Source organism: Accipiter gentilis, chromosome 10, assembly GCF_929443795.1.
Source record: "Accipiter gentilis chromosome 10, bAccGen1.1, whole genome shotgun sequence".
NCBI classification, from domain to species: Eukaryota; Metazoa; Chordata; class Aves; order Accipitriformes; family Accipitridae; genus Astur; species Astur gentilis.
The window spans coordinates 12,272,669-12,474,906 of NC_064889.1; the positions used below are offsets into that span (position 1 = coordinate 12,272,669).

General features: G+C 41.3%; 5 protein-coding genes across 5 annotated transcripts; all 5 read left to right on the top strand.

The window, feature by feature from the left end:
- The first annotated feature begins 3,001 nt into the window (after positions 1 to 3,001).
- Positions 3,002 to 15,426, top strand: ARPP19 (cAMP regulated phosphoprotein 19). Its single transcript, XM_049812294.1, has 3 exons — positions 3,002 to 3,223; positions 8,270 to 8,392; positions 11,907 to 15,426. The coding sequence occupies exons 1-3, from the start codon at positions 3,179 to 3,181 to the stop codon at positions 12,075 to 12,077; spliced, it is 339 nt and encodes a 112-aa protein (XP_049668251.1). The 5' UTR covers positions 3,002 to 3,178; the 3' UTR covers positions 12,078 to 15,426.
- A 4,896-nt stretch (positions 15,427 to 20,322) lies between these two features.
- Positions 20,323 to 125,620, top strand: MYO5A (myosin VA). The gene is made up of 41 exons (XM_049812438.1): positions 20,323 to 20,560; positions 40,368 to 40,478; positions 41,898 to 42,069; positions 47,780 to 47,924; positions 63,588 to 63,744; positions 67,936 to 68,079; positions 69,317 to 69,398; positions 70,900 to 71,007; positions 71,505 to 71,611; positions 74,059 to 74,324; positions 74,894 to 74,975; positions 77,572 to 77,712; positions 78,512 to 78,637; positions 80,829 to 80,912; positions 84,974 to 85,135; positions 87,151 to 87,248; positions 87,938 to 88,024; positions 88,123 to 88,231; positions 89,758 to 89,969; positions 90,931 to 91,087; positions 94,029 to 94,268; positions 94,806 to 95,054; positions 96,177 to 96,270; positions 96,988 to 97,136; positions 97,872 to 97,985; positions 100,184 to 100,330; positions 101,063 to 101,116; positions 101,787 to 102,014; positions 104,794 to 104,894; positions 105,460 to 105,540; positions 107,478 to 107,676; positions 109,263 to 109,337; positions 111,287 to 111,380; positions 114,122 to 114,268; positions 114,669 to 114,823; positions 116,827 to 116,916; positions 117,659 to 117,809; positions 118,656 to 118,938; positions 119,774 to 119,948; positions 121,308 to 121,388; positions 122,267 to 125,620. The coding sequence occupies exons 1-41, from the start codon at positions 20,534 to 20,536 to the stop codon at positions 122,417 to 122,419; spliced, it is 5,637 nt and encodes a 1,878-aa protein (XP_049668395.1). The 5' UTR covers positions 20,323 to 20,533; the 3' UTR covers positions 122,420 to 125,620.
- A 1,050-nt stretch (positions 125,621 to 126,670) lies between these two features.
- On the top strand, positions 126,671 to 163,363 carry MYO5C (myosin VC). Its single transcript, XM_049812833.1, has 42 exons — positions 126,671 to 126,697; positions 130,159 to 130,269; positions 131,246 to 131,411; positions 131,695 to 131,839; positions 132,252 to 132,408; positions 132,980 to 133,123; positions 134,000 to 134,081; positions 134,680 to 134,787; positions 135,354 to 135,460; positions 136,095 to 136,360; positions 136,794 to 136,875; positions 137,225 to 137,365; positions 137,646 to 137,771; positions 138,409 to 138,492; positions 139,403 to 139,537; positions 139,896 to 139,993; positions 141,501 to 141,587; positions 141,674 to 141,785; positions 142,720 to 142,931; positions 143,622 to 143,787; positions 144,215 to 144,361; positions 144,958 to 145,122; positions 145,350 to 145,443; positions 146,028 to 146,091; positions 147,314 to 147,494; positions 148,080 to 148,173; positions 149,015 to 149,078; positions 149,165 to 149,245; positions 149,632 to 149,812; positions 151,921 to 152,019; positions 152,241 to 152,247; positions 152,800 to 152,851; positions 153,062 to 153,227; positions 153,464 to 153,551; positions 154,252 to 154,347; positions 155,308 to 155,462; positions 157,173 to 157,262; positions 158,580 to 158,730; positions 159,157 to 159,439; positions 160,472 to 160,646; positions 161,164 to 161,244; positions 161,499 to 163,363. Exons 1-42 carry the CDS (start codon positions 126,671 to 126,673, stop codon positions 161,649 to 161,651), a joined length of 5,223 nt encoding a protein of 1,740 aa, XP_049668790.1. The 3' UTR covers positions 161,652 to 163,363.
- Positions 163,364 to 164,907: 1,544 nt separating this feature from the next.
- On the top strand, positions 164,908 to 195,359 carry GNB5 (G protein subunit beta 5). Its single transcript, XM_049812650.1, has 13 exons — positions 164,908 to 164,978; positions 166,952 to 167,095; positions 172,671 to 172,782; positions 177,173 to 177,309; positions 179,025 to 179,066; positions 179,848 to 179,924; positions 181,455 to 181,587; positions 185,434 to 185,577; positions 188,748 to 188,839; positions 188,961 to 189,009; positions 191,585 to 191,681; positions 192,737 to 192,903; positions 193,235 to 195,359. Exons 2-13 carry the CDS (start codon positions 166,970 to 166,972, stop codon positions 193,244 to 193,246), a joined length of 1,188 nt encoding a protein of 395 aa, XP_049668607.1. The 5' UTR covers positions 164,908 to 164,978; positions 166,952 to 166,969; the 3' UTR covers positions 193,247 to 195,359.
- A 2,639-nt stretch (positions 195,360 to 197,998) lies between these two features.
- Positions 197,999 to 201,464, top strand: BCL2L10 (BCL2 like 10). Its single transcript, XM_049812920.1, has 2 exons — positions 197,999 to 198,601; positions 200,301 to 201,464. Exons 1-2 carry the CDS (start codon positions 198,200 to 198,202, stop codon positions 200,430 to 200,432), a joined length of 534 nt encoding a protein of 177 aa, XP_049668877.1. The 5' UTR covers positions 197,999 to 198,199; the 3' UTR covers positions 200,433 to 201,464.
- Positions 201,465 to 202,238: the final 774 nt, after the last annotated feature.

The following is a 202,238-nucleotide window of genomic DNA, read 5'->3' on the forward strand; positions in this document are numbered from 1 at the left end:
AAGACAATTTAGTTATTGTATCTCCCTTCTCGGTCTTGTTTTCTATATCTAAGACAACCCCAGACTGTTCAGTCTGCCTTGCCTCATAGATTTTATTTTCTGTGCCTCTCATCATTCTGGCTCGTCGCTTTCTGTCTTGAAGTGCCTCAAGCTGGACATAGCATCCCAGACAGGGCCTCTCTGTACCGATTAGACTGGAAGGATTGATTGATAAGTCTTACAGATTAAAGTCCTCTTTATACATCCCATTATAATACTTGATTTTTCAGTATCAGGAGATGTCAACTTGCATTCATCTTGTTACCCTGTATAACAGAGGTGTCCTACCTGCTTGTTCCCAATATGGTAGCTTTCCTGCATGTGTCATTGTTGAACTTGTTGAACCAAGATTTTGTATCTCATCTTCTGTTTGAATCTGAGTTGCAATTATTTTCTAGGGTTCTTGTAGCTTCTCTTACTCAGTGTAATCTGCTACTATTAGTAAAGTTTATAGTGCATTATCTGGGTCACCAATGAAACTGGGCAATATTGGCTCTGGGAAGCCCTTTGTGAAACCCTACTAAATACAGCATTGCTGTTTGTACAATTGATAGCCATTTCCAACAAATCTTGCATCCACCAGTTAAAGTTTCATCTAGTTAAGTTTCCCTAATTTGCATGGAGAAGTGTCAGAAGCCTTATTAATGCCAGAAGGCGTCTGGAACTTGAGCCGCCTTCACACTGCCTGTTTCCTTTTTGTTGAAGGAAATGCGATTGCATGAAACCCTTGTTCTTAATTGTGAATTCATGTCTAGCTACTCAGTTTCTTTTAAGTGCTTATTTTAGATGATTTCTCAGGTCATTATTGATTCGACAGCTTGATTATATAGCTTGTATTCTGTCCTCCCTTTACTCCTATTTAAAGTCAGAAAAATAGCGAAGCTATCGTTCTCCTGGAAGCCCGTTTATTTTCTACAGGTTCCTGTATAGGTGACCACTAATTAATTGGAGATTGCTTCAAGTCAGTTCTCTAAACCCTCAAGGATAATTTGTCATCCAAGTTGAAAATATGTACCAGATAAGGAAAAAAATAACTGATTCAAGTATCCTATAAACCGATCTTTCCTTATTCCAGCTTGAGGTTATACTCTGTTTGATACGCTAGCTATGTTGATCATGCCAGATTGAACAAAAGAAACATTAAATCCTTTGGTCTTCACAAGGTTTGTTCAGTAATTTTCAGTGATGATTCTGTGCCCCTTTGTCTTCGTGATCTGCTTTAGATGCAGATCCGTAAAAAAAGTGACCTAGTTTCTGTATGCTGCTTTCTTGTATTTGAGGCCATTGAGGAACTTGTGCTTTTCCTGATGTTCTTAATTTACTTCCCATCCTTCCTCTACATTGTATAGTTTACACTTGTTCCCTTAAAGAAATAATTTCATCAAGGAACTGCTGAATCTTCAAAACTGTGTTTTGCCTCACACTAATTTCCTAAGAGATTTGAAAGAAATTCCTGAAGTTTGCATTCTTGTCTGCTGTCGCTGCTTTGTTGTTTTGCTTCCTTTCAAAATCTATGAACTTCATCTTTTTTATGATCATTCTTCTGTGTGTTGCTCTGGTTTTTACGGCTTCAGACCTTTTCTCCTTGGTTTTGCTAGAAGCAAATGTGGTGCACCCACCATTATCATTGCTTTTTCTATCATTAGGAAAGAAATACTCACTAGTGCTTTCTATGATTTTCCTGTGCAATCTGCCCTGCTGTATCCCTTTCTGAACAAGGGATATGCACACTCCCGAGTTCCTTGCTACCACTACACAATCCTGGTCTCTGGATGAATCTCTCAGTTGCTCAAAAAAACGCTTCTAACTGCTGGTTTGGGGGCCTTTTAGTAAAATTCAACTGTGGCAAAATCATTGACTTCACAGCTTGTTTTGATTGAGAGACTTTTCTGACCTGTCTCAATCTGTCTCTGGACCTTAACCACACAAAGCCTGTCCTTGCCCATCCTTCCTGAGCTGTGCTCAAGCTGGTTCACCGCACCTGCATGCAGGGTGGAGAGGGTGTGCTGGTTCTCAGCCAGAAGGCACGCAATATGCAGGCACTACACCCTTGGTGGGAGGGCTGGAGGTCAAAGTAACAGGAAAGCGGTGTAAGATGCTAGGAAAAGAGGGTTGGTATAGGAAAAGTGGGAATGTACATTCATTTAACAGAGTATTAAGTAAAATCTATACCTTATTGGTCACGTAATGCCCGTATTTAGGGACCCCTAAAGATTTATCAACGGTAGAGCTATTTAAACCTCTCATTTACATTCTTGACGTCCAAGAGAATCCACGGGAGGTGGTTATTGTTCTGCCAAGAACCAGACAGTGAAAAGTAGATGGGGAGGGAAGAAAATACGTTATAGAACTTGACACCATGCTGTTAAGAAGGTTCAGTGGACTATCTGAGATGTCCTGTCCTGTCAGCTGGTGTCTGGGATTCAAAAAAGATGCTCAACTAAAGCTGCTGAGGACTCAGCCCCTCACGTTTTGATCAGTGAAAGTAGCCAAAAGAACTAGTTTTAGCCAAGCAGCAAAGGTCTTTCTTTGCCCTTTCCCCTGACGGCGGGCCAGGGAGGCCGCGCAGGCCAGCCCCCGGGAGCAGCGCGTGGGTGGTGGGTACCGAGCGGGGTGCCGGGGGGTGCCAGCGAGGCGCCGGGGCCGGGGCGGGCCAAGGCCTCGGCCTCTGAGAGCGGCACCCAGGCTGCCCGCTGGAGCTCGGCCATGCCCCGCCGCTGCGGGCAGGTCTCTACAAGCGGCTGGGACTTCGTGCTTTGAGCGACGGCCTTGCGCCCTTCAGAGGGGCCGGCTTCGGTTACCGGCTCCGTGGGGCCGGCTGGGCCCCTCGGGCCGGGGCCGGCTCCGGTTACCGGCTCCGTGGGGCCAGGCCCACCGCCCGCCGGACTGCACCTCCCAGCGTGCCCGGCAGCGGACGTGGCGCCGGAGGGGCGGAGACGGAAGCGGCTCCCGCGCGGCGCGAGCCGGCGCCGCCGGGGGAGGCAGAGCGCGGAGGAAGTCTGGGCCCGCCGGCGCGCCGTCGTGCGAGCGGCCGCCATCTTGTGCCGGAGGTGGTGGCAGCAGCCCTGCGCTGCGCGGAGGAGTGGCGGTCGCGCCTCCCTCGCCTGCCCTCTCCCCGCCGTCCTGCTGCCGCGGCGCCATGTCTGCCGAGAGCCCCGAGCCCGCCTCGGCCGAGGAGCAGAAGGTGGGTGGGTGGCCGGCCGGCCGGCAAGCCCCGCCGAGGAGCGGGAGGAGGCCCGCGGGGCTGCTCCCGCCTCCGTCTGCGCGCTGAGGCGGAGCGGGGGCGCCGCGGCCCGGCCTCTCCCTCCCCCACTCCCTCAGCCCGGGGGAGCCTCGCGGGCCGCCGCGGCCCTTAAGGCAGCGTCTGCCGGGCCTGGCCGCCCTCCTCGCCGCGCCCGGAGCCCCCTGAGAGCAGCGGCCCTGGCGGGGGAGGAGCCCCGGCCCTTCCGCCGCCGCGCGGCAGGGCAGGAGGAGCCGGGCGGCTCGGCGCGGCGCGGCTCTCCCAGCCGCCCTCTGCCGCCGGCTCGGACGGGACGGGGCCCGGGGCCTGCCGTGGGCCGGAGCGGTGGGGAGGGCGCGGGCCCCGCCGCCCGCGGCTGGCGGAGGCAGGAGGCGACGGAGCGCCACCACCGTGTTGGCTTTTGCACTTGGGAGACTTTAGTTCGCTGGTAAATCGTTGGCGTGCTCTGGCCTGGCGGGGCTAATGGCGCTTCCGCGCTCTCGGCCGGCTGCTCTGCCTGCCAGGGCGTCCCGGGGCAGAGAATTTCAGCTCGCAGTCGCAGCGGCCGGAGACCGGCGATGATCCGGTGGCTAAACTTTCGTCTCGCTGTTAGAAAAATTTCAGCTATTAATGTAAGCCATTTAGGACGCGAAATATCCAAAACACAACGGCTGTGGCCTGTTCTAGTTAAGACTTTTAGAGAATAACTGGCTGGGTTAACTTGTGATGGCGTTATGATGTCATCTCTGTAACTAATAATTTTATACAGTTTCTTAAGTGGGATTTGGCTTCACAGATGACTGTATGCTGTTAGCAGTTCCCTTCTGTTGGCTGTGACTTTAAGAAGCCGTTTGTTCTTCAGTCTTGTCATTGCTATGTGGACTCAGTTGCAATCTCCACAGCTATTTCTGATTGATAGGGAGCAGTTATGAAACGCAAGGACTCTAAAAGAAAAAGCTTAATCTACGTTAGCTGTCAAGTTTTTGTTTAATAATTTACAAGTTGTAATATGAGTTAGTCGTACAAGTAGGCGAACTTTGGGGGGTTAATATGGAACGATACCTTCTCAATAGATGTAGTAATCAGAACCAGCTTCTATGGCAGGTTTGTAATCTAAAATGCGTGTGTTGTGCAGCTCAACTTAATGTTCGTGTTAGGTGGACTACTGAAGGGATACCGTTCCTGTTCAGAGCCTATAAAAATAAATCCCTGGCCTATGCAGCACTCCTAGAATAGCTCTGTAATAAGAGCATAGTAAAACACGCGGTAGCCAGTTTATTGTGATGCCTTCTAGTGTGTTCTGATAAAGTCAGGTGACTGGGGCTGATTTTGCTGAGTTTCAGACTGAAGTCTTGAAATGCAGTGCTTATGCACTGTTTTGAAAAATTACCCTTTATTTGCGAGACAGGAATCCCTTACTGATCTGCTAATTTAGTTTTAATCTAGTGTTCAAGACAAATTAATACTGTCAATAAAATAAAGCTTTGTTTTCTGTGAGTGTATATCCTGTTAGGGTACTGTGGTATCAGTGTTATTATGGCATTGCAATATTAACCTTCACTAAAACTGTTTGTCTGGGTAGGCAAAATTGAACATTGACTCAGTTAATGCTTAGCTCTGAAATACTTACGTAAACAACCCATTTTGCAGTACTTATGTATGCTTAAAAAAGATGAAGCCCCTAAATGAACTTCAAGGCAGTGTTTTCATGATCAGACCTCTTTTTTAAACTTTTCTAACATGCTGTAAGAAGCTTGTGTATGCGTTAGGCGAGAAAGGTGTTAAACAAGAGAGTGATATAAATTGAAAACTTGCCAAAGACCAGCATTTCCTGTTCTTGGTGTGAAAACTCAGGATAGTGGCAGGGGGAAGTTCAGCAACAAAGCAGCTTTAGACGTTGGAGAACATATGCTTGGTTGACTGACTCTCTTTTTGCCTTAAAAGCCTATATTTTTCAGGAAGCTCTTAGAGGTGGTGCATTTTGTTCCTGGACTGGCTTTTGCCACGTTAGTTTGGTGTACAGTTCTGCTGCTGTCACGTTTTTCCCATTTTTCTGCTTTACGTTTTGTCCAATGTCTTTTGCTAAAGAGGATGAGCTCTTCATGCCAGAGTTTGAAAAGGCTGATGGCTCTTTTTTTAGCCATGCAGGTCACTTGTCCCAGCAGATATGCAACTTTATACTGCTAGTACCTCCGTAAAGATTAAAAGCTAATGCTGTCTTTAAATGAGTTAGGTAACTACTGCCTTCCTGATAGATCCTTTTAGTGAAGTAAGCAGACTTCACTAGCTGCGTCAAATTCCTGTAGAGAACTAAAATAATTTCTTTGTGTGGTTGTCACAAGGAAGAAGAGCGTGGTATGTCTTGATTTCCGCCTACCCACCCCAATCATTTGTTAGTCACTTGATTGTTGCTTCTGTAACTCAAGGGAGAATGTTGTAAATGTATGAATGGCCTTGCTGGCTTGGGTTAAAGCCTTTGTGGCTCAACAGCACATCTCCAAGAGTGCTCAATACCATCTAGTCCACAGAAGAATGGAAGGTCAGGGCATGCATGCAGTAATCTTCCCCAGAAAACTGTCCCAGGTCTCAACAATCTGTGGTTTAAAAGCCTCTGAGCTGCAAATGAACACATTGAGTTACTTTCTGAACCCACCTAAATTCTTGGCACCCCCTGTATCCTTTGGCAAGGAGTTCTGCAGCTTAACTGTATTTTATAGGAAGAACTGTTGTCTTAAGTGTTTCTTGAGCCTGCCATCAGCTGGTTTTGTTTGACACCCCAAGTCTTTGTATTGAAATTCTATTAATTTATCTTATGTAGTTTTTTTGAGTCTTAATTGTTCTTGGTCATCAAGGGTAAGTGACCATAGTCTGTATCCTTTTCAGCTGCATTGATGCATACCACAGTATTTTGTGTTTTGATTGCTGGCTGTGCGATGATCTGTTAGCCCTGTGAGTTTGCATAAATGTCTCCTTTGATGCATCATGAATACATATTTATGTAAGCTATTTATTGTTGGCCCTCCGTTCTTAAAAAATACTTCCTTTTGGTTAGTATTGGCAAAACATGCCCCCTCAAATGCTTTGTCTGTTGGCTCAACAGTGAGTACCCAGTGATTCAGCATTAGCTGTTGAAAGTGTTCAGCTCAAAGGATTGCTTTTGAGAAAATCCAGTCAGTGTCGGCATGATAATAAAGCACAATAGGAAGAACAGCAGCTGAAGAATGATCTTTGTAACATGTGAAAATTGTGGTCTTGGCTAGTATGATAGATATTAAGTAGTGAGCAATAGTATAGTTCTATGTTCAGTAGTGTCAGGGAGACTTTGCCCTTTATTTGTATTTTGCATTGTATTGCATTGCTGTGTTTTCATCTAATAAAAAGCATTGGTTCCTGTCCTCACAGAAATTTCTCTTAAACTGTTATGAGAATTGCTATCTTTTCTTGGTAGAACTGTTAATTCAGATTCCCACTGTATTGTACACAGCTGTCTTGAGATGTCTTGGCCTAATGGAGCAACTAGACAATGTTATGTTCTAAATCTGTTGTTACAACCTTTGCTTCTGAGGTTTTTTTTTTTACCAGAAAGGTGCTGAATATTATAGGACTTTGAGCTTTTATAAGAGATACAGCTAAGCACTGGGGTAGGCTAGTGGGGTGACTGTAGTTCTTTGGCAGTTCTGGCTTAAGTAGCTCCCAGCTGCTTGCGTTTCTCCTCCCTGCTGCTGCGCTAACATACCTGTATGTGCAGCTGCTTGGTTATCCAGAATGTGGAAACTGATCCCAAGAAAGGGGGGGAACTTAAAAAAAAAAAAAAAAAAAAAAGGTTATTTTTCTGTTGAATTAATTTCTGTAACCCATTCATGTGCAGTATATATAGTCATGCTGACTGATGCAATGCAAAGGGTGATGACGCAGATAGAAAAGAGTGTGAAGGGGCTGCCTAAGCAGCTCTAAGTTGATGTGAAACCTTAGTCACAGATTAATGTGAGGCCCTCCTGATTTCAATGGCAATTCTTTCCTGCCTAAAAGTCTTTGTATGACTTCTTGAATTACTATGATTTGAACTACAGCAGTCAGTGCAAATCAATGTATTCTCCCTGAACTAGCAATGGTTTGCATGCAAAAAAAAAAAAAAAGAAGCCTTGGCCAAATACTAGAAAGTAGCAAACCAAGAATTTTGAATGGAAGATACTTTAGAAATTATCTGTACTTAATGCATCAAATTGCTACATGGACTGGAATAGATGAGTGTAAAGTAGAGGTCAGTGTTGAAAGACTGGATGTACAAATCGCAGTTTTTGCCAAATGAGTATATTCAAATGATTACTTTGAGCATCCATATTTTACAGTACACTCATAGAACAGGCGTTTTATTTTACACAATGCACTATCCAACTGTCTTCATCCTCATAATTTTACAATAATTATAGACATGTATAGAGAATTACAGTATTGTTGCTATTAATATGATAGCAGGCATGTTTGAGCTACTTTAACACTGTTTCAGAGTGAATATCAACACATTACAGTTAGAGCAGTCATACAAACTAGATTGTGGCAATGCAAGTGCTAGTCTGGCTGTGCAACTTCATGATCAAACAGGGGCAGTTGGGGAAAAAAAAAAGTCCTGCGGCTCTTGCCCAGCTTTCAACATTTGTTTGTTCATAGTGGAACCCTTGTTCTGACCAAAAAATGTTTTTTTGTTTGGGGGGATTTTTTTTTTTTCCAAAACTGAATAATTTAATTTTAGTATAGACCGCTTTTATGTGAAAGAGAAATGCATTGATTAGATTCAAACACATCTCCAGGAAAGGTGTCTAAGATGGGAGGCTGAACTCCTATAGTTGCTGTCGGTATTTAAGAGAGAATGTATGAAAATGTCTATTAAAATAATTGGTATATTCACTTGGTAGCAGCAATCAGCATGTTGGTGAATTACCTGCAAACGTATTCTGCATAAATAGTTCATTATTGTAGATTTCATTTACAGTATTGCTAATTGTCTTTCAGGAAATGGAGGATAAGGTGATCAGCCCAGAAAAAGTTGAAGAAGCAAAATTGAAAGCAAGATATCCTCATCTGGGCCAGAAGCCGGGAGGCTCAGACTTCTTGAGGAAGAGGCTTCAAAAAGGAGTGAGTTCTTTATTGTCCACAGGGTATGGACAAGAAATTCCAAAATTCCTGTATCTGTGATTTTTTTTTTTCTTCCCACTCCACAGGCCTTTGCGTGAATAAAAGAGTATTAAGAAATTTAAACTTTGTTTGTGAAAGCACAAGGAAGAGAAATTCATTTCTACAAAACAAATGCTAAATTGGCAGGATAGCTGTTTACAGCATCAATGGCTCAACTGCACTTTTTAGAAAAAATTAAACTTAGAGGCTGACTGACTGCTGCTGTGATAGACTTCATAAAAAACATTATAGTAAACACGAAGAACCTTATCCCTGTTTTGTAGTGATCTTATCTTGCCCATTCTTATGTCCTCCTAATGTATTTCCATTCTTACTGTCCATGTTTTTAGCACATGAAAGCTTAGTGTCTGCTGTGTTATGCCAGGCACCATCTGACATCAGTGGCTTGAGAATGGCAGTGTAATTCTGAATATACACACTAACCAGAAAATAATGATAGAATAATGAAGAGTGAGTTAGTATTTCAGTATTGTTCCACATTTAACCAGCGTCTGTTATTTTCTTAGTTACTCAACTGTTTATTTTTTTAGTTTAATTATTCATAAAGTGATTATGTAATGCCTTTCAGGCATGCGAGAACTCTCTTCTTTGAATAATCGTAGCATATCACTACTTCTGATGGTGCTTTCATTGCTGTCACACTGTCTGTTTGTTTGTTGTTTTTTTTTACTATTGTCTAGGCCCTTTGAGTGCACGCAATGATTCCAGGTATAAATCCTTCGCAAACCAGCTGTTGGAGTTCAGTGCTGATCTAATTCTGTGCTATCTGGTAACATCTCCTGGGAATTGCTACTGTTGGCAGGTTTTTTGGATAAGCTTTCTCTTAAGTTGGAGTATATGCAGCATAGTTAAAGGCTGCTGGGAATGGGCAGGTGGTAGATTAGGTGGTAGGTTAGATTAGGACTGCTTCTGTGAGTTAGGCTGTTACGTGGTCAAAGGCAGCCTAAATGAGACTTCAGTGGGTTCAGTGTATGTGTAGACACAGAAGGGAGAAGGTAAGTATGTGTTGTGATAATTCAGGAAAACAGACCAGCATCCACTCCCAAAGGATTGATGGTCATAAAGGAATTACGACTGCTTGTGCTTGGTGCAAACGTGAGGAAAACTCACCATCAACAATAACAATCTGTACAGTATCTTCATCTTGATTATAGCACTACTTAATGCAAAAGTTGTTGCAGCCTATATTTTCAAAGTTGAGCACAGGTAGACCAGCGGGCATCTTAATTGACTAAGTGTTTGGGATTTTGCTACTTTGATGAAAGATGATGTAAGGTTGTGGATTCTAATTCTTAATCTGCCTTCTTCAGTTCTCCACCCCTGATGTGGTGGTAATAACTTTCTTCAATTTAATTTTTTTAATTATTTTTGTTTAGTGTGCTCAGTGTCTTAAATGAGGAAGCATCTTTACTTGATATAGATGCCTGGTGTACTTCAGACTGCCTGGATTGCTGAAGTTTAAAATAGAGTGAGGATAGTGAGTATGTTTTCAGATAGTATTTGTGACATGAAGACACCTGGATAGACACAGTCATTTTGAAAGGGATGATCAAAATCAGGCCATCTATGAGAAGCTAGAGTAAATCAGAGGAAAATACAGGAATAAGTTAAAGGAAGAAATGGGCTGATACTCTAATGCATGAAAGATCATAGGTTATCTCAGATATTCTTGTAAATGTATGTAGTCAACTGTAGCCCAGATTTTCTTCATTTTGGCAACTAGGACATGCTCTGCCCATTGATATTTGCTCTCCAGAAGTGTTCTGCATTGGGTGCAAATGCTATTATTAGCACACTTTCTCCAGAACAAGAGTAGACAACAACCATGCTACACCACGCTCCTGTAGAGGGATTCTATTTGGAGATCTTATATGGCCAGAAATAGATATCTGTTAACAGCAGTAACACATTGAATGATTGAGCAATTCTGTTATTGCGTAGATGCTGTTTAAAAGTTTCTTTTGGTTGCTTCAGTCTTGAAGGACAAAATATGAAAGCCATTTTCCAAATCAGATTATGTTATAACTTGAGGTCTAGTCTGCAGATGCAGTGCTAGAAGACTGTGGTGTAAATAGGGATTACACCATCAAAAAGATTTAACTGGGAAGGTTTACAAGTAAAAGTGCGTGGTTCAGAGGTACTATTGAATGCATGGGAAAAACAGATTTGGTAACTTTGAGGCTCTGGCAGGGAACGTGTAAAGTCTTCTTCAGGAGGCCTTGCATAAACAACATGCCCCCCACCCTTAGGTAAAGGCCTGTTAAGTCAGGTGTTCAATTTACTTCTCTCTTAATGACTGCTGCTTCTGAACGTTTTGCAGCTGGTTAGTACTAATGCAAAATGAAGAGTATTGTAGTAATAACCTGGCTGGAAGCACTTAAACATAGCAGGTAGTGATGGCTGTTGTTCAACTGACTGAGGAATAAGCCTATATAAAGCAAATGAGGGAGTGTTCTCTTCAGAGATGATTGCAATTGTAAGCAGAAGTTGCTAGTGTAAATCTTTTTACTGAATCTGATTTTTTTGGCCTCGTGACAATCTGTTCAAAATCATGGGTTACAAGTACCTTAACAGTAGACCACATAGTAAGTGATGAACAAAATAGAACTTTTCCTGCAAAATGTGTCAATGAGCAGTTGAAGACTTGATGGAGACTTTGGATGAAATTCCATGCCTCATCTTACCATGATGCAGATAAATTGTAATAGTCATTTGGCTTTAACATCCACACATAACTTAATATTTTGAGAAATGTGACAAACAACAAAAAAGACTCTTAAAGGTAATGCTAATGAAAATTTGCTGGAATATTAAGGAACACTGTTTTAGATATTTAAATGTAATGTACTTACTTTTGTATTCAGAAGAATCCTGGAGCGTGGGATAAGAATTACCTTCACACAGTGCTTTTCAGAAGGAGTGCACAGTAGATTTGACTTTGCTAAATAATTAGTTTAGGAACTTCAGGGATTATAGTTTCACTGTTGTAATGTATGCAGATAACAGGTTTTCTTGTTAGCATGCAGTTTCATGCTACTTTGATCTTCTGGTATGATAGAGCAAGCTCTGTTCTCCAGCTTTAGTTCATGCATTGTTTGATTATTCTGTGTAGCAGAACTTGTTCACTGCAACAAAATTTACGAACCCCAAGGTTTCACCTGTGGGAGACCAGAGCTCTTGGGAAGACCAGGGCAAAAATAATGTTCATGTATGGTGTGAGTTTAATGGTATATGTAGAACCTTAACTGTATACTTGCCTATTGTTAAGAGTTTAGCTATGTGTGCTTAATAGTCTTGATAGGATTTTTTTTTTAATTGACATAGATCTATCTTTCTAATTGGAAAGATTTTATAACTGTTTTTAAAATGTAAAGAATCTATGTAACCATGTAATTCATTGTATACATCTGATAAGATTCCAGGCTTTTAAATACACGTGTGTTTTGTCTTCTAGCAAAAATACTTTGATTCTGGTGATTACAACATGGCAAAAGCAAAGATGAAGAATAAGCAACTGCCTACTGCAGCTCCTGACAAGACAGAAGTCACTGGTGACCATATTCCTACTCCACAAGATCTTCCACAACGGAAACCATCTCTTGTTGCTAGCAAGCTGGCTGGCTGACGAGAACAGCTGAACTGCATGATTATTCTCATTCCTGTTATTTCTCCTTAATAGTTATTTCTCACCCTCACATCCCCCCTTTTTCTTTCTTACACTAAGTCATGAGACTGACAGCTTTGCAGGTAGCGATAGCATGTGCTGCTATTGTAAGGGAGTACTGTTAAGAGTAAAACGTGTAGTATTTGGACTAGTTGAGAACAATGCACTGATTAAAAAGGACAAGTTTGGTTAGAGCAATGTAATCTACTTGAAAATGTACATATTGCCCATTTCCTAGTGTAGGACTGGTTCCAGCAAGTGACATCGCAAGTTTTACAACTTCTAATGTTTCTGCTTTTGTTATTTCATCTTAATTACAGCATATTTGTATTTAATATAACCTCCAGTTGTGTTGGGTTTTTCTTCTGTGTTTGGGTTTGTTGTCTAAAATAGAGGTTTAGACCACAAGTTGCTAGATGGTAAAGCATGTATAAAAACAAAGACAGGGCTCTGATTGAATTTTGTTTCTGCTTTTGAACTTGAACGGCCTTAAACCTGTTTCAGCTTTAACAATAGAGTTTTTACTTGGGCAATATTTGCCCATTCTGGTGTAACTCTTGTGAATCTAGTGCTTATTGACAACTGCCTGTTGAAGCTGGTATTCTTTTCAGTTCCGTAGCTTAGGACACACTTTTGTTGAAGATGTGAATGAAGTGTGCATGTGCATAGACTGTTGAATTCACTCTTGTGCCATTTTTGTAAATACAATAGTTTTGCACAACCTTTTGCAAACGTCTATTAGTTTTACATTTTAAAAAGCAGGTAATGTGCCACTCAAAGCACAAGTGATTCTGTATCTTTCAAAGTCTTGTCCTGAAACTAAGAGCCCAGAATCTTGCTACTGAAAGTAAAAATTGTATACCTGAAATTTGTGAAACACATTTACACTTGACTCAGCCTTATGCTTTTGCGGTTGTATATTTTGTTTTGCAACAATGTCCAGCATTCAAATATAAATCTGGAATTTGTATCTATGTTTGGAGGCAAGTGCCCTTTCTGTTCAGCATTTCTTCAAGCTTTTAAAGCTGAAATGTTCTGTGTGATGACATGGAAGATGGCTAACGGTACTGTTCTAGAGAGTTTCCTGTGTGGCGAACACCAAATCTAGGCCTGCTAAGGTTTGATATGCAATTGTCTTTGGGCTATTTTAGACTTCTGGAAGTAGAAGGGTATATATTTCTTTTCTTCTTGGACTCTTGAAGTGGTAGTAAACTATCTCCTTTTCTCTTTGTTATACAGTGGCTTTGGGGAAACAAAGAACTGGAAGTTGTATTTATATAATGCCCTATTGAGAAATAGGTAACTTTTCATGTCAAAAAATAGAAATGCACTTCAGATCATCTTTATGATGCAGGTCGTAAGTACTAGGTTGCCAAAATATGTAGTTGATATTAGACAGGTAACTTGATGCATTTGAAAGCATGTTTGTTCAATGAAATCAGAATATTAAAAGTGCGGTATGATCCATAATGTAATTGATTTTCATATAGGTTCTTTGGGAGTATAAGAAACTCTTTAAAAAGATCACTTTACTGAATACCTTTTTCTTTAAAGAAACAGTTCTGAAACAGCCTATTAAAAACAAAGCACCACTGTGGGTATTGTAAGAGAAAACACTCTTAAAGATGCGTGCTTTTAGAATGACGCGCTTTGTGTTGACATATTCAGAAAAATCCTATGGGATAAAGGACTGCTAGTCAAAAAGAACGCTGGCTCATATTTTCTGCACTGCTCTCTTCTAAAAGCAAACATAAGAAAATGATCAAGAGAAAACAGATAATCTTAATTTGGTCCTGTTTTGATCAGAAGATGAGCAAAGTATATCGGTGTCTATAAAATGCCTTCGGTTCAGAGAAGTCATTCCAGAGAATATTGAAATTGCTAACCTGGTTCTTTTCAAGTCTGTATAGCCCTTTTCTAGTAATTAAATGGGCCCTGTCAAGCCTGTCCTTGTTTCTTATCCTTGACTACTATTATAAAGAATCAGTGATTTTTGCAGAACAGATTGAAGACATGGGCCTACTTGACTTCTTCAAGTAAGAAATTAGGCTGGGAGAATAGCAAGGAAACTGGATATATTGAAGCAAACTACTTTTTATAGATGTTTGTCCTAATGTGGAAATCCCTCTTTATTTTTGTATGTATAAATAAAATTAAAACTTAATGATAGGACTGGGCCTGAAACAAATTTTGAACAGTTTAAGGTGACTTGTTGTGTATTGTCTGGTGCCACTATCTGTAGCTCAGATAAGGTGAGCTTTCTTGATGTTTGGAAAGGTTTAAAAAAATAGCCATCTAATTTTAAACATTCCACTCACTTAGCTACAACTCAGCTTGTCCTGCTGGTTGGACAATACAAGCTCTTCCGATACTCACTTGGTGACTTGCAGTTCTTAAGATTACCACAAATTCAGCTATGAATATATTATCCATGTGTATATTTGAAGTACTGTAATACTGACTAGGTCAATGACTGATTATGAGCCTTCATGTCTGACAGACCTCAGCAGCAGGCATGGCTATTTTGATTTTATACACTTAAGTATAATAAAACTTAAGTCCAATAATCACTTAACAGTAAATCAAACATGACTGCAAATCAATGCTTACTTTTAGCTTACTCCAGCAAGATAACTCAGCTATCCAAACTTATGTACATAATGTATTATATGAGTTTTACCATTTGATAATTGCCTTTTTCAAAGAAAACCTGTCCGCACTGTAGACTGGCAGTCCCTTTCATATCTTGCCTTTAAAGATAGAGAGTGTTTAGTTATTAGGATAGTACTCATGTAGGCTTATAATAGCAGGTAGCACCGACATTTTATTTGAGGTAGTTAAGTGGATTAATTACAACTTCACAGATATGTCCCCAAATCTGTAGCACCAAAGGCTTCCCTCTCATTGTTCTTGATGTAGTAGGACAGTGTTTGTGTAAAGGCCACAGGAGTACATTTTGTTGGACATATTTACACCCAGTCAAGATGTTAAGGTGATAAAAATGTCAATTGTTCTTTACAAACTTACACAATGTATAGTATACAGAATAAATTGATCTACTTAGTTTTTATTGCAAAGTGGAGATTTGTCTCGTCTTTACTGTGGTTTCCTAAAAGATACTGCATACTTCGGTATTCTCTACAGAAAATTTCTAAAACCTAAATCTTGCTACTCTGTATCATTAAAAATATGACTGGGCTTTGGTTTCTAGTATGTTAGACTACAGAATTACTTTAATGTAATCACATTTATATATATTTCAGTGCTTATTTTTCTAATAAGGCAATTAAAGCTTATTGTTTGAAAACTCCGTAACAGATGATTGTTTTGGTCCCTTGCACTGAGTGAAGGGGATATCTGGGCATTAGCTTGCCATATAGAAGTTTGTGTTGCTATAGACTATTGGCCTGAATATGGCAACATTTCCAAGAAATCAAGTTGTTGTAAAAAGTCCAACTAATTTCATATTCAGGCTGTGACTTAGGTGCTGATCTTTGTGCAACTTCAAGATCCACGTGGTGTATTTACACAATTAGCTCAGTCACCAAGGTCATAGTAACACCCTCTATACTCTGCATCTCTAGCAAACAGGAGAAAAATACCCAATTAAAAGTAGTGTCATTCAGATATGCTGAGGCAGTGCAAAGGCTGCATTAACACTGGCATTAGTAACCTAAAGTAACACCTGAATCTCTGTATGGGGAGTGGCATCAGTCTTCTGGCAAAGACTAAACCATTTAAATGCAGGCTTATTGCCCAAATCTGTTTCTAATTAGAGCTGAGGCAGGTATGGTTCCACAGACCTGTGCTCAGAAAAGCTTTGTGTTTAGTGGCTGTGCTCACAGATGATGACCATGTCAAGGGAGGCAGGATTGCATTAACTTCTTTATTTGATGGCTGGGGGACTTTCTGTGAGCTTGGGAAGAACAGACTGGGGGAGCATGCAAACAGGATGAATGGGGGTTTTGTTTGTTTTTTAACTTGGAGTTGGGCTGAATGTGTGGCTTATTTATTCCTGCTTTAGTACAAGCAAGCCGCCCTCTTTCAGATTCATGTCTGGCTTTTTCATCCCAATTTCTAGCATCCATAGATCCAGAGTAACTTGAAATCTGAAAACTTCTGTGCATATTCAAAGCATTTATTCCCATTAAATATTTATCTTGAAAATGTTTCTGGAGTACTGCCACAGAGGCAGATAGCCTTGAGCTCAACTGATGTGCTTGGAAGAGCTTTATTTTAGGGGCAGATGACTGAACTGTCCCTATCCTTCTTGGGCAGTGCGTCTTTGTTACAATGAGGATGCTGCTTGATATATGTTAATGATAAATATTCTTGCGTATTTATAGCAGGCACAGAAGTCTGTTCATTTACTGCTTTGGAAAATACTGACAAAGTCTCCAGCCATGTCAGGTGGATGTTTATTTGACTTTGGTTTAAAATGGGAAGATGAAGTACTTTTTGTTTCTGATGCTGTCTAAATTTAATAAACATGTTTAAGTAGGGTTAGGGGTTTTTTTTTACCTTATTGCAGAACAGTGTTGTAGCTCTTATTAAAATAAAAGAGGAATATGCTCGGATAAGCTGTCAACTTCCCTTGACAATATTACAGAATAATCAAATAACTGTCACTGACATTCCTGGTACAGGGAGTCTCCACAGAGACTGGGTTCAACCTCTGCTGGTACTTCTGTCTGTGTTAGTATGGTAGGGATGTTTCCTTACTGGGTTTGAGGAAAAAAAACCTAACTGTAAGAGCCTTCCTTGAGAAACAGGAGTTGTATTTTTTAAATGCGTGGCATTGAATTATATGGCTGAAACCACAAGGATGCTTAAATGCAAGAACAGGAGCTGAGAATTCTTCTGAACTTCAGGTCTGTTCTCAGGTGATGGTTTTTATACTGTTGAAAAACATTTGGCTGATAGATTGAAAAGAAAATATGTATGTGATGTTTTAGAGACAAGAGAAATCTTCCTACCGTAGGCATAGATGGGTCCAGGCAAACTTTCTGCATGGGAATTTAATCATGTAGGTTTTGTCTTGTCTTTTCAGGAAGGCCAAAAAAAACTGGAACTAAATCCCAAGCGTTGGTGGGATAATATGTGCGTAGTAGATGATTTTCTCTCTTCCTACGTTATCTCTTGCATTACATTTTGGAATTCTTAACTGATACCTCTTCAGTCAGTACTGACTGAAACCAGCTTTGTTTGTTTTCTACAGTTGAAAGTTGCAGGCCTAATCCTTGTAGTCTGAGAATATAGGAAAGGGTAGGAGGAGGATTTTAGTGTATGAATTTCTCCGTTGGCTTTGTCTTTCCAGTGAAAGCCACTTGGAGTTAAACTGATGGTCAGTGTTGAATACACAAATGCTTTTCTGAAGGAGTGGATAAGCCCATCCACTATGCCACATAAACAATTTCATGTTCCTTATGTTATCCTTATATATTGTTTCTGTGCCTCTAATGATTTCCCTTTTCTGTTTGGCCAACAGAGAATCCACCGCTTGCTTGTGGTACAGCGTGACAACAGACTAGGAAGTCCTAATTGAGAAGGGAGTTTTTCTGCCACAGTTGAACAGATCATGGATGTAAACAGAACACAGATGTAAGAAAAAAGATAGGACAGATGCTTTGTAGTCACTTCTGAAAAAAAATTACATAAACTAATCTCAATTCATAGAAGGATTATTTTCTATCTTTTTTTGATTGGATTCGAATTCAGTGTAAAATTCTGCATGTGGACTGTCAGCTACATCAGCCATATGTTGTCAGCTGGAATACCCTGGGATACATGCTCTGAAATCAAATGCCATAAATGATCTTTTTGAAAAGATGCTGCGCAAGATAAGAGAATGAAGACATTTAAAATCTTGCCAGCAAATGTTTGATGCAGGAGATGCGCCTTAAAGTAATAGTTAAGTAGTCAGTCCAGATACATTACAAACAGGTTGTTTCTTGGCAACTTTCGGTGCCCCCAATTCCTGTCCTTAATGACAGATTTGAAATCCTGGTTTATGCAAATTGTGTCAAATCATAGCATATTTTGGACTCAAATATCTATTTTTTGCTGGGGCTTATAATTACATTTGGCTCCTGAGCTCCAGCTGTGAATGGCTGATACAGTAATCCACAGTCCGAGCGAACTCCTGCAATGAGTGTCTTTGAATTTCGAATAGATACCATCCTGAAGAAAGAGTTCCAAGTATTGGATATGAAGCAGCACACAGTCAGAGGGGAGGTTGAGGTCCCTTCTGAAAACAAAACTGAGATTTCTATGGCTCATAACATCCAGATCCTTAGATTAAGCCTGTTAAAGGGGAATGATCACACTCTTAAATGAACCCCAAATCACTTTTGTATTACACATGAGAGATGACTGGTAGCTTTAGTATAGATGTCTCCGTTTTGCCATAGTGTACGCATGAAGAGCAGCAGTGCAAACTTCTTAGCCAAAAACCTTGCCCTTGACCTGTCCAGCAATTCACAGGAACCAGTTCTGGGCTTCTCCTAGGACTGAGAGCAGATGTCCAGTTCTGCTGATGGGAGTGAGCTTCCTAGGTATGGGACAGTAACGGTAATCGTGGTTGATAGATAATCCTGGACATACTGGCAGAACATGGGAAGGAAGGTATTTTTTTAATTGAATTCTTATTAGAGTTTCAACTCTGAACTCTCCCAGCAAAATCTGTTTTTTTTAACCTCTTGTCTGAATTTACAAACCTTAGTTTACTAGCTGTAAGGACCATGTATCTGTACCTAATACAAACAACTCCAGGTAAGGCTCCATATTTTCATCTTAACTATTTTTCATTTGTGCTTGCTGCTTTCTCCATCTCCTTTCCTTCAGATAGCAGCAGTGGAGTACAACTAGATTATAAGCATGTATTGGGAGTGTTTATTTTGGGAGTCAAGATAGCTTGATTTTAATTTCTGGCTGTTACAAAGGTGATGAGTGATTTTTTCAGTAGGTCACCCATCTCTTCCATGACTCGTTTTCTCTGTAGAACAGGTTTGTTTCTTTGATAGGCACAGCAAGTTTAAGGGGGAGTACAGATACTACCCACTGAATACAGAGCTGTTACCTAACCAGTTGAATTTTGCAGAGGTGATACCACTTAAAAAATCACAGCACTTTGGCGGAGAGCGTAGCAAAGATAACGGTTGCAAACTTGTTTTGTATTTTGGACCACTTGGGCTGGTAGGATGCGCTCCCAAGGTGAAAAAGGAAAATACAGAAAGATAGTAATAGCTCAATCCTGCTGTCAAAAGAACTCTTGCCATTATGTGAGCTGTAAAAAACCATGCATTAATGATCCTTGAAACAATGAAGTGCCATCTCAAGACCTAGGCAGAACACGGATTATGCTTTTCATTCCCTTTTGACATGGATGTTAAACTTTTCAAAGATGTGTACCTTCATTTTGTGGTGAGAAACTGGACTTGCTTATTGAAGGAACCGTCTTGGGCCCAGTTGTCTTCGGTGTTTTCATCAGTGGTTTGAATGGTAAGGATGCAATCAAGCTGGAAGAGGCTGTAAACAATTCGAAGGATGGGATCAGAATCGGAGAGAGAAAACAAAAAATGGGAAAGCTGGCACCTGAGAAATACACGCGGAAACGCACAATGGGAGTAACGGGATAGGTGGGGTTAGGACGGCGGCCGGGCGCATAGAGGCTGCAGCAGGCTGTAACCGAGATGTAAATCCAGTGAGCTGAGGCTGCCGCACCGAAGGCTCATCTCCTGGTCGCGTTAAGGGGAGAGCTGCCCGTGAGAGGAAGGGATCGCCCCCCCCCCCCCCGTACCTGGCGCTGGCGATGCCCGGGCTGCGGAGCACTTGAGGCGGCACACGGGCTGGAGCGCAACAGAAATTACAGACGTCCCTTGATGAAGCAGCGAGTCATTTGTTCAGCCTAGGAGAAGAGTTAAAAAAACCCAACCCCCAAAAGCAGGACCGGGAGAGCGGCAGGAACACCGGTTCTTGCACAAAGCGGGAGGCCGCTGTGGGGCCGCGCCGAGGCGGGGGAGGAGCGGGCTGAGCCGCGGCTGGCGGCGGGGCGCGGGCAGCCGCCGCGGGGCTTTCGCAGCCCCGCTCCTCGGTCCTCCGCCCTCGGCACAGCCCCTGCGCCACCCCCGGGGCTCGGGCAGCGGTCGGGGCTCGGGCTCCGAGGCCGGGGGCCCGCCGGTGGGAGGCATCGCGCCTGCCGCCCGCCCGCCGCTCCCACAATGCACAGAGCGGCGGCAGCCCCGCCGCCCGCCAGGTAGCAACATGGCGCGCCGCGCCCGGGCCGCCGCCTGAGCATCCTCCTTCCCTCGCTCCCTCCCTCCCTCGCTCCCTCCCTCCGCTCCCTCCCTCCGCCGCCGCCGCCTCCGCCTCCCGCCGCCGGGCTGCCGCAGAGGGGCCGCCTGCCCGCGCCCTGCGCCATGGCAGCCTCCGAGCTCTACACGAAGGTAGGGCGGCGGCGGGGCCGGGGGCTGCGCGGGGGCGGGCGAGGCGGCGGCAACGCGGGGGGAGCCCGGCCCGGCCCGGGCGGCCCCTCTCCCCGCGCCGAGCGGAGGGAGGGAGGGAAGGAGGGCGCGGGCAGGGGCCGGCGCTGCCATCCGCGGCCCCGGCAGCCGCCCCGAGATGGACCCGCATCCCGGCGGGGCGCGGGGGCCGGGCCCCGCCGCCGGTGCGTGAGTCACGGCCCCGCCGCGCCGCCGCTCCCCGGAGAGGCTCTGCCCGCCGGGGCCGGGCCGGGCCGGGCCGGGCGGGGGGCGGCGGGGAGGCAGCGGCGCTGCGGCGGCGTCCGCCCGCAGAGCACCGCAGGGGAACCGGCCGTGCCGCCCGCCCTTCCCGTCGTGGGCACCGGGGACTGGCCGGGAGCAGGCGGCTGGGGCGGCTCGGTGGCGATGCGCCGATCCTTGGGAGAAGCGCTTTGGCTTGGAATAGTCGTTCCACGCGGTTCCGTGCTGTTCGGCTGTCTCCTTCGGAAATACCGTCCCGTTCCTTGTGGAAAAACACCTTCTACAACACGGACGCTAGCCTTTCTGGTGACACTGCACCCTTAGATTCTGTGTCTTCTTTTGGCAGTCGTTCAGCGGCCCTGCAGTCAGCAGCGATGCGGTGCGTGACTCTCGTACGCTTTCTAAACCGACGTTTTTCTCATCTTTTTAGTCTTTCTTCTACCCGGAAACAGTTACTGCCCAACGCATCCTGATGATGGCAAAGCCTGCAAATCGAGAGCTGGGGAAATGGTGTTTTATCCACTGGCAATGCATTGTTTTCGTTGCTCTGCCTTGATCTAGCGCAAAAACCTGAGAAAAAGGGGTAGACCGCAGGTTTTTAAGGGCAGAAGGGATCACTGGGGTCACCGGAACCGAGCACCACAGTACAACATAGCAGGCTCCAAATACTTCTTTCAAAAAGCTTGCACAGTCAAAGTGTGTTTTATCGAAAGCCGTGCCATCTACATCCTTGAGCCACTTTACGAAATACTCTGAAATTATCTCCAGTCTAGCTCTTTGTGTGAGGAGAGAAAGGAAAAGAAATGGCCTTTTTGTTTTGGCATGAATAGCTCACCTTGTTTGTAGAGTCCTCCCACTCAGATACGGTGGACAGCACGTTGACTGTGCATCTGTACAAATCAGTCTGGACTGTCCTTTCAGTAGTCTTGACCGTATCTGAATAGTATATTTGTGTAGGAGAGATTGAATGTGAGGAAGTGAGGTGTACGCCTGCAGTCCCTAAAGAATGCTAAATACGTTAGTTGTTATGAGGCAGCTTGGTGTCTTGTGTCTCACAGAAGAGTATCTCTGTTAACTGTCATTGCAAAAAAGGGGTGAAAAATAGCATTCTGGTCAAAAGAGCAGTGGTACTGCACAGTTGTTCCCAGGTGCCCAATAGACGTCCTCTGCGTAAGGAGTTATTTTGGAAAGGTATCTTGATTTATCTCTCTCTGTAGATGTTCTTATTATGGAATTAAAATGTCTTGTAAAGAGTTGATCAGAAATAATTTATTTTTTTTTTTTATTTCCAACCCTGTCTGAGCTTGAATTCACTTCCTTGAGTGGTTAAATCCTTTGGCCAGAAGCTGCCCCCAAAATGTGGGTGTCCTGTTGTCTTGGGACTGCATTACAGTGGAAAGTTCAGGGCCCCTTGTAGTTCCTGAGGAAGGCATGGCTCTGAACCGGGCGCTGGGGTAGGAAAGCTGCTGGGCATTCAAGAGGGACTGTCTCTGCTGTCTTCCCTCTCTGCTGGCTTTTTCCCCAAGTAAAGCCATCATGCTGTTTAATTCACGTTCAGTATCTCATCCTTGATTAAGTAACATAAATAATGGATTTAAGGTCATAGCACGCAGAGGTAAAAAGAGCAAACACAAAGTCAAACAAGCACAGGGATGATCCTCTGATAGGGACTCGCTGGGTGACGAAGGCCAGCGAGAATTCTTCTGTGCTTTACTCTCACACCACAGGCTGTTCTTGTCCTCTTTAGAGCCATATGTAGGCACAGGAGGAGCGACTTTCACATCTTTTTTATACGGGCAGGCAGAGTCAGGATTGTCATTCAGGACAGCTGCTTTAAAGTACCAGAGCTTCCAGTATAGCATCGACACTTAACGTATGGTATTGGCATAGATATTTTGCTGGCAAGCAGGGTAGGGTATGAATTTGCAGCACATCGTTGCTGACTCTGTGTGTCCATGTGTGTGTCCTGAAGTGCGGGACCTGGCAGCTCTCTCACCCTCTCCCACTGGAAACCCACATCCCCGCTTGCCTGAGCTGTGTTCATGTGAGTTACTTGGAACAACACTTTGTAAAATTATGTTAATGACTGGAGGACCACTGTTGCAAAGAAGTTGTCAGCATTGCTTCAAATCTGTCTGAGAACAGAAGTAGACTTCTTCCCAGCTATTGTTTGTGGAAGTGGGGCTTTATGCTGTATGCTTCGGTATGTCCAGTTTTGCTAACATACATTGTTAAGCCTTCAAATTTGGTTTCTTTGCATGCAAGTATAAAAAGAGCACCCACTGTCCCAGCCACATGTGCTGTCTTGAAACAACATAAAGGAACTCTTATTTCCCAAGCTACATTATTTTTTGTTAGAAACCAGCGATACGCATTTTTGAAGAAGTTGTGCCACTCCTGTGAAAAGTCCTGTTCCTTTGATTCATCTGTGTGTATATCTAAACTTGGTGACCATATAGACAGCCTCATTGATGCGCATGGTCGTAGTTAATCTAGAAATTTGGATTTAAGTTAAACAACTGGCTCTAGCACACTCATGAGCTAGTTGTGAGCAATGGGCCCCAACCGTGCTGGGCTTTGTATTCCTGTGCCTGGTGTTGTTGCAAATAGAGACTCTGCTTGAAGGCATTAGCTCCAATTTTGGGATGCAGCAGTTTTAAACTGCTCCATGGGTTATATCCCAGGCATTCTTATTTAAAATATTATGCCTGTGAGCTCTGTTTAACTTGTCCTGTTGGACATCTGTCATTGGCAGGTTGGTGGTCCTGCTGTAAGATTGTTTCTGAAAGTTTTGGTTCCTTGACTTTGGTAACAAACTTAGGAGAATCTCGATATGTTTCTGGAATCACTGTAGCCCCGCTGAGCAGTGCTTGGATGTAGTTGATCAGCATTTCAGTAACTGTTGACCAACAACAGATACATACCTACTTCTACTGACCCATAAACACCTAATTCTGCTGGCCCATAAACATCAATAGGGACAATCTAGACTATGCATTGACTTTTGTTGAGCGTAATCTGCTTTCCTTGGAAATCAAGAACAAGTGAGAATGCTTTGCCTAGACCTGGAACTCATCTGACTTCTCCACCACGTTTCGTGTTAGATGTCACCTTTGTGATGTGTGACCTCCAGCACATGCTCTCGTTGCCTGTACATGAAAATTAACAAAGGAGGTCAGATGCTGTGTTTATGCTGCCTCTTTTAAAGTCAGAGTGAAGAGTTGACGTTGTTCAGTCATTTTTCTTCTCCATTTCCATCCTTTTTTCCCTGGGTTTGAGTTGTTTGTGTTTCATGCTGTGCTTTCCTAGAGGATGCTGCTTTGCCTTCTTGGGATTTCTGTTTCAGTTTTGTATGTCTGTGTCCAATGTGCTTATTTATTTATTTATCTATCCATTCAGTTAGACATTAATTTATTTTTATTCTTGCTGCTACCAATATGTTCCTCCCTTTCCAGTATCTTAGAGATTAGGGGCAGCTAGCTCCAGCTAGCTTGCTCCTAACTTAGGACCTAATCCAATTTCACTTAAAAGGGAGTGGAAATACTCCTTTGAACGTAGAGAAATCAGTAAACAGATTTTGCTGGAGAGCGCAGTCTGGGCAAACTGAACTCAGTAGCTGACCTTCAGTCCTGCCGCTCTCTCCTTGAAATGGTTCAGTTTGAGGGTTTATAAGCAGTAAATTGAGTTAGGGAAGTGTCAGCGGGAACTGCATAGAACAAAAAAACGCTTGTGCAGTCCCCAGTGTCGCAAGGAGCCCTTTCTTGCTTTCCTGGGGCTGTGTGCAGGCAGCTGCTTCGGGTGTGAAGCCAGGGTATTGCAAGACTTGGTCTTCCCCTTCGGTTGTGCCAGGTCCTTGCAAGCGAAAATGGCAAAAGGCAGATTCTGACCAGGTTATGGCTCTTCTTGGGTGCGTTAATGGTATACAGGGAGGGAAATACGGCAAAAAACAACCCAAGCGTAAGAGAGAAAATATAACTGTATTTCCAAATTTCTGTGCTTATTAGTGGGCTTTTCTTGGGGGTTAAAAAAAAGCTGCCTTAATTATTAGTCCTGTATATTGCTGTTTGAACTACTGCATGTGACATAAGTGTTTTCTAAACATTAAACAGTAACCAGTTGTCTCAGTAGATCGCTGCTTTGTTCTTCCAGAGCCATGCAGCCCAGTAATGCAGAGATGCGAGTCGTTCGTCTCGATGCACAACTTGGGCATCCCGCCCTGCTTCTGAGTTGGACCCGTGCAGTTCAGAGCAGAGAGGCTGTTGCAGAAATCAAATGTGTACTGTCAAGCAATTACATCTGCAAATGACAGTGAGCCTTTACAGTATATTTTGTAACTGTATCTCTGCCTCTTCTAAAAATCTAATGCAGCAGCAGCAGAAGGGATATTGCAGTTGCTTTTTTGCTTCAGAGACCTGCTGTGTCAATGGAATAAACGCGATCGCAACTCTGCCAGTGACAACTCACATCTGCGTGCACCAACTGTATTCCTATTGCTTTTAAACTGAAGGTGCTGGGGATATAATTACCCAACCATCTAACAATACTTGGTTTAGTCTAACCTTGACATTTTATTATGTTTTTGTAAAAAAAAAAAAAAAGTTTCCTGTAGTTGAATGCCAGCCAGGTCAGCCTAAGAAACTGAAAAAACTCTTAGCTTTCTAACAGCAGTTTTGCGACATGTCAGTGATCTATCATTCTTGTTAAAAGAAACTGTGATCCTTGGGAAGCAAGACGAGTGGTGGTTTGAGTTGGAGCCCAGTCTGCGCTAGAGCTGCTCCCCTGGGTGCTGGCTGTGTCCGGAGGAGGAAATGATACCACCCTGGGCAGGGCGGTGAGGCCGGAGATGTAGCAAGCTGGTTGTGAAAGCTTCTTGCAGCCCACGAATAGTTTTTGGGAAGGCATATCCTGTAGGCCTAATGAAACACTGGAAGTGTAGCATTGTTGGGAGCTACTTCTGGGAGAGAGGAGATCATAGCTTTATATTCCTTTTTTTTTTTTTTTTCTTCTTTTTTTGCTGTAGACCTAATCCTGAAAGTTGTGTGAATTCTTCGTTACGTGTAAAGAATAATTGTGAAGGTCCCATTTATAATAATTGGTCTTATTTGTTTAATTCTTTGAGGATCATGTTAAAACATTTACCTAATGATATTAGTGGATTATGTGGGATCCCCCACAAACTGTCATCAGCAATCCTTGCAGAATAATAATGTCTGTACATTGAGCTGCCACTGGTTATTTGCAGTCAGTTTCTACTGCAGTGATTTTATAGCACGTGCCAGATGGCTCAGGTAGTGGATTACTATTATTTTTTTAGTTAAATAAATGATCACATAAAGTGTTGTCGAGCTCCTGCTATGTCAGGAAATGTGTGCAGTGACCACCGTTACCTTTTGGTGAGCCAGAGCTCCAGGTTGAGTTGGAAGGGATAGGCAGCCGGTCAGGCAGATGTACCTCGCTCTTCAGGTCTCCTCACGGGGCCTTTGGGAGTTTAATCCTCTCCATGCGTTCTAATAAAAAAGTAATTTGTCTCTTTCTTTAATGAGACTCATTGTTTAATCTCTGTAGGACTAAAGAAAGCATTTTTGTTATTGAAATTTGCTCACTGAACCAGTTGAATTGGAGGAAGTCACAGAAATGGCCGGTATCACAAGGTTTCACTGTTTCTGGATGGTCTATTTTTAATAGGATTTAAAAAAAGCAAGAAGTGATGGTAAGGTTAATCATAGATGGTGTTTCTGCTGTGAGGGAAAAGCAGCACGCAGCTGGTGAGTCTGCTGTCCTGTGGGTACCAGTGGGCTGGTGCCTGGATTTCTGGCAAGTCAGAACAGCCTCTGCAGCAGACCTCAGAGGAGCCAGCCACGTGGGGTGTCCTACAGGGACAGTCACTGAATTCAGATTTCATTGCTTGAAAACACAAAGCATACCCAAATACGTACCTATCTGACGTCTTGCTTGTATCACTGGAGTCTTCGATACCTGCTCGTATATATGAGCATATGTGCAGACATTGCTGGTTTGAAAGGCATCTTGGCTAGGGGGAAGGTAATGGACCCAGTTGCACTTTGTGCTGTTGAGCAGCAAGAGCTCCGATAAGAGACGGTGGTTTATTTTATGCGTCTTGATTAAAGTCAGCTTATGTTGGTTTGCATGTATGAAGTTAGGGACGAGCGGAGCCTGAGCTCCTTTACTTGGTTGCATTTTCTTTCGCATGCTTGAAGGTACAGCGGTTATCTCTGATCTAATTTTGTGCTCACTGTAGTGGAGCAGTGTTTACTACTGCGTGTACCGTGCTTGACTCTGATAGTGAATATTTGTACAGTTGGGCCCAGGGCCAAGAAACAGCGTTTGGGCAAGGCAATTGTTCCTGCTGCTTGATTAGCAAACTACTCGAATGAGTTGAAGCAGCAGTGTGCACCTTCTGCTTGTCTTCTCTGCTGCTGAAATAGTAAGGAAGAGCTTCCTATGTTCCCTTAATAACAGGTGGTTCTTGTTGCAGAAAATACAAGGGTGTTAGGGTCAGAATAAACCCATGGTTCTTGGAAATTTTCATCTTCTCTGTGACTTTGGCTTTTTCCTCAAACTGTATCTTTCTGCTTAAGTTATTTTCATAGATCATAACCCTGCTCATGATAGACCGCAACAGATACATGGTTTTGTTTTGGGGGTGATGCTCCTAAGAGTTTGATTGGTTTAAATTGGTATCGAAACTTTTACGTAAGTGGAAATGCATTAGGCATGAAATTAAACCTGTTATCTAAAGGTCATGGAAGATAGAAAAAATTCAAACTGTGTTGAATTCAAAGGCTCTTTGTACAGTAACATTTTCCTTTTGTTGGCTTTACTTTTGAGCTTCATCCAGGATGGAGAGTTGTATGATTGGGTTGCTAAGGCCTCGTTTACCAATGCTAATAGCAAGGCTTTTAGCGACTTTCCTGGCAGAGAACAGCACTTTTCATGCCTGTGCCAGTGCCATGCTCTGTGCCACCCTTTGCTTAGGACTGAATCATTTCTTCCTCGTTCTCAGTGTTGCTTGTCTTTGCTCAACCCTGGCTTTGCTCAAGCCTGATCCTGCAGAGCTTTATCGTTATTCCATGTGAGTAATCTCATTGCTTAATTTTATGCTTTGAAATCAAGCATGTAAATCTGAAAGATTGGGCCTTTTATTCTCTATTTCCTCTTATTGCAGGGAAATAACTTTGCTGTCGTATACCTGCTCAGAATAGTTTGTGCAGGAAAACAAATGAAAACATATCCTAGGGATGTTGTCAAGTTCTTTGTGTTTAGCTCTGTGTATGCAGTGATGCAGTAAGTTTGGACCTCTCTACTCAAACCCCAATTTTAATATTTAATAGCAAGAGTGTATTTTCAGGAGTAGCTTCTGCTTTCAGGACCCCCACAGTCTCAGGGGGATAATGGTTCCACTCATCTTCTTTTAGCCTAGCCCACTTTCTCAGTTTGCAACAAGCAGCAGCCTAATGTGAAATGCTGTGTGAGATGTATAACCCGAACTGCCCAGCACTGTGCAAATGTGAAAAACACCAGAGTTATCGAGCTGATGATCTTGATGATTTTGGGGTCTTCCTCTTCCTGGCCATCCGGGTCATAACCCACGCCTTTTCTGTCACAATATAGCTGCTTTGCTGCCTGCTTTCAGTTAATTGCTGTAGTTAGTAGTTTTATTTCTATCAGTCTATTTATATACAAATAAAATGTAAAGAGGGGTTAGTGCTGGCTAAAAGGTTTGTGGGGGGGTGTGTGTGTGTGTTTTGTTTGTTTTTAAAAAAAGGACAAGCACTTGGTGCGATTACCTTAGAGGAGTGCCCTTCTTGCTGAATCCTGGGCATTAAGCAGCTGGAAGGTAAGCACAGGAAACATTAGGCACTGCTAATAAAGTTTAAAGACCTCACTCTTACTGAATGTCTGTGGATTGCAGATACTGACCCAGCTTTTAATGTGAGTATCTGCAAATTTTACTGCAAATTCTGAAGAGGTGAATATGGATTACTTAGAAAAGCAGAGATCTTGTGTCTTAACACCATCTGTTCTCCTTAGTGGCATGGATTTAATTTGTTTGGCCTGTTAATCGGGGACTATAGCAATTGTTGTCACAGATCTTTCCCTGAATAATAGTGGCATGGAGGTGGTACTCGAGGCTGGGGTAAAGCATCTTAAAATGTTAGAGGGAGAAGAAGGTACAAACCTAACATCAAATAAGGAAGTATGAATGAGAGCTCACCATGCTGATGAAGGGTCTGAGGGAGCAGTATGAAGATTAAACCGGAGGAGAAGCAGTCAGGAATGCAGAATGCAGCGGTGCCTGCAGGGTCATCTTCAAGTCTGTTACCTCCATGGTGTTTGCTGAAAGTTGTGGTTATTTTCTGAACATCTTGAAAGCTGTTGCATTTCCCTCATTGCTTATCAAGTCTTCATTTTTGCCTTTTAACCCCTCTTCAGGTGTGGCTGTAGGTAAGGCTGCCAGGGTAGTTCACATAGAATAAAAGCTGCCACTGGTAATTAGCAGAAGTGGCTTGTTGAGTTTAGCTCTTAGGAGACAGTGGGGATGGTTGAGAGCAGACTCTTCCAGGCTACTTACTTACACTGTGGTCTGATGAGAGCCCTTGCTTTAAAATTAAATGTAAAGGCTAAAGCAGCATTGCTTTGAAGAGCTCTCATTCCATCGTTATAGTAGTTAACACAAGGGGGAAATACGACGTGTGACTTGTTGTGTCAAGTTTCCTAAGATGGCTGTGTGGTTGGATGCAAACTGCACGTTTCTAGCTTACAGTCCTAAATATAGAAGAACAGAGACTTCTCATCTGAGTGACTTTCATACCCAGATGGTCTCTTTTTTGTAAATGGATATGAAAAATCATGAAGTCTTGCTGCAGTTACCGACAGTGTCTTTGAGTTCTTCCATTTGATTATCGGAAGACATGAGAATTTTGCAATTACTTTGTGATTTACAGGAGGACACTCTTGCTCTTTGCAGAGCCAGAGAAATAAACTAAAAATACTATGAGTCTGTCTAACAATGCGAGAATTCATTGCCCCAACATGGCTTGTCACACGTTACTCTCTGCAGACTCCATGGGTTATTCATAAGTATCTTTAAAGCAGATGACCTCAGTTGTTTTGCTGAGGAAACCAGAGAGATTCCCAAGTTGCCTTATGAGTTAGTGTACACCAATACAAGAAATATGGAAATATTTTCAATGGAGACTGAGCCTATTTTGCCTGGAAAGGAAACACCAACTGCCTCTGAAAGTGCTGCAAATCTGTATTACGAGAGATGTGGGATGGAAGTAGATGGTTTAGACTGTATGTATGTTAAAGTAAGTAGAATATGTTTGGTTGTTTTCTTGGTTTTAACGTAGGTGATGGCTGTGTAGCCAAATATAGAATTATTAGTATAACAGTTTATTGGTAAAGGTTTAAAGTAAGTAGAGTTTTGACTTATGATCTGGACATATATAAAGAAGACTTTTTCAGACATGCCAGACAATAATTTTATTGTTTAGGACATTGTGTCCCTTAGAAGAATCTTATATGAGGAGGAGCATTTGCAGAAGTTGTTAGAATTTGATGTCAGAGCGCCCTTCTTCCTTGTGACAACCTTATGTATCGGAAGTACAAAGGCAATAGAGAGTTTTTGCAAACAATCGAATAGATAACGCTTGTAGAGAAAAGGAGTGGAAGAGTTTCTCTAACGCTCAATATGGTTTACAATTTCCAGCTAGCGTAAAAGGTTTTAATTTCACTCCCCCCCTTCAACATAGAGGTGTTTTCCATAATTTCTCATGCTAATCAAGGTTGGAATTGCACTAACGAAATGGGCTGGAGCAGGCAGCAGTCGGGTCCCGGCGGTGCTCGCAGCCAGCTCAGCCCCGCTGCACCCAGCGCCTCGACTCGTGTGTGCGCTTTTCGCTCCGGGGATTTACGAGGGCAGGACTGAAGATCGCAGGGGAAGAAATGTGGCCGCTCTCGCTGGAGTTTCTGAGAGCAACACTGCAGCCGTTAACCCTAGTTCTGCTTTCACAGCTTCCCCTGACACTTGTGGAGGCTCGTGGGGAGGTTTAACTCTGCTCGCTGGTTTTAAGTTAGAGCTTGCCAGGTTGTTCGTACCAGGTCATTCTGGTTTCCTTTCATGGGAACTTACTGTTAATTTCCCATGCAAAAATGGTGGGTCTAAATATAGGTTCATTAGATGTGCTTCACTGATGTCAGGTTGCTGTTGTAATATGGCAGAAAGGTGTTTGTGGTGTGGACTTCACCAAAATGACAGTTATGCTCTGGGTTAGCTGAGTAAAACTAGTTTTTCCCTGAATAACTCAAGGTAAGTCCGTAAAAACTCTGGTTTAATGATGTAACTACATCTCAGCCTGGAGCTTCTGTGTCATTCTAGCAAAAATAATCAGTTAATTTTGGATTTTTAGAACCTCAAGCAGGTGTTCTACTTTCAGTGTGACTTTTGGGGGGGTGGGGCTAGGATTAAGTAAAAGCGAAAGAATGCTGTTTGGACTTGAGCTCAACTTTACAGAAAGATACTCGGAAAAGTACAGCCTTATCTACTATCAAAGTTTATGCCAAATATCATTCCTTTCATGTTTAACTTTTAAATTAAGCTTTCACAGTTAAGTCGGCAATTGCCCATACTCCAGATGTTTTACAGATATCAGAAAATTTAGCCTTATTTCACCTCTGTGAACTAGGTGATCAATTACAGCTCCACTATTTTTTCCTCAATAACTTCTTGTTTCAAACTCCAGCTCTGTAGCACGGCACGGTGCAGTGCATCTGTCTGATCAATACACCCTTTGTTTTCCCTTCCTGCCTAAGCAAGTGCTAGAGACACCAAATAATCTCATGGCCGTGATGCAGATGGCTCTGCGCTGCAGCAGAGACACTCGGACAAAAGACAACGCTTCTTCTCTCTGCGTGTATGAACCCAGGATGAACAACCAGCTGCAGCCACCACTATCAGCCCCTTCTGTCCCCAAGCAAAACTTGGGCTGCGCTGCATGTCGTGAGAAACGATTCGGTTATCCTGCCTCCTGGGGGTGAGGTTTCTAGAAACTTTGGGGAAAATAATTATAAAAAGCTTCTGTAAGATCTTCAATCCATTTAAGAACTGGAGACAATGGGATCAATGTTTCATTGTGTGACATCAGCATGTAAAAATATATAAGAAACCATCAGGGTCTTGGCTGAATTTGTACCAGTGGTCTGGAAATAATACTTCAGCATTTGGTTGATTATGCTGTGAAGTCTATATTATGGCTTGCATCATCTTAGCGTTAAAATCCTACAACCGCTTGTTTCATTTGGCCTCATATTTGATTTCTTGGATCTTAAATTCAGGCACCCATGAAGTTAATCATGACATGTGGAATGTTTTTTCATGTACTCCTTAAGTATTGGCTTTTTTAAAATTTCTGAATTGGAGTATTTTTGTAGTACATGCACAACATTCACTGTGAGGACACAAAGGTGAAATCATGCAACCTTTTCCTAATACTCTTTCTTCAACGCAACATGTCCTATTAGCTTTATATTCAGGGGATGGCTGTAGTTTTGCCCTTAAATTTGCTCCTAAATTTCTTGTGGCCAGTCTTCGACAACTCTTGTAACATGGTTTTCAGGTTGGATGAATTAGGTGTTTTAAGGCAGACTTATAATTAATTTCTTTTTGAAATCACTAACATATAATTCAGTGTCGGCCTTCGTTTTGGTGGTATGGATCGAAATGCAATACAGTGTATGCCTCTCTGTGTGGATATGACCCCAAATGAAGTTTTATGTGAGTCAGGATATTTTCCTGTTGCTCAGTCTGGGGTAGGCGTCACACTTCTGCTCAATGTTTTTGCTGATCTTATTGTGGTTATTTAGCTGGTTTGTGTCTCAAGTAGTGACCAGAACATTGGTGGTTTTGAAGTAGCTGTAGTTGCCATCTTTTCTGAAGACCTTTCAGAGCTGCGTTCATTTCTTTGACAGGTCTAGAGATCAAAACTGTTTCAAACACGACGTTTTCTTAAACACTGATTTTTCTTTGAATCTATCTTTTAAAGCCTGATTTACTTTAAACGAACATTTCTTGGGAAGCGTGCTGAATTAAATGAGATTAGTGTACTGCAGCAAGCAAGACAGAAGTACTGCTGTTTCGCCAGGTTTTTATTGTGGGTGATTCAGCTGTAGGTTTGCCGATGGCTGGCGATGTCTGGGATCCCGTAGGCAGAGGGGGCAGGCGGGGAGCCCCAGGTGCAGCGGCGCGGGGGGTTGTGAAACGTGCGTTGTTTTTCTGTAGTTGGTAATACTGCCTGAATTAAGCCCTGTCAGAAGCGTCGTGCGGGCAAACCCATGGTGTGCCCAAGCCGGGTTGCGTGTGACTTCCCATTGCCGTCCAGTGGTTTTCGGCGGTGGGTGCCACCGGCATCGCAGCTGAGTAAGTCACAGAGCAGAAGATTAAAACCGGGGCCGCTGGCTGAGGGTGGCTGCTTCGGGAGAAGGGGGTCTGTGAAATACAACGGGAGCTGACAAATGCTGTTCCCGCATGCGGCATCTTAGGGGGGTGAGCGGGCAACATTTTGATAGCTGAAGTATTGCCTGGGTTAACAAGGACGGAGCATAAACCACATCTGTCTCCCTCTGTATGACAGTTTGAAGAGAAGGTCAAGTGCAATCAACATAAGCTGTAGAAAGCTGTGTTTTTAAAGATGAAGAAGATTCACAACGTTTCATGTGTTTTAACTGCTTAAAAATGTTTCTTATAGAAGTTGTATCAACTACAACCTGGGAATATAACTGTTCTTTGATAGATTTGGTAGCGTAAAGTAAAACACTTGAGTTTTCTGGCCTTGATGTCAGGCCCGGTGTGTAGATTTGCAGGGTGATAATCTTCTCTGAGGTTCAGTGGAAAGGGTGCTAATAACTGTAATATTTAAAGAAATAAAAAAATGTACATTTCTGTTTGCTGATCAAATCTGCCTGTAGTAGCATGTGTATATATATCCTGTGTTTGGGATTTAGCTTCTTTTGCATCACTTTGAAGTAAGGTGAAGTTTCAGGTAAATGTAAGTCAACAGACATTTTTTGAGTGGCTGAAGCTGTGCATCTTGCTGCAGCGATTCTTTGTGGGATGCTGATAGTTTTTGATTGTACCTCGTACAATCAAGGCGTGTTTGGCAAGCAATGTACAAGTTGTTTTTGTTGTTACAAGTCACCAGGCCCTAAATACAACGAATGCCTTATAAAAATGCTTAAAAGAAGGAAGGAAAGAAAGAAAAAAAAAAAAGATTCTATATTCTTAGGATTCAAATGCAGTGGGTATATATATATACAGTAGATGACGTACTCAAGTACAACAGCCTTTTTTTTCATTGAGCTGCAGTTCGTTACTTTGTGCGTGGTGAAGGATACAGTGCCTTACCTGCCTAACCTCGAGTACTGCAGGCAGTTTGACCCAAATTTGCAAACCCAATGTCAGCAGTATGCAAGCCCCTAGTGGTGGTGGTCGCTCAGAGCCTGGGTCACCACCGTCCCCCGGCTGCTTTTGATCTTCCTATTAGGTAAATTAACTTTGTGAGATTATTTTTCAGATAAAACATTAATACAAATTGTCACATGTATTTTCCCCAGTATATGTATCATTATATAAATGTCTTTAAAATTAATGCTTTCTAAACATCAGGCCTTAAACTGTACCAGAGGTATATAAATGGCTGTTGCTGAGCAACAATACGGAAAATATGCTCCGTGTCCAAAGAATGCTACTGCCTTAAAGAAAATCAGTAATTTTTGTTTTGCTTCTTTTGCAAAGTTAATGATGCCATTTCCCTCAGGCCGTAAGAAGAATTTAGATGAGTTGGTCAGAGGTTTTGCAGCAGGCTGCTTGTTATGGAAATGCTCTACTTTCCAACCCTCCCTGGTTACTTGGCATTTTTATGAAAGGAGAGTAAAGTCTCGTCTGTCTTTTCAGACTGCAATTGGCAGCAGCACTTTGTTAATAGAAGTGTAACGCTTCCTTGGGACTGCCTGCGTATCTCGGGACAGATGGCAGAGATTTTAGAGGTTTCAGCAGTGGAAGAAATGGGACCTCCTCCCGCCTTGTGTGCGAGTGATCAGGATCTCTTTGTAGGGGATCCAGGTCGGTCAAGTTAAGACATGTTCGACCTGTTACTCACCTGGCTGTGCATCTGCTTATGTTGTTAATACAAAAGCTAAACTCTTCTGTTTCAAGTGTTTCTAGCCTCAGTATTATCATCCATGGTGGTGGCACTGTGAACCAAGTATAGGGGAAAATATAAAGCTGAAAGGAATTTATTCTAATAGCATCAAATTATGTTTTCAGAGCAGCCCCGTCCAAGGAAATCACACAGCTCAGAAATACGCATTTTGCGTAGACAAGTTCAACACTTCTGCAGTGTGAACTTCTGTGACTTTGTGTTCTCTTTTGTCGTTATGTCTTGTTAGCATAGACGCTTCTCTTTTTTCCAGCCTAATAATGCAGCCTGCTCTCTCCAGGTGGCTGTGTTCAGTTAGCAACAGGTTCACATTGAATGATTTTGGTCAAGTTTGTCTCTGACTTTCACTAGCTGTTGCTGTTCCATCAGGTCCTTCAGCTAGTGCTGCCAGAATTGATGGTATCTCTTTGATCCAGACATTAACGAGCTGCTTTCCTCCTACCCAAAACCAAGGCCATTCTTGAAAGAGAGAGGGGCAATGTCTCTCATGAGTTTTTCATGGTTAACACCTGAATGACTGCATTTTTTGAGGCTATCTGTAAATAAATAAATAGGTGATCTCTGCTGAATTGAAAATCATGGAAGTTCACTTGTATGGGTAGATCTTGCTGAGAAACTAGGGATAGCTTTTTAAGAGTTGAAATTTCTTTTTTCATTTTAGGATGTAGATCATTTCATGAACTCTTTCAGCTCTTACCAGAAGAGCTGTTAAGCTGGGAAGATAGCTGTATCTCCTGCAGTATTTGTGATTGTGCGATGGAAGTAGAAAACTATTTGACTACTGAAGCGACTGCTGAGCTGCTTGCATTGCTAATTCCGTTCTGTCAGCAATGTCAATTAGTACTTCAAGAGGTTCATATCTCTGAAGAGAGGCTTTGTGAGTCATATGGTCTCATTTGATAGATAATTATTATAGTCTGCTGATTTCTTCATGTGATCTAAGATGAAATCATGAGGTATGAGAGAATACTGCGATTTCCTGTTATATTTTCTTATTATGCAAGGTTGTGGTAATACAGCCAGCTTTCAGACCCACCAGTAAAAAGTGAAAACTTCTCTCTGTATTTTTTTTCTGCTGTGAATTCTTTTAGAGTCACTATATAGATATCACTAAGCCATTGCCTTTCAGCAGGCCAACTTGTTCTTCCTTCAACAAAGTATGGCAATTCCACACTTCCATGGGATTTTGGAGGTGGTGGGGTTTATTACGTTAGTCTGCTGAGGCTGGAAGAGAGTCTAGGCAAGAAACTGAGTTTTGCAATAGTCCTGTCAATATGCATTTAATTATTTGTTTTCTTTCTGAATTCAAGGGTATGTCACCTCTGTCCCTTATATTTTCATTCTGATTTTTTTTAACCTGGTTTAGATTGAGCGATGGTCCTGTGAATGCTCGCCTGGAGATAGCTGGCTGCTGTCTCCAGCCCAGAGTGATGGTGTGGCTTTGCGGTAGGGCAGAAGGATGGGCTGCACGTCCTCCTCGTGCCTCTTCCAGTCCTACATCTCCGATGAGGATAGGAAGAAGTCATCAGTGGTGAGCCAGAAGCATACCTGCAGAGAAAGTACAATGTTATCACCTGGATAGCAAAGCTGAGTTTATTAGAGCCAAATCAATACTGAAATTTAAAGTGCAGGTGACACTATTGGTAAGCTTGGAGAGACAGGAAAGGTAATAATATTTACCTAAAATTTCATTCACTGCCTTTCCTTGAGTAAATCATACTGTTATCTCCCCTGTCAACAGTTTTATTCTGGTGGTTCAAAATTTGCATTGAACTATTACAAAGAGTAATATATTCATTGATCATAATCAGGCACAATTTCGCTAAAGATCATTTGAGTCTAGCCATAATTTTTATTGTCATTTCAGTGCTAGAATTTTGGAATTTATTTTAGGCTAGAATTTCCTTCCCTCTTTAGAAGGCTGATTTGTAAATCAGTGTCTCTAGAAGCTTATTGTATTTTAGTCTTATTTTAATATAGTCATAAGCTTGATTTTATAAACTAGTAAATAAAGAGGGATGAATAGTAGAGAGCAAGGTATTTTGCAAGAGAGAGGCCCTTGGTCCTGTGGTGCTTTGTTTTCTGCTATAGGGTTGGATCCCACTAAAGGCTAGGCAGCAATGGCATCAACTTATTATATAAAAGATAGAATGAAAATCTGATTTTGCAAATCATTCTGCTAAATTACTGAGGTGAGAATGTTGTGAAATGATTCAGTGCTTATAATTAGGAACATCTCTCTCTTTCCTCCCACCTGTTCTTTTTACCAGGCGTTTTCTTTGGCAGGGGTTTAAGGCTAGGCAATGAAGCTAGAGATGAAAAGCTACAGCTTAGTGCTCATAGGATAACTTTAATATCTATAGGGTTATGTCATGTGGAAGGTTCAGCTGTCTGTAGTAACCCAGTTTCTATGGTGATCTGTTTTCTGCTCTTTCCCTTCTCTAGACAGTAGAAAATGTACAGTTTCAGCTGAATAAATTAAAGGTGCTGATTTCATGCTGGCATAGATCACGTAGTTAGAAACTGCTACACAGCATTTGCTGCCTGAAGTTAACAGTATTTGTCTCTTACAAGGCTGCTGCCTTTTTTACATCAGGAAAATTCTCTTTGTGTAGCCTAGTGGAAACCAGCCTGCTAACCTGTTTTGCTAGACAGTATTTAAATGCTTTCCTCTTTTGTAGTACATTTACTTTCCTTTCAGTTAATTCTTGTGATGAGAGGGAAGCAATATCCCATCAGAAACACTGAGGATGGGGAACTGCTGCTACAGCTGGGGTGGGGGAAACTTGGGCAAAGTGTGGTTCGCGTTCAGTCTTCAGCTGTGTCTGACGCTGTAGCATCTTTGGTTAGACTAAAAAAAACTTCCCTGCTTTCTGGCAGGATTTTGATTTTTTTTTCTTTCTTTTTTTTAAGTAAAAGAAGAGTTCAGTGAACAGGTGCATTGGGGTAAGTTTGGATATGTGTGTTCGTGAAGTTTTACAGGGAATCCTTTGTTTAGAAACCAAGTGGGAAGGGAAGGAGACATTGCCCCTGAGCGCACTACTTGACTCTAATACTGTACCTCTATTGTCACATCTTGGTTAATTGTTTTGGAATTTTTCTGTAGGTTTGTACTTGCATTGGCACATACACTTGTTAGCACACACCTTCATTTTAACGTAAATGAGGTTCCTTAGCCTGCGAGTTTTGGATACAGCAGAGCTGATAACCAACCAAATGATCCAAATGCCCAAACCATGGATTCTGCTGCTGATTTCCCGGCTGCTCCACTGCCTGTTGTTGGCCTCTGTTGCTGTTATATACAGTGCTCTGTGAATGGGAAGAGCGCATACTGAAGAATCGTTTTGGGGATCTTTCGTTTTTTCAAATAGTCTATCAATATTCTTATCTTTTGGGGGAGTGGGGAAGAGGGTATGTAAATAATAAAGTAATACTGCACTTTTGTACTGAAAACAATAGCAAATATGTATGAAGCTAATAAAGCTGAAAGAAGAAAAAAAACCGCAACCACATATTTACTACAAAGAACAAAGTTTCTTGTCTTTGTATAAAGTAGATTCTTAGGGCTGGCGTAAACATCCAGTGAAGATGACGACAGACCCGGTGTGGGAGTGTAACATGTTCTGTAGCGGGAATAATGAAAGTGAATTCTTAATTCTTTATTTCATTATTTTTCTCCTTTCACTCAGCAGATAGAATTGGTTTCCATGTACGGCGTAAGCTTTTCAGGAGTTTGGGAGCTTTCTAGATGAAGGCAGCAGCAGTGTTTTAAAGGCTGCAGTATGTTAAGGGTAAAAGCCATTGATTTAGGCTGTTGTAAATTACTCACACACACTGTTCTTGAGAAGCATCCTGGGTATGGGAAGCAAATTGATTTGTGAAATTCGAAATAATTCCAGGCACTGAGCCTTCCTGGCAGCTTCCAGCTAGGCAGGGTGCCTTACCTCTCTCCTGGGCCAGGGGCAGGGGCTCCTCAGGTCTTGGTCCCCAACCTGCTGCCTTTGCTGAACGCATTTTATCATTTCCCGTCTTGCAAGAAGAAGCCAATATGAAGTTTGGTCTTTCAAAAAATCCCTAGTAGAAGTAAGAAGTTCATCATTTTAAGTAGTGGGAAAACTGGGTTAAGAGGGGAAAAAAAAAAAAAAGCTTCAGCATTCTTTGAGGCAGAAGATGCTATACAAAAACAAGTTGTGTAAGATTAGGTGATGAAGCTGTATGACCAAACGCAGTTTTCTCTGCCATCAAATGCTGTGCTTTGACAAATACGTTACAGTTATTTTGAAATAGTTTAGTGGATTGAGAATGTCTTGCAACATGGCTGCACCTCTGAAGCCAAGAAGCTGGTTTGTTTGCAAGGGTGATGGGTGTGGGATGATCTCAGTGCTCTCTAGGCATTGCAAGAGCATCGGTTCAGAAGCTTTAATATATTAAAAATGTCATAGACTTTTCCTTGTGTTACTCAAGAGCTCTTTTCATATGTACATATTTGCATGTACATGCAACTGTGTAAGTAACTAGATGGTTTCCGTACACCTTTAATTGATTCTTGAATATGAGATAACCATTATATCTTCACTCATTTAAAAATATGACTACTCTTTCTGTTTTTGAAAAAAAAGTCATATGTTTGTTCTGGGTTACTTTATGAATAAAGTTTAGGTGAAAATGGTCATTAGTGGGAATTCCGGTTTGTGGGGTTTTTTTCTATTATTTTGAGGCCTTTTCAACCAAATCTTTTCAGGTTTTTTTCTTTTGGCATTCTGGAGATAATCTGTTTTAAACTTGCCCTATTTGCAATTACAAAGGAAAAAGCTTTTAATACTTGAGATCAGGTAGCTTTGCCTGAATTAACACAGATGTGCCAAAGTGTTCACTTAGGGGGAGAAAAAAAGGCAAAAAAAAGCTATATGGTGTTATGCTGCAAATGCATTTAGAACCTGCTCAGAAGAGTTACTCCAAGTAATTTTTTTGATAGCCAAGTTTTTGATCTCTCTGCAAACACAGATTTTTTTCTTTGTAGATTTTCAGGATTGAAGGTGTATCTTGAAACATTATTTTGCAAGGGAAATGCCGCCTTCTTTTTGTGTAGGCAATAAAATTAAGCTCACGTAGCCTTTTATCAATAGAATAACTTACCTCAGACATACTAATTAACTTGTCTCTTGCTTAAGGGTTTGGCTGTTAAACATGTATTTAAAAAAAGAAAAACACGGTTCTGGTGTCGTGTATATTGACGATCTAACTATATTGCAACAAGAAGTCACTGATCTTTTGCTGTTGTTACTGTCTTGCAGTATGCCAGGGTTTGGATCCCTGATCCAGAGGAGGTCTGGAAGTCAGCAGAACTTCTCAAAGATTATAAACCTGGAGATAAAGTCCTCCAGCTTCGACTTGAGGAGGGCAAGGTAGGTCTGTATATTGTTTGTAAGCTGATTGTTCTTGTTCTTGACCGGAGACTGATGTATCTAACGCAGGAAGCTGTGCCATCAAAATATATCCCTATTTATGTATGTGCAATTATTCTTGTCCACTGACTTTCAGTAGTATTTTTTTGGTGTGACAAATTGCACTGTTTAGTTACAAAAATCCATTTTGCCTGATTTTTAAAACAAATAAAATAAAAAATGTGTTGCTTTTATGCTTATGCTGTTAAACCTATAACCCCAGTTTGATACTCCAGTGAGAACAGTGTTGCTAGGAGAACAGTGTTGTAGAGAAAGAACTTTTCTTCTGTGACTTTTAAGTTGAGCATAACCATCAGAAGATTAATAAAGGTAAAAAGGGGCAAGGATTAAGGGCATTATGAAAATCATGCTGTATATGGTGTAGAAAAATGATGATGTGTCTATGAAAGGCTTACATCCTTCTAGTGAAGGCCTGTTAATTTTTTTTTCATGCCAGTTAATGATTATTTGATTTTAACATATAATGATGGTGATTCCTCAGATCTTCTAATGGAAAATAAAGATCTACTACAGTTGGTCAAATATTTATTTTTAATTTCTTCTTTTTCATACAAGTGGGCAGCTTAGATCCTACTTTCATGTAGAGGCCTACATAGCAATGAAGTAAAAAGAACAGATTATCTATATAGAATAGCTTCTAAATAAAATATTTTACTTGAATGAATTTCAGTCTTTGACTCACTCACATTTCTTATATGGCAAGATGAGTACAACCTTTTTAATCTGACAAGATTAATTTTCCCGCCGTGTATTCCAGGCTGTGGGGTGATGCTGCACACTTGCACATTCCTTGGAGTAGAATGGGGGTGTTAGCAGGTAAATGAAGCGATTTAGGTCTAGAGAAAGATGCAATTAAAACATCTATATTAGAGACTAATTATGTCTGCAAAAATTGTAAGTGGCATTTTTTCAGTTTATGTGTTCTTCATGGCATTCTGCCAACATTCTCGTCTTGTATTACTGTGTATGAAGGTGACTATAGACTGATGGGAATCTGCTTCCTCTGTCTGTTCTGCTCAAGAGGAAAATAATGTGGAAAAAATGGTTAGATTTATGATATAATATATTTTGTTCTACTTAATAAAAAGATTTGGCATCAAAATCAAGGAGTTTGCTTAAGTAATAGTCTAAAAGGATGATACCTCCTCATGGTTGCCTGTTACGCATATAGAAAACACTTTTGGGAAATTTTAAATTACTTTTTTGGAGAAAGAACTGCTAACGCAAATCACCAGATAATTTAAATCTTGCATTGTGTTTTTGTAACTTGGGCATGTTTTGCTGAGAAGAATGGTTGGAGGGACTGAATGAGGAAACCTAAACACCAGCGCTTTCAACATGTTTCCATTTGATTTTCAGGACCTAGAATATTGCCTAGATCCGAAGACGAAGGAACTCCCGCCCTTGCGAAACCCTGACATACTTGTTGGTGAAAATGACCTCACAGCACTCAGTTATCTCCATGAACCTGCTGTTTTACACAACCTCAAAGTTCGATTTATAGACTCTAAACTAATCTATACCTATTGTGGCAAGTACTGTCTTTTCATACCATAATCTTTATAGGGAATGCCCTAGACAGGAAAAGGAAAGTTAATTATTGATACGTCTGCCTTTAAATTATTTAATGATAGGGCATGTTGGGCTATTCTTATGAAAGTCCCTATGTTTGTGGTTGTTAAGTGTATCAAGTAGACTTGAAAGTGTTAAGGTTCAGAGAAAATTGAGTTCACTGTGTGTTCCTCTAGCTTCTCAATGGACTCTGTTTATAAAATGTGTATTCAGCAATTTTAGCTTGCCAGTGGGATTCCTGGCTGGTTGGTGTTTTCCTTAGGTTTCCTTAGATAGGCATGGACTGGAGGAGGGCTTCACAGGGTGCAGACACAGGAGGCTCGCCTTGCTGTTTGGTGGATTTATTGCCCAGTTGTGATTGCCTACCGCTGCATTGAGCTCCTCCATCTCTGTATGGAAGTTACCAGTGTCTTTTCTTTTCCATGTTTTCCAATCAGGGCAACTATAGGAGTGAATTTGTAACAGTGCATGAGCCAATGCTTGTCCGATCACAATTAGGTACAATCTTGGTTTTAAAATTACCATTTAACTCACAGTAGAGGTTACCCGAAGTTGTAATTGCCTGTGATATTTTCAGATGGCCAGAATGGGGGGAAGTTACTTTAATGACCACTTCGTAAGTGCAGAATTGCAGCTGAGTGGTCTATTTTAAAGAAACATGGTGAGATAGTTTAGGCTTAAAATTTAGATTTCTTGCTTCTGGGCTTTTTTCTCTGTGTTCATGTGTTTATTTTAAATCTCAGTGTTTAGTCAAAATACATTGCTAACTTTTAATACATCCTTTCAATATACATAAACTGAAAATTTTTCAAATATTTATCTAGTTTATCTGTACTTTGGGCATTGTGCTGGTGCATAAGAAACAGCTTAAGTCATTAGTGGATTTTTTACATTTTAAGCTCAGTAAAACAAAACACAATGTGAAGATGTGATTGCTAGAAACCAGATATTGAAAATTTCTTTCTCGTAATTGTCTGATTAAGTCAGAGACTCATTTTACCAGTACGTGTAGTCAAATTATCATTTGCATATTCATTGTAGCCCACTATATGCCAGCAGAACACGTGCCCATGATTTCTTTTCAATACGCAATTTAACTTTTGTCTCTAATCAGACTTTCGTAGGATAGTCCCAGTTCTTTGTATCGCAAGCCAGAGTATACTGAACCTTCTTGATGTTATCATATATTATTAGAGTTGCTGTTTAGAATTTCATTGTACTTTGCACTGTTTTGCAAACTATATATAGATTGGGGAAGTCATGTTGCAAGGCGGCCCTTGACAGGTATCAGCTAATCGTCTGAAGCAGGAATTTGTGTTTTGCAGCTGAAGGCATTGTCCTGTCCTGGTCTGCATGTGGAATATGCCAAGGGTCAGTTTTTCCCTCGCCTGGTCACTGTTACAGCTCCACCCATAGCGATGGGTATGGGGACCTAAGGCAATCAGCACGTTAAACGTGTTGTGATGGTCAGTCTGCAGGCATTAATGTCCCACCACATTTTGCTCACTCCGGCTATTCCTAATCTGGGGATGTTCAGCAGAGTGCCTCTGCTCCCAGTCCTGCTCTCAGCAGCACCCAGGCCGTGAGGGACTGAATCAGGCTTTGCCACCCTCTGCTTGCAGCCAGCCTTCATTCCCGTAGGAGTGGGAGATGATTCATACCCATGTCTCATCCCATCATGCAGTCAGAGCATGACTAGAGGCACAGAATAATTTAGGTTGGAAGAGACCTCTGGAAGTCTTCGGTGGAGCTCCCTACTTAAAACAGGTCTGACCAGACCAGGCTGCTCAGGGCTTGGGCCAGTCAAAGTATCTGAGCATCTGAGCGTCTCCAGTGATGGAGATACCACAGCCTCTCCGGGTGACCCCTGCTGAGGGTGCATGTTGTGGTCCCGGCACTGGGACCACCTCAGTTCCCCCAGTATAGACATTGCCTGTGTTTCTCTCTCTAGTGCCCCCACGACAAAGCTCTCGATGGGGGAACGTTGTGTGAAAGGGCTTTTGTGCGACTGGAGTCTCATGGCCTGAGCTCGTGTGGGGTTTTCAGTCTGAGTTTCGTGGTCCCGTGCCTGCTGATACCACCATACCCCTCCCGTAAGACAGCCTGCCCGGTTTGTGTTTCGGCTGCTGGCAAACATGCGCTGTGTTCAGCATCATTTAAGAGGCTTTCAAAAGGAAAGTGCTGTCTGCTAGTTTTGTTTTGCTGTGTTTGGGAGAGCATGTTGTTTTCATGTTTTCTGGAGTGCAGCTTTAGTTGTGGGTTTGGCTGGTTTTATAGTTTCCCATACGGCTGGAAGGCCTTTAGCTCTTCATGGATGGGTCTGCCAGAGGGCCTGGGATGGCGGAGCTTGGTCGGCTGTTTTGCTTCCAAACAAGACTCAAGCGATGATTCTGGGAGCTGCATGTGGGTTTATTGGAAACGTGGATCCAGTAGGGTGGGGATTCCCAGTGGTCAGAGTCCGGGTGAAGGAGGTTTAATGCTGTCTGGTGACCTGAGGAATGCAGTATGTTGTGGATTTACTAGCTTGGGATGTAGGCATAGGTACGTTATGTTATAAACTAAGGAAAATAGACTTGGCGTGTTGGCCTTTAAAAACGTGATCCTTTGGCCACGAGCATTGACCTTTCAAACTGCTCTATCAGTTCCCATCCTGAGTACAAGTTACTTCCCCTCTGCAGAGATTATTGCCTTAGAGCTCTGCCTGTGGAAGGAACTGTATTTGCCTGCTTAATCTGACTCGCACATTAGACAGGTTAGTTTAAATACCCCGTGAAGGTGGTTAGAGTCAACCCAGCTGATTTAGCCCAAAGGAGATTAAAACACTTTAATCCACCACGTAAATTACAGTAACATTGTTCTCAACCAGCAGAGCTAGAACTGGGACAGAGGGATGTCCACGGCCCTAGAAGTGAATTTAAACCATCCTGTCTTAGTGTAATATGTCAAATGGATATTAAATGATTTAAAATTTCACTTTGAAGTAATCCAAACTTTTAAACAGAAAACATCCTAATTTCTTAGTTTCAAGTCAGCCTTTTGCCAGCAATTCAGAGGTGATTTATAACTTTGCTTTACTGTTGGGAATATGAAATGAAGAATTAATGAAGGAAGTTGAAAAGTTACAAAGGAAAATTTGAATGCTTACATGGGAAAACTGCTATGGCTGTGATGAAAACTCAATAAATAGTGTGCTGGTTAGTTCAGATGTATAAAGTACTGCCTGCTATTCAGGACAGCAAACTTTAATTTAAATTAATAAACTATGTTAATATCCAATTTTTCCACACATGGGTGAATATGTTCAAGATAAAAGAATTAGATACACTTATTTTGGGTATATATAAGAAGAATGGCAAAAAGAGTAGCCAGAGTTCAATTTAGTGGAATTGTAGGAATGAAAACACACATAAATCTGATTTGGGAAAGGCCATGATATTTCTTAAAATAGCAATATGATTTAGTGAAGATAAAGAGAAGTTATATGTAAATTAATCTGGATTATAGTCCTGTGAGACAGATTTAAAAGTTCCATAGAAAGCATGTAATTCCTAACTCACTTGGTTTGGGTATTTCCAGATGGTAGTTGCTTGTTGATTTTACAGATTGCTACTGAAGTTTAATGGTTTACTATGCTGGAGACTTGTCATGGGGCTGCTTGTTTTGAATTCAAGGGTTTATTTTTGCCAACGTAGCCAAAAGCAGGAGGGAATTGTCTGAAGTCTCACACAGCTTTTTTTTAATGCCTCTTTGATGAGACTTGCAAGCCTGGGAGGCTTGGCTCAGCGGCGTGGCCTTACTTAACTTTTTACTACTTTTTCACAGTTACAAAGGGCAGATGTTAAAAACTGACACTGAAAATATTCCTTGAATCTGCTAGTACTGAGGTCCCTTCCCCTCCCTAACACCCCTCTTATTTCTTGGCTCATCACTACAGCGTTAAAACTTGGCATAAATTTTTATAGAGACTTTTCACTTGAGCTCCTGAGTCATTTTAGTGAAGTCATGGCTGATGGAAAAACACTGACTTACATGGGTGTGTCTAGACATAAAACTTGCCATATACTTGAGAAATAGATTGGGGTCTCTCGGATCTCTTTGTGAAAAATACTCTACTGTTTAATGTTTTTGCTATGGTTTGTGCTTGAACTATAAATGCATGACAGGATTTAAAAATGCGATGATGCTTCCAGTAACAGCGCCAGACTGTGGATGCTTTCATTTCCCTTCTCCCAGCTTTTCCATGGAAAATTTCTTAGATAGACAGCACAATGCTGTAAGCTGCACAGGGCAGAGGGCTGGAATCTGCATTGAGGAAGTCTGTGTGTGTGCACATGTGAATTTCTGAGCAGATATAGAAGTGAGTTGAGTGCTGTGGAAATGCTTCTGGTGCAGGTTCTTCAGGGATGGTTTGTCCAAGGAGCGTGTGTAGCATGCTTGCTATAGTCACTGTGCAGCCATCTGTACCTGCATTGTCGCTTCTAGGCACCAAAATACATATGTAAGAAGAAATTATATTTTTAAAATGGCCACAGTTAAAATTAGAGTTTCTTTTTTTTTTTCCCCTTATCACATTGTCAAGGTGAGGAGGAATTGCCATGTCAAGAGAGCACAATTTGCCTGACACGGCTGGGTCTCCCATGGCAGTGATCAGTGTTTTCACCCCTGCACGGAGCAAATAAGTGTTCCCTACCCATTGTAAATGCTGCAGGAGAGAAAGGTATAAGTAATCTTTGTTGAATCATCCCTGTGGGCAGAGCAATCCTAGTTTCTCATGAAAAAGAAAATCGTACCAAAAACATTTGAGATCTCACTTCGTGGCTAGGAAGGATGTATGGACTGTTTTCCTGCATGGGGAGAGTAAAAGGATGGCATGAGTTTAGAAATACTGTAGTAATAAGTGGAATTAAAAAAGACAGATACATGTTTAACTGGGTGGAAAAACTAGAAAATGGAAGGTGTAAGTAGTTACACGCAGATGTATAATATGAGGGTTTTATGGTGCCTTCCAGAGTCGTAATTACTTAATTTCCTGACATGACTGTGTACTGCTGTGGATGAGCCCTACGAAATATGTCTACATGTATTTTTTTTTTGATCCCCTTGACTGGCAGAGATGCCCTGGAATCCAAATTACACCATGACTCTACTTTGCTGCTTGTTATAAAGACTGAAGGTGTTATTCCTGGGCACAGCGTAATGGCTGAAGGGTTAACACACTTCACATATCCAAACTGACAGTCAGCGAAGCCATGTAGTACTTATAATTCACAAATCACGTTAACATTTGTAATTCGCAGTAAAACACAGGGAAGTACAATGCACATTCATTGGTTTACTTCACTGAGCAGGTGATATTTCAAGTCGGCACGCTCTGAATCTGTTCGTTTTGTGCATGCTAACTTTAGAAAAGGCAGATAGAGAGAAAAAGTAAGAAGTTGTCCCTGATGTGTTTCCTAAAGCAGGGTAGAAGTAAACTCTTATGATACTTTTTGTACACAAAACTGTGGTCAGAATAGGTATCTGTTGAAGGCAGTAATATCAGGTCCTTATTCTTCTCTAGTTAATATTTTTAGAAATGTTAGAACAATAGTTGGTGTTAAAGCCATTTTTTGGTTTGTTTTATTTTGAAACAGCTATTAATAATTCCTTTTGTTTCATTTCCTTTGTAGGTATCGTCTTAGTGGCCATAAATCCTTATGAACAACTGCCTATCTATGGCGAAGATATCATCAATGCGTACAGTGGCCAAAATATGGGGGATATGGATCCACATATCTTTGCAGTGGCTGAAGAAGCATATAAGCAGATGGCCAGGTTTGTAGACCATGAGTCTTGAATTCATTGTTTTTCTAAAAGGAATAAGACTTAAATTTTCTGGCCAATGGCCTTCTCTTTAATTTATAGCTCATGAAATAATTTTGCAAGATCTGTCTTTTATCGACCGTTTTAGTACATTTCACAAGAGAATAAGTTGCTGAAGTTAGCAAACAGTAAAGCATTACAAATGCCATAGAGATCATGGCCACTGACAGGTAACAGGAATAACTACAGATCTTGTCAATATGTAGGTCTAAAATTAGCCTAGTGCTTTAGAAGATTATGTTGTTGTGATTTGATTAGCAAAATGTGGAGATACTTTTTAATCATCAGTGGATTTTTAAAGAGAAAAGTGCCAAATTCTTAACTGTTTTGTATTTATATATGATACTGACAACAGAAAAAAAATCACTTGGCTTATGAGTGCTATTATAGGCTCCTAGTCATGTCGGTCAAGTCCCAGCTACATAATCTGCCTGTGGCTGTTGTTGACTAGAATTAAGAGGGAGCAGAGGGACGATTGCATAGAGCGTGTGAAAACAGCGTCTCTAAGGACGCTGTAACAGCTGCGCAGGAAATCCTCATTTCTTTAAGTATTGCATGAAAATGGACTTGTCACCCAGGGTGAGTGGTTATTAGAAACTTCTTCCCCTCCACCCCAAGAGCCTGCCAATTTGAGGAGCTTTTGAAATATTTTGTTTCTAGGATAAAGATCTTTTGGGCTACTGTGTGGTCTTTGGTTGACAAGATGGTCCCTGGTATCCTCATTGGTTAGCTGTGAGCTATTGAATCAGTTTTCTGTGTTGGCAATACAGCCCATGATCAAATTAATCAAGTAAAACAGTGGCAGGGCTCTGGATAAATTGCGATGGCCCTCAAGCCGTACTGCAGGAGGGGGAGGCAAGGGGAGAATGGGTTGAAAATGATGAAGTGTTCATCTTTGAAATTAGCTATCTGTTCATTTAAGAATCCATATGAGAAGCTAGAATGAATAAAATGCTCCATACGCTGTGAAGTTAGTCAGCTGCATACGTGAATATGGTGATTCACAATTCCCATGTAATAGATAATTTCCAAAGAAAACGGTATGGTACAGTGCAACATTTCATGACTTCGGGTAATTGCAAAATAGCCAATGATTCAAAAATACTCTACATCTGCACAGCTGAATGGCAGAGGTATTCGCCTCACTTTCTGCTGAGAAAATAGACATATAACATATTATGGGAGTATAAAGGCAAAACTGAGTGTTACAACAGTCACATCTGCATTGTGGCTCTTTCAGTCTAGATCACTGTTGGTTTAGATCTAGATCCCTGTCGTTTTAAACAGACTTGCTACTCAAGTCCCTCTAAAAGCTCTACAAAACAAGAATTTATTAGCGTTATTTTACATCTGAGGCGCGGTACAGTGAGCTGCAATTATATGTCAGTGATGAATATAATCCAAATTCCCAGAATTTTTGTTCTTAGTATTAACCAGTGGAAGAAAGAGAGTGGAGGGGGATCTCTCTCCACTGGCTGCCTGTAACCACTGTCTGAAGCAGGCTTACCTCTTACTTGTGTTGAAATTTCAAATTGCTGGATCACCTGTATTCTGCGTGCTTGTTAGCTGAAGCCTGTGCAGTGGAGACTTCTATCTGCCACCATCTGCATTCTCTGCTGTCAGAGGAAGACTGAGGGGGCTGAGATTTTGGCTAGAGTTCCTGCTGTGGTTTTCCCTTTTTGTGTTAATTGCATGCTCTTCAGCTCTCACTATGCCCTCCAGCAATTGTGCTGTCCTGAATAACAACAAATAAGATACAGTAGAAGTTCCATCTTGAAACAAATGATGAGACATTATAGAAGCATGGAAATGATCTGAAATAATCCTTTTGCATTAATGAATTAATTCATTTGTGTGTCTACAACATGTTATAAAAAATTTGTTATTCTTTTATGAATAACTGACAGTACTTCCATAGGTGCAAAATGAAATCTGAACCCACAATGAGAACGAAAAAAATTCCTCTACCCTGAATTAACAATTTCATTGTTTATTTAGTTTCCCAATGTTTATTTCCTTTTCTCTCTCTTTTTTTTTTTTTTGGCTTGTTTGTTTTTAAGAACTTTTTCTGTGATTTGGACATCTGGGTTTGCTCATTGAATTTAGTTTTCTAATGCTGTTTCCAATTCCTTAATCAGTTGTCCTGCCCTTTAACTTCAGTGATACTTTCTAAACTCTGAACAAATCACCTTTTACTCCTGGATTATGAAGTTAAAGAAAAAAATGTTCAGATTTACATTTCTGTAGCTGGTTATTTAAAAATGAAAATCAGATTGTCTGTGACTGTTTCATTAACGCTTTAATAATTGCATTGAATATTCATATGGTAGCTACTCATATGGCATTAATCTATATTTATGCATGTAATTGGTGAGATTTATTTTTCTGTTGTTTCTAATCTTTCCTAACTCCATGTTTAAATGATCACTGGAGTAATTAATCATGATGCTCGACATGCTCCTATCCATAAGGCTTCAGTGAGCTCCTCTAAATATTTACTCCTTAAGTCTTCTTGTTAATTTATAATTTAATGATTTAGAATTCATTCTTGCCAGCTTCATTACTTCATCTGCTGTGGCTGAGAAACTCCTTCCATGTGCATGGTTGTAACTAAATGATCTCTGTGGTCTTCTTCAGCCAAAGAAAGTGCCCCATGACAGCGATCAGGAAAGCTAGTGATTGTACACTAAATATTTGCATTGTGTCTTCAGAAAAAAATACAGTGCGAAAATGTTGGCTGCTGGAATGACAGGGATGGAGCTCACATCTGGCTTGCGCACGGAAAGTGGTATTCAGCAACTGTTTGGGGTTAATTGCAGTATAAAGCAGCACGTAAAGATACCTTCAGGTGTGAAATTTTCTGCATAGAGAGCCAAATGGTGTGGTATGTATGGGCTGTGAAGTGGTGTGCCCATTTAGGCATCCATTATTTCCTCTTTAAACAGCAGTTCTGCCACCAGTTTCCAGTGGAGGGTTAGTGAAAAGGAATATGGCTCGGTTTTATCCATAGCTGACAATAAATAAGTGATTACTGTTTGCTCAGTAGCTTCTTGTCTTTTTCAGCACAGGAAGGTGCACACAGCTCTTTTAAGACTAATCTCATTTTGGATTATTATTTCTTTTTTTTCTTTTTCCCTGCTCCTCCTCCGCTCTCCCCTTCTGTTCCCTCCTCCTCATCTGTATCTTTGTGCCTTTACCTTTTCTCTCTCCATCTCTCCTACCACTCCTCTGCACGGATGGCTTCATTTCCAACACCTTTCCTCTGCTGTGCCCAAAAAAAGCAATGAACTAGTTTTACAACTGCATTTAAATTGTGTTAGACTTAGGGTTATGTACGCCTCCAACTTGCCAACAACTTTATTGGTTTGGGTTTTACGATCCTCCAGACTGCAGGTGTAAGGAAGGGCTGCAGAGCAGATCTCTTTCTCTGTCCGAGGGGGCAGAGATCCACCAGTAAGCGTGTCCCAGCTCCGACGGGGACCTGTCCGAGGGGCTCCCCCCGCCACAGGGCTTCATGCAGAGCAGTTTGGGGGCTGCCGCACTCCTGCAGGAAGAGCTGTAACAAGCTGTGCTTTTGGAAAGAGCTGGGACCTGCGCTCGAAGGTCTGTCTCTTCTCATGGATAGGCAATGTATTGCTCATGGATAGCTTGCTTCATTTGAGCGAATGTATACAGGTTCGGGACAAGGTTTAAGGCACACGAGCGATTTAAAAGGAGGTGAATTGTTATTGAAGAACTTATTTTTGTCTCAGAAATATAAACCACAACGTTAGCGTGTGGGTGTCTGCATCTGTCGAACCCTTTGAACTGCAATTCATACCACTTTTGTAAGTCAGCATTTGCAAATTATTAACAAAAAAGGAGTTCAGTCTTCACAATTACCCCTCTGTGGTAACTGTGAAAATTGAGGCAAAGCATCAGTTGGCAAGTATTTGGTTTTATTTTTTTTGAGAGCACTACATCGTCAGTAGGAATCATAACAATCAGCAGGTGCAGCTCATTTTCTTTGTAATGTTCAGTAGAAGGCTCCATTTTTAACTGTATGGTTTGCAATAAGAGAAGGTGTTGATGATTATACTCTTGAAACTGTTAAGAATTGCATTAATGTATGAGACTTAGGATTATCAGTTTCTTAACACTATTGGGGAAAGAAGTTCTAAATCACTCTTACACAGGATCCCTTCCCCTGCCTAGTAAGGGTATACTGCAGTAATTAAGATAATGTATTTTTTAATCAGCACTTTGTTGGTCTGGTTTGTTCCAACCTACCTGTGGTTGATGACAGATACAGCAGAGTTCAGTGCTTTTGAATTTAATAAATTAACCTGGAGATTTCCTTCTGATTAATTAGTAAAGTCGTCTAGCAAAGTGGAAGTTGAAAGTAACATTTGCAAACAGAATTACATACTGATGAGATCCATATACAACTCCATGAATACCAGGATGGAAAGCAACAGTGTTTAAAGCCTCAGTCTCCAAAGTTTTGCTTTTTCTGTTTGGACAAAGTATAATGATTTATTCAATGTCAGTGTGTATCCTATTCGTTAAATTACCTTTAATAAGCAGGCTGCCTCTCTGTTTTGTCAGGTTTTTGGCATGTGTCTTGATGGCTCTCAGGTACAGGAAGATTTTCTTCTATCGCTTTTTGTTCAAAAGGAAGCTTGGTGAGCTGTTGAGTAGGTGTTTTGAAAGCACCTTGACTGACAGTCTCCAGTTATCCCAGGCATCCCAAGATGATGTCCTCTTATAAAAATGCATGTTTGATCAGCTGCTGCTTTGCTTCCGAGTGATAAATGGATATTCTGTTCTCCCCTGGCAGGAGTCAGGAGGGGGGTGATTAACAACCCATCATGGATCTGCATCTGGTTATGAAATGAGAGCCTGCATGGTGGTACCGTACAAACATACAACAGCTGCCTTTGACTTACGGCTTTGGCACATGACTTTGTAAATGAAATACTTATCTTGAAAAGAGATGGTACTTTTGGGGCTCTGTTGTTAAAGTTAGAATGAAAAGGGAAGTTGTCCTTTCTGGTGAGAATGGATTGTTTTGGAATAGTCTCTTATACTTTGGGTCTGACATTTTGTGATGTTGCGGGTACTCGACGTAACATCAGGGACCTACTTGTCTCAGCAGTGATTATTTTTAGGCAACAAAAGGGTTAAATATGGTCGTAGCTGGAAGCTAGAGTTCATGTGAGGTGTCCTGCTGGTAGCTAAGCAATGAGCTTTCCTAAACTATTGCAGGAGTGACCTCTGACTAATCCCTAGATAAATCAGTTTCATAGTGCTGGCTCATCTTTGTGCCCCTCTGGAGTGCAATCTGTCATGATTTTGCAGCATGTGCTGACCTCGGTTTTCTTCATTTGTATGTGTCAAGAGATGTTGCCGTCAATTCATTATCTTTTCACCTTTTGCCATTTTTACAGTCAAGAGCTGTGTTTCCTGGGTACAATTAAAATGGCAAGTGGTGCGATTTGCTAGTTTAAAAAAACAAACCAAAATACACCTGCTGGTTTTGAGAGTATTGCAGAATGCTTTTACCAAGCTGTTGTTGAAGAGGACCAAAAGATGCTTAAGAACTTGAGGTGTTTCAGAGTGGCTGAGTTTGCAGCCAGAACACTCAAGAGAATTCAGGTTTTGTGTAACAGTAATATTTCACCTTCGTTTGGCACTTCCCGTGAGCAGATCTCAAAGTCCTCTACAGAAGAGATGAGTATCGTTATTTCGATTTTGTAAGTTGAATCAGGCATGGGGAGTGGGAGAGCAACTTTGGCGAGTTTACCAAGGCAGCAAAAGCAGGGCATAGAGCTCCTGAATGGAAAATCCTGATCCAGTGTCTGCTGACTTGATCACACCAGCTTGACAATAAAACATGTGAGAATAGAATATGTAATTGATAGTGCAGCTGTTAAATGGGTTTCCCGGTAACATTCTCCCAAAGCTAGTTTGTTTTCAATGTACAAAAAATAAACATGCTGTATTTTGCATGCCTTCATTTCCTGCAGCATTAAGGGGTCTCTGTGCCAGGTAATGTATATTGTATAGTAACGTTTGCTTTCACGGAAAGCTTCGTGTGTTCCAGGCACTCTAGAAGCATTCACCAATGTCTCCTCTAATAAGGGTATATCAATTTCTGCTTGTATAGGAGACAAGTAAGGCAGAGATGGTATGCTGTGACCATGCCTGGATCAGGCCAGAGCTGGCCCCAGGCGCTGAACTTTCAGCCCCCGGTCCTGTGCTCAGAACATCCTCTTTGTCTCCAGCAACTAAGGAAGATGTCAGTGACAAATGCTGTTAGGCTTAAAAAAACAGTTATACTTATTTAGAAATGTGGTTAAAGAGCATGGTTTGTTGGACTAGTGTTTCATGCCTATTAAAAATGAATGATTTTACAAAGAATTAATTTAGTGCTTAGTTGGGAGCAATTGTTGTGGCTCAAAGTGCAGCTGAACAATTCTCTGAATTGTTAACGAGTGGCATCTGTGAAGACCAGGGTGTGTCAGGTCAGATCATGTTAGATCCAGATAGTCAAAATAAACTGATAGGTACAGGGTGTGCAGGTGGAACAGACCAAGAAATGTGGCTGGCTGGCTTTTCTGCACAAGTAGTGATGCTTGCTCATGGGGCATAGCAGTAATAACTCACTTTTTCTTTTTTTTCCCACCCCCGCCACCCCATCACATTTTTGAACAGAATAGTTCAAAGCACTTTAGTCTCTAATAATAATCCTTAGCGCCTACATAGCACTTTACACATTCTGGGTGTTTCACAGAAGTTACCTTGTTAATCCACACAACAGCCCTTTGAGGGTGGAAAAAATAATTATCTGTGTCAGGCCACACCTTTTGGGATGTGCCAATGCAAGTGCATTTGGAGGCTTCGGCAGGGGGAACGCCAGGATGATGTAGCTCCACAGGGAAGGAGGGTCTGTGCCCGCTGTGCAAAGGAGCACTGCAAGAAGGAAACTTCAAAAATGAGGGAAAAGGGATTTCCTGCGGTACAGGTGAAGGTAGAGCACCGGGCTGGCGTTTATTGGTGCTGCCTGGTTGCAGGGGAGACATCTCCAGAGGAAGGTGACCTCCCAGGGAAAGGGGCTCAGCCGCTCCGTAAAGGGAATGGAAAGATGTGCTTGTTTTACGTGGGATGGAGGAAGCAGGTGGAAAGTAAGAGGACAAAACAGGGTGCTTTCCCACGGTAAGGAGGCCGAGAGCCAAATCCAGAAACAGGGGCTAACGGAACTTACTTAGGGCTGCAGAGAACTTTGTGATTAAAATACTTTGTTCAGAAGGTTGACGAAGGGCGAGATGTTGCCTCCTGCCCTTGATGGGAGAGGTGCCGGGAAGGCTGCCCGGACCTGGCTGCTGCTGATCTCGATCGGTCCAAGGGCATTAGAAAACTGCTGAATGAATTCTTATTTATTTACTTATTGAACAGTCCAAAGACTTCTATTTGAAAAGCAAATCCAGGGTTTGTAGAGTTGCCAGTTTTTATAATGGCTCCTAACAGATGCTGCACACCCTGGGCTGAATTTCAAAGGCCTTTGCACTGACCAAGTGCTGCTAAACATGCACAGCCTTGTTTGCTGCCACACAACACCGCGCTTAGGCAAAGGTGAAGCTAAATATATTGCACTGACTCGTGTTAAACCTTCCAGGGCTGGGGGGTGGTTTAGAGCTGCCTTTCATTTTAGGGTAAGTGTAAAAAGCAATTTTGGTCTTTCAGAAAAGCAAGTAACTGTAACAATGGAAGCGTCACACCAAAGTGGAGCGCGATTGCCAAAGAGTGAACGTGGGACCTACCCTGACGGGGCGCTGGGGGGGGCAGGCGTTGGGAAGAGCACAGGCTGGTGAGCTCTGCAGAAAAAATCCTTGTAGCTCTCCCAAACCACATTTCGTGCTGAAAAAAGAGGAGTGTTCTAGGAAAAAAAAAAAGGACGTATTTTGGCTTCAAGTTTACAATCACTGGTATTTTTAGGGAACACTCTATTTATTTCAACATTTATTGAAGTCAGACCTATTTAGTGAGCCTTCAGATGAGTTGTGCAAAACCTTATCATTTCATCTTGTATCATGGATGTGTCCTCCTGTTGCTTTATTCTTTTCCCTGCATTCGTCTGCTATGCATCCTCTTTCCTGTGTTGGAAGATGCCCAGTCCCTTGAAATCGGTGCTCCCTTTCGCCTACTGGGGCTGGCCTTCAGCAGCTGGGAAGTCACTTCCTAAATTTGTTGTTAAGTTAATCAAGCTGCTTTCTGTGAAGCTCACAAAACATTCGATACTACAGAGAACTCTTAACTTTGTATTGATACCTGATGAAAGCCGATGGATTTCACAAGAAAGGAGTTTAAAATCTTTTCCGTTGGTAATTATTCCAAGACTGAGTAAGCTGTTTGGAATCGTTGGAGTATTAAATGTATTTCTCTGTTTCTATAACATCAATATTTAAGTTATTTGGGAATATTGATAAAGCAGTTACAGTGATATTTAGCACTTCCACATTGCTTATTTTCAGCCCATTGTGTAAACTTCCTTTATTTCATCTTATGAATGAGGAAGCTATTTGGTAAAATTTTTGTGCTCTTGTTTTTGTTATAGCTGCCTCATGGGGGGGAACTGATCTTTAATTATTAAACAGATTTGTTTAGTCATGCTCTCAGATACAGAGATGTGTGAATGTTTAGACTGTAGATACTGCAGGTTATTTTGGTCATATGCTGTCACAAATACGCAATGGGGATGCAGAGAGATTGATTGCAAAAAATAGGATGCTTACTTAGGTCAGAGTTATGTTTGCATTGCTGGAGACACTTAATCATGTCAGCTGCACGTATGCATGTGTATCCTTGCACAGTTTCAAAATCTGCCTTATAGTGTAGGGTGTAAAACATGTCACTTAAGTTTGTGCTGGCCCCTGGTTAATCCTATGGCTCTCAGAGTAGCTGCAGCTAATGGAAGTACAGCAAGGCTTCAAACGTGCTAGCATTTCAGGATGAATCCTATCTGACCTTTCAACAATGTCATTAGCTGTTAAGTTATTTTCTTGAGTTGGTTTTCCTGCTGCTGTAATTCAGCTGTAGGATGGCATATCACTAAGTTCCTTGTCTGTCTCTGATGGGCACAACGCACGCTGATGTTAGTGGTAATTATGTGTGTATGCCGAGAAGAGGATCTATCCCAAACGTTCCCTGAGTCACAGGTTCATTCCCTGGGAGTTTGTGTCAGGTTCTTTGAATATTCAAAATTCGCTGTTTTGAAAATGTAAAGCAATTTCAGGCTTATAAGTCTACCTTATTATCACAGAACTGCAGTAGAGGAACAGCAGTGAGAGAAAGCAGACCAGACTGTTGCTGCTAGGTTAAATAAAAGATACTTATTATGTTCTTGTTCTTGCATTGAAGCAGTAGGAGGTTTCAATGTTTGAAATCACAGGATCAGACCTTTAGCAGCAGTTTGTGCTGTTTGGATTTAAATAAAAAATGAAACTGTTATATGCCGTAGGGTTGGTGCCCTTCGCCATAACCTAAACCTGTTGTTCCAAAAGAAGAAAAGAAACCAGGAGCGACTGCACAAAAAAAAAGGCATTAAATTTAATTAAACCTCTTAGCACCGTAGCAGTGAGGGGAGAAGATGTCCTGAAGGTGGTGACCTTCAAACCACCCTGACAAGAAGCTTCCTTAAAAACATCAGCACCTTGGCAGTGTCCTCAGGGTTAAGAAACGCAGATGATTTCGGATCAAAGGCAAAGTAATTACTCCTGTTCTCATCAAATTGCCCTGTTATTTGGTCTCTTCATTTTATATTAAGGATATATCACTCCGGTCTTTTCTGCCAATCTCATCTATGTTATGTGGCATTGAGACAACTCAAATTTGAAGTAGTTCATCAACAGGCAGGCAGTTCAAAGTCCATATCAGAATCTTTTAAAATCAGCTGTTAATGATACACTTTTGCCAGGTAGAGGTGCTGGTGGCTTGGGTATGAATGGACTGATAGGAGCATTGAGGTTGATGTCGATAATTCTGTGTTCCTTTTATTTGTTTTCCTAGGCTGATGTTTTTGTGGTGTGTGTGCTTATATACATCTATTTGACATTATTTGCTGTGGAGTCAGGAGTCTGAAAGACAAGATCAAGTGATACATCTAATGCATCAGTCATAGGAAGCAAAAAAACCACAAAAACAATGTTGTGCTTTGATGATCAAATTGAATAGCTCTGGGCTTCTTTAATCCCCTCCGAAATGCTTATTGATGGATAGGTTTTTAACTGTTTTAGTGTTCCTTCTTCAGAGAGGGATTTTATATAAGTATAGGGGAAGAAAGTAAACAGATATCTGTAGGGATTTTTCAGTCTATGTGTCTTGATTATCCTGATCTGTTCGGACAGTTTGCTGTGGACTGTGATGCAGTAAGCTGTTTTGGTTTTTGAGGAAACCAGCTTAAGTGGGTGTAGTGATCTTAAGGAATAAAAATGGTTTGAAAATTGACAACTCTGCATTTAATGTTAGTAACTTTAATGTTTCATTTCTTGCACTGTTTTTTCTTTTTTGCCTTAATTTTTCCATTGGTCAACTGAAATAGTTTAAAGCTGTCTTAGCGACAGCTGTCAATGATTAATCAGTGTTGTTGCAGTACTCTGTACACATTGCAGGTGCCCAGTGACAGTCTTGCTCTTGCTTCCACTGCGGCTGACAGCTGTGACCTCATGGGAATAGTGTTTCCTTCATTCTGAGCCCTTCTGAAAGCATCTGCCTTAGATTTCTATGAAATATAGAATTTAAAGTTAGTAGTAGCCAATGCTATTAAAAGTATTGCATTAAGATATATGCACATCCTGAACAAAGGGGTTTTTTTCACATCTTGAAAACAAGATTATTTTTTTTAAACGTCTTTCTGGTTTCTTGTGCATTGTCATTTCATTTGTATTCTGCAAAACCCTTTTCTATGTGTAAGGTATCTCAAGTCGGTTCGTAGCACTCTTTTTTCCCCCAGTGCTGAACCTTCTTTGAGCAGAAGCTATCTTTAGTGTTGAATTTTGCAGTGGTTTTTCAAAGCAGAAAACAAACCCTGCTGGAATGTAGGTTGTAATCTCAAGCTTCCAGGAGTTAGGTAAGTCTATATCTATTCTGTTTTGGCACTCTGTCAGTGAGTTTCCTCATAAACATACTGCCTGTCAACAGAATTTTGTAGGTGAAGCAAAGTTGTCTTTAAAATTTACCAGCCTACGTACAAATCTGTTTCTGTCCTTTACTGGAATTATGATATGAAAAATTAGTGACATTTATTGCTCATTCTATGGCCGTTACTTGTTGTAAGGAGTAGAGTTGTGTATGGCTTGGATACAGCATCTGAATATTACCTTTCAAAATTAGACATCAGCATTATTTTTTTGAATAGGTAACATTATTTTAAATTATCAATTATTTATTCCATAGTGTGTTGCTGTTCTTTTATTTGACAAGAACTAGCTGTTACCCTCACATGACTCTTAAAGTATAGTTCTGAGAGAATGGATATGGAAGATTTCTGAATCAAATCCCCTGCTGCTGCAAGCAATCTCAGCCTATCATTTCACATTTCAGCTTGTGAAATGTTTGGGCCTGACATCTTAAAACTGAAGTTTTATTTTGGTTTTGTCATTCCTTTATTCTTCTGCACTTTTCAGAAGTGGCAAAAGCTGAATGTGATCCTGATTGATGCCTGAACATAATACTTTGTGTCTCCATGAATGGTAAACTGCTCCCAGTCAATCTGTTTCAGTCTGCTGGGGTTAAACACCTCTTTTCAAGATAATTTGGCTTAGTATCTTATCACTACAATGTAGTTCTGTTTCCTAGGATGCAATCCTTATCCACCTTTGGGTGAAAGAGGACTCCTCCACCTTCTCATCTCACAGCTTGCTTTCCCTCATTTGTCTTTGTAAAAGCATCATTAAAATGTTCCCTCCATTCAGAAGTAATCTTAATTTTAAAATCATCTAATTATGTACTTTATTCAGAGAAAAAGCTCCAAGAAGATGAAGTATTGCATAGATAATGGATTGTGGCATCAGGCTGCAAAGTGGTGTCACACATAATGCTGTTGCCCTACTTACTTGTTTCATTGGGTGAAAGTTTTAATTATAGCTTTTTTTTCCTGGCTGGTGACATGTTAAGTGCTCAAAATGTCAGGTCAAAGGTTGAGGGCTAATGATTTAACTAAAAATAACTCCAAAGGTGTTATTTATACCTGAGAAAGAACTCAGAGGGTTTTAACTTGTGTTTCTGGGAATTTTTTCCTTTGTTTTGCTTTGCTTTTTTGTTACTTTGTTTTGTTTTCAGTGCAGCCTGATTATGAAATTTTCATTTGGCAGAAGCAGAGGTTATATTTTAGAGGGACCATTGCTTATACCAAACCATTAAAAATAATTCTCACCACATTTTGTTTCTTTAAAGTTTAATGACATGAAAGAACCCTCTGCTGAGCTGACAGAGGTGCCTGGCAGGACTACCTCACCCTCGTTTTTGAAAGACTTAAGTATCTTGCTGCCTGTGGTAGGACATCTCTACGCCAAGTCTTCCCTGGCTCTGTGGCAGTAACTGCTCATCCCCTGCCGCTGTTGTGTTTGGGGTGTTGTGTTATGCTGTCCTTTCTCCTTCTTCAAATGTCGAGTGTGATCTTGGGTGTTTTGTTGTGTTTTCCTTTCTCTCTGCCAAAAAGCAGAAAGAATAATATGCTAGAGGATGGTCACTCCAGTGTGTTAAAGCAAAACAATGGACTAATGTACTTTTGAAGACAAGAGCGGGTCTGAGTGTGGATGGAGCGCTGGCAGGGCAATGCGAGAGGACTCCACTGCAGACTATGAGTGAGCCCTTTGTTTCTCATGGTTGCCGTAGCTGCTGCAAACACACATATTCATTGCAGAAGAGATGGCAGCAATCGTATCTTATGACGTGGAGGAAGGAAACTCTAGGCTAATTAGCAACAGTATTCTTAAGGAGAGATTATTTCAACCTCATCTTTTCATTACTGTCTGTGAAAACATGGAGCTCCCTCCTCTGCAGTGCTCTGAAGAGCCTAGTGTTTCCTACCGCTCCTCAGCTCCCGAGGAGGGACGAGGGACTGCAAAACCAGCGTGTGCTTTCCATGCTTTCACACATGTCCTTCAGGGATGTGACAGTTAGAATGAGACACCTTTATTTCAGTGTTCCTCTGTTGGCAACAGAGGTTTGTTTTTTGTTAACAGTTTTGCCAGAACTCTGTAGTACTGAGGTTGCATTACTTTGTTTTATGAGAGCCTTTTGTACTTTGGGAACTAAGCTAAAAATAAGCTTAATCATCAGAGGCTGCATTTTGTAGGACTTGAGCTTCCTGAGTCTTCATATGTTTAATGATATTTAATACATGAAAAAGAGCTGGTGATCTACAAATGAAAAGCTTGTTATGTTGTTGTCCATCTCCTGTGTTAGGCAGCTCCTGAAATCAGACCAGAAGTTTCATATTTTAGAATGGCATGGGTTGGTTGGCGTTTTTTTCCTATTTGAAAGAGCGCGAGAGGAATAAGAGAGCAGTCCTACGCCGGTCCTATGAAGAAAATGTTCTCTGTTTTTGACTCACTGCAGGAACTCTCTGGGTGAGAGGAAAATTGTTGTCAGTTGTCTCATTTAAGCCTAGGTGTTATACGTTTGGTTGGACTTCTCCCACGTCCTTCCGCTGCTCTTCTTGACCGTGAGCATCCATATAACTCACGCCACTGCCTGATGTGCAGAGCTACAGGTTGTCCCTCGTGCACATCTGTCCACCGCCGGTGGACTGTGGGAGGGGGAACGGGGAAGAAGCAAGAGCGTTTCTTCTTCCTTTCCCAGCTGGAAATCTTCATCGCTACTGCAAGCCATCCCAGGCACCACAGACCTCCCTGAGGAGCGTGCGCAGCAGGCTTGATGGCCACTGTAACAAGAGGTCTCATCGGCGGGTGTTGTCATTTTGCTGTGGCCAAGGCTGGCATCTCTGGCGGTTCAGTCTTTGTAACCTGGACGACACACAACCCGGTATCAAGCTGAATAGTTACGCTTTTCCACAACTTCCCCCCTAAGACTGACAGCTTGGTGTATGTGAATGTGTGAACTGTGCTGTAGTCATTCGCACCTATCGCATGTGTTAAATGGAAGTTGAGAACATAAAATTAGGTTGCTTTGATCTTCTTAACGCTTTCCTATTAGATTTAAATCAGCACTCAAATCAGCTATTTTAACTTATTTCCTTTTACCAAAGTGTGGAAAATCTGCTTCAACCGATGCCTTTATTTGGTTAAGTGAATCCCACCTTGGCTGTCCCGGAGATGCACAACGTAACCAGAGGCTCCTTTAGCCTATGTTTTTGTGCAACATGAAGTACACGCTGGAGCTGTGCTCTTATCTGGGGGCTTGGTGATGTTTTTTGAAGATAGGTAACAGCTTGAGAGTAACAACGTGGTCTGTAATTTAGCCTCTAATTTCATCAGCAGCTTTTTTTTTTTTTTTTACCATCTCAGAAATAGAATCCCAGATCTTCTGGAGGACCTTTAGGCTACAGAAACCACAAATAGTTTTTCTATGCATATTTCTTTGCTTGCCTTGCATAGCATTTACTGAGGGCCTCAGCAGGCGTTTGGAGGCCATGCAGACTGTATAAGTGCTGCCTGAATGTGTGCCTGCCTGAAATTTCATTCAGTCACTGTGCTGTACGTGCAGCCTGATCTGGGGCTTGGCTATACTTTCTGTGTTCCAGCTCCAGCTCTGTAAAGCTTTGGGGTAAAATTTTATTCCTTCTTTCTCTGCTTTCCAGTATGTAAGATAGAGTTAAGCTCACTCAGCTCATAGGAGTATTTTGAAATCTAATTCACTTTAACTTCTTTTGCTTTGGAAATAAAAAATACTGCATAAAGCATGCATAGTCTTTATTTTAAAAGATTCAGGCTATATAAATGCTAATTTCTATCCTTGTTATTTTGTAGTTTGTTTATTAGTCATACAGTTGGAGTTTATGGATTGAGCCCTCTTTGAGATGAGAAAAAATTGTTTTAGTAGCAAATGGAGATTATTTTTTTTAAATGAGAAGAAATTACTTTACAACAAAGGGATTGTCTTCGCTCCAGAGCTGCTATCTGTGTCCTGAACAGCCCTGCTTGAATTTTTCAGATTCAGAGCAATTCTGGGAAAAGCTGGTGATTAGATCAGAAGGACGAAAGGTTTCTGTTGCTGGCTCTGCTGTTGATTTCTCTGTCTGTAAGATGGCATTAATGATCTTTACTAACGAGCGCTGACAATTTAGTGGAGCACTGTGCCACAGACTCTGGCTAGAAGTAGCTGCAGAAGCACGTAGAGAATAGTGGTAATGGGTACTTTACTGTAGCCAGGTTCTCTAGAGCAGCTCTGCTGGCTGGCTGGACTGTCGCAGCAGCATCAATCCTGTCTGAGCATCCCGGGCGCAGGCAGTCCAATCAGCCATTCGGGCAGCTTGGTCACTAACAGCCTTGTTTGTGCCACGTGCGTTTACGTTATTGCTGTATTGCTAACATTTATGGTGGAAGGGTTGTTGCCAAGTTGGGGACAAGTGTCCTTGAGAGAACAGCTGGTAATTAACACGTCTTTGTGTTTCAGAGATGAGCGGAATCAGTCAATCATTGTCAGTGGGGAATCTGGAGCTGGAAAGACCGTCTCTGCTAAGTATGCCATGAGGTACTTTGCCACGGTCAGTGGGTCTGCCAGTGAAGCCAACGTTGAGGAGAAAGTCTTGGCCTCCAACCCCATCATGGAGGTAAGAGAGCTGCCGCACTAACCCCCACCCTCCAGCTGCAGTTATTATTCTGGGGCTAATATAAGCATTCAAAAGAGAGGGCAATCCATACCTTTTTTTTAAGGATCAAAGAACCTAGAATAAATATATTTTAACATTTTGGTTTTAATCCATTTACCAGGAGGTGCTTTAGGCATCATTTTGGGTAGTATTTACGAAAGATTGAGAGAAGATGGGAGGTAATGTTTCCGTATTGTTAATGTATTTCACATAACAAAGTAATTTTTGTATGAATTCTGCTTTAAATCTCTTCAGCTTTGTAACACTGGTAGTTCCCACACCACTTGCCAAATGCAAGTGCAGAGGACTGTTTTTGTGTGTAAAATTCCAAAGAGGATTAAAACTTCTGGTCTTACCCACTGAACATGTACCCCATCACATAGCGGGGGCAGGTAGATTATACTTTGAAGTGAAGAGAGTTGTTGAGTAACGCTAATGTTCAATTTTAGGAAATGTGATTAGGGAAGATAGACTGAGGAAGCAAAGTTACGTGAGATGCACACAGTTTCTTTCAGAGGGGAAAAACACAAGAGAAGATATAAATTTGTTATAGTTAGCTCAGACTAATGTTTCAGTTCTGGAAATTAGCGTAACTAACTGTAGTCAAGTCCCAAAGCCATCGGCATGGGAGCATAGGTGCTGGCTTTAGACTGTGAGATAACATGTGCAGTTCCCTTCTGCTTCAGGATCTTTGTTCTCTGAGAAGCTCACGAGACGCTGTAATTCTGATGTTGTGGCCAAGCAGAACACATTTCTTAGGCTCATCTGAATTGTTTTTTGTGTCTTTGCCTACGTGTGTAGGTTCAAGTTGTAGCTGAAGTTAAGGAACTATGTTAAATGATTCATCAGAGAGAAAGTCTTGGGGGAATTCCTTGAGAGAAGTAGCGCTGTCCACAGGTATGCACATGCGTGTGCCTGTGGACGACCTAAGAAAAAACGCTTAGGACAGCTGATGCCTTGGTAGATGTTTAGCATCTCTGTGCAATAGTGTGAAGTATTAGTGGACAGACACGAGTAAATGGAGTGCGTGCAGTGAAGTGTGAAATGCAAAATGCTGCCGTTGTTTTCTTTCTCAGGTATTTTTAAAAATTAACTATGTTTTATTGCTTCTTTCCTCCTGGCCTGAGGAGTTCATGATACTCAAACTATAGCTGCCCCATCACAGTTGTGTGTGTTCTGTCACAAGGTAATTGTGCCTGGTTTGTGGTGCTGTGTGGTGTTTTGAAACTGTTTTGTGGGATAAAACAAGCTGTGCCATGAGTGGCGGTGGGCTCTGCTGTGGAGGGATCCGAATGTCCAGTGACGAGAGGAAGCCCGAGGAGCTGGGCCTTGCCTTGAACTGCACCTACCCTGGCGGGACCAGCCTGGGCCTGGGGGAGCAATGGCAGTTTTGCAGGTGTGAGCTGATCTCAGAGTGCTCCTTTCGCTGCTCCAATGTTTGCAGTAAGTGTCATACCATCCTTGGCCACGCTGAGATTCGGTGCGTGGCTCACAGGACCAGGGGGGTGCCCAGCACCTCGCCTGCCTTCCCCTGCGTACCGCGGCGGTGGTACCTGGGGCCAGGCAGGCGGCCACGTCCTCACTGCCTGTCTGGTGAGTGACAGCTACGGTAGGAGACTGCAGGACGGGTCTGCAGTTTGCTCTTTGTTTGCTGGGTGAAATACAAACTGTCAGCTGGTTTCCCTGTGCCACTTCTTCTGTTCAGTCTCAAAGCCTGAACCAAACGTCATTCTCTCTCAGTCCTTGGACCCCACCTCCCAGTCAGTGGCCATCAGCTCACCACTAATTGTCTGATTTAGTTTCCAAAGCAAGGAAGTTTTAATTGAGGACTAGAAATAAACTTTCCATCCATGCCTTTTTTCATCCAGTAAAAAACAATGATGGTGCTTTATTTTTATTTTCTAGGGGTAGCAACGATTTCATGAACCTGGGTATATCTAAAATTTAAGTTACTTTAAACGTTGTTATAACTGTATGAAAGTTATCCTTTTAACTTCAAACACTTGAACTTTAAATAAGCTTTAGAGTGAGTGTTGTGAAATGTGCTGTTGAGACAGACTCTAGGATAGCAAAATTTATGTTTCGAACTCTTCAGTTGATCAAGTCAGCAGAAACGCAAATTAACCCATGTAGATTAGGAAGAAAATGAATACTTCATTTTAGAAACAGGAAACTCCTCATTTGCTAAGATGATTGTAAAATCTTAGGAGCAGAAGGTAATTTTATTTTTTAATTTCTATTTGGACAACCTAAACATCAGCATTTTATGAGCTACCATCGTTAGTGTCAGGATTTCACATCATCTTTGCCTACTAGATACTCTGTAATATCAAGTGACCACTATACGTTTCTAGAAACTATTTGAATAATTAGTTTTCTAGTCAATGACTACATACAGTTTTCATATTGCAGATATAGAAATTGTGAAGTCTTAAATCACATCTTTATATGTAATTTCCTGCCTCTCATTCTTTTGTTACCCTGTATAGCTATGCTAGTTGTTCAGCTTAGTATGTACTCTGGTAACCAATCTTATAATACCAAAGACTTTCTTAACTGTTTTTACAAGTAATACCTTTCAAAGTAATAGCTGGTTTCTGAAAATATTGTAATATTATATTGCTACCAACAACAACAAAACATATCACAGCACCAGTAATTTTAAAACACAAGAAATGCGGTATCAGTACATTCAGTTTGAATGAATTCCATATTCTGTAGAACTACAGAGATGCAATTTGTTCTTACATGCTTTGTAGCAACTGTTCATCTGATGCCCACTTTGACATCTGCTCGGTCAGGCGTGCGTGCTGCTGCTGCTGCCGTAATGGGGTTTCTGAAAGCCTAATCCCCGCTTCCCATGCTGTACCCAGCTAGCCCTTCCTGATTCACTGGCCTTTTGTTTACAGATTTGGAATACCGATACGCAGCATTGCTATTTACTCTCATTTGTTCTTCCCAAGTTTTATTTCAGTACAGAGTTCTTATGGATGGCTACATGAACTAGGAAAGTAGGACATACATACAACTGTGTGTTCTTTAGTTACCTTTAGTTTCGGAGTTAGGTACTTGATAACACACACACAGTGGCATATGATAAAACAGTGTGCTGTATCTGAATTACTCCCAAATGCCATTCCTTTTGATACAGAGATATCTTTAGGACTTTTTTGGAAGGTGAGTTGCTATGTGATGTCTAAAACATGATCTAATTGAGAAGAGAAATGCTTTTCTTTGAAGTTCAGCATGTTGTGATTTGCATGCCTTGAATTCTGATGGATCCAGCTGGTGCCTGTTGTGGGGTGAATCCTAACGCTGATGAGGTAAGGCAGACATGCACTAAGACCATTTAGGAGCCACAGTCATCATTTGCCCTGGGCATCCCAAAACCACATATTATAGAGGAAATACATTGAATATTGTTTATTGTGTATGAAGCTGTATGGAATTAATCTAAGAAAATTAGGCACATAGGGCAGCGTTGAAGACTGTCTCCGAGTCGGTAACTAAGCTGCTATGGAAGGGATTCAGTTTCAGGCAAATGACATGATTCTGTACATGTTCATTTTTAGGTTATACGTAGGCACACAGTAAATATCTTATAATGATATGTTTGCAGAAGTAGTTTGGAAGTGTGGTTCATTGTAGAGCAATAATAATGAATTGTTAGCCGGACAGGACATAGGGGCTGTTTGCTGGACTATGGGTTTATGATAGGTAGACTTACAGAGGTTGCAAGTACTATACAAATATCTGTACACATACATATATGAATATATACAGTGTGAAATAATTATTATAGTTTTATTAAGTCCTTAGAAGAAATCTGGGTGTCTGTGAGCATTCTGTTAGACTCTTTGATTCCTTTTAGAAGACTTCAGAGAGCAATAAAAGGATTTTCACCTGGAAAATTAGACTATGTGGAAGTGAAATCATTGGTAGGGAGATCAGCTCCCAATCTTGTGTTCATGATATAACCGTATTTTGGTGTAACTTGCTGACCAGGTGGAGATTGTTCTTTATTAAATTCTTGATTATTTTGACACCAGGACAAAATTAATGTTGTTAAGTGTTTATGAGTCATGTAGAAGATTAAATAGATTTGATAATCTCTAAAAGCTGTTTAACCTTTACAATATTCTCTTTTTTCAGTCTATTGGAAATGCCAAAACTACGAGGAATGACAACAGCAGTCGCTTTGGGAAATACATTGAGATCGGTTTTGATAAGAGGTATCGAATCATTGGTGCTAACATGAGAACTTACCTCTTGGAAAAATCAAGAGTGGTGTTTCAGGTAATACTGATGTAATCATCTCACTGTATATTTGTGTGACTATGCTAAAAAAAAAGAAAGCTATTGCTTGGTTATACTAGTTATCTCTCCTAAGAGATGACTGTAATAGTGTATTTGTAATATAACACATGTGGGAAGGGGGGAGAGAAAGAAAACCAAGTCAGCCCTTCATTATATGAATTATTCATAGCTGTAAAATGTGTATTAAAAAGGCCGTGTATTTAAACATTAAATACTTCCAGTGCACTACTAGGTATGAGTTTGTGCTTACCATAGTATTGTGGAATAGGGCTTCAAAACCTAGCAGAAACCACTCATGCTCAAGAAGAGCTCTCTGTTGTGGTTTTTAAAGCTGCCATCTTAGCTCACTTTCAATCTCTTGTTAAAACTCACTGCTATTGCAATAATTACAAATGAGTCTTAATTGCCATTATTTAGGCAAATGAGAATATGTAATTTCATCTTTCTTGAACTCTCTTCATTTTGTTATTTCATACTTGAAAAAATCCATAACCTTTTTGTCTCCCACACTCCTCCTCCATCTTTGCCTACCTTATAGTCTAGAGCTCAGTAAATACGACTTATCCTTGAGTGGCTGCCTAAAGGTATAAGATAAATAATTACAGTTTGCATTATGTAGGGGTGTTTTGTGAAATACTGTTGTATATTTTAAAAATGAGAGCCTTATTGCACACGGTTTAGCTGAAAGAGAGTATTTTTCTTTTTTTTTGTTTTGTTTGAAGTTATGAAATTTAGAGTGCTTAAGTTCAGAATTATGGTGTTGGTCATGAGTCATAACCTTCTGAGCTGTGTTTGTCCTTCATTTTAAAATTCCAGCTTTGCCTTGGCAAGAAAGATATTCCCTTCACCAGCTTACTATAAATGCTGAGGCAAATGGTATTAGTTATTTTTGGAAAATGTAAAGCTTCTAAGTATGATCATTTCACCCACCCATAGAATCCTGATCTATATTTAATAGTAATCCACCGTTCTGAAAAGTGAAATCATACATTTTTTTGAAATGAAAATGTCTGCATGCTACTTGCTGTTGAAAATGGATTAAGTTAATCAACAAGGAAATGATAGATGCTGATTTATCTTTTCCTTTTTCCATGTGGCTTCTATGCTTTTAATGTAATGCTAGAGAAAGCATTAAACATAATAATTCTTTTGTACTCATGGATGTTTCTGGCACTTGTTAAGTTGTGAAAAATAATAAATTCCTTTCTTTTTAAAGGCAGAAGAGGAGAGAAATTACCACATCTTTTACCAACTTTGTGCCTCTGCAGCATTACCTGAGTTTAAAACTCTACGATTAGGTATGAAATTCACATTCATTGTGTTGTGCGATTGTAGGTACAAAGCAGCATCTCTGAGCTTTTTGAGCCATAGAACTAAATGAAGAATTGCTGGCTTTTAAATTCTAAGTTTTTAAACCTTCAAATACTAAAATATATTCAAAATAACTAAAATGGCAGATCTCAGACTTTGTGGTTTTTAGATAAAACGAAAGTGACACATTTGTTTCTTCAGCATACTCTTAACACACTGCAGTTCTAATCACTAGGACTTACTATGTCCTGGATTCCAGAGTAGCTTTCCGATGGCGAGGGTGAAATTCTCTTCTCTTGGTCCTTTAAAACCTTTTTTCCATGGCTCCAGCTACTAGATAATTTTACCATTTCTGGTATAAGCACCTGAAAAGCTTTATTTTGCATCTGCATACTTTCACTTGGGCTGTTACCAACAATTACTTTACCATCTCTGCTAACCTGGTGATAACAAAACTGTTAATGAAATTTTTCATTTTTCAAATTAAAATGTTGGTAAAGGAAAGGTTTCTCATTTAACAGGAGCTGGTACTTTGTAAAAGAAAGACGTGATGATGGCCTTGGGACCGACAATCACCTGATCATTTTTTAAATTGAATATAAATTTCAGTGCTGCTTGTATATTTTTTTAAGTTAACTTCACAGTGGGAAAACTGCACAGCTTGTCAGTGCTAATTTCTGAAATATCTTTCTGGTTTTAAAGAGTTTCTCTGCTCTTCAGCACCGTCCTGGCACATTTAGGATTCACATCTGCTGACACAGGAAAGAAAGAAACTGATGTAATTATAACTAAGGAAGCCATTTAGCAGACTCCTCTTTCAACATTCTTGAAACCTTAGCAGATCAGAAGATAAGGAGTCTGTTACTGCAGCTGGAAGCATGGCCACTGAAACCGTAGGAATTTACACAGTACCCAGGAGAGCTACTGCTCTCCCAGTGAAGCCCAGTGCTGTCCCCACAGTGGTATGAAGCTGTCAGTTCTCCAACCACGACTTTTCAGACAGAACGGATTACAGATACTCGTCAGAGTAAACCAGACCATAAATTAGAAATGAGAAGCAAATGGGCAAAATAGAATTTTTTAAATATCCTGATGCAATAATAGCATAATAATATCTGCCACAGAATTTCAAAGTGCTGCTGCTGTCAACTTTGCACCTACCACTTGGGGGGTTGGCTCAGACTTGGAGAATAGTTGCTTCCAAAGTGATTATTCCACAGGTGTGGAAGTCTGAGTCAAGGTTAGGTAAAGAATATGCCTGAGGGCCTATTGTAGGAACCAGGTAGCTTAAGAATACTTATTTGCACTGTTAAATCTTGAAAAAATTCTCCAGAATAAGTGGGTCCTGGAAACCAGAAGGCAAAAATATACTGACGTATTTCAAACCATGGATTCTGCCAGGAGCACCTTAATCGTTACACAGATTTACAGATGTGCTGTGAATTTCTGCATCAGTCTGTGTAAAAGATGTGTTTTTTTCTCTTACAGGGAATGCAAATTACTTTCACTATACAAAGCAAGGTGGAAGCCCTGTGATTGATGGTGTCAATGATGCTAAGGAAATGGTAAACACCAGGCAGGCCTGCACTTTGCTAGGTAATTTGTAAAACACAGTCATATCCCAAATCCGATATACCAGCAAGTGTTTTCTGCATTGTTTCTGTATATTTTCTTCGTACTCTGTTGTGTGTAAAAACAGGAGAGTCTGATAAACTTTGGGACTGAGATACTTTCATTGCATGAAGAAGGTATTTAAATTGCAGTGGTATCACTCATCTAGTGTAGGAGAAGCACATGTTACATGAATGTAAATGGTGGATTCCCTTGGTGTAGCATATAAAGCATTGGAGGTCACTGACAAAACACTTTGAAACAGCAAATTAAGTAGTTCATTTTAATGGATTTTTTTTGCATCTGGTTATAAAACATTTTTAATAGAAGTGGAGCCAAGCAGTACTGTCAAATGCCAAAGTCTCTGAAAAAAACACACAGCGGTCACCATTTTTCTCTTCTTAATAAAATTTTTCATCAACTGCAGCTCGTGTGTCTTTATTTCTCTCTCCATTCAAAACAGTTTATTCATCATTTTTCAGGGATTAGTGATTCCTACCAGATGGGAATTTTTCGAATCCTTGCTGGCATCCTTCACCTGGGCAACGTGGAGTTTGCATCTCGGGATTCTGACAGCTGCACTATTCCTGTGAGTAGTAGATGAACTGAAGGGCATGGTTTCTATTCTGACAGTTCTGCCTTCTGCTTGTTTGCAGGGACCTCTTCTGAAAAGGAGTAACAATATAAAAAAGCAAGCAGTGTGTTTATTTCTAATTTGTTAACATTTCCACAGTACTTTTTGTTTTTGTTTCAAAACTGTAATTGATCTGTCCTAGAAAAGCCTACCAGACAGGCTTGCTTTGAAGTCCTGCACAGTTATCTTAGGTCTTTATATTCCTACACGAATACATTCCCTGCCCACAGTAAATGCTTTGCAGGAATTTTTTTTAATGTTAAATGCCAAAATGGCCTGAATAATTGCAAAGCAAATGCTTCACAAAGTCCTCTGGGATGTCTAGACGTTAGTATAGGATATACAGATATGATTCATGTGACTCATCTAAGTGTCATGGTTTTAGCAGTCCTTTTTACTTTTGTGGTGGTCGACAAGGAGGACTGCATAGTCTGATCTCAAAAAACCTCCTCATTCAGTGAGGACCAAGGCTTCTTACTGAAGTCCGTATTCTGCAGATGAGAAACAAAAAAATCTGGCTTGTCACACTTTGATTCCTTGGATTCACAAGTGGCTAGTTTCTCCTTTTGCCTTTCCTTGAATGTCCACTGCTGGACTACACAGCCTTCATCTTTCTCTTCAAATAGTAGCAACGGTTGCGGGGTTTTTTTGTCGTTTTACTATCAGTCACTTTCTCAAGAATCTGCAGTAGCAGTTTCTGGAGCTGAGACAACAGGTCCCTTATTGGGCCGCAGATGATGAGTGTGCCTGGTCTGACACCATCTGTTCGTGGCAGCTAATGGATAGCTGCTGTGAAACCACAGCAGCAGTCTGGCTCTTCGGTGTGTCTTAAAAAGGTTTTCTCTACAAAGAAAGCATCATTTAATTATCACAAGTAGAAAGCTGATGAGCCCCAGTGCATGATGAGCTCCTCTGTGTTGTAATGGGTATCTCTAATGCAGGAATCCCACTGAATGAGCTCGTACAAAGCTGCAAGTTCCTGTGCAATCCTATCCTGACGTGATAAACATCTATCTAGCAGGTGGCAGTGAATGTCTGCTCAATGGCATCCGCTACCTGAGCAGTGCTGTTCCCTGACAATAGCCATGTCATTGCAGAGCTCTGTCACAGTGCAGACTGGTCTGCCTGGGAAGCACTGGTGTGGTGATGCAATGGTGGTGCTTCAGGGAGCTCAGCGAAGGGCTCTGTGTGGTGCTGTGTGAATGAATCGGTTTGTTCAATGTCAGCTTGAGTAACCCTAATGTGACACTCTTTTGTGCAGTGTTCATTATTATTATTACTTCATTGTTGTCTTCTGAGCCAGTTAAGGTTGTATGGCTAAACTGAAAGAAGACATGCTTAGTTAACTGGATTTTGGAGGTGTATCAGGACTGCCATGGGACCTGTATGCTGTAAGGACTGGAAGAAGCCCCAGAGAAGCCATAAGGACGTGGAAATAGAGAGATAAAGCTGGTGTACCCTGAAGCTACTGGGCATGTAGCAACAGTCCCTTATAATCTGTCTTTGTCAAGACGCTGCTTGTCAGCATGCTGTTGAGCCATCGGCTGGAAAGTGAACGTGATGAGGAAGTAGTGTTAGGGGAGTTCCTTAGGAGGAAAGACCTGTCTGTCCTCCTTGATTTCTAGTTATCAGTTTGCTTTAGTCAAAAAGTGTAGTATCTTCACTCATGGAGTGGTAAACACACTGCATGGATTTTTATGCAGAAATCTTATATACCCATCTCAGTGTGCAAGCCTTGCTAGTTGATTTTACCTGGTTAAACAAAGGTCAATTTTTTCACTTGTACAGTCCAATTTGAGAGTTAGAGAACATCATTTGAGTGCTCCAATCTCTTAATGTTTGTCTCCAGAATTCACTGAGAAAATACTGTGGTAAATACTGAGACCAGAGCACTACAGCCTTTGCACACTTGTTCCTCTTCGTTCTTGGCTTGGGCTGTGATGCCCCATTGCCTGTCACTCCCAGCCATGGATGTATATGAGCAGACGAGAGCACCACTCAGGAGCTGCAGTCCATTCTGTCCCCAGCACACAGCTGATGTCCTGTCCTCTGCATTTCTGTAGCTTCTTCACTCAAAACAGAGACAGTCAGTTATAAGAAATCAAAATACCAAGTCCATCCCTGTGAAGCTAGGTGATTCATTTTTGCGAAGGTTGTGGGTTCCCTGTGTGGGGCTTTTTGGTGAACACAAGTATAGTAAAATGCCTCTGGGGAAACTGTGAATCAGTAATTCAGCGATGTGAATGTGGTAAGTGGGTAGGGAACTCGTTATGTTTTGAAGGAGGGAGAGCTGAGGAAGCTGCTCTTGCTGCTTACTGCAGCAGGCAGTTCTTCTGATTGCATGATTGCATGTGTGCTATTGGTAATACTGTTTCAAGACCTAATGAGATTGGTTTTATTAGCCCAAGCACGAACCGCTCAGCATCTTCTGTGACCTCATGGGCGTGGAGTATGAAGAGATGGCCCACTGGCTTTGCCATAGGAAGCTTGCAACTGCCACTGAAACCTACATCAAGCCAATTTCTAAACTTCATGCCATCAATGCCAGAGATGCGCTTGCCAAGCATATCTATGCTAATCTCTTTAACTGGATTGTAGATCATGTGAACAAAGCACTTCACGCTACTGTAAAACAGCATTCTTTCATTGGAGTGTTGGACATTTACGGGTGAGTCTTTTTGTCAGAGATACAACACCTCTTATGTAATTATCTTACTGCAAAGCATCTTTGTCTTTATCATGTAGCGCTGTGTGGATTGCACAAAAAACCCAAACCCTGAGCAGCTGCTTATTGCAGCTGAAGGAAGTAGGTGTTAAGTTTTGACATGCTATCTAAGATCTTTGTCTTGACTTTCAGGTTTGACATTTATAGTGGGATTTCAGATTTTTTCTGTTGGTAGTTCCTTTATGTATTGCATTGGGGAAAGTTACAAGGGAATTGTCATCTCATGCTTCCTCCAGGGTGGCCCTTCTAGAGACAACAAAGATAACGTAACATGCTCTCCAGGAATATCAGTCTCTTCCCTGTGTTCCTCATCCCTGCCTAAAGAGGGAGCATCATCGAATTGTTCATGTGCAGCAATTTGCCATTTCCTTGTGTGCTTTGTTGCTTGATTGTGGTTGGTTGTACCTGGAATAATGCAATGAATTTGACTGGAGGGAGGGAATTTAAAATTATGGGTCATTTATTCAGTTTTTTTCACTGCACTAGTAATTTTGAGTATCTGCATATTTTAGATTTGAGACATTCGAAATCAACAGCTTTGAACAGTTCTGTATCAACTATGCTAACGAGAAACTGCAGCAGCAATTCAATATGGTAAGTAGGAAATGACTGGCATTTCCTCTTCCCTTTCCTCACCCAAGTCCATCCTGCTAATTGGGTCCCTAGTGATTACGGTGAATTCCTTCAGTCTACTAACCAGCTGTCCTGGCTGTGGGCTTTGGGGGATGGGAAAAGATCGACTATCTCCTAGAAATAGATTTTATGACTAACTGCTGGTCTGGGACTATTTGAAATTCCAATCACAGTAACAATTATAAGACAGAAGCGGTGCTTGGCAATTAAGACCCCGAGACTGCCTGTCAGTGAGAGTACCGTGCGGATGAAGTTGGAGTTAGCTGTGTCTCCGTAACCTCCAGCGAGAGCCCGTGCACGGGCAGCAGAGAGCCAGGCTTTGCTGCTGGAAATCTGCCACCCACGCTTTCTCTCCTGGTGTTATTTTTTGAGGGTTTTCAGCCGCATCCTGAAGTTGATGACTGACGTGTGGCAAGAGGCACCTCTTTGCCCTCCTCCAGGGACATCACGATTCTCTCTCTTTCCTCAGCCTTAGTGATGGTTGTAATTATATGTCTTACCTGCATAATGACGAGGCAAGTTATTTATGCCAGGTCTGTTGCTAGGCTGTGCTGCAGTACGAGAATAGCTTTGAACTCTCTTTACGAGCGTACCTCCGTGGCAGCGTGTGCTCACAGGACCGGATCCCCCTGCACCGTTGTTCATCCCTGCGGCAGGGATGCATGCCGGGGAGTAAGCCGGGTGCCGGAGTGGTGGCTGGGCTTTCCAGCCCCGGTGTGCCCTTTCCGTTCTGGTAGTGCCACGACTGGCTTCAGCTCCATAAGCGGGATGTCGTAACTGCTAAGCACAAGGTATCTTGGAGTTTTCTCAGCTCTCGAGCAAAAAATCTAGTCACTGCAAGAATTGTAAGGGTTCGCTTCTTTAGTAAAGATCACTGTCACTGTGTTCCCTTCCCTGTCTTCACGCCATTGCTGTAAGCGTTCGTCTCACGAAGGACAGGGCAATGAGGCTTCTGTGTTGATGCCCCGCCAGGCTACCAAACCCAGCCTCGGTGGACACGGACCCACTGGGCTGCTGTGCAGCTACACGGGGTGGAAGTTGCTTTTAAATTAAAGCCCCGTGTCTGGTGGCAGGCAGCAAGCCTTCATGTGCCACCCGGGGCAGCCGGAGCCCGGCTGAGGGCAGGCTACTCGGGCGCTGCCTGGCCGCCGCTTCTGTCTCCACAGCCTGCCTGGCCTCCCCGGCCACCCTTCCCCTGCCTGGCCACCCACAGCCCGTCAGGAAGATTACGTCTGAAGACATTTTTCACCACGTAATTGCTAATTCCTTTACAGCGAAGAAATGGGTTTATGTTTTCTTTCAGGACTTAGGTTGGATATGGCTTGCCAATAAAACGCTGCCATTGGCTTTCCTGTCAGGAATTAACTTGGCGTGTAACGCAGCCGTTAAGCGGCGGGGTGGGAATGGCTCCCGCGGGTGCCGTTAAGGAGCACTGCTTTGGAAAGGATGGCGTTAAGCTAATGAAGTAAAAGGGATAAACCACTTTGTCAGGGTAGTTTTCTGCTGTCTAGCAGACGTATGCCCGAGAGCTGTGAGGTGTTTGTGGGCTTGTGCACTGAGCTCGGGGGGCAGCTGAGGCCAGCTCACAAATACAGGTGCTTGTGGTAGCCCCCCAAAACCCTGCCCATGGCGCTGCTCTTTGCTGCTCGGTAGGGTATGCTCTGAGTTGAGTTCCGCCTGCCAGAACAGTTAGTAGGCATTAAAATTTAAATGGGAGATAAAACATCATTGAAAATAACTGGAGTCAGCACTCTTTTTGTTTTTAAAAAGGGTGCTTGTGCTATTAAGACCACAGTTTGCCTGTTTAATATCTTCTTATCTATTTTTCCTGAAGTTTTAACTCATCTCCTGTGCACAGTTCATTTTGTGATAATATTTTTGAATAAGTATACAACTACATTGTTATTGATCTTCATAACCAGATAAAACTTCCACAAAATTTTGCTTAAAGGATTTCTTGTGCTAGAGTCATTCTTGCAGGTTTTTGCTGAAGAGTAAATTTTAATGCAATGCATCATCTTAGAAAAAATCAGCAGCCATTTAAGAGAAAATGGAGCTCTGTTCTTTTACAAGCAAACTGAAAAGTATTTATAGTGAAATTTTACTTGAAATAGAGCAGTATTCATAACTTCAAACCCATAAATTCATGGCACATCCCACTTTGTAAGTAGCTGTTCCTGTTCTTGAGGCTTTTTCTGGGTTTTGTGTTAGTTTTTCATAAGAGAAAAGAGCTTGTAGTAATTGTAGGACAATATAGTAAAAAGATAGGAAAAAATAGACCTTACTTGCAGAGAATATGGATAAGTGCTTTAATTTAATCTGTTGTTTTTAGGGCAGGAAAAAAAGGTTAATTTATTTTTCATAGCCGTTAAAGCCGTTTTCACACTTGTTAAAGGCTTTATTCAGTTTAACCTAGTGTGTCACGTGACAGCCTGAATTATGAACTAGTGTGTCACTTGACAGCCTGGATAATGTGCCAAGATGAATTCAAGTGAGAGTTCGATGTATTTATTCTGCACTTTATTTCACAGAAAACTGTTTTCTTTTTGCCATGTAGCATGTCTTTAAGCTGGAACAAGAAGAATATATGAAGGAACAAATACCATGGACCTTGATTGATTTCTACGACAATCAGCCTTGCATCAACCTCATAGAGGCCAAAATGGGAATTCTCGATCTGTTGGATGAGGAGTGCAAGGTGTGTGTTCAAGGGCTTTCATAGAGAAAGAGGTCATCAGCCGTCCTGCTTCTGGGGCCTCACAGGGAAAAGTCATCTGCATACAGCCATCATTTTGACACTCTGCTGTTGAAAGGATTTGGAGAACGTACAAACAGAATTGGCAATTACAGGAGGAGAAAAAATGGGTTTAGTCATGCTTTTTTTTTTCCCCCTCCTCTCCATCATGTATCTGTATCTGGGTCTGGGTCTCCGATCAACCTTTGTTTTGACTCTGGCAACTTTCTTTTTCCTGAGTGTAGCAAGTGGAGTCCTTGGTCCTGTCAGATTTCTCCAAATTGCCTCTCGCTCAGTGTCTCACCTTTTGTCTTTTATCTTAGTTTAATTTATGCCAAGCCATGTACAGGGGATGGCGTATGGTGTCTACTTCAGTGGAAACCCAGCTTGGGGTTCTTGTGTATCACAGAGCATCACAAGAAATCTCTAATGGTGGTGGATGAGTTCTGACCCCCTGAGATGCTGCTCAGTCAGATAACGTACCTCTTGGATCCCTGCCTTCAGGTGTGTGACACTGGGAGCGTTAGTAGCGTTGTATGTGTCACATAGCAGCTACACCTGCCACTGGACAGTGCCCAGTCCAGAGTGTTAGAAGGGCAAGCGCATAGCTGGTTACTGGCTTCCTTGCTTATGGCAGTGCTGGAAATGCGAGGAGTTGGAGTTTGAAAGCGAACCACAAAGTCTTGTCCCGCATCTTCTTAGTTTCTTTCGCTACTGAAAAGTTTTCAAGACATTTTAAACGGCTGTGTGTTCTTTTCCACAGATGCCAAAAGGTTCGGATGACACGTGGGCCCAAAAACTCTACAATACTCATTTGAATAAATGTGCCCTCTTTGAAAAACCACGTCTGTCAAATAAGGCTTTTATCATCAAGCACTTTGCTGACAAGGTGAGGACTTTTCCGCCAGTACTTTTTCCGTGACTGGTGTTGCTGAGCGTGTGCACGGGAAGGGATCCTGGGGTGGGCGGCTGTTGCAGGCAGCGACTGGGCAGCGGCATCCCTGGCTCTGCCAGGCTTCTTGCAAAACGTGTGCCTGCCCGTACACCCGATCAGGAGAAGAAAGTTGGCTTGGCAGCTGTGCAGAGCCAGGAACACCAACGAGAGCACCTGACTCCTGCCACATGCTGTAACCACCAACCATCCTTTTTCAAAACGTGACAGCTTAGCGTGTTTGCAATTCACAGCGTAATTGTATCAATTCCAGTTACGCTGTAGAAATGCACAAAATAGAAAATTATGTATCTTACTGTAATTTTAACTAAAGAGCAGCAACAAAACGATGTTGGTTTTGCTGCCATCTTAATGTGCAAACAGGAAGAAGGCTAACACACCCTTCTTCTTATCGCCGGAGCGGTGTGTACTGCTCCCACCCTCGCCTCTGCTGGTCAGTGAACGGCGATTTCTAGGAAGCTGGACGAGGCGTGCCTCAGTGGAGTGCGTGCATTGTTCAGCTCCCACAATACATCGTCAAACCGAGCAGCTCCTCCTGTTTAAGCTAATTATCCTGGTAAACAAAGCAGCTGCCTCAGAATATTGTCAGCTTTGTCAAAAAAAGTTTGGAGAAGTGCTGGGATTCTTACCAGTAGGTCTGTATGTGCTGACATGGGGGGTTGGAGGCCTTTATTTGCCTCCACTTGCTTTCTCCCAGGTTCTTGAATTCATGCGTAGAAGGAGGGTCCTGTTCTTGTTGCGTCTAGTGTTACCTAAATGAAAGCAGCAAGAACGTCCCTGTAACTGTTTAGATTCATGAGTTCTGTTTTATTTGGCGGATGAGAGAACAAGAAGGATTTAATTAATATTTCATGTACTGTTCACTAGGCTAAATTTTTATATTTGAAAACAAGGCTTTCCTATGCCTAGTCTGAGCAGCGAGGGCCGAGGAGAGCTAAAAGTAGCTCCGAGCAGGTACTGGCAAAGCTCTAAGCTCTGATGCGCTGTCTGTGCTAAGCATTTTAGGCTTTCCTGTGGGCTTACGCGAATGCCTACAGACATCTCGGAGGGAAAAACAAAGCTGTAGCTGGCAGGTTAGTAACTTCTGTGCCTTGACGTTGTCTTCTCTGGGGGAAGGCAGAGATGCTGCTGCCCTCTCGTGGCTTCGTCGCCTGCAGTAAGGACATGAGTGGTACCCCAGGTCGTTAATGTTCAGGGTGGGCCTTCAGCTGTAAAGAGACCTCGGGGAGATCCTCTGCCTTCTTCCGCCCCCTAGGCATTTTTTGAAATGTTTTGCAGCTTGGGGTGTAGTGTCATCGTGTAAGCACCGATAAATGGCTGTACTGGAAGAGGGGCTGATGATGGCTATCAGTCCATCTGCTCTGAAAGAACAACATTGCTATAAGGGTCTGCTCCTGTATTTTATAGTCTGCGCTTCTGCTGACACAAGATTGAAGAGTTAGTGTGAGGCACTTCATGAGAGTTAGCATCCTTACGTTAATTAATATCAAATTCTCAGGTACAGACTTTTGACAATAGTTCTGGTGTTTTGTTCGGCCTTGAATTAGGACAGCGAAATAAATACTAGGTTTTTATCTGACGCTCTGACTGTTCTCTGGTCCAGGAGACTCCACAGCGCTGTGATAAAGGATTGTTATGTATTGTCACAACATTCAGACTTTTTATTGTTTCTGGTAAAAATAGTCTTTCTGAGTACAAATGAGCCATCTCCATAATAAGCTGCAGGCAGATCTACTTATTGCCTCTCAGCTGATGAGGTGAGATGAGATACTTTGTTCTGAGTTGCATCTGGATTTCATGCAATTTCGCAGCCCTGGTAACTTCAGTGCAGACTGTAACCATTCAATCACGCTGTCTTACCACAAGCATCTCTCAGCACTGAAATATATCTGCTATAATGCAATAACAGTATTCATCTCTATATTTTTTAATGTTTTACGTTTTACTGGAAAGCACTCTCTCTGAGGAAAATCTATATTTAACAAAGATGCACTTGGGAGCTGATCTTTTCAACATCCACAAGAATTACCTGTTTTAAATGTGAAAGTTACAGCTGGTGAATTCTATGCAAAATATTCTTATTAAATACTTTTAATACTTACTTTTTTTGTAAAATGATGGTTTTCAGGTGGAATATCAATGTGAAGGCTTTTTGGAAAAGAATAAAGACACAGTTTATGAAGAACAAATTAAGGTCCTAAAATCAAGTAAGGTTAGTATAAAGATTATTTTTGCTTTTTCTTTTGCAATTATTAATCCTTGAATTAAGGGTCATATAAAGCTTCTTATAAACCTAGTGTCTTGGTTTTGTCTGGGATAGAGTTAATTTTCTTTCTAGTAGCTGTATAGCGATATGTTTGGGATTTAGTATGAGAAGAATGTTGATAACGCACTGATATTTTCAGTTGTTGCTAAGTGATGTTTAGACTAAGTCAAGGGTATTTCAGCTTCTCATGCCCAGCCAGCAAGAAGGCTGGAGGGACACAAGAAGCTGGGAGGGGACACAGCCAGGACACCTGACCCAAACAAGCCAAAGGAATATTCCATACCATATGATGTCATGCCTAGTATAGAGACTGGGGGAGTTGGCCTGGGGGGTGCGGATTGCTGCTCAGGAACTGACTGGGCATCGGTCGGTGAGTGGTGAGCAATTGCATAGTGCATCACTTGTTTTGTATATTCCAATCCTTTTATTATTATTTTTATTGTCTTTTTTTTTTTTTTTCCTTTCTGTCCTATTAAACTATTCTTATCATAGCCCACAAGTTTTACTCTTTTTCTTTCCTGATTCTCTCTCCCATCCCACTGAGGGGGGAGGGGAGGGGAGTGAGCGAGCGTCTGTGTGGTGCTTAGTTGCTGGCTGGGGTTAAACCATGACACCTAGGAAATATTTCTGCCTTTGGTACCAGATCAACTAGAATTGAACATAGTTTGTGTTTTACTTGGCCATCTGTATGAGTTTAGAAAGTCCTGTAGGCTAGTTTTGCTCCATGTGAGATCAGTCTATATTTAGCCACTGATTTCACTGTTTGTTTTTATTTGTTTTGGTTCCTCTCTCCGGCCCCGAAAAAAAACCCAAACTTTGCTACATTTTCTGTAAAGTCATTGAGGACTTCTACTATACTATAGTAGCATAAGAAGGCTTAAGAGTTAAGCCCTTAATTTTGTAATCTGAAAACAGAAGCTCCTTGTTTGTGGCCTGACAATTGAGCAGAAAATTTCTGGAGAGACAAATTCTGTTCCAGAAGCAAAATGAGAGAGGAATGAAATGTATAGACCCTAAGGACACGAACCAGAATTTACGGAGTCTTGCCGCCTTGATGTCTATGAAAGAAAGATCACATCTGAACTGAAAAATACTGCATGAAGGAATATTATAGAACAGGCCTTCAGTGGCATCGTCTGCTTTTTTTAATGGCAAAGATGCTAGTTGTGCTCTTCTGAAATGTAAAGGCAATTAACTTGACATTGCGCTGTGATGGCTGTTGGGAATTTGCTAGCTCTAATGGCCCAGGAAGCTGGGTATCAGGGACATGCTATTTAAAATTCTGCTATTCTATCAGGAAAACCAACATTTTTCTCTTCTGTTTCTATTCTGGGCAGATATATGAAGCAAAATGATTGAAACATGTAGTATAATGAAAAACCACAGCAGGCTTTCTCCGCTGAGAGAAATGCTGAAGTGGTTGCAGTGAAGTCAGTTGCTGTGTGTGTGGGAGGCAGGTAGCATCCTCGGGGAGCTGGCGGGGACCGGGTGCCGGCGTAGCTCCGGCTGTGCACAGCGTGGCAGTGTGCTGCGCAGGGCCGAGGTGCAGGGGTGCTCCGAAGGACTTAGGCCAGGGAGTAAGGGACAGTGGGGACATAGCTGCCATAAGAGCATGAAAACAGCTTGGGCACGCTCAGTAGGTTGAGTCAATTCAATCTAAACACTAAGAAACAACATTGTTTTCCTCAGTGGTAAATTTCACCCAAACCAGTGTTTAAAAAAAAATTTCAACTGTGAAGAAAATGGATTTTCAAAAGAAGAATGTTTCATTTCTATTTTTCAGCAGGCCTTCTTTATTAGTAATTGTAGTGGGATTGCATTTCTGATTTTGTTGTTGTTGTCACTGTTTTCTGGGTTTGCTGTGCACATTCAACAGAAGGTAATTCTAAACTGACTGCATCATCTGTCATCCTGCCCATGCCCACTCTCACATACAGCTCGCATGCTTCTTTGCTTCCCGAAGTGCATGACACACGCTGCTCTTGGCAGGCACTGTAGTGTTTAGCTATTTATTTTGGCCTTCTCTACAAATCCACCCACAAGACCTCTTTGAACTAGTTCAGTTTCCATGCATGTATCGTGAAAGCAACACAACAGTCCTCTGCCTTTATGCTTGCTACTGGCATGTTGTTAAAATCTTGTGTTGTGGCTCTGTATTGAGAGAAATGATCTGTAACATTGTTAGCAGCTTGTCTGTTAAGTTGTCTGAAAAAATTACAGGGAAAAAATGCTTGCTTGCCTGTTTTCTACCATGTGAATTATCTGCCCTTTGATCAGTGTTTTCCCTCTCTTTGAACGCTCCTAGTGTTCTGTGAAACAAAGAAAATTTATAAGATAGTGAAAAACCAAAACCAAAGGAAAACACGAATGCCCCCACCGTGTGGATCGTCTCAGCAATGCTTTCTGCTGCCGGCGGCCATAGATTGCTCCTGTCTTCTGCATGCAGTAACTGAGGCAGTGTCTATGGAAGTGGCACCTTTGAAACGCACTTGCCCGTTTTTACAGGCAGTTTTTCCCAAGGTTGGGAAAAGGGAATGAGTCTTAGGTACTGATAGCTTAGAAGAGCTCAGCCATCTGCAGTCAAGACACTGGGGATCCCCTTCCCACCCCTGGTGTGTGAGAGCATCAGGAGTTTCAGAGAAAGCGTGCTGCATTCAGGTCAGTTTTTGTATGGGATGAAAAGACGTGGCTCTGTAGCTCAGATGCCTGTGCATACCGACTCACTCCGTCTGACTGCGGGCAGCTGGATGAGGTGGTGGTGGCCCAATCATCCTGAACTCTGTTGAGTCAGTGGAAGAGACAGGCTAAATCACCCCCTGGAAATGTCATTTGTCCACCAGCCTCAGAGGTAATCTAAGGTGATTGTGCTCCTAGTCCAGCAGACTCAGGTGAAATAAAGCTAAGCTGTGATACTCCTTTTTTTAATTCCGGAACTTAGGATACCTTTGTAGCATTCATAGTCATTATATTACGCTGGAGTGCTGTGCTGAATGCTACTGAGGAACGTTTGATGCCTCCTGCTAGCCTGTCTGGCACAACCACAGGGCACAAGTACCATTTTGTTGTGCAGCATGTTTCATTGGATGTCGTGCATGCTCACCAAGTTTTATAAGGCAAAACCGGTTTTTTTATTTTTTAGGTTGTACTTAGCCCAAGCACTTTCTAGTACTGAAAATTGAATGCTCCTATCTCTTGGGAGAAAATGCACAGATGCTAGATAAAAGATTATTCATTGACAGGTAGAGAAGTTCAGATTTTCTTACTCTTATAATGCTTCTGAAGTGCTATAGTTGTCAGTAGAAAGACGTGGTGGTGTTATTTTTAGTTGTAAGTTACTTCAAAGCAGCTATTATATATGGGTGTATTTTGTAGCCATTAGAGAAAGGGAACTGGAAGCCCTATGTGATGTTTGGAAAGATATTTCAAGTTTTTCCTCCACTCCCACTGGCCTGAGAGTAGATCTTCAGTCAGGTAAATTTGGCTAATGATTTTTTTTAGCTGATGGTTCCTCTTTGAGGTTGATTATTTCAATTTAGAGTGATAAAGCAGGAATATTCTTTGTTGCCTGCTGGGTTATTCAGTGTCCTAGATATTTCTCAGCCACAAAGGAGTCTGGTGCACCACTGGAATATGAGAGGATCCTGTCGTTTCCTCCTTAGATCAAAGCAGCCATATATAATTGCAATTGATACTTCTGAAACTGCTGTCAGTATCTAACAGTTTCACATGGAAGCTGTTGCTGGCTCTATGAAAAAAACCCTCAAATCAGAATTTTGTCTTCAGAAGGAGACTCACTGATCAAACCCACAAAATGTTTAGTATTAAGTCATGGCCCACTCACTATACTACTAGCTTGAATGCCTTTTTGCGTTTGACCCCGTGTGGAGTTCAACAAAAAACATGCGCTTCACAAAAAATGAGCCTGGATTCTAACTACCTTAAGCACAAATGGGTGCAATCACTTGCTGGATTCTTACCCTCTGTATTTTTTTCTGCTGTTGTACCAGTTTAAGCTGCTACCAGAGTTATTCCAGGATGAGGAGAAGGTCCTCAGTCCCACGTCAGCAACCCCTTCGGGGCGTGTGCCTTTGTCTCGAACGGCTGTAAAACCAGCCAAGGCCAGGCCAGGTCAAGCCAGCAAGGAACATAAGAAAACTGTGGGACATCAGGTGAGTTTGAAGATGCAGCTCTATTAAGTAATCTCTCCCTCTACCTCCCTCTGTCTCGTAGGTCTCAAGGTGTGCTGGTGCTTCTTGTGATCCCTTGTGATTTTTGAGAGAGGTGCAGCTGATTGTGACTTACAGTTTGGAGCAAAAATACCCTAATTACTAATGCATTTCGGGCCACAGTTTCAGGGAGCTCAGTTCTTATTGTGGTGCCAAAACCAAAACTCATGTTTTTCAAGATAGATTTACCATGCTGGATGCTGAGAATCTTTGAAAATCTTATACTGGGTCTTTTTGATCATGTGCCACGTTGTCTGACTCAAATCAAAAGTGGGAATTCAGTCCCCAGGAAACTTGGTTCCAGTTATCGATGGGTTAAACATAAAATATCCACGTGTATGTGCCAGAATTAAATTAAAAGTATGCAGATCAGTATGGCTGGAGAACTCACTTTTTCTTTGTTACTTTCCTCTCAAAAGATTTAACAGGTGTTTTCTCAAGATGGTTATGTCCCCACTCAGTGCTTTATATATGACAGATTGCCCCTCAGACTATACATTGGAGCCAAGGGGAACTTTTTTGACAGTTTAGTAGTCAGGTTTTATCTACTTGCCAGCCTGTACCACTTTGCTAGTGAGTAGTGGCATTCTTCTTTTCCTTGGGGCTTCCAGGAGGTCTGTGTGGATAAATCTTTTTATGTTACTGTAGGACAGCCTGGAATATAAATTAGCTCTCAGGGAGTGTAAGTTCTTTGTATCAGGGTCCCCTGCCTATTCTTGAAGATGAACCAAGCACATCTCCAGGGGGGCTCAGAGTTCTGATAAAATCACCAAAAATGCCTGGGCTTTGTCTGCTGCCTTGGATGGTTGTCGATCCCCTAACAAAGATGTTAGCACAGTGTCTGTGCAGTGTCGTGAGCTAGTCAGACTGCTAAGCGAGAATCAGGGAATTAGAGAATGTTTAATTTGCGTATTCATAATTCCTCTGTAACCTTCCCCAAGCAAGGGAATATGAATAGTTATTCATGCTACTGCACAGAATGCAAATCTGTTTGGCATGTATTTGTGGTACAGGCTGCAAATTCCAATCTGCAATTCATGCAAGAGAACCCCTGCCCAGTTACCATTTTTTATTTAAACTTTATTTCTGATTTTGCAAACAGACAGTATCCTGAGACTGGCAGAGGCCTAACAGTTTTGTTGTCAGACTGAAACTATGAGTTGAAGTGTTAGGAATACTCTCATACTACTCCTATCAATCAACCATGTATATTAATTTATAAATTTTAAAGAAAGTAATACATAAGTGTTTTTTATCATATTCTGTGTAGAAACAGAGGTTGGCTTAGAATCATGAGTTTAACAGAAAGAGGGAAATCCATGCCAATAAGCTTAAAATATCTGAGACGTGTTTTCATAGTTTCCTTTACCTATTAGAGTATTCTGTGGTTAGAAGGATATACTGCAGTATGTTAGGTATTTGTGGTCGTGATACTTTAAAAGTAAAGCTCCTAAAACCCTCGCATGTTGGACTTTCAAAGTTCTTTTCAGTAGGTCCGACACTGGGATCAGTGGAGCTGAAGAGATTGATACCTTTTTTTTTTCTTTTTACCACTCTGTTGATTTTAAATTTGATTTAAAATTTATTTAAAATTAAATGGCTATTTAGTAATATGCCATGAGGTTTAGTCATAAAGAGATGGATTAGACAAAGATTAGGGTAGATAAGACAGTCAACAACTCAGTCTACGCCGTGTTTTTGTAATTTATCACACGCTGATACGGGAGCTTTACTCCTGTAAAGCCTAACAATTAGAAGTCTCACTGTATCATAATTCACTCAAACGTGGTATCTGAAACTAAAATCCATTGCCATAACAAAACCAAGCTGGTGTTTATTACCAAAAGCATTATTACAAATAAGCAAATATCCCTAGGTCCGCTTCCTGAGGTTATCTCAAACATGATTGAGCTTATTGAGGCTATTCCCTGATATTTTTCCCTTTTTCTTTTTCAAAGTTTCGAAACTCTCTTCACCTGCTGATGGAAACCCTGAACGCTACAACTCCACACTACGTGCGCTGTATTAAGCCTAACGACTTCAAGTTTCCATTCACGTAAGCTGGTTCATGTATAGTTCGTATAGCCTGTGCGTGGGAGGGAATTGCCCAAGGCAGTTGGAGGATCGAGTTTCTAAACCTTGCTCATTCAGAAGCGAAGTGGTGTGCCTCCTTTCTGTTGTTAGGGACTCATTGTGCATGTGTACGTGTACCTACGCCAGGAGATGTTTTGGGATGAATGGAGGGAGAAATACTTCCTGATGCCTTTTTTTTTAATTTTTGGTGATACATGAGCAAAAATACCAGCATTTTCGTTGTTAGCTGTTTTAAATGTGACTGGCAGTTTGCATTCCTTGAGTTCATTTGACATTTGCTGGAATTTGCTTTTGCAGATTCTAATGTCTTATTCCTTATCTTTTTTCATATCTGAACTTGCTTAGAGCTTTTCTCAAAAGTCTGCTTAGAATCTGGGCACACAAAGTCTCCCATGGCTATTGGGCAGGCCAGCGGGAAGCAGGACAGGAGAAGCAGCTTGCAGCAGCCGATGGGCTCGGACAATTCCCCAGTTAGGCTGTCCTCTGTTATCGCTGAGTTGCAGACACGCTAGCTGGATTTGTTAACCACCCATCGCATCCCACCCCTGCTCCCCCTCTGTGCCACTCCTGTCCTGGGTGTGCGCAGGGCCAGAGGTCCCATGTAATGCAAAACTAGCCCCACACCCACAGCCTCTTTTTATTCCTACCTAGATTTGATGAAAAGCGGGCAGTACAGCAGCTGAGAGCTTGTGGTGTCCTGGAGACCATCCGAATCAGTGCAGCTGGCTTCCCCTCCAGGTGTGTTTGCCACTTTTTAGATTGCTTTCAGCTGCAGCTCTCCTTTCTAAGAGAATTATTCATTGTTGGGACTGACACTGTCTCTGTTTTTGGGACAGGTGGACATACCAAGAGTTCTTCAGCCGTTACCGTGTTCTGATGAAGCAGAGAGATGTCCTTAGTGACCGAAAGCAGACGTGTAAAAATGTCCTGGAGAAGCTGATTCTGGTACTAGAGTTAGTGCTGAGAGCATTTGGAATCTGAAGGAGTAAAGATAGCATCCCTTACACCCTCATAGCCACGCTATTTTAGTACTTCTTCAAAGTACTAAACCACCAATATTAGCACAGGAACTGCAGAATTTCCCAGTGTATCACAGGGAAGGAAGACAGTGATTTTAAGTGTGGGTGGGTTAAGGGCAAGTGTGGTCTTGCTTAAGGGCAAGATGCGTTAACCACATCTTAAGTAAGGTAGAGTTACCTGGAGGTTTTCTAACGTGGAGGTGTTTCTGTCTGTGTATGTGTTTGTGTCTTTCACACTGGTCCTCTCAGCTCCTGTGCTGAAGTCAACCTTTTTCACTCCTTTCCTCCTTGTGACACTGTCTCCCTGCCTAGCAGCACTGTGGCTGTCCTCGTACCTCAGCAGCCTCTTGCTTTGCCTTCTACCTGTTGCAGCCCTACATTCCCAGGCTGTGCCATCCACACCACTGGCGCTGCGCCTGAACTGATGTGTTTCCTGGGATTTCTTAAGGACTGATGAACAGCGGAGGGCAGCCAGGCTCCAAAAAGCCAGTTCCAGCCAGTTCTCAGTAGAAGACGGTTAATCGAGACTTACTCAGAAGTGTCAGTTAGGAAGAGAAGGAGACAAAGCTTACAAAGATACAAAAGCAAGAAAGCTTACCTTGCTGAAGTGCAATGCCAATGTTAGGATGTTTATGGAAACAAAAAAAAAATAAATACTGTGCAGGCAGGTTGGGGCTCAGCTTATTAAATTCTGTGTCGTTGGGTGGACTTAACTGAAGTCTTTTGGTTTATATGCATGTGTCTGTATTCATAGTGTTAATGTATAATGTTAAATGTATCCTAAGCTGTAGCTCTTTGACTGCTGTTCCTTTTAACTTATCATCAAACAGTCAACAAAATTAATTTTTTTCAATGTACCTTTGTATATTCTCAGTTTTTCCCTCCAAGGAGTACTACAGCCTATAGAGATAGAGTATTATTCTCTTTCTGGTTTAGTTCTGAAATTGCAGATGTGTTTGAGCAGCAGTGAGATGCTTTGTTCTGGCTTAGTCCTGATGCTGTAAATGATGTGTACATGTTTGAAGCCCCAGCTGTTTCGTTTGTACTGTGTAATGTGATTGAAGATGGACCATTCAGAGGGATCATCTACAATTTAAGGAGGAAATTGTACATGTACATTGCCTGTATTGCTTTCATGCTCTGGGCCCCTTCGTCACCTCCTGTAGCCTACCACATCTCTTACAATCTTTGTGGCGTTCTTGTCTAAGCAAAAATCTCACATTACTTGTTTAGGCCATGCTTGTGGCCTTACTGTATTAATTTGTTAGCAGAATCATACAGAGAAAATACTCTCCTCCACTATATAATTTAAGTCTAGGTTTACTTGAAAAATTCCACATATAATTTTGCCTCTTTACTAACTGTACTTTCATTTAGCCCTTCATGCATTTTTTTTTTTTATCCGCTAACATTTAATGCTGTAACTGATGCTCTTTTTACCTCTGAAAATAGGACAAGGATAAGTACCAGTTTGGTAAGACAAAAATATTTTTCCGGGCTGGTCAAGTAGCCTATCTGGAAAAAATAAGGGCAGATAAGTTGAGAGCTGCCTGTATCCGCATCCAAAAGACTATCCGAGGCTGGCTGATGCGAAAGAAGTACGTGCGTATGAGGAAGGCTGCCATCACCATTCAGAGATATGTCAGAGGGTACCAAGCACGATGGTAAGCAACGCTCGTGGGAAAACCCACACTAGCCTCAATTCAGAACCCTTTAAGTAGGACATTTAAATGTGATACATTTGTTCTCTCTTTCCTATACTGGCTCAGAGGAAACGATTTTCCAGGGAAATGAAGGAAATTGAATATAATGAGTGCGTCTGTCCTGCCTGGTTTTGACCTTCCCGAGAGGACAGTAGCACCCTTGCTGTATGATGCTTAGAACAGTGTTTTGTTAGTGGAAGCAGAGTACAAGTAGTACTAGGAGATACGTTGCAGGTGAGGTAAAGCAGGACTCTTGGTTGAGTCCTTATAGCCCAGTTGCTGGGTGCCCTCCCAGCTGGGTCTGTCTGTCCTGCTGGAGAAGCCATTGCTCATCCAGGGTGCAGCTGCAAAAGGAGGTACATCAGTCAGGAGTCATTTGTTTGGATTGACTTCTGAGGGATGGCTGTGGATGGGCCAGAGGAAAGGGTAGGAGTACAGGTGGTATTATTCAAAGACAAGGTAGTTACGAAGACTAAGAATCAACTTTCAGAAAGAGGCTTATGTCAAGATGCTTTGTGATTGTCTTGCTGAGAGGGCCAAGAACGAGCAAACATTTTCTACAGGTTGAGGTTAGGAGAGGAGATCTGGAAGGTAGCATAGTGGAAATAGCTTTAAAGCTGGAGAAAAGGTGGTGAGAAATTAAGCTGAGTTTATCTTGTCAGTTCTACAGCACAGTTCTCAGAGGAAGTGAAAATATTTCCCTGTAAAATCTTGCAAGGTTTCTGTTAATTTGTCATTCTGTTGTACTGCCACACAGTAGAGTAGCAAGTAATATGCTGTATCACTCACAACATTAGGAAGAAATGGATGTAGAAAATGTAGCTCTTGAGAAAGAGGATAAAGTTACAGGATGTAAAAAAAAATAGTATTCAAGCACTGGAAAATAATTACAGGTATTATTTGTAATCTTCTTCTTGCTTAGCTATGCCAAGTTCCTGCGGAGAACACGGGCCGCCATCACTATTCAGAAGTTCCAGCGGATGTATGTGGTCCGCAAAAGATACCAATGCATGCGAGCTGCTACTATTGCTCTTCAGGCTCTCCTAAGAGGTTACATGGCCAGGAACAAGTACCAAATGGTAAGAAATCATAATGTTTTACTTCTTCACTCTGGCTTTATTTCCACATACCTTCAGGACAAAGCTGCTCTGTGGTGTCCCCTTGGGAATCTGAAATGTTTGTATGCATGCCGTTACACATAATGCACAAACAAAATACCACAGCATGGATTGAAGGACAGCACCTGGAAATTAGAAAGATCTGATACTGCAATCAATGAACTTGTCATTTTAGAGATATTCACATCATCTTCTAATACGGATGTACCTAGACCTTCAGTGCAGTCAGTGGAGAATCTAACAGGGATTTACAGCATTTCTCACTTTTTCATTTGTTACATAGAATGTTGAGACACTTAAAAATACATATTGAAAATGACCTTGTGTGAATGTGCCTCCATGAGTCCGAATCAGTATTGCTTACATCAGTATACATATGGGATGCACTACTATTCCTATTGCATCCCTAATTTCAGTGATTCTGAAATGGCTGATGGAATATACTGAAGGAGATTAACGTTAGCAAAGAGATACCCACAGAAATAGGAGATTAAAACTTAAGCATGGGTTTTGGGTTTTTTTACATTGTGAGATTATGTAAGATATGTTTTTAACAGTGATCTGCCAGATGTGACAAAGTGAGACGTGGGTCACAGCAATATGTGGACTAAAAGCCATCTTAGGAAAATGCCGGAAGTTAGTTGCATGAGTGATACACACCCCATCTGTCCTGTAGCACAGAGTTTTATAAACCTGTTATATTCCTTCTTAATAGAGACGGCAGATTGCTGGAGGGGTCCCTGTAAGGGGTGGTCAGACTTGCCTGTCAGGGATTATCCCCCTCGAGCAGCGAATTGTTCACCGCAGCGAGACATGAAGTTCTGACGACGCACCTGCGGTGTGCTGTGTATACGTTGTCCTCCTAAGGTTGAATTTTATTAAAGCTGAGATACAGGGATGGCCAGAGAGAAAAGCACAAGCTCTGCATGCCAGGGGAAGGTAAACACAGTTGTTCTGAAGTTCACGATGATTGCAAGTGAGGGAAACCAGAAAGTTGCCTTATGGCAGCACACTCGGGCTGAGCTGTGACTCTGTCAGTAATATATGGTACACGTGTTGTTCGTTAGGATTGTGAAACGTACCTGTTGTTGTTGTTGTTAGAAGAGAGGGCATGTGTTGCAGTCACGTGACTAATACAAGGAATTTAAAATGGTTGAATCATCTATTTCACACGTCCTGAGGAAAGCTTCTGCCCGAGACATTGCGATGTGCTTCTCGGCTTAACAGGGAGTTTAGTTCCTCCACAGCTTTTACATAAGCTTTCCTGGGAAATACCTGGTGAATTAAGTAACTTTTCTGATACTCTCACCTTACGTTGGAGTGTCCTGTTTCCGCACTGGACTGCATGGGTGTGAGAATTCACTGGCAGATGAGGACCATCCCTGCACGATGGAGGTATTTTATGTGACTTGTTGCTGCCAAACTTGAGGTGAAAATGTTGTTGAAAGCTAGTTGTATTTGAGCTGTTCAGACACCTGTGGGTAACCTGAAGGACTATTCCAGGAAACGTGTAAGAAGGAGGCAGGAGGCAGGAATGCCAACTGCACGACAGGCAGTCAGAAGGACTTTGGCTTTTGACCTTGCTATGCTTTTGAGAAAGCTATTTCCTTACCGCAGTGTGCTATTTAACTGAGTGCTGGTACTTCAAGTCTCTTTATTTCTTCAGAAATAAACACTAAGGGAGAAGGTTTGTGTGCCTTATAATCTTGCCACTTTGCTAGTGAACCTTTTAAATTCATTGATCTCTAAATGTAACAATTCTAACACATTTCAGTTCATTTGAAGAAGTATAAAAGAAAATAAAATTGTTACCCTACTAGTTTGTGTTATCAGCTTTGTGGTAAATCAGCATAAGAATGTGATCTTTAAACTACCAAATCCAAGAAATAATATAAAATCTTGAATAGTTTTGGTTTTTATAATAAACTGTTCAATTTGCAGAAGCTCAGAGCCCTGAAAGCCTTGTGGGTTTGGGCATGCTCTTCAAGCATAGCTGTGGTCTGCTGGAATTCAGGTGCTCCAGACCAGGTGGATCTCTGATTGAATCAGTGGGTGAAGGATCCAAAAACAAGTAGTAGACTCTTCCTAGTGGAAGTCTCTGGCCACCACACTGATAAAGGTTGCTGGCATTCTTGACTTTTCCATTAAAAATTATTTTTTAAAAAATTATTATTATGAAGTTGGGGTATTTTACAGCTCAAAGCTATGGTTGAGATTTCTGCCATGAAATAAGTTGGAATTATTACAATATAAAATTTCTGATCAGAATAAATGGAGATTTTTCCATGCTGGCAAGTCTAAGATATGTCAAAAGAGGCAAAACCAAAAAAAAATTTAAAAAAAGGAAAACTGACTGGAAGTTGTAGTTTGGTCTGCTAGACTACAGCTGCTATTTTTAATAGCTGCTACAATGTACTCTGGGTTCTAGTGGGTACTAGCTGCATTGTGTATCAAGTGTGGTAATTTTAAACTGTATATTGATGAATCCTATGCAGCATATGTCAATGAATCTAAGATATTTCAAGAGAAAAGATGCATTAAAGAAAAAAAGGGATTATATTTGCAAGGTACCATATATTTTTGCAATTAGCTTGAATCTGACTTCAACAGAAAGGAATGTCTGATTCTTCGGTGTGCCTCACTTCTTCCTTTCCATGTTTTTCCTTCTGGTTCCTTTTCATTTTATTCCCTGTCATCTTCCTTATTCCTGTCTTCTTTTCCTCTTCTTTCTTGTTTAACTTAATTCCATATTCATTTCTTGTTATTCTTCACCAGAAGTTTCTCTTTTTAGACTAAGGTGTCTCTATGTACATCATCTTTACACCTCTCATTATGGAGTCTGTTTAACTGAGCAGGTGTATTTTGCAATTCTAACACCCCTTGTGTTTTTTCTTAACTGTAGATGCTTCGGGAGCACAAGTCTATTATTATTCAGAAACATGTAAGAGGCTGGCTGGCTCGAGTGCACTACCGTAGGACCTTGAAGGCAATTGTTTACTTGCAATGCTGTTACCGGCGCATGATGGCCAAGAGAGAGCTAAAGAAACTGAAGATAGAGGCCCGGTCTGTAGAACGCTACAAGAAGCTTCACATTGGCTTGGAGAACAAGATCATGCAGCTGCAGCGAAAAATTGATGAGCAGGTAAAAGCTCCCTGGCCTCAGGGAAAATCTTTAGAAATTTTGTATTTGCTTTCTCAATAGCATTGTGGGCATTCAGAGAAGAATGCGCTGAATTTTTATTGTAAGGTATCAGTTCTCTTTTCTGCTGAGGAACATTGATAGAAGAGAAAGGGAGGCCAGGAGGCCACAGTGGAACTGGGACAATAAAGCATCCGTTTGTGTCTCTCAGCAGCACTGAGAGAAAACATCTGCTCTCTTAAAGTCAGTATTTCATTTGAAGGAAGTCAGTTGCTCTTTTTAAAGGGAAGGTGAGGTGATCAGGTCTGATGTATGTGGGCTCCCTCTCTAATTTTAGTTTGGGATGTTAATGTGCGGGCTTAGAGACTGGACTGTTCTGTCACCTCGTTAAGCAATTCTGCAAAAAGAGACTGAAATTTTTTTGAAATGAGCAAGCTGTTCTGTTGCTCCCATGTCTGGGTATATTCTATAGGGAACTAGAAGGCTCCCTTAAACCAGAACTTCCCCAACACTGCTATGTCCGTGTTGTGTTTTGCAAAGAACAAAGAGTACAAATCTCTGCTGGAGAAGCTGAGCAACCTGGAGATCACGTACAGTACGGAGACAGAGAAGCTGCGGAGTGATGTGGAAAGGCTTCGGATGAGTGAGGAGGAGGCTAAGAACGCAACCAACCGTGTCCTCAGCCTTCAGGAGGAGATTGCCAAGCTCCGGAAGGAGCTGCACCAAACTCAGTGTGAGAAGAAGACCATTGAGGAATGGGCAGACAAATACAAACATGAAACTGAGCAGGCAAGTATGCAGTCTCAGATGTATGAGAAGATCCCCAAGGGCCTGGTGTCCTCTCCGGTTTTGCCCAGGCTTAATTGCTTCAGTTGTGTGGCTGATATTTTTACAGTATTTTTAAGCAGTGTTATACCTGTACAATCCTAAATAGGCTTGATACCTAAATAACTACACCTATGGTAGAAGAATATACTAAATCTATATATTGTATGTAAATATATGTATTCAATCTATTCAGATTTTGATATTGAAAGTATTTGCAAATCCAGATACTTAAGATTCCTCAATTAGTCAGAGGTAGCACATTCAGTAAAAGAAGTCATTTTACCTACCTAGAGAGTATAATCACATAGATATCAGAAATCTGTCCCGTACACAGTATTCAAAGGTACCTGTTTATATCCTACCTAATTTAAACAATTAGCCTACTAAACACATGTATGTGTGCACAGTCTAGTTCAACAGGTTTTGACTAACCCCTTATCTTTGCTTTAACCACAAACATATCAAACAAGTTGTTTCCTATCAAGATTACTTGCTGATAACGGTGCAAGCTTCAAATATTGGAAGAGCTATTCCATCATTATGTGATGCTGCAGTGATACCATTTCAGGATCAGATAAACAAAAGGAAAAATACTAATTGATTAAGCAAAATGAATGCGTAGTAACCATAATCAGAGACAAATAAGTAACTGGCAAACTTGGGCACAGTTAAAGTGGCACCATTTTTGGGCAGAGGCAAGATGTTAGATTATGGTGTTACTCAATGCAATGGAATATAAAACAGAACAACCAATTTTGTTCCTATTTGAGGAATATTTCTGTTTTAAGGAATAAATTGCATCTTTAGGACTTTACTGAAAGATACTATGGCACAGTGGAGTGATTCAAGGCAGTTTTGGCTTCTGATCAGAAATGGAGTGCAGAACATACAGGGGAATCTGCAGTAGGACTTATTTAAGAAATGTAATTTGGGAAATGAAGATGTCATGATTTAGTTCACCGATTTCATTTTCTGAAGAAAAGTTTAAGTATTTGAACTCTCACAACAAAGATGTTGTTGCTCTTAGAGCTACTGATAAAAGATGAACTGCATTCTGAGTCAAATATTCTGTTATTTCTATAGCTGGTATCAGAGCTGAAAGAGCAGAACACATTACTGAAAACAGAAAAGGAGGAGCTGAACCGCCGCATCCATGACCAGGCGAGGGAAATAACAGGTTGGCTCTGTTCTCTTCACTCAGGTTTTCTACTTCGTGTTACCTTGTAAAGCAACACTCTACTGCATAGACTGGGCTAATTTGCCTTAGATTGCATTCCTTTTTAGCTTAATGGTTTCATTTCTTAAGGAACTCACGTGCATCAGAATTATTTACTGTTTGAGTTTCCATGAAGTCCTAAGGGTTTGGGGTCTTTTTGGTGAGGGTGACTGTTACAAAGCGTTTTACTTTTTAAAAGAAGGCTGTGATATTTAATACAATTAATCTACTGCAGCTCTTCTGGCTGCTGTGACTAGGTAGACAGCAGCCAGAAGAGCGTAACTAGATGTGAAGGCTTTGATGGAGGCAGCTGCGATGAGGAGGGTCAGTGTGCATGAGGCATAAAGCATCTCACATTTTGCTTTTTTACATAATGCAGCACTGGGCTAGTGCCCCTTCTTCCTCGCTCCTGGAATTACTAATGCAAGGTTATTAGCAGAATAACTAACTTAACTTGAGTGAACCCTTCTGTGGTTACCACAATAATGCTTTGGTCCTTCATATATTTGCCTTAATATTTGCCTACAGAAGCACAAATACCACACACCAGCTGCACACAGCAGACCATTTCACCATCTGTGTTCCTGGTACAGACACATGCCTGTACCTCCAGGATGGATGCACTGCATGGTAGGTAGAAGTGGGGTTCTCACTTTGGATTCCTGTTCTCCATGGCAGAGACGATGGAAAAGAAGCTCGTGGAGGAAACAAAACAGCTAGAGCTAGATCTGAATGATGAACGGTTACGATACCAGAACCTGCTGAATGAGTTCAGCCGTTTAGAGGAGCGGTATGATGATCTCAAGGATGAAATGAACTTAATGGTGGTAAGTGTCAAAACATCTGAGAAATCAAAAGCTGTTCACAAATGTGTTTAGGCAGAATCTAGTAGTGTACGTTAGTAACTGCTTCTCCTGTCAGCTGTGTGGTGGTGAATTGTACCTGGAAAGAGAATTTTTCCTTTTAAATATGGTTGATTAGATTAGCTCAGCCCAAACAAATACATTTAAAATTTGTGGTTGATTTTTTTTTAAAAAAATTATTTTTATTTTCACATTTGTGAAGAAGGCTAAATTTCTGCTGTGACTTTGCTAGTGGTCTTGCACATGCTGTCCGCCCTTATTTTGCCCTGAAGTTACTCACATGTGCTAGGGTTGTTTGTGCCACATTCATCTAGTGTTAAATTTAAAGTAGTTCTGGGAATATTATATGTGGCAGGAAGAAAAAATATTCCTCAGTACAGTGTCTGGGAAGTTAGAGAATTGCTGCCTGTGCTTCCTGTAAACCAAGCCTTTCTTTCCCACAAAATGCTGCGTTGTTACTTGATTCTGCTTTCTGCAGCAATACTTGATGGTGTAGGATCTGACCTGCTCCGTAGATTTGATTGAGAACTACATCTCGTAGGCTTTAGGTGGCATGAGAGACCAGAATCAAAAATCTTTTCTTATAAATTTTGATAGCTGTGAAATAACACCAAATATTCCAAGCTAAATTGTAGGTTGTGAAAAGACAGGCACAGGGAAACCATATAGTGATACTGACTTCTTTCATTTGCGCTCCAGAACATCCCCAAGCCTGGACACAAAAGAACGGATTCAACTCACAGTAGTAATGAATCTGAATATACTTTTAGCTCTGAGATCACAGAAGCAGAAGACTTACCAGTGAGGATGGAGGTAATGTTAACCGCCCCCCCCCCCCCCCCCCCCCGCCCCCGCCAACTTTTCACTGATCAGTGGTTGAACTCATTCCTATCTCTTTTTTTTGTATGTGCTTGTGAACACCATATGCTTATATGGAGATATCTAACACTTTAATCCAACTTTTTCCATTTTCTTTGTGGAAACAGCTCATTCTCTAGTTAGTTGTGGTCCTATGTAAAAAAAATTTATGAAAATATGCTTTGAATTTTTTGGTATTACAGTAAACATAGACTAGATACTTGGCCATCCCGTTGATTTGCATCTGTAAAACATTTGCTTGCCAGTGTTTGTAAGCACAATCACTTTTTCAGCACAAAGTGGGAATTCAGAAAACCAGTGAGGTTTCCTGAGAAGTCTGTATACTGTATATTCAGGAATTAAAAGTGGCAAGGTGGCTAGCCACATTCTTAGTAGCTACATGGAATGAGTCCCCTGTTAGGGGTGAGAACCTCACGTTGATTTATTTTTCCTCTATTTCATAGAGATGAAAAAACTCCCAAGAACATGCTATCCCTTTGCATATGCAGTGATACGAATCCCAGGATATTTAAAAACTTTCAGAAAGATGACTCTCTTGATTCATCTAATGAATAATAATCATGAATAATTTGTGGTGCAACTCCGAGCCATTCTTAGTATTTTCAAGGTTAACTCCCCCTTTTGGCCCTTCCTAAAGAAGTGGGACTGCTAACACAGCAGAGAGCCATCAGGTTGGTGGTCTGACTGTGCTTGGCAGTTTGCGGATGCTAAGTTTTTTCTGTGCATTCTAGAGGTCTTCTTAACTGTAAGCCATCGCACAGCTCATTCCATTTGCCCTCTGTCTAGGTTAGTTACCTCCACAGCTGCTTTTTACAGGCTGTCATTACTGTTTTTGAAAGCCTCCACAGAAAACTGTTCTCTACTATGGATGCAAATACCCTGACACATTGATGCTGACACATATTCTATGTGGACTCTTTCATAATTTGCCTTCCCACTTATATTTTTCACCTTGCATAATTGTTTCAGAAAGGTGCTCCTACCTTCATGGATAATCAGGAAAAGGACAGTGCAACTACATGTGATTGGATTTCACATGACCCCCATGTCATCTTTTCCTTTGGCTAATATACTTACTGAATTGCTGTTCTAGAGCCAGTTTTGGTTTTTAGAATATAAGTGAAAAAAATTAACTCACACAAGAGTGTGAATAAATGTAGCACCGAGAAGATAAAATCTGTATTTGTTTAACCCCTTAACATTTCAAACTCCAGTTTGACTCTAGACTAACAATATAGATTAATGATACAAAACCACATTAAAAAATAGGGTCCATCTTAATGCGAACCAGTAAAGCCAGAAAAACTCAAAAGTCTGTTTTCTTTTTCCTGAGTTGTTGGTGTGGTTTATGACTCTTCCCCTCAACAGTGAAAGGAGATGAAGTGGAAACGGCTGTGCTTGCTGTCGGCTACAGTCATTAATATTAATTTTCTAGTTCCTTTTCTAGGCTTCAAAATTTTATGGTGCACTTCGTAGTACATGCTTTGATCTTCTTGCTACATAAAGTACAAAATGGCTGATGGACAATTTCTGATGAACCTTCATATTACAAATGCTGGTTCTTGCCCCGAAAATAGTGAACAAGCTAGTGGATTAGGCTCAGAACAGGCTCTGTAATTAGCATAATAAAAGGAAAAAGGCATAACATATATCTTCTGGTACCTATTTTTTATGTCTCATCCCACTAAACCTATAAATCTACAATCAGCAGAGAGTTTTCTCTGTAGCTGAAGAATTTACTGCAGAAATAATTTTTTTAAAAAAAGAAAGCCTCTATTTATAGTTGTTTCCAGGTGAGTCTAACCACAGACTTTTTTTTCTCCTTTCCCCCTCCAAACAAGTAAGAATAAAAGGTATGCTTAGTTATAGACCTCCTGTCTGCTAGGTAGTCTCTTAGTGCTTTCTTTTGCTAGGTTTTAGGCTTAGATACGTTTTATACTAGTAGATCCTTTTTTAAAATAGCATGTGACAGCTGATGAAATATTCTAGATGTTAGTAGTCAACTCTCAGAATCAAGTAACATTTCTGTGTTCCTCTCTTTCCCCGGTCTGTTTCCCATCTTTACTCACTGTAGCGCTTCCTTGTGTTGTGGAAGGGGAAAACTTCTTGACTTCCTTCTGTTCTTTCTAAAGCAGGAACCAAGTGAGAAGAAGGCACCATTGGATATGTCTCTGTTCCTCAAGCTGCAGAAACGGGTTACAGAGCTGGAGCAAGAAAAGCAATCCCTGCAGGACGAGCTGGACAGAAAGGAAGAACAGGCTCTCCGTGCTAAAGCTAAGGTGGACTCTTTCTAGCTGATCAAATGCTGACGCCAGAGTATCCCTTCTTGTGAAATAGTAGCTGTGTGAATGCTGACTGGCTTTTAGTAAATCCTTACCTTCCTCTAGGAGTTCCTTTATTTAACAACAAGTTTTATACCTGGTGCTAGGTACTAGGGACTGGTTATTTAGTTTTCCAAGGTCCTTGAGATCCTCTGATGGAAGTTAACAGGAACAAAAAGTGGTTGGGACTTTGCATAAAAAAAAAAAAAAAAAAAAGGCTGTTTTTGTTAAGGAATAGTAGTATAGAAATCTACTTATATGAAGGGGAGAATGAGTAATTGTTCATTTATTTGCAATTCTCCTCTGATTTGGTCTCTGTAAGTACTTAAAAAATAGGAAGCTAGTTTTGGCACTTGTTTCTTATTACTCTTCCACCAGTGAATTTCTTGAGCATCCTGGGATTCATCCTGCTCTGTTTTGTTACCAGTGATTTGTTCACTGGTAATGCCACCAGTTCTGTGATTTGTACATGATTTTATTTATATTAACCTATTATGTGTCGTAAACTCATAAGTGAATGAAAGGAGACAATGCCAGTATTCAAACTAAAGCACTCAGCAGTACCCGAATGAGTGTTTTCCAGTTTTATAGAAAAAGTTTCAGCTCCCTTTCCTTTTTCTGCCTCAACTAAATTAAAGAATAGGAAGGATTGGATTTTTATCTTTCACACTTGTCTGTATTCTTTCATAGGAGGAGGAAAGGCCTCCAATAAGAGGTGCAGAGTTGGAGTATGAGTCGCTCAAGGTAATTCTAAAAACAAGCTTTCTGTTCTTTTCTAGTGAGAATATTGCCACCCATTGTATGTGCTGGCATAGAAAATTACATCAGGCCTCCTGTTTCAGAGTATTAGCTAGAGAAACTAGAACAAAAATTCCCCAGCAATCATTTTATTATAGGTTTGCCTGTTTTGAGGTGTAGAATGTGTGGCTGATCCCCTAAAACAGGGGGAATTCTCTGTTGAAACACTTAGTACGGTGAAAATACAGTGATAAATGTAGCCCTCTTTTCCAAACACATTATTTATATTAATGCATACCTTAGACCACTAAAACTAAAAATGTTTTATAATATCACTGAATGATGCAGAATCTTCTTAGCCTGCTGACCACTGTTTGTTGTGAACTTTTAATTTTTTTGTTAAGGGGAGAATAAGAGGAAAAAAAGATTGGTAATTTTTTTTCCCATGGAATCTGTGTGATTCATGTACATGTATTCTGATTTTGTGCTTCAGACGAAAGGTTAGCCCTGTCAGTGAAATCCTCCCAGACACTATTCACCGTAGTCAAGAGGCCAGGTATACGGGAGAGATTGATTGATTTGTTGCAGTTACTCATGGCTCCTACCATTTTTGTCCATAGTTTTGTAGGCACATTGGAATGCTGCTGGGTGACGGCATTGTCCTTATTTCTTGCAGCGTCAAGAACTTGAATCTGAGAATAAAAAACTGAAAAATGAGTTGAATGAGCTGCAGAAGGCCCTCACAGAAACGCGATCTCCAGAGGTAACTGCTCCTGGTGCCCCTGCATATCGAGTCCTGCTGGATCAGCTGACTTCAGTGAGTGAAGAGCTGGAAGTACGCAAGGAAGAAGTCCTCATCCTGAGGTCTCAGCTTGTTAGCCAGAAGGAGGCTATTCAGCCCAAGGTAAATAATAGTCAGCAGATGCACTGTGTAGTAAAGTTACATTGCATCACTGATGTGCTTTATTTAGTTTAACAGTGTGCTTGAAAAGGCAGATAAAAATGGTCTAGGTTTGAAAGCCTTTCTAAGTAATCCATTGATCCATTATTAGTGCGCAAATTCCAGCAGTCCAAATTGGGAGATTCTAGTAATAAACCAATGCTGGGTTTGTCTACCAGTATTCATGTAAAGATACTGTACACCAGGATGGCAGATACCAATGGTCTGGCCAGGATCTCCCCAGACTCCTTTAACAATGCAGAAATAATTCTCATTTGGATTACTGTCATTTCTCTAGCGAGTATGTAGTTTGACTGGAAAAGTTACAGTAGGTCTCAGGAATTCTTTTTAATTAATAGTTCAGTAGGAGGTACAAGGAACAATTTCTTCTAAATCTGTGCGGGGTAATAGATGATTGCAAATCAATAACATTTCATAAAGATGACCTATGAGGATATATAAATTCCATATTATTGCTTGATAGGTGCTATGTGGTTGTGTTGAGAAAAGTAGATTACAACCACTGAAATACGTATCTTCTAAAAAGCTCTAATACTCAGGGAAGTAATAGCTTTGAAAATAAGAGTCATTCAATCTGAAAAGGTATCACGTAAAACCAGGAGCTAGTCATTTCCGCTGAACTGAGCTATCTAGTGTTTCATAACCGCAGCAAGGAATGTCTTCTTTCTTTGCTACTGCAAAGTTATATTTACATTTGTCCTAAATAAATTGAAAGTCTGTGATGCATGAAGGTGTACGATATCTTGTTTTAAATGATTAATTATAAAGAAAACAAGACTCATTTTTCTGTCATATTTAGAACATTGTAGAGAAATACTTGAATAGTAAATCCTTGAATAACTTATTCTCAGCAATGGTGGGATACAAGTGTTGTTTTTACAGCACTTATGAGTATAAGGGAAATATGAAAGTGACCTGTGGGATGGCTAACGGCCAGTTTGCAGATAGCTTCTGCTTATTAGTTTGGACAGGTACAGCACAGACAGATTATTTTTTTTTTAATGATTTGTTTTTCTTCTTTCTTGCCTACCAACTTGATTGCCAGGAGGATAAGGTACACATTTGCTTCTACAGTTATAAACCAGAATTCTTAAATGCTAAAAAAATCCTCAACAATACTTGAGCTGTCATTTCCCTGCCTCTCATTAAGTAACCTACATGTATTTGAAGTTGTTCTTGCACTTTACTTCGCTGTTATAGAAAAACCTTTCTCATTATCCTATGTGCCCTGCATCCCCATCTTCCTGCTCCGTGCAAGGGAACAAGTTACTTCAAAACAAGCAGATTTAGCAATTTCGAACTGTTGGTTTATGGTAACCTGAACATGAAAGGAGAGATTCAGGAATTGGTCTGGTCGGCTCAACCAATGTATCTTGCTGAGTGTGTTTGGAGAGTAAGAGCAGCACTGTGATTCAGGAATCAGATCTCTGTTAACTTGCAAAATCCATAAATTTCACCAAAAAAAGTCTGAGGTATGAAGAGCTACCTTACTTTATAGTGTTCGTTACCCTCAGCACGCAACAAACATTGAGGACTCACGTTGTGATCTGTAGATATTCAGTAGGCATTGAATGTTTGATTAGAAAATGTAGTTGAACACATAGTATTTAGGAGTATGAGAAACTGAACTGACTCTAAATGAAGGCTGTTAATTCAAATATTGCAACTACAGCAGGAAGGGTATTCTTGAAGGTAGAAGAGTAAGTAGCATTTCTTTCCATCAGCACAAAAATAATAAATGTGTTCAGACTGCTAAAGCTTGATAGATTGGCAGGTGAGATAGAGCAGTTTTACTGTGTAATAAAATAACAGTAAAAAAATAACAATTGTTTCATAAGGATGTTGGGAATAATTCTTTGAGGAGCTTATATATTTTATTGGTTTTCGTATTAGATAACACAAATCATACTAGGCATAGAGACCAAAGCTCCAAAATTTATGTCCACAAAGTTGGTATTGTAAATACTTTGCAAAATTTTACTTGGGAAAATAACATTTGATTGTTTTGAAAGTCAAAAAGAAAAGTCAGAATTCCAACTCTTATGTTTATTGGAGACCTGTGGTTCCATTGTAATTATTCCACAGCAATGACTCAGATCAGTCTGACTGAGGTGACTGTAAACATCTGTTAACTATTTCAAGTTTTACTGAAGAAGAAGCAAAAATACCATAGTAAACATTCAAAACGGAAACAAAATGGTATTATGACGATATCGAACTTAAAAAATCTCAAGCCCTTGTAAATTACTTCCTGCTTCGCCAGAGTACTTAAAATATAGGAAGTGAGGAATAGACCTTATTTATGAGATTTGAAAGACTACATGTAATGCTGTGTTTAAGAAATATTAATAGAATTGAGCTTGCAAAATTATGCTGTTTCAGTTTTAGTATTGGCAGCTGTTCCTGGTAATTTGAAATAAAACACAAATTTGTCATTTCATGAAATTTATTTGGTTCCTTTTACGTGATGAATAAATGAAAGGAGGTTAACACATGAACCCACCTACTAGACTGATATTTGACCATGTTGCATGCATTCATTTTAAAAGATACACCAAATGGACATAGAAATTATGGATCAACCTCCTGCTTACGTATCCATGCTAATTTTAATGTGGCTACTCAAGGATTAGTGTTCCATGTGGGTAAAGTGACAAAAACATGGATTCAAAGAACAATTGCATTGTTAAATTTACCCTGGAAATCATCATTCTTTTACCAGAATACCATGACAGATTCTACAATCCTCTTGGAGGATGTACAAAAGATGAAAGACAAAGGAGAAATAGCACAGGCGTATATTGGACTGAAGGAAACAAACAGGTACAAGTTCTCTTTCTTTAATCTATGATCAGTTGGGGTCACTTGGGGTCTGGTATGACACACTGCGTATATCACATTCAGTAAGTTCCATCCATCTAAGTCTAGCTACTTAGAGAACACTTACAGCTGGGGTTATAATTTGATTTGATTAGTATAATTGCTGTATGCAATATGTGAAAGGGTTAAGAAACAATGGGGAAACGCAGAATCAAGCTTTTCCTGGATTTACATCTTCTTAGCCTTTAACTGCTACTTTGCTCAAATTGAGTGCCGTTCCCCATGCTGATTTGTTACCTTTTGTCCAGTAGTGGTCACAATAACCTGTTGTAATGCATTTATTGTAACAGCATGAAATGCTGTAACCAGTTGGGCTAACACCGAGAACTGAATTTCGTCATTAAGAAGAAATACGTATAAACAAGAGAAGTAATTTGCTAAGTTGTTTTAGGGCATTTTTTGTTTCTTTTTTATAGTAACTGTATTTTAGTGTGTAATGTCCTTAACATGTCATCTCATCACCATCATGTATCTCTCTTGTATTTTTTTTAAACACTTTTCTTGAAAGGCAATCTCCCCAGGACTATCATATGCTGAATGAGGATGGAGAACTTTGGCTGGTTTATGAAGGGTTAAAACAAGCCAACAGGTTACCAGACTTCTCAGAATGGTTTTTTTCTTCATTTGCATCTTCTTTTCTAGCTAACTGTGCCCCTTGCTATGGGTTTGCTTTAGCTACAGTATCTCTATTGCTTTAACAGTTAGGAAAAAATTCATCACAAATTACACAAGTTAAAGAGTTTCCTCAAGCTTTGTCCCCAAACCTTTCTACTTGTCAAGTTTTATCGTTTAAAAAGTTAAGATGGTGCAACAACTAATACATTATTCATAAGAATACTTGTGCAAAAATGGACTGTAAAATACCAGAAGCTCCTCAACAGGAAAAAATTTGTAGCCATGTATTATTTGTCTGCCTTTACGTTGGGTATCAAAATTAATGTCCCTTACAGATTTTCAGCCTAAAGAAGTACAATCATTTTAGTAATTATAAAACTATTGTTTGAGTAGCTTCAGCGTACTCTTAACTTTCAAATAGCTATGGGTCTTGCTCTCCTTGTTGTGACTCAAGTTCAGTAAATTGAACATTCTTCTCCCACATCTCTCCATGCCAGATTCAAAATGTAAGACACAAAATAACCAACAAACAGAAGTCATCTTTAGTTCATCATGGTGCTGTTCAAGCCTCAGTGCAATCACTGCAATCTCTGCAAAGACTGCGTGCTGGTCACGTAATGGGCGAGGTTCACCTTGCTAGGAAATGGAGTTCTGGCTCTGTGTGCACATCTGGGCCCCGTATCCATACATGTGTCCCAGACTTCCAAAATGGTTCCTAGAACTGCACTGGCAACTAATTCAACAGATAGGCAGTGCTGATCTTCTTCAATATACACAGTTGGTAGCAGTAACTACAGAAGGAAGTATTTTGCAATGAATGCTACTAACTAAAGTCTTTCCTTTTCTGGTGCTAACAAATTCTACAGCTAACATTGCTCTGTAAGCCTGCGAAGATCTAACTTAGAGCAAGTGTTCTGCAGAGCAGGTGTGAGACTGTTTGCTCTGCACCTCTTCGTTTCTTGTCCTAGCACTGTAGAGACAAGAAGCTTTATGTTAAATGGCGGAGCAATGCAGGTAAATTACTATTTGCCCTTGCGTGCTTGATCAGTCTAGTTACTAATAAGTGTGCCTGCCTTATGCATATTTAAACCCTGAAAGATTGTCTAGTTGAACACTAGTAGTCACTAGTAATGTCATTTCCTCCATGTGCGTATGTATGAAATGATGAGTCAGAGCACTTGGACAGTGCCTTGCAAGCAGGAGTAGATCCCCACAGCACTGCTTGGAAGGAGGCTGGTACGTGTTATCCCCATTTCACATGAGAATTTGAGACGTGATGTGCCCAAGGGGAAAGAGTGAGTCAGTGGTGAAGGTAAAATAGAGCTCCCGGATCCCAGTCCTGAGTTTCATTCTGTTGTTAACCTTTCGTGCACTAATGACAGCCCTCTGCAAAACTTTGGTTTTAATGTAAATATAAAGATTATTTATGTGCATTTGCAATTAAATGGTTTCTGACTGAACAGAGTTAACTCTAAAAAGATTTTCCTTTGTTAATATTGCAGGGTCCTAGCTTAAGCAAACACAGTGTCTTCTTCATCTTACACAGTTTGTTTGATTTGATTAGGGGTAAAACCTCTTTAAAAACCCTTTAAAAGCAGTGACAATCTGTGAAGACTTAGCATTACATTTATTGCCACATGTTCTTCAGTGGCACCGTACACAGTATGTGTTCAATCACAAAGGAAATGCAAAGCAGTGTCACAACTAGTTTCTCTCCACTTTTTGATCATGCAAGCTTAATTTAATTAGAAGGCATACTGAAGGGTTTAAAGAGTACTCTGCCTTTTTCATTTTCTTTTGCAAGCCATGTCTAATTGTTCCTGAGCAGCAGCTAAAGCTTTCCACTCCCTCTGAGAATTGGGGATGTAACTTTCTAAGTGCGTTCACACAACTGTTGCTCAACTTCTTCAGGCTGCTGGAGTCTCAGCTTCAGTCGCAGAAGAAGAGCCACGAGAACGAACTGGAATCGCTGCGAGGTGAGATCCAAAGTCTGAAGGAAGAAAACAATCGCCAGCAGCAGCTCCTAGCACAGAATCTGCAGCTGCCTCCAGAGGCCCGCATTGAAGCCAGTCTACAGCATGAGATCACCCGGCTGACTAATGAGAACTTGGTAAGGGAAATGATGCTGCAGGAGCAGGCTAGGGGACTTACAGTCCTGCTGCGCCTCTAAGTTCCTATCAGTTTTCAGATGGCAGACTCCTGTAAAAAAATTGTGTGAGTGCAGTGGGGTTTTTAGTAGGTGAGCTGATGGGAGAGAGAGACTTATGATTGCTGATGAAGTAATAATGTTTCAGGGAATTCGTTCAAAGTTTGTGGCACGGAGAAAACTCCTGAGTCCCAGCTTTCAACTGATCAGTTTAATCATCGCTAAATAGAATGCTGATATCCAGGGAACTCATAAAAAAGATTGGTGCCAAGTAGTGGTGTTTCCTCATATTAGTTTGTTTATTTTGTTGAAAAACTCTCATGTAGTTCTTCAATTATTTAATGCCACTTTTCTTCCCATTTCCTCCCTCCCTGCCTGAAGCTACACAGATAATCCACTGTGTTATGAGCTCCAACTATTCAGTATGTTTTGAAGAAAGAAATACTTCCAGAAAAAGAAACTTGGTTAGAAGTCAGTTAGCTAATAATTGGTATTCCTCGTTTATTGCACAACATTTTTGTATGAAGGAAGGGTAGGGTGAAGCTCCTTACCTCCGCAAAGGAGTATGTTCATCATGTTCAGGCTAGTTCATTCCCGGGGAAATTTTCCGGAGAGGCCCATGTTGGAATGTCATTGGCTTATCACTGTTTATTGGTAAAGGGAACCGTGCTACTTCAGGAAGAAAAATCCTAGCTCTGAGTGTCATTGCTTCCTCTAAACAAGCCAAGGTGTAGTCTTTCCTGCTTATGTATGTTACAGAAGTTACCATTGTCGGGCTCTTGTCTTAGTACCAAAGGTTTTGAGGAAAGCATCAGATAATTCTGCTAATAGATGTTGGAAAACTGATCGAAAGTATGTTGTAAGTTTGCCTCAGCAGCAGCTGTCTCCCACTGGCAAAGGTAAATGGCGAATGTTTCCATCTCTCACAGCTCCCTCCTGCTGCTTAGTCATATGTTATGATTTTGAGCCTATTTTTTTTCCCCCCGAGACCTACTCATCACATTCTGTGTTCCCAAGACAACACAGTCATGTAGTCATGTAATTACATCCCAGAGGAGTTCTCTTTATTTTCAAATACAGTGAATGTAATTTTACTTGTTAAATATAGACTCATTCCTTGCTGTTTCACTTCTGATGTTTGAGTATTGCAAGTCTACTCCAAGTCTTGTATATGCTTCTTTTCCACTCCTAGCCCTAGAGTGGAAATAATTTACAGGCTTTCCAGATGTGACATTGGAATTGCAGTATTCACAGCAACCCCATCTTGCGTAGCATAAGAAAATGTCCTGTCCAGATTCTCACAAAGGTTATAGTCCAGGCTTTCAAGGTATTAGTACCGCCCATTTTTAAAAGATATGACTGTTCTGCAACTCATCTACATCAGCTTCTTTCTGGGAGAGGCTGGCGTGAACACCACAATGAAGGACTAAATTACCTAAAAATTAAAGATTCTTGATCTTGTTTTAATCTGATTTAATTTATATAGTGCTTACTGAAGTATCAGTGTCTCAAAGGGAGGGGCAAAAACAATCCTGTACCTATTTTTACAGTTTTGTGAGGAGTTGTATGCAGATGATCCCAAGAAGTATCAATCGTACCGGATTTCACTTTACAAACGGATGATTGTATGTAGATCATGTGAATCCTGTTTCTCTGTTGTCTCGTTTGCTGTTTCTGGAGCACTAATTGAAAAGCAGGCTGCCTCCCTTTCTTTCTTTCAAAGGAAATCCCCTGTGGAGAGCTTCACAATGCCAATTACTTCCCTCACTGCTTTTTTTGTTAGTCTTAGTGTCCTCTGTGTAATCTGTGTCTCTTTTTGATGCACAGTTTTGTTACTAATACAAGTCTTGCGCTGTGAGCAAAGCAAGTTTCTTTTTGAATACTACTTAATACTGCCCAGATAAAGGGTACGTGATGCAAAAGATGCTCCATTTTCAGAACCACTCTTTGCTTTAAAACTTTGATACATTTAAATTCAGTTCAGCAAAATAGAGGACTGATCATAAAGATACTTACCAACGTGAATAATGCTTGCAATCCAGCCATAGCCTGAATTGGTTCATAGATCTCTTCACAGTGCCGACATCTGGAATGAATAAATCTATCAGAATCAAAATGCATAACCTTTTAATATTTTTAAAAATGCAAAATATGAGGGATAAAATTGGAAATAATATTTCCATAATAATTAAAGATAGCACCATATGTAAACTTGAAAGAATATGATTTATGAGATTCTGAATCTTAATGAGATGTGAAATCTGGTCAATTTGTTTAGAGGAACCATAGAAAGAACTTTATTCCTCCTTATGTATTTGTTGTTCAGAAATCACATCCCTTCCTTGATACATTTGAAACAGTCTTTTGGACTTACATAAATTTTTTTATTAATTTCAGGAGAAATTGTTATATCTGACAGCAAGTATATTGTGTTACTAGCAGGATTTCGGTTGTAAAATTGAACACTGCTTTGAATATGAAGCATGGCAGCATGGCCTTGATTCTGTTCTTTCAACAGGCCTAATATCTTACTGCTCAAATATATTCCATTGTAAACTCTTTACTACATGATTAAGAGCAATTTGTGCCTAATTCTAAGTTGTCGCCCATGCTGCACTAATATTTTTCAATACCTCATGGGAGGTGTAGTTTCCCAGGTGATGCTTTTGATACAAGGAGCTCATGGTCCCTTATGTTTTTACCAGTGCCATGAAGAATCACACTTGAAAAAGAGCATTTTTCTTTCAAGCTGCTTTCAAACCCTTAACCTGGAATGGCTTTCAGGTTTTTTGAGCTTGAGGTTTTGCTTCCTTTAGAAAGACTTCCCTTTTATTAATTACATGATTTTTTTTTTTTAATGCACTACCATAGATCACAGAATTATTCAAAAATAGATTTCTGGGGAGTGCTCCTTTGAAAGAAAAATACAGGTTTATTTCAAGAGTAGGACTTCAGGTGCTAGATGTTGTTCAGGTACAGAATAAAAAGATGTAAGACACCAGTTTCAGTGTAAGGAAATGTGATGACACCAAGCAATAGGGAAATGGCAGAGCGTCACAAGAAGTGTTATATGTTTGGATGTTTGATTTTGGTAAATTTGAGTGCAAGTTATGGTCTTTCTGCAGGTCTCTCTCTTATTGTCTTATAAAATGGATAGGTCTGAATAATGAGTTAGTCCTGAAGGCATGAATAAATGATGTAGAAATACAGGGTAGCTGTTGAATAATAAAGAAAATTATTTCCGCAAGGCATTTGGAAGAGCAGGGAGGAAGCGTTAGGGAGATGTGTTGGCAGCAAAATGTCTTCTGCTGTAAGAACTGACCTAGTTCTGAGTGTCTGCAGAATATACCTGCCTAAGAGCTTTGCCTTTGTCATGCTGCACATAACTTAATAATATTTGCGATATTTGGCTTGTGTTACAGGCAGCGTACCAGCTTGCAAACCTCAGCCAGAGGATGGCACCACTGTTCAGCTTTCCTCACTGCCTTGTAATTCTAACAGCACCGGTTTTGTCTCTGTCACACATTATGGGATTTTTCTCGTATCTTAATCGTTATCTCATTTTAATTTATAGGATTTAATGGAGCAGCTTGAAAAGCAAGACAAAACTGTTCGCAAGTTAAAGAAACAGTTGAAAGTATTTGCTAAGAAGATCGGTGAACTTGAAGGTACTTCTGTATTTTGAGAGAAAGATTTTGGTTTACTTTTTGTGATCCCTTTGTCATCATATCCATCTGTTTTAGCAGTCGGGAGGGCATGAGGTCTGCAGTAGTGTCAGTGTCTGTTAATTTATTCCAGAAACAGGATGTACGCTCAGTGCTCTGTGTGTTCTTTTATAAACCTTTAGAAGATTTGTTGTATTTTAAAGTGATGAGTACAGAACATTGGTGTTTCTCTGAAGGTGGAAAACATTTGAACATAAAGGAATGTTACCTGGGCTGTTTGTGTACTCAAAGACAGTATCTGTTTTTCTCAAGACAAAAGCAATACTAAATATGAACCAGGCAGAAATAATAGACCCAGTTTTCCTTTAATGTGAATTTCTATATCACTGGAGCAAAGAATGCTGAGACTGTCTTTCTCCGCTTGAGGATTCCTTTCAGAGCTGCTGGCCAAACTTGAATATGAGAATGCTGAGATATGGACTAAGTTAATTTTATTTTTATGGGCATCAGTGTGATTTGCCTTGGGATCTTAGGACTGGTGAGACTGAGAGCTTATCATATCTCTGTATAAGTAAAGAAATTTTAATTGCTAAAAACAATTAATTATGTTATAAAGTTGAAGTATGAATTTGTTTTTAAATAATCCTGGTCCTAACCTTTCAGAAGCTTTTTATGGTCATCTGCTTTTTCCAGGCTTACTGCCTAATGAATTGTTTTATTGAGTACTAAGATTGAAATCAGTGACTGTGTAGTCTTCAGTGTTTCAGTGTTTGAAAAGAACAGGGATACCAAGTTAAACCTGGATTAACAGGAGTATATTACCCTTTAGTTAGTGGGAACTCTCCTTGAGCTCCAGGTTGGATTTCTGCATTTTCTACCCCATTTGACAGGTGCATACATTTAGCACGCTTACAGGATGTGTAATAGTTTGTAATTGCATGCAGCAACCTAATCAGGTGGAGCGTAGGTGTTGAGTGTGATACCGTGAGGCACTGTACACAACAAGGTGGATATTTCATACATCCTTTTGAAAAGTTACTCAAACTAAGTTTGTTTTTAAAAAGTCTTTAAAAGTCTGTCACGACCCAGACTGGACAGACCAGGGAGTTGTGTTTAATTTGAAATTCCCTCGAGCTAAATTAAGGTGAAACGACACCAAACGATCAGTTAAAGATTTTATTTATGACAGAAGCAAACTGAACTGGGGAGGCGTGGTAGTAGGTGGCAGGGTTTCTCACAACAGGAACTGGCATAAGACTACCTCTGTAAACCGTGTAGCCCAGGGTAACCATATACATCGATTCAGGGAATAAGGAGACCCCTCCCGTCGAGTCCCAAGGTTCAGAGCAGACCCCCTTGCTTTCCAGACTCCTCCTCAGAGAAGGGTCTAGGGGCGGCTGGATCCACTCTTAGTCTCAGACGTGGTCAGTGGTTTATATCTTGAAACGGATGAGGTGTAGGGATTGTGGGAAAGGAAAAGGAAAGAGAGAAGACAGAGAGAGAAGGAAGAGAGAGAGATTTCACTGGTCCTGGGTCCACCGTTGGTTCAGTCAACCGAGGTGTCCAGTCAGTCGAGGGGTCCAGTCCCGGTGGGCTTGCATCCCCAGGGCTTCAGTTTGTTTCCTTTTATCATCCTTGCCTCTCCTTCAGGCGGGCACCCGAACTCGTCAGGCTAATGAGCAGTTTGTGAGCCTTTGGTCTTGGGGGTCGTTTGGGGAGTAACTTCTCCTTGCCTGCAGACATGGCCATTGTTTGATCTTTGTATCAGAACAGGGAGCTGCGCACCCCCCCAGCACGCCCTCCCCCTCCTGTTGCTGCTGTCTGAGCTGATGGGCTTTTCACCTTGGCTCCTTGCCGTGCAGGGTTTGTCTTTAAGCAGAACTTGCCCCACCACAATGTTTGAGACATTAACTCTTTCAGTCTCTCACAGTAACACAGAGGTGTTTTGTCTGTTGCTGAACAGAGCTTGCACAGTGTCAAGGTTTTCTCTTTTTTCCCACTCTGCCCTCTCAGTAAGCTGGGGGGTGGGAGGGCACATGGGCACGCAGCCCAGACAGCTGACCCAAACTGGCCAAAGGAATATTCCATATTCCATACTACCTAACGCCAGGAGCCAGAGGAGGGCGTTTTTTGCATACAAGGTAGTTGTTGTTTGGAGGCTGGCTGGGCATCGGCCCCCCTGTTGGGGGGTCGTGAGTGATTGCCTTTGCTTTGCTCCCTCCCACCTTTCCTTCACTTATTAAACCATCTTTACCTCGACCTGTGAGTTTTCTCACTTTTGCTCTTAATAGTCTCTTCCCTGTCCTGCTGGAGCCAGTGTGGGTACTTGGCTGCTGGTAGAGGTAAATCTACCACAGTAGGCATGAAGCTTGAAAAATACTGGCATTTTGCAGAACAGTTAACAGTGACCTTTGCAGTATTAATCTGGGATTAAGTGATTAACAGCTATCGCTTCGCCTTTGTGCGATAAAATCTGGGAAATCAGCAGTAAGGTTGTATTAATGGGTGCTATTCACACACTTCCACTCTTCTTCAAAGGAAGAATGCCACCCCGAGTTATATTTATCAACAACCTGTCTTTTTGTTTAATGGGAGTTTTGTTGGAAAGTGTTATGCTGAACCAAAGAAAACATTTCTTACTTGTATATGCTGAAGTTCTTCCTTAGAAATGTCATAGTTTCCTCTGGTATGCATTGGTTTCACTGGAAAATATTATATAATTTCTTTCCATTTCCACTCTGAAGTGGGCCAGATGGAGAACATATCACCTGGACAAATCATTGACGAACCTATTCGTCCAGTTAACATTCCACGGAAAGAAAAGGACTTCCAAGGGATGTTAGAATATAAGAAGGAAGATGAACAAAAACTTGTCAAGAATCTTATTTTAGGTAAGCATCTTCTTTCTCATTTGCAGCCTCTGCTCCCACACACTTTGAACAATGAATGATAAGAATGCAGAATTTGCATTATGAAATCAATAGCTTATTTTGGTTTTGACACTCTTCAGTTTATCTAAAATTCCTAAGTGTCTATTGTAATCTAATCATCCTTCCTGATCAGTATAGTACATACTAATGTGTCTGCATATTTTTTTAGCAGGCAGTTATCAGAATGGAATAAAAAAATTATATTTACGAAGAGAGGGGCTCTTCTTAGTTTTGTTCTTAGTTTTCACCGGCCATGTATAGATACATATGCACTATTAACTGGGGAGGTTGCGATTACCTCATATAACATCTCCCAATGACTTTACACTTAACAAAACAATGTGTGTTTGTTTCTCCCAAGAGCTGAAACCACGTGGGGTAGCCGTCAACCTGATTCCAGGACTACCAGCATATATTTTGTTCATGTGTGTACGCCATGCGGATTACCTTAATGATGATCAAAAAGTGCGGTCATTGTTGACTTCCACTATCAATGGCATCAAAAAAGTGTTGAAGGTTAGTTAGTCTGCTTGGTTTAGAAAAATGTTAATTTAAAATGTGGTTTTGATTTTATGTTAGAGGAGTGAGGAAATGGCTTTGAATGAATTGGCTCTGGATTTCTGATCAGTAAACTCCTCCCACTGACGTCACAAAAAAGTTGTCTTAACAACCAACAAATTGCATTGATAACATTTTATCCATATAATACCATAGATGCTTTGAATTAGTGGAAAAAGAACTACCTTCTTTTTATTTTGAAGTCTTCCTCCTCTGAACCTACGCTTATAAAGTTTTGGATGTAGTCAAAGTTTGCATAGTGAGTCTTTGTTAATTGTGCAATCCTCATGAAGTTCAACAAGGCCAAGTGCAAGGTCCTGCACATGGGTCAGGGCAGTCGAAGCACAAACACACGCTGGGCAATGAGTGGATTGAGAGCAGCCCTGAGGAGAAGGACTTGGGGGTGTTGGTTGACGAGAAGCTCAACATGACTCAGCAGTGTGCATTTGCAGCCCAGAAAGCCAACCGAATCCTGGGCTGCATCAAAAGAAGCGTGACCAGCAGGTCGAGGGAGGTGATTCACCCCCTCTACTCCATTCTTGTGAGACCTCACCTGCAGTACTGCGTTCAGCTTTGGGGTCCCCAACATAAGAACGACATGGACCTGTTGGAGCGAGTCCAGAGGAGGGCCACGAAGATTATCAGAGGGCTGGAGCACCTCTCCTATGAAGACAGGCTGAGAGAGTTGGGGTTATTCATCCTGGAGAAGAGAAGGCTCTGGGGAGACCTTATAGCAGCCTTCCAGTACCTAAAGGGGGACTACAAGAAAGCCAGAGAGGGACTCTTTAACAGGGAGTGTAGTGATAGGATGAGGCATAACAGTTTTAAACTGTAAGAGGGTAGATTTAGATTAGGTATTAGGGAAAAACTCTTCACTGTGAGGGTGGTGAGGCACTGGGACAGGTTGCCCACAGAAGCTGTGGATGCCTCATCCCTGGAAGTGTTCAAGGCCAGGTTGGATGGGTCTTTGAGCAACCTGGTCTAGTGGAAGGTGTCCCTGCCCATGGCAGGGGGGGTGGAACTAGATGATCTTTAAGGTCTCTTCCAACCCAAATCATTCTATGATTCTTCGGAACAGTTAATTAAAATGTTTCATTTGCAGTTTTGGTTCACAGATTTCCTCATTTGATTCACCTAGAGATTACATTGATGATAATATGTTACTGCCTAAAGTCTTTGCAATGAGTTGGCTAGGAGAGTTTAGGCCAGGGGTATCTTGAAGGCATTATTAAGACATAAATATGCTTTATGCTTCATGAAGGTTTTTATTATTTAAATAAGATGGATGTGCTCAAAAGCCAAGCATTTAATCAAGCTACAAGTTTTGAAAAATGTTTAGTAAGCAATCCTGCAGGAGCGTAGCTATTCATAGATATTTTTGGACATTTTTAAGTGAATGGAGCACATGCTATAGAGCTCTAGAAATTTTAATTACTCAACATATACTAGATCCTGTGTTCTTTGGTGAGGAGGGTTTGTTGTTTTGTTTTCTGTATCAGGCTGCCAAAACGGTTATGATGTAAGTGACATTCATGAAAACTGAATTGTTCTCTGCTTTTCCTCCTGGGTCTGCATCATTCCCATCCTCCCCACTGGGCTCTTCACAAGAGCCATTGGGCCACAGAATGGGTGTTTTGGGAATACAGTCGTATTGCCCTGTGATTTCTGCACAGAACAGTTAGGATGGGTCTGTAAAACACAGAAAGATCATATCTGTGGAGGAAATCATATTCTGAAAGTTCTTGAAAAATACTACTGAAAACAGGGATGGTGTTTAATGGTATTTTGCCAGAAATCTTGCTTTTCTAATACGTTACTGAAATACACAAAAGTTTTGCAAAACATCAGAATCTAAGTAGCTATAAGAAAGTGGATTTGAAGTGTTTAATTGCTTAGCTAACATTTTATTAGTTTACTCCTCCTACCAGTCTTTGTTGAAATGTGTTTGGTTTTATTTTCAGAAAAGAGGTGATGACTTTGAAACAGTATCCTTCTGGCTATCTAACACCTGCCGATTTTTGCACTGTTTGAAGCAATATAGCGGAGAAGAGGTAAGCAGTGCTCCTACTCTGGTTTCTTTTGCTCTGCAATACTACTGAGAACATTGCTCTTAAACAAATTCCTGTAATATCTCAAAACTAGTCAAAGTGTCTTAAAACGGCTATACTTTTTGGAATGATGGTGATGACATCAGTGGAAAGCAGGGGGAGGTAAGATTTGAACCAGCTTCCCTTATTGCAGGCTGGGGTCCCAGAGGCTAGATGACATTGTGCTCCCAAAAATGCTAACTCAGATTAAGTAGAATCTGGCTGCTAGCATTATGTTTAGTAATGGTTCACTTCACTGCCTGTGAAGAAGGCCATGTTAGGTCTTTTAACGATAATATGGCAGGCCAGTTTAAGTTTGGCAGCTGTGGTGTGCCGAATTCCTTTTTCAAACTTAACTGGGCTTTTGGCCATAAACGGCCAGGTGAGAACACTCATGCTGAAGAGGGAAGGGTCTTACCTGCCAGAAAGTTGGCAGAGTTTGTTCCTGTGTCAGATGAAACTTGAAGTTTCAAGTCAAGGAAGCAGATGTTGCACAAAACACAATTGAAAAGCAAATCCTACCATTAGCCTCAATCAGAAGAAGTTCCAAATTAAAGTTTTGAGGGTCTCTGACTATTATTTTGAAAGTATTATTTGTCAGTTGCATTAAAAAAATACAAATACTGAGTTTGGGTAATATTATTGTGTTCCATTGAAGCATTAATTTCTGTTACAAGCATTCATTTCTGATATTTTATGAATTCAGGGGTTTATGAAGCATAATACACCTCGTCAAAATGAACACTGCCTCACGAATTTTGATCTAGCTGAATACAGACAAGTACTGAGTGATTTGGCTATTCAGATCTACCAACAACTTGTCCGAGTGTTGGAAAACATTCTGCAACCAATGATTGGTAAGGCAAAGTTGAATTCCTTAAACTTCACACCACAGTACCAAACGGAAAATTGTGATGGTGGTAATATACTGTATCTTGTAGTTCTTCCTAGCCAGTAGACTTTCATTAACAGTTCTTGTGGTATTCTGTTTATAGATGACAAGGACTATGCTGAACAGGTTGGATTAGAGGGAAAAAGTGAACTGTGGCTGCTGCTTCTGCCAGTAACAAAACAAATCAATATACCCTGTTCAAGCTTGTCATATATCATGCATTTACAGGAAGAAACTGTTAGGACAGTCTGATATTTGCTGCCCTGTCTGTTGGGAAATATCCCATGGAAAAATTAGACTTTATTTACATGAGAACTCATAATTAAAATTAATATGGAGAAAAATGGTTTGTTGTTATTACAGACAGCAATTAGCAATGAAATAGCTAGCAGGGATGAAGATCACATTCAGAGATATTTTTTTCATTAAAAGTACTTCTCATTTTTCTTGTCAGACAGTACTCTCACACAAATTTTCACTAAGCTTTCTGATCACAACATTTAGAAGAATGGAATAGCTCTTGGTTTGCTAACTCTGCTGCTCATATGACCATGGGAGGAAAAAAGTATTTTGCTGAGCTAGAGTTAGACTTTCCTTTCAAACACACATGCTGGAATCTTTGTAAAAACCCTGTAAGTTTAGATTTTGCAGAACATAGTGGGACACAGAATTGCTGGAAATCATGGTAAAGTGTGGCTAGCAGAAAGCCCAGCCTGCTCTTCCTGTGTAAATACTGTTTTGCTGTCTTCCACAATATGCTTGCATATCAGCAATTTTCAGTCATTATAATAATGTTGTCAATCAAATGCAGTTTCAGGAATGCTGGAGCATGAGACTATCCAAGGTGTCTCAGGGGTGAAACCAACAGGGCTGCGGAAGAGAACATCCAGCATTGCCGATGAAGGAACCTACACTTTGGACTCTATTATTCGGCAGCTGAACTCTTTCCATTCAGTGATGTGTCAGCATGGAATGGATCCGGAGCTGATCAAACAGGTTGTCAAGCAGATGTTCTACATCATTGGGGCTGTAACACTTAATAATCTTCTCCTGCGCAAGGACATGTGCTCGTGGAGCAAAGGAATGCAGATAAGGTGGGAGAACTCGTGTTACACTTTTCTTGAATGTGCTGCTGGAAATCTTAGTGAACTCTTGACACTGCTGAACATCATTTTAATGGAATAGCAGAGTATACATTTTGAGTACTTATTTTTCCACACACAAACAGTTGCAGATGCTGTTAAACTGATTTTGTGAGGTTCAGTTAAAAAGAGTTTGGTTAACTTAGGCCAAATCCTACCTGGCTTTCAAGGAAATATGGTAGAAGCAAAACGAAAGTATTTCATCAGGTAGGAATCAGAACTGTAGGTGAAATGTGGGTAGTTGTTTCTGAGCTTTTAGAGAAGAATAGCAAACATGCCTGCTGTGGTTGTTGTATGCTTGCGGTGCAGTGGATCCCTGCTGTGTTCATCCACACTGTAGTTTGCTGCATGCTGCAGTAAAGCCATCTTATTCTGTTCCTGCATTTGGCATCAGTTGTCCAATGCATTCTACTGGCATATGCCAGGAAATTTAGCCAAGGCCTGGAATTTCCAGTCCCTTGAAAAGCCTCACTGTACATTTGCACAGGTAAAATCTCATTTGCCTTTCTTCTTACACTCATCACATTCCTGCAATTAAAAAGAACAAAAACAAATGGGAAAAGCTAGTTAGAGGAAGTCTTTGGCCATAGTTTCTAACTGTTTTGAAAATCAAAATTTCCTGCCTTAATCAGAAGGAAACGGTATGAAGACAAAATTACAAGAAATGACAAGTGTGAAGGAAAAACACGTAAGAACAAAGAAGAAACACTGGGAAAGAAATTGCACGTGCTTCCAATTTAGCCATAATCAAGCATTAATGTCTTGATACTTTTACCTCTTTGTACAGATACAATGTGAGTCAACTGGAGGAATGGCTACGTGATAAAAATTTGATGAATAGTGGGGCTAAAGAAACACTGGAACCCCTTATCCAGGCTGCGCAATTGTTGCAAGTAAAAAAGAAAACAGATGAAGATGCAGAAGCCATTTGTTCAATGTGCAATGCACTGACTACTGCCCAGGTAAGCAAACTCTCATTATCTGTTCTGCTATTGCTTTTGAGCAGTTCTCTGCTCTGTTGGTGTTTGCTATGCCTGCCTGCACTGCTGTTGCACGTGGATCAAAGATTTCTTACTGTGTTTTGCATTAGTACAACTAAAACAGTTGAAGGTGCAGGGGTAAAAAAAGGGTCAGACCCTTTTGAAGTCTGATGTTCAAGATTTATTTTGAACAAATCTCAATAGATAGTGTAGTGTGTAGTACTATACATAGTCTCTCAGTTTGTGAAAATCCTTAGAGAAAACTCTTGACTCAAAGAAGTCTCTGTACTCTGGATAGCTCTGCCTAGGATACTAAGAAATGATCATTCTGCCATCAGGGTTAGTACCCAGTTAAGTTAATGGACAATTCACACAGAGCTGTTGTCTCGGGGTCTGCAAACAAAAGTGTTAAGTTACTGTACCCATTAGCCTCAGCAGGCTGAACCAAGTGTATCTCAGTAAACAGCTGAAGGCTTCTGTTTATGAAAGCTTAGATTTTGTACAGATAAGTTGTGCTTTTTTTTTCACCATGCTATATTTGCATAGAGGATGTACAGGAACAAATGGATCCATCTCAGCCAGACCCAATACAACATCTTTGATGATTACTGAATATTGCCATCAGGAAAAGGAAGAAATTTCTCTATTTCTTTCTTGGTGTCAGCACTTGCGGTTGGATTGATATAGCTGTTTTTATTTAGTAATTCACATTGCAGGAAAACCTGTTAGTTGTGTACTGAAATTAGAATTCCATATGCTTCAAGTGTTTTAACTTTGTTAAAAAGTGTTGTGTTTTTTTTGGAAGAGAATCATGTAAAAAAACAAAGAGAATTTTTTATAAGTTTTACAAGTTTAACCCGTATTAATATTTAAAGTCTTTGTGATGCAGTTCTTTCCTTTGGTGGTTTTAGCCCTATTTTTAGAGAAATAGCTCACTCTCTTGAAAAACAGTGAAGTCGTAAGACTCTTGAGTGGAAGCTACAGAATGTCATAATTATAGGGTCAAAATTAGGGTGAGAAATACAGCATGTTTCCAAGGGGGTTAGGAACACAATTAGTTACTTATCATCTGATTTCCATAGTTTGGTATTTTCCACACACACGTAGAAATTTAGAGTTTCTGCCTCCAAAGAACACGTGTTCTGAAGGAGTCAGTCGTATAACATAGCATCAAGCAGGGGATGGAATTCTGTATGAATCAATAAAGCAAAAAATAACAAATACTTGTAAAGAATTTTCTTTTTAAAATAGCTTATTTTGAAAGTATATTATTAGTAACCATGGATGCATCTGTTGATTCATCGGTAAAATGAACCTAAGAATGGTTGTTGTTCTTCACAGATTGTAAAAGTTCTGAATTTGTATACTCCAGTAAATGAGTTTGAAGAGAGAGTCTTGGTATCATTTATACGTACAATACAGGTATGGCTATATCTTTTCATCAAAAATCATTTGACTATTTCTAAGAAACCCTCTGATGAGCCAAAATAGCTTGTGTCCTGAAATACATTCAGGAATCTGACGTAAACTAGGCTTTTTAGCTATGTTGAAAAGGTGATGTCAGCCTTAAAATTTTAAGCAATCACAATTTACTGCCTCCAAGACTTGCATGAAAATGTTAGTTTCCCTGTCAATATGTATGAGATTTTTGGAAGGTGAAAGGGTTTTGTGCTTATACATCTTTGTGTATGTAAACATGCCTGTATGCCAACTTTTCAAGTGGCAACATTTATATATGCAAATTTGCTTTTGTCAGACCTTTGTCTACATGAGAAGCTCCAACTGCTTTGAAAACTGAGGCCTATGTTCATTCCAAAGTTCTTTATTTAGCCCTTCTAGTTTTATATATATTGATGAAAATGAAACATTTTGAAAACTCCAAAGAAAAGCAGCCAGTAGAGCAAAATGAAAGAAACAAAGATGATCTTTCTGGTCTGTTAGAAAGCAAATTATATTACTAAGCAGGATAAGGGAGATTGGGAAGGTAGAACTGAGATAAAACTATAACTGCACTTACTGAAAAGATGGAGTTACCAGATGGTGGGCAAATTCTTCCTTTTGCAAGGAATCTACATATCTTCAGATTGCATTGCAAGGGGAAGATACGCAGAACCAAAAATGACAAAAGTAACTACAGTTTAATGGCACAATTGTTGCAAACGTGTCTCGTCAAGTTAGCATAGAGTGTGTGTCTGAACAGAGGTGTATCTGTAAGCACAGATGAAATACTACCTTTTACAAGATTATTATTATCAATGAAGTGGCTAAATGCTCATGTAATCACTTTCTTATCTTTCCAGATGCGTCTGCGAGACAGGAAGGACTCTCCTCAGTTGCTCATGGATGCTAAACACATCTTTCCTGTTACTTTTCCTTTTAATCCATCCTCTCTGGCACTAGAAACCATTCAGATCCCAGCCAGCTTGGGTCTGGGCTTCATATCACGTGTCTGATCCCAAGGATGTACCATCAGTGTTAGACGGAGAATCGGTTGCCTGATATCTTTACCCATTAAAACATAGTGAGGCACTGAAAACACATTTTTTGAACAGTCTATATTTTCCCAGATCTGTAGTAAAAGTAGCTGGAAAACTACATAACAGCACCACAGATTGAAGGCTAATAGAAAGATGTGCATTTGTGTTCAGTCCTTGCATTTATGAGGATATCACTGATTCATACATTTCCAGAATACGGAAATCGGGCTTGGACAAAAATTGTGTGTTCAGCTGTCTAGAGACATTTTTAGATCTTTAAGTAACATATTTAAATAATGTAAATTAAACTCCATATGTAATCTTCTCATAGGCAGGGACCAACAGGGACAGTCACAGTCCTGAACATGGGAGACTTGAAAGTAAGGCATTTTGTAGTAGAATACACAGTCACTTGGGAGCCTGTTACATTTAATTTGTAAAAACTGGAATGGAGAAACACAAACTGGCAATATTTAAAATGATTTCTTAAACCACTTCCTTATTTATGTCAGTTTGACATAAATTCTAGTGATAAGTCTTATAGCTCACTATATGCTATAACTTAGGTGTTCATTTGTTAGTACTGTGGTTTGCCAAGCATACTAAATCACTGCTGCATATTGTGTTCTTTTAAATGTATGACAGTATCATACTAAGCACTAAAAATAAGATATTTCATTTTTTGTTGTCAACCTTATTTACAGTCCAATGCAGTCTGTTACTTTAACTGGATTTTTGCAAATGGTATCAAATAACACCTGTAGAGGAAAATGGTAACTAAGCACAAGTAGCACACTGGAAATTACATGTTTCGTTATTTTTAAAAGTAGTTAACTAAAAGTACAGTATCTTGAAGCAAATGATCAGAAGTCAATAATGATTTTAGTATTTATTTAGATTTTGTAGTCTGTCTAATGTTACTTGTTTGTAGACCCCAGAGGTGACTGTGTGTATTTTGAGTAGAATCTCTTTTGTTTTGTTGCCACTTAAAAAAAAAAAAAAGAAAAAAAAAGTGTTCTTTCATACTGGAATTTGAGATGAAAAACTTTAATAGAAAATTTCTGCAGTAGCCCAAGGCTCTCATTCTTTGAAAGGTTGACTAACAAGAACGTTAAGTAGGTTTTGACTATGATGCTGTCATTTGACTATGATTCATGCTGATTTAATGGTTGGAGATCCAGAGTGCATAATGAGAAACTGAGTTACTTTGGATATTGCACATCTTACTGGAAAGATTTTTCTGTCTCGCACATCTTGGATCTGCTATATGGAATTCACATTTCACAATGTGCAACATAAGCATAGAAACTTTGTTTAAGGTTCCAATTCTGAACTTTAAAACAGGTAGTTTGTGGTGTATGGCTCAAATATACATGTAAAAAAAAGCCACACACGTTGTTCAGTTGCATTGTGCAATATTTTTTTATGTATTATCATAATTAGCAGCTTAGCATTAACATTCATTTCTTTTAATATATTGAGAAATAATCTAGAGGTACACTATCAGACTATTTGGTACTAATCTGCCTGCAAACTCACAGAAAAAAAATTGCTGTTAAGCAAACTGAAACATTTCAGTTATGTTTTACTTGAGAGGTAGACATGCTGTTGGTATGGTTGCTAAAATCGGTAGTAAAGACAACCTAAACTTTGTCAGTAGCATTTTCAGATGCTCATGTTGTCTTATTTTCAAATGTGTATGCCTCATATTATGTTTGATGGATCATGCCAGTACTTCCAAGAACCTAATACTGCATTGCATAAATGTTTTGAATGATCTTTGCTAAATGATTTAGATTGTTTTCCTGTGCATGGTATACCAAACACTCTTTTTTCAAATGTTACTTGATTTCTGAAACTACGGCTACTGTCAAGTGGCTCCAACTAAGGTATAATGTAGTTTTCAGGCTGTTAGGGGTACTGTACTTGCGAGAATGTAATGGGAAAGACTTCATATCCAGTAACGAGGTTAGGAAAGAAAAATATGTGAGAACATGCTGACCTACAAATTTTTTCTTCTATTGAAAAACAAACAATTGGCATTACAGTATGTTCATACTGTAGATCAGGAAATGTATCCACTACTTAAGCATTATTCTATTAAAATGTATGCCTAAATGTATTTTTGTTTATTTTTTAAGTTTGTTTACCTGTAAAAAGCCTTATTGTATCTTGTTTCCTTAAAAAAAGTAGTGTTTAGTAATTTATAGTTATTATCCTTAAACTCAGTGGTTTGACTGGTATTACTTTTATATCACATTAAAAGTATATGCTGCTTGACATGTTTTAAAGGAAAATATTTTTAAGTTGGAATAGATGTGTAATTGGTAATTCATCTAACATTTTACATGGCAGTATTTTTCATGCACTTTTCAGAAGTAAAATTTTAGTGTCAGTGTATAATATATCCTTCACCTTAGGACTAATATCTCTTTAACCATGGAATATAATGCAGAATTATTTTAACAACTTTTTTTTCCTTTGAATCATTGTTATGCTCTTTTAATGTGGACATATCTTTTATATTTTAATTTATTATCTCTTGCTATGATAGATTTTATCAGATGCTGGAAAAATACTTGTCAATGACCCCTTAGAATTATATACAGTTATTCTAGAGATTTTGCACAATAATTACCTCATTCAGTTTGGTGTATTTTTATTCCAGTGATCATTTTATTCTGATATTTAGGACACAGTCTTCTACCCAGATTTTGAAAGTCTCTCAGACTTCAATTTGGGATGGAATGTGAAAGTGCTTAAGTCTGTTAAACGCGATTAGTCTGTTCTATCTATCACAAGAAAAAAATAGGATCAACTTCAATGCTGAAAATGGATTGATATCCAATAACATTTGTTCCCAACTTGGAAACACCAGCATTTGCAATTTGAAGGTCTGCGTAATTCGATTTAAACTGAACACATTTCAAACAGCGTACAAAAACTATGAGTAAACACTTGGGTTTTCTAAGATACCGATACATCATGTGATAAATAAAAGCCTTTAAACATAGGTTTTCACTCGATGGCACTACAGTACATAGATGAAAACCAAAACATTGTCAGAATGACCTGAGCTCTGATCTGTTGTAGTGTCTGATGTTGTACTTAGTAAATGTATGCATCATAAAAACTGTAGCTTAATAGCTATCACTGGAAAATGTCCAAATAAAAATACAACTGTAAGATTTGCTCTGGATTTTTTTGGTTGCTTGCTTGGTTGGTTCGTTGTTCATAAGCTGCGTGCTGGCATAGTCCCCAGATGATCACTTGGGTTCGCTCTGCCTTCATGGCAGACTTAGCGTTGACTGCCACCGGAGTTGGTTAAAATCTGAGGATTGCATAAATACACACCCCGATACCAACAGTGTGCCATAAACTGCCGTGAAAATATTTGAAAATATCTTGTTCGACATAACCCACTTCCGCTAGGATATTTGGTCACCAAATATTAACTTATTGAAATAAGAATTAAGATTTGTACTTTGCTAAAACATTGTCTTCTGTGCTGTGAAAGCTCTTTGGTGCCAGGCAGGCCGGGGGGGGGGTGGTGGGCCCGTGGGCACATATCTGCCTGCCGAAACCTGGCACAACGTTTATTCAAATCTTCTTCCTCAGGAAGGCTATTTAAAGATAAAGCCTACTCGTGCCCTAAGCTTACTAAATGCATGCCGAGTTGTTTATTTTTCTCCAAGTTTGCTGGAGAAACTCCTTCATGGTGTCTTACGGAAGGTGACGAATGTTTCTGTTGTTTTTTCCCTAGTCGGTCAGGAATGGCTCCCCTCGTGATCCCTCTGGCAGCTGGAGTGGCCATTATTCCTAACCCCTAAAGGTGCATCCAAGATGCCAGCTTTGCCAGTATGGTAACTGGGGCCACTCCTCATCTCCACCATGCTTCTGTACCTGTCAAAATGAGGAGCTAGCGTGCAAGCTGTCCGCACAGAGGGCCGCACGCAGGAGTGCTCTAACCGGGCGCTGCGGGTCACCGAGGCGAGCGGAGCGCCTCAGCCGTGCCTCCGGCCGGGAACCGCCTCCCTCCTCCGCCGGGAAGGTCCGGCCTCGGCTGGGACAGACGCAGGAGCCGGGCCGGGCCGGGCCGGGCCGCTTGCCCACGCCTCGGGGGCGGTGGCCGGGGGCGGGTCGCGGCCACCTGCCGCCTGCGGAACCTGCCGCACCACGTCTCTCCCCCCGCGGGCGGCCCGGAGCGGCGGCGGCGGCGGCGGCCCCATGGCGCTGGCCGAGCTCTACACCCAGGTGAGCGGGGCGGGGAGCGGCCCGCGGGGGTACCGGGCCGCCATGGCAGGGGCGGCGCCTGAGGGGAAGCGGCGGCGCCTTGTCCCGCGCCCGCTGAGGGGGCGACGGGCGGCCCGTGAGGGGAAGGGGAAGGGGTGGCCGGGCCGCGAGAGCAACGCCGGGCTCGCAGGGGTGTGCCTGGGGGTTCTGTGCCTTCTGGGGTTGCGGCGGCGGTGCGGTAAAACGTTGCGCCGCTTGCCTTACTGACAGAGTTGGCGGGTCTGGACCTGCCGGGAGGGGACGCGTCAGCTGTACCGGACAGCGGAGCTGGAGCACGTCGGAGGGGCTGCGAAATCCCAGGGCAGCGTGGGAAGATACCTCTTTTCTGAGAGAAATACTTCTTTTTTTGAGGCTTTGGGTCTTTAGGTGGAGGTCCCTGATGCGCCAGCCCAGCGATCAGGCAATTCTAAAGTTTCAGAGCGCTTGCCCAGCCGCTCAGTCGCGGAGTGCTCGCTTTTTGTTACGCGAATATTGAGTACGTTTGGCAGAACTTGGTACAAAACCAAAGGTTCTTCCTCCTTAATGCGGCTGCTGTGTTTTTTGCGCATTTTTTCCCACTTTTCCTGTAGTCACCAGCATTGTGACATGTAATTTGTTTGCTTAGCTTTACATAGCGACATTAAGGTGCATATATTACTGCTTTGTAAGCCCATATCTCTTCTGTCGAAAAAGCAGCTGCCATAATAAACTCCTGTTCAGCCTTGTGCTGCAGTGGTATTTATTCACTTCTTGTCGTGGTACCACACTCGGAGCAGCTGAAAGAACAAATGAGGTTTTTTAAGCAGGAATGATGTTAGGCAGGTGAAGGGGAGGAAGGAGTGTGGGTGTAACTTGATACGAAAATGAGCAAACTCTCTTCTGTTTACTTGCAAGGCAGGGTTTGGAGAAAGCAAACTTTGGTAGGCTGGGTACATTTGCCAATGGAGGCTCCTGGAACTGCAGAGACCTTTTCTGAAGAATCAGTACTTCGATCACATGCTTTTCCCTCCCTTTCTTGTCGGTGACCTCGTGCAGTTCACCTTCTTACATGGGAACACGCTATGTGCCCCCGAGGCTATTTGGTGGCAATATTCTTGACTCGCATAGAATAACAGCAAGTAAAGAATTCAATTTAACAGCTGTGAATAGATAAGTATTTTTTATAAGCCAGGAAACCAATGTACCGTAGGAATGACACAAAAGTCAGTTTGTACTTAGATACACATGGAAAAAAGCAAAGTTAAAACTGATTGAATTTAACCGTGTCTTTCATTTGCCCATTAAAGAGATATTTGTGAAGCTGGGGTTTTCTCCCTTTGGTCAGATAGATGAAAACATTGTCATCATTGTGGGTTGGGGTTGTTTAGAAGACGTCTTTATGATTTTGGATATTGCGTGAAAAAATGCCATCATGCTGAAGGCATCAGCAAAGAGGTATCGTGAAAGCGGCTGAGGTTTCGATTAGTGTTCATCACCTGACATGCATGCCACATTGACATATGGTTGACCAGAAAGGTCAATCTTCAGCCTTAGAGATAACTGAAACTCAACTGGAGAGGTCACTGAGCAATCCAAGCTAATTTGCAGGATGTCCCCGTGAAAGTCCATCCTACCCTAAATAGTTTGATGTTGATCCTCAGGGGTTAGAGATGAGAAAGCTACTGTTGAGGTACAGTGCAGTTTGTAGGATCCTCTGTAGGCACCCACCATTGGCAGTGTGTTCAGTGGGCTTCTTGGGGCAGACCCTCGTGTTCTGAGGATCTGCTGGAGCTTCCAGGGCTTCCTCCAAATTAGAGAGGAAAAAAAGTCATTTATGCCAAAAACAACAGTTGCAACACCAAAATGAGAAGGTATATGAGTCTCCAAGGTAACTGTCGGTATGCTAACACTTCATGAAATCCTTGACTAATGTTAATTTCTCAAATAAGCAGCTGCAGCAGTTCTCACAGGTTTATTTAAACACAGTTAGTTTCAACTGACTGTGAATATAGCTAGGGTAAGGGAATTAAACAAAGGGTTCTGACTATCAAAACAGAAAGATGCTGGAAGAAGATTATATGGCATGGTTGTTTGCGCAAGTAGGGACTGAATGGTTCTGTGCTCTCTAGTGTTACTTTATCACAAATTACAGGAGAGATGGCCAGTAAGAAACTCAGTACTAGCATGTACTGGTGATTTTCAGGCTTTTTTTCTGACATCACTGTCCTTCCTCCTGTCCTCTCCTTACATCCAAATATAGCCTTCAATGTTATCTTCATTGCCCTCTGAGATAAACACTATACAGTATAAAAAAAATTTTGCACCAAGATTTAAGGAAGATGGTGGCATGTCAGAAGTGGTCTCAAGCTGCAAATCCCTGAACAGAAGTGATTTCAATGTTAACAGTTGATGCATTAGGGAGGCTTTTGGGGATGCTGCTGCTTTGTTAAACCCTGGCAGGATGAGAAGGGCGTACTCCACATCAGTGAAGAAATTCCTGACTTATTGAGGTTGCCAGCTGTGTTATGTCCTTTTAAGGAATGCTGTTCCCTATAGTTTCTAAGGGTGTTTCCTATAGCTTCTAGGGCAGAGCTTTAAAGATGTTGCTACTGCTTCAGCATTTTAACTCCAACACAGGAGAATCAAATGGTTTGAATGGTGTAATCTACATTCAAACATTTATGCTTCAGAAGGCTAGAGATAATTCTGTTGTCTCAATTCTTCAAATACCTAAAAGAAAATTACAACTCATCTGCTTCTGTTGGAAAGAAGTGCTTTTAGGAAGGGTGTTTTCTTCCTGAGGCAGAGCTGAAGTACCTTATTGGGACTGAGCTCAGTTAAGCCAGCTGATTGCTTGTAAAGAAAGAAACCTGCCAGTAGTCTTTGAAGTTTGCCCTAGAACAGGGGAAGATGTTTGGAGGTTGCACTTCAGTCCCATTAAAAGAAGGGTAACTGTGCAGGGTCTTCCTTGTGTATACATTTGTGCCTATGGCAAAATGCTTTCTAAGTTCAGTATCCTATACTTGATTTCAGGGAAGTGATTTTGTAAGTTCTGGTAAGCGAGATGTTTCTCTGGTACTTGCTCGTTTGAAATCTCCTAGAAATCAGGGCTCTGCCTTAAGTGTATTTTACTCTCTTTGTTCAGTCTTAGAGGGTTTGAAGAGCCTGGCAACGGTCTGGCCCTTTTTCACCTTCCTGCATGCTGTGTTGTTCTGCAGACTTTACACTAACCAGGAGCAGAACAAGCATGTCCGAGAAATGAGTCTGCTTTCATTTTTTTCTTTCACAAAGAATAACTAAAACACAAAAACACAGCCTGCTGTACAGAGCTAATAATAATCCCCAAAAGTTCTGGCATCCAATTCAGCTTTTAGGTTGCCCTTGACATTTGAAAACTGTTTTTTATGCTAGTCTGGTATTATGATAATAGCTAAGCTAACTATTATCTTGTTTTTCTGTTGTAGTACAATAGGGTTTGGATCCCTGATAATGAAGAAGTTTGGCAGTCTGCGGAAATCACAAAAAACTACAAAACTGGAGACTGTTTTCTCCATGTGCAATTAGAAGATGGAACTGTAAGGAGGAAAGCCTTAATTATTGTGGGGTTTGCTGAGATATGTTAATGTAGAAACATAGGACTCACCATTACAGGATCTAAATGACTTGTCCATATTTTCTTTTATGCTAATCCTGCAGTGACCAGAAGTTTATCCTATTGAAATTTGTACAGTAAACAGCTGTTACCTAAAAATATGAAGAGAGCAATTGTACTATCTGTATAACATTAGAATAGAACACGTAACCTTGAAGATCACTTCATTTTTGAAACAAGCACTGAAACTCAAGTCGAAGTAAATCAGAAGTGCAAGGCAGGCATAGTTATCTCTCACAGAGCTAGCTGTTGCTTTTTTTTTTCCTAGAGTTGGTGCTTTATGTAAGATCTGTTAATTTTAGTATCTGAGTTCTTTACAAATTTAGTATTTTGAAAACAGTATTTTTGTATTTCTGCATTCCTGTTCTGTAAAGACAACTATTAAATATATGATTAAATGGATTTGTTGAAAGAAACAGAAGTGAGTTTTAAACTTAGTGTTTAAAAGTTTAAACCAAAGGGTTTAAGAAAACTGAAGGGTTACAAGGTTTAAGGAAAGGGTTTAAGAAAACCGAAGGGTTACAAGGATGGTTTTAGAGCTGACTTAAGTTCTGACCAGGTGCTTACTTTCATTCAGTTGCAGCTGGTCTGCCATTTTCATCTGTACTTGAAATATGCATGCATTTAGAGAGCTAAACGCGTTTTCATTTTTACAGATTTCAATACAAAATATTGTAAATAAAGAGAAAGTGGCTTTCTTTTTCATAAATGATGAAGAGCTCCATCTTACTTTCATGATCTCCAAGTCCCCTAAGTGCAGTGGAATGTTTGCAACTGATGAAATACAAGATCAGACAGGGCTCTGTCAACCCTGTAGCTTCTTTTAAAAATAGAAGATTAATTTGTGTTTATGCAAATATAATGCATTTTAGGATATTTCAAGTCATTTTTGTTGACAGGTACTGAATTACCCTGTTGATCCAGCTGCTCTGCCACCTCTACGAAATCCCGACATACTTGTTGGTGAAAATGATCTCACTGCACTTAGTTATCTCCATGAACCAGCTGTTCTACACAATCTTAAAGTTCGTTTTGTGGAGTCTAAGCTAATCTACACCTATAGTGGTAAGCAAAGTAAAATGCAAGGTTTAAAAAAAAATTCTTAAAATAAAAAATAATAATCTTGGGTTAGTTTGCAATATGATGTGACTACTGTTTTCCTCAAGTGTATTTTAACTCATTCGAGTTAACTCATTTTTATATGAGCATAGACTTGTTTGTTGATCAGGATCTCCTACCTAGTTTAGAAAATATTGCTACTTTAAGTCAGTTTAACTGTTGTTGCCGAAAACTGGCATTTCATTGAACTAACCTGTGTTTTATTTTTGTTTTGCACACTTGGTTGTAGGAATAATTTTGGTTGCAATAAACCCGTATAAACAGTTGCCAATATATGGAGATGCTATTATCCATGCATATAGTGGGCAAAACATGGGGGACATGGATCCACATATATTTGCTGTGGCAGAAGAAGCATACAAGCAAATGGCAAGGTTCAGTATGTTGTTTAATGTTCATAAATAACACTTGAAGACTAGTGGCAGTCAGTGTTATTTGTCATTTAATTTAACTGTGTATGTGCCACCGGCTATTAAGAATACCTTTGAATGGGTGGCTTAACTAGAGGAGGAGTAATTCCTTAACTAGCTGAGGAATTTCTAGAACTCATAACTATTTTCATTCTTGATTAGGGGCAAAACACTGTCTTAGCTGAGTGAATAGCAATGACATCAGCCTAGAGGTTACAGCCAAAGAGGGGTAAGAGAAGAACAGATGAAAGATGGAACTGATATGACAGTTGACCACAGCTGTGTTTTCATACATTTGTTTCATATATATAATTCTTACATTTATACATGCATTTTAGACATGTCTGATTTAAACTGTCTGATTATTTCGTTTTAGAAATAACAAAAATCAGTCTATTATAGTTAGTGGAGAATCAGGAGCTGGAAAGACTGTGTCTGCAAGATACACGATGAGATACTTTGCCACTGTGAGTAAGTCAAGCAGCAATGCAGATGTGGAAGATAAAGTACTGGCATCCAATCCAATAACTGAGGTAAGTTTCAGAGAGTATCTTTCAAGTCTGTACTCATCAAAGAAAGAATTTTGAGAGCTGCTGGGAATCTTTGGAATGTTTAGGAATGTTTTATCTGCCCGAGTTAGATATCTAAATTAGAAGTTTAACCTCTGAATGTTACTGATGGAAAGAGGTAGTCAGCTTCAGGAACACCCAGGTTCTGCCTAGTTTACCAGTGGCCCTTTGGAGGCACTAGTTAGCCTCCAGAGTTTTCTCTCACCACATCCTGTTAACTAGGTGATGAGAAACCAATATTGAACAATTGAACAAACAATTGTTTGTTTTTATTAATTGGAATAGAAACTGGTTAAGGCTCCATATGGTGGGAAAAAGTACTTTCTCTGATTCTTAGTTTATGTAGTGTTATACTATTTGACTTGAGGCTTATCTTCAAATTTGGGCCTCAAAATTTAAATCTCACAGCTCAGTGCTGAGATTGATCCTTAACCACCTTTGATTTTAGGAAATTGTAGTTGAGTCATGTTTTGACAAAGTTATTTTTATGAAAGATGCAAGTAAAACAATTTCTAAAAGTTTATAATTTTTGTAGGCTGTCGGCAATGCAAAAACCACGCGGAATGATAATAGCAGTCGATTTGGAAAATACACTGAAATCAGTTTTGATCAGAGTTACCAAATCATTGGAGCCAACATGAGAACATACCTTCTTGAGAAATCCAGAGTTGTCTTTCAGGTGGGTAAAATAAAGTTTAAAACAGCCAATGTCAGTATAGCTACTAAAGTGCTATTCTTTACTAGTTTTATATAGAAAATGTTATGTGAAGTTCTGAATAGTATACCTGATTAGCATTTTATTTATTTTTTAATAGGAGCTAATCTTATTTATAGTAAGAAACTAATTTATTCCATGTTCTTCCTTACGTTAAGCGGAGAATGTATCTCAGGGACAATTCCCTGAGTTAAGTGTGAAGAGTATTTGAGAAATCTGTGACTTTCAGTCACAATAGTAACACGTGCCAATTGTATCTGGAAAGGAACAGCATATAAGGCTAGAGCTTGTTGCATGTGACTCATTACAGTGTCAGAGCGTAATTGTGATAATCTACTGAAGAAAGCATTTAATTTTATAAAACTGTTTTTACAAAGTTTTACTTTTTAGTAGTATTGTAACTTTTAAGTACTATGAAAAATACTTCTATGTATCTGCTGCCTAAAGGATGGTTTGCAAATAGAGTTTTCTGAGTTACCATGGTACAGTGTTTCAGCTGCCACTTCTACACAGTTATTCATTACAGTATTTGTCAGTTCTTACTGGTAGATGGTTGTTCAAGATGAAGAAATTGTTAGAGTAACAGCCTTGGGGAAAGAACTCATCATATCGGTAATGGAAATAAAATATAATTAAATTTATCACTTTCAAAGCTCTTGTTGAAGTCTAAGATGTGCCATTTTAATATTGGGCAAACTATGTTGCAGAAGAATTTAGCCTTCAAGTGTCATTGTGTCTTTACAGTAGTGTTGAATATTGAACATTTTTCTGTTTGTTGGGTTTTTTGTTGTGGTTTTTTTTTCTTTCTTTCTGTAATGGTATTCTTTGCTTAATTTACAGTCAGAGAATGAGAGAAACTACCATATATTTTATCAGTTGTGTGCATCTGCTATGCAACCTGAATTTAAGCATCTTAGATTGGGTAGGTCTCAAGAAAATAACCTACTCTTCACTTTTGCAGTGCAGTATTTTGAAGATTGGATTTTCAAATGCTAGGATGTTAAGTGCTTCATAGCATAAATCTCACAGACTTACAATGGGACTTGCATTTTTAAGTCACTTAGCTATTAATCCTGCTTGTATTGAACTTGGTAGCAAATCCCTAGTAACTTGAATAGTGCATGATCAAGTAAGTACCTAAGTGTCTTTGAAAATCTTATCCTAATACTTTCTGTAGTGACAGATGCCATAATGACAGTTTAGGGGCTTGATTCATTTATCTACAGAGAAGCTTTAATGCCGCCTGGGAGGAACAGACATTAAGTATATGTTTACTCAGTCTTCATTCCTGTTTATTAGATCAAGTATTAAGATTGCTAGGAATTATGAATACTAATTTGTGTCAACTTAACTGAGTTAGGCACATGAATTTGTCTCAGAAAAAGAGGACTTCCAGCTCATTGCTGAAGAGCTGTTGTCTGACAGCATCTTTAATTTTCTGGTGTTATAAGAGTCTTTAAGAAATGGCTATCCCCAGCCCTGAATTTTCCGGTATTACAGATTTTGCTTGTTATCTATAGGAAGTGCAGAAGAATTTAACTACACAAGAATGGGTGGCAGCACAGTAATTGAAGGAGTTGATGACAGAGCAAATATGGTGGAGACTCAGAAGACATTTGCCTTACTGGGTAAACTCTTGGGTGTACCTTTTCAATAGATTTAAAAATTGGGTTTTTTTCTGAAATGGGCAAGGGTGGATTGTTTCTGAAATGTCCAAAACATTATTAGTAATTACCAAAATAATTTCTTTCATAGCTTATCCATTGCACTGATGGTCTGGTTTAGAAGTACTAGGCAAGAGCAAATGGCTGTTAGCAAAGAAGCTTCCAATTCCACTTCTGTCACAGCACGTTAGTTTAAGGGCCAATAAGACTCCAGCCTTAGTGATTTTGACCATTAACAATGAACACTAGCCATAGGAATTGGAAGCTTCTTTGCCCCTATACAGCATACGTGAAACCAAATGAGACTTGAGCTGGCACTTGGGGAGGTGCAGGGAGTTTATGCCTAATCTCTCATCGGATCAGACAGGCAGAAAGTAGGCAGAACCAAGGCTTTGCATAGTAGTATAGAAGTCTGCAGAGATGCTATACAATTCTTGGCTCCACAACAAAGCAAGTAATCCAGCAGTGTGCTATTTTAATTAATTGTACTGTTTCTGAGTATTTAAAATAATGAATAATTGGTTTTTTAGGTCTGAAGGGGGATTTTCAGATGGATGTTTTTAAAATGCTGGCAGCAATCCTGCACTTAGGCAACGTGGAAATAACAGCTGTTGGAGATGAAAAATCATCCATCAGTGTAAGGAAGTAGCTCATTCAGATACCAATGTCTTCTTTTATAGTCTATGCCAAAAGTCCTTTAGCAATAGTTTTTCTCGTATTTGGGGCTCAGAGTAGCATTAAAACTGGTATACTAAACTTGAGACATTTCTCCATCTTTATCTGTATAGAATCACAGCAAGTGTTTCTGCGAATCCTGTTTTGTGCCCAAGCTCAGAAAGTCTGAACAAAAGGCAAAATGTGGCTATGAGAACCCCGTGTCCAATTGATCGACAGCTGTTGGAAAAGCCATTTGGGACTGTCTGCAGGATACAGGAAACAGAGCCTTGTCAGAGCTGCTCAGAATGTGTCCCAGCAGACTATGCAAGTCTAAAAAGCAAGGACACCTAAGCATAGACTAAAGTAACTTTTTCTTCCAGTGTCTTGATCCAAAGCATGTCATCCAGTCTAAGTTTTTCTCTCCTATATGAGGAGCTCTATCCAGTTTTATTTGCTTTAGCTCTTCTTGGTATTTTGCCGGATGAAGTGAACAGAGCCCCTTGTCTATCTAAAAGTAAAAGTCATAGTTTGATGTCAGGGGTGCCAGGATTTCACTGTCTACACAACAGTTAAAGTATTAAATGTAATCTAATAATATTTATTTGTCTTTAAAGCTGGAAGATAAACATCTCAACATATTTTGTGAACTTCTGGATTTAAATTGTGACAAAATGGCACAATGGTTGTGCCACCGAAAGATTATTACTACCTCAGAGACTGTAATAAAGCCAATGACAAGAGCTCAGGCTGTTAATGCAAGGGATGCTCTGGCAAAGAAGATCTATTCTCATTTATTTGACTTTATTGTGGAAAGAATTAACCAAGCTTTGCAGTTCCCTGGCAAACAACATACTTTTATTGGTGTTTTGGACATTTATGGGTAAGAATGTCAAACAAATTTACTTTTAAGTTGTGCCTTTTCTTTGGAGTTAATAAGAGGCACTTTTCAGTTTGTGCTGGTAATGAATTTGGGGGGGGTTTGTTTTACTAAAAGGTCACAGTCATGGAAGTTCTTTAGCATCCAGAGTAGTGAAAATGTTCAGCAACTATAAATATTAGTATTTTTTGTGAATGAGGTTTAAATTTAGCTTTTGGTATGATACTTTTAGACTTAACTCTGGCTTATTTCCTCTGTTATGTCTGGTAACATTAACTTCTAGGGAAGTTTTGAAATGCCTTAGCACCTTCATTAGTCTTATAGCTATTTAATTTTCTTAGAAATATTAGGATAGCTCCGAAGTCTCACACAGATACTACCATTTGTATTAAGATGTCAAGGGAATTTTTTTTTTCTTATTTGACATGTGTTTCAGCTTTGAAACATTTGATGTGAACAGTTTTGAACAATTTTGCATCAATTATGCTAATGAAAAACTGCAGCAGCAATTTAACCTGGTATGTTCTTTTATTTGTTACAGTTCTTTATCTATTTTGCTTCAATTTTGAGATTATCAATAATGGATATTAGCAAATGCTAATTGTATTTGAGTAATGGATATTTCTGGATAATGGCTATCCAGGATTGGTAAAAATGTTTTTATTTTTATATATATGCATACATACACACGTACATATAAATGAAAATTTCTGAGTTTTATTTTCTTACAAGGCAGACATGTAGTATCTTACAAAATATATAAATACTTTGTTTCTATCTTACGTGTACAATCACACACATGCACACATCGTATTTATTTTCTTCCTTAATTGTAACCTTACATTTTCATAATTTTCACATATCTAGCATGTCTTTAAACTTGAACAAGAAGAATATATGAAGGAAGATATCCCATGGACTTTAATAGATTTCTATGACAACCAGCCTGTCATTGACCTTATTGAAGCTAAAATGGGAATTTTAGAACTTCTGGATGAAGAGTGCTTGGTAATTTAAAAATTACGATGATTATACTAATGATTTATGACTCATCAGAGAATTAACTCTAGTCAGCAAATTTGTGGATTAATACGACCTTCTTTCTTAAAATGATTTGCTACCGGGAGCCACTTTTGTCTTTTGAAAACACAAAAACTGGTTATTATCAGGCCTCGTAACTCACTGAAGGTGCTTTATTCAGAGAGTATTTATTGACAGTAAGCATTTTTGTTGTTTTTACCAGTCCGAAAGAGTTTTGTTAAAGAGGTTGCCTTTCTTATTTTGACAGTTACCTCATGGAACGGATGGAAACTGGCTTCAAAAGCTATATAATAATTTTGTCAATAAAAATGCACTCTTTGAAAAGCCGAGGATGTCAAACACGTCTTTCATCGTTCAACACTTTGCTGATAAGGTAGAGTGTAAACAACCCAGTATTATTTCACCCTGTTTCTAGCAGTAGCTCATTCAGAAAAGAAACAAACTTAAGAAATAAAGGAAGTATTAACCATGCTTGTTTGGAACTTCTATAAAATTCATCTTCAATACATACTACTATTTATTTATTGGTAATACTGCCCATAACATGCCATTTAAACATAAGAAGTGCTTAAGATTAATGAATTTCAGAGTATAAAAATAAATCATCAAGATAAAGAGGCAGAAAAAGAGTACAATGTGTAATAAAAAGGTTAAGATTGTAGTCCATACACATTTTAGTCTCAGTTATTTACATTTCAAGTGTAGTATTCCTTTTTTTGGTATTTTAATTTGAAATCACAGAATAATGAAGAGAGGAGGAAAGAAATTCCTAAGGAAGGCAGAAGGAAATTGCAGTTGATAGTGGATTCTGACAATTTGTCTTGCTTCTAAATTTGCAGCATGCATGCATGTATACTTGCTATAATGAAACTGGAAAAAGCAGAGTTTCAGTCATCATGTTTAAGACTAATTGAGAGCTGTTAGCCACCAGAGCTTAGAGAATAAAAATTATTGTTTTGCTAACTGTTCATGTCTTGCTGACAAGTTAATGATTTCACCTGTTTGCACAGGTAGAATATAAATGTGAAGCATTTCTGGAAAAAAACAGAGATACAGTACATGAAGTATTGATTGAAATCTTGAAAGAGAGCAAGGTTTGTGAACAATCAGTAATGATTAATTTTCTGTATACCTGATTTTACTGGAATTCATTCAGATCTGATTTTAAAAGATTTGTTCTGATAAAAAGATTTTATTAAATAGGTTGAATCAATTAGTTTAGTCTTAATTTTTATTTATATTCTGCAAGTGTTTATTTTTAATGTCAAAATAACATACAAGATGGAAAAACACAGTATTCAACTTTTTTGTATATGTGCATTTATTTTGCTAGTTATCTTAGTAATTTCTTTTTTCTTAATATCTCCTTAGAAGAGCATTTTGGAATCCTTGTACCTAAATCGATTCACTTAATTTTTATTTTTCTCCCCTATAGTCATTACATGTAGCTTTGATAGGTAGTTTATCATTAACAGCAGCCTTTGTTTATTCTTCAAAAGAGATTAAGAGAATGCCAGGGCAGGGAAAACATCAGATGTCTTATATGTGCCTGCCACTTCCCATCTGCTTGAGGGCCCTGTCCCTTTCAAGTCTACAGCCTTGAGACTTCAGGATTATTATTACGAAGCTAACTTAATCTGACCAAAACCCATATTCTTAATTTAAATTAAATATTGTGAAAATATAACCTTAAGTGGTTCTGTTTTTAATTCTGTTCTGTATTTATGTCCATGTTTGCTCATATTGAAAGAGCTTTTGCAGGCCTACACAACAGTTGTTGAAGTTTGTCTGTGAAATCTGTTAGTTCACAGTAGACTCTGTTGCAACTGTTTCCTCAATTGTTGTTTGTTTGTAGCTTAAAGATCTGGTTCGACATCCTGCAGTACTGGCTTAAGCATTAAGATGGATGGGGTTTGCATTTTACATTATAGTAAATGTAATTTTTATTTAAAAGTTATTACAGTTACACAGTATTTAACTGTGATTCTTTCACCACACTTTCAGTTTCATCTGTGTGCAAATTTTTTTCAAGACGATCCAGTGTCCATTTCACCTTTCAGTTCAAGTATAAACATCAAATCTGCAAGACCTGTTCTCAAGTCACCTAACAAACAACTCCGGATGACTGTTGGTAGTAAGGTACTACATAAACATGCTATTCTGTGATGCTTATACTTTTGGGGAGTGTACTGGGCAGTCTGAGACTATGATACTGTATTCTATTACTATTCATGGGGGACTATTCAGTTTTCAGGACAGCAAGAGCCAGCCACAGTGCAGTGCTCCAGGTCTGGGTATAAGTAGGTGTGGTTAATTTATATATAGGAGACTGTTATGTACAGTAGGACTCTTAGATTTCCTGTGTTTAAGATCTCAACCCTAAGAAAATCTCCCAGTGTCCAACCAAACCTAACAAATAATTAAAAACCTAAGATTTGACTTTATACTTAGCTGTAAATGTTTCATTAGCAAAACTATTATGTCTGTTATTTTCTAGTTCCGGAGTTCTTTGTCTTTACTTATGGTGACACTCAATGCAACCACCCCTCATTATGTACGATGCATAAAGCCAAATGATGAGAAGTTGCCTTTTGAGTAAGTATGTTAGTGGTGTTGAGCTGTTATATTACCTTTAAAATTAAGAGTATTTTTCTATTTCAAAGTAGCTAATGTAAGCAAGCTAAATTCTTATTGCTGAACAACTTCCCATACGGAACATATTTTTCCTTTCAAGACAGCTGAAGTAAAAAAAAAAAATTTTCTTACAAAAATAGAATCATTCAGTAATAGTTATTGATACCTTTAAAATTCTTTATTATCCTAAAATTTTTCAGGCTGGATATTAGTGTTTGTGTATTTGTCATAACATTTTTAGGTGAAAGGTTGTCCACCTTTGATTCAAGTTGATGGATATTTTGTATAGGTGTGTTTGCTCTTGTACAGTATGGATTAGTACCAATTAATATTTAGGGAATAAAAGCCAATGCCATTTTCTTTGTGAACTTCCCTTTTGTTCACAGGAATACTTAGAAGAGCTTTAGAAGTCAAGAAAAGTATGACCAGTGTTGAATATAGCCTTGGCTTTTTCCCACAACTTTATATCATTTTAATCTTATAATACAATCACATATGCCAGATAATTTGCATAATTCCTATGACCAGTTTGATAACCACTAGCTTGTAAGTAGGAGTTAACGTTGATGCAGCGATTGGTCTGTTTTGTGGGCAGACGTGGAAGCACTCTGGTTTCAGTTATACAGCTTTCACCTGGAAGGTGGTATACTGACAAATGAAATAAAATCTTTTATCATATCTGAGTAGGAGGAAAGAGACAAACTTTGATTCTAAATTAAGCTTTTAAAGTGTGTTAGCTCATTTTATTGAAGCCAGACAAAATCTGTCCATGCAAAACATGTTACAGATGGCACTGTTTCACTGATACTGCAGTGAGACCTCATTATTCTGTGTAATAGAAATGAGGGGGGAAATAGCTTGCATAATATAAAAACATGTCTGAATTAGACTAGAAGAGTGTACCATAAGTTTGTGAAGAACAGTATTGTCATTTGTCAGCCACAGGGATCTCTTAGCTAGTACTGGATCGACACTGTAGCGTAGTGCCCTGTGGTCATATCAGCTCTGGCCCAGCATTGGAAAGGGTCTTTCCATGCTTTGTGCTGATAATCTTGAACCCAGATATTAATGAGTAAATCCTAGTTTATTCATAATCAGTGTGCTAAAGAGTACGTAGAGAGAGTTTCTTCTCAGACTGCTGAGGGAATTTATTTCTGTGTATGTTTTGTGCTCAGAGTGGCATGATTCTTTGCCACTTCCTGATGCAAACTGTCACGGTTAATATTGAAAGGAAACAGGACTTTTCATAAGAGAGAAATAAATACAGTCTTCCTTTGTTTTGAGGAAGAAAAAGAAAACCCAGATACTACCTATCACATATTTAAAAAAACCAAAACCCAGACACCATATAAAAAGTAGGGAGCTCTGCGTCCTACGGGCAGAAATTGAAATCCTGCTAGTAGAATGATTCTAATTATTATAGCATGCCAAACCCAGCAAAATGTAAAATACAACTCTGCTTTTTTAGATTTGATTCAAAGAGAGTTGCTCAGCAACTGCGAGCCTGTGGTGTTTTGGAAACCATTCGAATTAGTGCACAGAGCTACCCTTCCAGGTAGGGATGTCAGTGGGCCTCCATGTGTCAAAAAATACTTAGGTGTCTCTTAAATGAATTGCATTTACTAACTTTTAATTTTCCAGGTGGACTTACATTGAGTTTTTCAGCCGTTACAGCATTCTTATGACACAGCAGGAACTCTCCATAAATGACAAGAAGCAGATTTGCAAGATTGTTTTGCAGCGGCTAATCCAGGTTGGTTTGTATGCACTGACCCATTATGTATTATAGCATCTATTATTAATAAAAGGTCTCTTTTGCCAATAGTAGTATCTCACTCCTCAAATAGGAAAGATATTTACATTATTACTATCTTTCCTGATGTAGTGTGTTGCACATAGGCTTGCGAGTCAATAAACTTGTGTTGTGACACAGTCATGATGTGGCTGTAGAAAGATGATTTAACCTCTCTGTGCTTAGTATCTTCGCTTGTAAAAAGGAAGATATTCTACCTTTATTTACAAACCAGCGAACAGTAAATGGTATACTTTTGTCAAGTATTAGAAGTTTATGCACACAAAAGGGCTTTTGATGGTGGAATGCAGCATACTGGAGAACTGTTCTAAAAATGTGCTGTTTTCCATATTGCTCCTATTTGTTAGACAAGCCTGTAGTGATGAGGCTGGTCCAACTCAAGCCAGTGATTCACATCAGGACTGCATTCAGAGTCAGGGACGTATAAGGCCAAACACAGGCGTACTTGCCACATAGCTCTGGCCCAGGCCAAGCATGGGAGCCTGAGCTTGAAAGCAGCTTCTTCCACTGATTCAAGGCCAGACATGTGCACCAAAAGGTACTGTTGAACCCAAGGAACCAGACTTGTAGGAGGGGGTGAAGAGGTTGCTTTCAAGGCCTTGAAGATTGATAAGTCCAGATCCTCCATTTTATTTGAGATCACTAGGGTGCAATTTTTGGATGTAATTCTCTGGTTCTTTCCTGCTAAGTGGATTTCCCCCCCCCCCCCCCATATATACCTATCTACAAAGAAAGCAGAGAGGATATTCTTATTTACCAAGATCATGTAATTTCAGAAGAGCTTGCCTGAAGTGACAGTTTATAAAAGGAAGAGAGTGTCTAGTCTACAATAATAAACCAAAAACTTAATATACCTATTGTGGTTTTTTTTCAGGATCATAACCAATATCAGTTTGGGAGAACAAAAATTTTCTTCAGAGCAGGACAGGTTGCTTACTTAGAAAAACTGCGATCAGATAAACTGAGACACGCATGCATCATGATCCAAAAGAGTGTTCGAGGCTGGCTGCGTCGGAAGAAATTCCTTCGCATGAAAAAAGCAGCTATTATAATACAGCAGTATTTCCGGGGGCAGCGGACTGTACGGTACTTTTGGCTGATAAATGAATTTGCAGTTAGAGCATGCCTGAAGGGATATAGAAGGTCAAACTAATGCCCAACACTAATTTGGAAGTGTAATTTTTATGAAAGAGCCATTCAGATTTTATTTCCATATCCTCTTGATTGTAATTATGGATTGAAAATGTTCAAGTTCCTCAGATGATATGAAGAAAGTATTTTAGCAGATTTCAGATGTTGTCTGCCAGATTCCTGAGAGGACTGTCTACATGTAAGCTCAGTCCTTAGCTAATGATGCATGACCCAGTTGTCAGCTGGGCTTACTGCTTAGCTTCAGAGCCAGAGAAGAAATCAGGTAGCAGAAAGGCAAAGCAATTTACAGGGGTCTACAAATTAGTGTGTACAAATTATTATGAGGAGTTATGCAGCAGAGAAACTGCACCAGTCATTCACAGAGCAGACTAAGAGGAAGATGTCACTATGTAGGCTTTTGAAATTTTGAGAGAGAGACCATCAGAACAATTACTTGTGGAATAGATTTCAAAGTTTGTGGATAATTCCCTCTCTTTCACTTTGATTGAAGAAAAAGCTGTATTTTAGAAAGTGCATGCCTGTTTTCAACATCATCTTTTTTGTGTGTGTGATTTGACTGACTGAGGGAATGAGTATGATAAATCTAATGTGACCTAAGTAAACTCTATTGTCTTTTGAATTAAGGCAAGCTATAACTGCAAGAACTCTGAAGCAAACATGGGCAGCTATAATAATTCAGAAATACTGTCGGGGTTACCTGGTCCGGAGACTTTGCCAGCTCATCCATGTGGCTGCTGTAACAATTCAAGCTTATACAAGAGGATTTCTAGCAAGAAAAAAATACCGGAAGGTACAGCCTATCAAAAATTTTATTTCAGTGACTGGAAGCCACTATTGCTCTGTAAGGAAGATGGAAGCTAGGGCAATGACTCCTACCTTTTACATGTCTGTTCTCATATCTTCTAGTTTATTTTTATATATTTTATGTATTTTATATATTTTATATATATTTATATATTGTTACTATAAAAATACTGATACACAGTAGCTTAGATCTAATCTCCGAATTACCAAGAACTCTGTCTGGTTTGTACTTGATGCAGATCATTTAGTGCGATTACTACAGTGCTTCAAATGTGTCTGCAGCCTTGGTATTTCAGTATTTTGATATTTCATGAGAAGCATTGTCATATATCAGTGTATGCAGATCCACAGAATGTTATAATTGATGCTGATTGAGCCAGAGATAATTACAGACAGTTGTTAATATTTTAAAGATGCTTGAAGAACACAAGGCTGTGATCCTTCAGAAATATGCCCGTGCATGGCTTGCCAGACGCAGATTTCAGAATATTCGACGGTTTGTATTGAATATTCAGCTTTCATACAGAGTTCAGCAACTGCAGAAAAAGATGGAAGAACAGGTGAGGTACACCAGTCAATTTATGATTTGTGCTAATTTTTTTATCATATAAGTTTTATTCAGAGCTCTCATGTTGACTAGAGGCTTATGTGAATTACAATATCCATACTTTACTTGACAAGGTGGGAGACTACATAAGGTATACAGTCCTCTACAATAAACCACTCCTATTCTTCCTACATCCAGGGTAAAAAGAATCATCTAGGGTTTCTTTTTATTTTGGGGTTAGTTTTTCCAATGAGAAGAGTCTGCAATAAACTTTTTCTTTACTGTTTCTTAAGTAGTCTGTCCAATCTCTGGATGGGGTTACTTGTATTAGGATGAAGGATGTGGAGGTACTGCTCTGGTGCAACATATTTAGTAACTTATGGGAATTCCATATTATGTTTATTTTGCAGCTTATTTTTGAGAGCCATACCAGCCAAATCATCTTTAACATGGTAGCTTTAATCTAATGGAAACAATCCCTGGTTGAAATAATCATGATTGATATGGGATGGTGAGCAGAAATAGGTCAGGTGCTTCCTTCAAAATTCTATTAAACAGTTTCAGGTGTGCATTTTTCTGTTTTCTTTTAACCTGTCTTGCTCATTGTAGAATAGAGAGAATCATGGTTTGCTGGAACGATTGACCAGTCTGGCTTCAACTCATATGAATGACATGGATACAATTCAGAAACTTGAATTAGATCTCAAAAAGTTAACTGCTCAAAAGAGAACATATGAAGAGAAATGGAAAAAATACAAAGAGGACAGTGAACAGGTAAATTTTGATTGCCGTCTGGGTGCTTTTATTTTAGTTTAAATAATTCCTTCAGTTACTGAATTTATCAAGTGTATGATTCGAGAGTTACTAAGTAACTTCACTTTTAGGGGGGGTGGCAGGGAAGGAAGGGAGTCCATATATGCTTGTTAAAATGTAAGACCTCCTGTGACCTGTTTTTTCCGCCTTTGTAATTTGTATATTATCCTTACTTTTTGTATATACAGAAAATGTTAAAACTTGAGAATCAGAATAAAGAATTACAAGAACAGAAAGAGACCTTAGAAATAAAGCTCCAAGAAAAAACGGAGGAAATGAAAGGTACAATAACTAAAAGGAGTTTTAAAGGAGTTACAAAGGAGTTATAGTGGGGTAAAGTTGTAAAGTCAGGTTTTCAGCAAAGGTAAATGACTTTTGTTCTAATAAAAGCAATATAAATGCTGAATTTACAGTAAATTCTAAGTTGGTCCTAAGCTTCTCTTGCTTGAGAATGTGTAGTACAAGTGCATTTAATTTAATAATTAAATTAAATTTGTTCTTTCAGTAGCAAAAACTCTTCTATTATGTTTCCTGTCTCATGCACATGCATTCCTTCAAAGTGTCACTTTGTCCTTGATTCCTTTAATATACTGCTTTTAAAAATCTAATTTCAAAGAACACAAGCAGCCCATGAGATCGAGTATACTTTAGATGAATTACACTTCAGTGTTTCAGAACCTTTTTATTCTATAGCATTACTTGTAAAATTTACTGTGGTAATTTTTGGCACTTGAGAGAGTAATTTCAGCCTTAAAATATGTTAAGGATTACTTACTAAAACAAAACTTCTCATTGTGGCCATAGTGTTGTAATAAGTGCACATAATTGCATGAAGGTCTTTGAAATATTGAAATATTTTTTGACAGAGAAAATGGATGACCTCACGAAGCAACTCTTCGATGATGTACAAAAAGAAGAAAATCAGAGAATGTATGGAATCTGAATTTTATTGCTTTGAAACAGCATTCATTTTTTCTCTTTCCCTGCCTTTCTTTCTCCTGCTGATAATGTATTAAGCTCACATCACTAATGAATCTGTGAGTGTTCTTGGGCACTAATGCTAGTACTGAAGTACTTCATGTACAGTTGAGGAAAAGCACATGCTTGTTTGTGGGTCAGTCACATGCAGGAAATTGTATTGTAAACTTGAGACTGTTCTTGCTTTTTGCGGTTTCCTGTCTTTCCATGTGTCTTTCCGAGAATTGAAAGGCAACCGTGATCATAATGGTTTCTTTGGACGTATCCTCAGATTTCAGTCAGGACTAGAAGAGCAGCTGATGGCCATAGCAGTCAGAATTCCTGTGAAGTGAATATTAAAGGACAGAATAGAAAGATTCAGCTTGAAAGAAAGGCAGTGTTTGCAAAGGACATTTGGTTAAAAATACAGGGGAAAAACTCCCCCCCCCCCTTTGGTATTTCATTTGCAGTATTAAAAATCCTATTATTTAGCAATAAATGGTTGTTGCTTTGCAGCGTGCTTTTCTCAGATCAAGTGTTTATTTCCCAGTAGCTCTTCTCCGGTATAAGACAGAGAACCTTAGGTACCAGATAAATGCTGTTCTCTGAAGCGTGAACAGTGCAGTCAGTCACTGTTCCTGAGGGTTGGAAGCTGTGTGGTGTTCCAGCTCAGTCTGATTTCAGCTGCAAATAACTTCAGACTATACTAAAGAGGACTTCTTTGCTATTTTTTCTGCTTTGCCCCTTAGCTATATTATGTTGGAAGCCAGTCCGTTCCAGCAGGGACTAGTAGAAAATGGAAAGCTTCCTGCAAAGTTTTACTGGGAAGGATGCAGGGCTTTCTGTTGCTATGTCCTTTTTCAGTGCTGACTGCGGCCGTAAATGTAGTGCAAAGCTGCTCAGGTAGGCTAACTCTCAGTTAGAAAATTAGCCTTTAAGTGGAAAGAACTCAGTTTTGCCTTGAATTCAGTCCCAGTATCTGAATTAGATGTAAGGAAATCTGGAGGCATTCTCATTCCATTATCATCCATTTTGCAGATTGATTTGGAGGATGGAGAATAGCATTTTCAAGTAATTATGGTTGGTTTATGTTTTCTTCAATGAAACCTGTCTTTCAAATTAAAATGAAACCAAAGCCCATTCTTTCACTTATGAATGTATGAAAATAAAACTGCCTTTTCATTGTCTTGTTCAGGATACTTGAGAAAAATTTCCAAAATCAGAAGCAGGACTATGAAAAGGAGATTGAATTGTTCAAGGGAGAAATTAAGATTCTAAAAGAAGAAAAAACTCAGCTACAACATCAAATTCAGCAAGAAATTGTCATTCAGGATGGCTTGAAAATGGAAATAGGACAACTTACAAAACAAGCACAGGTGAAGTATGATGCATTTCTTTTTGGAGTCTTTGCTAGATAAAGCAAGTAGAGAATGTGGGAGTTTTATTTATAGATTATCTTCACTAATTTTTTTATCTCCAGTGCATTTTTAGAAGTAGTTAATAACCTGTATTTAATACACCACTATGTTGTATTGTTTTCATGCAGTACACAATATGAATAAGTTACTGCTCGCAGACATAAGTGCACGTTTTGAAGAGTAATTGTGCCTGAATATTTATACGTTTAAATGTGTGGATCTTATTTTCTTCCTTTTTCCAAGAAAGTATTGGCTTCTCAGGGGATTTTTGATAAATGTAGTTTATAAACTGAACCTGAAAATAGTACTTTTGTGTAAAGTCACATTTTCTTCTCTGAGTGAATTCCGTGACACAAACACATATGTTTTCGCTACATCACATTACTGTTCTGCTCTGATGCCTGAGACCCAGATGCTTTAAACACAGCATATTTTAAGCCTTTTTACCAAATGAACTTGTTCTTAATTATAATTATGATTTAACTGATACTCAGCACTTGTTATTCACTCCTTGTCTCAGTCTATATTTTTTGCCTGATTCAGAAAATACCTGAGTTGCAAAAGGAAATTGAACTGCTGCAGACACAAAAATTGGATGTCGAAAAGCAGGCCCAGTCACAGAAGCGAGAATTGAGGGGTAAGCTACATACTAGATAATTCAGAGAACTTACCAAGTACAATGTGAACCAGGCCAGTTTAAACTGATTTTTTCCATGGTAGCTTTGACAAAACCCCAGTTCTCTTTCCCATCTGGTAGTGATTTCATTCTATTCATACCTTTACTTGCAAAGGGAAAAAAAAACCCACAATAGGTGAGTTTTACAAAGTGATCACTGAATACTGAGATCTGGGGTACCACTTTGAAGAAACTTTGATTTCAAACGTTTCTCCTTTGTGTTTAAAAATCAATACTAATAATTTAAACTTCACTTAGAATTTAACAAGTAGCTTATAGAGACTCAAGAATATGGAAACAATACATTATCTAGCTTTCATTCATCCTGTCTTTAGCCTTAGGTGCAATAAATGTCAAATACGCTTAAATAACTTGCTGAGTTGGGTTATCTTTGGGAAAAGGTAGTTAATAAGAAGCAGTACTGTTGTACACTTTGTTTAATGCTAACAATGTCATAGAGCAAACCTATATCTGCAGCATTTAACATAGTAACCTAGCAGTAGATGACAGATCATCTATACAACTCTATCAGTTGTCCAGGTTCAGAACAGAAAGATGTAACTTTGCATTGAAAGTTTGATGTGTTTAGAAAAAACCCAATATTGGTGGTAAACCTATCCAGTGCATGTCCAGAAGTAGCACCAAGTCCCTCATCGTATTCATGTAATAAATCAGATACATTTACTGAGTACCAGGAAGGAACCTTGTAGATTTAGGAAGAGGTTGGTTTGACCTTTATAATCAAACTTAATTTGAAATGTGTGGAGAAAATTATTCATGTAGTAAATTTTGTTTTTTCCAGAAAAGATGTCAGAAGTTACAAAACAGCTTCTTGAAAGCTATGATTTTGAAGATGTAAGAAGCAGGTAATTTTGTTCTGAGGTCTCTTTAAAAAAGCTTAAGAAATGCATTTTGTTCACCTGCACACTAATGACACTGCCTTGTATTCTAGACTCTCTACAGAGGATTTGGAACACTTAAATGAGGATGGAGAACTGTGGTTTGCTTACGAGGGCTTGAAAAAAGCTACAAGGTTAGTTCACTACTTCAGTGTTTTCATAACTCAAAGCTGTGATCTAGAAAATAAATGGAAAGATCAGTGAGTAACTAATTTGACAGTGCAATTCTGAACAAATGTTTAAGAAATGAACAAACAATACATTATATGACTGGCTGAGCAGCTTAAAATCAGTTTAACAAACTTATACTAGGTCAGTCAGATAAGTGTGTATGTGTCAGTTGGGGAAATGTGTTTCCTTTGAGATATCATGCATAACTTTCAACTCCTTTAATGCGCAGGCAATGTAATGGAATGTCTGCCTGTTAACCACAGTACTTTGTTTTCACTTTGTCTTAAACTTGACCCATTGCATTGAGGTCATACTACATCTGCCATGTTCTTTCTCCTTTTTTTAACAGAGTATTGGAAAGTCATTTCCAGTCTCAGAAAGAAACATATGAAAAGGAGATTGAAGGTTTGAACTTTAAAGTTGAACATCTTAGCCAAGATATTAATCATCTACAAAAATTATTTCGAGAGGAAAATGACATAAATGATGGTATTCGACTTGAAGTTAGCAGGCTAACTTCAGAAAACCTGGTAAGGTCAAGGTGTCGTAAAGCAAAGTATGTTTTTGTTACTTATTAATACAATCCAAATATGTTTGTGGCACAAAGCCCTCAAAATCTTGCGGTCACATCCTTGAAATCTCAAGGCTTGAACAGATATGGCCATCTAAGATTGCACATCCATACAGGCTCTTTCCCTACATGCTGGCGTGGTGCGTAAGGAGGCAGCCAAATTTATTGTCCAAATGTACAGCTTGTTGGGGCAGCCTCACAGAAGGTTTTTTGCTTTTTCTTTTGTGTAAACCTGAATTGAGATTTGATTCTAATCAGAGAATGGCAACCATTTTACAAACTCTGACTTGGTGTGTAGTGCACACACGGGCTTTGGCTTCTGTTGTTGATAGCTATGGAGACACTGAGAGTTTTTAGAATACATTTGAATCCTTGTACGCTCATGTGGCTGAATGTTCAGTTTTTATAAAAGGTGTTTCGAACATCAAAATGTTGCCAGGGTGTCCATTGCTAAGCTCATACAAATATTTTGGTTGTGCTTTTTGCAGTTTCTCAACAATGTGAGGAACTTTTGAAGGGCATAATAATTTCTAAAGGTATGCAACTTTATACTGGAAGTCATGAAGAAACAAGCATTTATTTAGGTTTTTTGTTTACACAGAATTTTTACTAGAAATGAATCAGATGTTTAGCATTGACCAGAAAGTTAGCTCACCATATATTTTTTAATACCTACCTAATTTAAACTTCTCATATCATAATTAAAAAAAAAAACTATTTCTTCGTCAGGCCATACATTTTTCTGATGGAACACTTTCAGTATTTCAGCCTTAATGAAAAGCAGTTTTGTGATACTGTAACTTTCTATGGATCGGTATTAATAACAGTGTACTGGGTCTGTCTGGGATGGAGTTAACTTTCTTTGTAGCAGTCAGTATGATGCTGCGTTTTGGATTTGTGGGTAAAACAGTATTGATAACATGACAGTGTTTTGGCTGTTGCTGAACAAAGCTTGCACAGTGTCAATGCTTTCTCTTTTTCCTACTCTGCCCCACCTCAGCAAGTTAAGCTGGGGTTGGGCAAGAAGTTGGAGGGGCACACAGCCCAGACAGCCGACTTAAGCAGACCAGAAGGATATTGCCTACCATATCATGTCATGCTCAACTCTAAAAACTGAGGTAGAGGAGGAAGAAAGCGGTGTTTGGCTTTATTTTGACCCAGATGTTTTCTTGCTTCTGCTCTCCCTATTCTCTTATTCTCTTCCCTGTTATGGGGGGCATGGGGTGGGGGTAGCGGGGGAGTGAGCATCTCTGTGGGTGTTTGGCTGCTTGCTAGACGGGGTCAAACCACAGCAACCAGCTTCAATTTTCATTGTACTGAGGCATTTAAGTTGAGAATTTGGTTACTTCATTCTTTCCCTCTAGTCAGAGGACAGAAATCAGCATCTTTTTCTCAGAAGCCTCTTTAAAGCTATTTCTGTCTCTCAGGCTGACAAGTTTTATGATTTAATAGTGAAATCCCAGCTGCCTGTGGGATTGCCAGTGGTTACACATTTGTGCTGTTCTGAGGCTCTCTGTACCAGAGGGCAGCTAAGCACCAAGTTGCTAACACATTGCAGGCAAGGCTTAAAAGTCTAATTTTTAGTACTGTGTAAGACTTACCTAACACAAGGAAGTGCTATTCCAGAAGGTAGTAGATACCGTATTACTGTTCTGCTGAGTGAAAAATAACTAAAGAAATATTTTCAAAATTGAAAACATAAGGAAAAGTTACTTATAATGTGATTTTACAAAAAATTATTTTATAACATACTGATTTTTTTTCCAATGTTAGTTGAGCTAGGGAAATTAAAGTGTAATTTCCTTTTAAACTAGAATGGAAGAATGGTAGTACTGAGCCAGTCCAAACATTTTGTTAGCTCACTGTTTCATTTTTAAGAGTGGCCAGCAGCAAGTGCTTCCAGAAAAATTAAACAAGTCAGGCAAGCAGGTAGCAGTACCCCTCCACAGGCTCTCCCCCATCTTTGACTATTTGCAGTTGAAGGTCTTCCAGTGTCATAGGGACTGTTGCAGACATTTGAAAAGAAGGAAGGTGCTGAAATATGCAAATCTGCTTTTCCTCTAAAAGGTGATCCCAGATCTTAAACGGCAAGTTTCTGAACTTGAAAATAAAAAATTAGATCTTGAAAACCGTCTTCAAGAACAGACTGTAAAGTTGAAAGGTAAAGTACCAGTATGGTCCCTCGTCTTTCAGTTGTTTAAGATGAACATGATGAATTCCCTGTATTTGAAATTTTAAAAGCTGAAGCCATATTACATGATAACTTCATTGCCTTATTACTTACTTTCTTGCTAGTAAAATGTAAGAAACACAACAAAAAAAAGTGTTGTATAGTTTACAAGTATGTGCGCTTTTTTCTCTTTTTTTACTTTTTTGAAGTCATTCAGCTCTATGGTTTGGATGTCTGCGAGCGTATTCAATAGGGTTCTGCTAAGAATACGTATAATGGAGTATGCTCTTTGGAAACAGTGATAAAAAGGAAAGACGTTTTGGAACTTAGACGTTTTGGTACTCTGTGAGATGGACTTCAGAGGGTGTTGAAAAATTCAGAGTGGGAGACAGAGGGAAAAGTTCTTGCTAAATTTGCTTGTTTGAAAGTTCTTCTCAATTTAGGAAAGCATACTTTGCCGAGGTTTCTGAGTCTCTCTAACTGCAGTGTCTTCCTAAGCAACTGATTTAAAATTTGCAAGTAGTTTTACTGCCAAGTGCAAGAAGTTAGTAGTGTCAAAATTCCTCATCCCATATAATTTTGTGTGTGGTGTGGAGTAGTCAGATATTTCTCTGATACATTATCTGGCATGTCATTCAATTTCCTTAGATGGAACAAAATTGTAAGTGTAAGAAGAGATTTCCTGAATACTGGTACAGAACAGTAAGCAAATCTGATTTTGTTGTTTTTCTTTTGTTTTGGGTTTTGTTGCTAATTATTGCTGAAAAAAATGAAAGAGATGTCTAATCGGCTGCATTATGAGCTAGAAGGGGATAGAACACAAAGACGGTAAATATATATTATTTTTTTTTAATGTAAGAAATGTAGTTGCTATAAGCTGTGGTGACAAAGTCACTTAAACTCTTTAAAGTACCACATGCAATGTAAGATTTCCTTTACAGCCTTGTGTACAGTTAATAAGTAATGGACAAATATTATACGACTATGCTTTAATAAAATAAGAATAAAAGAAAAAGCTTCTTATCTATCTATTTTTAGAACTAATGAGGCCCAGAATGAAGTAGACATAAAAGAAAAAGAGAAGCTGAAAGTCACAATCCAAGAAATTGAGGGGTTGAGCAATGGTTTGATGCAAGATGAAATCCAGGATGAAGTACAAAGCAAAATAAAGCAAGAAACGACTCGACTTACTGTGGAAAACATGGTGAGGAAATGAAATCATGATTAAGAAACTGTATCTGAAATGCAGGATGAAAAGAAAGAAATCATGATTTTGTGGTATGGACAGGACGTTTTCTCAATTCATTTGGGGAGAAAAAAAGATATCAAATATAAGTAAAACCACATCATAGTGCTCTTTAATTGTGGTAATAACATGTAGCAGTAGAAGACATTTTTTAATTGTGGTTGTTCTGAACTCATAGACTTTGATTATTACAGGATCTTGAAGAAAAACTAGACATGAAAGATAGAATAATAAAAAAATTGGAGGATCAAATCAAAACTCTTACCAAGACCATTGAAAAAGGTAAGATATTGTTATGTTTTGGGGGTTTTTTAATAGTGTTGAATGTTCAGTGTGTATTTGAAGGAAAGTATATTTAACAAAGAAAAAGGTAGGGTTTGGGGCAGGGTTAGAAACCTAACACCTCAGAAAAAATTGCTAAGGCAACCATCAACAAAAATGACATAAAAGTCCTTTCCTGTATTTTTTTTTCCCAGCTAAATAATGGGCACATATGGGACTTAGACTATATGATATGGGTTAAGCCAGAGGCATAAGGTTCTGTCAACAGAAGTTAATACATATCCTCACACAAACTATCTCTGAGCCAGCAGAATGTTAGTTTTGCATCAGATGAGTAACTCCTCCCATTACCCTTCAAATGGCAGATGGTTCCTGATAGGAAGTTAGTTTGTACAAAGCTCTCATATAGCAAGTAATTGTAGAATACTCTTAAAAACATTGCAGAGGTGACTAATGTAGACATGTATTGTTGCTGTTTATTTGTGTTATTAATGCAAGTAATTCCACTGAATCCAGTGAAGCTATTCACATGAATAATAGAAATGTTACTTAACTGGTACCATAAGCTAAGAACATTATTGTGAACAGGGACCATACTCTGTTTATTACAGAGAAAACTTCTTTTCTCCAATAGTTTGTTCTAATGTGAACATTAGCTTAGCTGTTTACCTGCAAGTAACAGTGCTTTTGTGTTTGACAGCTGAAGCTCATGTGCCAACTTTGTCCAAAGAGTATATTGGAATGATGGAGTACAAGAAAGAGGATGAAGAAAGGATCATTCAAAATCTGATCCTCGGTATTTTATCAGTAGTCAATGATATTCAGTGTAGAACACCGCAACAAGAACTACTAGGCGCCATGTTTCACTTATGTTCAAAGTTGCCTTTTTCCCACTGTCTTACCACCAGTACAGCTTGGGGGCTCTATATTGCTCTTTTTCTACTGCCAGACATTTCAAGTACCAAAATGCTTTATCTGTGTAAAAAACATTTGTCTGACTCTACATAATGCTGACTCTATTATCTTTCTTATTATTTATTCACTTATAAAGCTATAAATCTCAAGACCACACCAGGGACTTGAATTTACTTTCTTCCTGTTCATCTACTAAGTCTGTAAGTCACTGGGTTTGTATCCACATGTGACGGATTACTCGCCTGTCTGTCCTTTCCATATCATTCTCTTCACTGGAAGGGAATGTACTTTCATGTTTCTCTTCTAGAGGAATTTTTTCCTTCCTCTGAGTTACTTTACAATATCAATCTTACTGCCAACCCAGCTTTTTGCATTAGTTTACAATTAATAGTAAACTCAACAAATTTTCCATGTACATTAGTACCATTATTAAATACTGCTTGGAAACAACATCTTCCTTTTCTTCTCACCTACTTCAGTCCTGTGAATGTTTATATCTTTGTGAACAAAGGTGCATCATTAAGCAATGCCAGAATTTGGTGGGGCCTCCAGTGAGTAGTTAAATGCAAATTGCTTTTTGAAGTTGTCCTGTCTGGCATAGCCCATGCTGGACCTTAGAATTTGCTACAATACTCTCCTACCTCTCTGGAAAACTTAATTAATACTCTTATATGAACAATACTATTACAGAAGTTTTCAGAAATAAGCAATTAATGAGTAAATCCATTATCAAGTGACTTGTCACTGAAGAAATTAACCCCATAGTGCTTGTCTTTTTCAGAATGATACATCCAGTCTTTGAATTTTTGTATAATAAACCTTATGACTCTCCTTTATGTAGATTTAAAGCCACGTGGAGTTGTAGTTAATATGATACCTGGCCTTCCAGCTCACATCCTATTCATGTGTGTGAGGTATGCAGATTATCTGAATGATGCTGACATGCTGAAATCTTTCATGAATGTAACCATTGATGGTATCAAACAAGTTGTTAAGGTAGGAATTATGTTTGGCTGTACTGTATTTTTTGATTTTTAATGTAAGGTTTACAAGATGCATGCATAGTACTTGGGGAATGCTGATGCTTTCATTTCCTAGTATTCCTATAATAGAATAACAATCATTAGTGACACTCTTTTTGAAGTTTGTAGTAGTATCCCTGTAAAGCCTCCAGCTAAGGTTCTACTGTGCTGAACACAGAATGCATTAACATAAATTATTTTTATCTGAAGAGCTCATTGACAAAATCATTTAAAGTATTTCCATTTTAAAGGGAGTAGCTAATCAGGTGAACTGCACCTGTGCTTTCAGCACTGCTAAAAGTCAGATGGACATAAAGCTTCATATGTCTGGCAGCAGGTGGATGTCGGAATTTTAAGAGGTTTTTTACACTGCTGTTCTACTAGTGTAATGGGTTTTTTGACATGTCATTTGGTACTGCAGCATTAGTACCCAAATGCTTAAAGTTATGTTGCCAGCCAGTTTACAAAATCAAGTTATAAACAAGAATTGTTAGCCTGTTGTCTCATCTATATGACAAATTCAGCCATGTGAATGCTTTATTATGGATTTATAATGCAATAAAACACCAGGCATGCTTTGTAGCACAGGCAGGAATGGACTATGGTTTATGCAGTTGAATTTGTTGTGTAGAGAATGCCTATAGTTTTTTCACAAATAAATTTATACCACAGTTTATCCATATTGTGGTTTAATCCCAGCCAGCAACTAAGCACCACGCAGCTGCTCGCTCACTCCCCCCATCCAGTGGGATGGGGGAGAGCATTGGAAAAAAAAGTAAAACTCATGGGTTGAGATAAAGACAGTTTAATAGGACAGAAGGGAAGAAAATAATAATGATAATAATAAAATTACAATAATAGTAATAAAAGAACTGGAATATACAAAACAAGTGATGCACAATGCAATTGCTCACCACTCACCGACCGATGCCCAGTTAGTTCCCAAGCAGTGACCTGTGCCCTCCTGGCCAACCCCACCTGGTTTATATATTGGGTATGGAATATCCCTTTGGCCAGTTTGGGTCAGGTGCCCTGGCTGTGTCCCCTCCCAGGTTCTTGTGCCCCTCCAGCCTTCTTGCTGGCTGGGCATGAGAAGCTAAAAAATCCTTGATTTAGCCTAAACACAACTTAGCAACAGCTGAAAACATGAGTGTGTTATCAACATTCTTCTCATACTAACTCCAAAACATGACACTATGCCAGCTACTAGAAAGAAAATTAACTCTATCCCAGCTGAAAACAAGACAATCCATTAGAAAAGCTTGTGTTTAGTTAGCAAAAAACACCCTCCATAAACAGTTAGAATTGTGCTTATATGTAGTTCAGTTTCATTTGTGTACACAGGTGTTGTTCACACTTTTTTTTGCAGGAAGGCCTCCAGTACACTACAACACTATGCATAGAAATGTGTAAAACTGTTTCGTTCAGGCTAATTTATTTAGCCAGTCTGTCATATAAATGAGTCTTAAATAGCGTTTACCAAATAGAAGAGGGATCTTTGCTATATGTATATTAGCCTGAAAACACAGAATGATTTGTTCAGCTAGCATGTTATAGATGCTGTGTGCTCCTTCCACTATAGATAGGCTCTATTATACCAATTATGTAGTGGTCTTAAGTTTAGTTATTAAATTAACTTCATGAGACAATAGCATTATAAGACTGCTTTACTTACCATTTTCAGGAACATTCAGAAGACTTTGAGATGTTGTCCTTTTGGCTTTCCAATACACATTATTTTCTTAACTGTTTGAAGCAGTACAGTGGGGAAGAGGTAGGATTGATTTCAGTATTTTGCCTTTGACAGACTTTAATTGGAATTAAAAATAGTGATAATAGACAGATAAATATTCACCAGCTCACCACTGTTCCTTCCAGATATTTACGTATTCACAGTGCTCTGCAGTGGTGTTATATGTCTTGCACAAATAATAAGACAGTATGGAACTAATGGAGCAAGTGAAATCAAGGAAACATTAAAGTGCTAAAGTAGGTTAAAGACAACATAGAAACTGCTGCTTAATTTAAACTCTTCCACATGAGCTTAATGCGAGCTGGACTTCAGATATCCAGCTATGTAAATATATAACAAACAGTTTTACTATTTTATAATTGTGACCATTAAAACACCTACTACTACCAAAGTAAGGTTACAGAAGAAAACCTCAGTAAAGGAGCAAAACAATAAAATGCGTATTTTTCCTTATTTCACTTGCTTGTTTAAGATAAGTTTTATCCTGAGATTCAAAATTCTTTTAATTCTTTTAAATTGAAAACTCTTACTATATATTTTTGCTAGGTTTTATAAACTTTTATTAACTTTTATAAACTGAACTGAAATTGCACAGACACAAAAGAATATAGTCTTCAGGATTAAAGCAAAGAGGTAGGCTAAAGCCTTGGAATCACAGTAACTTTGTACTACCTAGGCAGAGTACTCCCTCTTGTGGTCATATCGATAGCATCTAAAGAGCAGTGGAGGATTGAAAACATTTAAACTTAATTAGTAACAGTCTTTTACAATTTAGTTGCAACAGTAGAGAAAGGTCTGAATCCACAGTTTAGAGTTTTATTCGATACTGCTAATGAACACTCAAGGCTTCACACAAGTTAGGGTTCAGTCTAGACTTTTGAAGTCAGAACTTTCCTGATGAAAAGTCCAAAAATGGGATCCCTTTGCAGCAATAAAATGTAATTTTTTTATTTTTTTTTTAGCCAACATAGCTTAAACAGCTGCGGTTTGGCGCTTTTTTTTTCGGGGGGGGGGGGGGGGGGGGGGCACAGGATGCTTTCTGTTTAAGTGATCTAGGAATTGCTCCAAAGCTCATTCAAGTCTATGCATGTCTTTCCTTTGGCTTCAGCAGGCTTTAGGAACAGAGTAAACGTGAACACGAACTGGACACAGACTGAAAAATTAAGTACAGGAAACCCAGAACTGGAAGCATCCATTGAAGTTTAGCTTTGACTCATTCTGAGACTGTTCAGCCAGAGATGGAATGAGTTGTTCTAACACATACATTACATTATAGTAACAACTTATAATTATAATGTTATGTGATTTCTAATAATTATATTTACAACTTACTTGTAGGGATTTATGAAGTGTAACACTCCACGTCAGAATAAGAACTGTTTGAAGCATTTTGATCTCTCAGAATACAGACAAATTCTTAGTGATTTGGCCATTTGTATCTATCACCAATTCATTATTGTAATGGAGAACAACATTCAGCCCATGATCGGTAAGACAGCAGCAATCCAAACAGACTTAAATGTAACTTGTAAAGTAAACAAATAAAGCTTATATAGGGAGGCAAAGGATGGGACAGACTTCCTTCTCCTGTTGATCTATATATGTGTACCTGCATGTGTGTTTCTGCACATATAAATTCCACTGAATGGTATATCCCCACAGGGTTTGGAAAGACTCTTTCCTCACAACATTTCCTGGTGTGGGATAATGCTTTGAAACCAATCAACATTCTACAAAAACAAAAGGCCTTTTAAAATTTGTGTGCTCTAGAAGCCTTTGTCAGTATCTTATTTTTCTTGTATCATTTAACTTTTAAGATATCCTGAAAGTAGGTGCTGTTCAATAATAAAGTTAATGTAACTGAAAGGAGCCTTAAGAGTTTTGGTCTTACCAGTTATTTTCTATTGTATTTCAGTACCAGGCATGCTGGAATATGAAAGTCTTCAGGGAATTTCTGGCTTGAAACCTACAGGGTTCCGTAAACGTTCTTCTAGTATAGACGACACAGATACCTACACAATGACCTCTATCCTGCAACAGCTCAGCTATTTTTATAGTACTATGTGCCAGAATGGCTTGGACCCTGAGCTTCTAAAACAGGCAGTGAAGCAGCTTTTCTTTCTGATTGGAGCTATCACCCTCAATAATCTCTTCCTCCGCAAGGACATGTGCTCATGTAGAAAAGGAATGCAGATAAGGTAAAGCCAGTAAAGTCGCAACAAGCTTGGGAATGAATTTTTAACACTTTTGTGTAATGTCTTTTATCTCTAAGTCACTGGATATTCTGTAACCGTTTGGCTGGAAGTAGCCAACTGTTTTTTTCTCTTTTTGAAAAAGTAGATCTTTGCATTTTGGGCTCAGGTTTCTCAACATAACATATTACAAATTATTCTTTCCATGGAAACACTAATGGAAAAAAAGACAGAGAAAATTACAGTCTGGAGTTTAAAGTCAGACATGTTTAGAATTCTTTCCATGCTAGTTCACTCCTGATGTGACAAATAGTATTTTTAATTCTTTCTTACGATAGTAAACAGGTGCAACATCTCCTGGCTGGCAGACAGACAAAAGCTGACTTGCATTTTTCATGCTTAGTGATGAGAAAGGCACTGAGACAGAGCCTTTGAGGGTGTAGATCAGGATTCACCTGTCTTGTTACAGGCATCAAGAGAACATGCTCCTAACAGTTTTGCAGAAGATAACAGTTCATTTGTTCTCCATTTAGACAGTCTGCAAACTGAGGTGAAAGAAAATCAGTAAAATCTTGACCCATCTGGGAACATTACTAGAAAAAAGCTTCTTTAGCCTTTAAGTCATCAGTTATAAGCCCAGCTCTGCTTTGTAATGTGCAAAGATTGTTCTCGTTTTCTGTACAAGCTCATTGTAAATGAATATTTTAAAGACATATAGTGCTACAGTGTACTAGGCAATGCCAGTATATATATATATTAGTCATTTTCTGTAAAAAACAGCAAACCTAACAACTTGCTTTCTATTATCCAAGCTTTAAGAAATAAAAACATAAAAAGAATTGAAATATACAAGGGATTAAACTTGCAGATCAATGAGCTATTGTTTGATTTTTATGATCTACAGGTATAGTCTTTAACTTAAAATGTATGAATTTAAACACTGCATTAGGGAAGCATTCCTTCTTTAGAAGTCTTTAATGTAACTTGCTTGTTAGGGGGAACCTGACATTTCTCTTGTCTGTTCATGGTTTAACCCAGATGTAATATCAGCTACTTGGAAGAATGGCTTAAGGACAAGAATCTTCAAAGCAGCAATGCCAAAGAAACTTTGGAGCCTCTATCTCAAGCAGCCTGGCTCCTTCAGGTCAAAAAGATCACAGATGATGATGCCAAGGAAATATGTGAACACTGCACATCTCTTTCTACTGTGCAGGTAATGAACCATCTGTTTTCATCTGGCAGCACCAATTGCAGAGTCTTAGCTATCTGAAATAATTTGTGGCAAAGAGCTATTGGCCTTTCATTTGATAAAAATAGCATTCTTCAGCATTCCACATCACCACTTGTTAAATTGAATTTTTAACTCCTTATTCCTGTTTGTTAGCATTTTAACTGCTCCCGTGTGTCCTGGTGAATACTTGCCTGCTTTGTTCTATCCCATGTTTTTATTCCACAGTATATTTTCTTTACCCTGTCACAGGTTTTTTTTGTTGTTTCCCTTAATCGATTCAGCTTTTTCTACATCTCCTTGATCCTGCTGACGCCTCTGGAAATGAGTGATAGCAGTCATCATATATGTAACAACTCCTTACATGACCAAAATTCTCTATTGTAAAATTCTTTACTGAAACTTTAATTAAATATCAATAAAGATGTCATATTAATGCTTTCTTCTTTTTGTCTCCTTACTTTTTGCAACATAGTAAAATAGTATTTTGTATTTTGAACAGATAGTTAAGATCCTCAACTCATACACTCCAATAGATGATTTTGAGAAAAGAGTGACTCCATCATTTGTTCGTAAAGTCCAGGTAAGAGCTACAACTATTATTTCTCATATTCAAGTTGCATGGTACTTCGCACAGTTTTTGATGCTACTTAGTTATACTTGACCTTTACATCATATTATTACTAAGTTGCTCAGCTTCTAGACATTTGGAACTGACCAAATCAAGTCTCCTTAACATCATGTGAAAGCAAGATTTGCAATGGGAAGCAAACAATATACTGGTTTTGCTTTGATTCTTAATACAATATTTTCTTACCCTTTCTGTTATAATTTCAGGCTATGCTAAACAATCGTGAGGATGTTCCACAGTTGATGCTCGATACCAAATATCTCTTTCAAGTGACGTTTCCTTTCACACCTTCTCCACATGCCTTGGAAATGATAGAAGTCCCCAGCAGCTTCAAACTTGGCTTTCTCACAAGGGTTTAATAAAACCAATGCAATGGTATTTTGTCAGAGAATATATAAAGACAGGCAGACTTTCATGGTTCATTCCTCCAGCTGCTGAATAGTATAGCAGCTTGCAGTGAATTAAACTGTTAAAAGCTTGTTCTTGAGTCAAGACTTAAAAAGTAGGAATAATTTCAGCTTGTGATTTCTTTCTCTCTTTTCTTACTCTTCTCCCTTCATTACAGTCCTGCAGTGATGACTTTATATCATCAGCTGGACACAAAGCTAACCATACAGTTTTTTAGCCCAAACCTGTCAAGAAAAGCATTTATCTGACAAGCTTGCACTGGTGCCTTGTCAGCCCCAGTCAGAGGGGAAGACTGCCATGTGATAAATGTTACTACTTTACAATTTTTCTTGCCTTCACTTCCTGTAACAAGAGATTTTTTTTGCCAAGGTAATTCGATTCATTGCCTTGATATACTGGTTCTGTTTCACAGTAGCTTTCACCCTTCTGTACTTCTTATACCTTTATTCCTTTCATAGGAGAAGTCTTTTATAAGAGTTCCTCCAGAAGACTGTGGCAGGAGGGAAGGGAAGGTCTTCCACAATTGTTTTAAAGAAAAAATCAATATAAATAGCTACATTGAAACTGGGAAACTGAGATCAATCAAAGACAATTGCTGTTACAAACCCACATTGTCTTTCTGCAGGCATTCTGGCTTAGCTCACTGAAGGCTTGCATTGCAGCTCAGGCACACTAGGCAGCTCTTCAGCCAGGGGAAGGACTCAGGTGCTCTTCTTGAAGACAGATTTCAGTTTTGTTCTCTGCAATGACAAGTCTGGATTTTCATATCAGTCATTATAATAGAAAAGTCAGATATAAAACTCATGTCATGATCCAGGTTTGAATTACAGACTTGTTTCTCTAAAAAACTGGAGTCATATCCTGGTTTGGTTCCATCTCTAGTGCAGTGTATTTCAGAGTATACACTGAGTATGCACACATGTGCACATCATCTTTCTCCCTTTCTGTTTTTTGCTGGTTTCCCTCCTCCAGTCCAGACACTGAGTAGGAGTGAATGCAGCTACTGTGGTCTGGTCTTACTGATAAACCAAGCTTAATTCCTTACATTTCATCTTTATTGCATTTCGATTGCAGGATCCTTAGAAGCAGAAGTAGTCCCCATTTTGCTTTGTTCAGCCTGCTCCCTGTAGTCAAAGTGCAACAAACAGTAACTTTATTTAGTACTGGGCCCTGTCAGAACAACTGGAGAAACAGCATTCGCCTCACCACAATGATGACTGTCCTTAAAAATTCCTCAGTAAATAATGCTAGTTTTTTAGCTAGTCTGTTAGACATAGTTACTAAAATCAAGTACTAGAGCTTTGAAATATTTAAAGGATTCTAATTAATTTAGTTAATTTAAATATTACAGGAAGGAATAAGTGATTTGATTTTTTTATTATTATTATTACACAGTGTTAGTACTGTTTGTTTAACTTCACAGAACTATCTGTAAATATAAAGAATGAATCATTCTTGCTCTTTAGTGTTCTTAGTGTTTACTATGTACAGTGAAATATTCACAGTGATATCCACAGAGTTATATTCAAACTATATGAAGGAAAAATTTTGTGTTTTGTTCAATAACAATAGAAGCTGTACAAAATATTGCAGACATGTAGGTAGACTAGTATTTTAATCTGTTAAATAAAGTAGCTTTTAAATCAATTTGTAGTGCTTTGAGTGATGCAACAGTTATGTTTTAAATATGGGATCATTTGAAAGAAGTTACTTGGAACTATGTGGACATTAGTTAATACTGTCAGTCTTGTATTGCACCATAAAGATTTATTTAATGGTCTAGTTGCTTTCCTGTAACATTGTATCTTCCTGTCAGAATGGTATGCTGTCCTTGGCTCCTCAGGAATTTATGTAAATATTTTAATGCGAGCAAGTTTTGTTGCTGTAATTTGTAGATAGCCTTTTTTCACAGTTACTGGAGCTGTATGTCTGTTACCTGGGACAGTATGAGTAAAATACAGCCCGCTCTTAAGTCTACATCGCATAGAAATGGCAGAAGGCATGTATGTCTTTATGACAAAAATTTTTGATCAAGAAAAGTTGTTCTGACAATTTGATGCTAGGTTACTTTGAGAGGTTTGTGTGAAGTATGCTATTAACATCATGTATGCAAACAGCAAAATACATTTGTAAAAGAAAGTTGAAAATGATCAGTGTCTACTGTATGCTCTCAGAAACTTATCTTGTTTTTGCTGACGTTAATGCGTTCAACCAGTGTGTAGCTACAAAATTCTGTTTGTTGTCTGTAATGTTTCTGAATATAAGGAGCAGTTTTAGTGAAGGCAGATACATGGAAGAGGTATTACTGAGGTTAACTTTCCTAGAATGGTATTAAAGGAGAAAGCTATTTCATTCAAATGGGAAAATGTCAAATGATGACCATTACTGCAGTGGGAAAGCACTGAAATGGCTTATGGAGAGATGTGTAAGCTGCTGTTGGCATCTTTGGATGTATTTAGACATGTGGCTCCTGCAGTTTCTGGGGTAGGACTCAGCAGCATAGGTGGTCCCTTTCAGTCCTGTGTTCCCATAATATTCTAATAGAAAAGATTAGGACAGGTTACTTCTACCCAAGTCTCTGCTGGGCTGAGACCTTTCCCCCCCCCCCCCTCATTTTGTCTTAGATCCTCTTGGCTATCAAATGCAAACATTTAATGGCATGATTTCAGCGACTTCGGTAGAGTCTCAATAGTAGATATGACCTTCAGCACTTTTTAAATTTTTTAGACATGTTTTCATAAATACCGCCAAAGTTTTTTCAAAGAGTGCAAAAAAGCAGCAATTTTTAATCTCACTGATTTTAAATTTATTGTCTTAAAACAGGTGAATAGTAAAAGTATATCCAACGAAGAACCAGCATGGACACTAATCAATTTGTTTGACTTTTAAATTTTGTTAAGAATATGAGATAAACTTAACATGGACAGTGCTATTTGTCAGAATGTCAACTTGATAGTTGGAAAAATCAGTTGTCAGTCACCTGCCCAGTATGTTTAACATTTGGAAACCATCCAAAAATTGCTGCTATATGGAGCAGGCAGGTAAGATGTAGTTTGTCTAATAGTTTATGTTCTTTATTCTGAAAGAGGGCAGTTAAAATAAAGCCTTTTAAACTGTAATCATCAGCACATAACTGACCTGAGGTGATAGGACCAGAGAGGCTGAGCTTTAAATACCCTTTAAGTAGACTTAATAGGAAGGTTGCCTTTCTACGTTAGCAGTTGCACACGGCTTATTTAGTCCTCTTGAGAATCTCCAGGTTCTTGCTGTTTGAAAAGGTGGGTAATTTTGTATATTTATCAAGATTAATTTTACAGAATTTCTCTGTAAGTAGCATATTTCTTAATGTTTTATCATGCTACCATTTTTAAATTTCTGCTGTAACTTTAAAAACCTAGTAAATTTTAAAATTTCAGACTAAAGTGCAAGAAGTTGTAATATTTTTAGACCTTTTTTGTTTAAATAGTTTATAAAATAGTATGGAAATCCATCATCACAATCAATCTCAGGAATAATACTGCTTTTTAATTATTCAGAAGTTTTGTTGGCTTCTCTTGTAGCAAAATTTTGTAATATATCATAATATCATCTGAATAACATACTGATAGCAGGTGTGATTCACCCTGTGTGTTACTCCAGCAAATTCTCACACTTTATCAAATTTTAATTCTGCCCGGACTATTTATTCCAAACTTAATAGGTCCTTGTCTAATGTCTCTAGATCTAGTAATGATATTTTGTTCAAATAAGATGGCATTTTTCCCCTGTATTACCTTGATTTTACACTTCTTCTGAAGTGAAAGTTTTCTCCCTAAAGTCTAGTTAGCCTAGTGTCTTGAGGCTTTATGCCAAGTATATAAATCTGTGATTTTCACCTGAGGTGCCTTCAGTGGGAACCACTAATTCCAAGAACCTCAGAATAACAGGTTATTCAGTTGTAAATGTCCAGTTTTAAGAATCTGGCAGAACTGAGCGCTGGTGCTGTAGTCACTTTAATGCTATAAGCAAGACTAGCACAGAGAAGCTCCCTGAAAGGATGGGAGCTTGTGGTCTCAAGCTCGTTGTTTGCAAAAGAATGCATTGAAAACTTAAGAACGTATTTGTTGCTTTTCATCAGATGGAATATAAATCTCCTTGACTGTGTGTAGCTAATTGAAAGCTCCTTGCAAATTTCAGATTAATGCACTGTAGTTCCTTTCAGGACAGATTGCTTCCCACATGTTTTGGGATTAAGTTATGCATCTCCTGGAGACAACAGCAAAACTTTCATTGACTTAAGTATGGGCAGGATTTCTGAGTTTATCATCTCATCTTTCAAGTAGTCCACTGAAATACTTAATAAGCAGCAGAATGCAGGCAGGTGCATAGAATAAAGTTTGGTTTGGTTTTCATATAATGTCCAGCCAAACAAATTCTAAAATCTGCATAGCTCATTGAATTTCTTTTGCTCCATTTAAAACAATCTTGCAATATCTTCCAATGGTTAACCATAAACTCGTTATTTATGTATACATCTAAATAACATTAAAAGCTTTCATTTTAGAAGTGGTGAAAGGTCCCATTTTCCCTGTGAAAAATGTACAGAGAAAAATGGCACTATACACTGTTATTCTTGTTTGTTTTTCTCACTCTCAGGTAGTTTTTAATTCTCTGTTGATGATAATGCTGTGATCCTAGAGATACCTGACTGGAGAACAAAAGTGGGTTCATAATGACCCAGCTTTCTGTGTGCTTGAAGCATCAATTTCTGCTCAAGCAATACATTGTTCATAAAATTTTTTGTAGCTGCTGACTGAATCCTAGGTCATCTTTTCAGCTTTAAAAATAGTGCATAATATTGACTACTTAATAATGCAGTGGAAAAACAATAAATATTGATCAGTGCAGATTTCTCAGAAATCCAGCTGTTGTTATGCATTTCTGGTTACTGTCTGCTGACAGTAGTTAAGTAAAAACAGAGTAATTTCCTGCATGTGGTGAATCCATGTGCACAGTTTTGACAATGTGTAACCAGTGCACATTATAACACAATATATATTTTGCTTTGTGTTTTTCTTCATAAAAATATAATCTGCAGAGCACATGACTGTCTTGTGTATAGTGACAGTTCATCAAGCTCAACAGATTAGTCACAGAGAGAGATTATCCAGCCTACAGATGTCTATATACAGTCTAAGGTGCATTAGCTAGCAGAGCTGTAGTGGGAAGCCTTGCAGTGGCCTGGAATGCACTCTTTCCTTCTCTCTTTCAGCTCTCTCCAACTGCAAAGATGTGTGACCAGACCTTTTTAGCAGTTGTATTTGGTCCATGTGACAAGTGCTTCAAAGAGAAGCCCCTTAGGGCTGTTTACATCAAATCAGAACAACTCAGCTACTGCTCGCTATGTGTGGAAATGGTACGTTATTGATTTTATCAGCCAGAATGTGGAAAGACTGCAAAAAACGGGGGTTGGATGTATTAATGGTCTGTTACGTTGGATTTTTATGGACAGCAAATAAGTATTGCTAGGCCTGTGGACTGCCAAACAAACAGCTCTGCAGACACCTGGTGTTTCCATGAGCCTGCAACAGAGGTGGCCCGGGGGTTCAAGGATACTTTTTATGATTCTTGATTGAAAAATGGCCATGATCTTTTTTCCCTAGGGTACCACATTCCTCAGCTGTGCAAATGTTACGTGCCTGTCTAAACTCTGCTCTGAAGTATATGTGTGCAAGTCTGCTTGGCCTACAGTCTTGAGCATTTCCCATTAACTTTAACAGAACTTAAAAAAAAGATTAAACCATTGCAATAAACTCATTCACTAGTGACTAGGGGATACAAAGTTCATCTAGTCTGTTTCAGTAAAAACGAGACGCAAGTGAAGTGCTGTCAGAACTCCTTCGTGGCCCGCATTTCATACTGAGACCATGTTGTCTCGTAGGCTATGTTCAATACTTGGGTGAGAGCTGGAAGTAGCTACAATGAGGATAAGGTGGGAAAAGGTTGCACAGCAGTGGTGTGTCTTCTGTCACCATGTGTCTGCATCACCACAGAAGGTGGTAATAGGGGAGATTAGCAAACCTACTAGCTTAACCAGCAGGTCCTGCCAGAATACCTGCATGAAGAAGGGATGATGTTGGAGGCTTTCTCATCTCCAGCAATTACTAGTGAGGTGATATCCCACTCTCCTGGCAGGGAGCACTGTTCTAGAGAGTTCACGGTGGGGTTTTTTAGATTAAATACAAAGCTAAGGTCATGAACTTATGTGGCTACCAAAGAGCTGGTCTCCAAAACTCCTTTTGTAAACTTAAGAATTTTGTTGTCGTGATTATACTGCAACTTGATGTAGTTTTATTTTATCTTCCTGAACCATTGTGTATTATCAGTTGGAGAAGATATCCTTCGCTGTTTCCTCCCCAGTACTGGTCTCTACCATGACTGGGTAGGGTCCAATAGTTTGTTGTATTTGAGTGTCAGATGAAATGATCTCTGCAGGAATGCGAAAAGGTTTAACTAGCTGTGTTTACGAAACACTGTTTTACAGGCAGATGAGAGCACTGATTTGGTGGTTGTAGGTGGTGCACTGTGTACAGTTCACTGGCTGACACAGCACATGCTCATGTGTTACATTGTTTAGGAGGAAATTTAGATTTAATGACTGCAAGACAAAAGACAGTCCCTTCCCGGTTTATTTGCTTCTCCTGACTTTGAAATTGCTGCTTTGTTCAGGTCCTTCTTGGCCAACAGCCTATAAATAGCTATTTATCCAGTAAATTTTTGCATGACTTGATAAATGCGTGCTGGAATTGCAGGAAACTGCCTGTTTATTATTTACAGTTTCTGCAACTTTCTCCTTATTATTTGCATTATGGAAGTTAGACTCTTACCAACTGAAACAGCTGGTAGGTGGAAACAGGCTGAGACTTCAGGAAGAATTGTGTCAGTACCTAACAGCCTGTTAGGCTTTCTATTAGCACTGCTGCAGGATCTTGGGCTTTCTGGTAGATCTGGCTTTAGCTTGGTTCTTCATATTTATTTTGTAAAAGATGTAAAACAAATATTCAGAACACAAAGAGCTCTTTGCACTGAAAATACATATGGGTAGGGAAATTGTAGCCTCTATTGAATTGATTTTTCAGAGCTGTGGGTATGCTTTGACTTACATCAAAATGCACAATATATCTTTGCCGCTCTTGTGCACATGTTTGTGGATGCTTGTGCATAATGTGGTGTATAATTGGCTGATCTCTTTGCAACTTCCTGATTTGCACATGCAACTCCTAATTTCAGTCCAGTAGATGCACACATGCATTTTCATCAGACAGTGTTTGTGATTTCCGCAAAACCAACATATGTTGAGGGATAACAGAATTAGAAGTTGCTGATTCCCGGTGTTGAGATCATCCTACTTCAATTGTTTGCCTTTTAGACAAAATAATCTTTTCTCTCTGGGGTTTTGCCTGCTTTGGAGATTGGTGCTAATCAGTAGAAACTCCCATCAGTGTTTGCTGGTTTAGTCTCCCCACAGAAGTATTAGTAAATTAGCTTATAATTTAAAAAGAGATCAGCTGGTGAATTAGCAAGAGTGAGACTTACTTTAAAGACCTAACTTTTGAGATAGGCAACAATTTGTCACACACTGTTAGACCCTCCATTTTCCCCAGCATCCTTATTAACGGAACACTACCAACTTTCTTCCATGCATCCCCATCACTACAATCTGGTGTATTTGCCATGTGTGGAAGGTAGATTTATGATTGCAAAAACGACTGGTTTTGCCACAGTTCTTGGTGATTAATGTTTCTGTAGCGGCTCCGTAGAATAATGCCCTATAGAAAGCTGACTACTTTCGGAGTGGTTGCCTCAAAATGTATGAAACCAAGGGTTAGCTTGCCTTTGCTCCATTGGGAAGAATCAGAGAAAAAAGCTGTCTTCTGAGAAGCTGTCCTTGTTTTGGGCAACTTGGAAGCTCAGTGCTGCTGAGGACATAGCAGCCAGTTTGGAAGTGGTCAGCTTTCTAGGCAATGCTGGTGGTCAGTATGAAGCCACAGCAACAAATACTTTTATGTGCCAGTCATTACTGCACAATTAATGGATCATAACATTACAAAGTGGAGTTCAATTACTTGTTAGTGCTTTTCCATATATTCTGCATACCATACCTCCTGTGCAGGATGTTTTCACAGCCTTTTGTCCAGTGCTGATGTGTTTTGAAACTCATCTGAAAGAAGAGACCAGACTAAGAGAACCTATTCTTCATCCACTGCTGCTGACTGAACTGCCATTTCAGGTTAAATGTGCCTTCTGTGTAGTGAATTCTAAACTGTGTTAACAAATGATTTACTACTAACTTTTTTTTTTTTTAAATTGCAATTGCTAATACATTATTGAAAGTACATAGCCTTCAGTATGGTTAGATTTTATGAAAAGAGAGAAACAAAAAGCCTTGATTGTTTACTAAATGGAAACATTTTTTCTTTTTTGGTTGACTTAGTACTATGTTACCATCTGATCTGGTGCATTTTACTTAAAGCTCCCAAATGGTCTTACTCTAACCTGTGTTTTTTGCATGGTTAGCTAACAACTACATGAGTAGCTAAGTAGCTTGGTCAGATGAGCTAAATACTTCTTTTTTTCATTCAATCTAATGAAATACGTGTTAAGTATCACACACTTCTGTAGCTCACTCTGTTTGGTAGAAGCTCCTCTTTCACCTCATGGCTCTACTTATCCCTGTCATCTTGGGACTAGTATCATGTATCAGTCTGAACATGTATGGTTCCCAAAGAATCTCACCTTCCATGCTGTTCTTTGTAGACTTTTTAATCCCATTCCCCAAGGCAGCGAGACTGTTCACATCAGTAAGGCAAGAAGGTCTCGGATTTTTACTGTCGGAACTGTACTCTACTATCTGACATACAGGTTTTATCTAAGCCAAATTCCTTAGAGCTGATGTGTTCCTATCAAGGCAAAGAAATGTCCTATGTTTTTTGTTAGACTTAACTTCTGGGCCCCTTCACACTTACGAGGTGTCAGAAATAGGTCATTTGTCATAGACTAAAATCCTTCAAAAATGAAGTTTCTTCAAAATCTTCCCCTGCCACTTGCCCAGGACACAGCTGCATTATTGAGTTTAGTATAAGTAGGTTTAATTTTTCAGACATGAAGATAACACACTAGAAGCTTCCTGCCACTTTCCTGCTAAAAGATGGTGGGTTTTTTTTCTTTTGGTATCACTTTAAATATACTGAATTTTTATTTCCTTTGCACTGTCAGTGTGCTGGAAAGCATTTCCTATGTGCTGTTTACTGTGAGAGGCTTTGAAGGATGTTGCCATATCTAGCAGTTTGTGAACTCCGTAGATTATACTGCCTACTTTTTCTTTTGTGATACTGAATGTAACTGGATCAATTTGATTCAGGATTCAAAATTTCAAGTCCAGGGTTGCTTACGTGGCCATCGGGCTGGTGGGGTTAGGTCACACCAGTTTCTGTGGACAAACAAGACGACTGGAAATAACATCCACTGCGTTTGACTCTCCAGCAAAGTAACCCAGCTCCTGCCTGCAGATCCATCGACTCAGAGGGACCTGGAGCACACGGCCAGACCAGGGCCTGAATTCAGCCTCCAGAGCGGCAGGGCAGAACTCAGCAGCTCTGCCTGTGCATCCTGGTCGGACAGTGACACTGCTGCTAAGCCCAGTGTGGGAAAGGACTTTTCTTTTCTCGGAGACCCACATTGTGTCCAGGATGTGCCCAGAGTCTAAACAACAGCTGCAAACACGTATTTTCTTATCTCCCCTTCTGATCTTGGCACATCTCCAGGTTAAACAATAGCCATTGGATTGTCTGTTTTCTGGCTAAAGGGAGACAATGGGAGTCAATATGAGCAGAGTTACTCCGTGTAGATCTAGGACAATGACTGTAATAAGAAGAGGACGTTTTCAAGGAACTCCCAGGGAACAAAAAGCCGCAAGGCCATGTGCCACGGCTCACTCTCTGGAAGCATCAGCTGCTCCGTGCCCTTAGCACATGCTCCCGATCTGCACCGAAGCAAGAGTCCGCAGAGCCGTGGAGCTGTGCCCTGGGCTCACACCAGCACCAAAGCAGAGGGTTCTTTGTTGCCTTTGGGGTTTTGGAAACTGGTCCCTTTCAAGGGCTGGGAAGGCCACGGACCCTAATGTGCTTATCTGTGTGCAGGGGAAAGAGGTGTTTAGTGGGGAAAAAAAGGAAGGAAACTCTGGCAACACCGAATTGAAAAATGAGGGATTCAAAGCATAGTAGAGAGAAGGGTTCAGACCACTCGCTGTGTCTGTCCTGCTGGCACAGGAGCTGGGCCGGAGACCTTCTGCGTGACTGAGTCTCCTGGTGCTCCCTACCCATAGGAGTATAAGGGAACGATGGAGCTGAGCTGGGATTTGCTGAGCCTGGACAGGAACTGTCTTCCCAGTCTGATATTTTAAAATGCCGTTGGGGTGACCAATGACTTTTTTTTTAATCTCTCCCCCCCCCCCCCCCCCCCCCCCCGAGCATGCAACTTCTGGTACAAAGAAGTTTGGGTACAAAGCAGAAGCACGCTTTTGTGCATATTTCTGGGGAAACGAAGCCTTTGGGCTGTGAAAATGGCTCGAGATGCCCAGCAAGCGGAAGCCTGTGGGTAGGAGGAGGGGGGGAGGTGAGGCCGCCTGCCTGGAGGCCGGCAGCGGTGCCGAGCCTGCCGTGCTGCCTCTCCGCCTGGGTCCGGGCGAGGGCTGCCGTCTCTCGCGGGTGTTTTTCCGCACGGTGCGCGCCCAGGTGCTGGCTGCACGCAGGGCTGGAGGAGCATCCCGCCTGGCCCTGGACGTCAGCATGGGGAGGGGGAGGGAGCCCGGGCCGGCTCGGGCGCCGTTGCTGAGGCAGCAGGAGCCTCAGCAGCATCCCTGAGACCCAGGCGAGCAAACTCCTCCTCCCTCTCGCTCTCATCTCGTCTCTCTCCCCGCTTCTTTTGCAAAGATGGCAACCGAGGGGCTGCGCGAGAACGAGACCTTGGCATCGCTGAAAAATGAGGCCGAGAGCCTGAAGGGCAAGCTGGAGGAGGAGCGGGCCAAGCTGCACGACGTGGAGCGTGAGTGGGGCCGGGGCGCGAGGGCCAGGGGTAACCGCGGCCGCCCTGCGCGGGGAGCGCGGCTGCCGCACGCCCGGCACCGCAGGCCTGGCCTCGCTGGGTCCACGGGAAAAAAAAGGGAGCACAGCTGGGACCCGGCTCTGCCTGCCTGGGAAAAGCAGGCATCCCGCTCCGGAGCAGGGTGCAGACAGACCTGCCCCCCCCCCCGCCCCCCAGCCCCGGTGCACGCGTCTGGTGTCACGACAGTCGGCTTTCCAGCCGACAGCACGATGGCTGCGTGCGCTCGGCCGCGCCGCTCAAACCCTGCGCGGCTCCGCACCGGTGTAAATAGGAAGCGGCCGGGGAGCGCGGCCGGCGCAGCCTCCCTGGGCGTTCGGTGCCGCGCAGCACCGGCCGGGCGCGGGGACGGCCGCCCCGGAGCCCCGCATCGCCTCGGCCCGCCGGCCCCCGGCCGGCCCCCACCGCCCGGCCGCGGGGGCTTCTGGCCTCGCTCGGGCTGCGCGGAGGCAGCCGCGCTTCCTGCACTGCCTGCGGGCCGGGGGGCGGGGAGGCGGGGAGGGGAGGGCAGCGTGAAGTACCCCTTTTGGTGGATTCTGGGGTTTAGTTGCATCGTTTTAACGGACGTCTTAGTGGCAGGAGCAAAGAGGAAACCCAGCCTTGTGGAGGCTGATGGGAATCTGCTTTAACGAGGCCGGGATTTCGCCCAAGGTGGAGGGGCTTAAAAAGGAACGTTGTTTCCAAAATCACCTCCCCCCCAGGGAGACAACTTGCAGGGATCCAGTGCTGATTCAGAGGTGCAGGGTGAGTCAATGCTCGAGCTGTCAACGCATAACTCACCGTTATCAGCTGCGGTTGCAAGATCCGTGGTTAACGTAACAGAAATGACATGGACAGATTTCAGCCCTGCCCTCCCCCCGTGCCCTCCCACCCCTGTTCAGCAAAAAGTATGCTAGTCTTATTTTTATGGAGCGTCTCAACTAGGTATTAATTCATCTGACCTGAGACAGAAAAATCCTTTTATTTTTGTTATTTCGTTTTTGTAATTACAGTGATACAATATATTGCAGGGCGCTTTTTTTTTTGAGAAAAAACATGTAATTACTGTACTCCTCTGAAATCACGTAACTCGCTTTATTAGAAATATTAGCGGGTCATTATTTCATCCCTTTTGATGACTTAAATGTTGAAAAGGAATCTGAGCCTGTAGACAGTGATTTAGCTCTTAGCGTTTTGTAAGACTGAAGGACCAGCGAACATTCTTAAATTTCAGGTGGGGGAGGGTTAAAAGATTTTTTTCTGGAGCATTTTCTTGTCTAAATTAGACAATCATAGGTTATATGAGTGTCCTATTAATAGGAATCATTAAACAAACGGAGATGGCCTCATTACAGAAACATTACCATAAACCGTCATATTCCTACAGTATAATTTGTGTATCAGAAGTAGTGGGGCCTCTGCTTAACAGACCTCTTAAGCATATGGTTAAACCCATTTTTGCTCACAAAGAGATTTACTTATGATTGCAGTGATACTGTATCTGGGCGTGTCATTGATAGTCATAGGATATTTATGTCTTTGGCATACGTAAAATCTGTAAACTTACATTGGAAAGCTGTGTTTGCATAGCCATGGCATGATTTCTAAGATAAAAGTCTTATGCTGCTGTAGAATAATGCTCCCTCATGATATTTTATATAATTAATTCTGTATCAGAGTTTTTTTGCACTTAAATTATCCCCAAGAACTATTTCTGCAGAGATTGTAAGTTTTAGAATAAAGCGTCTCTTCTGTTTTGGTGGTTTTTTTCCTAATCTAAAATTGTATCTTTTGCATTTTTTTGCTCTGATCATGACTTTCCCTCTATGGTTCCCAAAACAAACAGCTGGCTGAACTAGGATTGCCCTTATTTGTTCAACTCGTTTTGAACAGCAGATCTCAAAAATGTGGATAGAAAAAGGAAATACCAAACATGCATTTGATCTGCAATCTAAAATTTTAAGGATTCAATTCTACTGCTTGAGAATTTTAAGGGTAGATAAATCAGTTTGTTCAGTTCATGAGATCCACAGATGTTTAAGGCCAGAAGAGACCATTAGGACCAACTGACTTTGCAGCACAGAAAAGATCAAAGACCCAGTAGTATCTGCATCAAGTCCACATCCCCAGTTCAGGCCAAACAATATGTTTTAGAAAAAAAAGCCTGTTTTATCTGGATCTTTGTAAAACCACTCAAGCTACTTATTGGCTTTAGCTGATCTACTTGCCTGAGTGCATAATTTTCAACTATCTTGAAAGAATATTGGAGAATGCTTCAAAATAATTATCTGACTCTAAAACCTGTGCTGGGCGGGTGCAGGATTATTATGGCTGTGGTTGGAGATAAGTGTCCTCAGAGAATCAGTAAGGCTAAACCAGGCAATTCCACAGAGTCTCAGCTGCGTTGACATAATGGAAACACTTTGTCCATTGTCTGTGAAACGTTTGTTTTTTCAGATATGTTCTGGACACAAGCATCTTTCCAGCTGCCATAATAACCTCCTGTCCTGTGTTTTCATGTCTCTTGATTTGGCAGGTTTCCATGGGCAAAAGTAGGGGGAAATGTTATCTTTTCCTCAGTGGGTTTATATGGTACTTTCTCAGAAACTTGCTTTCGACCTCCTGTTAGAGATGGCATGGACAAATTGTCAGGAATGGTGGACAGCACTCGTCCCTTGGCTGAGTGAGACTGCTTGAGCAGAGATTTCAGATGAGAACATAATTCTGGCACAGCCTCTGGGGCTGCTGGTTTTGAAAGACAACTCTTAAAAAGCTAATCCACTAGAAATCAGTCCCTGACTTAGGCAGAAATTGCTCCCCTGACCCTGTGCCAGGGAATGATCTCGAAGTTAAGGGTGCCTGCTCTCTGGCTGTGACAGCCCTTCCTAGCCCATGAGTTTTCTTGCAGCGCTAGAAAAGTGACAAAGGGTGAAGCAGCAATGCAGCTCCAGAGCAATCACCTGCCGTGTGACATGTGGAGCTCAGCCTCCAGCACAGCATTGAAAAGCTTAAGATTTCTTCCACCAGCTCATTAAAATGTGAGCTGCTGCATTTATTTCAAAAGGTTTGAGTCAGGCACTGCCCCCTTAGCTAACAGCAGCTGGATCATCTTAGGTTTCAGCGTGGACAGACACACAACATGGGGAAGCACTGGATCCTGTTAGCTCTTCTCTAGACAGACTTATTTTTAATTCTGGTGCCAGGGTCTCCTGCCCCAGGACCCCTACTCTACTGTGAGACTTGAAGCAGCTCCCACCCTCCCTAATGCTCCGTGTGAAGTGTGTCAGAGCTGCCACAGCGTGCCAAGATACATCATGGCCCTACTTGGCTCCATGCTGGATGAACAACACTGGAGCAGAGCAAATAGGTTTCCTCAGATGATGCTTTCTCCCAGACATGGGCAGATGACCCCAGCATGAGGCATCAGGGTTACATGAGACACCATTAGTTGTCAGCTGCAGTGGGATGAATTTTATGTCAAAGTGAGTTTGCACAGTTGGAAGTGTAAATTTGTTGGGTTTTTAAGAATACCAGCTGAAAGTACTGCTATTAAATGGGGTATCAAAGAACAGACTTCTCCTCCACCAGACAATGCTACTCAGGAAAGTTGCTTGCCAGCCCTCTCTGTTTCTCTTTCCTATAAAAGAAAAAAGCTGTCCCTATGAAGTCCTCGATGTCCGTAGACACTGTTGAGAAGTTGAGTAGCACACTCTTGCAGCAAATGCCAAGCTTCCCTGCTCACTCAGAGCTATGTCCTGGCCCTCAGTGCTCCCCTGGCCACCAGAAGGGATGGCACAGCAGAGGAGCGCCAGTGGCTAGTACCTGTATCACATTGCACCACCGCTGCGGTGCCGAGAACCGACGGCGGCTGGGAGCCTCACATCCAGAGGGTCACATCACAGCCTCACATAAAACAAGTGTTTTACCATTGAAACTTTCCTCCAAGACCCAGTAGTAGTCTTCACTTCTGCTGAGTACCTTGAGGCATGTGTTAGCCTGGAGGCTGTCTGTGCACTTTCAAGCCTCATTCAGATTGAGGATTTCCCAATGAGAGGGGGCAAGGGGGTAATCTATTTTCCAGTTATACTTGGGTGTGATGATCTGCAAGAGCTTCAGCAGCTACAGCCCTGGAATTCAAGCCCTGAGTGAATTCATCCGTATCTTTATCTGATAACATGTTCATACACCGCCCACCTTGGTTTTACTACCTGTCAGCTCTGAAGCAGAGTTTGTTGGCTTGCACCATAACTCAAACTTCATGGATTAGTTCCCTCAAGTGACATTACTCATAAACATAGACATTTGCCAGGGCAGAGCTTTGATGCAGGGCTCCCTAACCATCAGCTGTTTGCAGTTCATCAGGTGGCAGAGCGTGTGGAGGCACTGGGCCAGTTTGTGATGAAGACCAGGAGGACCCTGAAGGGCCATGGAAATAAAGTTCTCTGTATGGACTGGTGCAAAGACAAGAGAAGAATTGTGAGCTCTTCCCAGGTATGCTGTTGGGCACATATTTTTCAAAGCTACTGTTGGGCACTATACAAATCTTCTGACTGTGCGATGTGCCAGTCTTTGCAGATGATACCTGTGTAGAGTGTAAATGTTTTTAAGATACCCTTAAAGCACTTCATTGGCAATGTATTTGTTCCGAGAGCATAAATCCAAGCTTCTGAATATTGCTACACCTGTGGCAGCTAATACCCTAAATATTTCTTGTCCAGTCACATACAGATTTTCCCCATATTCCCTACTACAATAGAAAATAGAGGACTCATCTGAGGCTGCTTTTATTTCCTTGTTCTTTACAGACAAAATATTTAGTAACAATTTGAGTTTCTGTGTTCAGAGAAAATAATCAGGAAAATGGAAGGGAAGAAAGGTTGATTCTTTTAGAGATTTCTGTGCAAAGAAATTTCTTGTGCAGTCTGCATGATTGGTGTGACATTGAAAGCCTCAAACATCTTGCCAAAATTACTGCATTTACTTGGGCATTTTGAGAAATAGTCCTAACACCTGCTCAAGACCAGTCTCATGAGCTGGAGGAGGTAATGAGATAATTACTTTCTAGATCCCCTGGTTCATCCTGAGCCCAGTATGGCAGTGAGTGAGCTTGTTGCATCTCACAGCTGTTCATTGACCTATTTGAAATCTGTCAGGGGTCTCACTTGAGGGATAAAAATAGGCAATCTGCATTGCAAGCCACCTTCAGTTACTGTGAGTTTTTACCATTCATGGTGATCTCAGCAAAGAGAATAATTTTAAATCATGTCACATTTTTTAAAGTGGTTAAAATGTCAGTGTGTAGATCAGAAAGCTGAATGGGCAAGTTGTAATGTATTTTTGCATTTTTTACTCTATTTTAAGAACCGTAGCGAGTCCAGGTACAGCAACAATTGTTGCTCAGTAACAAACATTTCACTTTCACGATACGGGGAGGATAACAATATTGTGTGCATAAGGCAAAGTAGCTGGCATGAGTGTAGCTGGCATACACAAAGTGATTGTGTTGCTCTCTGTGGAGGGTTCTTACAATGGCTATTTAGCAGATTGTATCAATGGAAAATTGAAGGTTAAGTAAGTATAGTGAGAAGTAAAGGGAAAACCAGGAAAAGACAGGAAAGGGAAGATGAATAAACAGTGCAGTGTCCATAAATAGTCCCCGTGAGTGCTGCCAGCTTGGCAAGTGATTTATAATACAGGTCACCTCTTGTATTTGTAAGGCCCCGTACCGAGCCACTGACAGATATCACTTGGGAGAGGTGGCCAGCTTTGCAGGTGGTGATTACAGGCTGGGAGAAACACATCATGGCTGAAAGGAGGCAAGCGAGGGCTCACTAGTGGCAGTTTCCTGAGTGGTCCTGTCCATGGTGTGTCCTGCAAGTGAGAGGAGTTCTCATAAACCCACTAAGAGGGAAGGAAAAAAAATAAAAAAAATAAATCGGCCTTTTAAGCCAACGTCAGTCATCTCAGTGAGGAGGAGATACGCTTTTCTTCTGGTCGAAGACATGACTGGCACGACTGAGGAGTGTCTCCTCGGTGCTTTGTTGTGACCGTTGTGCTGCTGTTAAAACGGAGACAAAAATTTCATGACATAACAGACTGGGGGATGGAAATGAGCAGCATAGTTATCCCCAAATCTGGAAAGGAGGCTGACAGCCATGTCTCTGGAAGCCCTCAATTTCTCTTTCCGTTTGTGTGCTTTCATTTAGGATGGGAAGGTGATTGTGTGGGATTCTTTCACTACCAACAAGGTAAGTGAAACTTCAGCAAAAGTCAGATTTCTGTGCACAGGCCAAATGACGGTGGGGTAAGAGGGAGGGCTGAAGGGTTCACAGGTGTCACGGGAGGCAGCGGGATGATGGGATAACAGCAAACCTCCACCGGCACCTCCAACCAAGGGGCCCAGGGCAAACCACTTCCCTTGACCCATCTCTGAGCAAAGTCCCTGTCAGGGCACTGGGGTTTGTTGTGATCTCCAGCGGGAGGCTCCGATCCTGCCTCTTCGGTGACAGGGAGGGCTCCTGGCTGGGGGCAAAACCCAGCCAACAAAACAGAGGCTCTCCCTGGGTAAGCTCTGTACCAGATGCCATGTGTGATCACCCAGGATCCTTCAGCCGTAGTGGTCACTGTGAAACGGTGCTACTGCTCCTCCAAGCCCTGCCAGGGCTGTCTTGCGGCATCCTGCCCCACACAGCTGAGAAAAACCAGCTTGATTGTAACTTACTTTTACACCTGCAGCAGTGGGGACCTTTTACAGCACTGAATAACCCAAATAAAACATGCTGTGTGATCAGTTTGGGGCTCACGAATAAGGTAGAAGGTGTCAGGGAGGGACGAGCCATCCTCCTGCTGCTCTGCTGGGTAAGGGTTGCCCCAGCCTTCCATGTGAGTTATGGCTGGGGGAAACACCTGTACCTTTCACTGACCTGAAGAATGTCCCACAGAAATACTGAACTTACTACTCTACACTGTTGTCCTTGCACCGATTAGAGTAACAGTGACATCCCAGTTTAAAGAAATGCTGTGTTTCAGGAACACGCAGTGACGATGCCATGTACCTGGGTGATGGCCTGTGCATATGCCCCATCTGGATGTGCCATCGCTTGTGGGTAAGTTCCCAGTTTCCACAGCTGCTTACACAAAGAAGCTTGATTTGTAGTGGTGGTCCAGTGCCTTCAGATGCTGACAGCTAGAAGTTTGCGTGCCTCGATTGCGGGTGGAAGGACTAGATTCAGTGCCTCTGATTCTATTCCCATAATGGCTCGTACACATTATCTCCACTGACTTCAGTGCAATAACATTTGTTGTGTAAGCATGGAAAATAATCCTCTTTCAGCATTTATATCATGGGTTAGGAATTCCGCATGCATGCAACTTCTCTGTTCCAGTTTGGTTGTGTGTGTTGGATATATCTTCTGAGGGAGAGTGGCTTTAATCCTGTTCTTACTTTGTACTCTTTCGTCTACAATGTAGAGAAGGTTAGTCATTAATGATTGCCAGCTCATGGATAGATCTTGCCAAGACAGGGTGGGGAGAAGTAACCCCATCCTCAATAGTCTTCTCCAAGTTTTCTGAGGGCTCAGGTTTGAAAAAATTGAGTTTATGCAGGGGAGAAAACAAAGAGGTGAGATGTTGGCAAAACATCTTTTAAAAAGAGACTGGGTGGATCAGACAGGCAAAGCAAGCTTGGGGCGAGAGAAAGGAACAAAGGGAGACTTCACTGTGCAGCTTGCAAATCTAGAAAGCAGCAGACTGAGACAGGTAGGCAGACTCCATAAATGTGTGTGGAGAGGGAGTCCAGAAACTGCATGTTTTTGACTAAAACTGGAAGAATGGCAAGAAAGCTCTGCCTCCACACTTGTAAGAGAGACAGGGAGGGCATATATGCATTGCACTACCTAATTCTGTATTTCTGTTATGCTGTCAGTTAAGTGCTATGCACCTAATATAAAGCAGAGAACCAGCACCTGGTGGTGTGCCAGGATCCCAGGGACCAGGGCTGATCTACCACGGCTCTGGAAAAGGGTCAAACACAAGTCAGACCCTTTAGAAAAGAGTCCCGCATCTGGCCTGGGAGACACAGCTTAACTGGTGCAACTGTCCAGGAGGGGCACACCAGCTACAGAGGTCAGTGCTTCTGTTGCCTTTTTTCCAAACTCTTCTAAAAGCCCTGTCTTCACACCCACTACTTGCTATACCGTCTCTTCCGTAGGAGTTAGGTCAAATTTATCAAGGTAGATAAATAATGATGCTTAAATACTGATCCTCGCAATGATGGATGTCAACAGAAAGATGGCAGTTTGGCTGCATGTGAAACATTAACCCTGAGGTGACTACTATGTCACCTCCCAGTTCATACTTTCATGAGGTTTCATTCAGTGCCATTTATAAACTTGATGAGGTTAAAAAATACTGAGGCGCAGCTGTTCAAGTTCTGTAAAGTAGCCAGCCTGGTGAGGCAGCTGGGGCTTCCCTGCACAGGGAGATCCCGGACAGCACAATACAGGGAAGTCGGTACTTGTAAGGGTTTGGCAGCGCAGCACTGACAGGTGGTTTCCTTCTTATCACCACTCGCCTTTTGTCGTTGCAGTTTTAACCAGTTCTCCTCTCTCTGTTATTGCTATTATTACTCTCTTTAGTGGCCTGGACAACAAGTGTTCTGTGTACCCTCTGACATTTGACAAAAATGAAAATATGGCTGCAAAGAAGAAATCGGTTGCAATGCACACAAACTACTTGTCTGCCTGCAGCTTCACTAACTCAGACATGCAGGTAAATGCATTCTCTACCCGCTGCTCGCTGTCCGGCAACACCTAACATGAACTGCACTCTTGTGCAGTGCAGGTAACCTTCCTTGCACCGGGGGCACCCGGGGCCATATCCTGCCCCGTGCAGCGGCTGCTGGAAAACCCTCACTGGGGGCAATGAAGGCGCTGCAAAAGCTGCTGTAAGGAAATGCTTGTCACAGCCCGTGGCCAGGCTGTCATGCCTGCGCCCTGCAAAGGCCTGTCACTTCTGCAGAGGGAGCTCGCTGGTACCTGTGTGCTCTCTGTGCTTTTAGGAGCTCAAACTAATACAAATAGTTAAAAACCCAGTTCGGCTAGGACTGGGTTGGGTATGTGCTATGCCAGCCCATGGGGACCGTGTTGTTTGCCTGCTTTGTCCTGGACACCCAGCCAACTTTGCTTTTGCTTTCATTCTTAGTATTTTTTGTTTATACCCAGTGAGATATCTGAGCTTGAGGATGGCTAGCCAGCCCTGTTTTCCGTACATGCTGTGGTGTGTTCCCTCCAGGGAAAGGAGTGATGCTGTCCCCATCTCGCAGCCCGGCGTGGGGGGGTGGAGCACAGAGGCCCACAGAGGGAGGCGATGGCAAAGCCAGGAACTAAATGCAGATCTTCTGAGACCAGGCCAGCCTTCCTCTGTAGTGAATATCTCAAAAGATCTCTTTCTCTGGGAATATGAAAGATGATGAAAGGAGACAGGATAATCGCCTTGTCCTCTCTGTTTTTTCAATTTAATTGAAGCTCTGCTCAGTGCAGGTCTGCAACAAAGTACATGGCAAAAGGGAGCATTTTCATTACCCTCGGTATCAGCAGAGCTGCTGGAAAGGGAATACCTTGTCCCCTTCCTCCAGATATTTGGAGCTCTTCTGAAGGAAATACCAGCTCTCATTGCTTCTATTTCAGGACATGAGATGCCCGAGAGTATGTTCTATGGTTTCTGTAATGACTCCGAGGTGCTAATTTAAGTCCATTGCCATGGAAACAAGTGGTGGAGGTACCCAGCACTAAGGCTTGCTCAGCCCTGACCTCACTGTGCAGGAGCCCTGAGTAATTAGAGCAGTCTAAATTAAGTGGAATGTTTTTGACGAGATAGAAAACCAGTATTCTCTTTCCTTGTCCATACCTGTAGGCATCATTATTGATCCTATGAAAGGAAAAATTAGTTATTTTTCATAATTAAAAGAAGAAAGAACAATTGGGTCTTTTTTCCCATGTGAAATACAGCAAACTGCACTGATATTGAAGGTAATGTATTACTATTGTTAAATAATACCACAGTAGATTTAACTGCCTTATATTCAGCGATTCAGAGATTTTTCTGAAGACTTTAAAAAGAAATTTTCCTGTGATTGACAGGTTTATAAGTGATCATTTATAGCACCACATGTTATTATTGAAACAAATACAAGCAAGTGGGTTGGCCAGGCTCCCGTTAGGACACCGTTATGTAGAGGGTCCTAGAGAATCCCAGACTTCTTATCTTTTTCCTTTTACGTAGCGGCCACAGAATTAAAATTATGCAGTAACTCTGGGGGTGCACAGTGTAACAAGCCCACTGTGCAGGCAGGAGCTTTCCCAGCTGCGTGCGGAACAGCTCTGCTCTCCCGGCTTGCGTCACGGAGGGATGTGGTCCCTGTCCTGGAGCAGCCCGAGCGTGCGTCCCCCAGCCCAGCGCCCCGCAGCACCCGCTGCTAGGTGCTGTGAGTGCTGCTGCTCTGCCTTGGCTGCTCTCTTAAACTACAGCTCGGTTTTCCCTGGGAGGAGTGAAAGGCAGGGCAGGAGTTGCTGTGCCCGTGGGCGTCTGGCAGTGCGACGGCAGGAGATCCAGGGGTGGTTCGTCATTGATGAAAGCCGCTCTCAGGCTGTGTGGGTACTGAAATAGGGGGTCCCATCCTTGCTCCCCATCGTGTTCCCCCCCTGGGCCGAGACAAGCGCTGAGCTGCAGGGCTGGGCGACCCGTGCACCTTGCTCTCGGTGCCCCAAACCAGTCTCGCTAGAGAGAACCTCCCCCGCCTCCGTGCGCAGGGAGCTGGGGAGCCTCGCTTCCTAAATTAGGTATATCTGCAGCTCTGCGGTGTGATAATGCTCCCCACGTGGCAGTGCTCCGTGTGTATTAATAGCAGCAGTTAATTGGGATCTCGAGTGCTTTGCACAGGGCGGGCAGCCGAAGCCCCGGTGCGGCCGGGCTGAGAAGCAGGATGAGGCCCGTGGCGATGGAGGAGGAGGAGGCGGCGGCGGCGGCCGGGGCCGGGGCCGGGGCCGAGGCGAGGGCGGCCGCGGTGCGGTGCGTGTGCCCCCGGCGAGCGGGGGCTGTGTCCCCGCTGTCCCCTCCCGGTGCAAGTGCCGGCTCTTGCCGCCAGGCGCCAGGCGAGGATCCCCGTCCGGCGCGGCCGGAGTCCCTCCTGCAGCAAGCCGGGGGCTGATGGCGAGGACTGTTAATTCCCTTGGGGGTTTGGGTTTTTGGAGGGGTTTCGGTCTGGTGCGCTTTGCAATGGCAATACCCTGAAGGTGAGTCCGTAACGTTCCTCTTTAGGCTTTAGCTGGAGCTCTGGGCTGCCAACAGACCCTTCCCGTCCTCCCCGAGCTGCTCCAATTCCCCTCGTATCTTTCTTACGCGCTATTGCAAGAGCAAATCCTCTGAGCTGAAAGCCCTCGTTCCTCAGCCAGGTACAAATAGGCCTCAGAACAGAGAAGTTCATTGATCTAGGCTCAAAAGCTGGCCAGAAAGAGAAGTCGGGACTTTCTTCTGCTCTTATCATCTCAGAGTATTAGCGTCTCTCTACCGCAGGATTCAGAACAGGCTGTTCTGCAGCTTTGCAGACCTCTGTTTGTGGGAGGAGTTTTTGGAGCATCTGTCAAACATGTTCAGTGTTTAACCTTTATGCAACTCTGTGAATGGTTTCATGGTTGTGTGATGATCATCTTCTTGAACGATCTTTCCTTTTTAACTTCTGACTGCCCACGGGGATCCCTTGAGTTTCCTCACCTGTGTGCAAGACTGAGAGCCCTCCTACGTTCACCCTTGCCTTCTTCCACACCAGCGCACAGGGACCCTTTCAACCTACGGAATCTGAGATTGCGTAACAGCTTCGAGTGCCAAGGGGAAATTTTGAACAATTGAGCATCATCAGGATTTAGCCACAATAACAAGCACTGATCACATGTGCTTTCTACAAGCACTGTAGCAGATGAGGGAAGCTGTGAGCTATGTTCGGTCAGTGTATGTTCAAGCCCTTTCACACACAAATGGTTTTGGACAAGTGAGAGGTGATGGACTTATCAAACAACTGTCTAGACAGGCTTACTTCCCTTTCAGAAAATCCATGTCTTAAGCCCAATTAATTGGGTTTAACCTGGCTATTTCAAGCAGAAAAAAAATTCAGAGAGTAAACAGGTATACTTAACTCCAACAGTTCTTCTCTTTAGCCGGGTTGAATTCCAGCAGCCTAAGTATGGGTAGGGTTAAATGCAGGGGCAGACAGGAATAACAGTCTGGTTCTACGTCCTTTTTGGAGGATATGGAAATGCCAGCAGATCCTTACTGCCATCACTTCTCCAACCCCCCCTGCAGAAAACTGACCATTATTGAAATACTGTGTAGGTATAGCTGTGTCAATACAGCTGTCCTTTCCACTCGAACTTCTTTCCTTAAAAATAAAAACCATAAACTGTGCTTAGATTCACATTGTTTTTATGGCTTTGATTTATTGCATAGTATGTCATTAAATTAAAGCTGTCCTTGGTGTATGTATAGGATGTCAGTTGTTTCTTTGTGAACTTGAAGATCATCTCCTGATTTTTTTATTGTGACTCTTCTTGCCACTTCCTATAGATCCTGACAGCAAGTGGAGATGGAACTTGTGCTCTGTGGGACGTTGAGAGTGGGCAGCTTCTGCAGAGTTTCCATGGTCATGGAGCTGATGTCCTGTGCCTGGACCTGGCCCCTTCTGAAACGGGAAATACATTTGTCTCTGGGGTAAGCAGGAGCTTCCTAGCATAATACAAAATTAAGGAATGTGGAAGGGAAAAGGCAGCAAAGCAGGAGGCTCGTGATCTTATTGAGAGGGTGCTGGAGTATGTGTTGGAAGCCCCAGTGCAATCCACTCATTGCAAGCACATTTTCCAAGCTGGAGCAAATTAAACCCCTGACTGTGGGGTCAAACCCACCCAGCCAGTCTGACTGCAGTTCTGCTTACTTAGCAAATTCCACCCCACAAAGCAATCCAGCCCAAGATCAAAACAACGCCTCTCCCGGGAAGGGAAAGGCTCAGAGTTAGAGCAGCGGGCTCCTACCACAGCAGAGGTGTGAGCCCCTGTGGGTAGGAGCCTGGCACAGTGGACGATTTCCCGCATTTGGCTCCTTTCTCGTGCCCAGCTCTCTGGAGCTGGACGGGGTGCACCAGGGGGCTGCTCAGGGCATTGAAGTGGGGGTGCAAATAACGTGCGTGCCACTATGTCCCTCAACCGCTCCCCAAGAAGCCAAGGGGTAGCTTGGACTCTGGCTAAACCCTCGTACAAGTTGGAGCAGGGAGATGAGGTGTGGCCACGTCTTCAGCTGTTGCAGAGTCCCCTGTGCCTTCCAGCGGTACCAGAGGCATTTAAAACCCCTTCGTCAGTCGAACGCTGCCTGCTCCCTGTTCTGGCCCAGAGGAACGCACAAACCTCGCTGGGGCTGCAGGACTGGTCTGGGAGAGTACCCAGGGCATCTTCCAAATCTTGTCCTGCTGCTGAGGGATTGCTGTTCCCAGGCAGCCAAGCTGTTGGCATGCAGCCTGGCAGTGAGGTGGGCAAGGCACAAAGGTGAGTGAGATGGGGCTCAGCTCCTTTTCGAGGTGGTCCTTGTCTTTCTCAGAAGTTCAGTGTGCAGGTGAGGGCTGGCAGGAGCTGAGAGATGACCTCTCTTACTGGAGGCAGGTTGCTACCAGTAACTTTGCTGAAGGTACCTGGTTTCTGAGCCCCACCAGCACTACCCCAGGACTGGTCCTGTGCTTGCTGATGGAAATGGCCCTTGTGCCAGTGGGTGCTGACCATGGATTAGAGGATTCCACTTGTGCTGGGAGTCATGGTCCCATCCCTACACAATAAACCTGGACCTCTTCTGTTATGGCTCTTTTATCAAATTTGGCTGGCCCATCAGGAGCAGAGCCCAGCACACTGGCCCGGTTTGCCTGCTGCTAGCACAGCTGCTCTAAAGCGTGACTGAAAGCTAATTCCATCCGAGTACATTACTCCTCCCCGGCTTTTCTGTCACCGAGCTTGCTTCCCAGAAAGGATAGATTCATTTTCCCTGGGAACAGCTCAGCTTATTATAGGGCAAAGAATCGCAAGCAGCTATGGTACTGCTAAGAGAATATGTCATACTTGTGTCGATGTAGCAGCTTGGGCATGTCCGTGCTTACAGGGACTCGCTTAATTCATCACATATGCAGAATACCGCTTCAGTGAAGATCTGTCTTATATTGTGCCAATGCAGGTATAGCCAGAACAGTGGAACCTGAAGGTATAGTGGAATAGAGAGACTCCCTGTATATTGTACCTATGTAATACAGTAACCTTGAGCTGGAATAGGCAATGCCAATACATCGGCGTGCAGCCTGGGTGCTGTTACATTTAACAACTTAACTGAAAATCCCAGCCCTCCTGGGTGAGCTCAGGTCTCTGTCCCAGCTGTTGTGCTTAGTGCCCTCTGAGCACTGCTTCTTGGGGCCAGTTGGATAGCACTCAGGGAGCCCATCTCTCCACAGGGGGTTGCTGGTTTCTCCTTCAAAACCTTAGGAGTCAAAGCACCAGCTTGTCAGATTGGTCTTGCCCCCAAACTCCCAGAGAGGTCAGTAAGAATAGTGCATATGGAAGCAATTCGAAGGGCTGGGTTTGGGCTGTGGCCGGGCTTGAGAGGGAAATATGCTGAGTCCAAAAGGTCCTCTATCCTGTTTGGTTTCCCCAGTGCAGAAACCACAATTTGGTACAAAGGAACATTACCTCTTTTAAATAATGACATCATTAGTAAAAACCCTAGGATTTCATTTTAACAAGAGAATTAAAAAAAGAAAGAAAGATGTGGATTGTGAAGACACAATTTAATTAGCAATCATATCTGCTTAAAAATAAATAACATGTGTGGCACGGTCTGCTGGGCAGGATGCACTAGCTTGGCAGAAGCAGCGGCCGCCTGGCCTGCCCTGTGCTTCCCCTGCAGCCTCAGAGAGCCTGAGGCCCCCAGAGCTGAGCCTACCTACAGCCTGCCCCTCAGCAGGGTCATATTTATTAAAATCTTCCATCACTCTTAAAAGAAAAGTCCGTGTTCTTTTTCCTGTCACTGTGACAGCAGCGAGACATAGCAGCTGAGAGGGTGGTCCTAGGGGTATGAGATGGTTCCTGCCCCGAGGATGTTGTTGCAGACTACATGGGCTGAGCCCCTTGCCCAAAGCATTCAGGGTGATGAGCATCTCGCAGCAAGCACCAAGTGTTAAATGATCTTTTCAAAGCACAGCTTGGAAGGGCAGGTTAGAGCTTGACAAGGAGATGAAATGCTGTTCTACTTCTTTTCTCATCCCAACCACACCATTGAGCACGTGGGTGTGGAGCCATGGCAGGCATTAACTCTGGTAAGAGACTGGGCAAGAGACCCTCCAGAAGCACTTATTTCACTTTCTGTTTCAGTGTGTGAAAAGAATTAGTTATAAAACTTTAAATGCTGGGTATTAATTTTTTATATTGGGCATGTTAAGTGGTAAGGGAATGAGTCAGTTATGCAGCTCTGTGGCACGGGGGGACTGCAGACGCAGGTATAGCAGCAGTGCAAGCAGAGCAGGGCTGCGAGTGCCGGTTAGTATGGGACTGCCCGCACAAACACCCCAGGCCTGTCTGCACCCCACCGTGCTGCACGGCAGCGCTATGCCTGTGCTGCTCTGCGGCACTCACTGCTGAGGCTCCAGCCTTCGCGACGCACTCTGCTCCTAACTGCAACTGCGCCGGGCCTGGGGGTACCAGTGCAGCCAGTTCTGGGGCTGCTTTGCCGCTTGCGTCCCCTCAGAGCTGTGATGTTCAGAGCCTTTGAATGTAGCTGGGCTTGATGACGTGTATCAGGCACATGAGGGGTGAATGTCACCATTTGCACAACTGTAGTGAATTTTTTTGTCTTATTAGGGATGTGACAAGAAAGCCATGGTTTGGGATATGCGGTCTGGTCAGTGCATCCAGTCATTTGAAACCCATGATTCAGATATCAACAGTGTCAGGTCAGTATGTTTCTGGGAGAGGACACATTTGCGAAGTTGAGCAATGCACTGGTTCTATTCTTGAAGTCTGACCTCATCCAAGTAATGTAATGTGTTCTGGTCTTTTTTTACTCATGCACAGATATTACCCAAGTGGAGATGCTTTTGCCTCTGGTTCAGACGATGCCACGGTATGTTAATTCAGCAGCCTAATTTAGGGAAGGTCCGTTACTTCCCAGGTCAGATTTTCCTAAAAGACTAGGTCACATCCACAGAGGACTTGAAGTGACTAAACTGGGCCTGTGACACCAAAGTTGCAGAAATAATAATGCTATAATATAATATATATTAAATAGTACATCTAATGCTATAGGGAAAAATCTAGGAACACTTCATAGGTCACCTCTGCAAACTTCTCTACCTGAGGTACTGTCCAAATATTCATTTCAGATTTTCTGTGATTTGAAGATTCCTGGTCAAAATTAGTTGTCTTACTGGAAGAGTTTTGGCTTCATGTAGTTGTTGGTCGCAACGTGGGAGGAACCAGATGAAATGCTGCAGCTTGTGTCAGGAGCAGCACAGCGCAAGGGCACGAAGGGAGCCTGCACATGAGTGTGCACATCCCGGCAAGCAGAGGGGCCGTGGGCTCAGCGCAGAGCTGGGCAGACCCCGTCAGCTGGCCTCCACGGCCCTGTCCATCTTGAGAGTGCAGCTCCAGGGTGGCCTTGGCCACAAACATCTCCTCCCTGTCAGCCTGACTCACTGCCAACACTTCTCACTTCGATGAGTCACCACCGCATCCAGGTCATCCTAGATGATACAATAGTTCTTACTGGATCTTATCTATGAGCAAGCTGCTAGGAGGGGCACAGTATGTATTGACAGGTAATTTTGGTCACACATTGTATGTGAAATGCCACTTACCTCCTGGTGCCTTCGGGCCCCTGAGCGATGCACAGGGCTGGTGGCTCTCCCTGCAGCTGCTGGGACTGAGCTGGCAGTTAGGTGTAACTTGAGGAGAGCAGACATTTGGGAGGCACCTGGCACCTTTTTTCTCTCCTCTATTCTTTCTAAAGTACTCTGCCCTCAGAGCATGTTTTGAGTCCGCTCCAATACTAGGTAAACTCAGTAGAAACATTCCCTTTGTCTTCACTGGATGTGGAGACCTTCCAAGACTCTTCTGGAGAAAGCGTACACTGCTTTTAGGTCTTAAAAGCTGCGATTATAAATTAATACCTCTAGCTCTGTGGTGAGCCCAGTGGCTCTCTGCACATTCAGATGCGGTACTCTGAGCACTTGAGATGCTGAGGGAGTGAGATGGAGAAATTGTCCATCATTAAATTCCAATGAGAGCACTCTCTTTTTATACCCAGTACCATGGGCTCTGGGCTCCTGTGCTTATTAATTTATTTGATGGGGTTTCTCTCTCTTAACTATTCCTGACACCTCCAACTTGAGCAGGAGAATGGGAAATTCCATCTCCGTGCTTTTGACAGAGGTTTTGGCAGTTTCCATCTACTTCATTCTTTAAATGAAGAGGTTGGTGTTTTCAGCTTCACAGACTGATACACTGACTGATATCCTTGACCTGATTTATATACTTAGGGATTTCGAGGAACAGATAGATAATCCTGACTGCCTGGAGGGAAACCATAAAAGCGTGCTCATGTGGCAGTGCTGTCACCTGCGGTGACCCCAGCTCCCTAACAGGACAGTCTGATGGAATTATTCACCAGCATGGAGCACTGGGAAACCTGGACTTCACATACCTGGCAGCTCCCCACCGCCCTGCGAATGAAACAGCCTCTTCCTTATCTGCAGGCTTGAATACCAGCCATTTTTCATTAGTAAAGTCTTAATATTAGCAAACCCATATGGCCAGTGTTTGCTTAAACTTAATTTATTAAGGAAGGTTTTCAGTTCAAATAGTTTTAAAAGTGCATTTTGATTTCAGGGCTAACAGACTGCCTTTCTGCATGGCAATGAAGTCTGGTCTGTCTATACATTATTTCCATGTCAAACAAGCCTAAGTACACTGGCAAGTGATAAAAACAGGAAGTGCAGGTTGTAGAGGTGATTGGGGATTTTCCATGAGAAATGAAAACCAAAGATCTGTATAAAAATGTGTTATTTCACTTGAATTATTTTCACGTAGGTTTTTCGGACAGAGAGGCCTCGTGGAAGGGCAGGGGCTGTTTGCTATCCTGTCTTACTCAGAGCAAGGACTACCATCTAAGGTTCCCAGTGCTGAGGGACTGTCTGAGCACCGTGCCACGTGGTCCGTGCTCTCAAAGATGACTAGAGACTTAATCTTCTGTGTCTCCCAGGCTCCAGCTGTGGCTAAACTGTCGTCTTTAGAGACTGTCTCTCCATGCACCTCCCTAGCAGCAGGATGCCCTCATATGCAGGAAACCACGGTGGGGAAGCAAGAGGGTAGGGGGACTTTCAGTGGGTAGCCATGGTCCAAAGCCCACCACTCATCTCTTTATAGCAGGACAGGCAGGAGGCTTAGAGAAGCGGTTTGGAAAAGCGAGTTCTTCACTCAGTTTATACAACACAGCCTTGTGTTGCTTAGATCCCTGTTAGGCTCCAGGGGAGTGCCAGTTACAGCGGGCAGAAATAGCAGAAGGAAAGAAGCCAAACAGCCACTTCCCGTGATGCCTGTTAGGCTGTGGTCCTTCCCACTCCCATTTTTTCAATGAAACGTAGTAGCTGTTGACTCCAGCCTTTACTGAGGCACGCCTGTTGGTTTTGTTTTAATCCTAGTGTCGTTTATATGACCTTCGTGCAGACAGAGAAGTAGCAATTTACTCCAAAGAGAGCATCATTTTTGGAGCATCCAGTGTGGACTTCTCCCTCAGTGGTGAGACCTGAACTTTGGAGGTTATCTTAGTGTTGGGATTTGAGGGGAACTGTAAAATTTTGCCAGTTTAATTTGATGAAGCATTTGTTATTAAAAGTTATTAAAAGTAATAGTAAGTACCAAAAGAAAAATTTAATGCATGGAAGCCTTTTTTCGCCTCCGTAAAAATAATTACTCTTTAAATAACCTAGCTGGCTATTGCTTCGTTGTAGCAATCAAAAGTATTTTCCTGGCCCTACTGAAGGCAGGAAACATTTTGCCTTTAACTACAGCTGGGCTAGAATTTCACAATAATGATTAAAAACATTTCAAAGGAAACATGAAATGTAACTGACTATTAAGCGCACTTACATAAATAGTTTTTAAAAGGCTAATAAATAACTAATAGACAGTAGAAGTATGTTAGAGGAGCATGAAGACGGAGAGATGATTACCATTTTTCACTACAGATCCGGAGACGTGAGCTCAAGTCTTGTCTCTCCTGCCCCAGAACAAATGCAGAGCTCCTCCAGTCACCCTGTGTGGGGATGAGTGGGTGGTGAGCTGCTCCGCCTGGGACAGAGGCAAATGTCTCTGTCATGGTCACAAGCACCACAGCTTGTCCCGTTGGGGACCGTGAATCACTTACCAAATTGTCTACTAATCATTCAACCATTTGTATTCAACTTCTTGCGTAAAGACTGAGCAAAATATTACCACCCTGCATTAGCTGTTGAAGTGCTCTTCAGTCTGTCATGATTTGGAGGCATCCCCTGTCTCTAACGACTGAGCAGATTCTCTGTAATTTAACTCAATTTTAACTATATTTTAAGCTAGCAAATTTTAATTGATTCAGCATTTAGTACGGACAGCTCAGCAGTGGAGCGGGGGTGTCTAAGGGGAGCACAGCTAGCCGGCGGGAGGCAGGGGCCAGGGCTCGCTGTGTGCGGAGGGTGGCACGGGAAAGCTGGCTTGTGGCTCACGGGGCGATGAATGTCCTGCAGAAGGCCCTTGCTGCAGTCAGGACATCTCACCTGCTTATGACCTCACTGTGTAAAACCTCATTCTCTTTGTAGGTCGCCTACTGTTTGCAGGCTATAATGATTACACCATAAATGTCTGGGATGTGCTGAAAGGGTCCCGTGTATCCATTCTGTTTGGACACGAAAATCGTGTCAGCACCTTGCGGGTCTCTCCCGATGGGACGGCGTTCTGCTCGGGCTCCTGGGACCACACTCTCCGAGTAAGTGTTGGCAGCACGTACTTCGGGTGCTTGGTTGTTTGTTTAATTGTTTAAAAAAGGGGGCGAGGGGGAAGGGTTGTGACAGGAAAATTGACTCTAGAAGGACTAAAGAGGATATAAAAACACAGTGTAAAACATGAACAGAAAATTCAAATTAAAGAAATCCCCACAAAGTGCTAGCAGAACTGTTAAATTTTGAACATGGCTTAAATAATATCATTGCTGCTGATACTCCGTACCACTAAGCTGACTGCCTTGCCAAATTTTAATTAAATGTTTGATAGAATAGTTAATGTCATAAACCATTGTTCAACTCTCTCTCTCTCTGCAGATCTGGGCTTAACCTGAGACCCTGTATGCAGAATCAAATGAAGACTGAAACCCTGGACTACAAAAACTGCATAAAAAAGCCACCCCTCAAAATCAAATATTCACTACACTACAAAAGAGTGACACTGAACCCACAGATTAACACAGCTAGGTAGAAAATGTAATCTGCTTGAACACATAGCAAACATCAACTTGTAGTAAAATGAAATGTTTTTAATTCTGTTTTGAAATTATCTTCTTTTATTAGAACTAGTTTAGATAATTATAAAGGGACTTTTCTCTGAAGTCACCTGTATCATAGAATTGAGTATTTCAGAGCACATTATGTATTTATTTGCATGAATTTAGTTCCTTTTTAAAGTTAAAAAAAAAGAAAGAAAAAAAAGAAAAAAAGATTCTTGATTTTATCGGGATGTAGCATAAAACTTGGAAACATTCCATAGTAGTGCATTGAATTTTGGTGTTGAAAAGTGGAAAGAAAAACAATTCTGATACTTTATGATGGCGTTATGGATGACTGGACCTTGGCAGTAAGTAGAGGAGCAAAGGACCTACTGTGAAGGTACTGGCTGTTGTCATAAGAATGTATTTTTTGTACAGAAAAGAAATCCTTTCAATCCCTGTTTTTTCCTACTGTCTTTTTAGATAGAAATAAGTATTTCATCTCTGTTACATGAATATAAAGAATCTAAATATATACAAACTGATAAACTGCAAAGAGGAGGGATATAAACATGATTTACATAATCATGAGGTAATACTTAACCAGTAGTTTCTTAGAAATTTTTAATTGTATCACTTGGTGAGTGAATTTTCTTTTACTTAAAGGAATATTACATGCTAAGCACTAAGGGATACTACACGCTAAGCACTAAGCACTGTTATGCTGATGGTCAAATCTTTTCCAAGTCAGTCATAGTCATTCTATGATCATGATCCTTATTTGCATTTCGAGCAGTTCATACCACTTTGGCAGGGCAATGTAGCTTAAATGTGTATTAAGGCAGTGTACGCCCATTTTAAGGTCCTTCTGCAACGTCAGAGCAGTGTAAGTTCATGCAAATGCGGGTCAAACCTTACAAGGCAAATCATACAGTCCTTACCCTCAACAGTAATCTCCCACTGGCGTGGACATAGTTTTGTCACAGTTGGACTTGAGAATGAACAACAGTGAGTTGTTGAAAACCTGCTGTGAGCCACAGTCCTGCCAGCATTTGACACTGTGCTCACGAGCCCATCTGATCCAGGAGCCACTGGGTTTCAGGGAAGCAGTACAGCCGGCCACATTGCTGGCAGCACCCAGCCCTCTGTGTGAGCGTGGTAATGCAATGCAGACTGGCAGGACTACCCCCATGCGGAGCTGATGCTCTAGAATTAAGATTTAATCAGATAAAGCTGAGATACAGTTAATGATAGAACTGTTGGTAAATTATATTTGCATTTATACACTGAAAACCATTGAGACTAGTGCGTGTCACCTCTGCTCACACTGTCAGGTACTGAGTCTCACCTGAGCGGAGGCACACATGGAGCAAAGTGCTGGAGTAGTGCTGGAGTAATGCTGGGAGCTTGCACGGTCTGGCCTTTGAAATGCAAGTGGGGAGATACATCTCTGAAAAGATCAAAGACATGAATTATATTTAGATTGAAACAAGAGAAAACAAGCTCACTGGAGGGAGCTTGATCACAAGCTCACTGATCACTGGAGTTGGCTGTTCACATAAGTTTGGTGGGAATACGCTCATTCTATTTGAAGGTGGGATTTTTTTAGAGTTCTATAAAAATTGTGTTAGAAACGAAGTCTCCTCATTCATGAAAACACTAGGTTCCATGAATCCATAACCGGTTAACCTAGGACACTGACATTTTTATCAGCCTTCAGTCCCTATGGAAAGAGCTCAGCTGTTTTCACTTGGAAAAGTCAACTCTGACGCTTTGCAATATTTGTGGCAAACTATCCCTGTAACAAACTGAATGCACTATGGAAATGTCGTGTAGAGCTCACTGTGCAATACTGAGTCAATACACTGTACACATTTGATCAAAAGATTAATATTAATGTTTAGATAGTATTTATTGGTAAGAAGTTTGTTTCAAACATATTACATTGTGTTGATACTTATGAATGGCCTAAATACAATAAATTGTATTTTACATATTGAGAACATGTATATAGTCATTGTAATGGTACTCGTAATGGTAGCTGTTTTTTTCTGGGTTTTTGGCGTTTGCTTTTTGCACCATACAGTTTCTTAGATCATTTGTCCTGCAAAAATCTAGGGCAAAATCCAGATCTACTCGAAATTTGCTTCTGGAATATCTGCTGGAAATACCCATGGTGGGCCACAGCAACTGAGAGCGAGCAGTCCTTGAAAGTACCTGAAACTCCATCTGAGCTCCTTCTGCATTCAGGAGGCCAGAACTCAGGTTGTGTTTTCCTGCTCAGAAGGATCACAGCTAACGTGGTGTTTTCCTTCCACATCTTCACCGCCATACCCGGGAATGCACTGGAAAATGCAGAGTATATGTTTTGTGGGAGCACAGGATGATTCTCCTCACATGGCAGTGGGACGCCAGTGAAAGCAGGGCCCCAAAACGCTGTTGAGGGCTCAGGCTATCTATCACTGTTTAGGTAAACCATATCTGCAGATCACCTGGAGATGCAACAGTTCAGCTTTCTGCCTTGTCAGTAGAAGAGAACTGTGCTGGGGTCAGCATGAAGGTGGTTGGTGGAAGCGCTGGGTTTAGACACTGAAAAAAGCACCTCCTTAACTTAGGCACGTTGTTTCATTTCCTTTCCTCCGAGGGGCTAGGGAAAGTGCTGAGCCAGCTCTTTTTCAGTGACATCAGTGCCCAAACCATCACCAGCTCCAGTGAGAACGAGGCTGACATCGCATCTTGCACTTCTGTTCTTGCAGGGAGAGATCGCGTGGTTCTTGCACTTCAGGGCCACTGCCTGTGGACTCGTAAGTCAGGCTGCATGGACTTGGCACCTGTGAAAATCACCTTTTTGGTCCTGAGGTAACAGTGAAAGCTGTGAACCAGGACGGGCCTCGGCTTCCCACCAGATAAAGGAAGATGGGGGAACAGGGCACTGAAGCATCCGTTGTATTCTGTAGTCGCTAAAGGGTGACCAGGGAGGCTTTGGAAAACCCAGCGTTTCGAGACCCCCTGCTTTGGTCTGTCAAGCTCTTTGTGTCTTGGAAACGCCTCTATTCCTTTCCAGAGGGAGAGGTTTTAACCTGCCTCTTGTCCTTTCCCCAGCGTGTTCCAGCCTTGCAGAACAGCCGTGCAGCTCCGGGCGCAGCAGTGAAGCAGCGGTGTCACATCCCAGAGCCCCAGGCCCACTGGCCCTACCTTCCTGACCCGCTCCTCAGCTCAAGCCAGGAGGTGAAGGAAAAGCAGTCCCAAAAGGCTGCGCGAGCAGGCTATAACCAGGTTAAATGTATGGAGAGGAAGGGAGCTATAGCTAGGGCAAAGTCACTGTCAGACGGCTCCGTCCTGTTAAACAAAAACGCTATATAAACAGGAAGGGTGGAAAAGGATATTGCTAGAGAAAGAGCAGCCTCTCCCTCTTGCTCTCCTGCCGTGAGGAATGCAATAGGAAATTCCTGCTCAGGATTAACAATCGTTAAGGAAAACTCTAGTTAAAAAAGCATGTGTGTAAAGCGCTGGTGAAAAGTAAAGGTATCAATCCAGCTACTGCTCTAGCACATAAACACAGACTAGATCTCCCCAGTTAAAAGCAAAACAAAAGCCAAACGCGGGCACGTAAAACGAAGAGTTTGCTTTAGGAACGACTCTTAAGAGCTCAGGCCAATTCTTGATAGTGATCTGAGAAATCGCAATAGGATTGATTCCAGCCATCTATTTTTAGGTTTTCTGACGGGGATGTAAAACGGAGATGGAGAGCTGTAACCCAAGATAGGTGGCGTGAAGCGAAGCAGTCCCGTGCTGGCACGTTGGGCACCTTGAGCCTGTTGTGCGACGAGAGATGAGAGCATGACCCAGTCCCAGGCAGCTGTGGCAGCCCCTCTCCTCCCAGTGCTGGCGCGGGGCTGCGCGGTGACGGTGCAGTCGCAGCCGTGCTTTGCACCGGGCCACCATCTGAGCCTCGCTTGTGAACCGGTGCTGAGCGAGAAGCGCAAGTTGGGTGTACCTGTGCCGGGCCTGCCATAAATCTGGGGGTGGTTTTTATGGGAGTCTTGATGATCTGTTGAGCAGCTGATGGCACTCACAGCTCGAAGAGCACAGCCGGGATGCAGGGGAGGCCTCTAGCTGAGATTTCTCCCTGGTGCTGTGCCCCGTGCAAATGACACAGCTCGGCCAGGGTGTTCTCGCCCGTTTTATTTTACGCCACCAGCGGCGAAGGGCCCAACCTTTGCACCGCGCAGGTCCTAACCCTAGATTCTGCCTACACGCCCCTCAAAAAGCAAATGCCACTGCATTTGTTTGGTAAATACACCATGGGCTCGCCCTTCGGCCCTCGAAAACCTGCAGCTCCTTTGATGCAAAGAATACAGGTTCGGTCCACCAAGGGGGGAACCCCTCCCCCCCCGTATGAAGAAACGGCACCCCGGCGACTCAGCGTTTCGCTCGACCGCCCCGGGAAACGCGCGGCTTTGCGCAGCCGGTGCCCTCCCGGGGGATGCGGGCGGACCCTCCGGGGACGGGGCGCCCGCTCCCCGGCAGCACCCCGCCGGCCAGCCGAGGCCAGGCCAGGCGAGGCGGAGGGAGGCGAGGCGCGGCGAGGCGAGGCGGGCCGTGCCGGCCCGGGGCCGCCTCCTCGCCCCGGGTTTGGCTTTCCGCCGCGCCGGGCCCCGCCCCGGAGAAGGGGAGCGCTCCCCCAGCGCCCCGGGGCGGGCTGGGCTGGGCCGGGCCGGGCCGGGCCGGGCGGAGGGGCCGCCCCGCCTCGCCTCGCCTCGCCTCTTAGTCGGCGGCAGCTGCTGCTGCGGGGCTCGCAGCCATGCCGAGCTCGCTGAAGGAGGAGACGGCGCTGCTGCTGGAGGACTACTTCCAGCACCGCGGCGGCGGCGCCGCGCTGCCCCCCAGCCCCACGGCGGCCACGCTGCGGCGGGCGGCGGCCGAGCTGGAGCGGCGGGAGCGGCCCTTCTTCCGCTCCTGCGCGCCGCTGGCGCGGGCCGAGCCGCGGGAGGCGGCGGCGCTGCTGGAGCGGGTGGCGGCGCAGCTGGAGGCCGAGGGCGGCCTCAACTGGGGCCGGCTGCTGGCGCTGGTGGTCTTCGCCGGCACGCTGGCCGCCGCGCTGACCGAGCGGGGCTGCGGCGACGGGCCGCGCTGCCTGGCCGCCGCGCTGGCCGCCTACCTGGCCGAGGAGCGGGGCGAGTGGCTGGAGGCGCACGGCGGATGGGTGAGCGGGGACCGGGGCGGCGGGGCGGGGGGCGGCCCCGCGAAGACCGAGGAAGGGGGGGTGGGGTGGTGGGAGGCCAGGCAGCGCGGCCCGGGGTGGGTACCGGCAGGCCTGGACACCGCCACACGCCCCCACCCACCCCCCCTCCTCCGGCCCCGGCGCCGTGCTGCGGCTCGGCCCCGGGCGGGGGGTATTGCCCGGGAAACGCGCGGGTGTTCCTGCCGGCGCTGGGCGTGTGCGGCACCGGCGGGGAGGGGCCGCCGGGCGTCCGCGGGGCCCGCTTCGCTCCGGGCGGCGTGCGGGGGGCAGCGCGGGGGCGCGAAAGGCGCCCGCGGGTGTCCTGCGCTGCGGCTGGCCGGGGCCAGCTCGGCTGGCTGGAGGGGCCGGCGGGCGGCCGCGGGGTCCTGCAAGTGCGGGAACGGCCCCGCCGGCTCGGGGAGGGGACACGCGCACACACACGACAGGTTTGCCTTCTCCTCGGGGTCCGCAGCCTCCGGGTTTTGGAGAGCAGGCCCGACACGGGGCTTCTCCCGAGTGCAGGCACAAACCGGCGGTGTTGCCCGTTCCTCGGCGCGCCGGTGTACGGAGGCGCCCGTCAGCTAGACCTGCTGCTCTGGTTCCTGCTGGTCCCGCAGCTGGTCGGGTCGGGGCCTCGGGAAGGTGCGGGCAGTAGCGCTGACGGACGTTGCGGTGCGGCGAAGCGATGGCCGCTCTTGCTCTCCGCCACTCGAGATGCGTGCTGCAAGTACAGCCTCCGAGGCGTCCGCGCGGCCCTGCCTGCGTTTCCGAACAAAATGTCAGCTATCCCGCAGAACTGCACGTTTCCTATTTTCAGTCCTAGTGGAATATTTGATGCCAGTACAAATAAGCACTAAAAATAGGAAGCGGGGGGAAGCAGCCGCTGGTTTCGTTGACTTTTCCAGAGACCAAAATGAACTTGGTTTTCCAGCGGTCGCTGGTCCATCTGACTGCTGAGAACAGCACAGCGGTTGGCTACGACGTACGCTGTCACTTGGCAAAACCGCGCTGCCCGTTCGCACAAATTAAAGTGTAAAGAACAAAGTTCCGGAAGAAATTAAGAGTATGACTTGTTTACATAGACATCTGTGGAGCAGAGTTCAAACACGACCATCTGGAGTTGTATTGCTGCCACTTCTGATTATCGCAAATAACGATCTGGGAGAGCAGCTGCCAGCTTTGCTCTGTCATAGGTCAGCTCTGAGCAGTGTCCGCTTGGCCCTTCCAAGAGCGTGTAATCAGTCCCACGTCCACCGAGATGGGTCCGGCTTCGGGCTCCTGTCTTTCAAGTGGAAATTTCCATATCCTGCGTTTCAGATGCTTTCTGAAACTTGAATGAGGGGGAACAATGCTGGCAGCTCCCATCAGAAACTTGCCTAAAAGGGCGAAAATAACGTAATGACGTGCTGAGCCTCTCGGTAGGAAGTTTGCAGTTGACTGTTGAGCAAACCGTGCAAGCGCTGGTAGCTACTGCTTTCAGTCGCCTTGTGCAAAGGTTCTCACAAAGCATTTTTGTGTGCGCAAGGCAGCAGGCTTAGACTTTCGTGATTAAGTAGAGACTTCTGCAGCTGGCGAATGCCGTGCTGGGAATGCGAACCAAACTTCTGCTCAAAGACTCGTTAAAAGAAGTCCGGTTAATTGTGAGCCAACCAACTCAATGTCCTTTCTCTTGCTTTTCTAGGATGGCTTCTGTCGCTTCTTCGGCAGACATGGCTCCCAGCCGGCTGACCAGAGCAGTACCATAAGCAATGCGATCATGGCTGCGGCGGGGTTTGGAATAGCAGGATTGGCTTTTCTCTTGGTGGTGCGGTAGGCTGATGAACGGATCTTGCTATGGGAAAGTACTCTCAAAACTGACAATTTACCAGATTCCACTCTATTTTCTATAGAACAGACCCTCTAAGAAGAAGTTTATATTTTTAAACTGGCTTGGAAAACTGTCTCACCAAATCCTTGGCTATAAACTGCTTCACTTGCTACCCAGTAACAACACAAACAAATGTGTACTAAACCACCATTTGTGCATGTTCAAAACCTGTCCGTCTCCAAACATCCTCTGGACTTTCTTTTTGAAGGTGTAACCTAAACTTTAGCATGGTTCATGTACTGTAACTTCTGAGTGCTCGATGTTATGCTAGGAAAACGTTATGGTGGACTCGCTACTAAACCTTCTGTTCGAGACGTCTTTTTTACATGGAGGCAAGTCTTCGAACCTGCCTTCCATTAATACTGTAAAGTGGGCGAACGTTGACTGTGATTTAACATGTCTTATAGCCTCAAATGTGGTGCACAGCACTTGTAACTGAAAGGCAACTCATTGGTTGATTTAGAGCAATTAGCGCCCGTGATGCGAGAGGCATTAGGGCTTAATATAACATAAGGCTGATTTCACGACACTACAAGAAGATAAGTATTGATACAGGAAGGTAATGGCTGCAGTACTCGTTCTTACTGAAAGGAAAGGAGTTTAAATATTAAACCTTAATTGGTATATTGAAATCCAGTGGAGGCTGGAATTTCTCTGGATTTCCGTGACAAAACGAGAATTTCCGTATATCTTAATATATTTTTGAAGTATTTATCACTGTATAATACTTGTAGCCATGACATCTTTATTTTTGTTTAAAACTTAATGCTGGTTCTTGTCACTCTAGTGCGTATCAAGCGTTGTCTTGTTTGAGTAATATTTCACTCTATTTTCAACATGCTGTGTATTTCTTTCAATGGTTGTACAAATTGCCTTATGTTTCTGGTAGCTTTTAATAACGTTCCTGGGTTACTCATAGCGTGTACAATTTTACTATGGTGACTTCAAAGGTGAATAAATGTTAAGTATTTTTATTTTAAAAAACTTAACTTTCTGCTTACTCTGTCGGATGGGTGATGGTACTCGGATGGCGAGCGTTTCGGTGGTTACCTGGATGCATCAGCTTCGGTTCCCCTTCCTGCTGCTTTGCCCTGCAGCAAGGAGCTGTGTGATACCACACAGAGCGGTGCGATACCAGTCTTTGTGGCGGAGGAGTCCTGCAGTCAGAACGAGGGCTAAGACAGTCGAAGGGGAAAATCCAGTCCAAAAGGCCCGTCTTCACCACTGTGACTGGAAATAACCGGGTGGTTTTGTAGGCCAAAACTTTCCGCAGTTTACTAACATAGCTGGGTACAGACGGGCTCCTCCAAGAGCTGCTCCCGCTTGTAGAGAGCGAAAGAGCTCTTGTTTCTTCTCTGCCGAGACTTGCTGCTGCCTTTCCTTTACACACGCATGCTTTTTTACTGAAACTGGAGTTTCTGATACAAGTTATGATGACGACTGAGCAATAGGTGATGGAGTTCAACCTCCTCGGATTAGTAATACTGAGCAGCTGTAACTTTTGAGGGTGTTGGGTTTAACTCTTTTAAAAAGCAGCGCCAGGGTTCTGTCTCCCGGTCGGACGTTGCTCTGGTACGGGTGGCTCTGATACCCGGTAAGCGGTGCAAGCCCCTCGCTCAGCCTCCCTCCCTGGCCGCCCATCGGCCCCTCGCTCTGGCCTTCGAGCGGGTATGCCCTTCCGTGGGAAGAGCGCCCGGCGGGCGGCAGACTTCCCCTTGGGAAAGATCAGCCTGGCAGCCAGGTCTGCAGTGG

Excerpts from the sequence above, each read along its gene's own strand:
- ARPP19 (XM_049812294.1), top strand. The coding sequence starts at position 3,179 with ATGTCTGCCGAGAGCCCCGAGCCCGCCTCGGCCGAGGAGCAGAAG. Across the intron at positions 3,224-8,269 it reads CCTCGGCCGAGGAGCAGAAG|GAAATGGAGGATAAGGTGAT; the intron begins GTGGGTGGGTGG and ends ATTGTCTTTCAG. Across the intron at positions 8,393-11,906 it reads GGAAGAGGCTTCAAAAAGGA|CAAAAATACTTTGATTCTGG; the intron begins GTGAGTTCTTTA and ends TTTGTCTTCTAG.
- MYO5A (XM_049812438.1), top strand. The coding sequence starts at position 20,534 with ATGGCAGCCTCCGAGCTCTACACGAAG. Across the intron at positions 95,055-96,176 it reads ACAAACATGAAACTGAGCAG|CTGGTATCAGAGCTGAAAGA; the intron begins GCAAGTATGCAG and ends TTATTTCTATAG. Across the intron at positions 97,137-97,871 it reads ATGAAATGAACTTAATGGTG|AACATCCCCAAGCCTGGACA; the intron begins GTAAGTGTCAAA and ends TTTGCGCTCCAG.
- MYO5C (XM_049812833.1), top strand. The coding sequence starts at position 126,671 with ATGGCGCTGGCCGAGCTCTACACCCAG. Across the intron at positions 139,994-141,500 it reads GATGAGAAGTTGCCTTTTGA|ATTTGATTCAAAGAGAGTTG; the intron begins GTAAGTATGTTA and ends CTGCTTTTTTAG. Across the intron at positions 153,228-153,463 it reads GACTTACTGTGGAAAACATG|GATCTTGAAGAAAAACTAGA; the intron begins GTGAGGAAATGA and ends TGATTATTACAG.
- GNB5 (XM_049812650.1), top strand. The coding sequence starts at position 166,970 with ATGTGTGACCAGACCTTTTTAGCAGTTGTATTTGGTCCATGTGACAAG. Across the intron at positions 167,096-172,670 it reads GCTCGCTATGTGTGGAAATG|ATGGCAACCGAGGGGCTGCG; the intron begins GTACGTTATTGA and ends TCTTTTGCAAAG. Across the intron at positions 189,010-191,584 it reads CTGGTTCAGACGATGCCACG|TGTCGTTTATATGACCTTCG; the intron begins GTATGTTAATTC and ends TTTTAATCCTAG.
- BCL2L10 (XM_049812920.1), top strand. The coding sequence starts at position 198,200 with ATGCCGAGCTCGCTGAAGGAGGAGACGGCGCTGCTGCTGGAGGACTAC. Across the intron at positions 198,602-200,300 it reads TGGAGGCGCACGGCGGATGG|GATGGCTTCTGTCGCTTCTT; the intron begins GTGAGCGGGGAC and ends TTGCTTTTCTAG.